Here is a 288,358-nt window from a genome sequence, read left to right as displayed (position 1 = left end):
GGGTGCTCACCTCAGATACCTGGGAGCTCCCTTGGTCTCTGCATGGAATCACAGAGTGGTTTGGGTGCAAGGGACCTTCAAGACCATCTCATCCCACCCCTTGCCACGGGCAGGGACATCTTCCACTGCCCCAGGGTGCTCAGCATCCCTCTGAATCTGGCCTTGCACAGCTCTCTGGTACTCTCTTAACACAGCTAAGCAATTTCACATCCCTTGTCTGACATCTGCCCCTTAATAGAGGGAGTCTCATTATTAGGGCAGCAGCTGGTTTTACCCTGAATTCCTCCCCTTGTAGTTTCTGAGGTGATCTGTGCTGCTCTACTCCAGGGATTCTTCCTTCAAATAGGTTTCTTATCTTTGGAGATTTAACATCTCAGTTACTGAATAACTTTTCAGTAACTTTCCAATCACTTTTCACTGCACTGTCCAGCAGGACAGAGGTGTCTGCAAGCCCCATGTGAGGTGTGAAAGACCTGTAACCTCCAGACAGGGATGAAAGTGTGAATTCCAGAATATCCTGACTTGGAAGGGACCCATAAGGATCAGAGTCCAACCCCTGGCCCTGCCCAGACACCCCAAATCCCACCCTGGGCATCCCTGGGAGGGTTTCCCAAATCTCCTGGAGCTCTGGCAGCCTCAGGGCTGTGCCCATTCCCTGGGCAGCCTGGGCAGTGCCAGCACCCTCTGGGGGAAGAACCTTTCCCAAAATTCAACCCAAACCTTCCCTGACACAGCTCCAGCCACCCGTGAGCATTACCTCACAATATAAGCGATTTTTTGCTAATTTAATCACTGAAACATTGTTGTCTCTGTCAGTATTTCTACCTTGAAAAGTCAACATCTCTCTTGCAAATAATCTTTTATAGAAGATGGACCTGAAATTAAGATCTTAGGGAACTTCTAGGGATCTAATTACGGGCCCCAGAAAAGGTGTATCAGCTGGATTGTAAAGCTGGTCGTGCTAGTGGCACAAGGAGAAAATCTGAATTAACTGAGGGAGCTATAGTTTTTAATTGTACTTTTTATCACTCAGAAGACTCATTAAAGAAGTCATAAAGGCTGTAAAAACCATTCCAGGAGATTTCACTTTTTAAAATTGAAAAAGGAGCAAGACATGGGGAACAAAAAAAAAAAAGCTAATGAAGCTCTCTTTTTGTCTGAGCTTGTTATCTACAGGTAAATTTTTTACTGGGTTCATTTCACTTTTAATTCTTAATCTATATTCAAGCCTAAGTGTAATAGCAAGTGGAGAAGAGGGGAATCATAGAAGATATATCTTTGGGAAAAAAAAAAACAAAAAAAAACCCTACCACTTGGTAGATTTTTTCCCCCCCTCATCTGGAGTGAGAATTTGTCCATAAACCAAAGGAGCTTCTAAACATTGGGATTAAATTTGATGGCAGATTTTATAATACATATAAAATAAAGCAATGATACAGGGGAGATGCTATAATGACCCACACATTACAGAAAGCAAGAGGAGCAGAGGAATTTTTCCTCTTCCAGGAACAAAGAATGATCCTAAATGAGCAGCTGCTGGAAGAAGAGGCAGTCAGTGGGTTCCGAGAGTCAGGATGTTCCCCTGGGAGGGATTTCTTGGAGCAGGAAGGTTGGAGGAGCAGCTGCAGAAGGCAGGGGAGTCACAGCAGGAGAGACAAACATTGCTGCAGGATGGGACTGAGCGTCTGGGTGCCTGCGGCTCCTGGTGATTCCAGCAGCAGCTGGGGGCGCTTGGAGAGGCTTCCCAAAACTGCTGAGCATCACCCAAGGTGAGCAAAGAGCTTTAAATAGGCTTTGGATCAGGCTGAGAGCGTGAGGGGAGCTGCAAAGAGCCTTTCCCATGAAAAGATAATTTGTGGAGCTGGGTTTTATTGTGGGACGCTCTTGGTGAGTGCACCTCTGAACGCCTCCATGCCAGTCCTAGACAACACAGCTGATTCTTCCCAAAAGTAGGAAATAAATTGGTCTTGGTCATGTGTCATCCTTCTGTTCCATCATGGACCTGTGGGAAGTGCAGGATATGGGGTTTGGGATGAAATTATGCCCAGCAACCTCCTCAGAGTGTTGAGTACAGGAATGTGGCAGAGTGAATTTATTCTCTAAAGTCAGCCAGGAGTTGCTTCTTTTCCAAGCATTCTGCTGTAATAGGAAAGAGTTTTGTAGATTTACCAGAGAGCCTTTCCAAATTCAGCAAGGCTTGAAGTCAACCCAAATCAAAGTTCTTGGACTTGGGGCGTTTTTGGTTGGCTCTGCTCAGAGTGGCTGGAAATAGAGAGACCTGGGGGTGGTGAGGGAGCTTTGTGCTGTGAGCTGTGTTGGGGAGGATTTTGTGCAAATACCTCACCCAGTGCTAATAATATGTCAGAAAATTATCCAGCACAGGCCAAAGCTGGGAATATTCTTATTCATGGTGTCATCATGGAATCATCATGGAATCCTGGAAGGGTTTGGGTTGGAAAGGGCCTTAAAGAACATCTCATTCCAGTCTCCCATTGTGGGAAGGGACACCTCCCACTAGACCAGGTTGCTCAGAATAGCCAAAAAGAAAGACTCTGTTGGTTCCTCAAGGGGAATTAAAACCTCTAGGTATTGTCAGATATTAACAAAACTTCCTGGAAAAGAGGGTACTGCTTTTATATTAATAAAAGCAAGGGATAATTGGACATTCCTTTGATGTTTTACTTGCTGATCATTAAAATAAGACACTTCAGGAAAGACTATCCTGCTGAAACCTCGACCTGTTGCATAAACAAGAATGCTCCTGCTGTTTTCCAGACTTTGACATTCTCCATTCCTTCACATTTCTGCTTTTTTTCAGAACAAAAGGAAAATTGGAAGCTGATTCATAAAGGGCTGGGTTTTCTACCCAGGAGCAGCTGTGTGTTAATTGACTGCACTGGGATTCCTCTTGGTGCCAGAGAAGACTTTGTGTGTGCAAAGTAAATTGTTCAAGGAGAAAGTTATTCTTGACATATTTGCCTATACATTGTGTTACAGTAGTTTGTCAACAGCTGGTTAAAAATACTTTAGGAATAAATATTTTAAATGAGTAAAATTGGTTCTCTTTCAGTGTCTTAGCTCTAAATGGAGGTAAATATAAAGGTGCTGGGGGAGTATGGATTGAGGTTTTCACTTGCTTTAGGAGCTTCCAGATCATAATGCTCAGCATTAAAATGTATGAGAAATAAAAAGATAGAGTGCTTTAATTCTGATTTAAATCATTATTGCTTCATTTCTAATTTATCCCAATAATTGAATAGTGGTAATGGCTTTGTCTTTTTATTTATTAGTGGTACAAAGAGACATCACAGGATTTTCTAGAAATAGTGAAAAAGACTGATTCTCTGTAACCAATATCAGCTGCTCAGAGATGATCCCAAATGTATATTACACCTATTTTTTGGATATTGCTTTTGCTACTCAGAGTCCTCCTTCCTCTCTCTGTTCATTATTCCAGTGTGCCTGAAACCAAAGCAGCAAACAGTACCCAAAGTTTGTTCTTTCTGCATAAAGAAAAAGGCAAAGGGCTGCAGATTTCAAAGGAAACTTCTCTGCTTAGCAATCTGGGAATATGTAGAAAGGTATTTGAAACTATAGCTCAAGGCAAGGAGGAACGGGATTTCAGTCTGCCCACAATCCCTTCTGAGTGTCAGGCTGGGCTTGAGATGTGTTTTCATCCTGGGCTCTCAAATATGCAAAATCACCACCTTGTGGAGCAAAAGAATGATGAATAAACAGAAATTAATGTGCTGGAACTGAAAATCTTGTAGCTCGCTAAGCTGCCTATAGTGAAATGGCTGCTGTTGGTTTCCATACCTATAGGATAGCAATATTTGAGTCTTAAAAAATAAAATTCAAAGCAGGGACGTAGCCAGAAACTCCAGCGCAGAGCATAAATTAAGAATATGTTACAAGTTGGACATCTGAGGGGTAGATCAAGAAGTAAATCCTAATTATGGCCCACCAGATGATAATTAATTCTATTTTTCCCAATATCCACTGATCCCTCCAAGCAGATATTTTGTGTTTCCCAGTCTGTCTTGGTGCAGTATTTGAGAGGAGATTCCAGACTTTGCCCTGTGGGGCTGGGTGTGACTTGCAGTGCTTTTGTGTGTTGCTGACAAAGGACTCTTCCTCCTTCTGCTGTGGAACAGAACAGGTATTATGTTGATGGGAATTGTATCCAAGCCAGGCAGCGCAGCCCTCAGCGAAAACTGAATGTGTTATTGTGCACCTGAGGCTGCTGGATAAATGGGTATTTTTAAATTAATGTGTGGCCTTCTGCTCTGCACTGTGGCCTTTGCACTGGGGCTTTTATGCCTTGAGAAGGCAGGGCCCTAATGCTGAAAAATTCCCTGCATATAAGGGACTGTTTCTGGTAAAATAGAAGTAAAATTGCACAACTGGTAAGTTTGAGATGTTTTAGAGCCATGTAAATATTTGCTGCTTGTTGACAGTCTGTGTTATCAGGCTGGGTTTGAGGGTGGTTCTCACTGTGCTAAAGAAGTGTTACATTTCTCCAGGATAGGCTTAAATATCTGAATGAATTTTTAGATCATGGAATCATTAAGGTTGGAAAAGACCTTTAAGAGTGAATGAAATCACAATTAAACCATGGTCCTAAGAGCCATAGCCACACTTTGTCACCAAGGATGTGATTCCACCACTGCCCTGGGCATTTCCAATGCCTGGCCACCCCTTCAGTGAAGAAATTTCCTCTAATACCCAACCCAAACCCGCCCTGGCTCAACTCTAGACCATTCCCTCTGTCAGTCCTTATTGAGTGTGATATTTTACTTGGGATTGTGGAAAGCTTTCTTTGCACTTTTAAGAATCAGCAGATCCAGACCAAGCCCCAAAATTCAGATGCTCCCATTTCTTAGGGAACATGTTAGAAAAGCCAGTGGCTTTTTCCCTCTCTGCACCAGATGCCCTGTGCTCATGGGAAGTGTGTTTTCCACAGCTCTGATCCTGCTGAAGTGGTTAAATTTAGCTGATGGTAGACTGTTTGTTCTTAAGGATTTTTTTTTCTTTCCACCCCCCTCGTTGTGTAGGCTCGTGGTACAAAATCGAACACGACTGTTTTATCGTGGTTTAACAAGTTCCTGCTCGCCAGCTGAGCTTCTGCCCCCGATTCTGCAAGTGCTGGGAGCTCCACTTCACTGAGCAATGAATGCACTGCCCTGAGCCCTCTCTGGCCATGCCACAGTGAATGCATTTCACCTCCCAGTTGCACTGGGGGGATACTGGCCATGGGATGAGTAAAGGCAGCTCAGCAGGCAGACAACTGTGTGGAATCCTTTTGCCTCCACTTTCATGGACTGGAGTGTCTTGATTTTTTTTTTTTCCTTTTTTTCTTTTTGATGGGGGAAGAAGTGTTTTCTTTTTGGAAATTAGCATTTTTGCTTTTAATTCTGAATCTGGAGTGCTGAGAAATCCAGATGCAGTTGCTAGAAGAATGTAGGCAGCTGGCATCTGAGCTCTGACACCAACAGCTCTGCTCCATATGGCCCAGCTTCAGCACCAGAGAATTTTAACAAGTGAGGAGAACAAACAATCCATCAAGCTTAAGTACTGTTCATTTCTTATTTTTTAAGGGAAGCAATTTGTACAGCATCAAGACACATTGTTGTTCCCAGTGACTTCTCTTCAGGAGCATTTCTTCCGGCCTGACTTGCAGCAGAAACACTGCGATGATTTTCTTTGCAAAACATTCAGAGTTCTGCCGGAACAACAAATTCTTGAAAACTTCGTCATTTTGGGAACAGAATGCAGGAATTAACCCCATGGTTGAGTGAGCAGTGGGGGCTGATTGGGGCTGCTGCAGCTTCAGCATAGCAGCTCAGGTGCTCAAATGCAAAATGTCCTGGCAGGGGGCTCAAGCTGTGCCAGGGAAGGTCCAGGCTGGATATCAGGAGTTCTGAAATTGCCAGAAATTTCTTCATGGAAAGCACTGGAAGGGGCTGCCCAGGGAGGTTTGGAGTCCCCATCCCTGGAGGTGTCCGAGGAAGGGCTGGATGTGGCACTCAGTGCTCTGCGCTGGGGACAGGGTGGGCATCAGGCACAGGTTGAGAGGACACAGCCTTAAAGCTGCACCAAGGGAAATACAGGTTGGATATTAGGAAAAGGTTTTTGCAGAAAGGGTGATAAAGTTCAGGAATGGCTGCCCAGGGAGGCGGTGGAGCCCCCATCCCTGGGTGTGTTTAACAAAGCCTGGATTTGGGTGTCATGGTTTAGTTGAGGGGTTGGGGCTGGGTTGGAATCGATGATCTTGAAGATCTTTTCCAGCCCAGTGGTTCTGTGAATTATCATTTCTCTATCCCATCGTAACAAAACCAGCCAGTGTGAAGTGGAACACCCACTAAAGCTGTTGAGAGTCTGGAATTTGCCACAGGTAAAGCACGACAAGTAATTTTTGCTCCCCTGCCCCAATGTCGAGGCATTAAAAACAAACAAACAAAAATATAAAAAAACCCCAACCAACAACCAAAAAACATCAACAAAAACAAAAATCTCACAATTAAACCTGTAAATATCCTGGGTTTTTTGAACCTTTGTTAAGCCAGAAGCACAAATTCTTTACAAGGTTGAGATTAATTATTAAATCTAAAAGGCCTGTCATAATTTGTGTGTTGGAGCTGTCATTGCTTGGTTGATCTCTCTTCTGAGTGGTTTTTGAAAGACACAGGTGCTGGTTTGGGCATTTCCTTTATCCTTCTGAAACTCTGCTTGAATGTTCTCTTAACTACTAAGGAGACAAACACTACAATGCAAATTTGTCCTAAATCGACAGATGGAAAGCAGAGTTTGAAGTTCCCAAATTAAGCAGCATCTCTTCAACAGCAATAGCACAAAGAAAGTGTTATTGTGTGAGAGAATCTATGTTCTGTAATTTACAATAACTGAGTAATGATGTGGTAAGGATGCAATTAGATCTCATTTGCTTATGTAAGTGAGCTGAATAAAAAAGATCAATATTCAGTCTACACCTAGTGTGAAAAACAATTAGTTTAATTGACAAAAACCCTTCTGCTTCAGCTAATTACATAAAAATGACCTAATACTCATGCAAATTAAGGCTATTAATAGTACATGAGTATTTTTAATTACATAAATCATCTTACCTGTGATGTGGTATTTTCTCTGTAAACTTAAGGATTTTCGTTTTAGGAAAATTACATTTATCCTTGTTTTCAAAAAGTTCTATATTGCCTCTAAATTAGAAATGAAGCCATTTCTCTCACACTGAAGTGCTGTGGAAACAGTGGAGCGTCAAAATCTACTGTTCTGACCATCCAACTAATAATTAATCCAGAAACAAAGGGGACAAGCAAATGTGATGTCCTGAGATGCTTGAGGTGGATGACATGGGTAATTTCCCATTAGTGCCAGAGTGATGGGAAGGGGGACAGGGCTCCTTCACAGAAAATTCAGAGCACAAAAATTAGATTTCTCTTCTGAATTATCTCTGAAGGCAACTCTTCAGTCAATGAGAGGAGACACCTTAATTTGTGATTTTTATCTGTAATGAGGCTGTGCTGGCCTCTCCATGGCACGATGGACTGTCAGGACTGCAGCTTTAAATTCCTTTCTAATTTAAAGAGAACTGTCACACATTGCCTGGCTGTGTTTGGGGTCAAGGATGAGGAGGAACAACCTTGCACCTCCTGGTGGCAGGAGGACAAGGAGGGAGGCAGAGGCATCTTTAGGGAACATCTTTACAGAATTCCTCCTGGAATTCTGTATTCCTCCTCCCAGAAATCCAGAATGCAGAAATGCATCCCTCATCCAGAGCTGCTGGAGCAGCCATGACCTGCCCAAGGCCTCTTCCCGTCTCATGGAATCCTTGGGCTGGGAGAGACCTCCAGGATCATCCCTTTCCATCCTCTGCCTCCTCCCACTGTCCCAGGTGCTCCCAGCCCCAGTGTCCAGCCTGGCCTTGGGCACTGCCAGGGATCCAGGGGCAGCCCCAGCTGCTCTGTCCCCAGTTCTTCCCAGCTGCTGGCCATGAGGAATAATCCTCTGGATACCCCTGTGGATATTTGGTAGGTATTACCAAATATTAGAAGGTACTGTGTTAAATCTAATTGGGGCTCCATCATCAGCTGAGAGATGAATTAATTGGTGATGGCACCCATCCAGTGCTAGGAGTGAGGGTCTGGGCAAAGCTGAGGCAGTGTGGGACTGTCCCACCCCTGTCCCACCCCTGTCCACCCTCACTGCTGAGGATGAGGGCTAAGGAGAGAGGGAATTCAGGGTGGTTGGACTTTGGGGATGTCCCTTTGCCATGAGGGAAGAGCTGTTGCTGCTCTTGTCCTTCCCCCCTGAGTGCTCAGGGCACAGTTTGGATTGGTGCTGCAATAGAAATAGATGGGATTTTTGATTTTATTTTTTTTTTTTTTTTACATAGAAAAGCTGAATTTTTATTGTATAGTTTGTATAGAAATATTAGAAGGTACTGTGTTAAATCTAATTGGTTAATAGTACATTAATGCTCAGTTTATTGGTTGGTAAATGACTAGGGTGTTTGTTTATTGAAACTTTGTTATTTTTGGTTTATATATTTTTATGGGTTTTTAAGGGATAAACTTCTGCTTTTGTAGATGCACCTTATTGTCTTTATAAGAATAGATTATTATGTAACCTAATTTTTATTTTTACAATTTCTTCCTATGGGAATTAGTAAGTTAGCTAGTAGTTGCGCTTAATTGAGGTAACAGGATTTAGCTATGATTTTATAAAGATTTTTTTAAATAAGTTTTTTTATTTGTATGCAACAGATTGGGAAATGCTGTGGCTCTGAGGGGCAGGAAAAGTGAGGATTTAACATTTTACAGGAGCCATTCACCAGCCCAGTGAGAACTGGAGAAAGGAGTGCTGCTCTGAGCCCCTGCCCATCCCTGCTGAATGCCACTGGTGGGAGCAGTGGGTGCATCAGCCACGGGGGGGTTAATTCCTGCATTCTCTACCCAAAATGAAGAAGTTTTCAAGAATTCGGGAGGGATTGATGAAACCTCTGTGCAGGAACGGGGCTCTGGGTGACCCTGGGAGGTGAGACCCTGCTTGGGGTATAAAAGGGTTTGGAGAAAGTCCCAGTCTCTAATTCCCACCTCACCAAGCTCTTTCATGGGCAGAGTTTGTGCATTTCAGGAAGTGATGGCAATAGGGAACAGTGCAAGATTTCTGATCCTTTTACAGACCTGCACACGTTTCCAGGAGTGCTCAGACCTTTGCACCAAGAAATACAGAAAACCAGGAATGTATCTTAGATTTTGTCATATTTTTCCGTCCCCTTCTCAGCGCAGTTCCTGATTAAGGCTACCTATCCCTGGAATGGGGGACTTCATAAAACCCCTTTAACCCTTCCAAATCCATCATTCATTGACCCATACTGTGCAACTCCACATAGAGTTCGGCCTCCAAGCTCTCCCAGCCCTGCAATCCACCAGTGTATTTTTTTTTTCTTTTATAATATATATACAGGTCTGAATGCAGTTAATAGATTTTTTACCCTGCAGAGAACAAAATCCTCTGCAGAACAGTTGGTATTTTCTGGCTTTCAGCACTGTATGGTAATGTAAATGTCAGGACAGCATAAGGTAATAATTATGAAACCATATTTTGCTGCTTTAAGGAACTAAAAGGTTTTTAAAAAGTAAATAAAACTTGTCTTTTCCACTGCAAGCTCTCTCAGCCAGTGACTCTATTTTCATGTGTTTGTGGACATTATTTAGTGCTGTCTGAATGCAAATGGTATTTATTGGAATAATAAAAGCTGTTTCCTAGTTATCCTCTCATAAAAGCTTACAGTGTTCACTACCTACAGTATTGCAGCTTCCCAGCAGGACAAAAGATGCTTTGGATGCAATGTCTGTCTCATAAAATCATCACAGAGTGGTTTGGGCTGGAAGAACCTCGAATCCCATCCCATTCCATGGGCAGGGACACCTTCCACTATCCCAGGCTGCTCCCAGCCCTGTCCAGCCTGGCCTTGGACACCTCCAGGGATGGATTTTAGATTATTTTCCTGTAGACACAAAGTGTGGAGGTTGGAGTGAGTGAGGTGGCAGTCAGTGCCTTTTCCCAAGTGGCAGGACAGGGGGAAAACGTTTCAAGTTGTGCCAAGGGAGGTTCAGATTGGATACTAGGAAAAGAAATTCCTGATGGAAAGTGTTGTCAAGGCCTGGAGCAGGCTGCCCAGGGAGTCCCCACCCCAGAGTGTTCAGACAGTATCTGATTGTGCCACTGGAGGGTAAAATCTGGTGGTGAGCATCCTGGTGCTGCTGGGTTGACAGGTGAGCTCTGTGATCTTGGAGGTCTTTGCCAAACTTTCTGATTTCTGATTGTCCTGTTTCACCTTTTCTTCCCTGGTGCCGTCTGTGCTGGGCCGGTCAGGAACGGGCGTCAGGGCTGGGGCCTGTCCCTGGGAGCAGAGCACTCACTGATCATCAGTGATCATTCAAAATACCAGAAAGCTCTTCACAAGCCATGCCTCATCCAAATCCTCAGCCAGGGATATCCTGATTATCTCCCAGGCATGAAAATAAATTCCCTCAGATGTTTAAAAAGACAAAATATTCACACGTTTCATACCCAGAGGGACTTTCTGGCACTTGGATTCAAGGCTGGAGATGAACCTGTGCAAATGCTCTGGGCAGTGAAATCTGTTTTGCTCTTCTGTGAACACTTCCAAGTTGCACAAAGGTGTAACGTGATTGGAGGAGCCAATAATCTGTGGTTTGAACCCCCTCAATTAATTGTGTACACCAAAAAAACCTCACTTTAAAGTGCAAACCAGACTGAATTCACAGGCATAAACAATATCTTTACTTACTGAGGTGGAAATATCAGCAAGAAGATTCTGGCAAAGGTATTTCTCCATCCAGAGTTGGTTTTTTTGAAACAATGATGGGAGGAGAGTTTGTGTGAATTGGGAGGGGGGTGGCCTCTAAAACCCTCCTAGAGCCTGCAAAAGAGTAAATCAGAATTAATGACTCTGCTTGTTGATGGGGAGCTGCATCTTTTTGTGTCTGTAAATAAGAACAGATGTGTTGTTGCTTGGAATGGTTTTGATGAGGGATTTCCCAAACATAATCTATGTTTGTGGGTATGTTGGTCTCGAGAAAACAGTATTTTCTGTCAAATCAAGAATTGTCAGATCTGTGTGCTGTCTTGCTCATCACTAAAATGGCAAATGCAGATTTCACATGCATTTAAAAAGAAAACTAAATTGCATTTAAAAAGAAAGCTAGATTGTTAATAAAATACATTAGTCACTTAAAAAGAAAGGCAGAGCAGGTCAGAGTAACACTTAATTGCTCTTATTCATTAAAAAGATGTTTAGTCAATGGAAATGTTTGATTGAACTATCTCCTCCTCTTCCAGAGCTACTCTTCTTCCTTTATGGTTTCATTCATCAGGGCTCTGTTCTGACAAATAACTGTTCTCTGTAGAGAAATACCCAAAACTCAGACTTGCTTACTGCAAACTTTAAATTGTGGCCAAATTCCCAGTCAGCATTTAAAGTGTGAGCTGCTGTGTGCCTGATTTTCCTGACTCAACCTCTCAAGTCACATTTGGACCTTTGGGATTTGTGGAATCTTTTGAGAAGAGCTGGTAGATAATTAGATATTAATATCCTGAGTATTAGTGAGACTAGTAATAGTGGATGTTAAGAAAAAATACTTCCAAACTTCCTTTGTCATGCTGAAAGTTTTGCCTGGAAAGGGCAGATTTTAGGACAGATGGAAGTGGAACTGCAGGATGCTGTTCCCTTGTTCCTGAGTCCATCCCAATGCTCTCTGCAGCTTGGGTATCCCACTTCTCCTTCCCTTGCCCCTCAGAGGTTCTTGAAATGCTCTTCCCTCTCTTTCCACGAAGGTTTGGGCTTGTGAAAAACACCTTCACTGTCTTGTGAAAATGTAAGAAGTTTCACATAGGACAGTGGGAGACAAAGCCCATAGAGCAGAGGTTATTATTGGCACTGAGCTGAGAGCATCCCTGCTATTTTGGAAATCTCCTTTATTCACCATTTCTATTGCATCAGCCTGTTGCATATTCATAAACAATCATGCCTAGTCAACCTTTCCCCAAACTAGTTTACATATTTTAAGAACTGTTTAGCATGGCTCCTCCTCGGATCCACCTTTTTAGAGCATGAGTATTCTTTGGTTGTGGTTTTAGTCTTTTTTTCGTATCATTCATCCTCAGTTTTGGGCCTTGGTCCATATTGTGTTCAGTCAGTGAGTGCTGATGGTTGGCAGATCTGTCCAGGTGTGCTCATCCTGTGTGCTTTGGGTGCTATCCCATCCCAGCAGGCATTTTAACACAAGCACACTGATACCAGCTATTGCACTATTATGTCTAAGCTTAATTAACAACAGAGATAAAAACTATATAACAAGGTTACTTTACCACCACACATGTAGAATCCATTTTAATATTTGCAAAAAGCCAATATTATAATCTGTACCTCTAACAGGCTGCATGGCAGTGCTGCAGCCTGCACTGAGCTCTCCCAGTGTGGATCTGCATGCAGCTCACATCAGCCTTTCCACACGGAGGTGCAGGGAAGGCAGCCCTTAATGAGAATTGTCAAAGTGAGAAAAGAGAACGTTGTTGTGAGCAAATTCCAGGGCGAGCTGATTAGAAAGGACTCTGCTCCTTCAGATGCTCTTGCAGGCTGCTAAGTGCTGAATACAAGCTTGTAAACTCTGCTCAGATTATTGCTTTACAGTCAGCCTGTTTCTGCTGGGGATAAATTGGCCAAATGTGCATTTGGATTGTTCCACCACCCCCAGCTGGGTGTTTGGATGTGGTTTAATGGGGGCTTGGCAGTGGTTGGCCTCAATGATCTTAAATCTCTTTCCACCCTGAATGGTTCTGTGATTCCGTGTGTGGGTTCAGGCTGGGAACTGGCACATCTTGGAGGGGATGGTGAGGGGTTTTACCTGGTTTTTTTCACCCTCCTTGAGGCCATTTTCCATCCCCATTGCTCCTGGGAAGGCCCCTGGGCTTGAGTTGTGTCACAGAAAGCATTGGGAGCGTTCTGTTCCAGGCAGTGGGAAATTCAGGTTCGTTTGATCACAAGGAGTTCAGTGCAAACCTCTGCCCATAAAACCTTGTGTTTTCATGGCCTGGGTGCTGCGTTTGTCTCTGATCTGGTGGAAACTTTGGAAAACTGTGCACAGGCTAAAATGCCCTGTGGAGATGTGCATTCCTTAATGGTGGACATGATGGGTAGATTTCGATGGGATGTTAGGAAGAAATTCTTCCCTGTGAGGATGGTGAGGCCCTGGAACTCTTTCCATTCCCTTTCACAATAATCACCCTAAATATAACAAGGAAACATTTCTTAATCCTTTCTAAAATTAAAAAAAAAGCTTATTTTAGGGATATCTGTTTAGTAGAAATCACAAAAAAAAAAACCCTTAAGATTCACATTTTGGATTTTCATCAGAATGTTTCTATTCCATGGTAACTTTTAAAGATTGCAATTATTATTTTTTAACAAAACTCCTCAAATGTTTTCTTTTCAATTAGTTTTATATGTAAATTGGTCAAGCTCAGTGGAAATGGCTGTCTTAGGCCACAAAGCTTTTGGCAGCAGTCACAAATAAAAGGCTTAAATTCATTTAAAATGGATACCTTTCAATGGAAATAGATCTGTTCTTTTGAAATCTGCTGGCTGATGTGGCATGGGAATGCACAATGACAATTCCCTTTATCCACAGGGAACTCTGCTCATCCATTACAGTGTATTTCCAGAGGATTTATGGTTTTTTTCTTAATTTTTATTACTGAACTGATCTGCATGAGAAGAGGGCCTTTGTTCCGTGGGGATTCATTGGATCCAGATGTTTGTCATAATTTCATTTGTGACATTGCACTGGGCTGTGGCAAAATGGTGCTGGTGACAGAGACAGGATTATCACTTCTGCCAGGGATGAACAGCAACCACGGAGAGACTCCAGTAAAACAATGGCCTCGATTCCCTGCAAATTCCTTCTCCAACAGGAAATTCTGCAGAACTAAGAGCTCGTGTGGAGAGAGCAGAGCTGAGCAGGGCCTGCAGAAACCTCTCTGCTGCTTGGTGGGTCCTTGCCGCCCACTCAGCTTTTCCAGATTTCCTCATTCCAAGCCCGTCCTGCCCTGGGGAGCTGGTCCCCAGGGCTGTGGGCTCTCCCAGTGCCTCCCAGTGGCTCCTTCCCAGTGTCCAGCTCAGCCCCTCTGCTCCCCATCCACATCTGGGCAGATTTTGTGACTCGGTCCCATTCCTGTTGCTCCAGGTCTGGGTTTTCCCCTCTGTTTCAGAGGAATTGAAGTGTGGAATGTTCTGAGAGGCACACAGCGAAGTTGGTCTTCAAATGGTCGAGTTTTGAGAGATCTTTGCCTGCTGCCTCAGGAGTTTTACCAGCAAGACCTTTCATTATTCCCTGGATACCTTCCAGGCATCTCCAGGAATGCTGAACCACAATTAAAGGGTTGCTTTCCCTTTCCTTGAGGTATTGCCTGGCTCAACTGGGACAAACCTTTCTCCCCTAATAAAACAAACAAAGTCCCCATGAATTTTAGCAGGAAGTGGGAAATTCTCCATAGATCTTCTCCACATATATTCTCTATATCTCCAAATATCCATGTGGCCCTATATAACAGAAATCTGTTTCTTCATGGATTCTTTTCAGGGTTTTTTGAGACACAGGATCTTAGTTAAAAAAAGTAAGACTCTGGATTTTTGAATGATTCCAACCTATCTCGTTTTGCAATGCTGCAGCATTCCAGAATGAGCAAAAATAGGAGTTCATGCAATTTTAAATAATATTTAGCCTTTAAATGTGTTTGCAGTAGCTGTAGTTTGGACACGACACCATGCTTAGAGTTGATAAAGGCAGCTTAGTTCAGTACCATTATGTTGAAGATAAATCTGGGGGTGTGTGGTATAATTTATAATCCTGGATACTTAATCTTTATTGGGTTTAATGATATCAGATATTCTGGTTGTTTTAACAAGTTTGGTCAAATGTCAAATCTAGTTAGCATCAATTATCAATAAATTTGATTTTTTTGCCTCCAGCTTTGGACTGGCAATTTTCTGTGTGTTCATGTCTGTGTATAACTTAGAGAGATTCATTGGGAGCTGTAGAGGAGCAAAGATTGAGGTTTTTACATAAAAAATAAGAAATCACACTCTGCAGAAGGCTCGAGGGAATGTTAGAAACAAGGAGTATTTGTCACTTACAAGCTGAAGCAAAGTGGTTATAAATACATGGCTCACATTACCATCCCACCTCCTTTTGGGTGCACTGCAGGAAGGCTGGGGAAGAACTGAAATGGAGAAACCACGCCACCAAGAAGAGCAGGATTGCTGATCACAGGTGGAAGGGAGTTTTTAGGGAGTAGCAGACTTTGGGTGATTGTCACTGCAGAAATATAAAGTCCTACCCAAAGAGGGGGCTGAGACATTACATTCCATAAACAAGGCAAATAGTGAAGAGAATGAAAACATCACTTTAACTGCATATTTTTTATAAATGTAACAGACCAGGAGGATGATTTTTTTTTTTAGTGCTCAGTCACTTGCTGCTTCATAAAACTTTGGGATAATTATGGCAGGAAAAGGAATCAGTGTGAATGGATTCTAATGAATGGAATCTAATGTTTGGAGGGCATTAAATCACCCCCACCTCATATTTCTCCTACACTGTTGTCTCTGAAAAAGCTCATAACATGCCTTAAAGGGAGCTTTCCAGTGCTGAATGATCAAAAAATAAATCTGTAAATGGAGTTAAAGTACCACCCATGATGCTGGAATGTGGAAAACTGAGGAATGTGTTTCAGGAAGGGTTTAGGAGTGGCTGGAATCTCAGTTTGGAATGGTTGGAGTCTCAGTTTGTAATGGTTGGAATCTCAGTTTGTAATGGTTGGAGTCTCAGTTTGGAATGGTTGGAGTCTCAGTTTGTAATGGTTGGAATCTCAGTTTCTTGGAGCACTGCAGCTGCTGAGTGAATCCTGCCTCAAACCCCAGCACCCACTTGGCTCCCGCACGGATCAATGTCAGGGCATCCTCAGCCTTCCCCAGCTTCAAACACAAAAGTAAGTCTGACTCTTTTAATCCTCCATCAGGTCCAGAATGATTAACATTTATTATGGAGCCACTTAATAGCCAGTGGCCATCCAGTCAGGGGAGATTTATATCTCCTTACAAGAGCTTAATGTGGACTTATGCTCCCCCAGGGTCCTTTGTCCAGCTGAGTGGCCAAAACGAACTTGTTCAGAACTCTCTTACTCTCAGCAAACTCCAGACCCAGTGGCTACTTGAGCATTTTAATCTGATTTATCTTGTCAAGGATAACGCAATGCCGGGCTGAGCTGCAGCAGCAGATCTCGTGCAGGGTCCTGCCTGCCAGGAGCTGGGGGTGCAGAGGCTGCCCTGAGCTGTCAGAGCTGGGGCTCTGCTGGGCACAGCTTCCTCTGACACTGGGTTAACGTTCGGCTGCAAAATGGAGCAGATCTCTGTCAAACCCTGCCTTTGGGGCACTGCTGAGCAGCACTGGCTGTTCTCATTTAGGGTTAGGAAATATTGAATACAAAACCTTCAGGTGTCCTTGTGTGAGGCCCAGATTCAGAGCCCTGAGCATTTGAGCTGAGGAATAATGTTGGCAGTGGGTGTACAGGGTGTGTAACTGGTGCTGTTTTCTGCTGAGCGTAAATTCACAATATTTTGAGTCTAAGTCCAGGGGTAATAGCTGAGCATCACAGCTACATAGCATGGCAAATAATGCAGCTAAAATGAGTGTGCTTCAAGAAATCAGCCAGAGACAACATTTTCTTCAAGCCTTACTCTGAAAGTCCCTGTATTTGCTTATTTTTACATAAAAATTCCCTCTTTAAAATGAGGGAATCATCCTTATTTATGATGCAAACATTCTTCAGTCAAAGCCTCTAATTTTTTATGGGTATGTAGCTACTCCATCCTGGAAAAAGAGCCACTAAAAATATTTTAGATTTCTTTTTCTGGATCTGATGTTCGACAAAAGCAGCTGACTGATGTTTTCTCTTTTGCTCAGATAACAGGGAAGCAATCTCCACTTCCATGGGCAAGCAAGGGGATGAAAATTTCCTTCTTTCTGTCTTTGGCTTGTGCTTCTCGAGCAGTGATTTCTGAATCATTCCCTTGCCCTGATTCACCCCTCTCAGATGAGGTGACTGCCCTTGCACTTAGATTGTTATCCAGAAATGCTCAGCTGCTCTTTGCCTGCCCTCCTGCATGCAGCTGCAGAGGAGAACCTCTTGAAATCCTTGCAGAACTTCCATCAGATCTTGCCTGCACTCAGGATTCCTGTGTGGTGCTGTTCACAGGGGTCCCAGATGAGGGAAGAGATGAGAATCTTGACTCCATGCTTCAGAAGGATGATTTATTATTTTATGATATGTATTATATTAAAACTGTGCTAAAAGAATAGAAGAAAGGATTTCATCAGAAGGCTAGCAAGGAAAGGAATAGAAAAGAATGATGATAAAATCTTGTGACTGACCAGAGAGTCCGAGCCAGCTGGGCTGTGATTGGCCATTAATTAGAAACAACCACATGAGCCCAATCCCAGATGCAGCTGTTGCATTCCACAGCAGCAGATAACCATTGCTTACATTTTGTTCTGAGGCCTCTCAGCTTCTCAGGGAGGAAAAATCCTAATTAAAGGATTTTTTCATAAAATATGTCCATGACACCTGCAGAATTATTTGAATCCCAAACCTTAGTGCAGCCTAATCAGCAGGACTCCAGGAGCTCCCTGGCCCCCTCACTTTGCTTCTCTGGTGTCCACAAAGTGCCTTGGCTTCCCCAGCAGCCAGGGGAAGCTGTGGCTCTTCCACCTGAGATGGTTTTTCCTGGGAAATAGGCAGGATCCCAACACACCTACTGCTGTGCCCCGTGGAGCAGAGCTCTTTGGATGTGAAGCATAAATGGCAGCAGTCTATATTGAAAAAGGCAGGAGCTGTCCTGGTTCCCCATGTGTGTGCTGAGCCTCAGTGCTCAGAAGGAAAGCAGAGTGTGCTTTGTGCCCATAATCAGCGTGTTTCCAGCAGCCTGGCAAATGGTTTATGATATTATTCCTGCACCATCAGGAGCAGTCCTGCATTTCAACTTAATTGAGCCACTGCTACGACACAGCCAAGCTTTTCAAGTGGTAAAATTGTAATTACAGAGAGTGCTTCTCTAGCACTTTCCATTGGGTGGCTGCTTGCTTGCAAAATATGAAGCCCTTGGAATACATCTGTGAGGAAGATTTTCCTGGGGAAACTTTGGGTTTCCCAAACTTGGTTCGCTGTGCCAAGCTCCTGACTCCTTGGGAGGGACGGCTGGGGGTTGGACTTGGTGAGCCTGGAGTTCTTTTCCAACTTCAGTGATTTTCTGGAGCATTCTTACCCCATTTCCTCCCATTCTACAAGGCCACCCTTCCCTTCAAGGGATGGCTTGTGCCAGGAGCTCAGGGCCCAGGTGACACCCCCTGTATTCCCCAGCAGGCACAGGGAAAAATGGAAAACTTGTGGAAAATTTGTCATGGGTTCACTTTTCTCTGCTATAATAGACCCTTGGGCAGCCAGTTACTGAGTGTGGCATTTTCTGAACCTTGCTGATGCACATCCCACTGAGAGAGAACAGCATGGGGCTGGCAGTGGGGCTGGAGCTGCAGGTAATTATATGGATTTAGTACCAGAAAGGTGTGTTCTACCAAAGGTCAGATTTGAAGCTATCATGGGTTGATTCTGCAGGATCTATCCATCAGCTGCAGCTTCCAGGGGAGGCAGAGTGGCTCAAGTGCCTGTTCGCATCAGGAAATACGGAATAAAATTGAAAATGAGTGGTTTGTATCCCTTCATGCTGCACTGAGCCAGGAGTAGAGCTGGGATAGCCAGGCTGGGAGAGTGCAGGGGTAAAATAATGAGGACAGGGAGAAGGAGCAGCCTGTGTGCCCTGGCATCTCTTCCTTTGCTTCACTGCATCGTGTTGGAGAACAGAAGCACTGGGCAAGGCTGGATTTCCAGGCTGCTGTGGAAACAGCTGGATCTCCTCAGTTCTCAGAGCACAGCCACCTTGGGGGCTGATACCAAATCAGCTGCCTCATGACAAACCCACTCTCTCCTGCTTTCAGGTGCACTCCAGCTCTTGCTCTTTGGGTGTGGATTCTGATGCTGGTTGGTTTTTCCCTCTTTACCTTCAGCTGCCGTGAGCTCTGCTGCTCCGTGGCTGTGGAAAGCTCTGGGATATCACCTGACACTCCCCTCCTGGTGCTGCATGGATGCAAATCATTGCTGGCTCTGCCTGCCTTTCATCCCAGACTGTCTGGCACTGTAATTGCTTGCTTCTAATATTTCCTCTCCCAAGGCTATCAATTTGTTTTCAATTTCTCCACCTGTTGGGTTGGCTCAGGTATCCCACAGGGTTTTGTCCTAGGCATCCCCTCCTTCATTTATTATGCTCCCAGCTCTGGAACATGGGCACCCTGAAGCATTTTTTCAAGCAGGATTCTATTATAGGGTTCTTTTGTTTGCCAGAGATTTTGGCAGGAAAGGAGGAGAGTTTTCATCTTTATTTGCTCCATGCAAGTCTTGCTGCGAAGCTGGTTATTATTGCACAGCATAAATCTGAATTCTTTGAGCCATTTTCTGGTCAGGAGTGTGCTGTGAGTGTGCTGTGAGTGCCCAGTGCCACAGCACACGCTGAGCAAATGGGGTAGGGGAGAGCACCTGAAAAAAGGGCTTTGCAGGTGATGGTTTCCACATAATTCACCTGCCTTTCCTGTGGCTCACCTTGAAAATTGCCTTGGGAGATGATGGGAGGGAGCTAGGTTTTGCTTTCTGCAGTGTGGATTTCAAAAAGCAGAATTTCCCTCGGGGGCAGGCACTGGGAAATAAGCTGGAATCACATGGATAAAGAAAATAGGAGGAAAAAAGTGTCCTGTTAGCCAGGGCTCAGGGGCTGCTGCTGTGCTGTCCCAGTGGAGACTGGCATGAGAAAAGTAGAAAAAGTAGCATTGAATCACTTCTGTGCTTGGCATTTGAGGCTTTCTAGCTGTGCATCTGAAATATATATCTAAAATACATAAATTAGTGTTGAAAAGGTTGGCATAGCTGGTGGAAAAGCCCTGAAAACTAGAAGTGGATAAAATCCAGAGGCATAAAAGCCACACAGCTGTTTTCCCACCCTGTTCCATGTTCTAAGTGGGAGATTTTCCCTTTCCATGGGATGTGCAATGTGCTTTGCATGAGGGTGGTCTCTCAGGACAGTGTTCTCCAGGAGGGGGAGAAGGAGGTGGTGTCATCCTTGAGCAATTTAAAACCTCCCTAACAGAGTTCCAGACTTTCTTCTGAGCTCTGTGCAGGTATTTCATTATTTGGATGAGCCATCTAAGGAGAAATTTTCCTCTTTATGGGTTTAATAAGGAACTGAAAAGGAGTTTTAGGGCAGCCTTTAATCCCATAGTTATGAGCATGGGTAAGCACTGCGGAAGTGGATAAGCAGCAAAAATTGTGTTTATATGAAAAACAGTGAAAAAACCCCAAATCCCCACTCTTTTCAGGGTCTGCTCCATTATCTCTTGATAACAATGTTAAGAAAATAACTTCAGTGTAAGTCAAATCTCAGTCACCTTGGTGACAGAGTGGCCCCTGCTAAATTGCACTCTGCATAACCTACAATTTTTTACTCTTTCTACTCTGATATATTAATACTAAAATATTGATGAACCCTTTGTCTTATCCATCTCCCCTTTCTTCCAGCAGACAGAGCAAGTAAAAATAGCAGGAGCTGTGGGTTTTCTGGTTCTGCTGTGGCTCAGGCAATTCAGGCTTTGATTTGTGTGACCCAGCAATGTTTGGGGCAGGAGGGCTGAGTAAGAGAGGGAGTGAAAGCAAACCTTAAATCTCTTAGTAAAATGCTTGTTCTGCTCTTTCTGCTGAGGGGGATGAAGGAAAAAAATAATAAAAAAAAAAAAGATAAACAGCAGAGCCATTACAAGTGGGCCTGAGTCCAATCCCTTAGTTACATCTATGCCTTTAACTCTGCCTGAGAAAGTAATTTTAAAGAAATACAGTTATTACATGCATTAGTCCTCACATCCTGGGAGGTACATCTGTACTCTTCAATCTTCCTGGATTACCTCAAATGTTTCCTGAAGGCTTTTAAATCCAGGGAAGACCAATCTGAGAGAAGTCTTGCTGCAATCCTTTTCTTTTTCTGGCTCTGCAGACAGAAAAAAAATCTGCAAGAGGCTCACAAACGATGTTTTAAAAAAGCAGGAAAACTAAGACAGAAAATTCAAAATGGTCTGTAAAAACACTGCAGACAGGGGATTTGACAGGAGCAGAGCTTCCCTCTGGAACAGAGTGGGATGAACTTCTCAGATTCTGGTCTCTATTCAGTGTTTTCTGAGCCTACAGGCCATGGGCTCAGCTGGGCAGAATTATTGTGGCTCCCCTGATTTCAGTGGATATGTCCCAGTTTACTGCTGCTGAAAATGGGACTGAGCAGGATTAGTGTGCACAGCCTTCAAAGTACACCCTGAATCAGCCACTTGATTCTGATAATGCCATGTTGGTGTTTCACTGGTGAAACTCAGTGCTGCTGGTCCCACTGGACATCAATGAGAGCTGAGAATCAAATCCAGCACCACTGATCACTTGGATTCTGGTTTTGGGCATAGGGCTGCAATGAGATAATAATTGCCCAGTGTTTGGTGTTCTGAGCTTCAAAATAAGCTCACATTGAACTCTTTGTCCTAAAGCATCTCTCAGTAAATGCCTCTCTGTTTGCTTGGACTCATAACAAGACCCCAATTATGTTTTGTAAAGTGATTCATCCAAAGGCCACTCGTCAGCTGACGCTGCTGGTCCTGCTGACGCCTCTTGGAACGTCTCTGGACCTGCTCCACGCCTCTTCCCCTGCTCCTGGGGTTGGAATTCCAGCTCTGGGCCACGGTGCGTGTGCCATCTGTGTGTGCTCTGCTCTGGCCCCTCTCTTGTCCAGGCAGAGGCAGATGATGAGCAGGGCTGGTGATGGTCAGTGGGTCCTGGAGGGGGTGGTCAGGCCACCAGCCTCCTCCCACGGCCAGGGAGCCTTGCCCTCGTCCAAGGATGACTTCCAGGCAGATGGTTTGCCTCAATTAGTGGAGAAATGTGAATTAAAACACGGCCCTTGTGCATTATAGATGAAAGAATGAGGAGATCCATAAATTTTTTTTGTTGTGGTAAATACTGTGTTTGCTTTTTCTGTGCAGTATTCCCCCGAAAGGGGGAGGGAGGGACTGGAATCATAGAACTGATATGGTTGGAAAAGGACTTGAAGATCATCAAATTCAGAACTGAAAAAGTTCACCAGGAAGAAGTTCATCACCTTCTTATCCTTAACAAGGATAAGGACTTTTCAGGAGTTCATTCCTGCCTCTTCTTTCTTTAATTAACACTAAATACTCATTGTAGAAACCAAAATTCATGTCACAGATAATGTTTTCTTTTGGAGGGTTCTTTCAAACTAGCATTGACCATTCCATGAGAAAAATCCTGTGGCATTGGCATTTTCATTCTGTGAGTCCTGGGAACTCAGTGAGAGCTGCAGCTTGTTCATGTGTGAAACTTGTTCCAGCACCAGGATCAGTCACTGCATTCATGAGATACACAGAAATTAAAATCTCAAACCACAAAAGGATGATAGAATTTGGTTTTATTTTGTGTGTGACTTCCCTGCTATTAATCTGAACTTCCAGCTTTGCAGACAACTTCCTTCATGATGTCAGCCTGGAACTTTTCCCCTTTTGGTTTAGCTTATGTGCCAGGCAAAAAAAAAATCCTGGTTTTCTGTTATGAATTGTCCAATTCAAAGGTCAATAGTGGTATCATGTATCACAAGTCACTTGCCATGTCACCCAGAGCTTGAGGGCACATGTTTTAATGCGACCTGTCAGCCCTTCTGAGCAGATTTAGGACGTACTTGTAATATATTAGAGCTTTCCTTTTTGGACTCAGCGGGAAATTGATTGCCAGCTCCGTGGCTCACGAACAGAACCAGCTTGCTGGGCACGAGTTCCAGCCACAAAAACCACAGCCAGGTCCTGGATGGGGTGTGATGAGCAGGAGATATCTGTGCACGGCCATGCCTGCTCTCATTAGGGTCGAGTCTGCTTGCGTTCCCAGGCTGAAGAAAAGCTCAGCTGGGCAGCCAGGACTGGGCTCATTTGCAGAGCAGAGCCAGGCACTGTTTGCTTCCCTTTGTGCTGCCAGGCAAAGAGCTCTGGACACACAGGCACGGATGTGCAGCGTGCTGGAAGCCAGGATCAAAACTCCCTTCCCTTTCCAGAGGCCAGAACATCCCTGCCTGTGCTGGCTTTAATAATTGCTGCAATGGAGAGGAGCAGCAGAGAGCTGTGCAGTGACCTCGGTGTCTGTGCTCACGTTTGGGTTTTTTACTAATTGCTACCGTGGGATCTTAGTTAAAAGGGGAAACTTAACTCTGCTGAGCTAACTGCTGTTGGAACTTGGTAGTAAAATCACCCCGTGGGGTAAATAAGTGTTAAATTCACCCACAGCCCTGCCTGGGATGTGAGTTCTCTGTTGTCAGTTCTGTAGGAGTCCATGAGTCAATCGTGTCCCAATGACACTGAAACAGGATGATCAAATTCTTCGTCATTATATTCAGCTCTTCCTGCTTCTCTTAGGAAGGAGGATTTTATAGTTCTGACAGATCCCATTTGCCCCCTAAGTCACAGCTCAGGTATTCAGCAGCAGCACAGGAGCAGGAATGTTTCTAGCAGGCATTGTTATATCTGCAGAAGTTACCTGACACAACCAAAACAAACTCACTGTAAACGAACATTGGCATATATTTCTCCTAAAATTGTCTCAAAATAGGAATCATTTTATGGAGAATAAATAACTTCAGATTATCTCACCCTTTCTAGTGGCAGCTGATGTCACCCTGCACAGAGTTTTGTGCAGATGTCTGCCTTAACTTACTATTTTTAAATGTTCCCTCACCATTAAATGCCTCTTTATGTCCTTTCTCAATCGTTATTTGCTATTCATATTTAGTTTTCCACCACTTCATCATCTGAATTTTGCTACACAAAGGAACTGTTAAAAATAAACATCCTAAATTAATCCTGTTTATGGAACTCGTAAAACGATCTAAAAGGTGTTTGCAGGAATCACTTTAGATTCTTGAGAGAACTTATTTCTTTTGTAATCTTTTTGGGTTTTAACCCACTCCAAAGCTTCTACTTTTGAGATTATTTAAATAACAGCTCTTAGCAGTTTTCCTCACAAAGTGCTGATTTAGTTGTTAACATGCTCTTAGAAGAAGATAGGATTTATTTTTTGAATGGACCTTTCTTGTTACACAAGACACAATTATAAATCCAAACGTAATTCTGTTCTTGTCTGCAGCCTTCCCACGGGAATGCTGCAGCAGATCCAAGAAACCCTCCCAGAACTGTGGATTTCATATGTCTTATTTAGCTCAGATTATCAGCTGGGATAACGAGGCCCAGCCCTGTTTTGTTTTGGCTTTTTCTTGGAATATTTGCAATGTTCAGACAGAGCAAGGTGGAAAAGGATAAACTTTGTCCTACTACAACACTTCCAGCAGAGCAGCTGGGGCTGCCCCTGGATCCCTGGCAGTGCCCAAGGCCATTGGACACTGGAACTTGGAACACCCTGGGACAGTGGGAGGTGTCCCTGCCATGGCACGGGTGGCACTGGATGGGCTTTAAGGTTTCTTCCATCCCAAACCATTCTGGGATTCTGTGATTCCAGGATTCTCCAAAGTGGCAGCGAGGAATCCAAATTCTCTGCAGTGGGAACACGTTTCCCTGGTGGACAGAAGTATCCATTTCAAGAGCTCAACTGTTCTGTTCTCTGACCAAGCACAATTTTAGGTCTTGGGAGCCTCAGAAAAACCCTTTATCTTCTCTGTGTGGAGTTGATATCAGAGGGAGTTCCTCCACTGACAATATTTTTCTTTGGGTCTCTCTTGTGTCTGCAAAGCTTCCATAAAACCCCTATATGGATCTCCTTTAAATCTCAGGATTCCTAATTTTCTTGTAGCATGACAAATCCTCCCGTTTACAAAACAAAACTGTGTTTGTGGAACCAGTTAAACTATAAGGAGAGATTTTTTTTTGTTGTTCTTTTGAGAAGCAAAGCGATCACATTAGAGAGGAGAAAATAGAGATGTTAGAGATGGGCCCATCTTGCTGAAATGAAAAGGCTCTTGGCTAAGTTTACACAGAAGAACGTTCCCTCACGGAGGAGATGCTTGTGCCAAACCCATCCACTGCTTCAAGCTCTCTTTTATCATTTATGCTCTGTTTTCTGCTGCTGCTGCTCTGCCTTTGTACTGTCAGCTCAGCCTCTTCCAGGAGCTGACTGGAGGGCTTGGAAATCTTGTCAGGAACATAAAATCCTGTATAAATTGTCAGCAAGGAAATAGTATTTGTTTATTTAAGGATGAAAGTCCTCTCAGACAGGCAGTCCAGCAGAAAACCACACTGCAGCAGTTTTCCAAGCCCTTTGCCCTCTGTCAGTTGTTGTGGCTGGACCTTTTTGGCTTCGCTTTGACTGCATCTCTGACAAGTTTGGAAATGAAAGAGGAACAGAAATACCTTCTTGGTTTTCTTGGTTGCAGGTGGTCACTTTGAGTTTCTAATTGTTGTGGGGGTTTTGCTGCTCTGGCTTTGTTCTGAAAACCCTTTTCCACTTCTGGTGAAACTGATGTGGGACAGTTCAGCTGGAGCTGGTATGGATGAAGCCCAGCTCTGCTCTGAGCTAGCAATCAGAGCTGAGCACCAAAAACTCTCTTTGCTGAGTGGCCTTGCTTCCCAGTCCCTTCAGTGAGTGGCTCAGACTCTGTGTTTTTAGAACCCTCACCGATATCTCATGTTTGTTTTGCTTCTGGCTAAAGCACAACCTTTGAAATCCCAGGGCTCTGCAAGGAAATTGGAGAAAACTGGTTTTTCTTGAGTGCCATAGGTCGTTTGTTCTCCCCAGACAGGTCTATTCAGCAACTTGTAGTCCTTAACTATCAATTACTTAAGAGCTGATGTACCAAAACTTTTCTCTGGTGTCCTTAGCATAAGAACCGTGAGGCCCAACACAATAAAAGGGAGTCATAAGACAGTAGAGAGAGTCACAAGATATAAGAGTATAGGTAGTTCATAAAAGCACAATGGAATTCATAAATCACATTTAGACAAGTCCCCCCAACCCATCACACAGCCAAACACTGCTAAATGAGATTTTTATATTGGCTTGGGGTCTGAAGCTTGGAGCTTCAAAGGAGGTGGTGTTTTCTGCTGTCACGGCTGACCTGAATCCTTATTAATAATGAATACTGCATGAGGGCCTTGATGGCTCTGAAGTTGTTGTTGCTTTCCTCAGAAATAAACATGGATTTCAACCAAATGGGGTGTTTTCCTAAGACAGGAGACAGGGAACAGCCTGAATTTGGGGAGACTGTTCTTCTTTGTCTTGGAATTAACTCAGTATTACCCCTGATGCAAAATGAGAGACGTAGGAATAGAATATCTGTTCCAGGAATGAACTTGTCCAAAAATATTTATATCTCTCTTTAGAGTGGCAGCCAAGCAGTTTGGTGTTCAGGAGTGAAGGTTATCCCAAAACACCAATAATTCCTAAAGAGTGGGGCCTCCTAAGAAAGCAAGAACTTACAAAACACAGGTGCCCAGCCCGGGATTTTGCACACAGAGCAGCCAGGCATTACTGGAGGCACTGAGGGTGGTGGTACAACCTTCTTGTGGGATTGGGAAAGGAAACAGGTGAAAGGCTGCTAAAAAAACCCCCCAAACCAGCCAGCTGAATTGTGCCTCAAAATGGGAGTGAGCCTGCATCATAATTTGAGTTTGTTATCCCTTGACAGCTGCAGCCAGAGCTCAGTGCAAGGCAGAATGAACTAAAATACCTAGAAAATGCAGCAGTGCCCTCAGCATCCTTTGGGCCGAAGAGCTGGAGCTGCTGCTTTGGGATGAGGCAGAAGAGGGAGAGCCCATGCAGAGAAATGGAGAAGATGCAGCTTCTCAGAGCTCTGTGACAGAAAGAAATAAAGGCAAGACACATCCACCTTTAGAGATTCACCCCTTTTACCTGGCGTTACCTTCCTGCAGACCAATTCCTTCAATAAACTCAGAAACCAAAAAATCTTACTAAATGTGCTCTGAGATGTGTTTGGAGCAGGGAAGGAAGCTGTTGGAGAGATTTTTTTCCCTTGGAAAGTTCCTCTCCACCAACAGGGAGCTGGAGAGACTGGGCCACAAGGAGTGTGTCTGATTGCAAATCTCCTTCAGCAGCACTTATCTCTTATTCAATGCTGTCTCAAGATCCAGTCAGTTTTATTGGCACTTGGCTGTGGAATTGCTTTGGTTTCTTCCTTTTATTGTCATGTGTCTGCCATAGGGAGCAGAGGGGTGTGAGGCCATCCCTGAGCTTGATGGCTTTGCAGAATTCACTTGAGTTTGCATTGCATGGTGTGGTCTCAAAACTAAGAAATGAAATCCCATCAGATTTCCTAGAGTGTGAAGAGAAAGGGGAGAATGGCAGATTAAATCTGGGGGGAGCAGAGGTCTTACCTCAAGGGATGCTTCCATTGCTAAACCTGTGATTTAGAATATGCCATGTATGTGGTGTCAGGTGTTATCCATAAGTACTGCCATTAAAAAATCCCTGAAATAATTAAAAAAAAGAAACATAGCATGGCCAAAAGCCTTCTCTGTCATTTATTTTGTGAGCATGCTAACCTGCAGTGTGCATTTGCAGTATTGCCCTCAACTTCTTCATCCTGTGCCAAACCCCTGAGCTAAAAACCAGGATTTCAACCTCAAGCAAATGAACAAAACTCAGTTTTCCTGAGGTGGCTACTGAAATTGGGAGTTGGGTGGGCATTTCTTCTAGTCACCCCTGCCTTCAGCATTGGAGGAGGGAAAACCACCCCGAATTTGGAGGAAACGCCCTGAATTGGGAGAAAACACCCTGAATTTGGGATGGGCCCAAAATTTGAGGGGCTTCTGGAGATCCTGAGAGGGCTTAGGGGAATTTTTGAGGGATTTCTGGGAGATTTGGGGACTTCAGAGGGGAAGGAAGGATGGAGCAGGTTCTTGTTGCCTGGTTTGTGTCAGGTTTGGGTTCCTGTGGTTTTGCCGTACCAGGGTTGTCCTGTCCTTGTGACCATGGTAAAAGTGACCCTGCTGCTGACCTGGGCAGGGTAATCGGGCCTGATCTCCTCTTCTAAATAATAACCTGCTTCATAATCATCAAGTGATTTCCTCAAGGAAACCTCAAAGAGGGAGGGAAATGAAAATCCTGGCTTTAAGTTATGATTCCTTAAAGAGCAGTGGGTGCAGAATGTGCAGTTAAGCTGAAGATGTGATATAGGGATAATGTTGCCTTTTTTTTTTTTTTCAAGCAGCAAAATTAACTACCGAGTGCCATCATTTTAAGACTATAAACCAGTGTAACCTATAAAAGATTTACTGGGAATCTAACTCTTCTTTTCGATATCCTAGTGAAAGAAATAAACATAAAACTGAAATCAGATGCTTTAGGATTTATGAGGCTGATTCAATTTTTTTTTTTCCTAGTGACTGTTTTAACAGCCTATTAACATCTTCCCCACAGCAAATATATAACAAAATTGATATTACAGAATCAAGTTGGGATGGGTCCCATGAGTGTACTTAAATATACCGTAAACATCTAGAGCTATTCATCTGGATTATGGACTGGGTGTATAAAGTACATCTCTATAAATTCTCCTCAAGCAAATTCTTCTGAGTTCCTTTTGCAGAATAAAAAATTAAAGCTCTGATTCTGCAGAGGGTTGAATGCTCCTGCTAAATTCCCAGCTCCCTTGTAAAAGGATGGCTCTCTCTCAGTGCTCTCAGGGCTGCTCACAAAAGACTAATTTTCTCCCTTGCAAGCTGAAATCAGTTGTCACCGTGTTAAAAAGTCTTTCTTACAGATGATTTGTGTCGTGCTAATTTCTTAAGTGTCAGCCGTGAGCGCCTGTAATTCACGGCGGAAAGTGGCAAGGCCATTAAACGTTGCTAATAAAAGGAACATGAAGGGTGTTGTGCCCAGCCTGGCTTTGCATCTGCATCCTGCCAGCCCTGCCGTGTGACAGCGTGGGCTCACCAGGGTGGGGCGAGTTTCAATCGTGCCTGTTGGGTTTGTGCCTCGTCCCTTCAAAAGGCAAGAACAAACTTTTTAATTAGATAACCCAGGACCTAGAAAACTGCTTTTTTTTTTTTTTCCGAAGTTCTTGCTGGAATTTGAAGAGGTTAAGCTTAGGGACAGTGTGTTAAAATAATGCCAAAGTGTTGTTTGCATCAGTGGATGATTCAGCGCCTGCCTCGCTGCTCTCCTTTACCTCCCCTGTTTGTTCTGGTGCCTTTTACTGAGCTCCAGAGAAAACAATCAGGGAGCACCAGAGCTGTTTGGAATAGAAATAGCTGTGCTGCATCCAGAGTGGCCCAGTCGAGTGTTTGGAGGAGAGGATTTGTACAAAGGATTTAGCTTTGGCTTAGCTAATTCTGGCATTTCCAAACAGTATCTTGATTTCTGTGCAATTAAGGCAGGATAACTTCTGAATCGCTCGTATTATGATGTCTCAGTTCCATTTTATAATTAAAACTAAACTGCATGACTGAAGGTTTCTAAACTTGGGGTGTTTGTGTAGTAAAGCTGAAAAACTCCAGGCCTCTCTCTGAAAATGAATTCTGAATGGGAATCTTTCCCTGTAGCCAAAGTAATTCCATTAATTTCTTCAAGTGTTTTTCTGTAATACCCTGTTAAATCTGAGCATGGCCTTCCAATGAATTCCTTGCAGTTCAGCTCTGATCCATTGACCATAACAGAGTGAATTTTGAGACGAGATTAACTTGATTTGACAGAGTAGATTAGTGACTCAGTTGGCACCAAAGTCTATAAAGTACCCAATGAGGTGATTTTTTTCTGTGTAGAATAAGTGTAACTATCCTTGCAGCTTCAAACAGCGAGAGAAAGACACTACAACTTAAATAGAAATTGATTTATTCACTTGTGGCAAAAAATTGGAGCCTAAAAGCTCCAAACTCAGAATAAATTGAGATTTATTCTGGGTTTTGAAGTGAAAACACATGGTATTTAAAACCTGGGGACTTCAGGGAAGTGTTTATAATGAATAGGGTAGAGTAAAGTGTATTGACAGCAAAGAATGCATCCAGTGGGGAAAGGCTGCAGGCCATGGATCTTTCATCAGTTGTATCCTCATGCCTGATCCCGTGTGGAGTTTCCTTGTGATGTTCAGCCAGCTATGAAAAGGTCAAGCAAACCAGAGGAAGGAAAAAAAAAAAAGCTGAAAAGCTCCAGCTGTTTGTTATCTCATTCTTTTTGGGTTTTAAGTGGGGTTGTGGAGAGAGCTGAGTAGTGGGACTTGAGTTCCTCACATCCTTCTGCCGAGGCAAGGGAGCCTTTGCACCATGAACTCGTGGGTGTATTTTGGCAAAATTATCATGGGAGACTTTGTGAATTTAGTTTAAACCACAGGATTTACCCTCAGTAAGGTTTGGATTAAGCACAGTACCTTGGAAAAGGACTTTTGTGAGACTGTTCAATAAGGAAAAGTTACAGTGAGCCAGGTTCTAGAAAAATACTTTACAGTAATTCTCCAGGTATTGATGCCACAATTTTTTTTGCCTGCAGCTGATGCTTTAGCAGCACCTGTCCTATTTTCCAAATGCAAATGTTCGTGCCATTGCCTCAGAATGATGTTATTTTGCAGAGTCTAAAAATATTGTGATGTCTCAGTATTCACTGCAGCACAAAACACCCCAAATTAAAACAGCAGCAAAATGGAGATAATAGCTCAGATTTGACTATTCTTAGTGCTTGAGAATGCCAGAATAAATGAAAATTCCGGTAGCAGACACAACCTGTGATTGGATTGAATTTCCCCTATTCAGAATGTTCTGGTGTTTTATTTTGGCAGTGATCACATTCACACATCAGTGCACTCCGGTTATGCTTTCATTTCAGAGCATTTCCATGGAATCACAGAACCATTAAAGTTGGAAAAGACCTCAGAGATCATTGAGTCCAACCATGAACCCACCACCACCGTGTTCACCCCTAAACCGTGTCCCCAGGTGCCGCATTCAGGGATGGTGACTCCACCACTTCCCTGGCTGGCCTGACCACCCTTTCAGTGAGAAAATCTTTCCTAATATCTGATCAAGGGAAAAAAAAAACCAAACTGAAAGGGTGGTCAGGATTTTGAGAGTTTGAAATCCTCCTGGATTTGGTGGCAGCTGGATTTTGGCAGGAAGGGTGGGGAATCCCAGGCTGTTTCACACGAGGTTTTGAGAGATGCAGAAGCTCTAGAGACCCGATAAATTCCTGTCCACCACTCCTGCTCTACAGCAAACGTGGAATCCCTCCCAAATCCATTGAGTTTGCCCTTGACTCCTTCCCATGGATCATTTCTCAAAAGCCTGGGAGATCCCTCACTGTGTAAAAATGTGGGACCGGGGTGACATTAATGTCACCCTCGAGCTGCCTGCGCTGGCCGTTCCCACTCCCCTCCAACAACAGGGGGGTTGTAATTTGGGATTACAAGTGGAGACCCAAAAATAGATTGCTCCCAGGCAAACTAATCCATTTGCAACATGGACTGCAATCACTCTGGGAGGGCAGGCCGAGATGGATTGCAGCAGATGGCTCTGAGCGTGGTCCTGGATTCACCCTGGATCGCAAAACCAGGTTGTGTAACCACTTCAAGGTCACCAAATGACTTCTTCCCAAAAGGTAATGAAGGATTTGCCTCTTCCACCCTACAACATTCATTTATTTACAGGAGCCAGCCCTCGGTGATTTGAGGCTGCCGGGGGAGGCAGAGGGGGATTTAAGCTTCGGGAGGGCAAATGTCCAGAGGGATTAATCCTTCATAACCATCATTTCTGTTATCCCTGATCTCTAATTTGCTCTCCCAAAGCAGGGTCTGGAGGAGATGTGGGGGGATACAAGGTGTGGTACTGGTTTGCCCTTGTTCCAAAGACTTTGACAGCTTCAGTTCATGCTCTTGTGGCCAACAGGAGAACTTGGAAAAGCCTTTACTGGCTCACTTGGAAAATCCAAGGGAGCAAAGCTGCTCCAGCAGCTGGAGCTGGGTCAGCAGGGTAGTGCATGAAGGACAAAAGTAGTCAAAATAATGATTTTACTGCAATTAGGAGAAGGGGCCTGAAATCCATTCTATGAAAAGCATACATTTTTATTTAGATTTAAATAGTTTACATTTCAATATGCCAGATTTGGCAGAGAAATGAAACTATTCTCTTCCCAACCAGAATAAACTTCCAGTTCCTCCCAGTTTTCTGAAGCCTGTGATGTATCAATTCTTAATTTCCCAGAAATACATAAACCCTGACACAGTGACGTTTTCATTTCTGATGTCTTGTTTCTGATCTTCTCAGAACACACCTTTTACTCTGCTGTCTGAGCATGGCTCAGTCTTTAAATGTATTAATTTTTACAACAGTCAGGGATTACCTTTATTTCACAGAGAAGTCCATGAAAACACCTAAGAGCTACATTTTCAAAATAATCATCGAGCTGAACATAAAGAGCTGTCAGCTGGAAATTTCAAAGGAGCTCTGGTGCATGACACCTGTCTGGAGCCCTGCAATGACATTTATTTGCATACGCGGTTGCCTGTGTATCTTTAATTATTTAAGTTTTATTACTTAAATAAAAGCGCTGATGCTAAAATGAGTTACTCAAGGAGCTCCTTTGAAAGTCCTTTTTGCATTTCTAGTGCCAGGATTCCTTGGAAGATTAGGCTCAGATGATTACTTTGAATAGAGGTGACAGAATCCAGCTTGTTGTAATACGTGGAAGGAATTCAACTCCCAGGCAGGCCTGCATTTGAATGTTTGATGTGCTTTATGCTAAAATTAAGGCTCAGATTTTTTTTTTTTCCTCCCAAGATTTCTAAATGATTTCAGAGAAAAGGCAAACAGCTAATAGAAAATGAAAGTCTCAGTGATGTTACCAGGAATGTTTCTGCACTGTGGATTAAGGGGTTGTTTGTTGTTTATCTCATGGAATTCCCGAATTCCAGAATGATTTGGGTTGGAAGGGCCTTAAAGCTCATCCAGTACCACCCCTGCCATGGGCAGGGACACCTTCCACTGTCCCAGGCCCCATCCAACCTGGCCTTGAGGCCATCTCCTACAGCCATCGTTGTTTTAGCAGCACATGGATTGATAAAACACACTCCAAAGATACCTTGGCAAATTCCAGTTAAATTCATAGTGGCTCTTGTTGGGATTTTTTGAAAAAACAAACCCAAAAACTTTTCATTATTTCTCATTAGATTTACTGTTGACTCAATTAAAAAAAATTAAATCTGCTGCTCTTAATAAGCTTCAGTACATTCTTGGAAATGATATCACCATCAAATGGGCTTTATTTCTTCCAAGTAAATGAGAATGCTTTCTGTGAGGAATTATAAATCCCACAGGCACATTCCTGGTTTCCAGAATGGCTGTATTGTGAGTCCAGGACAACATGTTAAATCTTTAATCACTGACTGCTTTATGTGGCTGTAACTGCTTCACTTTATTGTGAGGGCTTCCTGAAATTGTTGTTGTGGAGTGTCATAAGCTGCTTCATCCTAATTTCAATTATTAATCCAGGGAGTTCTGGTCTGTTTGGATATTTATCATGGTACAATCTGAATGGAGCCTTGGAACAGCAAAAAACTCCAGTTCAGAACACTTTGAAGCACATATTGAGATTATTTCTGAAGGAAAAACTGCATCTTAGCTGGAAATCAGGAAAAATTTCTTCATGGAAAGGGTGGTCAAGCATTGGAACACGTTGAAGTGGAGTCACCATCCCTGGAAGTGTTCAAAAACTGAGCAGATGCAGAGCTTTGTGACGTGATTTAGTGTGGGTGTGCTGGGTCCAAGGCTGGGCTTGATGATCTTGGAGATTTTCCCAACCTTTGCAATTCTAAGAAATTGTATATAAAAGCTTTTAGTCAAGGTCAAACTGAGCAGCCTGAAGGGCAGAAGCAGATCTTTAATTTCTTGTTTATTTTCCATGTAGGTAGCAAATGTGACTTTATTTTTATCCCTGCAAACAGAGATGGGGCCCCATGGCCCAAGCTCTCCTACCCTGAGGCTGTTCCATTCTCTATCCCACCTTTTTGTGTTGCTTTGTGATGGAAGTTTTTCATACAATCAGGGCATGTTTGTGTTGTGGTAGCAGTGAGATGGACTTGGCAAAACATTCCTTGGTGTAGGGGGTGTTTTGAGGAGAGACTTCAAGGTGGTGATTTCATGAGCTAAAGTGCAAGCTTTTTTCATCAGCTCAGTTGAAGAGCAAGGGGAAAGTTTTGGGGATGATTTGCAGGAATATTGAAAGATTAGCCAGATGAAACTTGTAATCATTTTAAAGGCTGCTTGCACTTGCAAAAATAGACCCTGTAAATGCAGCATGTGAGGAGAGCTGTGATTCATCTGCCTAAAAGGTGCTAAAGAATTCTGGTGCTGTGGTGAGTGCTTCATTACCCTGCCCTGCTCCTCCTGTCAGCCATCTCAGGCCCATCACTTTGTCAGCCATCAGATTTTTCTGAGCAGATAACTGCCCATCATCTTCCAGTCTATCAGAGTTACCCTTTGGAATGACAAAGATTGTTTCACATCTAGTTTCTCATAAGACTCCAGTTCCCTGAGGGACTTGGGGCAAATCCCACAGCTAATCCAGTCCTTGGAGCAACTCTTCCCTGTTCTGCCAGCTGCTGTGACACTCCCTGCCTGCTGCTGGGGAGGGTTCCAGTGCAAATAATCAACACAAAAGCAAATAATTAATTAGCAAATGCATCATTTCCCGGGAAGCTGTGGCTGCCCCGTCCCTGGAAGTGCCCAAGGCCAGGTTGGATGGGGTTTGGAGCAACGTGGGGTAGTGCAAGATGTCCCATGACAAGGATTTGGGACTGTAAGGTCCCTTCCACCCCCCAAAATTCTCTGATTCTATGAAAAATGTGTAGCAATGAGGAATTTGGTGCTTCCCCCCAGAACAAAGCAATCTGGTAGCAAAAATGATTCTAGTTCATCTTGTAAAATCAGAGCTGTTGCAGTTTATGTGAGCTGAGGATGTGGTACATAAAGAATGGAAACTGGGAAACTGAAGCAATTATAAAATACCTTCCTTTCCAGTGGAAGGTGTCCCTGCCCATGGCAAGGGGATTGAAACTCAATGATCTTTAAGGTTCCTTCCAGCCCAAACCACTCTGTGATTCCTCTGGAAAAGGACAGAAAAAAGGCCCAAAACATTTTGATATAAAACCTGTAACAGCCATTGTAGTCACAGCTCATTTATAAAGAGCTGCAGCACTGAGCACACCCTCTAACATATAAACCGTTTAATTTTATTTATGAATTAAGCTTTTGATCTGTAAAACAGCCATGTTCAAACCACGTTTTATGTGACTGAAATACAGAAATGCAGGCACTGCTGGTTGGAATGTACTTGCCTTTATCTGAATAAAGAACAGGATTGCTGACAAATCCCCATGTAGTTAGGGTAGTAATTAGCAAAAATACATGTAATTTAGTTACCTTTATTTACCCAACTGATTGGTGCGAGTGCTTCTAACATATTTTGCTTTTTAATCTGCAGCCAATTAGATGGAAAACAATGTATAAGCCACAGCTAAACATGAAAGAAAGGTTTTAAGTCATCTTTTCCTCTCCAATCTCCCATCTCCCCTGCATAATGTGTAAGAATTTGGGATTTTGCCTTGCTTTTTGAACTTGTTTGTGCCAGATTCTTACAAACCTTTCTGAAATTCATTGCGAAGTTGAAATTAGAGAATCACAGAATGATTTGGGGTGGAAGGGATGGTAAAGCCCGTGCAGGGACACCTCCCAGTGTCCCAGGCTGCTCCAGCCCCAGTGTCCAACCTGGCCCTGGGCACTGCCAGGGATCCAGGGGCAGCCACAGCTGAAGCTGCTGCCCCTGGATCCCTGGAAGTAACAAAAAATTTGCAATTTTTGCCAGGCAACAGATCCAGGATGAAGCCACCTTCAAAATTAAGGTGTGGACACCAATCCCTGAGACACCAAGGTCTGGATAAATCCCAAATTTGGGAATAACTGTCTTTGTTATGTGGGAATTTTGGGGTTTATACAGAATCACTGGAGGTATTAGTCAGATTTCTTCCAGATCAGACCATCTTCTAAGCATAGAAATCAACACTTTTAAATTGGGTGAAAATCTTCTCTCTTTCCCCAATATTTTAAACAAAGCACCTTAGAAAATGGCATGGAAAATCACAAACCTACTACTTGCCCTCCAAATTAAAAATATCTCATTTCCACTAAGTAGCAGGGGTTCAGGGCAGAATTCTTTGCCACTTGCTACTTTTGTTTACTTGTTTTTCTTAAATCCAGCAAAATTACCAAAGCCCCACTCAGTGTTTTATTTATTTTTTTCCCCAGCAAATTCAAGGAGAAATTTACTTCTAATAAGTAAAATTAAAAAGTTTTTATCATCTTGTGTGTGGCTTGGATCTAGACAGTTGCATTTCTCCTTGCTGAGCACAACTTTCTAATTTCATTTATCTTTATGTTGTTAAGAAAGTACTCCAGCTGTTGAGGCTGAAATGCTCCTGGAGGAAACAAATCCCTTTTTCCAAGGACAAGGAGAACAGAGAGCAGTAATCTGTAAATGCACACGCTGCAGGTCTTATCTCTGCTGTGGGAAATTGGCCAAAGAATCAGGTGGAAAAACTAATTTCCTCAAATATTTTTTTTGGGAATGGGGGCAGCTCTCTGAGTATCCATAAAGAAAGGAGACAAGTCTTGCTCCTGGAGTGAGTCCAGGGCTCCTGGATTGTTTTATTTACACCTGATATTAAGGTGCTTTCCTGTGAAGAGCTCTCAGCTCTGCTGAAATCTCTGTAATTAATTCCTTCCACCTCAGCGCACGGATGGGAAGTTCAAGCAGCAGGAAGAAAAGACATTTAGAGGTGTCCTGGTCTTGTGGGAAAGGCAGGAGTCTCCACCAGGCTGCTGCTGCCTCCCTGTGCCCTGTTTGTGGGACAAACGGTGGCCAAACACACAAATTTTCAAATTATTTATGACCCATGACTCTGAACTGGAGACTCAGGCAGCCAAACCTTCCCAAATTTCAAGGCACCCTGTTTCTTTATCCCAGAATTATCCATCATGTTTTTCTCCCTTGGGTATTACAGCTCTGGGGATTTTATCAAAATAAGATAGAGCTAAATATGGTTATTTAGAAAGCCACAGAATATCCTGAGTTGGAAGTGACCCACAAGGATCATGGAGCCCAGCTCCTGGCCCTGTTAATTGCTCTGCATTTCATGAGGTAATGCCTTAAATTTAAAAGCTCTTAAACTCATGTGGGTTGGTTTTTTTTCCCTTCAGTGCTGAGCAGTAGGAAAGTGAGGTAGGAGCCAGTGTGGGCTGGAACAGGAGGTGAATCTGGATCCAGTGGAGGATACAGGTAGCTGAGAACACACCTGTGATGGTTGGGGCTGTGAGGAGTCAGCTCAGGGGCCAAACCCTCCTTGTCCGGTCCTTCCTGCAGAGGAGCTGGGATATGATCTAAAATATTAATTGCAATATCTCTGACATGGAGCTCCAGCACTCACACCAAAGGGTAATTCTGCGTTATGGCAATCCCATTTAACCAAGTCACTGCCGTGTGTGCCAGGAGCTTTACCCTCCCCAAATGCTGGGGGTGAGAAGGAGCCTCTTGAGATGGTGACCTTCTCATTTTTGGGGTGGCTGTGACCCACACCTGCAAGCTCCTGTGACCTGCACCAGCCCTTTCTGGGTGCCTTTGTGGATTTTCAGTCGTTGTGTTGATAAATCTGTGATCTGTGATCAATCCCTGCACATCCAGCACAGCTGCAGGTCCCACTGGATATCCTGAGTATTTAGACAGACAAAATGTTTTGTTACAACACTTCTTAAGGATAATCCTGATCTTTCTTTTGCCTGTTACATGGAGTGGCTGAATCATAATAATGCTTTTAGGCTCAGCAACACAATTTGTAAAACCTTTTGTGAAGCTTGCAGAGTGCTGTAGGGTAACTGCATGATCAGCATCGTATAAATGTTGGTCATTAAGCAAAACGAATCATAATAATGATCAGCAGTAAAATAACAATTAGCTGCTCCTGGCTGCTGTGGTACCTGCTCACCACTCATGCTCAATAAGCTGGGGATGGGACAGTGGCTGAGGCTTTGTCTGAGCTCCAGAGCTGATCAATAATGGGAGCAAAGCAATGGCTTGCATTGACTCCAGCAGGTAATTTGTGCTCATCGGGCAGGGCTGCTGCATCTGAGCAGCAAGCAGAGAAAAGTGGCAGCACATCAATTCCTTCTGCTGGCTGGGGCCAATTACTGGAATTAAAATAACCCCTTTCAGACTGCAGCAAGATGAGCTGTTGACCCTGCTGGCCTAATGCAGTTACTATTATACTTATTATGATCATCAGTCCCTCTCCTGCCTGAGCTGCTGAGTCTCTGTCATTGAAGGCACGGGCTCTTGTGTTTATTATTTGTGCTGCAGCCACATTCCAGAGGTTTGAGAAGTGCCAGGAGCTCCTTGTAACAGAGCTGGAGGATGTTAGTGCACAAAACAAAGACAGCAGCTCAAGATTTAGGGGACAGAGGAGGAAGGCCACTCTAAGGCTGCACTCAGTGAGTCCAGGAAGTACAAAAATTCTGAATAATCTCTGTGTTATCTGAGGCTTAATTAATATCTTTTAGCACATATAATTTTCCTCAGTTTGTAACACTTTCTCTTCCTGCTTCATGCCTAATGATTTGCGTGTAACTGCTGAAATTTAGCACAAACCATTTGAAACCCTGCAGAACCAGTGCTGATCTATGTTCCATGTGAGGAGTCTGGAATGTGAAAATCCATGTTAATGAGCCCCCTCAGGGACTTTCTGGCTCAGCCAGCCCTCTCCAGAGCCCTACAGATTGATATTCTAGAATGAACTAAGCCTCCTAGGAATACCTTTCTCTGGCAAGCTTTTACTTGTGCTATTTATTCACTATCGTTGTTAATTTGCAGGGTAATTTTGTCCAAGGTGTGCATCAGCCCTGGCACAGGCTCACAGTGGGATTGTCATTGCCATGGCAGGCACAGCCAGAGCAATGCTAATCCCCAAAAACCTCGGAGTTCCCATGGTTCACTGACCCAGTGACATGTTTATTGTGTGGTGCCAGTGAGGATGAGCCACCTCAGTTGCCTTCGTGTAGAAAATCAAATCTGTGTTCTCATTTCTACAACGTGCTTTGGAGTTGAAGAGGAGGGGATTAGGTCTTTAAATGAGATTTCCACAGCCACTCCACAGAACCTGTTAGGACTATGGTGTGGTATTTTCAGGGTCCCCAGGATGAAGGAGGAGTTGAGACTCTGACTCCATGTTCTTAGAAGGCTAATTTAGTATTATATTATATTATATTATATTATATTATATTATATTATATTATATTATATTATATTATATTATTATATTATATTATATTATATTATATTATATTATATTATATTATATTATATTACATTATATTACATTATATTATATTACATTATATTACATTACATTTCATTACATTACATTACATCATCATATCATATCATATCATATCATAGAATGCCATACTAAAACTATACTGAAGAATAGAAAAAGGATACAGACAGAAGGCTTTACAAAATACTCTAATGAAAAACTCGTGGCTGCTTCAGTCCCAACACAGCTAGGACCGTGATTGGTCATTAAGAAAAAACAATTCATATTTTGGATAAACAGTCAATCTCCAAACCACATTCCAAAGCAGCAAAACAGGGAGATGCAAATGAGATAATACTGTTTTTCTTTTTCTCTGAGGCTTCTCAGCTTCCCAGGAGAAGAAATCCTGGCGAAGGGGTTTTTCCAGAAAATATGACAGTGACATTATGGGGCTTGCCACATGGAAACAGAGCTCAACCCAAGAGGATTTAAGAAGATGAGGAGTAAATGTGACCACCACAAACGTTCTGAGATGCTCTGTATGCTTTCTCTCCCATCCCCACATCAAAGGGTGTCTGTTTTTAGCACGTATTCGTAACTAGAAGGTTAACTGGCAGTTTTCAGGTCTAGGGGAGATTTCATAATAATGTGTTTTCCTTTGTCCAAAGATGTGGGGAAAATAAATTCCTGGAGGATCAAAAGGGTGCTTTGGAATATTTCTTATCAGTTTATCTCTCTGCCTTTCAAAAGGAGCTGAGGAATCCCTTTTTCTTTTACATTGTGGAAGATTTTGGCCTTACCCACTGCATCTCTCATGCTCTAAAAGTATCTGAGGTACTGGAATTATTGTTGGGGGGACACAGCAATAGTTGGACCCAATGTCCTGTGGGTGATGAGTTTTCCCTACGGGGGGAATGATGCCAGCTGGGACTGGAGCATGTGCAGAGGGCACCAGGAGCCCCTGATGATGCGTTAGGATTTCAGCTTTTCTATTTTCCATCTATCTGTAACCCTGCCGTTCTTCAGTGTGTAACTCCAAACTGCACACTCAGTGGGAGCTGCTGCTGCTCCCCATTTGGGGCAGACACAACAATTCCTCTGCAGGCCTGGCAATCAAGGACACCTCACTGCCTCAGGGCTCAGAGATGGGAACAAAAGGGAGCTGGGGGAGCAAACTTGGGCTCAATGACTTCATTACCTGAAGCTGGAATTGCCAGATTCACCCCCATTATACAAATGGACCAAACTTATAAAAGTGTGCAAACCCTGACCCATCATCCATTTTTGGGTGCAGCCTCTGGGGAGCTTTGTCTGCCCAAAATTGGGCCCTTCAATAAACAGAACAGCTTTTTATTCCCTTAATTCTGTCTGGCCTCTGTTTTTAGGCAATCCCAAAAGGCATCCCCACGAGCTTCTGCAGTGCCTGTGACGTGAGGCACCTCTGGGGAATGTGTGAGCACAAGCGCCAGAGGGGCTGGGAGCACCAGCAGGGGCTGGAAACTCTTCCCCAAAGGGAGCTGCAGCATGGCCCAATCCTGTGAGAGGAATAAATTCACTGTGCAAAGCACCGAGCTGCAGGGAACAGCCAGCTCCTGTGTCATTAGGCTTGAATGGAATGTCTGCTCTGCTCTTGGGGGATTGGAAGTGGAATGTCACTGAATGAAATGCTGGGTTTTGTTATTTTTTTCTCCTTTCCCCTGCAAGAATGGATTTCTGCAGAGATGTTTTCCCAGCAGGAGTGTAAAAGCCTTTTAGAAAAAAAAAAATCATAGCAAATAATAACTATTTTTTTTTCTGACTCGCATAACTCTTGCTGTTTCCAGCCTCTTAAAAAAAAATTGCATTTAGTTGAAAATGGAGGTTGTAATTAATTCTAGCACAGAGTTAACAACGTGATTTGTAAAAGAGGGTCATGCACTTGTAGCAAATTTATCCTGGAGTATTATTTCTTGAGCCAGATTCCCTGAGAAGATGAAATGGAGCTGTTGGGGCTGCAGAAATGTAAATGCACCCTGAGTGAGGGCTGGCACTGCAGCCTGGGATGTTGTGGGTACGTGGAGTGTTTGACAGAACAGCTACTGAGGAAAATGAAGGAGATGAACTATGCAGAACAAGCAGATGAGATTAAGGGTACAAGGTCAAATTTCATGAAATAACTCAAGTCAGGCATAATAAAAAGGAAAGACAGAGAGCATAAAGTGCTTTGGAGGGACAGGATGTTGGAGAGGACCGGACGTGTGCTAAACAGAAACCAAATAAACCCAATTACTCTGGTTATTACTGCCTTCAGTACTGCTGCGGAGGCAGCTCAGTGCCTCATTAGTCATTCCTTGCAGAATTATCATCTATCATGGCCTCATCTTTTCCTTTCTCCCTTGGGAATGCAGAAAGGAAAACAAAATCCATAAGCTGTCCCCTCCCCGTGTCCCCCAACGAGCTTTAGAGAAGCTTCCTCATCCTTCAGAAGAACAATCAATATTAAGCATCTTTTACTTTGCCAGCGATTGATTCTGTCTCATTGCCCATTACTCATAAAAAAGGGACATTTGGGCTCAATTTTATTTGTATTTAAGAGATGACAGAGACGCAGGTAGCTGAAAAATTCATGGAAACTTCCCTGGCGTTTCTTGTAGAGCTTCGGCAGCAACCTCGAGGGACAGGACTGCCCCAAGAATGAAAAGTTCTCTCCCAGATCATCCTCTAAAGCCCATGAACACAAATAAATATGGCAAGAGCTTAAAGCTCTTAGGGAAATGCTTCTTCTACAGAATCTGCCAGTTATTCTACTTGTAGAATTTGTGAGTTGCAATCTTAGATACTTTTGAAAGTCTTGCTTAAAAAACCAATCTTTTGGTTAAAAATATGCTAGGAGTGTTGTCTTTTTATTCATAATTTTTATTTTAATCAATGCTGAAGTATTACTTGAAGCTGGCTCCTGAAATTGGTGGGATTTTCAGGTGGTTGTTGTGTCAGTATCACCCCACAAACACAAGCTAAAAAAAGTCCCTCACTTCTAATTAATCTGATTTTGAAATTTCTACCCCCCTGGGAAGGCCAGGACGACAGAGCTGAACAGAAAACCTGTGTGCAGCTCCTGGATAATTCCAGGAGCTTGACAAAAGATGTTTAGTTCAGAACATGTCCAGAGTCAGCAGAATCCGCTCCAACATTGTTGAGTAATGTCAAAACCTTTAGTAAGTGCTGACAAATGCCACCATAATTTGTCACAGGAACAAGAAAACTCCACAATATCAAAATTCCCTGTACAGGCAAGGAAAAAAAAATGCCTGTAAATTCTAAGGCGTAAACTGTACCTTGCTATTGAAAGGAAAACAAAGAGCTGTGAGACAAACTCTGCTTTTCTGTCTTGAGAGGAAAATTCTCTTTTCATCTTCGAGCAGCAATAATAAAGATAATAAAGCAGGATAAGCAGCCTGCTTTTATTGAACTGCTTCAGAACAGAGTCCTTAACAACATGTTTCCTTCCATCCTGTGATTTCTTCTGACTCCAATAAAGTTAAATCAGAGAGTCTGGAATGTTGTGCTGGGGCTGTTCAATTATTTCCTCAGAGTGTCCCTGTGAGTTAATGCCATTTGAGGGAAGCAGCACTTGAGCGCTCGCAGAAGATTTGTGTTCAGTTCTGTTAATTCAGACACATCCTAGCAGATGTCTGATTAGACTAATTTGAAACTGAATGGCGAGGAAGGAGGGGAAAAAAAAAAAAAGTTTGCGTTCATTGAGAATGATTGAACAAAAGATGAAAAGTGTGTATCTCTCTGTTTGCTGAGCCTGGAGTGTGTGTGTGGAGCTGCTGAGCTCGGCTCCCTCCCAGCCCCTGCTCCCCATTCAGCAGAACCCACCCAGACACCAGGCTGCACATTCCCATTGCAGAGATTTATTTTAAATAAGCAAACACTCCGAGTTAAACAAACATTTGATGAACACAGCACTCTGGGATAATCAGAGGAATTGAAAATAAGGAGGCAAAGATACTTTGCCCATCCTCCACCGGCTGGAATCCCAGCTGCCATCGTGGGCTCTTTAGCAGCATCAGAAGTCCTTTCCATGTGTTTTGAAGGAAATGAGGATCTGTATTTCCTGATGTTGTATCTAATCCTTTTCTGGAAGATGTTTACATGGCTTGGAATTGTTTGGGCATTACTTGGGGTTTTATTCTTCTTTAGTGTCGTGCAGGGCCGGGTTTGGACAAGTTCTGTCCTACAGAGAATGCCAGAATGAGGTGTGGAAGATGCTTGGAGTGCTTCTGTCTTGATTTGGCTCTTCAAAGGTAAAGGAAAAGCACGGGAAGTAACATTCTAAACAGGGCAGAGATTCTGGATAATTTAAAAATACCTCAGAGTTGAGGTTGGGTTGGATGATGATGCCGATGGTGGTGATGATAATGATGATACCTCAGAGTTGAAGTTAGGTTGGATGATGGTCATGATGATACCTCAGAGTTGAAGTTGGGTTGGATGATGATGATGATGATGATGATCGTAATTATTATTATTATTGTTATTTCTTTAAAGGGATTAATGTATATATTTTAAAAAATGGCCATTTTCAAAAGTTCCTAAGCAACTTAGCAAATTGATTGTGTCATTAAGCACGAGGTTCAAGAATTGGTTTTAGGAGGATGATTCTCACTAGAAGCCAGATACTGCTGGTACTGGGCGATGTGGTGAGGGTGGGAAGGTGGAATTCTTTGTGGCAAGGCCCAGATGATTGATGTGGCACTCGAGCAGCCATTGGTGCGAGAAGAGCTGGGGCTGGAGAAATGCCACCAGCTTTGCTGTGTGCAGCAAACCTCCGTGTGTGTCAGGGGCAGGGAGGGGTGGTTTGGATTTTCCAGCAGCTTCCCTGGATGCTCATTTTCCCACCTCAGCTCTCTGCTCCCCCTTGTGCCCTGGGAACGAGGTTAGGATGGATACAAAAGTGTTCCCCTGCTTGAGAGGTACCCAAAAATGCATTTACAGGGGGAGCCAAGGTGACCAGAGTCTCCAGACTGAAACTGAGGAACCTGAGAGGATTTCTGGTTACAGGGAAGATGGTTCTGGCTTTACACAGTTCCTTAGGCACTGGGGAATTCTGGTCTCTTGAAACCCTGATTTTGAATACCTTGGTGTTTGCAGAAAGGCAGGTGCACAGGAAACTAAGGGGAGTCATTACTGCCCATCACATTTCCAGCTCTTTTGGCACAGGACTGGAATTCTGATTATTTTTAGCTTAATTTTACAATTTTTCTGCTTAATCCTGCCAAAGGATGGAAGTGCTCACACAACCTGACCTCCTCCTCCACCCTGTGAGATAGAGAGGAGGTGCTGTCCCATTTAAATGTTTGGACACATTTGATTTTTTTTTTTTGGTAATTCTTTTGAAGGAAAATATCTGATATTTTTCCAAGCACCCATATTGCAGCTTGAAAATCCTTCTATTTTTAATTTGGTGTCTGTCAAGGGTGGACTCAACAATGTTTTCATGACAGCCCATATGCTTCCAATGTACTTCCGACAGCTCAAACTTTGGAAATTCCCTGTCAACAGGCCCAAATCCATTGGAGTTTCACTCAACAGCCAAAAGTTTGGAGTTTTCTAATCTGCTTTCCCATGGTTACCTCTGGAAGTTTCTTGGAGCAGAATTAAATGGCTGCTCCATGCTCTCAATATATTGCAGGAATATTAAAGATCTACCTGCAGTACCTAAGGCTACAAACATAATGTATGCAATTAAACCCTAGATAATAACTTTTTAAACTTGCCTTTAATATCCAAGGAGTTTCAAATTAAAACGGAATTTTAGCCAATATAGCCTAATTTAAGATATTAAAAAGTTCTGCTGTATTTTATTTTTTTTTTTTACTGTAACAGATGCACATCTCAGCTCTTATTTTATACCAAAGGTGCTGGGATTCTGGGTTTTTAGGAAAAGCAGATGTTTCCTGTGATTGCTTCATGGGCTGCTGGAGGAATTAGGGATGACCCAGCAGCTCCAGTTCTTGTGTTGGCAGTTTTCTCTGTGGATGCAGAGGGGTCAGCTGTTCCTTGCGTTTTTCCTCCTTTGCTACCTGTTTTATCCAAAAAATAGGGACTGCAAAGTCCTTATTCTCCAGCTGTGATGGTGAACTGGGGTCATTCTACGTGAGGGATTTGAGGAAAAATGGGAATGTTGTCATCAGAAGCACAAATCGAGGAGAGGGAGACTTGCAGAGGTGAAGCTCTACTTGGAGATAACTTCCAAGAGATGTGGAGGGGCAGGATTTGTGCTTTAAGTAGGTTCATTTCCTTGTGGTTACTGTGGGCTGATTCCTGAGCTGGGTCTCCTGATCCAGGCTATGGGAGCTGGCTCCTGCTTTCCCCTTGTGCCAGCCCTGATGGCAGGGTTGAACAGGGGGAGCACGTTTTCCCTGAAGGAGAATAATGGGACAACTAAAATCCACAAATCCACCTGTTCCTTCACCAGGTAGAGCAGGTCCTGCTCCATGTGTGGCACCCTTGGTTAATTTTAGCAGGTAGCTCAGGTGGCATTTTCTTGGATCAACTCTGCAACATTTTCACCCTGTTCCATTGGGTTTGTGGGGCCTGGAGGGAGAGGAGCTGCTGGATTTGGAACAGCTGGCTCAGGCTAGACTTGGGGAAGATGGGAGTGATGATGCTGAGGGAGGAAAAGTGTCAGGACCCAGGACATTCCTCTGGCTGACTCCAAACCCTGGCAAGGGGCTCAGAGACCTTGGCATGGAGTCACAAACACCCCTGCCTTCAATTTTAGCCCATGGAAACAATTCCCAACTTTGTGTGAAGAGTTACAAGCCACAAGAGTTTCAGTCAAATAATAGTTAATTTGTCACAGAGTAAAAAAGGAGAATTTTAGAGTTTCAGAATAGGGGTTCAAGAAGCAAGATAGAGGAATTTGGGTGTGTCCTGTCCTTCTCCTTCTTGTCCTCCATCTTCTGCTGGGATGGTGGCACTTTTGGATTGGTTTAGAGTAGAAACAGACTGTCTAACATAAGTGATAATTGGAAAATTATTGTAAATAAAGTACAGGTAGTTCATAGTATAACAAGCTAACAGCACCCCAAGGGCTGGTCAGTGTGCCACAACCCGACCTGCTGGACAGACCTCAGCAGGTCAGAGAAAGAATGGAACAGATAAGAGAAAATAAACAGCCTTGAAAAGCAAAACTGACCAATCTCAACTTCTTCTTCAGTCATGAGTCTAGGGAAAAAAAGACTTTCTAATACCTCAGGAATCATCTCAACCACAAAAACCCAAAGAAAAGTGCTTTGGGTACTCAGCCAAGCAGCAGAGCCCAGGCTTTGCTCCTCGAGGGCTGGGAGGGATTCTGGAGAATTAGGTGGCACCAGGTTGGGTAAATGCACTCCAGGAAAATTTCACCTCTTCTTCCAGGTGGGATCTCTGCACAACCACCCACATATTCATCATCTTCAGCCTTCACCCAGCACTTTGGGATCACCAGGTATGATTTGCTCCTGGTTTCTGCAGCCCCAGCTCCACACTCAGGGCCACGCACGTGCCTGAGGAGAAATGGAGCTTTTCAATCAGGCTTTCCACGAAGCTCTGGGGTAATTCTGTGTGACACAGTTTGGAAATCCCTCCTTGGGCACATTGGAGCAGCAGCAGAGTAATAAACTGGACAGGAAACATAAAGAGTGAAATAGAGTTGGTTGCACAGCAGTTTGAGAGGAAACAAGAACGCTGCTCCACTCTGTCCTGGGAGAATCTGTATTTATGTCTTTGTGGGCTCCTGCAAAGCCAGGAATGGGATTTTTAGCTTGAATGGCTAAATGCAAATAGGGGGTAGATGTTCCTCCAGCTGCTTTCCTTCTGCTCCCCTCTCCTGTAAAAACAAGGCATCAAAGCTGAAATGATCCCCCAGGCCCCCAGTTTTTAATGCTGTAGGACAACTGGTGCCTCGAGAAGACAGATCTGTGTGGCAGCAGCAGTAATGATTTTTAATTTGCATTTCAGTACCCAGGTTATTGCATATATAAAACTTCAATTATAACTTTAAAAGGCTGTTTGGATGTGATCCAGAGCGTGCTGGAGGAGAGGGAGCAGCCCTTGCCCCAAACCTGTTGGTGCTGCAGGTGCTGCTTTCCCTCAGGAACCAACAGGAGGCGAATCTTGGTGTTCCTGGGATTTTGGGATCAGATGTTGGTATCTTGTATGTTTTACAGGAGAAGGAAATGTCGTTACCCAAAGGAGGAGGAGGAGATTTCCACTTCACCATTAAATGCAGGAGATGCCTTTCCAAGGTGGCCTCAGCCGAGATAAAGTGGTTTTTCTCTTCTTTATTCCCCAATGTCATTTGTTACCACGTGCTCTAGTTTTGATATTATAAATGCCTCTATCTTGCCTTTCCCTTTGCTGGGATTGGATTCTAATTTGAGATAAGTGGATAACAGTGAGACCTTCTTCTTCTTAAAGGCTTAGTGAATCCATACGTGGGTATCTCAGCTTTCCAGCACATCCTCCAGCATATCTGATGGACAGCAGAGTGTGCAAAGCTATTTTCCAGAAAAACAGGGAGAAGGGAAAAACATCTTCCAGTGGTGGCTGTGGCACTGAACACCAATATTCACTAAAATAAAGCTGTTTGCAATTGAAATATTTTTATTAAATGGAGGAACATCGCAAGGTTTGTGGGGTTTTGAAAGCTAAAATATTTTGTTAAAAGGCTTTTTATTGTGTATCCATTCTGCCACGTGTGGCTCAGATTTCACAGATTTTATGGAGCAGTAAAATCAAAGCAAAACTCCATTGTGAGTTCCCACATTGTTGCAAACACCACCCTAAATAAATAACTCATGAGGTAATTAATACAATTAGGACTTTTCATAAGACAAAGCAAGACTAAAGCTTGAAGCTAAACAAGGTGAAAAAAAATTTTATTTAGACTAGAACTGCAGAACTGTCAAACTCCCAAAACTCAGGAAAAGAAACTACTGAAATTTAAAAATATTTTAAAAAAAGAAGGGGAGGGGGATTAAGATGGTAATTTAATTTTCATGTTTGATTAGCAGGAAGACCTGGAGGGATTTATATCCTGATTGAAACTCATTTTGTGAGCTGCCCATCAGAAGTTCGTGGAGTTGGTTTTATTATATGATCACTAAACTCTGAGTGCCCTTCAGAACCTGAGGCAGGATTGAGTTGGGATTCTCCTCCTTTTATATAGAATGTGGCATTTTATTTGTTATTTAAAAATCACATGAAACAAAGCTGAGATGACCAAAAAATCGTGGCCAGATGCAAGTTGCACTTAAAATTTAATATTTTCGTTGTATCTACTACATCCATTACATTCCTGATTTCAACTCTTTGAACAGGGAAGGTGTAAAATACCGTATTTTTGTGCTGAAAGTAATTATTGGCTTGAAATTTCAACATAACTATCCAATACACAGTTCATGTTGTGTAATTAGTACTACAAAGAAGCAGGGTGGAGATGTGCTAAGTAGGAGTGAGCTTAAAACACATTATTCATTAAGAAAAAAAAAAAAATCCAGACTGTTCCGTTATGTAACTGGAACAAAAAAGAGGATATCTCCTATTTTAATCAGTTTTTATACTGAGCTAATTAATGAAGAAAATTATTAAATGAAAATTATTATGAAAGACAGGAAAGGCTGAAAATACTGGGATTTAGAGCAGTGAAATTTTTAAAATATTTTAAAAATATCCTTTAAAATGAATTTCTGGTTAATAATGGCATATTCCCCTCTCAGAAGCTGTTTGTGTACTCCAAGTCTGTGACACACAAATGGAGGTTGATGTGTCAATATGATTCATTAATAAAAATTATCTTGTCCGTGGGTACAAATTGAGGCTTTTTGCAGGCATCTCTAAACAATCCCCATCTGCCCAAATGGCTGCAAATGTGGCTGTGAACAGATCTTAAACCTTCACCACCCCAATCACAGGCTGGAAAATTCCACATTTTTGCATTTAATGGACTCGTAGCAGATGGGAAACTTTCCGAAGTTGTGCTGTTCAAGACATCCCTGTGGAATGCACTTTTTCTGGATATTTTTTCCTACAGATAAATGGAAAAATTGGCTTTTGAGAAGCCCAACTCAGCAACAGTTCTGTTTATCAATATAACAGCAAGCCTGCAAGTGAGCACAATCAGAGTTCTCACAGATGTTTTTCCTGAAGGGCAACAATAATAATGGCAGACTTTGAGCAGCTTCCATACCTGGGAGCTTCAAACATCCTTCCAGAAAATCTCCTCAGCTGTGCCACAAGTGCTGTGGCACCTCTGCCAAAAGATAAGTATAAAAGGAAAAGATAGGAACACAAAGCAGGGACTTTCTGAGTGAATTCTGGAGCAAATTCAACATTTGAAGTTTATTCCATCCCGACTGGATCCCTGACCTTTGGTTTGTGCTGGAGCTGTGCTGATAGAAAACAGGGAATCTGATCATTTATTTTACCTTTTCCCAGTCTTTTTTTCCCAGTGCTTCCCAGATTGCCACCCCCTGCTCTGCTTAATTAAAACCAGGTGAGGTTTTTTTGAGGGTCTGTGAGATAAGGGTTTGTTGTTCTGTGCCTCCTCTGCAGATCACGTCTGCCCTGATCTTTGGAGCACTGTGGTGCTTCAGTTGCTGAAATTATTTTTGCAAATAGTTTTGCTCACCTGTGTGTTTGGGGAGGGGATTTCTTGTTGCTTGTTTTCATTTTAGGTGTTTAAACTGATGTCTTAGGTTTTAGTTCTTATATTGTTCACGTTCTGTGCTGCTTTAGTGTGCGGGTCTGAGCTTCACATCAGGGCATGGTGAGCTCTGTGCACAGAGCAGGGACACAAAACAATTCCTGCTCCAGCTGGGCACCAAGGACAAATGATCCAAATCTCAGCCCAGAGCACAAACAGCGTGGGCTGGAGAGAGAAAAACAAGCAGGGTGGGACTGCAGGGGCTAAAGCTGGAATGGGACAATGAACTGCAAGGTGCAAATGGAGCAGAACTGATCCCAGGGACAGAGCCCGTGCCCGGCCGTGCATTTTGGGGCCATTTTGGTTCATCTTGGGCTCATTTTGGGGCCATTTTGGTTCATCTTGGGCTCATTTTGTCGCCATTTTGGGTTCATCTTGGACTCATTTTGTGGCCATTTTGGGTCCATCTTGGGTTCATTTTGGGGCCATTTTGGTTCATCTGGGGTGCAGCCCTGGCTGGGCTCTTGTGCTGCCCAAAGTGGATCCATGAAGGAGATGCTTTGAATGAATCCCTGCTTTATTCTGGAGCTCTGCCCAGCCTCTGCTCTAGGGCAGCCTGCTCAGGGCATCAGAACCATCTGTGGGCTATGACCATGAATTCCCAAAGGATTTTCCTTCTCCAAGCAACCCCAACAGTAAACAAATATCTCAGAGAGAGCCCTGAGCATGCAGGAGGTGGGGATGAGGCATTTGGCACCTGCAATAATTCCCTCCATTTGCTGGAGAGGAGCAAGCCAGCAATATCCAGGTTTTTCCTAGATTATCACTGCTGCAGTAATTTCTGAGGCAATGCAATTCTTAATAAATTTCACAGATTTGAGCAGTTTGGGGCTGCAGTGGCTGTTCTCACCCAGCCCCAGGCTGAGCCACTGTGCTCTTCACTCTTCCAAAAGTGAGGGCTCTGGCACAGGGGTTGTTTTTGCTGGAATTAGACAAATGCAGGTGGCAAGGAGAGTTAATTATGTAACAGTGGGAATGTGAGAGCTCCTAAAGGATTCGAGCATTTTCCAGTGATCCTAATCTGCTTGGGAGCAAGCAGCACCTGTGAGGGAACATTTCACAGGAAAATGGGACTTTGGAGGATGCGTGTGGCCTTGTCCCAGAATTCTTTTCTTGTGCTGAATTTGAGCATAAAAAGGGGAAGAAAACAGGTGGACAAGGACTACAAAAAGTGATAGCACAGAGAAAAGCATAGAAGCCTTTATGTCTGCAGGAAAATAATCTAAAATGCATCCCTGGAAGTGTCCAAGGTCAGGTTGGACAGGGCTGGGAGCACCCTGGGACAGTGGGAGGCGTCTCTGCCTGTGATAGGGGTGGCACTGGATGGGCTTTAAGGTCCCTCCCCACCCAAACCAGTCTGGAATTCACTCAGCAGCTACAGAATCAGTGCTCCAATAGCTGCTATGAAATAATTCATGTTAAAGCAGTAAAAAATAATTTTCATGTGTGTAACCTCGATAAGCGAAAGCCAAAGGTGATCAGAAAACAGGAGCTGGCTTTTGGCAGAGGTAACAGAGGGGTGGTTCCACCTCTGGAAATAGAAAAAATCTGGAAGTTTGTGACACTGGCAGGGAAAAGCCTCTTGTGCCAGTGCTGGCTGTCACTGTCCTGTGGTGTTCAGGGTCACTGGAGTGTCCTCACCCCCAGCATCCTCTCCCTAATCTTGTGCTGAGCAGCACCCAGTGTTTTATGGCCCCCAGCTCTGCCCTGGCAGTGGCTGTGTATATTTGGAGTACATTTAGAGCTCTGGGCACTCTGTTCCAGCAGCTGATGAATGGGTGCCAGCAGGACCCTCTGCAGCCCCTGGGTCAGCACTGCTCACAGGCAGTCCCTGAATTAACCTGGATTCAGCAGCTTTAGGACATCTTGCTGCAGTCCTGGCTATTCCATCTGCTTGCAGCTCTCAAACCTTCCATTCTTGCTGCTGCTTCTGACAGAATCTCCATTGGGTGTGAAAATGCAGGGGCAGGAGTGCAGGGGGACGCTGGGCAGAGGTGCCCCTCGGGCTGGGGTGTCACAGGGGGCTCGGTGTCTGTGTCACCTGCCAGGGTAAGGCTGCCCCCCTTCGGGGGAAGGTGCTGGTATTTCTCTGAGGATAATTGGCTGATTTCTGCTTTGCCAGTACAAAATAATGATGGAAAAGTGACTTTTTGGGATTATTTTTTGTTCGGGGAAGCGTTGCTTCTGTTGCCTCAGTCTGTCAATGACAGTGTGGCACATAAATCACTTTCTGACTTTCAGAAAGGGAGCATCTTGGAATGCAGAGATAGAAATTCGGAATTGGACCTTTTTAACCCTTTTATCACAGAAATGCACTTCTTCCTTCAGTGCTTTTTTTTTTTTTTTTACAGAAATCATCCTCCTTTTGGCACCTGTTTTTCGTGCTGGAAGGAAGAGGGGTGCCAGCTGAAAGGGAGTGTAAAGTCACATCTAAAAAATGGTTCTGCCTCCTGTTCAGAGGATCCTGATTATCAAAATTCTTCCCGAGAGCTCTGCCTGTTTTTAAAACACTTTTTTGAAAAGCTGTTGAAATCCACAGTGTTTTAGACCCAGTGGGGAGATGGACCCTTAGCGGTGCTAATTTCATTACCAGGACACAAAATGCATTAAAACCACAGAATCAATAAGGTTGGAAAAGTTCTCCAAGACGATGAAGTCCAACCTTCAGCCAAACACCACCATTCCCACCCAGAGACTGGGAGCACAGGGCGAGTTCTGCCAGCAAATTTGTTGTTACCTCTTCTCTGAACTGTCATTTTTCAGGTGCACAGGATAAGGACAGAGGTGACCAGCACTTAAAAACCACTTCAAGCCTTCCCCTACAGGTACCTCACACCGTGTCAGGTTTTTTATGTATTCACGTTTTCCTCAAGACTTGAGTTTGCTTTTTGATCAAAATGAGTAATTTGCTTTTCCTGGAAGCTCTTGGAAAGCTCTTGATGACTGCAGCCCTTTGGGAAGCCAGAACCTCCACACAGCCTCTGCAGAGGCAATTTCAGCACCTCTCTGCCCTCACTCATGAGATTCCTTCCAGTTGGATCATTCTCCCTTTTTCACTGTGAAATAATATCCTTCAGCTGGTTTCCCAAATGTCTTACCATGAAAAAAAAAAAAAAAGAAAAAAAAAGAACCTTTTGTTGGTATTTCTAAAAGTCTTGAGAGTGGGAAACATCCAAACTGGCATAGTTTGAAATGGCAGTAAAAATAAATTTTGCTCCAGCACCTTTTAGTGGTGGCACATTGTGAGGTCAGGACCCGAAAAGGTCCCAGGTAAGAAGTGGGGGACACCCTCCCTGAATCCACAGAGCCAAGTGTGCAGTAATAAATATTAAATGATGTTTCTGGCTAGGAGATGATTTGTATTCCACAGCTGCATTTCTTGTATTTGAGACAGAGAAGTGAATTTGTATCCCATAGAGATGTTTTATTTATGCTTCCTTATTTCCAAACTTGATAAACACACACACCAACCTCAGAAACATGGAACTCCTCTTAGTTAATCCAGCTCTTAATGTAATTTTGCTAGAACTAATAGTTTTTGAGATGAAAATAGAAAAAAATCCCCAACTCCTTGAACTTGCCATGGTTTGGGACTGGAAATCTGTGGGGATTTTAGCATCCACTAAAGACCAGACAACTGGAAAGGCCAGGAGAATTTTTACAATTCCATATTGCAGAGAAATGGGGGAAATCTTCATTAGAAATGAGTCTCCTGACAGATTTTGGGTTCATTGTCCAACTGAACATCTCAATGGGCTTAACCCTGTTTTACCATATTGCAGTTAAGAGCAAAACACATAAAACCAGCTGGGGCTGGCATCCATCACTGGATGTGCCCTTGTTTTAAGGGACACCTCTGTCTATAATATGTTCACGTGGATGTGATGTTCATCCCTGGTTCTCAGGGAAATCCTGGGCAATATTATTCCCAGTCCAGCCTAACCCCAATATCTGGCCTGTTCTTTGGAGCACCGTGGTTCTCAAGTTACTCCCAAGTATTTTTGCGAATAATTTTGTTCACCTGGGTGTTTGGGGAGGGGATTTCTGCTTGCTTCTTTGTGTTAGAGGTGTTTAAACCATCTGTGGGCAATGACCACAGCAGGGCAGGGACATCACTGGTCCCAGTGTAAGCTGCTCCACTGGTTCTGTACAATGGGAGGAGTGTTCAAAGTTGGGCCTGGAATAGCGGAAGGTGTTCCTGTCTCTGGCTGGGGGGTGGAATTAAGTGATCTTTGAGGTCTCTTCCAACCCAAAGCATTCTGTAAATCTGTGATATGGAGAGTATTTAAGGGATTTCTTGCTGTTATAAAGTTGTTCCTGGTGTTTGAGGGTGAATAATGTCAAATAACCTCACTGGAAAAGAGGCTGGGAGCTCAGGGAAGGAATGCTGGAGCAGGATAACCTAGTGCCTTTTTTTTTTTTTTTTTTTTTTTTAAATTTTTAGGACCTCAGATTTGAAGATCTGGCACCCCTCAGCTGCTGGAGACCCACAGAAGCACCTCTTCCACATTGCAATTCTCCTGCAAAGTGCACCAAGCATGGCTCGTGTGCCTCCAGGTTCCGTGGGCTGGCTCTGAGAGTTCTCTTGGCTGCAGGGAGAAGTCGTGGCTGGGACTCAGCTGGCCTCTGATTGCCTGCAGGTGGCTTGTTTTCCAAAATATCCTTGGAACTGGAGCCTGCACACATCTGCCTGATGCTTCCCCATAGCAACTCCCCAGTTCAGTGATGCTCTGTGGATTCCCATCCAAGGCGAGGATGTGCACAAGTTGTTGGGAGGCTGGCCCAGCACATGGTGGAGATTACTTGGAAAATGTTGAACCATCGGTCATGTGGAATCCATCCCATTCCTAGCAGGGAAAGGCAGAACAGAGAGCTCCAATTAGCTGCTGCTCATTTGCAACCATGTCAGTTAATTAGCTGAAGCCTGACCAGATGGGGAAGGATTTCTCACATTGCTCTCAGAGGCACTTCTTGTTGCCCAGTTTCCAGCACTTGGGATTTTAATTTTTTCCATTTCTCCAGGAGGCTGGAGAACAAAGGAAGGGAAATTGAACTCCCAATCCTTTGTTCCTGTTTGAGAAGGGCTGGGTTCTCCTCAGGCTTCAGCTTGCAGGGCACTGATGGAACCCTGGTGACTTTGTGCCAGCAGAGATCCAGCTCTGCTCTCTGAGATCATGGATGGGAACTGGGAGTGGGTGGGAATGGAGTCAGGGCATGGATGGGAACTGGGAATGGATGGGAATGAAGTCAGGCCATGGATGGGAGCTGGGAATGAGGTCAGGCCATGGATGGGAACTGGGAATGGATGGGAATGAAGTCAGGCCATGGATGGGAACTGGGAATGGTTGGGAATGAGATCAGGCCATGGATGGGAGCTGGGAATGAAGTCAGGCCATGGATGGGAACTGGGAATGGATGGGAATGAGATCAGGCCATGGATGGGAGCTGGGAATGAAGTCAGGCCATGGATGGGAACTGGGAATGGATGGGAATGAGATCAGGCCATGGATGGGAGCTGGGAATGAAGTCAGGCCATGGATGGGAACTGGGAATGGATGGGAATGAGATCAGGCCATGGATGGGAGCTGGGAATGAGGTCAGGCCATGGATGGGAACTGGGAATGAAGTCAGGCCATGGATGGGAACTGGGAATGGATGGGAATGAAGTCAGGCCATGGATGGGAACTGGGAATGGTTGGGAATGAGATCAGGCCATGGATGGGAGCTGGGAATGAAGTCAGGCCTTCAGGTCAGCCTCTGCCCAGTGCCCTGGTGATCCCAGAGCCAGAGCAAATCCTTTCCCCCAGCTGACTGAGGGGTTCATTGTGCATTCCAGGGCTCCTCTGTGATTCAGGTGGGCACAGAGCTGACCAGCAGCACTGAGGCAGGATTTGGGGTTTGCAGAAGGAGCTGGAAATCTGTCTCCTCTTTCCTATTCCAGCACAGCTACAAGGATCTTGGAGGAATGGTTGTCTTGGACTGTGGATGCGCCCAGGTGAGTCCATGTCCTAAATTATGATGATAACATGAATCAAAGTCACATTTGGCAGTGACACCCATTCTGATATGAGTCTCCAGGAGCACTGATCAGGCCTTGGCCTCCAGGCAGAGACCCATCTGCACCTTCCTTCCCCCATATTTGCATTTTTGGAGAGCTCTGTGTTCCAGTCTGTGCCCTGCTTCCCCAGACTGTTGTTTGTGCCTCCCTCAGTTCAGGCTCCTCCACGATTCCTGCTTCCTTTGACATTTCTTTTATTGCTCTCCCGTGCACCAGCTCACATTAACACATGTTAGAACAGCAGCATCTTTTTGTAGCACTGGTTTTAATTAGTCTGCAGCTTCCCCTGGGATGGCTGTTTGCTCCAAAGCTTTCTGCAGGTGCTGTTCTGAGCTCTGTGACTGCAGTACCTGGAGGTGATACAATACAGGAGGTGGTTGTGTTTCAGGTGACTCCAAAAGGCCTCCCCAGCGTGCTGAATTCTCTGATCTTAGCTGATGAAAACCACTGGCAATGTGGAAGAATATTTTTAATGCTGAGGGAAGGGAAGGATGAAGGTGGGCAAAGCCACTTCTGCGGGTTTGGTGTTCAGAGCCCACCTCTTTGAAGGGGAACCAGTGTCATGGATGTCTTTAAAGGATTCTTTGTTTCAAAATGCCTTAAGAACAGGACAGGAGGAGCAGTTTATAGGATCAGTAAGGCAGGTGCTGATACTGTGCAAATGGGCTGCTTTATCCACGTTTACAATGACTAATCCAGGAGTAACTGCAATGGAGTTGTATTAGTTGTGCTACCAGGGCCTGCACTTCTCTCTCTGAAGCTGCCATGCCACATTTTCCTATTTATCATACCCTGCACGGAGCCTTTGATAACTTCACAGCTCCCTGTGTTTCACTGGTGGGCTCCATAAACCCTGACTAATTATTGTTCCATCCTCCATCCCCTGATTCCCGCGTGTGCCTGGCTCTGTGCCGTGCGAGCTCTGTGGAACACATCCCGACATCAGGAGCTCTGCTTCTCCAAGCCATGCAAAATCCAAAACCTGGCACTCCTTCCTCAGTTTGCTTTCTAGCACCTGGTATCTTGAGTTTCTTTTTGTGAGCCGCATCCTGGCCCATTTAAAGACTTCTGTTTGTGTGGAGCTGGTGACCAGCTGTACTCAGAGTATTTATTAAAACTGACCATTTAGCCCAGTTCTGTGCAGGATCCCAGAATGGTTTGGGTAGGAAGGAACATTAAACCCCGTCCAGTGCCACCCCTGCCATGGCAGGGACACCTCCCACTGTCCCAGGGGCTCCCAGCCCAGTGTCCAGACCGGCCTTGGGCACTGCCAGGGATCCAGGGGCAGCCACAGCTGCTCTGGGCACCTGTGCCAGGCCTGCCCACCCTCACAGGGAAGAGTTTCTTCCTAATATCCAATCCAAACATGATGATGTGAGATGCTGTAATGTTTCCTTATGCCAAATTCCTGTTGATTTTAGCAGGACTTTCCAGTGGATTAGATGGGGATCCCCTTTCTGCAGTGAGTGCAGCTGACTTGTCTCTAACAGAGCTTGAGTTGTTTCTAAGACAGAGCCACAATGGCCAGTATTTCCATTGAATTATTGCCTTCATGAAGATTAATGGTGGTTTGAGGCAGTCCTGGTTTATTTCTGGTTTAATCCCTAATTCACTGTTCCTTTCTTGCCTGGTGGTGCCTGCTCCGTTCTCCTGTTGCTTCCATGAAAAACAGATGTGAAAACCAAAACCTGAGATTGGAATTTGAGTCTTCACTGCTGCTCCTCTCAGCATTATTGACCACTTCCATTAATGCCCTTCCAGGAATGAGGCCTGGAAAGGCTCAGAGCAGCAGGGAAGAGGCAGAAATGCCCATCCCCAGTCCAGGAGCTTTTGTCCTGCTCTCCTGCAGGAGAAGGAAACAGCCCCACGTGTGAAGCATCCCTCAAAAAAGCATTTTGTTCTTCTCATTTCCTTGTCATTCAGTGCACACATCACCTGGGGAATGTGCACTGAGATGTTGCCTGCCCAAGTGCACCTTGGGGATGCTCATTCAGGAAAATCTGCATTTTTGGGCACTGATTTCTGAACCTACACTCTCTGACACATTATTTGCTTTGGCTGTATCAACTACCTTTCTTAACTATTGATAAACAGCCAGAGGAAAGAATGTGCCTTGGGCTGGGGTGCAGGAGGGTTGTGAGGTTTGCTATGAAATACAAGCAGCAGCAATTTCCCCACATCCTGCTGTGTGCGAGTGCATTCTGGCTGAACTCCTGTGCCTGATTTCCAGGCTGCCTCTCCTGGCTCACAGGAAGGTGGCTTAGCTAAAGCTGCATTGTGTGTCCCCTCCACAGAGCTGAAAAGAGAAAAGGCTTCCAGGAGACAAAGAATGAAACAAAGAATTAAACAGTTGTGTCATGAAGCCTTTCAGCATTTGCAGACAGGGCTTTGGCACAGCTTGACTTCCCAGTGGAAGTCTGGTTTTGGTCATTTAGTGACTTATTAGAGCCCTCAAAGCTTTTTCAGGACTTCTTCTTTTGTTAACTTCTGTCACACAAAGTGTTTTTAATGCTTTTCTCTCTTTTCCTGTATTATAGCCCTGCAATATTCAGATTAGGTGAGTGGAAAGAGCAGTGATTTAATTATGGATGTGAAAAAAGAGTTTGCAGGAGTTCCCTGTGACAGACAGACAATAATTTTCCTGACATGAGTGGAACATCAGTGAATCTGCTGTTATATTTAGAGGTAACCCAGCCTTTTCAGCTCAGGAAACCTCAGCTCAGCCCCACAGTTGTTTTTGTGGGAGATAATCTGTCATTTGAAAACCTGGCCAGTGGAAATCAGTCCACAGTAACCCACCCAGAGTCCAAAGCAGCTCTGTGGCCTTTTAAAATACCATTTTAACTCTTTCTGTGATGGGGATTGATGGGGTTTTGTCTTTGGGACAGTGTCCACCCACATTATTTTTTTTTTTCATTCAGACAATTGCACACCAGTTTGCTGGGACAGAAGTGCAGCTAACAGACTTAGCTGGTGCTTCAGTGATTCTTCATTAGTAAATGCAGTGACCCATTAATCAATGCAGCTGGGATGGGCCTGTGAGGGAGGGGAGAAGCTGAGAGGAGCTTTGCCTGTCTGAGTTCCGTGGGAGCAAAGCCACATCTCAGGAGGGCTGCAGGGAATGGAGAAACTCTCCCTTCCCGTGATTTCCCCCCCAAAAAAAGCTTTGCTCCAGCAGCTTTGCTGCTCTCCAGGTGAGGAGGGGTGACCCCAGGGAGGGGTGGGAGTTTGGGTGGCCCAGGATGGGTTTTCCCTGCTCAGGGTATGGCTCTGCCTCCATCCTGGTCCTGCCTGGCTTTAACTCTGCTGGGACATTGCAGCCACGTCCCTGTCTCTGCCTGGTTGTGGCCACCACCAGCACCACCAGGTGACATCCTTGGAGCATCACCCTGCTGCTTTAATAAGGATATTTTACAGATCTGGTTCTGTGGTCTGCAGCAAGCAGGAAAAAAAAATACACCTAATAAGTCCAGGAATATTATATACTAGGTGTTTTAATTAAAATTTTTATTTATTACATTTTAGTCCATTTGAAGTGTTGAGAGTAACTCTGGGTTTAATTCAGGAAGGATTTTTTTTTAATCTGCATATTAAAAGGAAAAGGAGTATGGTTGTTCTAAGTGCATTTATACCAAGTATAAACTAGAATCCTGGATTTTATTTTTTAATGAAACTTAATTCAGCCTAGTTAGGAAACCAATAACCATATCTCCTAATTCAGTTTATTAAAGTAATAAACACAGCTATTCCAGGAAATGAAAACATTTCAGGGGATGAAATACAGAGTTCTCTGAAGAAGATACTCAAGTGGGGGTACCAGGCATTTCACAGCTATTCTGGTACAAATCAGAGCTCTGTGTTTCTGAAGATGCTGGACATCACCTGGGGCTGTGGATGTTGGAGATTCTCAGCATTTTGAGAACTCCTCTGGCTTATTTGGGTGTGTAAGGTGGATTTAGGTGTCTGATTTTAAGCAATGAGACATTCAGGTGCTCGTCTTAGGCCCTGACTTTCAAAGGCAGCATCAGCTGCATTGAGCCTGACAAGACAGAGCTGGAATTATGTTTAATAATGGACTAAACTCCTCCCAGGCTACAGAGCAGGAATAGCAAATGCAGCAGGTTGGGTAGGAGAGGCCCTCAGTCAGTCACTGCAGCAGCGTTTGCTCTTCATCCTCATCACTGGATTCCTGGAGATGGAAGAAAGAGCAAAGCTGAAAACACAAAAATTGGTCTTTTGCCATCAAACTGGAATGTCTGGGTTCTTTCTCAGCTCATGAACTTGAAACCATCAAGAATGGGTTGGAAATACCTTAAAAATCATCCAGTTCCTGCCATGGTGGGGACACCTCCCACTGTCCCAGGGTGCTCCCAATCAGCCCCAATGTCCAGCCTGGCCTTGGGCACTGCCAGGGATCCATGGGCAGCCCCAGCTGCTCTGGGCAGGGCCTGCTGCTGATTTTGCTTCTTTATCTCCCAAGTCACAATGGTGTTTTATTCAGTCTGCGATACTGGAGCTCAAAAGGAAAAGGGGAAAGAAGTCCAGGGCTAAGGATGAGATGAAAATGTTTCTTTAGGAGCACAGGCAGTTTTAACCTGCTTTCTCATAAATCAACATACTGATACTGGAGATAAATCATACAGCTATGGAGATATCAAGACAGCATTTATGGACCCATATTGATTTTTGAGCATTGATCCCAAATCAGCCAATTCTTGCTATTTCCTCCCTTCTTCTCCTCTTTCTCTCATTCCAGCAATCCAATCATCCTCGATGGTGATGCTGCCATTTCTCCTTTATCCGTCGCTTTACACAAAACAAAAATACAAAACTACAATTAAAAGTGAGCTGTGGAGAGGGGGATTCCGTGGTCACTGAAGAAGTTTGTGCTCAGCAGAGGTCACTTTCACTTTCCTTTTCATATTTTGAGGGAGCTGCAGCAGAGAGAGACGTGAGGTTTCGGGGAAGCCGCGGCTCCGGAGCCGTCCCGGCGCTGCCGTTCCAGGTGACTGATCCTTCACTTCTTGTCTCAGCAACTGGGCTGGCCTTGACGACCTCCCATTCCCCAGGACCTGCAGGAGCTGTGCTTAATTCATCTCCTCCTTTTTGCAGAGGTAATTACTCTGATTTGTGATGAAGGATTTTTGGAATTTTTTCCCCCCACAAAGAGGCACTGTTTGATTCTGGGGCCTCCAGCATGGGAAGGACAAGGGACATGGCTTCCACGTGACAGAGGACAGGGTTAGATGGGATTTTGGGAAGAAATTCCTCCTTGTGAGGGCTGGGCAGGCCCTGGCACAGGTGCCCAGAGCAGCTGGGGCTGCCCCTGGATCCCTGGCAGTGCCCAAGGCCAGGTTGGACATTGGGGCTGGAGCAGCCTGGGACAGTGGGAGGTGTCCCTGCCATGAGTCGTTTTTTAGACCCCTTCCAAACCAATCCCATTCTGGGATTCTCTGGAGTTCTGAGCTCCCCATTCTTTTCTCACTCATAAACCTCTATTGCTTCCTCTTCTGGCTCTCTAAGATTGGTTGGTTTCCTTTAAAAAAGAGAAGAGGGAAAGGGAATGAGCATCTCTTGCCACAAGGCAGAAAAATCTGTCCTGGCAATGCAGGGTGGCACAAGAAACCCTTTCCAGCTGCAGGGAGCAGAAGTATTCAGCAGAGCTGTGGATTTCGATCATCCAAGGAGACTTCCAGTTATTTCCACAGTCAGTTACCAGCCAGGAATTTGTGTTTTTATGGCAATATTTAGGGATTCAGCAGCTTTCTCTGCCCCTCCGGGCAGAGCAGATCACTTGAGTGTGTTGGAGAGGAGCTCTCAGAGGGAAATGGGAGCAGAGGCAGTCACGAGGAGCAGGCACTTGGAGAAAGGCTTTGGAGAGAGCTCCCAGGAAAAATGATCCTTCTGAGCAGCTGCTGGATGGCCCAGCCCTGCTGCCAGGCCTCAGCACCTGCCCTGCTCAGGGCTGTGCTCAGCACTGTCACTCCTGTCCCTGTGCACGGAAGGGATGCTCTGCTCCCAGGGGCAGCACTTGGACTGCATCAGGAGTTTCATCTGGATCTGCTTTTTCCTAACCTGAGCTGTTTGTGAGCTGAGCTTTGCCTTTAACCCCAGCACTTTCTAAAGCCCCACACTGAGGTCACTCCCTGTTTGTATTTGGGTGTTTCTGGCAGTTTATGTTCTAGCAAACAGCATGAACGTGCTGTAATACCTTGGAATAAAAGTGCTTTATTTCCTACTGGAATTTCATGCTGCTTGTGGACTTATGAATTGGATTTCCAAGGGATGGTGCTAAGCTCAGAGCCATTTTCAAAGGGGCAGGCAGAAAGTCATTAGCAGCACTTGGATAATAAATTCTTCCTGTTCTGCATCAGTGAGATTTGTGATCCCCTTTACATGTATTTTATTATGATCATTCATTGGTTATCTTTTTGGCACTATTAAAGTAATCTGGAAAAGTATATTGCATATTATGACCACTACTTTTATTATAGCAGGCTCCTAAGTAGGAACACAGGAACACTGAAGGGGAAATAGAAGAGGGAAAAGATCTCCTGGGTTGGCACATCCTGTCTCCTGCTGGCGCATCACATCACATAATTCCTGCCATAAATACAAGTAATCGAAAATGCTGGGTTTTGTTCACTTTGAAACGAAAATGTTTTCCTGGTGTGTCTAAAGAAGATTAAAGTAAGCCAATCGTAAATGTAATTATTGGGAGTTATAAAAAATGATAAGATTTTAGCCCTGTGGTCGCTTTCTTTTGGGGTTTGGGGAGGAAGAGTTGGTTTTGTGCTGTTTGGGTTTATTTCTTTGTGGAGGGAACTGCAATAACTTGGATCATTTTCTCTGCACAGCCTCACCCACAGCCAGGCTGACTCCTGGGGAGCTTGCAGCTCCAGCCCAGCTCTGTCCCATGGAGAATGGAGTTTCTTAGGGAAGAATTCTTCCCTGTGGCTGCCCCTGGATCCCTGGAATTGTCCAAGGTGAGGCTGGACAGGGCTTGGAGCCAGCTGGGATAGGGGAAGGTGTCCCTGCCCGTGGCAGGGAGTTGGAATAGGATGGATAGTTGGAATAGGATGGGCTTTAAGGTCTCCTCCAACCCAAACCATTTTGGGATTCTATTATTCTGTTTCTTTCCTGTTTGCTGAGATTATTTTTTTAATCCAGAAGCACAAGTGATGTTTATTACCAAGCAGGCATTTTTTGCCATGACATATTTGAGATGTTAATAACATTAATTATAACTTTACTTTGGTGTGCCCCATCACCTCGTTTTCATTCAAAGACACAACTTTTTTTTTCATTCTCTAAACAAAATTCAGGTGCTGCCTGCTAAGCAGCATCCCATCATGAAGCTGAAATATTCTGTGCCATTCTGCAGAAGCCTGAATGGCAGCAGGAAGGCTGAATTCATTCTATCCCCACACAATGCACAACACCATCCTTTAGCTTTTCACAAACCTGATAAATCCTTCACAAACCAGCTCAAAATAGAAGCAGCAATAGAATTCTCTGAAGTTGTCAGCAAGATTTCTTGAATGAATTTTAACACATCTCTCCTCCAGGAAAAGGTTTCTACAGCAAAGGTTTCTGCAGCAAATTCCAACTTTCCACTGCCTATTCAAAACAGCTTGTAAATATGTATATTTATATAGGAACACACTTATATATTGACATGTCATTGTTGAGTAATTCACTTTTTGTCTTTTTTGTTAGAGTAGCTTGCACTTAAGAAGCCAAGTCTGGATGATCCCAGTGCAAATGCAGAAATTCAGGAGGTGAAGAGTTACTGAAAATATCAGTTGAATTAATATTTTTCACGTAACATTAACTCCAGCTGTCGGTTAGCATTTGAAAAATAAGTTTCTGAACAGCCAAATGCTCAGACACACAGATAAGCACATGAATAATTCTGGTGGTTGCAATAAGGAAACTAATTAAGGATGCCCAAATCCAGGATGTAACAAGCTGGAGCAGGAGTGATCATTACTAAATTAGTGTTGCTCGATGGGGTTACAAATAACTGAGTGGTCACCCTCCACAAAACATGAGAGACACAAAATTCAAGAGGAGATTAGCCCAAAATGAGGGATATTTTTCTAGATTGCTCCTAGAGGCAAGATTTGGTAAATCTGAGCTCTTAGATGCACTTGAGGCATCGAGCAGCTGAAAAAATAATCCAAATAAACCAACGCTGAAGTTGCAGCTCCACAGAAATTGGAGGGAAGTCAAATTTCTGTCTTTTCCATGATGTTGGGGTGCTCCATGCAGGAATTACCTTTCTTGGCAGCGAAATGTTCCACCAGACCCAGGGTTTCACTCCAGGTGGGTCCAGCACAGGAGTTCAGTTCACCTCAAGGCTCAGTTCTGCACAGGGAGTGTTCTCCCAGCTCTTGTGTGTGGCAAAATTGAGTCAAAAAGTCATGGGATGTGTATGGAGTGTTTAGGGACTTTGTACTCCCTGGTTTCAGGGTTTTTCAGGATCAAAGCAGCTGCTGATTGCTGAGAGCAAATTGATTGTTCTGGATTTGTCACTCCCCTGTCTTGGAATGGAAGCACATTCAGCCTCCAAACCTAAAGGAGCTCAGGTAAATCAAATTAATGGAGGATTTTTAATACATTTAAATGAAATGAAAGCTGAATTCCCTTCGTGCAAAGAAGAATCAACCAACATTCTTTTCATAGCATTAGGAACAATATTTCAAGTTCCTTTCCCATCAGCTGCCTTTTCATTAGCAACACTTGAGCCCAGTTCTGACGTGTAAAACCCACCTGGGACTGTTCTTGCTCTCACAAAGTGGGTGCTGTGTTTTTCCTGCTGCAGCTGCAATTAAGCTGCTTTAATCCCTTGATGAGTAACCTCAGAATTGTGGCTGACAGAGGCCTTTAATGCTTTAAAAACTCAGAGGAGCCCTGGCTTTTGAGTGAGGTTCAGGAATGTGCAGTGGAGTTGGAGATGTTCTCTCCAGATGAATGTAGGCCATAGCCTTGAGGAAGGAAAAGCAGCTTAAGCAGGGAGATGCTCTGGAGAAATGAAATTTTGCTTGGGATTGTTTATGTTATCACAGCCCCAGATGCACTGCTGCTCACAACAGATCTATTCCAACCTGATGCTGAATTATTTTGGCTTTTCATGCTGTCAGAGGAGACAGAAAACTCCTACCAGCAGAAATAATGCTTTTCTATCCCCACGTGTGAACATCTGAGTGTGTGTGTACTCCAAACTCCGAGTGAGGATGAAAGGACATTTTCTGAGTCTGTGTGGGAACTCAGCACATCGCTCCCGATGTCCAGAGATGCCAGGAGAACCCTTGGGGGTCTCAGAAATCCTGGAATGTTGCCAGAGTGCTTGGTGGCTTGATTTTGATCCATCCACAGAAGTGACAGCAGTTTGAGGACATGAGAATCACTTTAGAGTGAAGGGTGTAAAAGGGACACATTTAATTTAAAGGGTGAAATATAAACTTTAAGGTTTTTGGTACAGGGGGGTTATGGAGACAAGATGGAGGGATCAGGGCGTGTCTCGTCCTTCTTTCTTCTTCTTGTCCTCCATCTCCTGTAGTGATGTTGGCACTTGGGGATTGGTTCATGGTGAAGGTGCACTTGCCAACATGGGTGAAAAGTATTGGAAAATAAAGGTAAATATCATGTACGTAGATTTTAGTATAAAAAGACATGACCGCCTCGTGGGTGGTCAAAGTGCCCTTGGCTGCCTTGCAGATCAGACCTCTGTTGGGCAGACAGAAAATTTTGTAGATAAGAAACAATAAACAATCTGAAGACCGAAAAGCTGAAGAGTCCAGACTCGTCCTTTGAAACGCGTGCCACCCAAGAACCACCCTACCCGTGTCGGGGCAGAGACAGACAGCCGGACCCGACAAGTCTGCATTTCTAGCCATTTTCTATTATTTAACTCATAAATTATGCAGCCTCTGGGTATTTTGAGGGTGTTGCTGCTGCTGGTGCCATGGCACAGGGGGGATGTTCATGGCACTGGGACATTGGCTTGGGAGGGACCTTAAATTCATCCCATCCCACCCCTGCCATGGCAGGGACACCTCCCACTGTCCCAGGGGCTCCAGCCCCAGTGTCCAACCTGGCCCTGGGCACTGCCAGGGATCCAGGGCAGCCCCAGCTGCTCTGGGAATTCCATCCCAGCCCCTCACAGGGAAGGATTTTTTTCAATGTCCCCTCCAAACCTGTTCTTTGAATTTACAGCATTCTGGGCTGGTTTTCATTGCCCCTGTGCTCATTTTCTCTCAGCTTCTTGTTTAAGTTCTTTTTAAATCTCGTCTTTCCAGGTTGCTTCTGGTGTCCAGACAATTGATGATAATTGTGTTTAAATAATAAATGCCATTTCTCAGTTCAAATGAAACCATTCACTTCTGTTTTTCCATGTTACTGTGCCTTTTCCTTGTAAATCTCATCTTACTCAACCTAATGATCTTGATCTTGATAATTTTGTCAACAAATGGAATGGTCAAACAACCTCTCTCCATGATGTGTTTGTGCTCTGAGGAGAGCTGTGCTTTGTGGGGTTTGCTGATTCCATTTGTTTCAGTGTCAGCACTACAAGTTGTTCTGCTTCCTCCTTATTTTTAAATAATTTTTAATATTTTTTAATATTTTTAATGATGCATCAGAAACCAGATCACAATGGTTGTGCTTAGCCATGTTTTATTTGCTTTTTAACAAGAGTTTTCCTATTTCATTGACAACCTGATCTCTTTAACCTTCATTTGCCTAAAGCTTCTGTTCTCTTTTAAAGCACACTGAGCTTGGTTCAATCTGTATTTGCAATCTCAACCTGCATACCCATATATTTATATAAATACATACACAGTGACCTACACGTATGTTCACATAGAAATGTTATGTACAATTTCACAGCACAGTTCTGGAGAAGGCCAAGCACAGAGCAGCAGAGCTGAGCAAGGTCAGAAAATGGGATCCTTGGAGGCAGCTCTGCCAAGCTGCAGATGGGATTGGACCTTTGGCTGAGGGGATGGGTTTGGAGAAGGTTTGGGAAGAGGTGAGGAGCTGCAGGGGAACAGCTGGGGCTCACCCTTGGATTCTGTGGTTTTCCCTCTCAAATGAGGCAGGATAATTCCCCAAATCCCAAGTTTTTCAGCTCTTTCTGTGTCTGATACACATCTTCTGTTATGCACACCTTGTGCTTCACACACCCTGTATTTTACACACCCTACATTTTAAACCCCCTGTATTTTACACCCCGTGTATTTTACACACCCTGTGTTTTTCACACCCTACATTTTACGCACCCTGTATTTTACACCCCCTTTATTTTACACATCCTGTATTTTATACACCCTGTCCTTTACACACCCTACACTTCACACGCCCTTCATTCTACACCTTCTGTATTTTACACCCTTTGTATTTTTACACACCCTACATTTTACACACCTACATTTTACACCCCCTGCATTTTATGCACCCAATATTTTGCACCCTCTGTATTTTACACTCTGTACTTTACACACCCTACACTTCACACACCCTACATTTTAGACACACTACATTTTACACACCCAATATTTTACACCCTTTGTATTTTACATCCCCTGTATTTTAAACCCTCTGTGTTTTACACACCCTGTACTTTACACACCCTACACTTCACACGCCCTTCATTCTACACCTTCTGTATTTTACACCCTTTGTATTTTACACACCCTACATTTTACACACACTGGATTTTACACCTCCTACATTTTACACTCTCTACATTTTACACCCTCTGTATTTTACACTCTCTATACTTTACACACCCTGTACTTTACACACCCTACATTTTACACACCCTACATTTTACACACCCTGTATTTCCCACCTCCTACATTTTACACACCCTACATTTTACACCCTCTGTATTTTACACACCCTGTACTTTGCACACCCTACATTTTACACACCCTGTATTTTACACCTCCTACATTTTACACACCCTACATTTTACACACCCTCTGTATTTTACACTCTCTATACTTACACACCCTGTACTTTACACCTCCTACATTTTACACCCCCTGTATTTTACACCTCCTACATTTTACACTCCCTACATTTTACACCCTCTCTATTTTACACACCCTGTACTTTGCACACCCTACATTTTACACCCTCTGTATTTTACACCCTCTGTATTTTACACTCTCTATACTTTACACACCCTGTACTTTACACCTCCTACATTTTACACCCCCTACATTTCACACCCCCTGTATTTCCCACATCCTCTCTGCTCAGGGAAGTCCCTGCCACTCACACCAGACAATTTTCTGTCCCTTCCAGCTCCTCTCCACAGGCTGGGACCCTGCAGCACCTCCCTCCTGCACTGGCCACATCACTTTGCCTTTAGATCTGCGTCAGGTGAGTAAGGAAACATCAGCTGGCAGAGAAATTATTATTTTCTGTCATTCCACCAGGTTTTATTGTCAGGAAAATGGTCATTTAATTGCTTGTAGGGCTGTGATTCTGCCCAAGGGATTGTCCATAGGAAAACCTGAGGCAGTCATGGGATTTTTGCAGACTAAGGACAGTTGGTTGTCCAAGAAAAAACAAATTTATCATTATATGGGTTGTAAAGGTTGATATTCCACTCTTCCCCTCTCTGAAGTGTCCAGGAAAAGATCCCATGGAACTCAAAGGATGTTTTGTCACTGCTCCCATGATTGGGCTCCCAATAAGTGGTGATTCATGGAGCCACTTAATTGGGAAATGTGAAAATTGGAAACGATCTCTCCTTTAACTTCCTCATCACTCCAGCCCTTCTCTAAGGCCAGCAAAGGGCTGGATGGGGGCAGATGTTGTTGTCATTGGGGTCTTTTTTTATTATTTGAAGGGCCCAATTTCTACAGGTCAGTGATAGGAAATCATCCTTTAAAGTGTAAATATTGATGGGTGAATAAAGTGACTCTGCAGATGGATGATGCTAAAAAAAAACACCCATAAGTAAAAAAAAAATCCAGGTTATGGGTCAGATTCTGGTCTCACTCAGGACACTTTAAATCTGAAGTCATCTGGAGAAATCATTGACTCCAGGGTAAATGAGCTCCAGGGTTTTATCCTCACAGAGCAGAACAGAGCAAACCAAAATTAGCCATTACTCTGCCACAGTCCTGATGGAAACAGAGAGAAAAGCTCAGATCTGCCTTGAGAAATCCCTGTAGCATCTCCCTGCTTCACCCAGAGAGCAGGGATGGTGGTAGGGAGTGCTTTCAGGTATTTTGGGGGGTTTAGTGCTGTGGGGACTATTTTAAGGTATTTTTGGAAGTTTAGAGACAGGGACAGAGGTGAGCTTTTTATTTTTTAGTTTTGAGACCCACTCAGATCTAAATATATAATTATAATAAATATATATTGTATCTAAATATAATTTTAGTGCTTTAAGTACATTGGAAAAATACATATCCCCAATGTATTTGATATTCAAATATCATTTTTACATGAGAACAATCCCCACATAAAAATAAGACCAATCTGTACTCACATTTATTATGTGCTTCTGTTATTTCTGTGAGACATTTGTGCTTCTGTGGTTTCTATTAGGCCTTGAGAATATATCAATATATTTTATTTGCACATTATTAATAAGTATTTATACAGATATCATCCAGATTTATAGAAATAATATCCTCAACAAAATCCTACACAGATTTTTAGAGCAAATGTTTATGGCTACTGGAAACTCGTGAAGGATGTAGTTTGTAATATTTTGGTGACACAGCCTCAGCTGTCAGAGCACAAACAGTGCTACTGAAAATCACCTCCTTTGGACAGTGAGACAGAGGCAGAGAGAAAAAATCAAGGAGAAAAAAGAAGGATACAGGAGTGAGATAAAAAAGGAAACACGACAAGTGACAGTCAAAATAAAATTTAGCCAAAAGAAAAAATTTAGCCAAAAAAAAAAAAAAAAGAAAAGAGTTGGTCAAATAAGTTAATCCTGAGACTGATTTATAGCCCCAGTACCCAGCTCCTCTCCAGGCAGAAAAAGAAGATAAATTTGCCAACGTGCTGAGAAAAAAGCTTGGATCAGTGACGGGGGTGATGCTGCTTGGTTGCAGTGCCAGAGGGATGGAGGGCAGGGCTGGGAGCACCAGGAGGAGCTGGCAGGAGCAGGGATTGCCATCCTGAGGAGTGGGGACAGCTGGGACAGCCTGGGGAATGCTGAGCCAGGACCCACCAGCCCCAAAAGAGCAAAGAGAGGGAGCTTGGCAGGCACTGCAGGGATCACTCAGCCAGCAGAATGGATGCAGATGGAGTTAAAGCAGGGATAAAATCCAAACCTGCACCTCCCAGGGCTCCTCCTTCCCAGGGCAGGCTTGGAACAACTTTCCTAAGGCAGAAAAACAGGAATTACTTTATTCAATTATCCTTCACCAGTTTGTGGTCACAGAGAAAATCCAAACCTGCACTTCCCAAGGCTCCTCCTTCCCAGGGCAGGCTTGGAACAGCTCCTGGGCTTGGTAAGGGAGAAAAGCACAAATTATTTTAATGAATTATCTTTCACCAGTTTGGGACCAGAGATGAAATCCAAACCTGCCCCTCCCAAGGCTCCTCCTTCCTAGGTCAGGCTTGGAGCAACTTTCCTAAGGCAGCAAAACAAACAAATTATATTAATGAATTATCTTTCACCAGTTTGTGGCCAGGGATAAAATCTAAACCTGCACTTCCCAAGGTGCCTCCTTCCCAGGGCAGGCTTGGAACAGCTCCTGGGCTTGGTAAAGGCAGGAAAACACAAATTACCTTTATGAATTGTCTTCCACCAGTGTGTGGAAACTCCTCAAAGACAAGCAGGCGATGCTTTCAGGATTATTTACTACAGGACACTTCTGTTTGATTCTTGGAGCTATAGATTGTGCCAGTCTTTCAAACAGTTGTGAGCAAAAACTCCAAGCCTTTCTAGAATGCACCAGTTTTATCAGCACTCCAGTGTTTCCCTCCTGGTAAAACTACAATTTCTTATTAATATTGAGCAAAAACGTACACAAAACTCACAATTATATTGGGTTTTTGCAAGTCAAAGTTCACTAAGGCTTAAAAAATGCTTCCCATGTAACAGTTGCTTTGCAGAAATTCACTTCTCAGAAAAAGAAATGCTGGTTCAAATGTAAATAGCTTTTTGTAGTAAGAGGAAAGAATAAATATTGATTGGCTGTTTTTATAAATGTCTCCCTTTTACTACAGGGATGAAATTTTCCCACAGAATCTGGTCAAAGAGCACCCTGAAAATCCCTGCACTTTTGTTATTCTTAGGAAATTTAATTTTGGTTACTAAAAAGGACCTTTTGCCCATTATTGTGCAGAAATTCTTCTGTTTTGTAGCTGCTGACACAGAGTTGTCTGACAAATAGGAGAGACTCAAAATGTAACAGGGAACTGAACTCAGGAACAGGATTAACAGCACTGTAATTTGAATTTGATTGTGATTTCAGACCTGCCATTGTTTAACAACAGTAAGTAATATTTGATTTGATCTTTCTGCCCAGAGGAGATTCCTTTTGGCCATGATTTTGGTGCAGAATCACCTGAATTTGAGCTGAACTCACTCCTCACACACTTAACACAACAAGCAAGGAGCTTGCAGGCTCCAGTTCATTTACAACATGACTAAACCTGCTTTTCAGGCACCTGTAAATCTCAGCAATCTGATTTTGCCCCAGTTTTGAATATTTCTGTTTGAATTAAGCCAACTGAGCCCCCAGACAGGGCTGGGGCTGGCAGTGGCTGTGTTCTCAAGCGAGAGCTGAGCCCAAGCAGACTTTGCCTCCCTGAGGCCTGTCTGGAATGCCTGGATACTGATTATTATTTTTATTATTCCTGGGCTGTTTCGTTGGCCTTTTTCCACTGACACATTGCTGTGAGTGCAAATAGAAACATGTGAGGTGTTTAACCTCCTCTCCAAGCACAACTCCACAGAGCTGTCTCCCATTGCACGCCCGGCGCTCCCAGCCCGTCCTTCACACCCAAACCATCTGTTTGTCATCTCTTGGCTCTGCCACAAACCAACCATCTGCTGGGAGCCTTTCAACTTCTATTTACAACCCAGGCTCTTTTATCTATCTTACAACTCCTTGCATATGTCAAAATTTTAATTACACAGCCACACATTAGGATGTCGTGGGCTCAGGGGGCTTTTTTCTCTCTCCGTGATGGCTTTGAAAATGTGGTTTTATGGCTTGGTGATGGATGGTGTTCCTGAAGAGTGCAACTGGTTTGGAAGGGAGGGAATAGCTGATGCATGAAGTCAATAATTGTTCCAAGATACCTCCAAGTAATTGATGTCTGCATAATTCCATAAATGCCGTGGCTTTATTAAAATACAATAACAATATTAATTTATATGAAAATTTGCCCTGGCTAGCAGCTAATGCATTTAAATTTCAGATAATTTAATGCAGTCCTTTCTCCTGTTAGGGTGGGGGGGGGAAAAAAAGATGATTATCAGTAGAAATTCTCTACATGCCTCAGATCTCATAAAATAGAAGGTTTGAATGACGTTTACAAATGCTATAAATATGATTAAGATATCCCCTCCCAAGGCAGGAGGGTGAAATGGATCTCACTGAATGAAAACCAGCCAGCAACATTAAAAATTACCATTTCAATTATGAATACTGTACATAATACACAGATAAAAACAAAGCCTTGCCTCTCTCCAGCCAGCTGGAGGGACAGAGGATGAATTCCCAATTTTTATCCACAATTTGGATGCAAATTGCTGAGGAGTGCTCCCTGTTCTTTCAGGATGAGTTTGCTGAGTTGATACCATTTTAGGGCACAGATTATTTTGCATGGAGGTGGAGGATGGAAGGGAATTTTAATAACACAAGATGACAGAGGAAAAAAGAGCAGCAGGACTTTCACACATGGTCCACAAGAAAATAAGGGAATTATTGAGGATTAGCAGAATCAGATCCTCTTTGCCTGGAGCTCCAGGGCTTTGCCTTTGTCTCTCTATTCTGCCTTTTCTGGTCAACGTCTCTGTAAAAAACAAGGATCTTCCTGAACACTGAAATCCAAGAACACATGGAAAGCAGATTGGTGGGGAAGTGTTGTAATCTCTGGCTTTGACAAAAAACCAAACTAATCAATTTTGAGAGAGCCCAAAGAGGTTCAGCACCATCAGGAGGCTGGAGATGGGAGTCTGGAGAGAGACAGAGGCAACAGCACAATTAAATCCCTGAGCAGAGTCCCTCTCTTCCCTCTCACTTCCATTTTCCCCTTGGCCCTTTGCTGCAAAGCCTTTCCTGGTTGTTTTTTTTTTTGAGAACAGAGGGAGCTTTGCTCAAGGCAGGGAGAGAAATGAACCATTTTGATGCTTTTTTGCCTTCATCCAGCTCAGCACAGAATGGGATGCTTTTTCTCCTGTGAAATTTTATTATCTTGGTTAGAATGAAAAGCTGTTCTAAGTCTCACATTACACAGAGTATTGGAGCAATTCTAAAAGATCTGTTGGAGGAGACAATCCCACCTTTTTTCTTTTTTTTTTTAATTGATTAAGGTAAGCAGCTGAAGCCTGGAACAATTTGAAAGGAGCCCCTTTCATTTTAATTAAACCTCTTTCTAACAATGTAGGTTTTGAAATCAGTGCTAAGAAGTTTCCTGTGTGCACCTGCTGCTGTCGTGGAGCATCCCTGCACTGACAGCTTCTTTACAGAAACCCAGGCACCCAAACTCCTGAGAATATTTTAAAAAATCCTTTATGAGATTAACCCTGATGATCCCTCAATTTGCCAGCTGATCCTCTGCCACCAAACCAGGGCTGCACAAACTGAGAGCAGCTTTGAGTCATCTCCAGGCACTGAGATTGCTCCCCTCCACCTCTTCCAGCAGTGGGGATTATGCTCATAATGCAGATCAATACTGGCTGCTCTAATGCTCTGTGTACACTTGCTTTCAAATCCTCAAATTTAATCATGCAGCCTGAACGAGCAGCTTCATTGTTTTGGAGGGATTTCAATGTTTTTGAAAAGACATTGGCTGTGGAAGCAGGCTTGAGGAGCAATCACATTCTTCACATAGAAGTTGTTGTAAATTTTCAGCTGAGGGGTTTTAATGTGGCTGTGGTTGAAGTGATTGAGCTGGAACTGCTTTTCTGGTTTTTCACTTGTTGATGAAGAATAGGAGACGACAAATTTGATTTCATTCAAGGTGGAATTGTATGTTACAGATCCAAATGGAGAAAAGCCATTCGACAATAACTCTTCCTGTGGTCAGCATCAGTTACCCAGTGCTTTTTGTGCTGTTCCAATCCCAGAAAACAGTTTAGAATCAATTGATCTATATTTTCTCACCAAAGATGACACGAAAATATGATCTGCTGTGATATATCTGTTCTCCTTTTGCTGGGTGTATACAGTGAATTCATACATATTTTATGGAAACCTTTCACCAAAAGCTCCTGCAGTCCTATAAAAATGCTGGTTTCTGGGGGATGCTGAGGTGCAGGAAGATGAATATTTGGGAAAATGATTGACTTAAAAAATAACTTTGGGTTCTCTCAGCTTCTTCCTTAATTCAGGGAGGGGGGAAATTCCAAGGAGGGAGGTGGAGGGATGATCATGGAATGAGCACTGCTAACCCTGGTGAGAGAACACATCAGCCCCAGCTGCCTTAAACAAACACATTTAAAGCCTCTGTCTCCTGTTTTCTGACTATTCCCATCATAATTTAATCGTTTTCCTGCTTTCCAGCACTCTGTGATCAGAGAATCATTTGTTATTAATGTTTTTTTTTTTCCAGGCATTCAGGTTGCCACAATAGCTCCATCATCACCAGGCTTGAAGGAGGAACAATTCGATCCTGATTTTCTTTAAGCCTGTCCCAGCCATCACAAAAATCCAGCTGTGTGAACAAAATACAGAATCCTCTTGGAGAGCAAATGCTGTTTGCAATCTCACGATTTGCAGACTAAAAATTAAATGACTATTTTTATCCTTCTTTTAACTAAATTTGTCAATGTTAGCATGCTTAGGATTAAAGTTTTATTAACTTTTTTTTTTTTATTTTAAGGCAAACTTAAGATACAGCACATAAAGTTTTCCAAGCTGCATTAGAAGACTTCCTGGCCCAGATTCCAACTTCCAGTTCTGCTCCTGATCCCAGTCCTGGTGGCAGCTTCAATCTGCTGCTGCCTGGCTCACAGCTTGGCCACAGCACCCAAATTTGGGCTCAGAAAAAAGGAGAAGCGAGAGAGACAGAGCATGAGAGAAACTTCTCTCATGGGAAAAGGAAGATCCAGTGGTGGAAATCATCCACAGGTTGATGGGAATGTCTCCTGGAATCATTGCTACAGCACAGGGAACAGGTTGGAATCGTGAAGGAAAATTGGTCCTGGGTCCTGGGTTTCTTCTTCATGCTTCTTCTTCCTCCTTCTCCATGGGTTTGGGTGGCATTTTGTAATTGGGCAGAAGAGTCCCCATTGCAGCTCTGTGGGATCAGTTATTGGGTTAAAAGGGGAAATAATCCAGGTGTCAGCTCTTAACTGGATAATTTAGTCTTAAAAGCTCTTGTACCAAGAGATTGTGGCCATTTTGTGCCTTCTAATGGAAAGCTGCCCAACTCACAGCAGTGAGACTGTTTTACTGATCAGAAATAATAAACACTTGAGTCCCACATGAACTACTGCCCCAAGTGCCTTCAATGCGGACCCAGAGAAACCTGTTGCAGTGTGTCGCCATTTCCTGTCTCACCTATCCCATCCCCCTCAAGGATGCCAACCTTTCCCCCTCCCCTTTTGCCCTCCTGCCTGGCACCTTCCAGCAAGGCGTCGTGTGATTGGCAGATGCCCCCCCAGGCCTGGGCTCATTGGTTTGTCCCAGCGTCCACATCCCCTGACCCTTCCCCTGCTCACACCTGGTTGGCCCTCACCTGTGCATCCCCTCCCCCTGTCCCTGGGGCTTAAAAAGGACACGAGACCATGTGGCCGGGGTCTCTGCCGTGGGTCGGTCTCTGCCTGGCTGGAGCTGGTACCACATTCAGAGGTCTACCATGCTACAATAGACTCTGGATCTAAGCTACACGGCAGAACCCGCTCCTTTTCTCTTCACCGTCTGAACCTTTTCCACCAAAGGTAAACTGAGTTCCTATTTTGCCTGGACTTGTTCTGAGCGCCCAGCTGCAGCATCCAGCCAGCCAAAGGCATCTCTGGGGTGAAAAACGCCACAGCTGCCGCCTTTGGTCCAGCAGCGAGGCCAGACGAAGCCAGGCAGGACACACCCCGAAACATTCGGGGCTTAATATTTAATAGAAACCCACGGCTGGCACTAGCACAGGTTGGGAAGGGAACTTGCCATGAAATGATCCCAAATCTCCGTTTGCAGCCCTGCATTCACCTGCTGGTGCAGCTGGCAGTGGAGCAGGCAGCTCTGCTGCAGTCACAACGTGTCAGGAGCACATCCTCAGCCACAAAGCCCATCCTGGAGCCTGTTTGATTTCCTGGCTGCCTTATTTGTTTACAACAATGCTCTTAAAATTGTCTCTCCCATCTGTGTAGTTCCTACTTGTCTGAATGAGAATGAGATATTAAAATGCCATCCAGATGTCTGGATGCATATCAGCATTAACATATTATGCAAATTGTCACCAGGACGGGGGTTTTTTTTCTTCCTTAAACAAAACAATATTTGGAGGTGGAATGTAAAGAAGGGAAGCTGTGAAGGATGACAAGTGGAAAAAAAAAATAAAAATGCACTGAGCAAATTCAGCTGAACTTTTCAATCACTTTGGATGAAAGGGTTATGTACAAAGTGTCCTCAGTTGTTTTCACTGTAAATCTAGAGAAGGACAATTGGATGAAAACAATCTTGAAAAGCAAAACACATAATAAGCAAGGAAACAACACCAAGCCTGAAGAGCTCATAAAATTAATTCAACAAAGGAAAATATAAAAGTTGCCTCTGATCTCATGAGAACAGGACTTTATAAACAACAGAAACAAATATTTGTTGGCTACTGGGCATTTAATTTAAACAGACCTTTGGCTCTGCCTCTGCAGAACGAGTTAAATCCATGGAATCAACAGTGCAAGATCATACCTGAGACTTCATTGCTCTAAAAGTAAGAAAATTAAGATCAATATCTTTAATTGAGGTTGGGTTTGAGGGGAACCTTCCAACTAACAATAAACATGGTGTCTCTTGAGTTTCCCCATACAAAACACAAACCACCAAAAATTTTAGCTTCATTATTTGGCTTCAAATATTTTGATTACTCCAAGCTTAAGCTGGATGTCAGGGAAAAAATCAAAATGGAAACGTAGAAAGCAGGCATAATGGAAAAAGATTTTTGAATGAAGCCACCAACATTATATTTGTCTCAAGGTAACATAAATCAGGCTTCAGTTGTGTCTGGCAGGTGTCTGCCTAACCTGTCCTTGCACAGGTCCTACACCATTTACTCCAGTACCCATCTGGCCTTTGGGCTGGACATTGCCCTGGTGTTTAACCTGAGTTTCCCTTGCAGTTTCATCACAGGAATTCCTACACCCTCACCGATGGCAGGACACTTGCCAGCCTTCCTCCCACAGAGGACAGGGCTGGAGCTGATGCTGTGGGGGTTCTGAAAGAACTCCCCACATGTGAAGATATTTCCCCCCTTAGATTAACCCAGCTCCATCCTTCACCCAGCCAGGCTTTCCTCATGCTCCATTTTTTCTGTGATTTTGGCCACATTCCCCCCAGAGTTCCCTTCAGTCCAAGGCAGATATTCCAGCTGCAGGGTTAAGTAGCCTTAAAGAATTGCCCCACATTGAAAATGTGCTGTTCCTGCTCATTTATCCTGATTTTCTCTCTGTTTCTCTGTGTTCCCAACCCACCAGCACACATCTTCCCTCCTTCCCCACCCACCTTATCTGCAGAAGGGAGCTTGATATGATTTGTTCTCAGAACATCCATGCTGCTTCTTCTCTTATCATCCTTTATCTTCTGAGTGCTTCCATAGATTGGCTGACTGTTTATCCTGGCATCTTCCTGGGCACAGAGCAGGAAATGATCAGGCTCTTATTCTTCACCATTTTTAACAACATATTCCTTCATTACTGTCATTTTTTTGTCTAATACCAGAGGCACATTATCTTCCCAGAGAGTGTCTATTATGTGTGTCCCAGGGTTTAATCCACAGAGGGATCGAGAAGAAAGGATTGAATTTCAGCTGCTCCTGAGTGAGGATGACAATCCCAGTGTGCAGGGGATCAATTCTATCACAAAAATTGATCTTTAATAAATAGACTGAGAGTCTGAGTGTATCCTGTAGCAGACAGTGCAGGCAGAGGCACTGTTGTGTTATGTACATCATGGATATGCACAATCCCATCCTGAAAATAGATTTGATGTCTTTCACTTTCCTGCAGTTCCTAGGCTTCAGCTCCAGAGACTTCTAATGATAATTCTCAAAAGCCTTGTGCCCAATGGCGCAAGAGAGCAAAAAGAAGGAAATCTATTCCTATAGTTTAGTTCCTTCAGTCTTTAAACCAGGACAAAAATTGCTGTTTTGAGGACTGCTAAGCAGTCAGAAAATAAATCTGTTTATGGATTATTAATTGCAAAGTAAAAGCTAATTTTGCAATGGGTGAACAAGACCTGCTTTTTGTGTTGGTGTTTTTGGAGTGGCTGAAGGCAGAACTATGAACATTTGTAAACCACCCCTGCATCCTGCTTTGCTTTGAATTCCTGAGAGTTATGAACTAACACCAAGAGGATAATTGCGTCAAGGGAAATGAAAGATTTGCTGTAATCCGGAGACTGGTTTAGCTAAAGGTGGACAGTTGGTGTTGGAGCAGTGCAATATCTGGATATTTTGTACACCTGAGGTGATATTGTCTGCATCACAAAGCTGTGAATCTGCTCATTTAAGCAGATCTAGTAATAGCAATCATTTTACTGGCATATTAAGAAATATTTAATTTTTTGTTGGCCCTGAGTCCTTCACAATGACTCCCCTCAAGCACATCAGTGAGCTTCAGGTGCACAAAATGTTCCCAACACACTGATTTTAGCTATAAATATTTTCTCTGAAGCTATTTCCTAAATATTTCTCAACTACTACCTGGGGAGGTAGTATGAGACTTTCTCAATTTACAGCACAACCCATTTGGCTGGAGTTACCATGAGCAGATAAAATATCTGCTGATTTGCTTCCAGGTACCAGTACTTTTCAAGAAGGAATAGTAATAAATCTAGTCAGGAACATTCCACCGAGTAAAAGTGAAGAAATTAGGTTAATACATTATTTATAATGAGTGATTTGCTGAGCTCTATGCAAAGCAGAGGAACATTTTTAACCAGTTAAATCAGATGAGGAGAGGCGAAAGCCGTTGTTTCCCTCGTTTTTCTCATTTTCCTGGCAGACTGTCTTAATTACTTATTAAGCTTTAGCTTTGCCACTTGTCGTGTGGCAGCTGACAATAAAGAGCTGTGCCTGAACAGATGAGCAAACATCTGGCCAGCCCTGGGAGCAGGGGCATTGCCGCCTGCTCTCATCCCCTTTTTCCAGCCACAAACTCCTTTCCTTGAGGTTCTCCTGTCTCCTCTCCCCTCTCATCCCCTTTGTACACGGTTCTAACAAAGGAATTGCAACTGGAGGAGCAGAGTGGAGAACGGATTCTCATTAATCATGCAGGTACAGCTCGCTGGATAATTCATGGCACATCTCCCTGCCACATGTAGGACTTCAGAAGTGATTAACCAGCAGCTCCCACCGCTGTCCCACCACATAAGAAAGCGTGGCAATAAAAGAGGATTCAGCTTCACGGCACCACAGAAGCTTAAATTTCCCTGATAATAACAACATGAGCATGGAAATGGGAGAGATGGGGGAAATATCTCAGGGAAGAAAAAAAAAAAAAAAGAAAAAGAAGATAAGAAAACAGTTCTTCAAACCTGAAAATAAAAAAGCAGGAGAACATCGTAGCAGGAAATGTAACAAATTTTCCAAAGAGAGGCTGCAAGAGAAAACACTCCAATCCCACAAGAAGCAATTAGAAGATCCTGTGGAAATGGTGCATTAAAAAGATGAGTCTCCAAAGGAATGAGCTGCTTTTTCCTCATCTCTTTTTTTTATTGTTGTTCCAATGGAATTCATCTGCCTGCGCGCTCTCTCCATTGTTGGAACAGTGCTCTCCCCTTCAAGAGGATTATCTGGCCTCTCTTGTCAGGGGCTGTGAATAAGCAAAAGCTTTCAGGGCTGCTGAAGGGGATGAAGCACGTTTTTATTTCTCTTTGTAGAACACAAAGCCTGTAGGAGGGAAATTGCAAAATATTGTTCCTCTCTAGCTGGCGTTAGAAGCTCTTGGTTTATTTACTCGTCTCCCACCTGAGCCAACCTCCAGCTTCATTTCAATAAATGAGCTCCCACTTCATGGTTTTTATGTGAGGAGTGGGGCAAAGGGAGGAAGGGAAATGAAGGGAAATTGTTTTGTGGAGTGGATTGTGCCTCTCCCTCTTTCTCCCCTTCCTTCCTGGCAGTTTCTCTTGCCTTGCAGAGGGGCTTTGACCTGAAAGAATTTGGGTATCTCAGAAACCAGGGCACTCAGCCCTTGTTTCAGACTTCCAGCACCTTCTAGATCAATTCATGTTGGTTTAAAATGCAACTTCCCATTGCAATTCTCCAGTCCCACTCCCCTGGAATCTGAAAAGGCCTTTGCAGAGCCCTGCAGCCCTCAGTGATTCCTGCTCTTCCTTGTAGGGAACTGAAGGCAGCACAAATCTGAGTTAATGGCTTTTATGATCAATCAGCTCATACCTGTCCTATTAATAATGCAAATGAGATAGGATTATTGAGTTATGAGGAGCTTATACACAAATATTAACCACTAATACATTCATTAAGCTGACTAAAGTATTAATTAGCTTTGATGCTGCTGGATTGCAGACTAGCAGATAGTTTTACCAAGGCCTGCTCAAATTGATTAGAGTGATCCCATGCTGTGCACTGTTTCCACAACAGAATTGATCTTCCTCCTGGGTGAAGACAAACAACATTCTGAACCACATCTGGGGATGTTTGTGACTAAGCTTGGTTAGGGAAATCAGGGGTGGAAGTGTCCTGCTGGACTGGTTTATCTTGGGTTGGATCTTGTTCTGCAGGTAATCACTTTAAATTCAATGTGTTTGGGCTTAGATGCAGAAGAAAAGCAGAATAAAAGAGTCTCCCATTTCACTGGGTACTGTAGAGATTTAGGTTCATAACTAAATGAGCTTTAAGGTCTCTTCCAACCCAAATCACTTTGGGATTTTTGCTTTCACCCTGGAGAAATGAAGGCAAAAACCCTACAAGGAAAACCATCATCCTAATGAGGTGGACACTGTGGATTTCTCTGCAGGTGGAAATCAGAATAAATTGGTGTTCCCAGCACTCTCACCACAACTTCAATGCAGGCACTGGGTGAGGAGGGTGTAAATATTTATATTACACAGGTTTAATAATCATAATTGTTTTTGGTGTATCTTTGAAAGTGTCCAAGACAAACCTATGCAAGATATTTTAAAGATATCAGTGGCCTAAATGCCATGGGGTCATTTCACTGCATGTCTGGAGGGTCAAGAAAGTTCTTCAGGGCTTGATGTGAGATGAAAGTTCTCAAAAGGAATATTTTTTGAGATCAAGGAAAATTTCAGTTTCCTCACAGTCTTTCCCCCAACTCTGGATGCTGTTTGCCTCTGTAATATTTTCTCATTTCTCTGACTTCTGAAAGTGCCTTTTCCTTCGCAGCACTTCACTGACAGTGAGTGGCAGTTGTTCATTAACCATTATCTCTTCTAATTTTCTGTGAACTAATTGTAAGGAGCATAAGAAAAGCTATTAGAATAGCAAAGCTCTGAGGGATAAGAGGAGAAAAAGAACAGGTCAAGATCACTGCAATTTACAGCAATATTTCTTTCAAGAAATGCGGGGGTCTGAAAGTCAATTGTTAAAAAGAAAGCAGAAAGAGACCTGCAAATATCAATTCAAAAATCAATAGAAATGTCCAGTCTGATACAAAGTTTTACAACAATTTCTAGGGAAAATAGTTACCTTATGACATGACAAGCACCTTTATTGCATGGGGTAAATGAGCTAGTAAAAGCAAAAATATTGGGAGCAGGTTGGAGCAGAGCAGTAGGACAGAAAAACAGGAATGCTCAAGCACAAAGATAACATAGGGGAAAAAAACCCATGTGAGGTGATTCTTGCAGTCCAAAGCTGTTTTCTGAAAGAGGGAACAAGCTTGGTAATCAAAAGGCATCATTATCTGGCTAATGTTTCCCAGAATTCGGAAAGAAATAGAAATAAAATTATTAAAACTACCACAGGTTATGAGCACAAAGCAATTTTGCTCCTGTCTGTGTTGATGTGTAACCCCAGCAGGAGATTCCTTACAGCCTGAGCTGCTGATGATTACAAATCATCAGCTTCATTTCTGTAGCACTCGTGGTTAAAATTCACTTTGGATAGCAGTGAATGAGGGTGGTGAAAATTGTAAATTAAAATATCTGCCCGAGCTCTTGTGTCAATACAACTTCAACAGCTCATGAGAAAAAAAGTTAGAAAAACTTAAGTGAATATTGTGGAAAGAAAAATTTCTGTATTTCCCTGTCTTAAAATTCTGACTAATAGGTGGATGTAGCATGAAAAAACCCCAAGAATGGTGAAAAAATAGCTGCACTGGTCACATGCAGGCAACAAGTGAGATACAGGAACCCTCATAAATCACACGTAGAGCCCGAGCACAGACGGATTAACAGGTGGTGAAACAACAGCTGACACATCCACTGTGATGGGCAAGAAATATGACCAGGGTGAGGAGTTTGGACAAGCTTTAACTCAGCACAGCACTCTTTGGAGAATGGATGGCTTTTCAAATAACTTGGGCAGGTTTCTGCCCTCCTTTGGTGCCTGCTGGCCCCTGGGGCTGGGAATGAATCCAGAGCCATTGTTGGGACAACAAAGAGTGAGGCTGAGCAGGTGCTGGTGACCACTGGCACCAGTCTGAGATGGTTCCCATGACCAATTATTTAATTACTCAATTAGAGCTGTTCTGACAACACCACCAGCTCAGGAGTTAAAATCACATCAGGGAGAGGATTTATTAGCATGAACAAATCCTCCTGCTCGGGTGGGGGATAGCAGGGAGGGGATTCCTGAGTTCCTGGTGGATGAGAATAAAAAAACCCCACCTCAGTTAGCCTTGGAGCAGATGAAGGGCAGGTAAACAGAGCATCAGAGAGATCTGTCATCAGAAGGACACAGCTCTGCCAGCTTGGTAACCTTCAGCACAGAAATGCAGGCTGAGGTGGTTTGAACACAGATTGGAAGAATTATGGGATGAAAAATTAGTTAAATAAATCAGCAGGCGTGCCAGGTGATCCTCTGCAGCAGAGATGGATGTTTCTTTTTTAATTTACCAAAAAGGCACAATCCTTTGGCTTGGACTCCAGGCTCTTGAAGGTCTTTTCAGCCTCAACTTTTCTGATTCTCACAGGGACTGAAGGTTCAAGCAGTCACCTTGGGAAAGAATAAAGTTCTTTTTTTTTTTTGCCCCTACTCCAATGAGTTTATGAAGACTTTGTAGCAGTGAATTTATGAAAATTTAATAACTTAGAAAGATCCTTGAGAAGCTGATGGTGACCTGGTCTAGGGAGGACATCCCAAAGAAGGAATTCCACCCTCCCATGAAATCCATGGGTTGGATCCCTCAGGAATCACAGCTGGGCCAGCCTTGCTCTGGTTCAGGCTCACCCACCATGGCCATGTAGCACCCAGTGACTCCAGGGCTTGGTGGCATCAGACCGAGGCTTTGAAGGCTTTAATTGAAATATTAAAATAATTGAAATACTGAAAATACTGAAATATTTATGATTGAGAAATTGAAAAACCCACAGTTAAAGTTATTGAAATCCTCCAGGGGGTCTAGCAGGTGGCACTTAAAGTGTATAAAAGTTACTCTTTTGGTGATGCAAGTAATGCAGATAAAAATTAATCCGAGAGAAAGGGGTGGGAAATCAGTCTGGGTTATTACAGTTATTTTCTAAGTCCTGCTGCAACTCCACATTCTTATGGAGTTCATTTTATTTTCCACAATCCGTTCATTGTCAGTGAAAATCCAGGCGAGCAAATGAAAATAAACCCACGTTATTACTCGGGTTTAATGATTTCCTGCTGGCCTCTCTTTAATGTTCAGGACTGCCTTTTTTTTTTTAATACTTACCAGCAAATTTGCTGTCAGTCTTTGGTGTTTTCTGCCCTGGAATGGTCACTTTTCCTGCCAGGTGAGGCTGGGCATTGCCAGCATGAACAGTTTCTGCCTCTCCTTGAGCTCGGGGTTTGTAGCTCTCTGCAAACATTGTCAGCCCTCAAGTCCTGGAGCAAGGGGAATAATCCAGAAATTTCCATTCCAGGTGATGTGAACTTGCTGATTAACTCTGGGAATGAAAAAGAAGGGTTTTAGTGGAGTGCTGAGATGACAGCAAATGAAAATCTGCCCTAAAATACAGGAAAACCTGCAGGAAATTCCTGGTACCTGCTGAGGAAACAGCGTTCTCTTGAGCTGAAATGTTTAAATTAATCTTTTTGACTCTTGCCTTGTTCTTCTGGGGTGGAGAGCACGGGTCCACGTGGTGGCCATGGCACCCAAGTGCCCCTATTAATCTGGATTTTCTGCTGCCTGGCTGCTGGCAGTAAGGACAGTTAACATCCCAATATCACTGCCCCTTCAAGGATACTGAAGAGCGTTGGAAGCATTAAGCTCTGAGGTCGGTAATTCACTAATGAGAAAACTGATTCAAAGAGAAATTAGCAGCTGATTCTCTCCTCCACTGAAGCCAGTGGAAATCACTTTGTGACTATGTGTGGCTTGTGAAAGGTCACACAAGAAATCATAGATGAATTGGACCTAAATTCCGACCCCTTTTTGCTTGTTCAGCACAAGAATAATTGTTCCTTATCCAGAGCCTGAATCCTTTGTATCTGAATCCCCTTTCCTTAAAGCAGTTCAGAAACATTTCAATAAATTCAGATTTTCTAAGCCTACATTTTCAAGTTCTTGCAAGTAGTTGAACTGCAGTTAAAAAGCTGCTGCTCTGCACTGCTGAGACCTTTCTGAGGGGTTCAGTTTTCCTGAGGACGCTGAAGAAGACACAACTGAATTCTCCAAACTTGCTGCTTTGGAGGTTGTGCTCTCCAAGGGGCTGATCCAAAGTGCTCTGCACTCTCAGCAGCCTCGAGGCTCCCTGGGATGTTTTCCAAGACCCCTCTCCCTGGCAATATTTCCTGCCGTTGCTTTTGTGTTTTCATGCATTGCTTGTGTGGCTGGAAACGTTTTTATACCAAGAGTGCAGATAAATGCCAGTTCTGCCATCATAATCCACCTGAACACAGGTAAGAAACACGGTGTTGTGTTTATAAATCTGATTCATGCAGGGCCTGGAGCTGCAGTAACTCAGACAGGGGGGAGTTTATGCACAGAATCACCAGAGCATACACAGGATTATTTATCAGCATGGCCTGTGGAGAGAGCTGGCCTGGGGCATTAGCACCCACTTGACAGAACAGGAATAAACATTTCCTGAAAGGACTCTGGAAAGGTTTATCACAAACACAGCTCTGTAATGAACCCATGGAATATTTATGCTGTACATTCCACGTGAAATATGTGAGAGCTGGCCAAGTAAAGCCCTCCCAAAACAAGGCAAGCAGGACACTTTTATAATGGTGATAAAACTGCAGCAGCATTTCTGGACTTTTATGAACCTTATGCTTCCTATCAGTGTTCCTTCAAATTATTTATCACTTAAACAGCATTCCAGCACAATTGAAATGAATGTATTTCCATGGCAGACAGAACAGACTGGAGATTTTGCTCTGCTCTGGGCTTAACAAATTCCAGTATGCAGTGAGTGGCAAAAGTATTATTCTACTGTGTCATATAAAGGATTATTTCAGATGTTTGAAATAATGCATACAGTTAAAGGTTATGGGAGAATAATGTTAAAGAAATTCATTGTTTCAGGCTTGGCTGGTAATCTGAATGATAAAAAGGTGATGACTGTTACAGCCTTGAAGCATTACAGTCATTTGGCTATGATAATAGTTCTCAGATTTGGTTATGGCCCTAATATGTTACCTGAAAGTTAAAATCAGATTCTCAGCTCTGTTGGCACATAATGATCACTTATTGTCTAGAATGTAATTTCTGAAAGAGAATAAGAGTTGATCTTGAGGATAAATCCTGGTTTATTTTATGGTTTTCCTTTTTTTCCCCCCTTTTTCAGAAGAGCTAAACATGGAGTTTGTATTTCAGAGAAGGAATCAATTCAGGATCATCATTTCTTGAAATACACTGAGATAAATCTGTCTCCTGCCCCCTGCTTTTATAGCTCTTTGTTCCAAGCAGTTATGGACCATGGGCAGGCAATGTTTCTGCTGCTGGAAGCAATCCCCAGGAGCTGTGAGGTGGCAGAGCTTCAAGCCAGACCCTACAGATGCCCTGGGCTTTGCTTTTGGGCTACTTTAAACACACAAGTGCAGAGGAGCAGCTCAGAGAAACCTGCCCTGGTTCTTGGGCTTGGCTGGGGGCTCAGTGGGAAGGACACAGCTCCAAGGTGAGTTTGCTCTGAGTGAAAGAATCCCAGGATAGTTTGGGTTGAGAGGGACCCTAAATCCCACCCAGTGCCATGGGTTGGGTTGGGAGGGACCCCAAATCCCACCCAGTGCCACCCCTGCCATGGCAGGGACACCTCCCACTGTCCCAGGGGCTCCAGCCCCAATGTCCAACCTGGCCTTGGGCACTGCCAGGGATCCAGGGGCAGCCCCAGCTGGGAATTCCAGCCCCTCCCCACCCTCACAGGGGGGAATTCCTGCTTTATATCCCACCTAGCCCTGCCCTGTGGCACTCTGAAGCCATTCCCTGTGTGCTGTCCCTCCATTTCCTGCACTCTCAGCCTTCCCAGAAGCGCAAACCTTCCCCTTCCCTACAGAAACACAGCAGGAGGGAGTCACAGTCACAATTTTCACACTGGGCCTTTGTCCCAGCTCTGTTACAAACAATTCTCACTCTTGTCATAACCCCAGCCCTTCACAGTCCTTAATTCATCATTTTTAGGATTCTCAAATGACAAACTCGCTGCCCGTGGTCACCATTGCAGATGTTCCATTGCAGGTGGAACATCTAAGATTGAGATTTGAGCCACAGCAAGGTCACACAGTGAAGGCCAGATCAGAAAAAAAAGAGATCAATAATTATTTGCATTTTATGTTATAAATGTAGAATAAAGTTTAGCAGTAGAAGAGCTGTGAAAGTCAACTGCATTTTTCTGTTTGATTCTCCCTCTGTAGAAAAAACCCCATCCCCAAAAAACCCCCAACAACAAACAACCCAAACAATCCTCTCAAAACCCAAGAACCCCCCAAAAATAAAGCCAGAAAAACCCAAAAAGCAAACAAAACACCCCAAAGAAAACAAAACAAAACAAAATAAAAAACAACATAAAAACCGCCACCAAAACCAAACAAAGCAAAAAAAAACCCAACCAGATAAAAACCCAGAAAAACAAAAACCAAACAAACAAAAAAGCAAAAAAACCCAACCAACAACAACAAAAAAAAAAAATCACAAAAACCACAACCAAACCCCAAAACAACCCAAGAAATTAATGGAAAAGGACAGAAAATAATGGGAATAATATTCCAGCAAAAGCTGCCTCCAGACAAGCTGAAAAATAAGTGAAACGGTGTCACAATTATTACAATCCAGACTAGAAATTCAGTATTTATTCTACAGTTTGTTTTCTGTTTTGTTTTATGTGGCTGAGAAGTGTTTGATTAAAAAGGGGCTGTGTTTGCAGGGTGTGTTATTCTTTTCTGTATTATTCTTTCCCTTCTATAACTCAGGGTAGCCCAATAAATTTCTTAGCCCAGAATCTTCCTTATGTCCCTGTATTTCTGGAGCTTCACAGGGATGATGATTGGAAATCAAACATTCAGGGGAGATCCTGCAGTTAAGTATTAAACCTGACAGCTTTTATATGGTGAGTACAATAATTGATTTCATGTTATGCTAACCTGCTCGGCAGGTTAGAGCAGCCAGGAGAGCTCCATTTCATGGAGTAGGCACTGAATTATTATTTTTTTTAAGGTTTTAAAAGCACTGAGTCAATTTACATTTCAATTTTCCTTTCTAAACACTTACATTGATGGAGAATACAGCGGGCAGGAGGACAAATTCAACCCTGAAATTTCCTCTGAGGAAAAAAAAAAAAACCACTGAAGTAGTAAACAAATCAGAAACACGCTGAAAATAAGTCAAATTCTTGAAGGGACTGGTTATATCTTTATTTGCTGTCTTTGTTCTGGTCTATTTAGCCCCTGCTGGTGGCATCTTGGGAGTGGAAAAAGTCTGAGGGATTTCTGAGTTTTCAGAGTTAAAATAGCTGACACTCTTTTGAGGAATATGGCACCGAAATCCACTGGCATAATGTCAGTGCTGAAAAATTGTGAAATCACTGACTCTCTTCTTGCTCAGTAAGGGTCCAGGGAAAAGCTGATACTTCCAACATCCCTGGTAATTGTCCTGGATTGCCAAGCAGATTGTATCTGTTTGCCATCTGTGTGGCAGCTGGCTTCTGTTCAGTGGGCAGCTTTCCTTATCTCTTCCACACCCACCCCTCCCTGCAGGGAGACACCTGCTGATAACAGCCATGGAATGTCCCTGCATGGCTGATAAGAACTACAGCATCCCATTGGGAGATGTGAGCCCAGGGGGAGGAGCCAAGCATTCCTACCTGGATAGAATCTGGAGATTTCAAACATTCCTACCTGGATATAATCTGGGGATTTCAAACATTCCTACCTGGATATAATCTGAGATTTCAAACATTCCTACCTGGATATAGTCTGAGATTTCAAACATTCCTACCTGGATATAGTCTGATATTTCAAACATTCATACCTGGATATAGTCTGGCGATTTCAAACATTCCTACCTGGATATAATCTGGAGATTCTGGAACACCAGCACGGCTTCTGCACTGGATTGCCCAGAGGAGCAGCAGCTGCCTCTTGCCCTGCATCTTCAGAGGCAGAGACTGCACCTTTCTCCAGGATCCCTGCTCCAGCAGAACCAGCCCTGGCACTGCAGGAGGGCTGAGCCACAATTCCAATGGGACTGCTGCCAACAGCCTGACCCACAGGGTGTCAGGCTGGGTTCTGACTCTGGCCGTGTTGGTTTAATTTACTGCATTGTTTATTTTATCTTTTTATTTTCTTCCCTAATAAAGAACTGTTATTCCCTGCTCCCATATTTTTTGCCTGAGAGCCCCTTAATTTAAAATTTACAGCAATTCAGAGGGAGGGGGTTTGCATTTTCCATTTCAGGGGAGGCTCCTGCCTTCCTTAGCAGACTCCTGCCTGTCCAAACCAAGACAGTAATGCTCAGACTGGAGTGAGCAGTTTGTTATCGTGCCCCCAAAATGGAAAATAATCTGTGTTCTACACCAGTGCTTTTTTGAGCATATAATAAAGGTGGGATCCACAGAGTGTTGGTGGACATGAAAGTTTTCCAACTTTGCTTCAGATCACCTCAAGCAGTCAGCAGAGGCATTTAATGTTGTCTCTTATTTTTCAGGAAGTCCCTAAACTGGAAATAAAGAGCTTTGGGCTGAACTGCCTGTGACTTTCTCTGCTGTTTCCCTTCATTTACACATTTTACCCCAGAACAGGGAGGTTCCTCCTGTGGGCAGCTGCTCCAGGGTTCACATCCTGGTCCCACTCCACATCTCTGTTATGCCAAATGTAAAGTTTTCAACTTCAGGATAAATTGGTGAGAACCCTTTTTTACCCACCCTTAGGGGTTATTGCCATGCCCCAGTGCCTGTTGAGGAACAGAATTTTCAGTAAGGACCTGCTCATGGTCAGAGACTTCTTTTTCCAGGCAGTTTTTGCTGTATTTATGGTGAGAAATGAGTGTCACTTCCTTGCTGCACATTAGGGCTGCTGAGCTGAAGAAAATGGGTATAACTTTTCTCTTAATTCTATAATCTTATTATCCCAGCTCCAATAAAAAGTGATAATGAAATCTGAGGATATTGAGAACTTGGATTTTTTCCATCAAGTTTAACTTGGTATTTTTTTTGAGTGCTGTGGTACTTACCATAGTCCAACTCTTTTTAAGACCATCCAGGGAAACATAAACCCTTGCAGCGAGCCATTTTCTGTCAAAATTACATCTGACCTGCATATTTTTGCAATTCTCTGATGCATTATACAGTCAGATCAGGTTGTTCCTTGACCACTTGTTCACCCCCATCAATTGCATTAGCATTTAACGTGTCAGTTTAAATTACAAAGGTAACAAAGGTTTAGGAAGGTTACAATAGATCCAATCTCATGCAGAAGTGGGGGAAAATAATCTTAAATCATCCTTGCATGGGAGTGTTATTTTTTTCCTCCTGACATACATTTACTCACCTTCTAGAGCATCACTGGGCAACTTTTTATGGTGAGGACTCCATGGGATCAGCACAGCCTGTCAAAGGAGAGGAGCAGGGATATTTTATTTGAACTTAGATTGCATCTCCTGTGTCTTTCCTAATTTCCCCTTCTATTCTCCATCCTTTTTCAGGGCTAAATTCCCTCTTTTTCTGTCTCTGGGGAGAGTCTGTTCTTCATTGTGGCTGATCAGTAAATTAGGGCCTATTCTGCAGGCACATAAGAACATCATCAAGGACTGGAGTCTTTTAAATTCTTAATCCTTAGCCTTGAACACAATCAGAGAATCATTAAGGGTGGAAAAGACCTCTAAGCTCATCAAGTCCAACCATCAAGCCTAATCTCTGTCCTCAGCTGCCACATCCACATCTTTTCTGAGCACTTCCAGGGATGGGGGCTCCACCACTGCCCTGGGTGGTCTGTTCCAATCTCTGACAGCTTCTACACGAGGAAATTTTTCCTGGGATCTCATATAAATCTCCAGGAGGGACAGCAATGCTTCTCCTCCAGGCACCCATCATCATCCTGTGCTGTGGATTTACCACTTTACCATATCAGGGTTTGAGAGTTATCAATAAAATATCAGCGTGGAATTCCAGTAAATTTAGGGAAAACCTCTCTAAAACAATTTCGTATATTTGGGAAAAGCTGGAGGTCATGTTGATTTTACCTGGGATTTTATTTATTTCTGAAATGACTTAATAACTCATGGGCAGTGATGTCAGAATTCCAACTGTGGGTTGCCTGAATACAAAATATGACAGAATTCCTCCCACATCCACTCATTCCAACCTTTCTGTGCCCTCCCAGCACCAAGCTAGGCAGCTGAGCAACACAAAAACACTGCATGGCCTTGTGGAAAAATAAATCAGCACATGATGGGCCAGAAATGCCCCTGAGTGAAGAGCTGGAAAAAATACAATCATAAGAGCAAAATTCTGATAACTTATAAATTTATGTATTTATTGATTTATGTATTTCTACAGAAATGTGTGTATTTATAATACACTATGCAGATGTATTTATACATCATGAAGTGCATTACAAATACAGGTATTCCTTTTTTAATAAAGGTGGAACAAAGAGCTGCCAACAATGTTCACATGCACAAAGCTGCCATCAAATTTGCCTGCATGGAAACTGCAGCTGTAAGGTGTTAAAGCAGCAAAATTAAAAGTAAAGCCAGATTGTGGCTGTTACTGAGCTCAGGAAGCACAATTATCAACTTAAAATAAGCAGATATTTTTAAATTCTTGATTTCAATGTGGCCAGAACATGTTAAAAAGGCCCTAAAACAACAATGCCTGCATCTTAAGTTGGAGCAATAGCTAAAGGCTAAAAATACCATTGAAAAAGGAGTTTAGGGAGATCTCTTTGCTCCACAAGCAGCAGCATTTCCCCGTGCAGCTGTGGCCATGCAGTGTGCTCTGATGGATGGTGTTTAATAAGCAGGAGAGCAGAGCCTGGCCTCCATTTGGCTGGAGTGGCTGCTCTGCTGGGATTGGGATGTGCCCCTTGCCTGTCCCCAGTCGTGCAGCAGCTGGGCTGCCTTCCTGCAGCAGGGGCTCTGGATTGCTGCAATCAGCTAGACAGAATTAGCCAGATATGCAAATATATTTAAATGTATAACTGAGAGAAGTGTAGAGTGAGATGGGCCCTCAAAGCCCCCCCAGTGCCCCCCCTGCCATGGCAGGGACACCTCCCACTGTCCCAGGTGCTCCAGCCCCAGTGTCCAACCTGGCCTTGGGCACTGCCAGGGATCCAGGGGCAGCCACAGCTGTGCCAGGGCCCGCCCACCCTCCCAGGGAAGGATTTTATTCCAAATATCTCACCTGAATCTACTCTCTGTCCGTTTGAAGCCATTCCCCGTGTCCCATCACTCCATCCTTTTTGAACAGTCTCTCTCCATGTTCCCTGGAGCTCCTTAAGGTCCTGGAGCTCACCCCAAAGCTTCTCCTGTGCAGGTGAACAATCCCAGCTCCATGCCTCTGCTCACCTTGGGGAAGTTTCCTCAAGTTTATAAACTTTGGTCCTGATCTTTACAGCCCAGAGAAAAACAAGACAATAACTAACAAGAGCCAAGTACAAGCATATTCAAAAGTTGTGCTACCATATTTTGGCTATGCAGGTGTGAATTTGAAGCAACAAGAACTGCTCTCCCTGGTCAGAAAACTCTTCTAAGAAAGGATGAAGTACTTCTCCTATTTCAGATCATATCCTGGGATATTTCAAAGGAAAATGAGAATTAAAATAGAGAACAGGCCTTGTGAAATAATCTCATCAAAACTTGCACCCATGTGCTGTAAAACTTCAGGACTTTTTGATCACTGGTGAACCCAAATCTCTGTCCAGCTTCTTTAAATATCTTCAGCAAATGCACATGGAAAGACTCCTATACCCCCCTTTGAAACTCTAATTCCAACTACTCCTTCTAATATTATATTTTCATAAATAAAATCCCCACTTGTTTCATTTCTTGTGGCATAAACGCAAACACAGCCCCCAGTGCTACCAAAAATAACCCTCAACACCATTTGGTCTGTTTTCCCAATGAATATTTATGGCAGCTCAGGTGTCAGAGACTCCTTTCAGCTGAGAAAAGACCTTATTCAGATTTTATTGATGTAGCTCACGATGCTCCTGCTCCTGTAGAACACAAGGTCACGCTGAATTTCCATGTCACACTTCATTAAAGTGTGTACTGGGCACCCTTGGCTCCAGGTGCTCCCTGACCCCAGCACCCTGCAGCCCGTGAACATCAGCAAGCCTTTCTCCTGCCACATTTGGAGCACTTTTGCAGAGTCAGCCAATCAATATTGGTGAAAAGAAAAACGACCCAAAAGTTGCCAGCCTGTGATTATCCTTGCAACATTCCCAGCCTGATGGTGCTGTCAGCTCTGGGTGCAGCCTGCACCTGCCTGTGATGGCTTTGAGTCTTTCTTTGGCTTGATTCACAGCAAGAGATTGAAAACAGATCTTTCCTGCCTTATCCAGGGAAATAATCCCGTTTGGAGGGTGTTATCTTTTAAGCAGAACCCATGAAATCATGGATCAGAGAGCTGGGCTTTGAAACTTCCAGCAAAGCTGAGAAATTTACACCAAATGAAAGGGTTTTATTTCAACGACGTGCTCTCCCTTCCCCAAGAAATAAATAAATTAAAGGGGGAAAAAAGTTTCCTGTATTTCCCATTGCTGCTGTATCCTCAGCGCCCGTGGAGTGAGGTGGTGGGTTTGATTTGGCACAATTTATGGGCTGCAATCAAGCTGCCAGCTCAGGAGTTCAGTGCCACTGTCTGTCATCGAGTCAAACTGAGGCTGAAGAACTTCACATCCTGAAATGTGCTGCCCTCCAATTATTGCTGCCTTGGACAGCAAGGCCCCAGCTGGAGGCTGCAGTGTCATCTGGGAGCAGTGCTGACCTTCCTTTGAGGCATTGCTGGCATTTGTCACCATCCTGTTCACCACTGCAGGATCAGAGAGTCCCAAGATCATCAAGTCCAACCTTCAGTCAGATCCCACTAAATCCTATCCCAAAGGGCCATATCCAAAAAACAAAAGTGGTTTTTGAGCTCTTCCAGGACTGGTGCCTCCACCACTGCCCTGAGGAGCCTTCTCCAGGGCCTGGCACTGTGGCAGTGAAGGAATCATGGTTTGAGGCACAGGAATTTTTCTGAATACAGGGCAGCAAAGCCATTTATGGGATCACGTCCTTCCAGAGCCCATTTATGGGATCACATCCTTCCAGAGCCCATTTATGGGATTGCGTCCTGGCAGAGCCCATTTATGGGATCACGTCCTTACAGAGCCCATTTATGGGATCGCGTCCTGGCAGAGCTGCACAAACAGGGCTGCAGAAGGGAGCAGCAGCAGTGGCTGAGCTGCTGGGAAGCCCTGCAGGGCCCAGCAGGTGACACTGCAGGGCCCAGCCGGTGACACTGCAGGGTGGCAGGTGACGCTGCAGGGCCCAGCAGGTGACACTGCAGGGTGACAGGTGACGCTGCAGGGCCCAGCAGGTGACACTGCAGGGCCCAGCAGGTGACACTGCAGGGTGACAGGTGACACTGCAGGCACCAGCAGGTGACACTGCAGGGCCCAGCCGGTGACACTGCAGGGTGGCAGGTGACACTGCAGGGACCAGCAGGTGACACTGCAGGCACCAGCAGGTGACACTGCAGGGCCCACCAGGTGACACTGCAGGGTGGCAGGTGACACTGCAGGGCCCAGCAGGTGACACTGCAGGCACCAGCAGGTGACACTGCAGGGACCAGCAGGTGACACTGCAGGCACCAGCAGGTGACACTGCAGGGCCCAGCCGGTTCCCACGGCCACCACCTGCAGAGCTTTCATCACCTCAGCCCTGTTTACACCGAATTTAGGAACTGAGTGTCCCCAACAAACAACTTCCCTCTCCCTGGTGGCCTCAGCAGGGACTTGGGTCGTGTCCTCAGCCCTCCCTGGCAGTGCCACCAGCCTTGTGGCCGTGGTGCCAGCAGGGAGCCTCTGGCTGCTGTCACCCACCAGGGCCAGCTCACCTGGAGTGAGGAGTGAAAACAAGGCAGAGCTGCTGCTGAGAGCCTGAACCTGCCTTTGCAAGCTCACCTTTTCCAGCTGCAGCATTAATATTTGCTATTTCTCGTGTTCTTTGGTGTGATGCCCCAAGTTGTGGTGGTTTGCACCATTTAATTAAAAACAAACATGATAGGATAATCTTCTAAGCCTGTTTCCTCAACCAGACCATGGAGGAAGAACAACATGCAAAAAATCAAACCCCTGTTCCAAGGGGACAAATGGAAATCAAGGTCCTGAGCAGACAATGAGGGGTTTATCTCATCTGTAAGATAAATGTATTTATCAGAAATAACAGCAAACCCAGAAAGGCTTAAGCCCAGCTTAACAGCAGGACCAAAACATTTTGAATTGTGAGGCTGAACAAGAGCAGCTCTCCAGGAGCCACCCTGCAGCCTCTGTCTGGCTGGGGAGAAACTGCAACTCCTACAGAGGGCAGAGCCACGGGTGAGCCCCAAATTCAGAAATTCAGAAATTCAGAAATTCAGAAATTCAAAATTCAGAAATTCAGAAATTCAGTGTAGGGAACAAAGAACCGGCCTGGAGTCAGGAATGGAGCCGGCAAAAGGAAAAGCGGGAGAGGATTTCTGCTGGAATATGGAATGGAGCCAGCAAGGGGAAAACCTAGAGAGGAATTCTGCTGGAATATGGAATGGAGCTGGCAAAAGGGAAAACCCGGAGAGGAATTCTGCTGGAGTACGGAATGGAGCCAGCAAAATTGAAAACCTGGAGAGGATTTCTGCTGGAGTACAGAATGGAGCTGGCAAAAGGGGAAATCCAGAGAGGAATTCTGCTGGAGTGAGGAATGGAGCTGGCAAAAGGGGAAACCTGGAGAGGATTTCTGCTGGAATATGGAATGGAGCCAGCAAAGGGGAAAACCCAGAGAGGATTTATGCCAGAGTGAGGAATGGAGTTGGAAAAAGGAAAAATCCAGACTGGATTCCAGGTGGAGTCTGGAATGCAGCCGGCAAAAGGAGAAGCCTGGAGAGGATTTTTTTTAAGCAGAGTCCAGAATGGAGTCAGCAAAAGGGAAAACCCAGAGAGGATTCCAGGTGGAGTCTGGAATGGAGCTGGCAAAAGGAGAAACCTGGACCGGATTTCTCCTGGAGCCTGGAATGGAGCTGGCAAAAGGGGAAACCCGGACTGGATTCCAGCTGGAGTCTGGAATGCAGCCAGCAAAAGGGAAAACCCAGAGAGGATTTCAAACAGAGTCCGGAATGGAGTCAGCAAAAGGGAAAACTTTGACCAGATTTCTCCCAGAGTCTGGAATGGATAAAAAAATTAATGAAATCTTATTATTTTCTTAATCCTACTGGCAATCTGAAGTTCCTGTAGGCCTTATTAAAACTCCTCAAGCTGAAATTCAGCAGAGCTGGTAACCTGATGTCTGGAGATGCCTGAAGAGTCCAGCTGTAAAATTAGACAACAAATTTAAATATTTTAAGTGATTTGGGATGTCTCTACTGACAGGTGTCTATCAAGTCATCCAAAACCTTTTTCTCAAAAAGACCCCTGTGGGTAAATAAGATTTTTCTTACAAAACATGGAGATTATTGCTCACAATTTTAAAAATTCATCGTGTTTCAGGAAAACACAACTCCCCTAACAGAGATCCATTCCTGGTTGAATACATAAACAAGTTTCAAACTGACATACCTTGTATGGAATTTACTAAATTTTGTGGATTTTATACCTCCTTAATGAACCAATACAAAACAGGGTGGGAACCCCCTTAATTCAGTTCCAAGCTGAATTTATTTGCTTTGGGAGATGTACAAATAGAAACTCTGTCAAGCCAAAACAGCCCTGGTCCTCCACTCTGTCTCCAGCTGATATCTTTAGATTAATTAAAATAATTGGGGAAGGAGATTCAAATAAATAAAACCACATTTAGAAAAAGGCACCATTTTTTCTATTAAAATGCCTCCGAGAAATAAGAATAATATTGGGAACAGAGAACTGATCAATATTACTCTCAAAGTGGGCTGGTGAAGTGCATTAATTAAATCAAAAATCCTGAAATTTGGAGTCCCAATAGCAAAACAGAAGTTTTGTCCTTACCCACCTGGCAAGATGTGATATTTCTGGATAACCTCCAGGATGAGGTGCTTTACTCTCTTGGGAATGGTAAAATACAAATGAAAAAATAGGAAACTAAGGAAAAAATAGGAAAATTGTGAAAAGAGGCAGAGAAAGTAGAGCAATAATTTCTGCAAAGGGGGAAACAGAACAGTTCTCAGGCAGAACTGAAGTAGATAAAACACATGTTGGCATCTTAATGCTTAAGTTTTTCTTTCTTCCCTTTTCTTTATCATCAAAGGAAGGAAAGCACTTCTTCTCCCATCTTAGATCAATCCATCAAACAGCAGAGCAGGAAAACTGTGTCAAAAAAGAAAAAAATATTTCCAGAGCAATGGAAATTCTTGAAGAAATGCCTATATATTTTTTGCTTGATAAATTATTTCTTCATTTCTATATTCATACAAAGCACATGTATTTTCCTGCTCTGATGAACAGAGAAATCCTGTGAGTTCCCAGGGAAAGCTGCTATTAGGTTATTTTTCTCTGACTGAAGAAGTTATTTACTGTAGTTTTCAAACCCTGGTGAAAAGCTTTGCTGTTCTTCCTGTGCCCTATTGAGCACAGGTGCAAATTAATTTTTAAAAAATGTTATTTTTAATTGGAAGATGGTTTCAAACTTAAAATTCAAGTGTTTTCTGTGAATCAGATTGATTTCAGACTAACTTGCTAGGATCCTGATGTTGCAGCAATGCCAATGATTAGTCACGATTAGAAATGGATCAAATTAGTAGAAATTATATTGTTTAGCAGAAAAATTTGCTGTTCAATAGGATTGAGGCAAAAAAGGAGGATCTCAGAAAGATCCCAGCAAAGCTAAACAGGACTGGGGATGGAATTTGCTAAGAAGAGATGAGAGACAAGCAGGACCCCAAGCTCGACTCTGGTGATGGAGACAAGCTGCTCTCAGGAAAGCAGAAGACACCAAAAAGATAAAAACCAGGCTGTTAGTGCTGATTTTCCCTTCCAATTCCCCAGCTTTCCCTAAGTTTGGAGGATATCAGCAGTGCAGCAAGGAAGTTCCCCACTGAGTGTGGATTGAGCCTGGGTTTGCCACAGGTTTTCAGCAGTTTGCAGGGAAGTTCTGCAAGAGACAGGGTGTAAAGCTGTGATCTCACATTGCCACCCTCCAACACTCCTCCTGTTTTGTTGGGGTTTTTTGTTGCTTTTTTTTGGGTTTGTTTTTTTTTTTTTTTTTTGTCAGGTCACTCAAATTAATTGGTTTCAACTTCCCTTTTTTTCAAGTGGAAGTTCATTAAAATGTTGAAAATTTGCCATCACAAGGAAAAGCACAATCTCCTGTTAACAGTGTGAACCTGCAACTGCTCTGGCTTCTTTTTCTTCCTAATTGGATCTGTTGAATCCAATTCTGCTTAGCAAACAGCTTGGATTTGGGCAAATCAGCACTTTTTTCCAGTGGGGGGGGGGGGACAAAAAAAAATTATCAAGAAATTCCCAACCATCCCAAATAACTTTCCAGATGTGGTGGTACCTTAATAAAGTCGTAGCCTATTTAAAACTTGTTTCTTGTACATTGAAGCTCTTGCTGAAGTGTCAGGGGACAATCAGTCAGCACTTGTACTCAATAAAGTGGGAGATGATACTTCAGGAATCGATGCAGCTCTGCAGAGATTTGAAAGATGTGCATTTATGGGAGGAAGCAGTAAATAAAAATAAAACCTCGCTGGGATTTCATTTCAGTGCCCAATGGGTGAGTTTGTACTTTTGTGCATGTATAAATAACTTAATTATAAATAAAGATGCCAAAGGAAAAGGAAAATTGTAAACTTAGCAACTATTGACTAATATGCAAAAAATAAGACCAATGTCATCAAGTTGCACTCTGCTATTCTAATTCTGCATTCATTTGCATAAAATCCTTGCTGATTGGATGCAGATAATTCCTGACTCTCCACTCCATCAAGAAAAATCGATTTGTGGCTATTATAGACTTCAAATCAACATTTTCCTGGATTTTGTTGCCCACCCCAAGCTCCACTGCTCTGAGTTCCAGAGGTGAGAGAGCAACGTCTGCCACTGTGAGTACACAGAAAGCACAAGGAACAATCTTATCTCAATATTGAGTTAATACTATTAAAGCTATTAAAGCATTTTAAAGACTTCTTGGCCAACTCACAATTAACACTTCTTCAATCTTCTTAAATTATCAAGCACTATGAAAATAGACAAGGTCATTGTTTTATCTGCAATAAAGTCAAAGGAATTGCCAGAGACTCTTACACGTATAATTAACAGTGTGCAATTTATTCAATACAGCTCTCATTTAATTACAGGGACCTATTACACTGAGTGATGTGTTAGGGGTGATTTATATCCCAGATGTAAATATTCAGAAAGAGGCCTCCCATAACGAAAGCAGCTGCTCCCTGCTCTCCATCCACGTTCAAATTCAGTGTATTGGTACAACATAGAATTGGTACAATATAGAAATTAAATTGGTACAGTATAGAAATTATCAAGTATTGGAAAGAAATTATTCCCTGGCAGGGTGGGGAGGTGTGCACCTAGCACAGGCTGCCCCTGGATCCCTGGCAGTGCCCAAGGCCAGGCTGGACACTGGGGCTGGAGCCCCTGGGACAGTGGGAGGTGTCCCTGCCCTGGCAGGGGTGGCACTGGGTGGGATTTAAGGTCCTTTCCAACAATCCCTCCTGGCATTCTGGGATTCTATATTGATACCAGGTCCTTACAAGCTGGCAGTGATCATTTTGGGAAGATTCAGTGTCACCTGTGGGAATCATGGCTGATGCCTCCTTGGTTTTCCTCAGGAGCGTGGCCTGGACCAGCGGCCACAGGCACAACAGCAAAACAGCTGAAGTTTGTCAGGCAAGCCTGTGCTCTTCCTGCATCCATAAATTGTGAATCCACTCCAATTTGCACTGTTAGGAATATGAAAGTCAGTTTGGTTTTCTTTTTTCTTTACATGGAAAAAATAAATATTCCTGATACCTACTAGTAAAGTGTTCCTTGTTGGGATGGGATTATGCACTTGTACCTTCCCTGTGCCCTCAGAGCCTGTCTGCCCTTGGGTTATCCAAGATCCAAAAGAGATCCTGCACGAAGCTTTAAACCCCAGAGCTTTTAAACTGAGAGGCATTCAGAGCTGCAATAAGTCACTGCCTCTGTGTGAGCTACACCTGTGCTGTTTTAGCACCCAAAGCACAGCAAATCACTCCATTACTTAAGTATTTTCCCCCACAGATCTCAGAGCTTTCACAAAAAAGCAGCTGAATGAAGCCGTTTATGTGTGAACAGAAAACATTTTTCAACATCCATTCCTCAAAAAGCTCTCACTTATGTTATCACAAATTTAAACAACAACAAAAACTTCAAACCCAGTCAAACCCAGCAGTGTCAGGCTGACAGGAGTTGATGACACTCATAAAAGGAACAGCTTTCTAAAGAGACATCTCTCTCGTGGAAAGTGTTAGCCAATTGATAACACAGGTAATATTCAGCACTCCAGATCTACGCTGATGTATAAAACTGCTGTCAAAACCACTGCCTTTATTGACATCAGCATGAATACTTTGCTCCTGAGGTAAAGACATTATTGTCAGGAGTAGCTGAAAACATTAGAGGAGCTATTTCTCGGTTTAACTATGTAAAAGTCTGTTGTTAAAAATCTTTACGAGTCCTTAACATCAGAAAAATTGTGGAAGAGTCCTGTTTACAACAGAATGCCTTGCTGAAAACCTTGAAGTGGTATTTTGAGTGGAAAAACCACAGGATTGGTGGCGCTGGTCACTGGCAAACCCAGCGGTGCCTGCCCACACCACATCTCACACTCTGTGCAGCCCTGCCTGGGGCTCTGGCAGGTTTAGAGAGTCCAGTGGATGGAAATTTCCTCAAGTCATGAGGAAAATCCTCAAGAAGTGATTTCCAGAGGCCACAGTAAGGAAGTCAATCCAGCTGCATAGATCCCCTCACATGGAGTATTGCAGCACCTCCAGTGTCTGGGAGCAACGGGGAGCTGTGGAGGGGCAAAACAAATCCTGCTGTGCCCCATCTGAGAACAGATTCATTTTCACAATCATACATTCATTAAATTCCCTGAATTGGAAGGAACCCACAAGGAGCATCAAAATCCAACTCCTGGCCCTGCCCAGGCCACCCCAGGAATCCCAGCAGATACCTGTACATAAATATAAAAAATAAACCATTGCCTGCCTCTTCAACCTTGCTATAATTTAGCAGAAAACGATGAGTGACCAAAGCCCAAACTACAAAAACATTTCAGTTTGCCACTGAGTGGAATCAATACCCAGAGGCACAGGGATGAGCTCACATCCCTCTCCTGTTGCCCTGATGTCCCTGTGCCCCTTCCAGAGCTCAGGGCCAGCACCCGCTGCCCTGTTTGGCCCCACCACTGTCCCCACGACATCTCACCCCACTCAGCCCTTCCCTCTAATGCAATGTGACTGAGATGAAGAAGCCTCCTGCTCTCCAGAGATCGATTCTCCTCAAGCACAGCACATAAATGAATATTTTACAAGCCATATAAATGCAGCCCTCTCCATTTTTCCTTTCCAGTTCTGCTGTTCGAAGGCAGACCCTGGTGCCAATTCACTGAGTTAAGTTCCCATCTCAGGAGCAGGCAGAGATTCCAGCCCCTCCCCAAACTCCCCCTTGGAGGTTTCCCTCATCAGCTCCAAAAACAACACATGCTGCTGTTTGGTGGGTAATTTTGACAGAATTCCAGCTCCTGCTGAGCTGTAACAGCTGATTATTAAAAATGTGGGATATCCCAGAAAACGCCTTCCTGAGGTCCTGGGTGTCAGAGACCTTTTTGTTGTGAAAACTCAAACTGCACCAACACTGCTGAGTGTGAAACCTCTCTCAAGAAGAAAATCCTCTCTATTATGGTTACATTCTTCAGCATGCAGTGGTCAATAGCTAATATGCTGTACCTTAAATGTGGCTATAGGGAATTAACACTGGGCACCTCCAGATCCTGCTGCAATGGCCCTTTGCTTTGGACTTCAAAGGCAATAAAAAAGTAATATTGAGATCAAAGCCTCCCAGCACAATCACACTTTTTGAAGTTTGCAAACCATAGAAATTGGAGGCGTTTTAGTTCGCTGGCTCTTGTCATTTTATTTGAACTCCTGAGCACTTTGAGCCACTGTTCAAACTTTTGATATGCACTCGTGTTTTGATGCACAAGGATCTGAAGATGGCAGGGAATTCCAGATTAATCCATGCTGACAGCAAGGGCCCTCGTTACCTTTCTATTGATTTTGCAAGGTCTGGAAAAAAACATAAGCAGCAGAGGCTGTTTTAAAGCTTTCCTGTGGCACAGGCTGCATCACACATCCAATTCTCGCTCAATTACCATGACATGTCCATGCTTAATATTCCAAAGTATAAAACTTCAGCAGCAAACATTTTGATCAGGCCTTGAAATCTGTATGATTTAGAGACCCAAAATCATATCAGACAGTGCTGTAAGACCTGATTGAGTCAAATTCCTCTTGAAAAGCAAAATATGGGCAAAGCAGAGAGCCAGGCCCTGAAGTGTGTGGAACAAAAGCTGCCAGCATTCCTTGTTCAGAATTCCTGAAAGCCACATCACACCCCACGCTGAAGTGCTCAGCTTGGAACCTAAATTGCTTTTCCTTTGGAGGGATAATCTTTGGATTTAGGTCACTGTTCACTCTGTGCAGAGGGCTGTCCTGGGCAGGTAAAGGGATCTCAGGTCTTGGCAATACTCTGAATATCCAGGGTGCTGGAGGAAGGCAACATCCTCTTCCTGCACTGGAGGGCCCTTGTGAAGCAGGCTCTGTCTAGCAATAAATCTGTTTGTTTTTGTTATGGTTCTCCCCTCGCTCTCTGGCTGCTTCTGTTTTCTCTTCAAAAGCACTTGATTGTACCATTCTCTGCCTGTTAGCAGCACCATAAAGTGAAATTCACTTCATTGATCAGAAGATGACCTCCATCCAGTGCCTCTTAGATTAGAGATAACAACAGGCTGCTGTCTCACTGAGAAATAATTTCTTTGGCTCCTTCGGCTCCTCTTTATTATGATTGCTTCCTAACATATCACTTAAAAACTGGAGTGGAAAACAAATGAGGATATCTTCTCCACTGTTTGTATTTTGACTTCCCAACAAACACAGATGCACACACACTGCAGCACTTGGTGCTCTAGAAGAATTCATATTTTCCTGTGGAAGATGAAGAAAATATTTAACTGTAGACAAACGAGCTGAGGAAAGGGGTAAAAATGGATTGACATAAAACCTACATTTTGCCTGAGAGACTTTATGCTTCAAACCAGGAAAAATGGGAGATGTACACTCATGTGAAATTTAAACTGTGCATATTCAGGAACAGGTTTTTAAATATCAGCAATAAAGATCATGTTGGAATACATTATCACATTCTGCACTGGAGCATGTGTTACATATTTATAACAAGGAAAGCGTGCAAGACTAATCATACACTATGAATAATGCCATGTTTTTCCAGGCAGATTTGCAAAGTGTTATCCCAGACATTCCCTTCTGCTGGGGGCAGAGGAAGCAGAGGCTGCTCCAGCCCTCCCCACTCGGCTGCTCAGCATCCTCTGCAGAGGATCCCGCTGCCAAGTGAGAGGTGTGGTGACATTCAGCTGGAAATAGGCAGAAATATCTGTATTATTTCGGCTATTTCAGGCCTACTGCTCAGCTCAGGAGAGCTTCAGCTGGCAGCATTTGTTCCCAGGGCCCTGGATGGTGCTGCCTTGGCAAAGTGCTGGGATTTCTGGAGGGCTTGTCAGCCTCAGGAAAGCCCCCAAGCTTCAGTCTCACCATCCTCCACTTGCCCAGACTCTTGAGGAATAAAATAAACTGCTCTTTTATCCCCTCCCTCGAACAAAACTTTGAATGCCTCAGACACTGGAATGGGCTTTTGACAGCTGACCTTATTATATCAAGTAATTTATAATTAAAGTTCCACAAATCCAATTGTGTCAGACACTAATACAGCTGAAATACTACATGGGTAAATCATCCAAACCATGCCACTTTTATGAGCTGTTTGCCCAAACATGAGCTACTCAGCACCAGCCCTGTCCAGTCTACTGAGCTTTTCCTCCTTTGTGTAAGCACAGGGAGCTTCCAAAAGAGGGACAGGGGAGAGAAAATGTGTTTATTCCTGGCTGTGCTGTGTGCCAGGGCTGCAAAAACCTGCTCCGTTCTCGGGCATCTACGTGGAGATTCCTCTGCAAGAAACCTCAGACTGGGATTAAAATCCCAATTCTAGTTGGGATTAGAATCCCAACCTTGGACTGGGATCAAAAGAGTGGGCAGGAAGACAAATGCTGCTGGTGGTTCTGGCCCTGGGCTAGAGGAAGGCGTCCGTGCCCAAGGCAGGGCCTTGGCATGAGGTGATCTTCAAGGTGCCTTCCAATCCAACCCATTCTGTGATTCCATGATGAATTCTTTAGGAAGGGGATGTGCTCGGTGGGATTAAGGATCAGATACCACAAAAGATCCCCTTAAAGGTCCTCAGTTTTTATCAATATTCTGCACAAGTAGCCAAAAAAGCTGTTGAAAATATTGATAGCACACCTAACATGAGCCTTTTGCACTTGGCTGGCCAGCTGTGACTTGGTTTAAACTTCAATTTTGTAAACAAAATGTAACTTAGCCAGGCCTCAAAACTCAGCACATTCCCAAGAGAAAAGAGCAGCTTTTACCAAAGGTCAGTCTCAACCGTAGACTGGAATGGGATAAAGAAAGTCTGAGCATCCTCCATCTAGGAAAACATCATGTAGGAATCAGCATTTTATCAAGAAGAAAGTCCTTGGGAAAGGCCTCTCCTCTGCTCTGGGGCTGAGGCTCTGCTGTAGATTTGTTCTGGAATCCTATGGAATAACACCAAGGTTAATTCAGGAATTGTGTTCAGCACAAACCTTTCTGTGCACTCAAGGATGGCACTGAGCTCCCCTGGGCTCCCTTTCCAAAAAGTGATGGATCAGTGCCACCTTCACTTCCCCTTGGGTGTGAGGAACCCAAATCCTCCCATGGCCAGAGCTGTTTAGAGCTGCCCAACCCTCAGGGCTGGTGACAGACACGTCCCAGTGCATCCCTGCCGTAGCTTCAGACAATTTTACCCCATCTGTGATTTTCAGAGCTCCCAAAAACACCCAGCTAAATTGACAGACACATTTGCTGTGTGACAGTGGCTCTGTGATGCTAATATTGGCTGCTGCCTGACATTTTATATAACAACATTTATATAACAATTCCGAGGCTCTGTGATGCACCACACAATTCAAACCCAGCCCTTCCATTTGCTCCCTTATCAACGTAGAGCTGGTGTTGTATCAAGTAATATCAGAGAAGATAAATTATGCCACTGTTTATTTACAGTTTACATCCCTGCAGTCAACGTACCTCATGCAGGAATTGACCTGTGGAAGAACTATAGCAGCACATTATTTGTGCAGCAGTAAAATTGATGGAAATTGATGATGCCTGAAAAACACACAATTATAGTGTCTTGATTAAAAATGGAGCACATTTCAATGAACTTTTTCCCTTCTTCTCATGATTATGATACACAAGTACTAACATTAATGGTATTTTTTTATATAATGAACCATAAAATTACAGTTGGCAGTCAAGAGCACTCTAGCAGATAAGTAAAGCAATTTTCCTCATCATTTTTCCCTTTGTTGTCAATCTTGTTGCATAGCCCATTGCCTTTTCAATGAGCTGTAATGTGAATATTCAAGATCTTGCTTTTCCCCAGTGTATACATTCCAGTTGAAATAATTCAGTTTCATGGCACCTATTTTAATGTGTTTTATTAAGCAAACTTCATATTATTTAGGTTTTCCACTTGTACCAGAACTTGCCTGAGCATTGACAAAGAGAATAATGGCATTTAAATTGTCCAGGTTTCGGGCAGATCAGCAAAAGTGTTTATTGAGCTTGCTGTGCAAAGAGCCTGAAAAGTTTGGGTTTGATTTTGCTCTGACACTGCCTGTCCCTCTTTCCAGGAGGTTTTATGAAGTTTAGACATGTTTGAATACTTCCCCATGTAAGTATGACAATCCAATTAACCCTCAGTTTAGACCAAACCAAGCTACAATACACACATATTACAAGTATTAGCTCTCATATTAAAGCATTTCAGGAAATATTTATTTCATGCTATTTCCTGTGGTCTGGCAATTTGCAGCTCTTGACATAAATTATTGTTGCTGTAGGATGAGAAATAAGTGAAATGTCGTATAGCCTCATCTGTGTCTTACTTGACATAAAAAGGCAATAAAAATTAATATATTATATAGTTTTGAGTTAGGAAAAAGAAGATGGGAAGTGCTCTTGAGAGGAATTATCATTCTCACTTCTCACATGTAAAAAAGTGACTGTGGTCCCTGCCCATTAGTGTTGAGACTAAATAATCTTTAAATTCCATTCCAACCCTTTAACTTCCCATGATTCTATCAGATACTCACAGCTTCCTCTGGCTCCAGCATGAAGGATGATGTCCAGGCTCCACTGAAGACAAAATGTGGTGGATGTGGCTTCTCCAAAGCCTGCAGTGCTGGGTGAGATGGATCTCTCCAAAACAAGTTAGAAAATAGAACCTTTTTGTGTCTTTGCTGCAGATTTGTTCAGAAAGCTCAGCAGTCAGGGAAGGAGATTATGCAGATAGCTCAGACATGATAAAATCAACATTTTATCCTCACAACACGGGCACAGTCATGAGAAACTCCGCTTGTGGACATGCCCAGACTTTGTGCCCTTGACAGTCCCTCTGATTTTAGGCTCCTGCCAGCTGCCAACTGTTCCCTGATTCCCACCCGATCTCCCCTGATCAGCTCACTACCCTTCCTCTATTATTTGGGATTCACCAAGGGCAGATATTTTTTGTTCTTTATCCATTTAGAGATGAAGAACCATAAAGGTAAACAATCTGTGGAACAAAAAACCTAAATTTAGATGGGGAGCCTCATTTGCATTTTGGGTGTCTGTCGCCATGTGAAGCACAACATTTATCCTGGGGAGAGAAAAAGCCCTCCAGGGCCTCCTACATGGCTGATTTAAGTTTTTTACAGTTTTCAACTTGATTGATTTAGGGCTAAATTCTGTAATGTTTAAACATATTAAAATATCTCTGACTTCAACAGTTTTAAGCTTTACTTGAATAACGACACAGAATTCTATGGCTCACAAAGACCTCTAACAGCACAGGACAAAACAAAAAGAACCAAAAAAAAAAAAAAAAAGTAATATAGAGGCCTGAAAATAATCTGCAGAGTGAAAATGAGCCATCAGGAGGGAACAGCAGAGATTGGAGGGTGAAGTGCTGCATTTTCAGGGCTGCAGCTGTGATTCACCCGTTCAAACCAGAGCATCTGGCAGCCCAACAGCTGCTGTGGGCTCAGGGAGAGCTGGGGCTGCCACCGACCTCCCTCTCCCCCACGAGCTGCTCTCCAACTCAGAGCTCAGCCATGGATGAATCTCCCTGCTGGGATGAGCTTTCTCCCACTGCATGCAATCAACATTTTTGTTTTCATGTTCCCTGTGAGCAGCTGATTCCCAAAAGCTTTGGGTTTGCACAATTTACCCGAGACCTTGTTTTTAAGGTTTGTGAGTTAGAATGGAAAACGAGCCAGCCTGGGATTCCCTGCGAGCAGGGTCGTTGTGAATTTGGTTTATTTGTTTGTTTCTTGAATAATGTGGCTTTTTTTTTTTACCCCCCATAGGTTCCTACCTGCAAGAAACCCAGACAGGCAACGTCCAGTGAGGCACAGCATCATTCTTCTGAAGAGACAACTGCTCTTAGAACTTCCTGGTGCTATTTATTCCCATGAGGAGCAAGGATGAGGCTCAGCCTTTGAACGTGCAAAGTTTGCAAGAAATTGTTGTGAAGAAGTGAAGACACCTTCCTGGTGAAAGGAAACAGATGCCACCATGCTGGCTGCCTCTCCAGGAGGCTTTGAAACAGGGGTTGCTTTATTCCACGTTCACTTTAAACGTGGATAAAACTCCAAGCACTCATGGAAATACTTACACAATTGTATCAGCTTTAAATTCCTCAGTTTTCAGCTCCAAAGCTTCTTCCTTTCCTAAAATGAAGCCTATAGGTTACATTGACCAAAGCAAATTTTTAGAAGAAGCCACCAGGATGTCCTTCACAGATAACTTCTAATCAGAGTAGCAAGAACTCACTGCTGATTTTGACGGCCCAAATTTCAAGTGTAAAAGTTGGTTTTAAGCCAGACCAAGTCTATAAAATAAATCAGAGTTAAGACAAATAGCAATTAAATTTTGTTATGCGGTGTGAATGGTGAGATTTTTGTTTCTGATCTAGAATACAAGCAGGTGCAAGCAGGGATTGTGAAAAAGAAAACCCTGTATGATGGCTTTTGATAGCTGCCCATACAAATTTCACAAGCAGCTGTGGCTAATCCTGGCTCAGAGAGCTTAGAGCAAACTGTGGGGCTGAGAAATGAAGAGTGTCAGCTTTGCAAGGAGCTAATGTGGCACAAGGTCAAGGTTGACAAACCAGCCCCAGCCCAATGCCTCAAATATGTCCAGGGCTGCGTTGGCCAAGAAAGATAAATGAAGAAACTGTCAGCCAGCTCCAGTCTAAACAATAGAACAATTTAAACTGGAGGGAATCATAATCTGAAGCAATTTGTTTCATACTGTACCATCATGATAAAGAAAATCTCAATTTTCTCCATCAATTTGGGGTGTAAATGGAGTCTCAAGCAAAAAAAAAAAACCTTTCATCAGAAATAAAAGTCACATTTCAAGGTATCCTTAAGGACAAGAGCCACGTTTAAAGCACAGTGAAACAGCAGATATGAAAAAGCAATTTTGGTTTGTGAGACTAAATAAAATGCTGCCAGTTGTGCTGTTTGGAGTGAGACAGGAACAAGAAACACAAGATATGGCGCTCAGTAACAAGTCAGGACATTCTGGAAAACAAAATCATGCACATCCCCTGATGCAGTAAATTATATTTGAAATCTGTTTCTAGGAGGAGGAGAGGAACTTGGAGCTTGTAAAGGATCCCTAATCAGCATCTCTCCTCTTTTGGCCACCAAGTTAATGAAAGACATCAAAAATCATTATTTCTCATAGATTCACTAGCACTGGTTCTTCTCTTCTCCCAAAGACACCATTGGGAGCTTCACCTTGAGCTGCACAAGTAGAATGAGAACACACCCAAAGAGAAGACCCTGCAAAAATAAATTGGAATAAATAGGTTGTAACGTGTACATTTCTGCTCCATAAAAGTGGTGGAGTAACAGTGTGTGATAAAGCCACAAAGTGAAAGAAATTGAAAGTTAAAATTCTCAGTGATCCACTCTCGTTTCACACTTCAGTTAGAGATTTTTATTTCCGCTCGTTCGGGAGTCTCATATCTGGAGATTTTTCTCTCCCATTTTCCAGATTTTAATGAGTCTATCAAGACATTTGTATAACTCTGAGGAGAAGGTTATGCAAAGTTTGAAGTAAATTCAAATTGATTTTGAGTACAAGGCACTTTAACTTAATATCCATCTCCCGCTCCTAAAATGGTGTTTTACCACTTCACACTTCCCATCTCACATTGGTTATATTTAAATAAAACAGGTTCAGATCATGCTATGTTATAGGATGGACTTGGCTGAGGGGATTTTAAAGCTCCCTCCCACCTTCCCCTATCCCAAGTTACTCCAAGCCCCAATGCCCAACCTGGCCTTGGAAATTTCCAGGGATCCAGGGGCACCCTCTGCCAGGTCCTGCTCGCCCTCACAGGGAACAATTCCTTCCTAATATCTAATCCTTCCATCAAATCTAATATTCCTCATAGGATAAATAATCCTGGTGGTGCTGAAATGCCAATCTCGTGGGGTCATGAATGGTGATACTCATGTGCAATGTTCCTGTTGCTTCTTTTACACTATAAAAAAAATATTTTAAATTCATATTTTATCCTTTCACTGCTCATGCTCTCACAGTATTGAAGAAATATCACAATAGGTAGAAATATTTTGGAATTTGGTATAATAAAAAAATCTAAGTAACAATTTCTTATATTCTTTTCAATATTTGTTTCATTTCGGCTTCAAGCATTGGTTGGAGAATGACAAAAACAATCCTTGACAAACCTGTACATGATCATCAATGTTTATAGTAAAGGTCTAGGTAGTACTAATGAAATCTATGAAATTACTCACATGTTTAATGAGATGCATGAAATTAAGCAGTTTTTCGGATTGGAGGAGCCCAGATGTGATGGAGAGAAACATCACAGTCAACTTCAAAACACTTGAGATGCTAAAATTAAATTTCCTGTCCCCAGCTGACAAAGCTCACTCATCCTTGGGCTCTGACCTAACTGACATTTCCAGGTGCAATATCCATGCAGATTTTATCATTAATTCTCTTTTCCTACGATCCTTCAAGGAAATTGCACAAAGGGCAAAAAATCACTGGCAAAACCCGTAACAACAGAAGCAAAAAAGAGCAGCAAATAAAAAAGAGGAAGACAGAGGAATCTGCTGTAAAATCAGCCTGTGTTCTAAGGCATGTCTCACAGAATGATTTGCAGGCTGTGCTGGTGTAAACCAAGCACCACTATTGACAGAATGATCAGAGGTGATCAGCTCAGGCAGGGAAGGATCCAACCCCTGCACATCACATCCCTCTAAGGGTACAGAGAGTGGAGTCTATAAAACTCAGCCTAAAAAGCTTATTATTTCTCAGAGGACACAAATGTAACAAGCTTCTCCTGATGGCAAAAATCCAATTATTGTGGTAAAGGTTGTGCTCAGTTATTTCTCACTTCGTGTCAAAGCAAATTGTAAAATGAGGTGCCTGGGAACTCTGCTGCTCTACCTTTACTGGTACATAAACTTACACTCTCCCTTTTTTGTTGTAGTTAGTAAGAAAACAGAAGGAAAAACTGAAGGGGAATGTCATCAAATACTGGCCAAGAATGTGATATATAGATTTTTTTTTTCCATTTTTATTTCTCAAGAACTGCAAAGAAAAGTTTAGTGTAGATTGGATCAAATATATATTTTTCTTTGCTGACAGAAATAAAGTTATCTTCATCTCTATTGGATTTTTTTTCTTAGATAGGAGTATATGTTAAACCAGCCCAACTGCTTTTTCTATTTGTTTGGCAGAGGAAAAGAAAAAATTCCGCTCAAAACTAAAGGCTAAAGCAATTATTCCTGGCTGTATCTTTGTTTTCTGGGAAATGGCAGTAGGGCTGGTGAGGAAAAACAAGTTATTTTTTAGGAAATCATGTACAGTCAGAATTGATGAATTTTCTGCACTGGACATTGAAAACGATGGGTGCCACAATTCTCCCCTTCAATCATGGAACCAGTGAGGCTGGAAAAGATCTCAAAGATCATCCAAAGAGCCCCAGCTGTGCCAGATCCCCACCTTGTCCCCAGCCCAGAGCACTGAGCGCCACCTCCGACCTTTCCTTGGAATCCTCCAGGGATGGGGACCCCAAACCTCCCTGGGTCCCCATTGGCCTCCCTGGAAACCCCCCTCACATGGAGACATTCCTACAGTTGCTGTAAAATGCCTTTTCCCCTTCTTTTTCTCCTTTTTCACTTTCCTTTCAGGTGGTATGAGGGCATTTCCCACTGGTGCTTCCAGGATGGGTTCCCATACCTGAAACACCAAGTCCTTCTCTCCTTTTTGGATCATAATAAAGAATTTGTCTTGCTTTTGGATTCTGACATGCAGAATGTCGTTTCTCTTTCTGCAGTAGCTGATATTTCAAGGTTGGATGGGGCTTGGAGCAGCCTGGGCTGGTGGAAGATGAATGAGATGGGCTTTAAGGTTCCTTCCCAGCCCAAAGCATTCCAGGATCCTGTGGCATGTGATAAACCCCTCCCATGCATCTCTGCTCTTCAGGATTTCCTGCAGTGTCTACATTAATTCTTCTGCTCAGGCATTCTAGAGCTGGGCTCCCTGCTTCACTCTCACTAATCAAATATGGAAATCCACCTCAGGAGGGGTCTCACACACACTTTGGGCAAGTCCAGCCCAGATCCTGCAGTGGGAGCTAAGCTGGGAAGCAATCCATGGTCACAACCAGTGCCCAAGAGCAGAAAATCCTGGGCTGCCTCCCTTTGCCAGGAATGAACTAAACCACAGCTTAAAATCAGGGATTTTTCTGGGCAGCCCACTCTGACTGACCTCACTTGAGATGACCTAACTCAGTGGAGGAAATTCTTTTTTGGCATTTGCTAAACAGGACTAAATCAAACAAACAAATCAGAAAGCCACCACATATTAAAGTCTGACCTCCTGCCTGTCAGATTGAACCAAAGCCAGATTCTGCTTCACATCCAGAGTCATGGACAAGTTCTCTGTCAAATGGGCAAAGCTAAGCCACATATAAAATGTAATTAAGCACAAAATCCAGCTGCCTTCATATTGAGGGGATAAAACAGCAACCAGGGGAGAAAAAGACAGACAGCATGGGCCCAAAACTTACATGTAAAGCAGTTTACATAAAAAAGTTATTTAAAGCAACGACCACGAAATGTGAATATTGTATTTTGAAAAGCAGTTAATGCTCACAAAACTTCACTCCCACTAGCTGGGAAGGTGCTACATCCATATTTGAAAAGAATATGTTTGAACATATGAAGTGGGCATCTGTCTTCAGCTGGAGAACACTAATTTGGTATTATTCTGTGGAAGCTGGCAGTTGTTTGCTGCCTGCTAACAGGATGACCTGTATTCAAACAGGAATTTCCCAAAACAAGCACTAAACACGTTGCTTTTAGCATGTTTTGGGAGGTGAGGCAACCCTTTCCTCTAATTTTAGATGTTAATTTAAACATCTTTAAATTTAAACAATTTAAAGATGTATAAATTCAAACATCTTTAATTTAAACACAATTAAAGATGTTTTCCCACTTTCATTGTGAATAGGAAACAGCAAGAAGGGCTGCTATTAGTGGTCCCACTTAAGTGTCTTCATCTGGATTTAGTTTCGGGGTTTGATCCCGAATCACTCAGAGCAGGATCCCTTTCTTGCTTTGAGCCTTGATGACCTGTAACAAACCAAACTACACCTTCAGTAATAGGATTTCCACTGAAAACTCTTCCAAAACCAGCAAAGCAGCCAAATCCCAGGGAGCTCTGCAGGGTGCAGTTACGCCTGCCACGATGCTCCCAGTAGCACTAACACAGCACAGACAATAAACCACCATTTGTAGGCAGCCAGACCTCAAGGCTACCTCTACACCAGCGTCCTTTGCTCACCCTGAAAGGCTTTTAATAACGCTGTGACACTGCAGACGTGCTTACAGCAGCTGATATTTATTTACTGACCCCAATTTCGTGACACAGGTCGGGGCTCTTTGTCAGACACAAGACAGGGCCTTGCCCACCGGCTGCTGTCACAGTCCTTAAGTCTATTTTCATTTATCTTCGCAAAAATCTTGCCCAAGTCACGAGCTGCGGGGCTTGACTCGCAAAGTTTAGAGCAGGTTCATTCCTCAAATTAAAATTTTATGGGGCCCTGGCTGTCAGAGCAATTTGCAGACATGCCAAGCTCCATCAGGGCTGCTGACACCCTCTGCCTCCAACCCTGTCTGCAGCCCCCGGGGTCCCTCGGCTCCGCTCTGCCCCGGGCTGGGCAGCACCAGCAGGAGCTGCTGGCCCTGTTTGCCTCCTCCTTCACCCCAGCACATCCTTGCTGGCTTTCTCCTTTGCATTTCGTGCCATGTATTTTATTCAGCCAGGTTTATGATGGCTATTTATGCCAAGTCTCCGTGGTGGGTGCATTTATCAGCTCAGCTGACAACAGGTATAAACCATTCCTTAAATGCACTTGTGAGAGCAGAGCCAATAAAAATACTGTAATCCTGAGAAGAAAGCATCTTTTTGGAGGCAAACAAACCCAAAGGAAAGAGACAAGTTGATTTGAAAGTAAACTCTGAAAAATAAAATTATTCCCGTGGAAAACTCCAATAATCCGATTTTAATATTTAGACTGCTTTAAACAGCATGCAGATTAAATTTGATATAGATGGAACTGCAGCCTCTATTTATTTGTATTCACACATACAAGAGCAACATAAAACCCTCAGGAGTTTGTGGAGGAGTCTGTAGCAAATTTGCAAATAACCATATCTGCAGCAGCAGAGTATAATGGACCAGTATAATATACTGGGGAACTTGTCACTTGTTTGGCAATTAACACTGATATAGGAGGGAAAGGAATGAGAGGATATTAACAGATTAATCTTGGGGCCGTTTAGACTGTGCTGAAGTGCAAAGATGATTTTTCTCCCACTCCCGTTTGATCAGTGCCCTCTGCTGCTCAGTGCCTGGCCCTGGCAGCTCCACTCTGCAGCACACAGCTCAAAGCCACAGAAATACAGGCTGGGATTGGCACTGAGGGGGGAACCTTGCAGGGATTTGTGCCCTCAACACCATCTCTCCAAGGAAATACAGACAACAGGGATATTTAGCAACAACCCCTCCTTGACAATATTGGAAATAGAAGCGTATGTTGGAAATACATTGGAAATATAAGCATCTCTCCATATCATAAAATAATTTCATCATTTCACATCAGAAATAAAACCTCTCTGGTTGCTGCTAAACTTCATATTTTTCTCGTTTTTGATCAAGTGGAACATTTTTAATGCGTTATGAAAAAGTGATTTGCATGTTCATATTGCAGCTGTGCACTGAGATAAATGGCTCTCACTTTGCAAATTGCTCCTGCCATGAGACTTGGCTGCTCCAAGAGTGAGGAAGTTCTTCAGGAGGGCAAAACCAGCCCAGGGATTCATAAAGAAATGGCCCCTAACTTGCTTTCAGCACTTCTTACCCACAAGTCAGGATCTTATCTGCAATTGAGTGATGTCACAGCTGGAAAAATCACAGAAAATGATGAAGATTCTATTAGCATAAAAGTATCTAAAAACCTAAAAAAACAACCCCAAAAACCCAAAATCAAACTACAAAAAAAAAAACACATAACATTTACAAAAAGAGAAAACAAACAAACAAAAAATTAATCACTAAGTTTGACAGCACGCTGAGTTTAAACACTGACTGGAAGAAGAAATACTACTCCATAAAGAACACAAATGCACATAGGAATTACTGGAGCCTATTAATAAACTTTATAATTCATTCCTTCTTTTTAGATTGAATTTTCACCTTATAAGCTCTCTACAACTCCCTGAAAGGAGCCCGTGGCCAGGTGGAGGTCAGGCTCTTCTCCCAGGTCACAGGACGAGTAGGAACTGCCTGAGTTGTGCCAGGGGAGGTTTAGATGGGATATTTGGGAAAATTTCTCCACCAAAAAGGTTTTTAAATGCTGGCAGAAGCTGCCTTGGAGGGTTTTAAAGGATGTGCACATGGGGACATGGGTTAGTGGTGGGATTGGCAGTGCTGAAGGAACAGTTGGGCTCAATGACCCTGAGAGGGCTTTTTGAACCTCAACAATTCTGGAATTCATTCCCAAAACATATCTAGAAAATAGAGAGGTTCTTCATAATTGTTTTTCCCAAGCTTTGCTACCTCTCAACTCCTCCTGTGCAGGATCCTGAGCACTTTGTCACTGTTGTGCCTTCTGTGGTATGAGAACGTCTTGTGCTTGCTCCAGTGGGCTGTTGATATTGCTCAGAAAGCAATCAGGAAAAAAATCACTGACCATTAGAGTGAGGGGTGGAAATGAGGAGCTGACTGCTTCTTTACCGTCAGGAATTCTTTTAGAGAGAGTGAACACACATGGCAAGGACATTGGGATGCAGGGACAAGTCTCAGTTGAACATCACAGAGAGCAGGTCCTGACCCACCTGGAGCATCCCAGCATCAGGGAAAACCCAGCAAAACACAGCTGGAGGGGCAAAGGGCAACAAATCTTACATTTCTGGGAATAAATGGGACCCCCACATTGGGCTCTGAGTGTCCTGGATGTCAGCAGCAGGCAGGAGCCTCAGTGCAGGGCCACAGCCCAGAGCCAAGCCAGCGGCTCCCAAATAACCCATCCCAGCAGCTGTGGGGAAACCTCAGGAAACCTCAGGAAAACACAGGAAATAACCTCTCACCGTGCTCTTTTGTACAACATGCCACTTTTTCCTGCTCTTCCATGCTAATTAAGCTCCTGGCTGTGCCTCTTCCTCCCCGATCCTTCCCCTTCCCTGAGTGAAATGTCAGGATTAGCGCTGATTCAGTGGAGCCACGCTTTGGGGAGCTCACATTCAGACACAGCCGTGCTGCTGGCAAGGCCCTCCCTGGCACAAGGAGAGCCAGAAGTTTGGCAACTCCAGGCCAACATGGGCAGCAGATGTTTTTAATGCCAGCTTCCCTTTAATTGTAAAGCAGCAGCAGCAGCACAGCGGGAAGGGAGAGCACAATAAATCTCCAGCGCTGGAGTAGCCCACGAGCACATCAATTCTGCCACTTGTTAACAGAATTTGCTGCCAATCTCCGTGCCCTGTTGAGGAGTGCAGGGTGTGCAGCCCCATCTGGCTGCCTGAGGACAGGCACAGCCAGCTCAGGCTGGGCTGGCAGGCCCAGGCTGCCATGAGAGGGTTCCTGCCCCATGGAAAACGGCAGGGGCTGGTTTGGAGCACGTGGATGAATCCTACAGAGAGCAGGGCCTTGGTGCCAGGCAGCTCTGCTCAACAGCACAGGGCTGTGGCACATGGCATCCAGGTCCTGAGGATGCAGCAGCCCCAGCAGCTGCTCCTTCACCTGCCAATGAAGCCCCCAGTGCTTCTACAGCTGTGAGGATTGAGTCAATGGAAAAGTGTTCATCCTGCAAACATAATAACATAATTCTGGCTTTGTGTCCTCACTTCCTCCATGCAGTCCTCCACCAGCTCCTTTCCTCCATCCCACTGTGCAAACAGAAGCTTTCCTGGGTGGACAGAGGTGTCCTGGACCCCACAGAAGGCTGGTGTGGCTCCTGTAGGAGCAGCCAAGCCACCTCTGCTCCTGCCCCAGGGTGCAGACCCTGCTGCTGATGTATTTTCAAGGGGTTGGGAAACCATTTCCTCACATTTTTCTACAAAGAAACTCCATGGGATGATTTTCTTCATCCTCAAGATTATGGCAACAGTCTTGCAACTTTTTTTTTTTTCCTGGCTGGAGACATTAATGCCAAAACTACTCCCAGGAGCACAGATGTCCAGGAGCATTCCCTGCTCCTTGTGCTGCTTTCTCTAAACATCAAGGGTTAAACCACCAACACAAAATCATGGCTTGGAGCTGACCTGGAAAGCAAAGTTCATGAAACATTTATTTGCTGCTCTGACATCTGGAGGGAGATGCATCATTTAGGTCATGAATTTTTCTGTTTGGATCCGAGCTGATTGCTCCCCCTGCCATACTCCACCCTCTGCTCCCCTGCACCTTGCAGCACACAACTAATTTTAAAAAGAGGGGAGGTTGGCCCTCAGGAAGGCTTGGAAAATAAAGTGTTTCCTTTTCTTTTTCAAGCAGCAGGAAACAAGACTGTCCACTGGAAAAGGTAAGGAATGAGCATTTGAAGGGTGAGGAGTCAATAGGAAGGAAATAAAATACTGTATATTTATGAGTAAAGTGACAATGTGTCCTTTTGAACCTTGCAGGCAGAGGAATCTGAACTGAGTTAATCACCAGACTATTGACAGGTTATAAGAAAAAGACTTCTCAGTAAGCAGGTGGCAAAGGAGGCAGAGGGAGAGCGAGACACACCAGTCCACCTTGTCCAAACCACCCAGGACACATCCAGCCAATTTAAATCCACATAGCAACATCCTGCTCAATGCAGCTAAAATCAATTCCTCAGGCTAAAGACATTTTTTGTCCAACTTTTATTTTCCTTGTTTATAAAATTGAAGGATAAGGACTTGTCTTGCTGTGGTCACTGCCACTGCAATGTGTTCTCTCTTTGGCAGCAACGCACTCTCAGCCCCCATAAATGCTATGGGAAAACTGGAAGGGTGTTTGCACAGGAAAGGGTGAAAACCTGCCAAAAAAGTCAAATCCCATCCACTTCTGCCTACTGCAGTGCTTCCCAAGACAGAATCCCCTCAAGGAAGATACTGTGTGAAAACAGGAGCTGCTTCTCTCTCTGACAGAGAGTGGATTGACAGATTCTGCATTTATTTTTAAAAAATGCCTAACTAAGCATCATTAGTCACCCATCATCCATATTTCTCTCCCTAAATGAGAGTGCACAAAGTTACAGAGTCCCCAGAGAAAGCAATTACAATATTAATTTCAACTAAATGACAACTAGGAGAAAGAAAAAAAGAATCAGCTGGTTCGAGGAGTTCTCTTAGATCCTGATTAAGAAAACAACTTCAGCACTAAAAACCACCAATCACCAATGTAATCTTTAAATAAGCTCCCTGGAAGGCACTGCAAGGTGCAAGATCCATGTAGGAATACATTTCAGTAGGAATGAGAGTGCAGGTTTTTGAGTTTGAGCAGAAAGTACGCTGGATCCTGGAGGTGGGGACCAGGCACATGCGCACAGTCAGGCTGGTGATCCAGGGAATCTGCTGGAATCTGCCACTGAAATCCAGGGAGATTTAATTTATACCCTGCTCCTGGGTCTGTGATCCCTTCCATGCAAAGTCTCACTGAAATCCTAAATGACTCTTGCCATTAAAATCCCATAGGCTCACAGAAGTCATGGCTGGAAGGGACTTGAGGAGATCACAATTTCCCCATTCACAGTAAAGCTCTTCCTGCTGGTTTAAGTGCAGCTTTTTTTCTAATTGAATTGTGAAAATTTCCAAGGATGGACGTTCAGCAGCTCCCTGTGGATTTTCTCATCCACAGCTCTGGAGAAAATTTGGAGAAAGGGCTCCCCCATCCTTTCCTAAACTGGAGATTCTCAGAACCAATTCTATACCACCAATATTTCCCTTGTGAGTTTTCCTTCTCAAAAATTTCTATGGTCTCCCATCCTCAGAACAACACCAAATATTTACCCCAATTTCTTAACTGCCAAATGCACCCTGAAATACGTTCCTGCAAACTCCAAGACTGATGTGATGTTGTATTTTAACTACACTGGCTGATTCTTGGGCTTGCTGTTATTTTTTTTTTCCTGGCAAAGTAGCACCCACTAAAAAACTGGAATAACTCTAAAACAACCTGAAAAAAAAAAAAAAGAAAGAAAAAACCCCAATAATTTTGAAATATTTCAAGGGATTTCCTGTTTCAGACCAGCCTCTTAGATCACCAAGGTCTGCTTAAAAGTTGTCTTAGAAAGGAAAAGCCAACAAACAAAAACAGCCCTCAGCCTCAAATTATATCTATAATTTGTTGTGGAACTCACCTTTCTTTCCGAAGACTGCAAATACCTCAGTTCCTCTCTCTGCTGGGTTAAATGACACCTGGTTGAACACAATTTCTGGGACACAGTGCAGCTGAGAGAGTTTCAGGATTTTTGCAGGAGTTGTGTGATATTTGCTGTTGGCTTGGAAAAAATAAGAGTAAAATCTGTTTCATTGCCCATCATTGTCATATAATATCTCCCAAATGAAGGAGCCAAATAAGAGCTGCATCCTATTTCTTAAAACTTCTCTCTGTCCCTTCAGATGTGGCAAATTCAAGTTTCTGACTCCAATTAAGCAGCTCCATCTCCATGCTGCAGCCCAGGAAACAAATAGGTAGAAGGGGCTACCATATGTTTGGGGTTTCAGTTCATTAAATCCTTGATCGTGCAAAACCTTTTGAGAGCTACTACCCCATAAAACTCATACAAAGCTATAGTTTGTGTTGTTTGGAAGAATCTTATTAAACGTTTTCTCCAAAGAAATATTCCAGCCTTTGAGAATCAGCACGACACTGCCATGAATTATTCACGCAAGGCTCTGCAAGATGGGCAAGTTTCCTGCCAAGACGTGCACAGTGAGGGGTGGTATAAAACTGAAATTGGAATGGGGAGAGAACTGATGGGGAAGATTTCAAAGATCATCTCTTTTGGAACAGGAAAAAAAAAAAAAAGAAAAAACAAAACACAACTTCAGACCTTTAACCTTGTTCCTTCACAGAGCCTCCTAAATGTCCTGCTTCACATCCACTCCCAAATTCCTCAGTTTTAGGCTGTGCTCACACACAGACACTTGCTGTTAAATGAAGCCACAGAGTGATGGAGATGGGATTGCTGAGAGCCACTGGCAAAATTCATTCCAGGGATTCTTAACGAGGCTGAATCCCAGGAAAATCTGGTGAGGTTTCTTTTGTCAGCTTCATGTCCCAGCTGTGGGTGCTGACCCCAGCAGCAAAGGGGGGGGTCCTGCCCCTGCCAGGTGATTTCCCACCTGCAGAGCTGCCCCAGCCCTGGCCCAGCACAGGGAGGAGCTGGAGCTGCTCAGAGAGCCCAGAGGGGGCTCCAGGATGATGCCAGGGATGGAGCAGCTCTGCTGGGAGGAAAGGCTGGCACAGCTGGGATTGTTCACCTGCACAGGAGAAGCTTTGGGCCGAGCTCAGGGTGGCCTTGCAGGAGCTGCAGGAAACCTGGAGAGAGACAATTGACAGGGGATGGGACACAGGGAGTGGCTCCCATTGCCAGAGGGTGGGTTTAGATGGGATATTGGGAATTAGGAATTGTTCCCTGGGAGGGTGGGCAGGCCCTGGCACAGCTGTGGGTGCCCCTGGATCTCTGGCAGTGCCCAAGGCCAGGCTGGACAGGGCTGGGAGCACCTGGGACAGTGGGAGGTGTCCCTGCCATGGCAGGGGTGGCACTGGGTGATCTTTAAGGTCCCTTCCATCCCAAACCATTCCATGACCCATGGAGGCACTCCCCGATGACTCCACAGGGCCCTTCCTAAATCACCCCAGCCATACAGATGGAGAACCAGAAACCCAGTCAGGCCTGAATCCAAAATCCAGTCACATTAGTTGAGCCTAATGCAGAGACTGACAGCTAGAAAGAACCAAATGAAAATTATGGTGCAAAATTATTATTTTAGACTGATATGTCCAGGTTTAGATGCTGATGCAAACAAACCAGGGTTTACTTTGTCCCCCCCATATGCATTGCACTGAATAACTGATGAAAGGCACATTTTAAATAATACAAGAGGCAGGAGGAGGCTTGGCCATCACTGATGCACAGCAACCCAGCACCACCTCTCTTTGTTTTGGTGGTATTTGCATGAGGGGAGAAACAGCCCTGTAAGCACAGAGTTGATGTGAGTGATTGCTGAGCACATTTTAATAATTAATTCCACAAATAAGTGAAGTCTATTTTAACTTCACCTTAGACAGCATTGCTGTCTCAGTGAAGAAAACTGCAAACTCTTCTGTTACTGTACCCAACACTGACACTTTGGAAACACTACAGAAACAGCAGGAAAGTAATGAAAAATATATATATAGTGCTGAAACTTCTGAGCCATCCAAAGTGCTCCTGAAGATCCTGCAGATAATCTTTAGGGAATAATCCAAACAGCTTTGTTGTATAAAGTTACATTAAACGACTGAACATCACGCTGTGATTGAAAAGTCATGCCCAAAAATGCTGATCAGTTTGATTGGACATGGATTCTGTTCCAGTGCCTCAAAGGGCCTGTAAAGAACAGCCTAGTAAAGAAAAACAGAATGACTAAAGCCACCAAAGGGATCATGCTTGCATGTTTCAAACAGCAATGTCATGGAATTATTTATCTGCGAAGTCACTGCTAAGAGGATCGGGGGAAAAGAGAGTTTGGAGACCTGTTTTCCTTCACGTCAGATAAAGGAGGTTTGTCCTATATTCACATTTCTCAGAAGTTTCTATAAAGGCCTTTGGCATTGGGGCTAAAACCACAACAGTGCTTTGCAAAGCCCTAACGTGTCCACATTTTGGTCAAGAAGGATTCCATGCCCACTCAGTAGCTGAGGTGTGAAACATTCTGAAATGTGAATGTTTCTACATTTTCCCAGCTCCTTCCCAAAAAAGAGGAGTTTGGAACTCACAATTTCCAAACATGGGCCCTTTTCTTATTTGGTGAGGTATGACTTTTTTCCCCCTCCTTTCTTCCAAAGGAAGTGGAGTTGATGTTGGGAAATTGCACATATTTGGGGAAAAGCTTCTTCACCAGAGCATGTCCTGCTTCCAGAGGGAAGAGAACCCACTTTTGGAAGAAATTAAAGTATTTTCACTGATTTCCCTTTTCAATGAAAGTATTTAAAGTATGAGTTCACTAATGTTGTTTCTCTGAGACCTGAGAATTCAGAGCACTATTCCAGTTTCAAAAGAAGAGTATCTGTGTACTCAGCACCCATGGGCTTTTCTTACAGGAGAAAAGCTGCATTTTCTTACAAGATCTTTGCATTTTGAGCCAAAGGGATTTAGAAACTGATTTATTATTATTGTGTCAGGTAAAGATATTATTCCTGCCACTCTGAAATGTTGCACTTTAAATACTCAGATTGTACTGGGGAACCTTGTCCTTTTTCTGAGCTAAGGCCTTTGGCATTTCTCTGAGATCAATCCACACAAGCCAAGGATGTTATAAAGGTGCTACTGAGCACTCCCAGCCCATAATATATTCTGCAAATACATCTCCTGGTTCTGTAAATAAGGTTACTACACATAATCCCACAGGTTCCAGTATTATATGTACATAATAAAGCTGCAGATCTTATTCAATTTCCAGGTATTTTGTGAGGAGAGCTACTGGCATATCCTCAAGGGCCAAATATTTCATTCAAAGGCAAGGAGATATTATCATGCTCTGAATAGATATAGTAGTTAGTTTGTACAGCATCTCATAAAAGGGTAATTTGCAGACTTGAAGAAAAAAAAAGAGCTGCTTTAAGGAACACAGGGAATATTTATGTAGCTACACAAATTACTTGGTGGAGTATTATTCCAGAGACTTATTTTAGAAACTGAAATTACTCCTTACAATGTAACTTTCGCCATTATTATTATCTCTTGCACTTAAAGATATTAAATCCTTGCCTTGAAGTTTGGCTCTTGAGCAGGCAATTATGATTAAAGCACTTCATCTTCATGGCCCCTTAATTCCTCACAGCAACTAGCCAAATTCCTCACAAAATCTGGAAAAGATGGAGCTGGCCCAGGCAACCTCAGTGCAGCACAGCAAATCCAACCACAAGGTGAGCACATCCTTGTTTTTCTTTCAGTGACAACATCCCTGCTGCTTAAATGTTCATTTTTGGATCTCAAGCAGTACCTTGCAAATAGCAGGTGAAGCAGGTTATCTGGAAAATGAAGCGATTTTCCCATTTTTCAAACCAATGGTGAAAAGAAACTTAATTATTCATGTGAAGGAAACAGGTTTTCCTCAAGCTTAGTCCAAATTGCTCAGGGTGGTGTCTTCATTCCTTCTCTGCTTCCCTGTCTCTCAGAAGAGCATGGAAAATGTTATCCTGAAGCTTGCATCATTGGAAAACTGGAATTAGAGCTCAGTGAATACAAGATTGAAACGCTGCTGCTCACACAGGGAGGCAGAGGGGCTGCAGGACTCAGTGCTAATATGTTCACTTTAATAATCAAGTTAATGAAGGCCATTGCTTCAGACAGGATGTGCCTATCACGGTTGTATCTTATCTATCTTTCATACATTTAGTCAATATACAATGATGCTGAACATATCTGGGCAAACATAGCTAATTTTTTACCCTGAAAGCTAATCAATAATATTTCCTTTAGCAGGTCTCAGTTAACTCTTGGAAACAAGAGGCTGGCAACACAAAACTGGTCTCTCCTCCCTGTCTGGCATCTGGGGGTTCTAAATCCATGTTAAGATTGTTGCTGAGCCTCTTGGTGACACCTCTGCACCATGCAAAAAACCCTAGAGCTGTTCTGAGGGTATTATTGGAAAGATATTTTCTCTGTGTGAGGAATTTTAGATAATTTGGATGACCCCAAATGGTTTTTGATCAGTTCCCAGTGTCTCACCACCCAGGAGACAGCAGGATCAGTCCAACCACACACAGGCAGCAGAAAAAACATCCACAATCTTCAGCCTCCAGGGCAAGCAGGAAAAGGCTCTCCAAAAATGCCCCTAATTTGCATGGGAGCATGGATTGGGAATCTGCATCATCCTGGGCTGCAGATCCTCTCAGACCACAGAGGTGAAGCACCCCAAAATTCAGGTGGTGTCATTATTTTATCTGTGCCACAGCATCATCCATGGGATGCTGGAGAACACAACCTGGGGAAGTGACTGGACTGAAACCCAAGAAAATTCCTAAAGCTGCCTTCACACCTTCCCCCTCACTGCTGTGGTGTTGGCCACAAGCAGGAATGGCAGGACAGAGACCCTGCAGGAATTCTTGTGTGAAGAACATGAAACGATGCCATCAATTGATAGTGACTGGAGCAGGACCATGGAATGATGACCCCCATGAAATGATGACCCCCATGAAATGATGACCCCTCCTAGAGAAAACAGACAACAGAAATGGTAACCAGGAGAGCAGGAAACAGAAGGAATATATCCATGGATAAAAGAGCTGTGGCTGGAGCCTCTGAGCCGAGCTCACATCCCTGGGTGTGCTCTGATCAGCAGCGTCCCAGCCCTGGGAGGCTTTGCTCTGTCTCTTTTTAATGCCACATTTCTTTCTCAGCTCTTTCCTGGCTGAAGTAGATCATGAGTTTGATCATTCCAGCCCAGCAGAGACCCCCCCAGCCCATCCCAGCAAGCAGCAGAGGATCTGTGGTGGGACCTGCTGCTGGTGGCCAGGACACAGACAATCCTCCACGCCTGTTCTCCAATTTATAGCTCTGAAATGCCACAGTTCCACAGGCAATGCCACAGAGATGCTGCAGGATTGACATGGCTTAGAAATCCCTTCCTGATGATCAATGCACCCTGGGAAATAATTATATTTAGTTTATTTCTCTGGGTTGTAATTCTCCATAAGGATAAATAGAACCCCAAACACACAAACAAACAAAACTAAACCAGGTTGCGTGATTAAAATTCCATGTTAAGTTGCTGATAATTTCCTCCCAAGTCACTCAAGTGGAAACCACTATTCTTAAATAAAATTACAGCTCCTTGGAATTAACAGCCATTTACCAGCTAATGTATTATTGCATAAACACCAACAAAAAACAACCAGACAACACAGAAAAATATGAACATACTACAATAACAAAGACTACATTAGAAACCCTATAAAAAGAGCTCTCTTATATTTCACAAAAAGTGGGATGTGTGCTCACTGATCCTGCATTTGCCCAGTTGTAGAAATCACATTTAGAAATATTAAGAGTTAAAGAGGAGATTTTCTCTTTTTAAGTACTTGGAAACTGAGGACGATCTGTCAGCTGATCAGTGACTATTTTTTTGTGCACAGTAACCCAAAGTGGCCATTATTTGACAAAATTCTCTCCAAAAATAACCTCGAAGGTTGCTGCTCTCGTTGGGAAACGCTGCAGTTGCAAAGGCACTGACTTTTGGCAGAGTTTCCTTTAGTGATAAGAACAAAGAAACACTCATTAAAAAACGAAGCCAACAAACCAACCACTGTTAGATAATTAAAAGAATGCTTGTTTTCTTAATTTTAACACTAAAGAGCTACAGAGCACACCAAGAAAAACATTAAAATAAGATTTGTAGGGTGGTGAGCACTCAGCAAAAGAACAAAGGTGTTTGATAATGGCTTTGGATTAAAAAGTGAGGTTATCCTGCCAGTTGTATCCCATTGAGCTGGATCCTGCAGATTAAAAGTTAACTTAGAAATCTGAATTGGCTCCACCCAAATCAATAGAATTCCATTTACTTGCTGGTGAAATATTGATAATCAGGCTCATTAAGTTGAAATGAGCAGAAATTGATTAACCAGGCAGGAGGAGCAGCCAAACCAGACTCCCAATCCTTGGACCCTCCTCAGAGAATTTTCCCACATGGAGGAACCCAACAAATATTTTAATAACCTTACTATGAATAAAGTGAGGAAGCTCCAAGGGATTATTTCCCTGAAGATGGGGAAAACTGGAATTTGGGAGAGAGGGAAAGAAAGAGGCAAAGGAGAGTCTGACAAAGCGAATTTTTGGAAGCCAATATATCCTAGAGGCTGCAGCAGATGCCAGCCCAGCACAGCAGAGAAAGGAAAGGGTTTGGCAAAGCCTTCAGGAGCTGTTCCCTCATCCAGAGATCCACATTCCAACCTGACTGTCTGCTGCTCCCAGGGACTTCCACCTCACAAAGAGGTTTTTACTCCTAGGTCTAGGAAATAAAGATTGGCCTAGTTTGTGAGAAATATCAATATCAAATTTCAGCTGCCAAGGAATGAAATGAAAGGTTAAAATCTTAACCTGGGGGAAAATAGAAAGGGAAAGTTCTACTGCAAACATTGCAGCCTGGAATTTTCCCAAGTGCACGATTTGATGGACTTCATTTAGGCTTCACCTTCCAAATGATGGATTTAAATTCCAAAGAAAAGTTGTAATTTAAACCCTGAAAAGCAGATCTTAAACAGAAAGTCAAACAACAATTTAAAAATATAGGTTTTTAACAGGGAAATTTGTCAAAAGCAGCTTTATTCCCACCACACCATTAATTTCTACATTTCTTTAACTCCTGGTGGGAAATCAGGATGGGAGTACCCAGGAAGATCCAGCTGCTCTGCAGCCTCCAGAAGCCCTTCCACACTCAGTTCCTACTGCACTGTAGGATTTTAATGTCTTTTTTTTTTCATAAAGGCATTGGCAGTTTCTTTGAAACACAATTAATTTACAAACCCAACATTAAGGTGTGAAGTGCATTGGTAATGCACAGTCCAAGTCCCCAGAATCCAACAGCAATTTAATTTCAGAAGATCCAGCAGCCAGTTAAAGGGGAGAACCAGGGCAGATATTGTTGTCACCAATGTGTCACTCAATGCCAGGGTTTAGTTGAGGCCTCGGGGCTGGGTTGGACTCGATGATATTCAAGGTCTCTTCCAACCTGGTCATTCTGTGAATTCTGTAACTTGGTCAATTAAATAAGGAATGAATCTGAAAAATATAGAGACAGCACAAGGTTTTGATGGTTGCTTTAAAACCATGAAGCTCATGAGTTTTTGAAGAGAAAATAAAATTAATAAAACCTCTCCTCTGTTGCTTAAGCAGGCTCCAGTTTTCTATGGCAGACTGAAAAATCTTTCATCATTCTGGTGAATTTCCCCTGAATTCCCAAGTGTCCTTGTGACCTGCAGACACAAAACCAGGCCAGCAGCATCCCTCAAGGAGCTTTCCCTCCCAGAGTGAGGGATTCTCCCCAGCCCTGCTCAGCATTCTCCTGCTGCTCTGTGCTGCTCCTCGGGATAAGATCTCCTCTGCTGCCTGCACCAGCTCCGTTCGTTATTCCTGGATAGATGACCTTACATTTGGTGCTATCAGACACATATTGATTGCACACTCATCTGACAGCCTTGTAATTACTCAGGTCAGCCCATTTACCCTCTTTAAATAATGGCAGAGCACCAGCTTTCTTCCAGCCTATGGAACTTCCCCTGCGAGCCAGGACTTATTAAAAATAAACATTAACGATCCAAAGAGCAGCTCAGATGGCTCTTAAAAATTTTAGGTGCCAGTTAGGCAGACTGACTGATTTAACAGAGTCTGATGAGAGGAGCTGCTGCTTAACTGCCTCTTAGTCACTGCTGGGAGATCAATTATCCCCTCCTGTGAGGCAGCAGCATCACCCTCCTCCCTCCAGGGACAGGACAGAGGCACCAGCAGCCCTGGGTCCACCTGAAAATGGGCTGCTGCACTTCTGTTCTCTCCTATCACACTTTAAGAATGTTATTAAATAAGTTTAAACTCACTAATCATACATTTTTTTCATGCTCTGCATTCTCAGGCTTACCCAACCCCTCGCTTCCATTCCCTGCCATGGGCTCCTGATCACCCCACTTGCCATTTACAGAGAATTTTGCCAGGGACAGGAGAAGGGTGGAGGAATTAGGAGAGTTGGATTGTTTTCCTCAATGTGAAACTGGATCTTTTGGAGAACAGTAAATAGAGATTTTTTTTTCTCTGTTAGCATGAACCAGACACAATCAAAGCGAGCAGCCACTAATTTTCCATGCATCGATCAATTACTCTCTTGCTGTGGAGATGGGATTTAATCTAGAGCTCCATCCTGATGGATGTGATGCACCTTGAATTCCAGGAATATTCCAGGAATATTCCAGAAATTTTATGAAACACTCAGGGCAATCTCCCACCAGCAGCTCCAGACCTTCTGTGTTGGCTTCCCAAAAATTCCACGGTCCTTTTCCAAGGACCAACTCCTTCCACCCTGCAGAACCAAGGTGAGAATCTCCTGTGGGGATTATTTCCCAGCAGCCATGGCCCAGTGCCCCATCCTGTATCCCAGCTAGCAGAAAGCTGACCTGGAATGCTGATGGCTCATTTGTATTAATTGCCTGGGACTGACAAGGGCACTGCAGGCTGCTCCAAGTGCCATTTCCCTGGGCCTGCTTCCTACTTGCTGCTCCCAAAAGGGCACAAAGAGCCACTCATTGTTAGATTCAATACTGTCTCTTTCCTGCAAGCAATAGCAATTTAATTAAATTTACATGGTTTTAAGTGACCAGCTACAACTCCTCTCATCTGTTTATACAGGTCACTAGAATTGATAAATCTCCATTTCATTGCTGACATCTTCTTTTAAGTGCTCCCTTATTCCCCTCCTGACCTTTTAAAGCTGTTTTCTACCCTTCCTGCCCAGCTGAGGCTGGTTGAAATAGAGGTTCTCTCTTTCCCTAGGAGGCAGGACAGCAATCCATAAACTCCCAATCCCATTGTACACCGGGGGATTTTCCTTAACGCTTTGAGTGTGAAGTGTCTCTGAAGAGAAAATTTGGATATTTCCCTTTTTTTTCCCCATTTTAATTCCCTTAGAGCCAATCACAGCCAAAACCAGAGCCTGCATTGCCATTACCCTCTACAGAACCCATCATCATTGTCACCTGGCACTGCTGGTGAAGCCCAGCATGGCAAAAGCTGAAATAACAGCAGAGAATTCTCTTACTTTGAGCCCCAAACCAGACTGGATGGAGCTTTCCAACCCAAACCACCCTGGGATCACACTGCCACCACCTGAGACCTCCATTACTCCTTCTCTCCTGCAATTAGCAGGAACAACATTTTCTTGGGCTCTTTTACATATTTTTCATAAGATAATATGTTCGGGTTTTGGTTATTTTTGGGCATAAGGGAGAAAACATCAGCAAGACTTCTAAATCACTTGAATCTTAAGGTTTTAAAGTATTTTTGCAAAGGGTCTCTGACCCCTTTTCCCTCACCTGTACAGGATGATGAATTCAGAGTGCCCCATCAGCTCTGGAGATGTGTTTGATACGGAGCAGACTGATCATCCCAGTGCTCCATATGTGCTCAGGCAGAGACAGAATTCAAAGCAGCCAAAAGGCAAACCTGGCCCAGTTTCTCCTCTTTCCCTCTGGGGAGAATTCAATCAAGAATTGATTAATGCTTGAATTCTCATCAAGAATTAATAAGTTCCTGATGTGGTGAAAATGAATAGTCTCAGGGAAGCAGCTAAGCTTGTTGTTTTGTACGGGGGAAAAGAAAAAAATTCCATTTATTTGGTAACTGATGCAGTGGTGAAGTTAGAGGGGGGGAACTCTGAGTTCCCTGACTCTTCATGACATTTTAACCATTTAATGCATGGATTGACTGAAGGCCAGCTCTCAGAGATGACTTGGGCTGCTCCCACCACTTCCCTCAAGCTTGGGTGCAATTCCCAAACTCCACACAAACACATCAGGTGGGGAGCACTGGGGGTGTAGCAGCTCAGCACCACCACCACAGAAAAGCCATTTCCTTGTCCCCAAAAAGGTGTCCCTAGTGGCTAAAGGTAAGAAAAAGCACAAAGTCAATCCTTTCTCAGCAAACCCCTCCTCCATGTATCTGCACAGACTGAATAAAATGAGACCCAGCAGGTACTAATAGTGATAAAGGTAAGAAATATTTAGTGACATTTTTTATACTTCCTTTGATGAGCTGGAGAGCTAAAATACTTTAAAAAAAAAAAGAAGAAAGAAAAACCCATGATGCTCTAAGACTAATTGAACCAATAATCAAAGGCTGTCTCTAATTCCTGGTCCAGGAGGTCAATTACAGAAATAAATCTGACAGCAGATAGATGGGAACAGTGTGCAATTACCAGTTAAAGACTTGATAATTATGGCAAGAATTCGTCTGCATTTTCAATGGCAGCAAAACCCATCAGTTCTTTGCAGTTATTATCTTGATTGGAAGAAGAAATGGGCTCAGCTCTGTCTCAGGCTGACACAAAGCTCCAGCTACAATGGCAGCTGAGAAGTGGCTGATGAGCCCATGGAGCTGCAAGTTTCCTTAACTGCAAACTTCAATGGCAGATGTGAGAAAAAAATTAATATTCAGCAAGGAGAGATGTGGAGAAATTTAAACTCAGATAGAATAGGGCTGAGAAATATGTATTTTCACGAGGTTTGCCAAAATGAGCCCAAATATGGGCTTTTCAAATACTCAGTCTTGAAAGGCAGAGTCAGTGGGAGAGTAACAATCCTGAATATTTAAAGAATTGGCACATTGTTCTTCCATTCCCCCGTGGCATTATGTAGCCATAAGGAAGAGGTTTTGTAGTTATTTCTTTTTTAAAAGTGTGATCTGCAATGGAAAACTCTCAATAAATCAGACTCAACTTGATGACCTGTATTCCTTGAGGTAGGCTGTACTTGTATTTTCTCCTTATTGAAATAAACTGAAAGCACAACACTTGAATTCCTCCTCTTACTCTCAGTTCTGTCATTCTGGGGCTCCAGGAGCTGGGAAGTTCAGAAAAGTTGGATCCAGGTACAGCCAAGGAGATGCTGCTGCCCTGGGAGAGTGAAAACCTTGGCAGGAGGGTGACTGAGCCCAGCAGAGAAAAACAACACCCAGAAAAAACCCTCAGAAAATGAATAAAACCTGGCAGCTAAGAGGCCTTGGGACGGGAAATAATTTGCAGGCTTGGAGTCATAAAAAATGCACTAAAAAGTGAAGAGTTTGGGGGTTTTCAGTGAATATTTTCCAAGAAACCAATCAGTAAATGTTACGTTCTCAAGAACTGATGGTTGTGGGAAATGAAACAAAGGAAATATTTCCAGGAGACAGTTTCCTCCTCGACTCATCCTGATGAGGCAACAGTGAAAATGAGTACAATTAGCAGCTTCCATGGTGTTCCCCCACCTCTCAGCATCCCAGAGCTATTCCCACTCCATTTGCCACTTCCACATCCCTCTGCTGACACTCCTCTCTGCAGCAACTCTTTTTCCTCAAGATTTATTTTTTTTTTTTTTCAAATTAGGTGAATTACTGTGTCAAATGATCTGATTTCACTGCATTTTATGTAAATTTATTTACTTAGTGGCCTCTGGGCTCCATGCTGAGCTTGGAAAATGTACATTTCAAAATGATAAATAATTAACCAGAACTCCTGCACCACTAGAAGTTGTTACTCCACTCTCATTTTAAATAGTCCAGGATTATTTTTTTAATGCATGTTTCACATAAATTGCCACTTAGAGAAAAATAAATGCTCAGAACGTTGACTGCCTGAAGTCATAAAGGCTTACACATAGGAAGGTGATTTTTATTAGAAACTGCATTCATGCTTTTCATTATTTAATAAATAATCACAAAAGGAACTCATTTGAAAGCAGCAGCAGCCTCACATGTCCAGCCCCCTGCAGAGATGCACAGGAGGGAGCAGCACCAGCAATTCCCAGGTTAAATCCCAGCCCAGGACCAGGCTCAGGCAGCTCCCACACCAGGAACACACTGGGGAGGGCCTGAACTCCTGCCCACATCTTCTCTCCATCACCTAAATGGGAATTTATTTGGACAAATTGTTGTGTTCTTAAAAAAAAAAAAAAAAATAAAATTGATTTTTTTGTTTTTTGAAGTACCAAAAAGGCTGGAAGCTCAGACACCTCCACCCATGCTAAATTCAAAATCCCAGGTGCAGCTGTCGATGAAATACAACTTCCCCAAAGAGATGAGGGAGTTACAGGTGATAAGAAAAATGCATGGGGAGGAAGAAGCCTCAACAGAGCACAGACACAAAACAGGCTGGAACTTTTCCAAGGCCAGGAATGGAGGAGTCGAGGGACCAACCAACACAGATAAATCCTGATAGTCAGGAGGGGAAGAAAACAACCAAGCTTGTGCAGGAGAGAAAAAACCCCTTGAACATTCCAAAAGAAAGACAGCAGAGCAGCCATGGGAAATGGGAAAAGCCAGCCCTGGGACAGCAAACCCTCCTGGGAGGGATCACAGCCCCCAGATCTCCTCAGCAGGGTCCCCTGACATCCTCCTCCAGGCAAAGCGGCACCAAACCCCCGTTCCCACTGCTGGGTGCTCTCACCTGGGCCATCTTCCCATGAGGTTCCAGCAGCTCCAGCTCCATCCCAGGAAAGGTGGGAGCCACAGCCTCTGCTCCTGCCCCCACATCAGGAGCTGGAACACCAGAGCTTCCCCACCCCAGAGCTGGGGGGAAATCACTTCCCAGCACGAAGGTAATTCCATGCCAAACTGGAAGGAGAAGCTGATTTGCCAGCAGGATAATCAGCAAAGAGGCTCCTCCTGTAGCTCATTTCCTGCAGGAGCAGTGGTTGGGAATCACCCAGCTCTGTTCCTGTCCAGCCACAGCTGCCCCTTGCTCCCACTCCTCCTCATGTCCCAGCTGAAGCACAGCCACCAAAACCATCCATTTTTAGAGTTTTAAGTCAATAAAACTACTGCAAACAAGTTTTGGGACTCCCAAACAAAAGCAGGTGGTAAAAGCAAAAAAAAAAAACAAACAAAAAACCCACCCAAACTGAAGGTATTGCTGCCTATTTTCTGATTTGAGATATCCCTGCCCCAATGTCCCAAAGAAAGGGTGAAGAACATGCTGTAACCCCAGGCTGGGAGGGATATGAAGCATAGAAATACAAATTCTACAGAAAAACCAAAACCTGAAATGCAAAGAGTGGTGTTTTTTTTACAGAAATGCCCATTTCTACATCCAGGGCATGGGTGGAGCTCCAGCTCTCCTGGATGGGTTCAGCCACATCATGTGGGCTTCAAGCACAGTGAAAACACCACCCAAGCCTTGTTCAATGAGGCTTAGAAATGTGCAGGGCTCAGACATTTCAGCAGAGTGAAAGGCTGGTGTTTCCCTGAGGACTCCTCTGCGCTCCCAGCTGATGAACAGATGCTGAAGTGGAGAAGTGATGACATTTCCTTGCGAACAGAGTGAAATGTTTGAGCATTAGAAGGAAAGCTCTGCCCCCAAACCAGGTCTAATAATGACAGCTTTGTCCCAAAAGCAAAACATCAAATATTTAATAACATGAAATCATAATTAACCAGAGCTCCTGCACCCGTGGAAGTTACTTCCCTCTCATTTTAAATAATCCAGGAATAGTTTTTAAATGCATACTTCACATAAATCGAATTTTATCCCATATTTTATCCCTAAACTTCTGTGCCATCTGCTCCCGCACACCTGCTGGTGGCAGCAGCACCTTTATTCTCACTCCAGTGAAGCACATGATTGTGGGACTTTCTCTTCCCCATTATGCTATTGAGGAAAGTGTAAATCTCATTATTCCAGGATATGAATTATAATAAAACCTTCTTGGGACACCCTTGATGCCTCCCTGAAAGGTGAATGCCTGTTAGCACAGGCCTGCATTCCCACTGAGGGCATTCAGTTCTGGCAGGTGAAGAATGCAATAAAAAAGTCCTGAAGCCTCCCTGCTGAAGTGAAGCAGCCAAAAACATGTGGCAAAAAAAAAAAAAAAAAAGAGAATTTCTTCACTGAAATACAGTGAAATACACTCAGAATAGCACAGAATGAAATGGGGCTCCAGCTCTCCTGGGTGGGTTTAGCCACATCATGCAGGCTTCAAAAACAACACCCAAGTCTTGTTAAATGAGGCTTAGAAATGTGCAGAGCTCAGACATGAGCGAATTATAAATTATATATTAAATTATATTATATTGATATGTAATAAATAAAAATCATTATTTATATAATATATAAAATATATAATATATATTATTATATAATAAATTATATAACTTAGAAATTATAAATACAGTGAATACACTCAGAGCAGCACAGAAGCCACACCAGCATCAAGGGTGGTGCTCTTAACCATCACCCAGATCTCTCAGATTCCTGTTAAATACATTTAAAAAATGGATTTTCCAGCAATATCAGCTGCCACAGATTTGTCTGCTGTCATTTACTGAGTCCCCACTTTGGCTGTTCCAGGTATCAGGAGGGTGAATTTGTGTTCACCTGCAGAACCTTCCCCATGGGCAGACAGCAGCATTAATCCTAGAACAGAGTATTGGTGATGGGGAGAGGGGAGGGAGTAACAAAAGAACCAAGGTATTTTCCTTGGCAGACAAAGCCCATTTACTAAATTCCTGTAAAATTAATACATACAGAATCCAGACTTTAGGCACAAGTGTAGTTTTCCCTAAAAAAACAACAAAACAAGATATTATTGGGTTTGTGTGAGCCTGGATATTGCTAAGGTTACCAATATTCTGGTGATCTTTAATGAAAAGGAATAGAAACTCTGTGTGCTGGGAGGTTTTGTGCTGCTAACAGGGTGAGTAAAGGCTGTGAGAGATGCTAACAATGTACAGGGTGAGTAAAGGCTGTGAGAGATGCTAACAATGTACAGGGTGAGTAAAGGCTGTGAGAGATGCTAACAATGTACAGGGTGAGTAAAGGCTGTGAGAGATGCTAACAATGTACAGGGTGATAGTTTGGTCCAGGAGAGGATCTCATGGACTCAATGAGGAGTTAAATTCAGGCTGTTTGCAGGTCAGCTTCATCCTGCTTTGGTGTCATATCTACAGGGCTGATGATCCATGGTGCCCAAGAATCCCAGTGAAAGCCAAGGGCAGCTCAACCTTGGTGTGAAACCAAAAAAAACCAAACCCCACATGTTACAGCCCAGAGAGGGCTGTGGGTCACAATTCAATCAGATTCCCAGCAAATAAACACTGCCAAGTGAAAAAAGAATGAAACAAAACCCCCAAATCAAACAAAAGAAACTTGCTGATTGCAGCCAAGGCTTTTGAAGATTACATCAAGTCAAACTTTTATTAGCAAAGTTGTATTTCATGTAAAATGAAAATATCTTTTCAAACCGTACGTGCACATCTGCGTGGTACAAACAGCAACTACAGTACAACACGTTTCTCTAAACTTTAATCAATGCACACTAACATTTAGCTCCCAAAAAAGTAACATTGTGATGGTGACACCACATTTGCTTTGATCTTTTTCTCATGAAATTACAAAGTCTCTTGTTTAAAGTCAGAACCATAATAATAAAAAATGAACAGACAGAATGCTTTGGCTCAAAGCCCCCGAGGGGCTCCTGCCTGAAAACAGAACAAATCAGTGCAGATCACTTGAGATTTGACATGAGAGATCCAGAGCTGCAATGTAAACATGTCCTGCTACTCCAGAGTGGTTTGTACCTTGATTTTTTGTCATCAACACTGACAGAGATGCAGCTGAGGGTGTGATCCATTGGCAAACAAAGGGAATTCTCCATGAAGAATTTTCCTTTCTTTCTATCTGTTCTTACAGATAAGCAAAATAACCTAAATGCACTTCTCATCTGCAAAATAATGGCTGTGAAAAATGATGCTGAGGTTTCCCCTCAAAAGCTCAAGGAGCAGTGAATGTTATTCTAACTTTTCTTTACAAAATGTGGAGTCACTGTTTAAAAACCCCACCTTTTTTTTTTTTAAATACATAGAAAGATTGTGCTACTATTTGCTTTCATGTCAAAAATAATATTGGCCTGGAAACTTTGATGAAAACCTCTCGTGCACTGGATTGAAGCCATTCAGCCAATGGAAGCAGTTCCCAGGAAAAGAGCTACTCACTGGAATTTGTGTAACGTCAACACAGCAGAAAAAATATCCATAATTAAAAAAAAAATCATTAAATTGTTTGCTAATTAGATCCATTTATGATGTGAGTTACAACAAAGGTTTTAAATTTTTTTCTACATGAACACACGATTTTATCCAGAGGGGGAAAGTAATTTCCTGATTTGATTTCTAATTCTTTTCCCAAAGATTTGATTCCTAATGCTCTTCCTAAAGATCCAGCCCCAGCAGGGCTCTGATGCCCAGGGCTGTGCTTTTATCCTGCTGGAGTGCAGAGCCACGAGGTTTCTGGAGATTGGATCCCCTGATTTTGACAGAGAAGGAAGCTGGGGCTGTTCCTGCAGGTTCTTGATAATGTCATTAAATTTTAATAGATATGTATATGTATATGTATATATATATATATATATATATATATATATATACACACATATACATATATATACATATACACATATATATATACACATATATATATACATATATATTTATATACATATATATTTATATACAGATATATGTATATAATATATATTTATATGTATATATGTATATTTATATATATTTTATATATATATATACACACATATGTCTGTCTGTGTGTGTATATATGTATATATATCAAATTACAGAAAAATTATCAATATCATGCTGCTCTGGGAATACAAACAGCTCCCTTGGGAGAAAGGACAGAGGGGTTTTTTTTCCCCATTATTTAGGAAGAGCTGATTTTATTCAATTAATCTTATGCACAGTCAAAACTGCACAACTTTTTCAGCAAGACCCATCCCTCTTCTTCTTCCAGAGGCTTTTTAAATCCCTAAACAAACCTGGATCTGTGGGGCCAGGGAAATGCCTCCTCCCTGATGGGTGGAATTACACCCTGGCTTGATTTGGGTATCAAATCTGAAGGTGCCGTTTCTCCTCTCACTCCTTCTGAGGCAAAACGAGTCAGAACCAAATGGACCCAAGCACAGCCTGGGATGGGATAACTAAAAATTCCCTGTTCTGCTCCCGTGGCTGGACTCCCTCCTCTCAGCAGGCAGGCTGGAATGCCCTGCTAGGTGTTAATTAATGAAATCCCCACGGATTTCCAGCAGGTAATTTTAATAAACACCCCTGGCCAGAGGGAAAAAAAAAAAAATCCAAAAAAGTCCCAAACAAACCAAGGCAAAGATTTAATGCTCAATGCACTATTTCAGAATAGGGTGTGACTTCTGGGGTGTGCAGGGGACTTTGATGAATTTGTGGATCCCTTCCAAGTCAGGAAGTTCCATGAACTGCAGAGCAGTTGGTGACACTTTTACTGAGCTGCATGGTCACACTTCCTCTCACCTGGCACAGACCAAGGCAAAAGCACAGCCCAGCTCCCTGCAATGACAAAAAACTCCTCCGGAAAACCTCAGCTTGCTCTGTTAATTTAGTTTAAAAAGAAAAAATCTCTAAAAAACCATCACCAACCTGCACTTTCCAGCAGAAAAAATCCCAGTGCAGGGAAAAAAAGAAAATAAATGATTGGGGAACAGAAAACAGCTCAGGTGAGTGAGATTTCCTGGGAGTTTGAGCCACTTGTTTAATATTCACTGGGCATATTCCTCAAAACCCGTGTTCAAAACTCCAGGTTCCATTGCACATCTTTTCCTCCCTGTTTGATTCTGAGGTCCTGAGGCATTGTGGAACACCACCATTAAGATTTAAGGCTGTGAATTAAAATCTGAGTGGAAAAAGCAGCACCACCAGCACATCACAAACACCTCTCAGCAGCAACAGAGCAGGAGCTGCACGGGGGATTTGTATCCATTACTGGAGCATTTGACACTCATAATATGGTCTGAAACAGAGAAATTCCACATTGTTTAACAGAAGCATTTTCTGGGATGAGGGGTCTGGTTCATCTGCAGTGACCCACAGGAAAAGGTGAGGGGTGAGTGCAGGAACAGCCCCCCCAGCCCAAAGTGAGGATTTGGGGGAGCCCACCCCAGTTTTCAAAGACGTTTGATCACTGCAGATGATTCCCAAAGGAAATTCATGAAAAGCAGCCCAGAGCAAGCAGCAGGTTGTCACAAGCCTAATCAGTTCTTAGATTTTATCTGGTTTGGGCTGCAGCAGACACGAGTCAGCAGATAAAGATGCTGCTGGGAAATGTCTCTGTTGATGAGATGCCAATTTTCCCATTTCTCTAATTGTGCACTCCCTTTTTTGGAAAATTACTTTTTCCCTCTTTTGGACCTTTTCAGGGTTTGGATTGAGTGAAGTACAGAAAATAGAACTTTATAAATAATAATAAGTGAATAATGTGGGTCACTGATATGGGATGGGATAATTTGTGATTTTAAGGGCAGATTTCCACTCACCATTTTATACTTATAGGCACAGCCTGAATGGGGCTTTTGGAGTGGCTGTTTGGTGTTTGCTTTTCCCAAACAGAGGTTCCACAAAAAGCCCTAAAAGCTCCAATAAAACCCCAAAAATAGGCACAGACCAGCAGAAGCTTGAGCACCAAGGGCTTCCAGAAACTGCCAAGCTCTGAGGAGCAGCCCCAGCCTGGGGGGAGCTGTGTGGGATCCACAGCCCTTCCACTGGGAAAAATCTGCATTTCCCTGGGCTTAACTGTAGCCCTTGCTGGAAACTCAGAACCATGGGAGTAATTCTTGCTTCCTCTCTTTCTTCCACTGAAATCATGGAGGGCCCATGTGGGTATATTTGCCTAATTGCTATCAGGATGCCAAACAGCTTTTAGGATCTATTCCTCCTGCAGGAACTACTGAAAAACTTTTATAATGGGAGTGACAGAAGAAATGAAGCCACGTTGATGCTCTACTCAAACAAGCAGATCCAAAAATACAAATGCTGTTAAAAAGAGATTCAGGAGATTCCAATACAAAAAGACCAAAAAAATGTGCTGTACAGCTCGGCTGAGTTAGTGTTGGAGAGGCAAAGAACCAGATTGAAACCAGCATTCAGTCAACAAAATAGGAAAACAAACTCTACCATAGTATTTTCTCGTTGCTTTTGTTGTTTTTTGTTTATTTAACAGTGAATAGACTGAAAAGAAATGAGCTCTTGAAATTCAGGTAGGTCTAGTTTAGGTGCTGCTTGAGTGGTGAGAGGTTTGGATGATTCCTATACACACAACTCCTTCTGAAAACTAATTCTGCTGGTCCAAATCCATATTGAGAAGCAAATCTACTCATTCCTACACAGCTATACAGACCCATGCTAGCAACATGTCTCAGTTCAAAATAAAACCAGGCTGCTCTGGACTTGTGTCAATATTAATATCATATGTACAACGTCTCCATGAAATGTTGGCTAGCTCACAAATATACAGATATGAGACAGACACCAAGGAGTTTGCTTAGAAATGCAGCTTGCAGCTGGGAAAAATTAAAAATATTTTGAGTGATGGTGGATGGGAACCCTGTTTTGCCTTGCCACAGGAAAAAGCTGCAGCTTAACTTATTTAAGGAAATAGTGCCAGCTACTGGGCAGCAACTTCACCCACACTCTCCTGTGGGTAAAGCTGCATTTCTAAGTATTGGAATTGACGTCAGCTGTAACCACTAAAACAGGTTTTTTGAATATCATACACAAAGGGGTTTAATTCTTTAGGAGAAAATTATACAATATATAGAATATATTTCTCTGGTATTTTAAATCCCGATTTTCCTCGTTGTGTCACTTTGCAGAGTAACCTGGTTTTGTTGGTGCCATAACCTCGAGGTTTTTTACACACGCACACCTGTGACAACAGCCATACAGGGCAAAAATACTACACAGAGAAACATATTCCAAGCCTAAGAAACACCTGGAGCAGCAGGCAAGGACACAGATGTACCACCAGAGCAAACTCTGGTTTGCTCAGACTAACACATCGTGTAGAAAAAAGAATTACTCTGTTTTATTCAGAAGAAAACACACAGAAATTAGGATGGAAAAATCATCTTTTAGTGGCAGTGACTTGTTTTTGTATTACCTGGATGTCAGGATTTTCCTGACTGGCTCAACTGGCACCCAGCTCCCCAGCACAGAGGTACCTGTGGGGAGCTAACCAGGACAAACACCACAATTAAACACCAATTTTAGGCGTGGAGAGGAAAAGTCGCCGTAGAACTCCCAGTGCTTTCCACTGATCCTTTTTCCTTAGATCCAGAATAAGCTCCAATAAATGAACCATCTTCATTGAACATGCCATGCTCCCCTTCTCCATAATCTACCAGACTATCAGCACTTCCAGTGGCTTTAATGTCCCCGTTAAGTGACTGGAGGCTGCCTTTCAGCGGCTTTTCATCGCTGTCACTACAAAATAAAGAGATGCCTTTCCAAAAACCTGCCTTTCCAAACACCTGCCTTTCCAAAAACCTGCCCTGCACTGCTCGAGGGGCACTGCTCCTGCCTGGGGAAGGGGAGAGAGGGACACCTGGGTGGTACAGTGAGGATGGTCTGACCTCTGAGTCCTGCCCTGCTCCTCACACACCTGAGCTCACCCACATGGGTTTTGTCATTTCCAACAAATTAATTGGTTAATGAGAATTATCAATACTCATCTATTTGGGGTTTTTCCCCCTTTTTGCCTTGGGCAGACAGAATGGACCGAGAGGGAGGGGGAAGGCAAAGGGAATGCTGGAAAGGATTGGAGGGGTCTGTTCCAGCCACCAGGGCTGACATCAAGCATTTGAAACCTCACTTCTCATTTTACAAAACACTGGACAACATTCAGGGACTATTTGTTTCTTTTTCCTTCTGAGGTGGGTGGATGAAGTGATATCACTTCAGTGGGTCACATCTCACTGCTTTGGGAGCATCCCTTTGAGTTTAAATGGCAAATAAGGCGCTTTTCCCCTTTTATTTTTTCTGCTAGTATTTTATTTTACCAGAGTTTATCTCACTGGAGTTTGCCCCTGCTAAGGGGAGGAACTGGGAAAAAACCAAAGTAGCATCAATGTCTGCATCTGCAGTCTCTGTCCAGTGAAAATTCTACGGATAAGGGGAAGAACTGGGAAAAACCAAAGCAGAATGAATGTATACAGCTTCAGACTCTATCCAGTGAAAATTCCATGAAAAAGGACAGGCCCACCACAAAAATTCTGGGAAAAAAAAAGGGGAATTTCACTGGCCATTCCTCCTAATAGCACTACAGAAGAGGAACAAGAACAGGACATTTGCGGGGATTGGGAAAATATTAAAAGATTATATAAAAAAACAACTAAATTAGGCCTGTGGATTAGGGAATAATTACTCATGTAGAGCCCTTGCTGCTAATGCCAACTCAGTGTCAAATCTTTGGCAATTTTATCTAAGGAGGGACAGAGAAATGAACCTGAGCTTCTTCAGGATAGACTCAATATGTGCAGAAACAACACAGAAAAAAAAAATCACTACTTTTCTGCACAGGGCATTTCTCCTCAGAAAAAAGAGAAATTTGGATTTCAGGGGGAAAGGAGGGGGTCAAAGTTATTAACCTCAGGGCTTTCTTACCTTTCTAAATATTTGTCCCATTAGAAAGCATTAAAAATTAAATAAAGATGAAATTATGCAGAAAAAAAAAGCCCTACTCCAGTACAAATAATGTAGTATATATAAGTGGGATTTCAACAACAATTTTATGCCCTTAAGGGCAGCAACACCAGTTTTCCAGCATGGTTCTTATAATTATGTATTTTCCTTCATATCACAATTACATATTGCTAGAAGTTTTAGTTATTTTAAAGCAGCCAAAGTGGTTATTTCAATTCTCCTACAGGGATTTCTGTAGAGCAATGTTTGGTTTCTTAATATTTTTTACCATATTCCAAACTTTTCTTTGTTTTCTTCCCCAAAATTCCCCATATTACATGATTTGGGTCTGAGTTTCAAAAACCCACTGAAGACATAGAATTCAATCCATTGACTTCAGTGGGCTTTTCAGAAGCACCCCAAATTATCATATATATTTACATTATTCATACAATGCTAATTAAAAAAAAACAAAAAAGTGAAAAATAACCACCAATACATCAGCATTTCTTTATATCCCAGCTTGGATGGATTGAAATATACTGGATATACCTTTATATTCCTACTCTTATCCACTCCTATGAGGTTTGCTTTGAAAATGAAAAACAGCATTAATTGCATGCCATAAAAATGTCCCGAATAATGATTTGGAAACAAACAAAACCCCAAGAAACACAAAGCCTTGTGAAAGCAGGTCCTATTTACCTATATTCCCCAAAGATTTCATCTTTTATTGATTGAGCTTCGGGATCTGGATGCAAATCTTCTTTTTCTTTCACTGTGCAAATAAAATAAAGGACAGATCTCTGTGTTGTGTTCTGCTATGGATTTTTCTTTTCCCAGGGGCAATGGGAAATCCATCTGCACTCACCTCCAGGCTGGGCTGGAGCTGGCTGGACACAACCTGTGAGCTTCCAAGAGTTTGAGACCATGCCCTAATTTATGACGAGCAAGTATTTATACAATCATGGAATGGTTTGGGTTGGAAGGGACCTTAAATTTCATCAGGGACATCCTCCAAGATCCCAGGGTGCTCCAAATCCTGTCCAACCTGGCACTGAATGTTTTCAGAGATGGAGCAACCACCACCTCTTTGGGCAACCAGATTTCCACTTCAATACATTTACCTAAATCCTTACTCACTGCCTGGAAAGCGACAGAGGTAATTTTTAGCAAAATATTCCACTGTTAAGCTGCCTGTGGAAGTTCTGTCCATGTGTCCAGCAGCAGTTCCCAGGTGGAAAGTGAGGCAGGGAGTCCTGCCAGCAAGGATCTTGCTGGATTAAATGCTGGAATACTCCAGGAGTGCTGGGAAAGGCCTTTGCAGGCTCTGTGACCAGCACACAGCACAGCTCCACTTACACTCGTTACAATCCTTTCCATGGATATTTATCAAAAGCTACAAATCCTAATTGGATGTTTGTGCTGGCGGCCCTGCGGCCCCCAGAGAGAAACCTCTGAAGGATGTTAGTCATTAACATGTGAGCAGAGGGAAAGGACAATAAATCCATTTACCTGAATATTTGCCTCCTTTATTTCTTCTGACAAAGCAAACTGTCAGCAGCAGCAGGGTGAGCAAGGCGATGGCGCACATCAGCCCAATGAACCAGCCCTGGGTGGAAATCCCCTCGTAAATGCCAGCGTAGGCTTGGGGAGATGGGAGAGGAGCAAAAAGGGAGAAAATTAATCAGAGGGAAAGGGCAGCACCCCACAATAACACGAACACATCATGTTCCTCACTGGATTTTAATGGAGTCAGTCTATGGCTACTGATGGTGCTCAGCTTCAACAGGAATGTCCAGAGTGAGACATTTGGGACTGGAGGGGAGCGTGCGGGCGACAAGGGACAACACAGACACTTGGCAAGGTGGCTCTAAGAGAGCAGTTGAGTCACAGGATTAGCACCACACAGGAAAGCTGAGCACAGAGCTGTTAAGCCTCTCATGCAAAAGCAGTTTTGCGGAAGAGAGAGAGGTAAAAGTGCCCCCAGTACATGCAGATCACCAAACTGGCCACTTAAGGGTTTTATCCCAGCGGCCCTCTCCCATTGCGCAGGTTTGTGAAGGTTTGGGATTGTTCCAGGCTGTTGTAAAGCACAGGGCTCAGCCAAGAGCCTGGGATGTGTTTGTGCTGCCATGGGATTCAACTGCAAAGGGCCAACCTCAACCCCAGAGCACAGAACGATGAGTTTGGGACACTCACACTGCACAGGAACCTCAGCATGGATTCACATGGAAAAACAAACGTTCAGCACCTCGAAGGGCTTCGTGTCTCACCTCTCCCCCTGGTCTCAATTACATCTTCAAAAATGCTATTGTTATCCACCCAGTTCTTAGTCACTAGGCGGATTGTGTACTCAGTGCCAGGCTCAAGGGCCTCGCTGGGCTGAAACTTTGGGGTGGGCTTTACTGCGTCTGAAATCCTGCCGCTGCCTTTACCTACGGAATGCACACAGTCAGGGCACAGGGGTTAATGGCATTCATGGAGCCTAGGAAAGGCACAGTTACAAGTAACACACAAATACAGCAAGGAATTTGAAACATTTGGCATCGGGCAATCTGATTTTTCCAAAAGCAAAAAAAAAAAAAAAATACCCCCAAACATTCCCCTCTGTTTGATTTTTAACGTTCCATCAGATGAAATCAACGGCAGACCAGAGTAATCCTGATGTTCAGGAAGGGGTTTGCACATCTCCCAGGATGAAAGTTAATATTGATGGGGGATTATGGATCTGCTTGAACTAATGCCTGCTTAAAAAATTACAACTTGCAAATGGGCTTGCTTTGTATGGATAATCTGGGGTTTGATGCTTCTCCCATTGAACTGAACTCAGCAGGGAAGCACAGACAGCTTGTTAGCTGGATATGGATCCTTATATGTCTCCCAGAAAAAATTAACAGTGGGATTTGTGCTTGCTTCTCTCCTGACAGTGATTTTCTGTGTCCTTTTAAATTCCACAATGCCTGCACAAAGCAGTGGTTTAGAAACAACTCAACAATTTGCCTGTAAAGGGACATTTAGGCATTTAAGTGTTGCTGATGAGTTTAATATTTGATTAGGAGAAGGTAAATTCCACTAGTTCTGGTTATGGAACCTTGTTATTTGCAAAACACCTCCTGTAACCCCATCTGCATTCAGATTGTGGGCATTAAATGAGATTTTTCAGAACAGCTTTTGTGGAAAGCAGGAGGAAGGGCATTACAGCAGTTGACAATCACTGCCTGCACATGAACAGCAAATTCAGAACTGTGTGTGACATGAGGGATCTCTTACAACATGGAAGTGTCCCTGTTCTCAATGGCAGGAGAGAAATTTGGGGGGCTGCACTTCATAAAAATAATTCTTGAATCGTTCTCAGTCGCCTGATTTGCCTGTTTTGTCCAAAGCCATCTAAACTAATCTGAAAATTGCTCGGCCAATTAGCACTGACAGGGGAACAATGCTCATTAATACTTCAACTAGTAAATAAGCAAAGCAAGAAGCTGCTGGAGATTAAGGCTGAGTTGACAGCTGAAGGGAAAAAAAGAAAAAAGATTAAGATAAATCCAAGCACAGTCAAAGCAGCAGTTCAGGATAAGTTTAAGTTTTTAAGGCAACTCTCCACATATTACAATAAGCAGTTAAATGGGCAGACCACTGGGATCAGAGAGAACACATCCAGCTGAAACACTGCTGATACTGAAGCACAGCTCATTAGCATAAATTAATCCATCTATGGGTAATTTTTGCTAAATGAAGTATGTGAAACCCAGCTATAGTTTTTAATCAAACCGAAAATTAGGCAACAGGATACCACAGGTACATTTTAATTACATGCTCTAAAACCAAGGCATCAGAAAAATGGGAATATTATCCATAAAGGAACAGGAATGAACACGAACCTTCAGCCCAATGTCTGTTAAATACCCCTAACACTTGTGCATGGCATGGAAACTACATTACTCAAAGTTCACACCTAAGGAAGAATTTCTCCTGAATTCCTGGGAAGCAAATCTTAAACCTTGAGCTCCTGGCATGTTCTTGAAGCAGCTTTACCAGTCCCTCTCTGCCCCTTATTTATCCCAGCCTCTTTCTGAACCATCAGCTCTTTGGAGAAGCAGAAAGAGGGAAGTGAGATGGCTGAAAAATTTCTTTTTTTCTGCCCACTCATTGCTCAGCTCTGTCTGATGCTGCAGCTGCCCTGGCACATGGAGCAGCTCAGGGCTGGGATGAACCTCTTGGGATGAGGATGAGCCCAGCCTAACCTGGCACTGGGGATTTACCAACAGCTCTCCATTTACCATCTCCTATCCCAAAACACTCTTTTTTTTTCCTTTAAAACTCAGAACAGGTGTCCAGTGCTGGGTGATTGTGAGGTTTCTTTCCATGCCATTTCTTCCTGGTCTGTGTGACACAGCCAACAGGGGCCCTACAGAGCAGAAAGATTTGCTAAGGGGGGTGGGTTTGGTGGCTGGAATAGAAAAAGCAGTGTGGCCTCCTGAAAAATAAAAGCAAAGATACACAGATAAGGCAAAGCTCCACATTCTGGAAGGCCAGGAACATCCTGGAAGCTGCAGGAATTAGCTGCAGAAAATTGAAAGCAGTTGGGTTGGGTTTTTAATCTCCAATAAGGGAGAAGGAGCATTAGTAATAAAGGCATATCACCAGCACTTCTCATCCTCCCCCACTATTTATCAGCCACACCATGGGACTTGCATGAACATTAAACACTGAACTGCAATTTTACAATATTCCTACTGGGCTCCAAGATATATGGGGAGAACAGAACACACATTTTTTATAGAAGCTTACGGTATAAAGGGAAAAACAATAGAAACCACCCCCGAAGATTTTCCAGAGTGTCCTCCAAAAGTTAGCACATCTGTTATAAAATACACTTATATAAAAAAAAACCTGGCAGTCTGAGAGCTAAATGCTAATTGTGGGCAGCATCTTAATTTATAACCATACCTGTCTAAATACATCTGCTGCAATAAATGCAAAGCTGAACTTCCATTAATTTTCCCCTGCTGCTTGGCTGTTAAAAATGTATAAATATGCAGCACAAGTATCCTTCATTTTCAGGGCTTTTCAGTGCAGGAGGTAATTCATGTTAAATTTGGATTATTTTATACTACAGAGATTAGCAAACCTGTTGTATGTAAAGTTTATTGAGAAAAAATTATAGGTGAGGTGATGATCAAGAAATTTGCACCGATTTGAATGGATTTTCTAGATTGTGAGCTAAAAATTAGGTTTGCTGCTAACAGCACCAGTGGTTACATATAGGAAAAGTATTTTATTATTCCTTTTCCACTGTGCCCAAGGCAAAAGAGAGCTAAACCCACCCACATGCCTTGTTCCAAATGGTTCCTCTGGTCCTGAAGGATAGGAGCCTCTCCCTAAGATTTTCCAAAAGCCTTTGGGAATTATGAGCCAACAGCCACTGGAATATAATGAAATTGGTGAACTTTTATTTCCTGGCTTCTCTGGAGAATAAACCTACAACTGTGTGGCTTCATGTGGATGAATTTCTCATTAATGCTTGGGTTTCTGGACACACAATGATAATTCTCAACATGGAATGTGTGTTTGGTAATCCCCGAGCAGCACTGGCAACAAGATGAAAAGGAGCTTTGTGTTAAAGAAGGGCTGCTACATTAAATTAATCTTTTCACTTCTGGAAGAACATTATTTTGTGTTATGTTTCTGAGAGCTAATGATCTTGGGGAAATTGACATTTTCAAGGGGAAAATTAATTAGTTTGGAGGTCATTTAAGACATACTGCCTGAAAATATGAAGACAGAGATTATAGTCATTTTCTAAGGACAACATACCTTCTTCTGGGGAATGAAACCAGGATGAAACCACAGAAATTAAGCTGTTATTTATTTTGCAGTACAATCCAAATCCCCTTTTGCTCAGGTTCAAGAATCATTTTATCAAGAAATTATAAAGATCTTAGGTTGTCCATAACGGTTTCATTTCTGAGTTATTTTCACTGTACAGATTTGTTTTCAGAGGTGCTACATGAATCCTCACATGAATTAAATAAGGAAATTCCCTTTTCTTTCTAATTCCAGACAACAGTAGCAGGGATAAATGCAAATAAATTAAGGAAACAGCAGTGATGGAGATAAGTAAAAAAAAAATAAAATGTGAATGACTCCAGAGCTGCCACCTCAACATCTCCAGTTTTCTGGCAGATTGCATTGTGAAATTCTGAAATACCCATGGCAAAGGCTGAATTGCAGCACTGGAAGTTTCCAAAGCCTTAAAATGAACAACGAGAGCTTTATGGGTTTATTATTAAAGTGGAACAGAGTGGTTATAGAATCACTGAATCAACCCCCAAAGAAACGTGGAGTGCTCCATCACGGAGTTTCATTTCAGAGGGCACCACATTTTATATCTGTCATTTACGTGGGTCATTTGAAATGATAAACTTTGACTTCTGAAATCACTCCCCTCTTTCAAAAAGAGAGATTGTTTTAATTTTGAGCAATTGCCTTGGTCCCCAAACCACAGCTTAAAACCCCAAGGATGTCACTGAAAGAGTGATTTTAAATTTTTTTTTCAGCCTATCATGTTTAGGTGAAAAATATCTGAACAATTTAGCCAGCAAATAATGACACAGAACTCTAATGGCATCTCAGTGACAGATGCAGTGCCCTAATTTAGGGTGGCTTGAGAAGCAGCAAGGAGCACACATAAATCATAGAACTGAACCCTTGCAGCTTTCATTAATTATACTGCTGTAGTCTAAGAAATATTTCACAAGAATCAGGTGTTGCCACCACTGAAACAGAGTTTAGAAAGTAGAGAATGAGAACAAAATGAATGTCAACATCTCTAAACCATGACAAGGTTATTTCAAGGAGTCAAAACACATTATTCTGGCCACCCAATGAAAGCCAGAAAAGGCAGCTAATGAGGGGAAATGGGGTATTTTTATCTTGGAAAAAAAAAGATATATTTTTCTTTTCTTAATGAGTAATAAATCAAGGTGATTAATAGTTGCTACCAGGTAAGTACCTGTATCCTACATTGAGACTGGAGGCCAAAAGAGAGTTGAGAAGGAGTTTTGCTGCTTGGGAAAACAAATGGCAGTTCCTGGCTGGATCTGGAACTGGGACATGAAGGTCTAAAACACATTTTCCCTGTTTTACCAGTAACTGAAAAGAATACTGCAACTTAGAAGTCCAACAGCACAGGGGCCATTTTTCTATTTTCCATCAACATTGCTGCACACTGTTATCTTTGCTAAAAATGATGCAGTCAGGACTCTTTTGCTTATCACATTCTCTTCCCCCTTCCCCGGGGTAAGTGCACAGCAATGGTTTCTGATTAATAGCAAGGAGCTGCTCCTCAGTACTGTGGAGTTCTCAGACTTGCTGAGCACAGTACATTTTATTTTATTTCAGCTGAAAGTGAAAGATGAGCTATCATAGGGTGCTTGGATTTTTCTCTAAATCACTGAACATCAGTGTTTCAGCACAGGGTGTAAGTGGCAGACAAACACTTACTCCTGGTCTCTGATAAAATAATCATAAATAATGGAGCAAATGCAGTCAACTTGATGTTTATCTGGATTTTCCATGTCAAACAGCTGACCCTAATGTTGCCAGCAGTCCCCCACCTTCACGCACGGGCAGAATTTGTTTTTACAGTATTACTGAGAACAGATTATCTGCATTTTCAATTTTCTGTTTGTGCCTGAATGCAATTCACTTATTCCAGCATGGCTTAAGGAGCTGATGGGTGGGAACAGAAACAGGACTGCACAGCAAAATGAAACAGATGAGCTCTGCTTCCCTGAAGAACACCATGGCCACATTAAAAAGCCCATTGACTGCTCTCATGGCAAGGAAAACAAACTTACTTCCTCTAATTACAAAGGAAATGTCAAGCCTGGATTATTCCCGATGGATTTTTCTGTTACGAAGCAGAGTAATGCAGATTACCCAGGCAGTGCAAAGGAGAGCTCTCTACTGCAAAAACCAGGCCTTTTAAAGCAGTTAGGCCATTATCAGCTGGATTCCATTTAAGCACAACAAACGTAATTCAACCAACCACCATAAACCACGACGTGAGCTCAACACGGTTCTATAACTTGTCTTCCTACCTCCAATTCAGCTGAGTCACTTTCCCACAGTCCTTTTCCACTTAGCCAAAGCAGCATGCCCTGATCATGATTTTACAAAGATAACAAAACCCTAATTTTGTAAGGTTTTACCTACACACAACATTTTCCCCTCTATTCTCAGAGCTCCTCCACAAGGAAACGGATTTTGTGAATTTACTGCCTTGGGCCAGCATCAGCTCCAATTCAGCTAAGTCATTTTCCCACAGTCCTTTTCTACTTAGCCAAAGCAGCATGCCCCAGCCATGATTTTACAAGGGTGGCTAATTTTGTAAGGTTCTACCTACACTCACCATTTTTCCCGTTATTCTCAGAGCTCCTCCACAATGACACAGATTTTGTGAACTTACTGCCTTGGGCCAGCATCAGCTCCAATTCAGCCGAGTCACTTCCCCACAGTCCTTTTCTACTTAGCCAAAGCAGCATGCCCTGACCATGATTTTACAAAGATAACAAAACTCTAATTTTGTAAGGTTTTACCTACACACAACATTTCCCCACCATTCTCCACATGGAAGCGGATTTTGTGAACTTACTGCCTTGGGCCAGCGTCAGCCCCTCCTCGGTGGCCGCCTTCCCGCAGCCCTTGGCCGTGCAGGCTTTGATGTAGAACTTGTACTTGGTGCTGGGGCTGAGCCCCGCCAGGTGCCAGCTCAGTGCTGAGTGGTTGGCCACGCTCACGTTGCTCACGGCGCCCACCTCGTGCGTCTCGTTGACTGCAAGGGAAGAGCATTCAGTCAGTGTTGTGTTCGAAGGGAAATGCCCCAACAAAGGCAGGAACGATGCAGCTGACTCTGAGGCAGAGTGGAAATTTTCCAGAGTGGAAATCCATGTTGGTTTAATGTACATCTTTGAGTTAAGTCTGTAGTTTGAAAACACAGCTGTTTAGTCTGACTGCCTGTTCTCGTAGAAAGCCTAGGCTCGGAGAAACTGCTTCAGCCAAAGGACAGAGATAAGGGGGGGGCAGACAGAGAGACTGATATGAGAGCAGGTCAACCTGACCCAGGAGTTCTTTCTGATAAAGAAAAATTAGCGGCAATTGTCGCACGAAATCTGTAAGAACGAATATGTATGAACCTATTGTGAAATTGCATGCATATGCATTTAAGAGGGGGATAAAAAAGGATCTGGAGTTCTGTAGATAGATCCACTCTGCCCATAATCAGCAAAACCAAAGGGAAGATCTGGATGCAAAGGCATCTGAGCAGCTCTGCTATCAGCAGGGAGAAGTGTAAAGTGCACGGGTGATCATTTTTTTAAAAATAGGGCACAGACTCATCCTTTTCCACCCTCAGAGAACATGCAAAATACACTGAATTATCACCACACCACACAAGTGGTGTTGTGGCAGTCTGGGCTAAGTACTGGCTCTTGCCTGAGGTTGTCTTTGTTTCTCATTTCTTTCCTAGGCAAGAAAGAAAGAAATCCCCTGGTATTTCGTTGTTTTCAGTGTGATTGCTCAACACCATGACTCAGGTGGTCCTTTGTGTTTCTGCTGAGGCACCTTAGGGGGGAGAAACTCCCTGACATAATGTGCAGATCTACATTAATGTGGCTTCACAGAGTGCTCCCATCCCAATTCACTTGGTATTAAATGAGCTTCACTCCCATAAAATGCACCTACAATTTATGTGTCTTTTTAGCCACTACATTAGGGGTAATTTGCCAATATGAAATAATTGAATCAGCCCATAAATGTGGGACAGGGAATGGCAGCAATGGGAGCTTCCATGGGAAAAATGCATGGAAAACTGCATGGAAAACTGCAGCCTGCCCTCTGGCAGCCTCTGTGCACATCACACCTGGGAGTTTTCCTTAACTAATCCTGCTTCAATTCTGAACTGAAAGCAAACAAGGCACATACTTATCTGGTACTGCAGAATGTAGCCAGTGAGGTGGCCATTGGCTTTCTTGGGAAGTCCCCAGGACAGAGTGACTGAGTCCTTGTCAAAGTTCAGGATCCTGAGAAAACGTGGTTGTTCAGGGACTGCAAGACACAGGGATGAGCTTTCAGAGGAGAGAGAACAGGTCTGTCCCTACAAATTCTTGTTAAATGAGATATAATTTAGCTCAACACCCACAGCTTCCCTTTCGAGTGAAGTGCTCTACAAATGGTGGAGTTTTTACTATCACCTTAAATAAGGGAATCAACTCACCTTGTCCCAAGGACAATTTCAATTTATGTCCCTCCATCCCATATTTTCCTCTTGTCTTACCTCCTTCTGGAGTTTTAAAAACCACAGGGGAGCTCTCAGGGCCATCTCCTCTGGAGGTGAAAGCTGAAACTGTCAAGCGGAATTCACTGAAGGGCTCCAGGCCAGGAATCATCCCATAGTTCCTCTCTCCTACAAACGTCAGGAAGTGTTTCTCTGGGTGATGCCTCTTTCCATCCAGCATGCTTCTTGTTTTCCACCAGTTCACCTGCGAGGAGATTGGGATTTTTAGAACAAATTATATTGTAGGGGGATGAGCATGATCATGATCTCTCTCACCGTCCCAAAAATGAGAGATTGCAATCTGGGACTCATTTAATAATTTATTCAACTATATACAAATATTTCTAGAGAGATTTGTAACCTTGTAGCCTCTTAAGTGCCCACGAACTCGGTCCCTTGGTATCCCAACCCAGAAGACTTCGACCAGGGTGCTGTTCAGGACCTCCACCGACACGCCCGCAGGAGCAGCATCTGGAACTGTAGAAACAAAAGTCTCAGGTGTTAAAAACACTTCAGAGAGCCAAGATTCACACTGTTCACAGCTCCAGGGCTTGGCTTTCCAGCTCCAGCTGTGCCATTTCATGCAGTCTCACTGCAGGCAAGCAAAAAGCCATTCCACCTGCATCCAGTGGGTGGAATGGGCCAATAAACATTATTTTTCTGTATTTTTCTGCTGAGGGTTGAGATACATGTGTACTGGGACACATGAATTTCTACACCAGTATTTATGATTTCCTGTTTCAGGCAATGCTTACAGCAGTGAGAAGAATAAAAAGATGATTAACACTGCACTCAAGAAGGCAATCATAAAGGTTTTTTTTATAATCAATTTCATTTTACAACTAAGCTCATTAAACAGTAGGATTTTAATCACTGCATAACACAGAGAGCTATTACAGTGCCTGAAAAAAAGGAGGCCTTGATCCATTGACAACTGAATTGCAAGGAAGATTTTCCACTGGTAGATGCAAAATTAGACTCATCACAGAGAGACAAAGAAAATAAACATCCTGTGGAGTTTCTTTATTCTTGTTCTCACTATTCACCACCTCTTCTGCACCACCAGACCTTCCTGTTCCCACCTCTGGGTGGGCAGTGGGGATTCTCCTGTCTGACAACCACCGAGTCCATTTCCAGCACTCAAACTCCACCTGGGAGCCAAGGAAAACCATGGGGCAGAAACCCAGGCTGCAGAGGATGACACATTCTCCAGGGACGCATGGACAAGGTAACACCAGCGCAGGTGGGAATGTGGCTTTGTCTGCAAATTCACTCAAACACCCCGTGCCTGGGAGTTTGTCCCTAATTGTCAGACTATTTAACTTCTGACAGTGTTAAACTGTTGGATCAAGCCTCAGAGAGCCCAAAGATTTTTCCCTACCAAGTACAGCCCGACTGCTACACTTCAGAGACTTCTCATGGACTGTGGCCTTCAAACAAGTGCCCAGACTAAGCCAACAACTGAGATTAATGAGAGCACAAGTGACCTTTCCAAAAACACCCCTCACACTCCAGCAGGCCGGCATCCAGGCACCCAGCATGGGTCATGTCCATGCCTCATGGAGCCCACCAGGCTGAGCACTGGCACTCCAGCAGCTTTGGGCTGCCCAATCCATCACTCCACACCCCAGCACAAGAAACCCCCATTTTTACAGGCATGCTCCTGCCACTCACCGTCCTCTCCTGAATATCCAATGGTGATGTTTGGTTCCGGGCCAGATCCTAAGTTATTGACAGCCTGGACTTTGATCTCGTAGGGCACGAAGGTGGGCACATTCTTCACGCTCAGGGAGTGCTTCTTCACCAGCTCCTCGTTCCAGTCCGTCTCCACACCCCGCTGCCTCCAGCTGACCTTGTACTCCAGCCCCGGCCCGTTCCTCTCCATGGGCTTCAGTGGCTGGGGAGAATTAAAAGAGATCTTGTCTGTCTTTGTTGGGATCACCAAACGGCAGCCAAGGGGAGTGGGGATGGTTTCGTGTCACTCTAGTGTGGTTGTGTTTGCAGGGGCTCCAGGATGAGGGAAGAGATGAGAATCTTGACTCCATGTTTCAGAAGGCTGATTTGTTATTTTATGATATATATTGTATTAAAAGAAAATGATATATCATAACTATACTAAAGAATAGAAGAAAGGATTTAATCAGAAGCCTAGCAAGGAAAAGAAAGGAATGATAATAAAATCTTGTGACTGTGCTCACAGCCTCAACACAGGTGGCTGTCATTGGTCATCAAGTAAAAACAATTTCACATGCTGGGTAAACAATTCTCCAAATCACATTGCAAAGCAGCAAAACATGGAGAAGCTGAAGCTTCTCAGGAGAAAAGATCCTAAGAAAGGATTTTCATAAAATATGGCTGTGACATTCTAGGACACGAAATAAAACGACACTCACGCTGGAACCTCCAAGGTCAAAAGAAGGGAAGTTCATTTTTTCACCCCAACATTTATAGACTTTCAAAAGTGACAGGAGATTGGAGGATGAAAGTGCCACCTCTCCAACAACACTGGACAAGACAACAGTCCATCAAATTTGTCCTCCTCCAGAGAAGAATGTAAAAACAATAATTATTTACATAAAGTGTGTGAGAAAGTTCGTTACAAGAATGTAAACATCAGAAGGCTTAGAAGAACTTAGAAGAACAGGGCAACAGTTTTGGAATGTGTGTTACAACACTGGGAGAGAAAAGGGGCAAAAACCCCAAGCTTTGAGTTTTTGCTGTCATTTTAATTTGAGTATGATTGGAAGAACAACAAAATGACTTCAAGAGAAAGAAGGGTGAAAGGCTTGGATTAAAATCCAGATTAATTGCTAGGAGCCACATTTTTGCCTCCTACACGCATCAGGTTTTGTTTTGCCACAGGTTTTCCTGTGTGAGGTAAAACCACACACCTTCAGCACTACTGAATTGCACAGTTTGGCATAAGGCTGTGTGTGCCTTTTAGCAGAGATAAAATTTGCATTTTATCCTAGAATTTTATGGAGCACAGCAAGTTGGGTCATTAAAATTTAGATTTGTTCTAACTACACACCAAATGGTTGAAATTACGCCTGGACATTTAATGTGCAACTGCTGGGCCACTCTGCTTTTACCAATCAGCTGGAGAATTCTTCCCAGCAGGGTTTCCAGGTAATTAACAGGAATTTATAAAATATTAGGAGATATATAGCAATAGCTTGTCATGAGACATCCTCAAACTGAGTTTATTTCTCTGAAAATGCATTACTTTAATTAAGAAAGTTAAATAATCACCTACCCTACCAAAAAAGCTAAGCAATGGAACAGCCCTGGGTGTTTCCCACCATATAGGCTGCTTTTAATAATATTTTAATATAGGCAAATATGAAATATATAATAGCTAGTGTGTATCCAAGAGGTCTGACAGGAAATATCATCAAACACCAGTAGAAAGTTATTCCCCTTTGATGTTCCTCATGCATGGGGAGACCTAAAGTTGGGGGATCTGCAAAAATTCCCACTGATCTGCTGTGCTGTGAGGACCTTTGGGGTGTCTGAGACAAAGGAATTGGGAGGTTGGGCAGCTTTCTCACAGGCACCACCTCCAGAGCGAAGATCCCAGGGAATGGGATTTGCAAGAGAAGCTGGAGAAGTAAAAAATTCCTCCTAAAAAACTGATTTCTTGGATAGAGTTAAATTGCAGCACTGCTTGACTTTTATTTTGATCTCCCTTCAAGCTGCAAATCCTTGCCTGAAAATCCCAGTCACTACAGCTCAGCTGGTCTCTTAATCCAAAATAGGCAGATTAACATCATTCTGCAGCCTTTGTCTGTCAGAAATAGCCTGTGCAGTGCCCAGCAGTTCCTCTGAAAAGCACACAGGAAATGCCATAAATAAATGAATATCCTGTTTAACAACATATTAATGATTCAACAAGATTTAACCAAGCCCTTCCATCCCATTCTCTCCTTTAGGCTCAGATTTCACTTCCACTTTTGCCCTGTCTGAGCAGTGATTATGAAGTTCCTGGTGCTCAAATCCCAGTACTTCCCAGTAAACCTATGGGGTAATAAAACTCTGCATTTCATGGATTCATTAAAGTTGGAAAAGACCTCCAAGATCAAATCCAGCCTTTTCTGAGAGGCAGAATTGTCTCTCCTGACCCTGGGCTAAAAATCCCATTCAAGTCCAAGCCCATGGATCTTGAGGGCCATTTCCTTTTGGATGAAATTCTACCCCAAACCATGACTTCCCAATGGGGAAACATTTGTTGCTCTTTGCTGGGAGCAGCAGATTGAGGAGTAAATCTCATGCAAATTGTGTGTAATTCCAGCCTCAACAAAAACCTGCTTCCCTGCACAGTTGTGGATATTTGTGCTAAATGAAGGAATACATAACTCAACTGCTGGCACAGAAGCTCAAGGCTTAAAACCCAGGAAATTTGAAGCCTGGAAACCATCCTCAAGACTTTTACATAATTCCTTGGATGCACATCACAGGCTTTGGAGGTTTATCCACATTCCTTTAGTTCTTGGTGTAAAAATTCAAGCTCACATTCTCTTGGGCAAGGGATCTGTGGTGTTTTTAAACTTCCAGGCTGCAGGGGCAGAAGCCATGAGCCACCCATCCCCTCCCTGGGCCTGGCTGGTAATTTTAATTGCAGAGCAGGGTAAGACCACAATTATTTGAAGCAGTTTCTTGCATACAAGAAGCAGAAAAGAGCAAATTTTGGTAAATTCTCAAAGTGCTTAACAGGAATTCCATATTTTTTAATACCTTGTGAAGTCAGACATGAAAAACAGCCTTTTGAAATAAAAATGATACTGGGGTTGAAAATGCAGAATAAATTTAAGTCAAATTCATCTTTCAGAAGAAAAAAGGATCGTTCCTACAGGATTTGCTAATCTTGCCTTACCTCCCATTTCATCACCATTTCATTGGGTTCAGAAGCTTCTACTCGGATGTTCTCTGGGTTTTTATCTGGAGCTGAAACCACACAGGTGACAAGGTCAGTTTGCACATCCCATTTATTTGCATTCGGTATTCAAATGCCAAAAAGGATGGGAAATTCCCCTATTAGTGACAGACACTTAAACAAAAAACGTTCATGAGATGAATGGCTTGGATCAGCAAAGCTGATGGGACCCAAGCACGTCGTTTATGCAGTTTGGATTCCTAAGTGTCCCTGCTGGCTGGAGCCACCAGCTAACATGGAACTGTGACTTTTGGATTTGAAAGCACCAGATGTGGGGGGATTCTGAGGAAGAGGTTTTTCTCCCTGTGGGGATAGCAAACAGAAGGTGCATCATTAGAGGTGCACACACAGCTGGAAAGCTGAGGAGGGAGCTGAAATTGGTGCAAATGGGGGGAAAAAAGAGACAAAATGCCAAGGAATGCAAATGCTGTGCTGAACAGTTGGCCTCTAAAATGACTTTCAGGGAGACAACATTTTCTGTCACAGTGAATACTCTATAAATGGAGATTTTTGACAAGTGCTCCTGAAAGGCTCCTTCTAAAGCCAGCCCTTCTGCAGGAACTGTTTGTCCATGAAGGTCTGCAAAGGGTGGAAAATCAGCAGAGTGAGGTGCTGGAGGTGTAGGAAAATTCAGCAGCGTGGACTCCTGCCTTTGCCATCTTCAGGAATTTAATGCAGCGCAGCAAGTTGGGTCATTAAAATTTAGATTTGTTCTAGCTGCACATCAAATGCTCAAAACAATGCCTGGACATTTGATGTGCAACTGCTGGGCTGCTCTTTTTTTACCAATCACTGAAGAATTCACCCCAGCAGGGCTCCCATCGCATTAATATCTAAAAAATCAGAATATAGCTTGTCACGAGACATCCTCCAGATGATTTTACTTCTCTGAAAATGCACTGCTTTAGTTAATCTAAATGCTCACCTGCCCCACCAAAATTACTGAGGGTTATTCCAGTCCATCAAACCAGCTGGGGGTAATTCCCACCACAAGATCTACTTTTAAAAATCCCTGAGGCTGCCACTGAGCAGCGCAAGCTACCGTGATTCCTTCACACCCTCTGGAGCATGGGAGGGTACAGACACTCCAAAAAAAGGACTGAAATTGTGAATATTTAGGAAAGCAGAGCCAGGTTTACCAGCGGGAGGGGTCGCATAGCGCAGGGATGGTTTGCTGGGCTGGCTCCTGCCCACGGCGTTGACGGACACCACGCGGAACTGGTAATTCACGTACGGGGCCAGGGGCAGCAGGGCTGTGGTGTCATTCCCTGGCACTCTGATGAGCTCCTGCCACGTTTCTGGCTCCCAGCGGTTCTCTTCAAACTCTATAATTGACTCTGGGCAGGAAAAACGACCAAAAAAAAGTAAAAAAAGATTAAAAAAATCCAACTTAGTGTGAACAGCGCGGGTGGAAATGAACTTGCAACAAACAAACTGTCATAGTTAAAGTGATTAAATCTGGCCATCAAGCAGGGTTTGTGTCCTGTGACAATCAGGACATGCCAGAATTTTAAACAGACCTAAAAATTATGCTGAAAACCCCTTCCTACCATTAACAGGGCTGTTATGGCTGGCCCCAGCTTTCCAGGAGAGTCGAACGCTCCGGTTTTGGTTTTCCGAGAGCTGGAGGTCTTCTGGTGGGTCAGGAACATCTGAGAAATAAAGGAGAAGTGTCAGGAGCACAGCAAAGGTATTTCTGTTTGTCCTGGCATTTTCCAGAGGGTTGGAACAGCACAGTCAGTGATGATGGTGGTGAAACACCTCCTGATTTCAAGATGGACAGGTTGTGGAAAGTGGGAATTGCTTTGAAAGATCCCGAATCTTCAGGTGCTGATTTTTGCCTTAAGCACAGAATCCTTCTGGAATTCATTTCCCCTACCTGCATTATTGCGCTTGCCGAGGTTTGCTTAGTCATTAATGGGTACTGACCCTGTTCTGGGCAGGTCCAGCATCACGGGGTTTTACCCTGGGACAAAGCAGAGTGGGAGAAGGAGCCTCAGCTCTGGCAGTTACTGAACTTTGCCTTTGAGGGTGTGAGGGAAAGGAGAACACTCATTATCCCAGCCATGGGATCTGCATTAATGGAGAACTGGGAAATTCACTACCTGCCAGCTCAACTAATGCTGTCCCGACTAAACTTTTGACTGACAATGTCATTTCTTACAGAAAAATCAGTGATTTCTACCACCACAACTGTCTTTGCCATTGTGAAAAAAAATTCACTGCATTCGTACTGATTTTTTAAAATTACAATACTGAGTTTTTATCTCAGGATACATCAAGAAGTTAAAAAGTTTATGTTTAGATTTTTTTTCTTTTCTTTTTATTTCTTTCCCTATTTCTCTCATACCTGGGAAAATATCAGGAAAGCACAGTTTAATCTGCAGGCATGTTGCTGCTCTATCCTCGGAGTACAGGTGGTTAAAATTCAATATATTAATTTAAAGATAGTGACGGTGTATCTTAAATATTCTCACCCCTCTACCTGTTCATTAAACACACAACAAATACTTAGAATTATTGTAATTGAATATTTATTTTACTCTTAGTTGCCCCTAACCTGATGTCTCTATTTAGTTCTTCAGTCAGCCCACCAGTCCTTGATTGCAAGAACCTGAATTTTTCACTTGGAAAATAAGATGTTGTTAATTCACCAAGACATTTCTCATATGCAATAAACAAGGGAAAAGAGCGCAAAACTGTTTTTCTTCTTCTGCAAAGCACCTTTTTAAAGAGGAATAAAATGCTTTATGAAATTTTCATAAGTGAAGTAACGAATAATCTACAAACATTTTGAATTATACAGCACCGAAGGACACAGCACCATAAATAATGTACACAGCATCTTCCTAATTTATTATTTACTGAAAAATATCACTCCTTTAAAATGGAAAACATCTTGAAGGGCAGATTGACTTATTTCTTGCTGCAATCACTGCCAGCAATAAACACAAATGTAAAATGAAGCAAAAATAAATGTACTTAAAATTATGCAAAGCTGATAGAGAATCATAAAATCACAGAATGGTTTGGGTTGGAAAGAACTTTAGAGATTACCTAATTCCAGACCCCTGCCATGGGCAGGGATACCTTCACCTAGACCAGGCTGGCTAAAATTGAAACCACAAAGCAGAATTTTGGCTGCTGCCCTTGGGTGCAACAGGTGCACAACACTCCACAAATTCCTCCTTTTAATTCCAAGGGGTCCTTCAGGGAGGGATGGAGGCGGTGAGGATGCTCTCACAAGGCCAAGCTTCTGACCCAGGGGGTCAAGGCTCTTCTCTTTGCCCCAGGACAATCATTCATGCTCAATTCACAAATAAAATAAATTCCTTTTAGGTGCTTAACCAGCAGTGATCTTCTGAGGAGCTGCACATCCAAATATTGGCCTGATGGCCTTCAAAAACCAGTCCAATTCTTGTGAAGGACTGACCAAGGACTTCAAAGCAGCAGCAGAACCATTCTTAGTATGCTCTCACAGCCTGGGCAACTCCTGCAGCCACTGGGCTGAGGCAAAAATGCTGCCTCACCTTGCTACAGACAAGATGAAAATAAATTGAGCTGGTGTCAGCATCACCATTCCCAGAGATAAGGGACAGCACAGCTGAGCTTAAGGAGTGAGAGGCTGTGTGAAATTGGGTTATTGAGGCTCTGTGAAAGGAAGCAAACAAGTGCTGCAGTGGCAATTCCTGCTGCAAGGAGTTGCAGCAGGAAAATTGACCTTACCCAGAACTATCAGCTGTGCCTCGGCCTCAGCAGTGTCCAGGGCAGTGCTGGCCACACACTTGTAAACTCCCTGATCCTCCAGGAGCACACTGGATATGAACAGGGTATCCCTGTCCAAAATTATCCTGCAAGGAAGAAAAAAACAAAAGGTAATAAGGATGAGAAAAATATGTAAGATGAGTATGACACGCAGACGTTGTTCCCTGAAAAATTGTTCATAATAGAACTTGGCACAGGGCACTTTCATCAAATAGCTGCACACTGGGCCTGCTACATTAAAATGTAATTGTGGCTCTGCTCTACACTGTGCTGAGGAGTATTATTTGTATTTTGTGGCAATTTAGCCTCCATGGCTGGAGGCTGGCCTGTCAATCCTGCTCTGAAAAGAAGCACTGGATGAGCGTCTGGGCCATAGGATTTTGGCATGTCATTAATGAGACAAATATATGGGGTTTGTGATGGAATTTTTGCAAGACTGAGGGAAACTGAGCATTCCCAAGGCACTTGTGTCATGTCCAAAGCAGCAGAGCAAAGAATCCAAGGCCGTGGGCTCCATGGTAGACATGGAGTTTCCATGGCACTGCCTCACCACCCTACGAGGGCCCAGCAGGACTTTCAGCCTCTCCACATTTAGAAATCATCTCTCCCCTGTGGTAATTAATAAAGACATCTGATTTCCCCCTGAGGGGCCCCTCTATGGAATAAAGACTGAACTCCAGCCTCCTGAGGTCAATGAAAACCCAAAAATAGGGCAAAATTCAGCCTGCAAATCCTAAACTCATATGTAGGAAGGATTCATGGCAGAACCCCTGAAATCTGCTTACCATCGCTTCAACATTGCAAAGACTTTGTTTTGGCCAAATAAGTGCAAACTATTAGACAGGACTGGTTCCACTGAAGTGGAGAAACAACCTGCACTGGGATCAGGGTTGTGGTTTTGGGTTGGGCCAACATTTATATTATTCATAAAAATACAGATATGTGCTATGTATATATTAATATATAACTTTATATTCTGCTATGATGGCACCAGAGTTAATAAACCCAAACCCATTTGGCTCAAAACTCACACTGCTGCATTTATATTCAGATGTGTGTAAAATGCAGATCCACTCGCATATCACATGGAGAATTCTTTGCAGACACAAATTTGCATTTCAAGCTATTAAGGCTCATGTTTAATGAAACTCCAGCTCCAGCGCCACACCAGATTATCCAGCTGAGATCAAGAACAGCCTTGTTCCTTCCCCACTCACCTGCCACCTTCTGTGCTGTTGACTGGCAGCTCACCTCCATCCTTCCTCCAGGATAATTTAAAACTGTGTTTCAAGTGGGAATCATACTCAGCCTGGCATTTCAGTAAAATGGAATGTGATTTCAGCACTCGGGGGTTCTTCGGAGTAACAACAAGTTTTGTAGCATCTGATTGATCACAGAAAAACACTTTGATTAGGTGAGAGAGGGGCTATTACATCAAATTTTCACCAAGCACTTCATCTACACAAATCAACCTCAGGAGCAACAACCACGTCTCTTTTTTGTTATATATACAAACATTTCAAGTGAAGGATGGTGGGGTTTGAAATAGATATTTGCCAAGATTTCATTTTTTTTATCTTGAAACATTTTTTTGATCTTCAAATGTTTTTTTTTTTTATCTTGAAACATTTTTTAGCTCGAAACCAAAGAGCTCCAGAAAAAAAAAAATCCTCAAAAAAAAAAAAAAAAAAAAAGTTACAGGTGAAAATCCTTGTTAGCAGCTTGTCATGAAATGGATGATAAAAAAAGAAAAGGCTTGAATATGATTTTTATGTCTAATTGCCATTTGAAATAAGCTTTGGCAATGATCCAAGAAAAATTACAAGCATATTAAAGTCAAGTGAGAAAAAATTATTGCAATCAAGTTCGTTCTTTTAATTGACTATAATCTGAATACAGAAACAGATGAATAAGTAAGAAGAAAGCACTTAGCTGAATTTATTTCTGCAGTGAAATGTTGCTCTGTGAGAATTTCATTGTACATTTTCATGTTTATTAGCACTGTAAAATTCCCAAAGCCAAGAGAGTGGGTGGAAATGGAACACAATGAGTGAGCTTCTTCCTCAAGTTTGTCACAGCAAACCTACATCAGAGAGCTTTGCTAATTGAGTATTTAAGGGTTTTGGTTTTTTTTATTGGCAAGCCCTAAATCCTAAGCAAATTTGTAGAAAACCCACTAAATGCCACCTGTGCGCCCAACAGGAGCTGCCCACTGCCATCACATCCTCCAGGGAAAACCCAGGGAAAACCCCTCCTGCCAACCAACCACACAAATCCCTTAAAGCAGAGCTGCAGCACAAGAGATGGATCTCAAATTTATAAGTAAACACATCTGAGGATTTTTATTTGCTCTATTTAAAAATATTTATCAACAAACAGGCAAAAGCCCAGTGCAAAATCCTTCAAGCAGCAGCACCCTGCAATGTGTTTGGTGGGAGTTAATCCAGTTTGGGATGTGGCTTCTGATCAAACAAATGGGAAGGAATTTTAGGGAAGGGAATCCCACAGCTGAGGGAGAAGCAGGAGCACATCTGGATCAACAAGGACCCCACCAAGCCCAGGAGCACAGGGTCAGCCAAGAGCCTGCCCTGAGTGTAACAGGGCAGTGACAAAAAGGAGGGAAAATCCTTTCAAGATAATGTGTAAATGCAAATTTTTGGTGACTTGTTCAGCTTCTGCAAGCATCCAGAAGAAAATGAGCAGCATGTGAGAGCATGGAGAAATCCAGCTGAAAAATTAAAGACTACATATATATAAATATAAATATATATAAATATATAAATATATATTTATATATATATATAAAATATATATATAAATATATATATAAATATATATATAAATATATATATATGAGACCTGTGACAATTTCAGGTTGTAATATCCATAGAATTCCGGAAGTCACAGAGAATTCCTGAAGTCACAGAATAAATCTGTACCCTGGACTGAATATTCACTACTTCCTGAAAAACTGTAGACATAAAATCTTAGCAGCTGGGAAAGTTTTTGGTTTTTTTGTTTTTTTTGTTTTTTTTTCTCACCTCTTATATCCAGATTAGCAGTGATTGCTCTTTTCCCCACAGAATTGGCAGCCCAGCAGGCATAGGACCCCGAATCCTCCTTCTTTGTGTCCCTGATCTCCAGGGTGCCGTTCTTGTATAACTCGTAGTGAAATGCTGAAAGGGGCTCTATGCTGTCATCCTTAGTCCTAAAGGTGATGGAAACAGGCCTGGGTTACTGCAGGAAGTGTCAGTTCATGGTTAGGGGTTATTGCAGGGGAATTTTGGGACTCAGCTTTGCCACTGGGCAATTAAAGTCAGTATTAGTGAGATACTTCATGCAGGAAATCATAAAGTTCTGCACATCAAACCCACAGGGACAGAGTCTAAAAAGTTCTCTAAAATACTCTGTCTTTAATCTGCAGCTGCCACCTGCAATTTTATTGCACCTGTCACCTGCTGTGACAATCCTGTGATTTCCAAGCCTATGGAAGCATGTCCAGGTAAATGTGCTCTGTAAGTCACTGTGCTTCCACCTCAATAGTGTGTCCACACTTGAAGAGTTGCCAGCATTAAACTGATGAAGCTGCAGCAGGATTTGGCTATAAATAGCCTGGTTTTGTTTAATGTATATAGCCTGGCACTTGTCTCAAACATGTATTGAAGACTTCCAGGAACTCTTTTTTCCAAACCAGTTCTTCAGAATTCTTAAAAGCACATTTAAAACCAGAACATTCACATTATATAGAGTTTTGTTGCAAATTTCTACTCTTAACTCCATAGAAATAATAACTAGCAGACTTTTCAAACTTGGGGAAGCCTACAGGAACTTGTTTCACGTGAAAAAAACCCCAATTCCCAGTATCTTACCATCTGACATCTGCTGCAGGTGAGGCAAAGATGTCACAGTGCAGGAAGGCGCTGTAACCCACAACCGTGGCGTAGTTTTCCCCATCTGGGGTCAGTATCAGGGGGGCAATATCTGCAGGAGAGAATTCAGGGTGAGCAGCAATGCATTTCAGAACTAGGAATATAAATACTGGCCCTGCATCCTGCCCTTTTCCAGCAAGGGTGAGAGGCTGAGGTGTTTAATGGGAATTTCACAGCTGTTTGGAAGAGTTGCACTACACAGCTGAGCTCTCAGAATCTTCACTGACAGAGATAACAGGGGTTTACTGCTAGACACAGCAGAAATTGAAGCATCCAGGAGAGAAAATAGACCCAGTTCTGCTGCCTCCAAAGATGTCTTTTATTAAATAAATTCCCCTCACTGCCTTTCTTCAAGGAACAGAATGAGCATCACAACTAAAATCAAAGATTAAAAATACACTTAATAATTCAAAACCAGCATTGTGGCCACAATTCGGTCCCCAGTGGGTTTGAATTCAAGTTTTTGAGCCCAACCACAACCACATTTTTAAAATATTCCAAAGCTCAGGAGTGCCTGTGCTAAGCACATCACACTGCCCATGATAAAACCTGTTGCATCAATCTGGACAATGTTTCTTAAAATCTGGGGCCATTCCAAAGGAACCATGAGATGCCCATGACCAGCCAAAGAAACCATGGAACCCAAGGGAACCATGAGGAACCCAAAGGAACCATGAGGAACGCAAAGGAACCATGAGGAACCCAAAGGAACCATGAGATGCCCAACCATGGAACCCAAGGGAACCATGAGGAACCCAAAGGAACCATGAGGTACCCAAGGGAACCATGAGGCACCCAAAGGACCCATGAGGTGGTGACAAGTCCCAGGCTGCTGTGAGGATTCAGCTGGGGTTGTGGATGTGCTCCCTGGGAGGGGACAGCCCGGGGCACTCACTGAGCACGTTGATGTTGGCGCTGGCCAGGATGGTGCCGTGCTTGTTGGTGGCCTCGCACTGGAACACGGCGCTGTCCTGAAGCTGCAGGTTGGTCAGGCTGATCTCCCTGGTGGAGACTCTCCCTCGGAAGGTCCTGCCTGGAAAACACCAGATTGTGTCAGCAGCTGGAGGAGCTCTGCTACTGGGGAGCTCCCAGGCTCTCCTCACTGCTTGGAAGACAAAGGAAAGAACGTCTTGAGGTTCCAACAAAAACCGTGTCCATCAGCTGTGAGCTCCAGGGCTCTGCCTTTGCCAGCAGTCCCATGGCCTGAGGGAAGTGCTCCAGAGCACCAAATTCCAGTAATTTCACCACAGTGATTTTTGAAATGATAATAATACTGCTACACCACTGCTCCCCAGCTCCCTGGGCTTACTCAGAAGCACAAAGGAGCCCTTGAGCTGTCCCAGATACCCAAAAGATGGGAGAGTTACTGGGCAGCACCTCAAAGGTACCACAGCTCCACATGTGCAATGTTCACCACCACCCTCTTCAAGAATCCTATTTAAATATTAGTGTATTTAAGTAAATAAACAATTCATATCTAAAGAGGTGCCAAACCAGACATCACTCAGCATGTTTGGACTTGTGAGTCTCTTTAAATTGGGTGATACAGACGCACACTGTCACCATCATATTTTCTGAAAATCCTTTTGCCAGGATTGCTTCTCCTGGGAAGCTGAGAAGCTTCAGAGAAAAATGAAAACAATAATTATCTGATTGCTTCTCCTGTGTTTTGCTGCTTTAGAATGTGGTTTGGGCATTGTTACCAACTGGTCATTGTTTGATTGGTTTCTGCTGTGAATTGTTTTGATTTAATGACCGATCACGGTCAGGCTGTGTCAGGACCCTCAGGAGGGAGTCACGAGTTTTTAATTATCATTCTTTGTGACCTTCTGGCTGTATCCTTTCTCTATTCTTTAGTATAGTTTTTGTATAGTTTTAGTATAGGATTATAATATAATATGATGTAATATAATATAATGTAATGTAATATAATGTAATAGAATAGAATAGAACAGAATAATAACTTATCCTTCTAAGAACATGGAGTCAGATTCATCATTCCTTCCTGCTACGGGGGACCCCAAAAATACCCCAGCACACCCCAGCTGGGCAGGGCCTGGAGGAGCAGCCTGGCCCCTGCACCTACCATCGATGGGCATCCCGTTGAGCTTCCACTGGATGCTGGGCTCGGGGTTCCCGATGGCCTCGCACAGCAGCACCAGGTTTGCCCCCACGCTGTAGACCCCACCCTCGGGCTTCTTCAGCCACTGGGGAGGCTCTGGGAAAAGAGACAGAGCAGGGATCAGTTGATGCCTTTTTGGGAGTACCTAAGAAGAGAGGCTAAACTAAATTAAAGGAATAAAAAGCTGTTCTATTCATTGAAGGGTTTCAGGTACATTTAGGGCAGCCCCAGGGGCTGCACCCGAAAATGGATGATGGGTCAGGGTTTGCACACTTTTATAAGTTTGGTCCATTTGCATAGTGGGGGTGAATCTGGCAATTCCAGCTTCAGGTAATGAAGTCATTGAGCCCAAGTTTGCTCCCCCAACTCCCTTTTGTTCCCATCTCTGGGCCCTGAGGCAGTGAGGTGTCCTTGATTGCCAGGCCTGCAGAGGAATTGTTGTGTCTGCCCCAAATGGGGAAGCAGCAGCAGCTCCCACTGAGTGTGGAGTTTGGAGTTACACACTAAAGAACGGCAGGGTTACAAATAGATGGAAAATAGAAAAGCTGCAATCCTGAGGCATCACAGTCACAGCCCCTCTGCTGTTGCTGGGATTCTCCACGAGATGGCAAACGCCACCAACACTTCCCAGCCGCTGCTCACAGCCCATCCATCAATGGCTGAGCTGCATTCCTTGTATTTCCGAGGAAAGGAAAGGTGGAATTGGCATCAGCACCCGCCAGTGCTGTCCTGCAAGCTGGGTGGAGGAACGGGCAGTGTTCATCCAGGTGGGAAATGGATGCACAGGGAGGGAGAGGCTGGGAAGGAGGGAATGGGTCAGCATTTCCACAAGGACCCTCAGATCTGAGTGTGATCTATGAATTAAGGTGAGGCTATTGCAGCAAGACAAACAAGGTGGGAACATCCATCCAGCTCAAATTCCCCTCCATAGGCACGAGCAATGGCTCCATCACCTTCCCTGGGAGCTGACAGAGCTCCAGGACAGCATTGATCCACCTGTGATCCACCTGCCCCCCTCCCTGTGCCGAGGAAATGCACCATCACCTTGATTTCCTGTTTTTCCATGCTGTGCTCAGACCAGAGGCTGATCCATACCACATTTAGGAATGGTAACACGTTCTCTCGTGGCTGGGGATGAGTGGTTTGGGTGCCCACAGGGTGGTGGTAGAGGAGCAGCCATGTGCTGCTGCATTCCCCCTGCTCTCCTTTCCCAGCTGTTCCACGAAGCTCTGGAAAAACTGAGCTCTGCAGAGCAGCCCCTGAGCATCAGGTACCCAAACCTCGTGTGGAACAGACATCCACAATGAGAGAAGGGAAATGAAGGGGGGGAAAAGGGAATTTATCTCATAAATGCTTAATTCTGACTGAACGCAGGTCCCTGAGCTCTCACTGGGCAGCCTCAACCCAAAACACAGCCTTGAATTGATCATTTCCCCTTGAAAGGCACCAAACTTTGAGATTTTTACACCAGACCTGACACTGCCTCTTCTGCAAGTGCTGGGAAGATCACTGGGCCTCTTTCCCTATTAAAAAGGTGAGGTAATGTAGGGAAAACCTGAGGATTCATTAGTTAATGCTCACAAAATGCTTTGAAGATTAACAGAGCTGTTGCCTGGGAATGCAGCAACAGATGTTATCAGGGAGATATGCTAAAGCAAAACACCACTGCTCACACTCACAGAGACATTTTAAAAAACCACCCCTAGAGTGGGATGCACACCCAGAGCAGCATTCCCACAGGAGAGCACCCAGGAATGGTTTAATTAACATATAAAGACTGAAGTCAAATTCAAACCACTAAAGCTTATTTAAAATGATAAAACCATCCCACTTCCTTCACACAGCAGGGATTTTTCTACCAACATCCTCACTCAGTGCTTCTTCCCATCCCACAGTGACATGACCACATCTGTTCATCTTCCTGGTATTTGGCTCCAGGGAAAAAACTCTGCAAACACCAGAACATTTTGGGTTTGCAGCTCTTTTTTCTTCTCTCTCATACGCACCATGGTTTCACCAGGAAAAGATGAGTCAAAGGCACGGAGGTGAAAAGGTTTGTAGCAGTCCTGATTGAATTGCTGGTTTGGAATTTTTTCTCTAAATCCGCCACAAACTGAGATAGGATATCTCCTGGATTTGGAGACACCAGGCACAGTCTGAATAAAAACCACCTGAAGGATCCCTTCCTACCCCCACCTGTGCCCACACTCTGGAGCTGTGAGCTGATATTTGATGTCACTGCTCCCCATTCTCAGCACTGGAATTGCTGTGGGTGCTCCAAGGAACTGAAGAGGCTGTGAAGTCAGAGGCAATGAGATTTTGCCAGGTGTGAAATGCAATTTCACAGAAAGGCTGAAGAACCTCTTTTCCACGTGGCAGATGTGCTATACCACTTAAAGTGTACAAAATATAAGAAAATATACACATATTTTTAGCAACTACAAAATCCAGGGGTTGGATAATCAAATAGTTTATCTGGAATGGCAAATATTTCACTGCATCATTTACTCTTCCTGGCAAGAGTTATCAATAGTTATCAATTTGCTCCTCCTGATTGATTTATGTCTTTATGGGAAATACTACAGATCCAGGAATGAAAGGGATCCAAAATGGGCATCTCCAACAGAATCTGAAATACCCACAAAGGATCCAAACTCTCCCCTCAGCCTCTCCCACTGTGTTCTCCCCATGAGTAGAACAAATTCAGGACATCTAACCAGCTCCAGTTTAACTCTCCCCAGGGAACTTGGTGGAGAATCTTCCATTCCTCTGGGGGCTGTTGTGCATTCCCCAGCTGTAATTTCTCCTAAATTAAAGATATCTCTATTTTTCCCCCCAAATGCCATGATTTTGAGCCCTGTGACCACCCCTGCTGCCTTCTCCTGACCTTTCCTGAAGAAGGTGAAGTTGTTAATCTGCTTACTTCAGGTGAGGCCTTCTCAGTTCCCAGCAGTCTCTTACAACAACACATTTCCTTCTATTTTCCAGGATGATTTTTGCCTTTTCTGCCAGAATAACACTTCCCAGAGATGTTCCTCCTGCCACCCCGTGGGTTCTCCCAATAAACCCAAGCAGGCATTTCCCAGCCTGTGCTGATGAGGCCAATCAGTGCTGCCTGGTGAGAACTGCTCTGTGCTTGTGGTTACTGAACCCATCCTTTCTATCCCACACCACCTTCCCAATTTGTCACTTCAAATCCTCCTCCCAAAGGCTGGGAATCCATCCCACCCCAGGGCCAGCAGCAGCTGCTGTTGTCACCTTGGGCTCTGCGTCCCTGTTGGAACAATTTTCCAGCAAAACAGAAAGCTTGAGCCTGATTAAAACACCCAGTTCTGCTTCTGCTTCCCATTAATTTAACCTCTTTTCTTTTGCTCTGGCTGAGTAATAAAAGTATTATGAGACATAACTGCAAAGGCCCTTAGCTATTACATTGTTACTATAATTAATCATTATATTGTAACAATTATTTCTATTAAACCCCACCTAGGAGCCTCAGTCGAGATCAAAGTAACTTTAGATCATTATGATCCTGCAAGATTTGGAGGTTATATGCTCACTTTCTGTGGGGTTTGGTGAACTACAAACCACAACCAAATAAACACTTGAAGTCAAAATAATTTGTGGGCTTGCTTTGCTGTTTTTTTTAGAAATAATTCTCTCTCATTTTAATAATAACAGTGGGGTTTTTGTGTCTGCTCAGGTATTCCAGGCTACATCTTCCCTTGCAAAGAGAGATTAAAATGCTCCAACAGTCAAACAATTTGCTTGCTGAATATTTTCATATGCTTGGTAATGATTGCCTGAATCTTTGCCCTCAGACTCGGTAGGATTAGGAAGTGGGCTGCATGCAAATATCATTAAAACTGGTATTTAGAAGGGTGGGTTGGTTTGAGGTCCTCAAATACCAGAAAGCAGAGCAGAAAACATGGCACAGTGACAGAAAAATCCTGATTTACACCCCAGCACTCCGCTGAGGATGGCTGCAGGTTAATAACACATAATTTTTCTTCCATATTTAATTTTTTTCTCCCTGCATGCATCCTGTGAGAGGAACCTGTCAGGTCTGAGGAGCCCAACACCAGCAGCAGCTCCCTGCAGCCTCCTGAAATGAACGCTCAGGATGTGCCCTTGAGTGTGCTCACAGGAGCTCCTGCAGGAGTGATGAACGTGTCCATCTCTGATTAACGACAGCCACGTTTGCTGTCCAGCAACTGCAGGAGACAGCAGGGCTTGGGCTCAGGTTTACCTTGATTCCTTGGATGTGAGGTGACTCCTGATAGGAAGAATCCCTGCTGCTGACAGGAGCCACCTTTAGTTACACACATGGAAAATGGATTTAATACCAATTGGAAAAGGATTTTTTTATGTTGCAGTGGCTGGAGTGGGATTATTTCCTTCTTTTCTCTTTTTCTAAGTTCTTATTTGTTAATAAGCAAAAATAACAATTTGCCAGGAAGTTTTCCTTCCTCTAGAAACTGTGGGAGAAGAAGGTCAATATTCAGAACTGCAAAATTAATGTTATTTCTCTGGTATTTTAGTTTTTGCAGCTCCTGCAATTTCTTTGAAGGAAATCGATTTTTTGCAGCCGATAAAATCATAGCCAGATTGTTAAAATATTCTGCTACAGCAGAGATGCTCCAAACCATCTGGAAGGATTTCTAGGAGTCAGCACTTCCCCTCCACCACAGCTGAGAACTTGCCATGGCCTGGGATCCTCCTCTGCCACACTCCCAGCAAGGGCAAGAGGGGTGCAAGGCTGGGTTGAGGGAATGGAGAGGAATCATCAGCCACTGGGTGAAAAGATATTTTCCTCAGCTGCTGAGCAAATACAGAGCAGGGAGCTCAAAGTGCTCTCCTCCCATCAGAAATCTGGTGACCACAGAGGGACGAGCAGCCCTGATGAAAATGAAGCCCTTGGAAGGTTCTACCAGGGTAAAACTGCCAGGTATTTGTTTTATTTTTTAAGAGGTTGGAGTATTTTTCATCAGGCAAATGTTTTCAGCAGGTTTTTCAGCTGGGCCTCAGGATTCTCAGTTTGTAGCTATTTATGAGCAGAGGAAGTGGCAGGGAGAGTTCTTGGTTCTGCAACAACTCCTCAGAGCTCTGCTGGCTCCTGGGAAAGGGCATCTCCACCTGCACACCTCAGGGACTGGGGAGAACTGAAAAAGGAGCCTTGGGTACTCATTGAGGTGACAAAAAGGGTCATATTTCCACTTTTTTAACCGCTAAAAAATAGTAGAAAGCATCTTTTTTTACTTTGTTTCACAGGTTTTGTGATACTTTTCAGGGATTCCAGAAAACACTCCCAGCTCAGGTTGTGCCTGTACAAAAATCAGAGCAAGGGAACAGGTGAAGGAGGCAAGGGGTGGTACCTGTGCTCACTGAATTATCACAGCTCTCCCTAAGAGCCCACTTTTGGTGGAAAACAAAGAAAGGGACTTGAGCTAAATGTGCCTCTGATCCAGCCCAGCATAGCCATTTCCACAGTTTTTAAGAGCAAAAAGAATAATTAGATCTTTCTTCTGACCTCAGCTTAGCACAAGACATTTAACCAATATCTCTGCTTGACTCCCTCACATCTTTAGAGTACTGAACCTGCTCACATATTTATATTGTCCCCTGCTTTTTAAGGCCTTCATGGTTCAGGGGGAAAAAAACCAAAAAGCATAATTTACATTTTTTGTTGCCTTTGTTTTAGAGGTGCTACTTTGTACAAACCTTCCCCAATCCAAGGGGCTGGCATTGATTGGTGGAGTTACTTGAGTCATATTAACCAAGAGCCTCCTTCACCTCCCTTTCCCCACCTTTTAGTCCCAAAACAGTAATTTTAGAAAAGAGGACTGAGCACCTTCCACATGCACATGGAACTCGTGCCTGGCCCTGCCCACGGGGTTGCTGGCCGTGCACTGGTACGTCCCCTCATCAGCTGCTGTCACTTGGTCAATCTTCAGGATCTTCCCAAAATTCTCTGTCTCTGGCTCATCCTTGGGCATGTTTCCTGTCACCTTGACCCAGCTGAGATGAGGAGTTGGGCTGAAAACAAAGGGAAAAAAATGAAGATTTTGAGTTGAGGACAAGAAGCTGCTGTGATGCTTCACATGGCAGAGCTGCTGTTCACACCCAGGGTTTGAGAGGCGCTTTTAGGGGATTTTGAGCTTTTAAAGCTTTGAAAACTCTGGGGCTCCCTAAGGGTTACAGCATGCAGCTACTCTGCTGCTCCCTGTGGGATTTTCACCAGGGCAAAGCTGCATTCCTTGGATGTGCCTTGGCATGGACAGCGGGAAAGGGGCCAGAGCTCATCCCCTCCTGCCCAACAAGAGCACCTGAGGACAGCCAGACTCCACTGCAGCGCTTGGGAGGTGGCTGAAATGCTCTTCCCATCCCTAGAAAGAGCCATAAGTGACACAGACTTGGGGACAGACGTGGGGTTGGTGACCCCAGCACTCACAGGACAGGCGGCCACAGCGCCAGAGCTGCTCCTCCTGTGCCCATCTGTGCCCGTGGCTCCACGCCCAGGTACCCAGAAATTCTGCTGTTCCACCAGCCCTGCAAATATCCCATTATTCCCTCCCAGAGCCCTCATCCCACTCTTGTCCCAAAGCCAGCTCTGAGGCTGTGCCCTCCTGACGCTGCCACTGCTCAGGGTATAAATCTTTAAAAAGTGACAGATTGGAAATGTCCCTAATTCCCTATTTTGCAGTCGGGTGCCCCTGATCTGAGTTCCTTGAAATCCACTTCCATGGTCTGTGGACATTTGGCAGGGTGGATTGGCAGAGATGTAGGCAAAGCTGAGCATTTTTCTGCTGAAAACAGGAATTTTAGCAAAGAAAAATAACGTTTTATTCTAAGAGTTGGCATTTTTGAAGGATTTCAATGAGAAGGTGTGCTTGGTGATACGACCAAAAAGTACTTTGTGTTCTTTCAAAAGTGACTGCTTTAAAAAAAAAACACCCCTTTTTTGTTAAAAAAAAATTAATTTTCTAAAGAGTTTCCTGGAAAATTTAGAGTGACACAAAAATATTTCTTTCTTTTTACCTTTTTTTCCAAAGGGACAGAAAGGCTTTTCTGGCTTTCTCTTCTTGTATCTGATATTAATCCTTGCTCATCAAATTTCACATTTGATTATTGCCAAGGTGATTTCCATATTAAAAACTCTTGAAAACCCTCTAAAATCAGAGCTGTGGCTTTGGGGAGGTTTGTGGGCTGGCAGATTCACTTGGTGGGGAGTGAATTAGACAAGGAAATGTTGCAACAGGGAAGCAAAACTCACTGCAGATACCTGGAGTGAATCCAACAGAGACGAGTAATCCACCTCCTTTCAGGAATGCCAACTCAACTCCTTGCCAGCTTCCACCAGCAATGCCCTTTCAAGCCCATATGGGAAAAACAAAATGCCCCAAACATGTGCAGGCAGATAAATATCCTGACTTTGGAATTTTATGGAGGGAATAGAATTGCAGAGCCTTCAATGGGGATTATCTGGGTGTGAAGCAGAGCCTGCAGCTCCACGTCCAGCACCAGGGGATGGTGATTTAAAGCTCTGCTCTGCACAAAGCCCTGTCCCAGCCAAACCAGAGGGGACTCTGCTCTCACTGGGGATTCAGTGGGTGCACAGATTCTCTGGTTTTGTGCTGGCAGCTCCAATTCTGCAGTGACAGGCACAGGGGACAAACTGGGACATGGGAAGAGCAAAGCAGGCTCGTGGCTGAGTGAGCTGGAGCTGCAGCCACAGCCCTGAGAAGGGAATCACAGCTCCTTGTCAGGGGGAACTCAACATTCATCTCCCAGTCCCTTTCTTTACTTACCCTCATTTGTCCTGTGTTATTTACAAGGAATTTATCAGATTAAGTGATACATTATAAGTGTTTGTTAGCTTATTGGTTTTTAGCACATTATGTTATAAATGTTTAAAAGCCAATCATCTAAAACTACCCTTTGTTGGTCCTACTACAATACATCTTTCATAGTTCTATTTCTCTAAAATATTTAGCCTTATTTACAAAATCACCTTTTAAAACTTGTTTCTAGCTCCATTTCTCTCTCAACAATGTCTGTCTTATTCTATAATATTTTTAAATCAGCATTTCTTATCTTAAAATTTGTATACAAACACACACTGTGTGAACTTTTTTCAAGTTCAAGACAAGAACTTGTCCACTGCAGAGGAAGTAGAATCCATTTGTAAAGATGTCTTTAAGACTTCTCTACAAATTCATTTCCCACAAAAATGGTCCTTTATGATTTCCCATCCTAAAGCAGCTATTTTAACCCTTCCCTATATTCCCTTGCTGAAGGGACTCGCAAGGTGGAGAGAGATTATTTAAAAGAGCTTGGAGTGCCAGGACAAGGAGGGATGGCTTCAAACTGAGATAAGGTTTAGAGGGGATTTAGAGGGGTTTTTAGGAAAAAACTCTTCCCTGTGAGGGTGGGCAGGCCCTGGCACAGGGTGCCCAGAGAAGCTGGGGCTGCCCCTGGATCCCTGGAAGTGCCCAAGGTTTGAGGTTTGCCCTTTGCTGCTGGATTGATCAGGATCACACTAACACAGCTGATATGGGCTCACTGTATCATTCCTTAAAGGATGTCATGTGTAACATCACTCAAGAACCTTGTTTTTAAAAAACAGAGATCTTACACCCTGAAAATCTTAAATTTTGAGTATTGAAGCAAAACTGAATTGGCAAAACCAGAAAAAAACCATTACAGGTTGTGAACAGAAGCACTGAAGCTGATACTGACATTATTTAGTTTCTTGACGTCTCAAAAGTAGCACTACTGAAAAAATTTCCATTTTTAAAATAGAAAAATTAAAAAACAAAAAAATCCATACTTACCAAACCATGGTTGTAATGACATGTTTACAAGCTACAGCAATAACCAACACACTACTGTTGCCTGCACTCTGTGCTGCTTTACAGGTACAGAAAGCTCTGCACAGGAGCTGCATTTAAAACTGTTGCATAATTTGTAATATCCCTTTTCCTTTGCTCATTTCTCCCTCCAAAGGTGATTAAGTTTGTGCAGCATTTCCATTACTCACAGCCCTTCAGCAATACACTCGAGGAGCAGGACACCTCCCTTGATGACAGTGACTGATGAGCTACTGCCAGCAGATTCAGGAGGGATCAGCAGTTTGGGCTTCCTTTCCTTGATGAAATTTGCTGAAAGATAAAATAAAACAGAAGTTGGGTGGGAAATCTCAGATATTCTTCAATAATGCCATGAACATCACTGCTGCCAGAAGGTTTCTGACAGCCATTTGTGTGCTTTCTTTTTTTATTTATCTACTCTGAGACTAATCCAGAGCCCTGATAATGGTCAGAAGGGAGGTACAGTGATATCAACAGGCAGCAGTGCTGGGAAAACCCTTTTCTTACAGTTTTATATCCAGTTTTCCAAGCACTGGCCCTTCCTATGACCCTTCTGATCCTCTCAATTCCTGATCTTTGGGTCCACACCTCCTTTCTTAGCACCTCTCTTCTGCACTGGCTCCATCATCTTTTAAACCTCAGGTGAAACCCCACCTCTCCTGGCTTGAGCATCCCACAGAATTGTCCCTCCTGCTCCAATTATTAAATCTACAGTAATGGAGATACAATTTGTAAGGGAGACTGTAAAAATAATAAAACAAGATTGACCTGCATTTGATTCCAATAGCCCATTTGTTCCAGCCTGCCAAACAAGGGTTTTAGGATGAAAAATGCAGGGTTCAGTGGCTGCCCAGTTATCACTATCATAACAATTAGCACACTAATGAATCAGTCCCCAAATGGTGCAAGTTCTTCAAAAAATAGCCAGTTATGGATGATTTGGTAAAAGACCACATAGATCTCCCTGAACCATTTTCTCATTTTTAATTTTAATTTCACCCTGGCTTTGTATCTGTGCAGATCTGTGTCACAAGTGCCCTGAGTGCAGCAGGACACGTTGGTGCCTCTGGACACTCTCCCACATTTCCCATCTGCCCTCCACCTCCTGCTGCCAAAGGCAGCCAGGCTCCTTCCCAGCACGAGTTCAGACATCCCTGGGAGGGAAAAAACAGCTTCTGGTGGGCAGTCAGAGTGCACAAACCCTGCCTGTGCTGCTCCAGGGCTCAGCTCCATGAGCATAGTCAGGGGAGTGATGAGTGCTCTGAGTTATCCATCCCAAAACACTCCAGGGTAACCTCACTGCTTGTCTGGCAAAAAAAAATCTCCCAGAGGAGGTTAAAATTGGGCATAAAAAAAAAGGGAAAAAAAAGACTCTTAAATGGGATTTAACCAAAGAAATGAAGAGTCAAGAGCTACAGAGTCTAAACTTCTAAATTTCATGTATTTGAAACAAAAGGAGCCAGGTGGAGAATTGCAGGAATAGGCACCTGCTGCCTGCAGGATATTTTCAGGATCTGCTGCACAGAGAGGGGCAGGCAGAGCAGTGGGAGTGGGAATGCATAGGATGGGAAGGGCTTTGCTGTAGTGTCACCTATGCTGGTGGCACACAGGGCACCACAGAGACAGAGCCACCTCTTATCTACATCGAGGTGATGGGGACAGCCACCACAGGGCACCCAGACTCCATAAATCCACACCCTGAGCTCATCCTGGAGCAAGGCAGCCCCAGGCTGACCCCTGGGACATGAATTCACAGTGTCAAACCTTGGCTCTCTCATCCCAGAGTTCCTTTAACTGCCAGAAAAAGATTTGGAGCATCCAGCTCTGGCTCCTGCTCTGAATTGATAACATGAGAAACCCTGAACATCAATGTCCTCACTTCCACCCCCTTACAAAGCTTCTTTCTCAAGTAAAAAAATGCCTTTTTCATTAAAAGCCCTGCAGATTGCTCTCAGAAACTACAAGATGAGCCAATTGTGCTCCCTGGGCTGCTTAAATCCACCCCATCACAATCAAGAGGCCTTTGTGACGTGTTTTTTGAGCAGCTCCCATTTCACCTCAGCTGGTGGAGTCTCAGTTCAAAGGCTAAAAACAGATGGATTCAACTCACCCTTAGTAACAGCAGCGTTAGGTGAGCCTGAGTCATTAGCATGCTTTACTGAAATAAATAAAAATGACAACCAAACAAACATGCAGGGTTGAGACAGAATCAAAGGAAACCATAAACCAACCAAAACAAAACCATGCCCCTCCCCACCCACCAATTTCTGCCCCAAAAGAAAGAAAGAATGAAAAATATAAAAGAAAGCAACAGATGAGCCACTGAGTTTTGAAAATACAATGAAAATGCTTTAAAGATTTGTGTTATTCTGAAAAATACTTCGTGGGTGATATAATCAGCATTTCATCCTTGCTATCTACAGTAATAAAAATCACTAACTATCCACAAAGAGAAATGTTATAAAATGTTATCCATTCTCCTGTTTCTTATTGCTTATTTTTGTCCCAGTTATTTTTAATGCAGTCCCTCACCAGGCCCTTGGCACAGGGTGGAGTGGGCAATGTCAAGCTGAGTTTACAAAACCCTTTCAGTTCGTGCCTCTCATCTTTTCCTGGCCCAAGTCCTGTGGCTTTGATGACAAGATGGACACACTGAAGTGGCTTTTTGGGCCACTTCCAGGGCTACCAGCAGCCAAAACCCATCTTGTTTTTCTCTAATCTCTGTGTGCATGTGTGGGGGACCAAACCCATGTGAAAAGGCATGGAGAGCAACATTGAATTTGGATGTTTTTCTCACAATTATTACCCCAAGATACAGTCTAAGCAAGTGTTAAACACACAAAGCCACTATTAACCTTTTTTCTTTTTATCTCAACAAGAAAACTCTCAAAAATCACATATTAAACATGAGGGTTTCATTCATGAAGACAAAATTCTCCTTGGCTTTCTGGGCTGTGTAAGTCTGAAAGATCCACAATGAACAACTGAAATCTTAAATTCCCTACACTTCATTTCATCAAGGAATTGGAAACACCTCTTGTGTTTCTGATGCTCCAGGCTGCCTGGAAAAACCTGGAAAACATCATCCTTCCAACCTCTCTGCTGAGGCTGGACCAAAGCAGGCCTTGCCCAGGGAAGAGGCAGCCACAAAGTCCTCAAAACCCAGTGAAGCCCCATTCCTGGGGGACCTGCTGGACTCAAGAGCAGCAGATTTCCCTGATGCATCCTTGGCTTTCACTGTGGGGACAGCAGGAGCAAGGACAGGGAACTTTTGGGGTCTGATTGTGATGCCTTAGGATTTTAGCTTTTAAATTGTTCAAACCCTGTACTGCTTTAGTGTATAACTGAACTCCATAGAGAGTGTCAGCTACTGTCTTCACATCTGGGGCAGACACAGCAATTCCTCTCCAGGCCTGGCAATCAAGGACACTTCACTGTCTCAGGCCCTGGGAAATGTAAACAACAGTGAATTTGGGGGTAAACTTGGAGTAAATTGCTTCATTACCTGAAGCTGTAATTGGAAAATTAACCCCTGATACGTAAATGGACCAAACTTAAAATTGTCTGAAAAACTCGTGACCATTGTCCATCTTGGGTGTCGCCTCTGGGAGGCTTTGACTGCCCAAGGTGTGCTTATCAAAGACCTTTAATAAATACCCATTTTATCTCTTAATTTTGTCTAACCTCTGTTCTAGGCAGCCCCCCCAAGGCATCAGTTCCTGGTGACCCAGATGGGACAGGAGAAACTGATGCCTTGGGATGGCCACCTAGAACACAGGCTGGAGCAAGAAGCTTTTCCCAGTGAAATTTAGCCCCAAGAACGAGGTTAATAATGCAGGAAATAAACTCAGCAAGGTGCCCTGTGTTTTGAGAGCCACACATGTGCATGCACTGCTGCCTGGGGAGCTCAGAAAGCAGCAGCAAAGAAAGAGCTGAGCCCCACACTCACAGCGGGAAACCTTGAGCGTCATGGGCATCTTCTGCACGATGGTCCTGAGCCTGGGGAAGGCTGCAAAGCAGCAATAGTCACTCCTGCTGTCACTCTCCTCCACGTTGGCAAAGTAGAGATCTCCCTTCAGGCTCATGGAGACCCTCTCATCCTGTGGGATGTGCTGCAAATCTGGCAAGGGAAAGTAACGGTGAGGTGGTGTGGGAATCAGAAAAACAGAAACTTGCACAGACACTGAAGGGTTTGATCTGCAGCCTTGAGGGACACTTGGATTGATGCAAAAATACAGTACACAGATGTTAAGCAGAAAAAACATAAAGTTATGTTTCTATAGTTGAGAATATGCCTTAAGTAAGTGAGAAACTGTACTGATAAAATGGTGAAGGGTTTATAGTGTAGGGGTGTGGCTGGATGGAATAAACTAAGAGTTTAGAAGTTATAATAGAAAAGCATATGTGTGCATGTGAGACAGAAGCCCAATGGGTAAAATTACCACAGTGCAGCAAAATTAAGTAAAGATGATAGGAGAGAAAGGCAAAATAAACCCTGTAACAACTGTCCATTGGTTTAGAAAGTTCTATATTGCCGTGTAACAAAGAACCTGTGACTTCTCTGAGCTATGGCCGAGTTCTTGCCCCTCTAAAACCTCTCAGCCTCTGAGACTGATGTTTATCTGAGCCATAAATCGTTCTTAGCTTGAAAATAGTTTCATCCTTTCGTTTCTAGCAGCAAATGATAAGGTGGGAACAACATGGGGCTGTTTCACCAAACGCTCCCCTCATGTGCTGCCTTCCAGATACAGAAAATGAAACTCTGATGTGAAAGAGGCAGAAAATCCAGCAGAGCTAATGGGTTATTAACCAATATTCAGTATAAAAGTGATTAAAATATTTTTATATAATAATGTATCTCTATATAACTGATAAGGAAAAATTGATAATTAAAACCCAGAGTTATTTGCTTCCCAAAAGCCAGAAATTCCTGCAGAACACAAACACTGCAGAATAACAGGACAGAAACCCACCAGGAACTAATTATATAAACCTGGTGGATTATTTTTCCCTTAGGATCATAAATCAATCATCAATTTATGGAAAGAGGAAAACAATGATGATAACATATTGACATGTGATATCCTCTCTCCTCTAAATGCAGGACTCCTCATCACTGATAGATTCAGCAATATATAAATTATTTGATATCTCATAATTAATGAGAAGCTGTGTCAATGCACTCAACAATTTAACTTTGGGTCATGTCAAACCAGATCTCCACCCTCCATTTTTTAATTTTGTTCTTCAATATCCAGATATCTCTCCAAGCACTTGCACAATTACAATTCCTACCCATGACAAATCTGCAATGAAGCTGCTCTGAAAGACAAATGCTTTGAGCCCCCTTGTATGAATTGTGCAAAAACCATTTCCTCACCAATATTCATCCAGTAGATATGCAAAGGGGGGATGCCTTTCGGGGGGTTGCAGTGCAGGATCACAGAATCTCCATGCTCCACATCCAGAGGCTCAATTTTTTCTTTGGGGAATTTTGGTACACCTGCAGAAAAAAGCAAAGTTCCTCTATTATTGGTACCTTTTGAAATTTTGCCTTTTGCTTTCCTCTTGATACACTTTTAATAAAATATTTACCTTTACATCATCCTTTGCATTCTCTGCCTTTAATACCAATTTTAATTTACACAGAGGCACAGAGTTATGATGAGTTTTACTCAGAGTAGGAAGTCCCTGAGTTCTGGAACACTCACAATAGGAATCCCTTCGTTCACAAAGTTCTCGGAGCATCCTATCCAAAGCCAGGCACTGAATGGAGATGTTTAACACTTGTTTGTGATGTCCTGTGCTTTGCTTTGGCTTTACTTTAACACAATTCTTTTCAAACACTTTCTTTAGCTCCTTTGTGCTGTCTGGAAGGGACCACTCAAGGCCAAAGGGTCCCTAAGGACAAGCCTGGCACTGAGGGCTGTGCACTGGTGGGGCCCCAGCTGGTCCCAGTGATGCCTCAGGTTCAGCTTTTCTGTTTTTCAGTTCTGTGCTGCTTTAGTGTGCGGGTCTGAGCTTCACATCAGGGCACGGTGAGCTCTGTGCACAGAGCAGGGACACAAAACAATTCCTGCTCCAGCTGGGCACCAAGGACAAATGATCCAAATCTCAGCCCAGGAGCACAAACCCCGTGGGCTGGAGAGAGAAAAACAAGCAGGGTGGGACTGCAGGGGCTAAAGCTGGAATGGGACAATGAACTGCAAGGTGCAAATGGAGCAGAACTGACCCCAGGGACAGAGCCCGTGCCCGGCCGTGCATTTTGGGGCCATTTTGGTTCATCTTGGGTTCATTTTGGGGCCATTTTGGTTCATCTTGGGTGCAGCCCTGGGCTCTTGTGCTGCCCAAGGTGGATCCATGGAGGAGATGCTTTGAATAAATCCCTGCTTTATTCTGGAACTCTGCCCAGCCTCTGCTCTAGGACAGCCTGCACAGGGAATCACCAGGAGATCAGGAAGCAGCCTGGGAGTGTGGAATGTTCTGGAAAGCCTTGGATCAAACATAGCTCCTAAGGACCCACTGCAAGTCCCTGCAGGTGAGGACAGCCCTCAGGCTCCTGCCTGGATCTCTCCTCCATCTCCAGGATCAGGGGAAGGCTGCTGTGAAGCCTCTGTTGCCTCCTCACGCCTGGAGGCTCAGCCTGGATTCCTGCAGGGCTGCAGGACAGGCTTGGCACAAAGCTCCCAGGGCTGTAACCAGGGCTGCTCTAGCTGGGCTTAAACACAGGATAAATAAATGGTTAATGCATCAATGTTTCACCACCCATAGCACCTGATGCCAGCATTTTGCTCAAAGCCTGGCACACCTGGGCAAATTTGGACGCCCAAAATGCCACTGGAGCTGATATGGGAAAATGGGGAGCAGAGCTGGGCTGGAGCCCACCCCAGACCAAGGGAGGCTCAGCTTGGAGGTGATCCCAGAACAAGCAGCCTGCAAGATGGAACCACCCCTTGAAGGAACTGAGCTGAGGCAGTTTCAGGGCTGACGTTGCCTCCCGCTTTCATTTCAGGCAAGTTCCAACTGGCCAAAGTTTCACTTCAGACCAGCATCAACAGGCAAAATGAGCAGCTTAATTAAATGAAATGAAACAGCAAAGGATGCAGAAGGTTCCTGGCTGTGCACAGTTAAACTGGCACAGCCAACATCACCTCCCTGTCACGACGGGGAGCTCTGAGAGCAGCTCCACATCTTGAGACATCAGTGGTCCAGCAGGGAACCTGCAACATCCCAGTGCAGGGGGCAAAGGGAAGGAGAGGGGGAGAAATGCAGGGATGGGACTCTGAGGACGCTTCACACATCTCAGGGTTAGTAAACACGACAAGAAGCAATCACTCCAGTGCTGAATGCAGACTCTGCAGAGATTTTATCTCCAGGAGGGTTATTAATAGGTTAGGAATTCTTAGGAGAGGCAAAATGCAGCTAATGAGCATCACCCACTCTGTAGGTGAAATTTCAGGTAAAAAAAAAGAGCTGCATATTCATATCCAGTACCTTCAGTAACCTGCATACTTCAAGCCCTGGGAAATACATCTGCTGACTGCAGAGGTGGAATATTTTCCAGCAGGAAAAAGCCAATTTCTTGATCTAAAGCTTATTTATTCCCCAAAGCACGACACTCCCAACAAAACTTTCAATAAGCTGGGTCAGGGAAGGATAAAGGGATTTCTGACCAAACCAATGGATCAGCAAATGGACAAATATGGCACCACTTATTTAGGACACCGGAACCCCTTGTTCAAACCCATTTTTTGCCTCATTTAGCAGAAATAAATCTGGGTTTCTGATAACCTAGCTGGGTGCCATAACCACTGGGCTTCTCAGTGAATTTCTGTGGCCGGTAATTACAGAATTATACAGAGATTTACTGAGTCCCAACAGGAGACAGTGACAAGTCACAGTCCTGGTGTCATTAGCTGGCAGCACAGACATTCATCTCCAATGTGGGGCCCAGATGTTGGCAGCTGGATTTCACTGGGGGAAGCAGCAATTTGACCCCAAATGTCCTCCATCTCCAACAAGCACCTGCACCACAGGTCCTTCCATGCCTTTTTTTTTTTTTTTGCTTAGTTCACCATGAAAAGCATTGAAAAACTTTGATTTTCATCCTCACAATGATAAATTCAAATGTTTAATCCTTGAAGCTTTGCAAGAGATGAAAACTCATGATAAATTCCTGAGCCTAACCCTCTGACAAGCATAATTTCTTTTGCTGGGGTCCCACTGGTCTCAAAGACTAAAAAAAAATACCTACTTCTGAATTCAATTTATTAAAAATAAAAAGCTTCTGTCATGTTACACTTTGCCTTTTGCACATCAATCTTCAGAATGTCTATGCAGGCAATATTTTGGATATTTTTTCAGGGCTCCTGTGCTCTAATTAGAGGATATTCTAGAATCAATCACCACTGATTTGTGGCTGATCACAGAAAGTATCACAGCTGAGTTCAACTCCACAGCATAATAAAATAAACACAAAATAAATTGTGCCATGGAAGTGTTTGATGTTGAACAGAGTTCTCACATGGCCACTGAAAATTCCAGCTGATGTCTCTGCAGTGATAGCACTGACACTGCTCCATCAATATTCCATGGAATGCCCCATCACACAGGGATGTGATGGGAGGGGACAGAGGATCCAGCACAGCTCTGGGTGCTGCTTCCCACTTCCCAAGGCAAAGGGGAGAGCAGAGGGATTTAGTGACTCTAAATCCACACACAAACCATGGGGTGTGAGTGGAACAGCCACGGGGAAGAGGGAAACCTGCACTCCCAACTCCAGCTATGGAGAATCTCCCAAAATACCACTGTGACACCTCCTCAAATACTCCTGGGAAAGGCTTTGCTGGCCAAGGGGTTTTTCCTGACAAGGCTGCACTCAAAAACCAGAACTGAAGTGCTCTGCCAGTGTGTGAACCATGGAAACAGAAGATTATCAGTGGCCAGAGTCATTTGTGCAAGGAGCCAGGATCTGTTTAATCCCTGGGGTGACTCAAAGTTCAGTGACTGAGCTGTGCTTCAGACCAGGCTGGAGCACCCAATTTGGGAGACTGAGAAAAAATCCAGAAAGGACCCTGAGTCTCTCCTCCTTATCCCTTCAGAAAATCCCTTCTCAACCTAAAGCACACAGGAGAGACACCAATACAGCGCAATGGAAAGGCTTGATTTGAATTTAGCACGAATAGAGGTTCAGAAATACAGCAAGCAGAGATGGGAACTCCAGTTCCCAACATTGCTCCAGATTTACTCAGGGATCCATTTAGGACTCCTTGTGCTGCAGCTCAGTTTTTATCCTACAGCTAAATTTTTGTCTTACTGCTGATTACAGTGACTTCACACTAAAACTCTATCAATTATGGCAATTTATTCCAGTTTATGTGAGAATGGAGCCCATTCCATCAGGTATTTTACATGTTTTGGGGTCAAGTGTTGGGAAATGGAACAAAGGAAAAGCATTTCTCCAGGTAACTTGTCCTTGAGATCCCTGTGGCTTGTTTCTACCAATATCAGGTGCAAAATGGAGTGAATTCAGGATGATAAATCAGCAATTAGCAAATACATGGTGAAATTATTCTAGAAAAACATCACTGTAACCCAGGTCTGGTCTTATAACCTTCCCTGTGGATTCAACCGAAGATATCCAGGGATAAAGGAGAATTTAGCCTGATCCATCATGGATAGTCTCATATTTTTCCTTGCAAATAGACCCTTAAAGGATGTAAAAGTGAGGCAAAGCAGAAATAGTCAAGGATTTTCTATAACCTCAAAATTTCCAGCTCCATACACACTTAAATTAGTATCTAATTATGATTTTTCATACAGATCTGTATCCTGTACAGCGAACAGCCCAACATTTCAAGGAATCTGAACCATGACTTGCAGTCCCTGATGTTGAGCTGCACTGAGTGAAGCTTGGGAGGTTTCCAGGGCTCATCTCTGTGCCTCAATTGATATTCTGATCCATGGAGCAGGAGCAGCAGTTAAATCTGTAATTTCCATTGCAGCCTTTGAACTGTTTATGAGATACGACCCTGCTTGTTTATGGATTTTTTTAATTGCTGCCTTAAATTGAAAAAGCTAGCAAAGCCTGGCTGTCAGGAAGAGCCTGGCTGGGAGTCCACTCACCCCTGAAGATGGGGAATGGAATCAGTGACAGCTTTTTTCTGTGTAATCTCTGTTATCCTTTTCAAAATGATGGCCACGGGCAGGAATCAGGGTGAGCCCGATGATTTAGGTGGTCACAGGTGAAGGTGCCTTAGGAGGCAAGAGGATTGAATTCCATCCCCACCACCTGCAAAGTCTCAGTGATTGCTCTCTTTTGTTTCCTCTCCCATAAAAGCTACACCAAAGCCTTCACAAAACTGAGACCTCCTCCTTCAGTATCAGCTCAGCATCTTTGACTGATTTCAGGATATTCACACCTGAGTGTTTGAATATTAACTCAGGTCTGGTTTCTATGGGAATTCTTGCACTAACATCACATCAGAACACAGCCTGCCACAGGAGAATTTTACATTCAGCCAATTTTTCCATCCTCAGGTCTTTTGGAGCAGCAGCTTTAGAAATACCAAGCATAAATCTTAACTCAGTCTGCCGTGAAGAGTCTTTCATAGCACAGTTAATTAAAGAAGTTTAAAGTGTACTTCTTCTCCTTCCTCTGGCATTGGGCCTGCTCACTAATTCAAGCAGCAGATTCCCGAAATGCTGGAGGAGGGAAGCTGAAGTCTGTGTTCTCACCATTTAAATTCATTTTCATGCTGAATGTATCTTGTAACAATCTGGCCTTTGTTAGTGCTGCAAACACATCGAGATCCTCAGAGCCCATTCTTCCCCCTCTTCTTAATGTCATCCTACATAGGGGAGGTGGGGTATTTTCATTATGTAGGTGAGATTTAATGATCATTTCTGCTGACATTTCTATTGCTTTCCTGGAATGACTACTGTGAGTAAACACTCTTTTGTTCTCCTTTTCAGCAGCAGCCTTACAGACCCAGTATTCTGCTTCTGCAGTGGAAATGTAATTTATGAAAGAAACTGCCCTGCTCTGCCTCACTGGGGTTTTCTTCCCTTCCCTGGCACAGTGACTTTGCCAAGGAGCTTTACATCTGCCTTGAATGCAGCTGGCACAGCTCTGCCACCTCTGCATCATTATCCTGAATGCAGGGAGTGATCTCACATGTACCAGTCTGTGCTCCAAAACCTGCGGGTGAATAGAGGTGATTTATCCCCAGCCCCTCCCTGGCAGGGTCTGATTTACAGCAGATCTGTGCACCAGCAGCTCTTGCACTGGGGCACAGTTGTAGAGCACTTTAGAAAATCAAAGGTGCCTTCTACTCCTCTCTGAATCCTGATTTAATTTGCAGCACTTACATTGCACCAGTAAATGAAAGAACTGATGGCAGAAGAGTTCTAATAACAGCAAATGTGCTTCAAAAGATGTGTGAGTTGGGTAAATCCCTCTAATACATTATCTGTACCATGTATTTTTTTTTCTCTGGGTTTAGGAATTTGCATATATTAGCACTAAAATTCCTCTTGCTTTTGATAACAACCATGTTTGTAACCTCTCCATAAATTTATTGCCATCCACTCCCAATATATTTAATATCTACTTAAGCTACTCTAGACTGTTCTTCATTAAAAGCAAAACATCTCCTCTCTGAATACAGATTCAATAATCCCAAATACAGACATCAACTCCTTGTTTTCCATCTTTTTTAGTTCAGTAGCAATGGAATATCAGAATATTCTGCTGCTGGAGGTACAAACACGACACTTTAACTCCTCTCAAATGTAATGAGTTTGAGATATTTTGCTTTAGAGAAGTTATATTAACCACACTGCCCTGGCCAGGCTCCAAAGTCCAAAACCATGTCTGAAGTTTAACTGCATCACTCTCCTGTCTGCCTGAAACTCCAGCTGCCATCAGCTGCCCATCCTACCCTGTCAACAGTTCAATAAACCTCAACTCACTGCCCTAAAGCTTTCTGCAACCCTCCTCTGCTCTGGAAAGTTCTTCCCTAAAACAGCTGCAAGGTGGTGGAGACTAAACCACAGGGCAACACCTGGAACGCTGCAAATTCCTCACCCAACACCAAGCTCTGGCCTCAGGGATTGCTGTGTGGCACATTGCAACAAGAAATCGATTTCCCAAGGAAAAAGAAATCCATAAAGCTGGATGGGAGGAGGACAAATGTGTCTTTCATGAGGAGCACTCATAAAACACATTTACATGGCATCCTCAGCAGCTTCCTCCCAGGAATCCTCCCAGCCCTTGCAATGTCTGGGTTTCAGTGTGCCCACAGCACCACGACTCTCCCAGCCCTGGCAGTGCCTGGGATGCTTCTCAGGATTATTTCCTATGCTGAAGACAGGACAAAAATGTTTATTCGTGTTTCTCATAGCCCATTTGATCTGCCAGAAGTGTTTTCTGTACAAAAGCAGCCACCTCCTGTCACTGTGGGGCTGAGAAGGCTGGGGATGCCTCCCCTGCCACATGGATTCCACTTGAGCATGGAGCTGTCAGATATTTCATAACAAAATACTGCAGGAGCTGGGAAATGCAGGATCTCACCTGAAAAAAATCCACTGCACTGCTGCTTTTCTCCCTGTCTGCCAATGAACTGCATCATAAAACCTGCTTCAGGTTCTCACCCTGCTCCATCATAGAGCTGGGGGAGTTTCTTGTCCTTTCTACTCCCTCTGGGAAGATTCTGCTTCTGATTTTCCTCTTCTCATTTCCTATGTTTCAATCCTGAATTTAGAACCAAAGTGTGTGCTCACATTCCAAACTACAGGTGATTAAATGGATTGGTACAAACCAGTTGTTTCAGCTTTGGGACATGGTTGAATGCTGAACCTGGCTGGGCTGGGTTAAGGGTTGGACTCTGATTTTAAGAGCTTTTTGCCAACCTTAATAATTCTTTGAATCTATCCATAAATTTCATGCCACTTCTACAAACCTGGTCCTTAATCCCTCATTTCCCTCTCTGCCCTTCTTCCGTGCTAATAAAGCACAAATTTCTAGGATCAGTAATTTTCCCTGCTTTATTTTTAAGCTTGTTTTCCATTTCAGTTCCAGGGCTTTATTCTTCTCCCCATCAGTATTTATCCCAAACCCTGAATGTTGCTGACATCAGATTAATGAACTCACAGCTGATCAAATCACTTCCCCTGGAGTTTTCAAACATTTGCATCCGTTGCTATTTTGCAGTAATAACCTGTGGGAGTTGATAGTTCAGTGGTCTGAAATTCTACATCCAGATTTAGTTTCTGTCCTCAAAACCAGGAATTTAATTAAATTATTCAAGAAGAAAATACAACTTTTTTCTTTGAATGTTCACTGAATAACAAACAACTCATGTTTTGCCATGTGAGCTGGTTCTTTCCCATTTATTTTGAGGAAAGACAGTTCTCACCTTAATAATAAAAGTAATAATTACAAATTCGAAGCAGAAATGAAGGCCTTACTTGGAACAATCAGCTCAATTTCCTCTGACATGGCAGTTCCCAGCAGGTTGGATGCAAAGCAGCGATATTTCCCTTGGAAATTGTTGATGATTCCCCGGTTTTGGATCACAAAAGTTCCAGAGTTGTTAGATGTGACTATCCTGGGGTCAGATGATAAATCAAATGGTTTTCCATCCTTAGTCCAATTAAAGCTGAAAAAGAAAAGAAATGTTACAGTGGGCAGGCCCCAGGACAGCATTTTGGTATTAATGAGGGGTAAAATATGGGGCCAAGAAGGTTTTATCAAAATAAAAGGAAAAACTGGATGGAAAAGGAGAGAGCTGAATGGCAGAGCGCCCCCTGTGCCCCCCGGGCACATCCCTCCTTCCACACTCTGCTTTTCTGGGCTGTGCCATGAGAGCAGAGCACAGAGCTCAGAGCAGGGCCAGGGACAGACAGAACATCTGGGAAAGACACACACCCACAGCACCTCCAGGCTGGCAAAGGCTGTGGCTGTAGTGGAACTGCTGCTTTGGAATGGCAAAGATCCACAAGAGCTTTCTCACCCTCCACCAGGGCTGAATCAGAAGAAATTCAGATGATTCCATTGAGGTTCTCCTTGCCTTAGATCCGTTTGTAGTTTAGATGCTGCTGGGGGGTGATTTTGATAAATGCTGTTCCTGTACCTGCAATTCTGGACTGAAATTTGCCTAAACTGATTTAAAATCAGACACTGGAAACTGCAGTAACATCAATTTAGTGGCAGATATACCTTTCTTTTTGGTTTTAAGAGAATAAATAATTAACAACAAAACCATTGTTTTGGCACTTCAGTGGTCTTGGCAAAACTGCCTTGATCCATGATGAAAGGATTATGGGATCCTGCTCCAGGATGGAGGAAATATGGGATGCCCTCAGCTAACAGGCACCATCACATCATTTAAATACACCAGGAAACTTTTCACTGATGCACTGACAGTGGAACAAAGGGAATTTATTATCATGCTACAAATCCCCATTCAGAGCTCAATTAAAAATTACCAAATCGTCTCAATCTAAATAAAAGAATGCCTTTGAAAGTTTAAATTGTATTGCAAAGAAAGGAGAAGGGAAGGATTAAAGAGAAAAAATGACATTCAAACCAGCTATTAATTTAGCCCAAACACCATTCAGTGGTGAAAGCCTCAGGAGGAGTTTTTACTGTGTTATTATTACACTCTTGTTAAGTCACATTTTCATTAAAAATCTTTCTTTTTTCCACACTGGTGTAAAATGCACAGAGCTTATCCTTGGATATTTATCTGAATAACTCCTTCTGTGTCCATCTGTACCATCACCACGGCCCTGCTGAGGTTAGGTACAGACAAGGTATCTGATAAAATGCAAATTGCTGTTTGAATACACAGTTTAATGTGGTTGGGATTTTTAGGGTTGCTGTGGAACAGGCAGAGGAACAGCTGGGCCCCTCTGATTACCATGACACAGCCCATCCTTTGCAGCACAACCCAGACAAGATTTTTTTTAAAACCAGGGGGTGAATTTGGCACGTGCCAGAGAAATGAAACATCCCCCAGCAAGGAAAACCATGTTGATACCTATTCACAGGGTGAGGGGAAGTGATGGAGCAACAAAAGCTGAATGGCCTGAATGCAAAGCCAAACCTTAACCCTGCTGAGGATGACGAGCAGGTTTTTGTGCAGCAGCTCCTGACAGACACAACAATGTTTGGCAAAGGTTAAAAGCGAACTCAGCTTCTGTTTGCTTCTCCAAGCAGTACTCACGTGGGCTGGGGGTTTCCTCTGGCTTCACATTTAATGGTGAAGTCCTCATCAAAGGGGTAGGCAACCTGGGTGTGGGATTGCTCCGTGATTGTTGGAAGCTGGGAAACTGAACACAAAGAGGAATTGGGTTAGAACAGAGTTCCAGCCAAACTGGGCTCCCCTCGAGTGGAGAGGGACAATGGCAGGATTGCATTATTCCTGCAGAAAGTGAACCTTGCCTTGGGAAAAGGATGATTATCACCTCCCTGGCATGGACACCTCCCTCTGGTCACTGTCACTGCCTCCATGGCCAAAGAAAGGCCTGGCAGAGAGACAGTGCCCACCCTGGTTCCCCTCCAAACCCACCCAGGGCAGAGGGGAGCTGGGACCACACCAGAGCCAAAGCACTGAGCTGTGGCCTGGCAAATTTATTCACAGTGAAGTCAGAAACTGGATTTAATCCAGACACAGATGCACACACATGAAGTAGCAAACTGCTGCCTCCATCCTGGATAAAATTGCCAGAAAAGCCATGGACTGCAAGGCTGGTTTAATGTCTGCCCCAGGGTGCAGCTGCGTGGTCACGCACCGAGGCTGCACCAACTTCTGGTTTTTTCTGAGGGAATTAAAGTGTTGCAAAAGCCTGTGTAAGAGAGGAAGGAGAATGTTCCCTGCAGTGGAGCTGGGATAATAGGATCACCCCATTGTTACAAACAGCCAGGAAGAGAATTAAAATGCTCTTTGTGTGCTGCTTTAAGTGCAGGGAGCTCAAAGCCGGAGTGAAAGTCGGTGTCTTGTCATATCACATGGTCGGTCTCAAAGCTGAACACTTCCAAGCCCACCAGCTCCACTGATCAGAAATAATTTTTATTATAATATAAAATGCTTCATTACAGCTAATTAAGGGTTAGGTGGTTCCCTGGGGTATGTTCATACAAGTAGTGGATGCCCAGAGAGTTTGTCCTGTGTTTTACAGTCACAGCTCCACTTTGGCCTTAGGGAAACACAAGGAGCCACTGCAGTTTCGTCCTGAAAAAACTCCAAAAACCTCTACTTTCCAATGCAGATTTGGATAGTTTTACAAAAATATCCTATAAATCTGCTTGGTTGGCTTCCTCTTTGCAGCCAGGGCTATTGGCAGGCTCCAGAGTGCTAAGAGCTCATGGCAGATCCACAGGATGCCCTGAAACTGGCCCATGTCCTACTCTGAGACCCTAAAAAGAGCCTAAATTTATTCTTCCTTAGGTTTACTTCTTTATTTTTCCCCACCATAATTCATAAATCCTAATATTGTTGAGTTGTGCTTTTTTGGGTTTTTGTTTTTGTTTTTTTGCAACCAAAATAACAAAGCAAAATGCACTTTTTCAACCCTCCTGTCCATTTATGTCTGAAAAATGCAAAGCTGGGGATGTCTGGGCTGTACTCCAGGAAGAGGGGTCCTCTGGCTTTCCTTGGATTGCTCCCTGTGAGCCTCATCCCATATTTTACACGTGTCCTGGAAGCTCATGATCCATGTAAAACAAGCAGTTTGAATTCATCTCAGCCGGTGAGGGATGCAGGAGCTGCTCCCCAGGGCAGGGCACAGAGTGTGAAATCCTCCTCTGGGGACAAACACTGGCCCTGAGACATCCACCTGCTCCTTCCCCAGGCTGGAATGGCAGCTTGCACGACAAGGAAGGAGGGATTTATGCACATCAAACAAGCTTCAGGGGGATTCAGAGCCAAAATGAGGAACTGAAGTGAAGGACAAACCCAAACCCTCGGAGCCAAGCGTTGTGTTGGATGGCAAACACCACAGAGATGTTATCAGACAACTTTACTGCTCCATTTAAGCAGGCCCAAACAGGACAGCTTAGCTTTTGATCAGACCTGAATTTCCCAAAGGCCACATTGTGGCAAGATTAAATTCCAAATGGAACACAACTGGAAAGGAGGATTTAGTGTTTTTCCTTCAGGGAGAGCTGCAAAGGAATACCAAACAAAAACAGCAAAGTACACAGCAAATAACTACAACTCACCTGATAATGGTATTTCAATAGCTGCTGCCAAACTCAATACAAAGAAAAACAGGCATATGGTGGTGCCTTTTGTGCTTAATAGCATCTCCATCACTCTTCTGTAAACAAGGAGTCCAAACAGAATGAGAGATACCTTATGCTTCTGCTCACTGTCACTTCAAATCAGGCACAGGGATGTGAGAGTGGGAGTCTGGTGAGGAGAACAAACAGCAATATTAGCCTGCAATATCAACCTGAGTCTGACACAGTTACAAAATTAAAGCAATGCTTCAGGTTTCCAGCTAAATTGCACTAAATGGTCCATTTTCCTCTCACCCCATCTCCTGGCTTCAGGAACAACCTCTATTTAAATTCTAACAAAAAAAAAACCACATGCACAAAAGTACAGCTCTATTGTAGCACAGAATTTTTTTTTTTTTTGTTTGGCAATTAAAAGTAGAGATGGTTTAGAATATGGTGTATTTGTAATCACTCCAGTTCATAAATTTTTCTAATGAGAGTTATGTAAGTTGGAAAGTAATGTAACAGATCTAATGAGAGAAATTTGGTACACTAATGACCTTGTTCATAAATCTCATCTTTTACCTTTCATTTATGCTCAAAGAAGGACACAATCTCATTTAGTTCATTACTAGGAAGCAGAACATGAAACCTTTGCTTTTCCCTCCCAGTCCCAGAACTACTCTGTGTGGGTTTTACACATTCCATTGGACATCCTTAGGTTCTGAATGACAAGGCAAAAATGTTGTGTAGCTGCAAAAAGGAGACAAATCCAGCTCTAACAAGCATTTAAGTGAAATTCACAGAGAAGATAAGGAGAGCATTCTGATTTAGATGAAGAATCAGGAAGGAATTGTTCCCTGTGAGGGTGGGCAGGCCCTGGCACAGGGTGCCCAGGGAAGCTGGGGCTGCCCCTGGATCCCTGGAAATGTCCAAGGCCAGGTTGGACACTGGGGCTTGGAGCAGCCTGGGATGGTGGGAGAAAATTATTTTTAAGGCCCTTTCCAACCAAAAGCACTCTGGGATTCTGCAAAAGTGGGTGCATGGAGGATTTTGGTCACCAACTTCATCCACAGTCCCTGAGTGAATTATTAACCAGCACGAGCTGTGCTCACCTGTGCACCCCCTCACAGTGCTAAGGGACATCAGCCCCAGGAGAATTCAGACCTCAGCTGTCAGGATAACTGTGAAAGAACAATTGTGGAGACAAGGCCACAGTGCAGCAGCCATGGATCCACCAGGCAGGCCAGGCTGGCCCGGCCCGGCCCGCTCTGCTCCACGGGCACAGCTCACCAGGGCAGGCCCCTGGCAGCCCAGCTGAGCCTGCCTCACACACAGCTCTGGTGTCTTTGCACATCCCAGCCCGCTAATCCAGGGATCAGAAAAGCAATCCTGGGATCACGGGAGCAGTTGGCATGTGGGGACAGCAGGAGGTGGCACTGTGCATAGCTGGGCTGGCCCAGCACAGCTGGGGCAGAGGCAGAGCTCAGCACACACCCACACCCGTCCAGTCCACGGGGGTTTTATCCTCGTGGCTGCTTTTCCCGGCAAACCTGAGATTTTTTTTTCCCAAGAACATTCCCTCTCACAGCTTGTGCTGTGGCCCTCCCTCCAGGACAAGTTCTGTTCACACCAGCCCACAGAAAGTTCCTGGAAGTTCACAGCTGTGAGCCCAAAACCCCCAGCTGGGGATTGCAATTGGCCAACGAGGGGCAGGCGACAGACACCATAATCACATAAGCCTCATTTGTTTAGAAATGAGGCTAAAAACCAGATGTCTTTTAAGTATCTTAGGCCCAGAGTATTTGCTGATGGAAGAAGCTGACTAATCTGCTTAGTGTCCTGCTCTGCAGAAGGGCACTGGAGGGGACAGGAACAGGGGACAGGCTCAGCTGGCAGCCCCAGGCCATCCTGGGTGTAAATCAGCCAGAATCAGGCAACACCAGCAGCTCTCTTCCCTCAGTTTGAGTTCTCCTGGCTCTGACTCGTGAGCAGCGGAGCTTTCCAAAGCTCAGCCTGCCCAAACCTGGGCTGTGTGACAGCACAGGGGACACACAGGACACGCAGCAGCCCCAGCCAGCAGCCACCTGATGGCTGCTGTCACTGCAGGATGGGGCTGTCCCCCTCCTCACCTGCTCCTGGCACGCGCTCAGCCCCGGATCTGTGTCACGGCAGTAAAACAGATGCTCTGACAGAAAACCCTCTGGATGCAGAATTGCAATTTCGGCTCATAAAAACCTGCCCAGCCTTGCTGCCTGCAGATGGCACGTTGGTGGCAGCGAGAGCCTCCTCTCCCCCATCTGCTGACAGCTCTGGGGACAGGAGCAGGCAGGTCAGGATGGCAGCCAGAGGCAGGGGAGCTGGGATTACAGGAGATGTGCAGCTTGCTAAGGTCACAGCAAGTTTAATTTTAGATGAGTGTCACAAAGCATTGTATAAATTCAGATTACATCCAAGAAAAAAACAAGAGCACAGCTTGATTCCTTAACCAAACCAATTAGCTCACACCTTATTTTTTTTTCTTATTTTTTTAAATGAAGTGCCACAGCAGAGCAGCAACGTTCCAAGTAAGCAGGATGTCCTTCATCATGTAGCACAGCCCGTCTTGCCTCTGCAGGCTGCTGTAATTAGTCGGCCTGTCTAGCACCTCACTCCTGATCCCTGGCTTGAATACTAATGCTGGGGGCTGCCAGCAGCAGCATTTGGGAGCAGGCAGCACAGGGGGACCAGCAGGGATGGACCTGTGCACACCCAGCAGGTAATTCCACGTGGGAACCTCCCTGCAGCTGCCTTGGATCTCGGTTGGTTTATTGGGAGGGGATTCCATGAGGAGCAGCCCTGGGGTGATGGGAATCAAGCACGAGGCTCTTTGCAGAGATATTTACCTTGTGACAACCTCCCAGCAAGATAAACCTTGTGCTCCCATGTCTGTTATCCCTGGTGCAGTGACAGAGGCTGTGACAGTGATTATGGAATGCCAACACTTCACACAGACCTCCCTGACCTGCCCAGCTCCCTGCTCCCTCCTCTGTGCCCTGCTCTGGGCACTGCTGGTGCTCAGCCAGGTGAGGCTCATCCTCCTTGCAGAGACCTGGGCCAAGCTCTTCACCTCTTTAAGGTGACATTTAGGCAGGGCTGCCAAGCTCTGGGTGCTCAGGACGCCTGTCACGCCTCTGGCTGTCCCAGCAGGCCTCAGTGAAACTGCAGAGATCCTGATTAAATCCCCAACCTTCCCTCTCACCTCCAGCTCCCAAAACACCCCGAGCCCCTTCCTTAATGAGCAACGTCCCCCAGCCAGCCCATCCATCCTGCCTTCAGACACAGCCACACACCCAAACTCCAGGCAGAACAATCTCTCACTCCAACCATGATTAAACTCCAAACCCAAACTTCTCAACGTCTGCCAGCTCCCAGCAAATGAACAATTTCACTGCCGAAGTAATTTGCAGAAATGACTGAGGGAGCTGTGCAGGCACTTGGCAGCCATGGGCAGGTTTTGGTCTCGCTGGTGCCAAAGCACAGCTCTGTCCTTGGGGTAGGACAGTGCCAGGGACCCACTTGCAAAATCCTGACCTTGGGAAAAGCATCAGCCCTGCTGTCCGAGCTGGGTCAGGCCCAGAGTCCTGCTTTTCACAGAATTACAGAATGGTTTGGGCTGGAAGGAGCCTTAAAAATCATCTTCTCCCACCCCTACCATGGCAGGGACACCTCCCACCGTCCCAGGCTGCTCCCCGCCAATGTCCAGCCTGGCCTTGGGCACTGCCAGGGATCCAGGGGCAGCCCCAGCTGGGAATAATTCCTAATTCCCAATATCCCGTCCATCCTGCTCTCTGGCAGTGTGAGCCATTCCCTGTGTCCTGTCCCTCCATGTCCTTGTCCAAAATCCCTCTCAGCCTTCTTGTAACCCCCCTGCAGGTACTGGAAAAATTGATAAAAGTCTCCCCCAAACCTCCTCTTCTCCTTTTCCCCAGGAATTCCACATCCTCCTTTGTTCTCAGGTGGACTCACTGCAGCAGGGATGGGGCACCAGATTGCCCAGGAAAATCTTTCTTCTGCATCACAAATGAACACGGATTGCTACAACAAATGTTACATTTGCAGCCCCTCCTCTCCCTTCTTCTTCCCCCCTCCTCCTTCTCTTTCTGGCTTTCTATTTGCTTTTCTCTGCCTCAGGCTTAAGTCAAGTAATTTGAATTCACTGCAAATACTTATCTGTAGTTCCTTACCTGCAATTCATTATTTACTGTGCTGTTCAGTTAATAGTAAATACTGATTGCTCTAAGGACAGCTCATTTGTTTGTTTAATGAGCTGCCTTTAACTTAGACTGAGCAAATCTTTCAGACTATCAGTATTTCCAAGGAGCAATGGAGTTCCAGATTCTTTTATTACATCCCCTTGCTTCCAGAAGGATGCCATAAAAAGATTGGACAACCAAACAAGAAAAAAAGATTAAATTTCCATTTATCTCATCAACCTAGTGAAGAATTTCCCCTACACGTAATTACTGCATTAAAATTGCTCATAAACAGTAGCAGGATGACAGCCAAAATTCCCAGATTACTGGTCTGCCACTTCCAAGAGAAATTATAATGCACTACTAAATATGGCATCAACCTCAGCTCTTTGGTTCCCTCTTCAAATATTCCTTGTTTAAGTCCTGTACACACAAATCTTGTGGAAAGTAATGGATCCCCACAGCTGAACACTGGTGCATCCCCTGGCTAAGCTTTTCATTAGCTAGAGTCAAGTTTAATTTCTCAGTGACATGGATGTTACAGGACTGGTAAATATTTGATTAGAAATTACAGCCTTCCGTGTGGCCCCAGTTATGGAACAACAGGAAAAAAATCTGGGGGAAAAAAATTGCTTTCTGGTAGGAAGAAATAAAAGTTTGGTTGTTTAATGATTCCAGATGGAACTGCTAATTGTTAGAACTCTAGATACTGAAAATTTTAAACTTTCTGAGTAGAAAAACACAGACCTCAAGAAAACACTATATTTAACCTGAAGCCGTAGAGATTTCCAAAATTAAATAATAAAACTAAGATTATAAGTGTATAGTTTAAATAGAAGGGTGTAATATCACATAATAGAAAACATAAAGTTTAAAGTTTAAAATATAATAATAATATATAAAACTAAAATAGAAGTTTTAAAACAATAACTAGTTCTTCATAAGTTTAAGTAGTATTTTATAATTAAACAAAATAGCCCACATTATGAGACATAAGTAATTAGTTGTTAAGTTAAAAGTAAAAATAAGTGTCATTTCTTAATTAAATAGTTTGCTTAAAAAACCTTACAGAAATAAATACAAAACCATTTCATAGCTTGTGAATAAAATACTGTAAAACTCACAACTTATAAAATTGTAATATAAATAAGAAATAATAAGTATCTGAGTCCAAACACAAAATACCATCTCAAGAATTTTCAATCCCAACCCTAACCCCCCCCCCAAAAAAAAGGAAAAAAAGAGGAAAAAAAAGGAAAAAAACCTGTTAATGTAGGAGAATTCAGTGCTACAGAGCACAGGGGCTCCACTGCAAAGCTTTTCAGCAGGTAAGGAAAGGAAATGTGCTCCAAATGTGCTCCACAGTGTTCTCAGAGCAGCTCCCAGCAGAGGGATGGCAGCCCTGGCAGCCAGGCAGGGAGCTCACAGCAGGAATCCATCACCTCAGAGCTTCTCCACACCTCACAGAGCTCCCTACTCCACCAATTAGCTGGGAAATGTGGAGATTTCTGCTGTATTTCTGCTATAAATGCTGCTCCAGCGCCAGTTTCTATGCAGCTATAGATCTTTTTTCCCCCTGAAAACCCCCCAAAGTTCAGAGTCACTCAGGAGTTTGGGAAAGAGAGGGAATATTCATAAGGACCCCATTTTAGTTCAGGTGTCAGTGCCACCCATTGCTTTTCCCCTAAAAGCTTTTTGACATCCCAGTGTCAGTGTGAGGATAACCTTCACTTGACTCTTCCCCAGTCATATATTCTGGGATGTTTTCAGTTCTTAAAAAAGCAGCCCATGCATATGCTGGAGGTGATTAAAATCATCACCCAAATCAGAAAGCTGCTCTTCCTTCCATGGCAAAGCATTTCCAAACCCACTGCAGCACACAAGAAGCACAGAGATATTTTTGGTTTAGATGCAATTCCACTCTCAGGAGGTTTAGTGAGAAAAGTCCATGCATTATTTATCTTACCAAGGACTTCATAAACATTATTGGACAGCACATCTGAAGGAAAAAATTTCAGTCTAGTTACACAACATCAACGTTATTTCACAAAATTTATATGTTTCAAATGTGATTGCAACTATTGTGCCTTCCCAATTTTGTAATCCATCAGTCTTCCAGTTTCCAAACCAAAAAAACCACTCTGAAAATGGAATGAATATAATCAACAAAGAAATATGTACACAAGGCTGTAGCACAATGCAGCAGAAAAACATTCAATTCAATAAAGAGCACAATATAATTAATTCCCCTGGGCCAAAGTTTTAAGGAATAAACAAGGAATTTGGGAGGTCCTGGCAGGTGCTGGCTGTCTGGGAGAGCAGCTCAGCCTTGGGCTGGCCAGGGTGACAGATGGTGCTGTCCCCTGGCTGCACTGATGCTGTGCAAACCCAATTTCTGGTGCTGGAGATCTACCCTGAGCTGAGGGGAAGCAAGAGGTGCACGAGCACCTTGGAATCCAAGGGTGTGACCCCAGGAAAAGGCAGCAGCAGCTCCCCATTCCCACAAACACTGCCTTACCTGCTCCCAACAAAATCCTCAAGTGCAATCCCCTCAAGTCTCATCAGATCACAGCCTATGCTCTGAAATGGTTTAAAGGAGCAATAAATGGTTTCTCCTGGTCATATCTCTGCCCACATAATGGCCCAGCACCTGGGAGAGCTGATTTAATTGGTTTTGTCCATCTGGCAGCTGAAGCACTGAGCACAAGGACCACATTTCTTACAGCTTTGCGTGGCTTTTACACACACACAGGGATGGAGGGATGAGGAAATGGGGTTTGTAACCTGCAAAGACACAGGAGCTCAGCTTTGCCAGCCCCATCAGACCTGCTGGAACCTCAAAATGCCTCTGAACCTGCAATAAGGACTCCCAAGAAAACCCAGAGTGGAAATCAATACCTGCTTTAACCCCTTCATGGCCCAAGGAATAAATGTGAGCTGTGGCTGGGCTGTTGCTGCTGATGGACACCTCATTAAACTTTAGGGGTGACATGACTGACATGGCACTTCCCAGTAAATTGAGACAACCATGTGGTCACTCCCTCCAGCAGGAGCACACAAACCTGCACCAAGTTCTGCCCTGATGGAAGTTCTCAAATAGGTGAGTAAACACCAACATCTGGATTGACCTGAGGACAACAGCTGGGACAAGGGACACCAGGTGACCCCACAGTGGCTCAGAGGGAGAACAGAAACCCTCTGTCCTCCTGCAGCTGTCTGGGGACTTTCTGAGCCAGATCTGCTCTTTAATACCAATACCAATACCAATACCTCTCCTCCATAAATTTAAGTACCTTTTTCTTTTAATGAATTGCTTCCCTGCCCATCCTTACTGCACATAAAACTGCTCCTTGTCCAGTTCATTTTTGGACTGGGTTAACTGGGCAGCAGCTCTGAGCACTGGGCCACTACAGCAGCTCCTGTGACACACAAGTTTAGGTCACTAGACACAATCTTTTCCTGAGTGGGAATTAATCCATATTTTTACATTCATCTCCTTTAATCCTTCTTCCAGTTCTACTGTGGCACCAACCTCTCTTTCAGGGGAAAATCTGGATTTAATGTAGTGTACTCGAGGTGGATGTACCACATCCTGCAGCACAAATTGCTTGTGGAGATGTTGTGCAGCCTTCTGAAAAAACCCACAAGTATTTCATAGCAAGTTTCTAAGGTATTTAGAGTGGAATTAAAAGTACCATGCTGAAATTTGAGACTGTAGTCCTCCACTGCACTATAAAGTATATTTTGCATAATTCCTGTACAAGTCACCATAAAATAAGGGTCTGGCTTTACGTGTGCACATTTACAGATGTGAGAGCAGCCTAATCCCCCCACATGTGTCTGGTTTATCCCCTCCACCTGAAGGCCTGGCCACACATCATTCCTTCTTTAACCAATGAAAACACAGAAATTACTCCAGCACGAGGAGATAACGCTGTAGCACAGGAATGCCATGACCTACAAACACACAGGGACCATCACCCTCCCTGCTGGTCACAGCCCAGCCCAGATCTGAGCTTTGCACACACACCTGAAAGCACAGCCTGCTAAAAATTCAGCTGTTGGCTGAGGCTTTTGCCATCCTGCATTTCCTGGAGATGCTACATCTCCTAAACGAGTTCAGCACATTTCTGGCTGAAACTAGGTTTATATTAATTGAGATTTTCAACAGCCATTAGCATTTCATCTCACAGGTCAAGCATGAAGCAGAAAGCAAAGGACAGCAGCAGGTAGGGGGGGTGATGGGGATGAGGCAGTGGCAGCCAGGCACAAAGGGAAGGCAAGGAAAAGAAATAAAAGCAGGCTGCAGTTTGTGCTCAGAGGAGACTGCCAATGACAGCCTCTGCCAACAGAGGTGACGCAAATCCCCCAAAATTTCAACACGAATTTGCAAAGGTGCCTGCTTCTTTTGTACACTCACCCTGCCCCTTTCAAAACACATCATAATGGGGAAATCGTGAGCTTTCGCCTGTTAATACAAACAAACATGAGTTCTAGTAGAACAACACCTCCCTGAAGCAGCCCTGCCTCACCTGCAAAGGCTTTGCTGGAACCCAGCTGATGCCACAGCCAGGCTGAGCCATCCCAGCTCCTGCCTGGAGCACAGCCCTGGCACACCCAGAGCCAGGAGAGCTCCACTGCCTGGGAAACGTGGGCAGGGGTGTGCCAGGCAGGGCTCTGCCAGGCCTGGGGCTGGTCAGGATGTTCAGTCAGCAGAAAGCTCAGGGAGAACAGCACAAAACACACTCCAAAGGCACAGCCAAGGGCTCCCGGGGATTCAGCCATGGGAGGAGCCCTGCACTCTCTCAGGTGGCAAAGGAGGGGGAAAATTTACACACCCAGCCCCTGATGGGCTCCAGTCCAGGCACAGGAACCATCCCAGTGCCAGGAAAATCACCTGACAATGGCAGGAACCACTGCAGGGCACTGAGGGCTCCACGCGGGGATTCTCTCAGTGTGGGTTTGTGTTTGCTGGAGAGCTCCCTGTGCTGGTAACGAGGTGACATGAGCAGGGGGAAAGGGGCTTTAATTGCAAATAAATCACCTCTTTAGCAGAAAATAGCTATTATTCCCACTCAGTCCATTCATGATCATCTTCTCCTGCTGCATCCCAGGCAGGTGAACTCACTCAGATGTACAACACTGGCAATACTGTCAGATGTCAAAACTCCAAAAATCTGAGCTCCCTGCTCCATCTGTACCAGGAAAAAGTGCACAGAGCTCACAGAGCTTTTCTGCCTCAGGGACTCAGGAGATGCTCAGTGGGTTCCCAAGACCTCTAGAGAAAAATCCTGGCAGGCTTCATGTGGAAAGGGCTAACAGCAGGCCTGTTAGCTAAAGGAGTGAGAAGAAGCTGAGAAGAAGAAGCTGATAAGGAGCTCTCTCCAAAGCTGTAACCAAGGAGACCGAGAGAAGAAAGATAAGAGAACCTTGCAGCTGGATGAAGCATTTTTAGAAAGTTAATTGAAGTCACTGTAACTTTTCACCAATAGTATCATGTTGACTTATTGTGGCCAACAGTTAAAGTAGAAGAAGCATAAACAATTAAAAAGTGTATAAAAGTCAACCCTGTTCAATAATAAAGAGTTGCCCACTGAGAGTGCTTGTGGTCTCTGCTTTGTGTCGCGACCGCCTCGACAGCAACAGCTTCACACAAAAAACCTCAAACCCCAAGAAAAACTGAGCCCAGAAGTGCAGCAAACCCCCTCTCAGTTCTACCCTGCCTCTCAGCACAATGGCAGTGAAAGTCACTGGGACACTGCGTGTTCCTAATTTAAATTGCAGCCAGTGACTCGTGACCAGGGAGAGTTTCACAGCAGGCAGGCTCTGCACTCTCTGCCTGCCTCTGATTCTCCTCCTCCTGTGTAATAACAGAGATTAGCTCTTGCAGCTTCCTGCAGCATCTCCCCACACTTGCTTCTCCTGCTAAGTCAAGGCCATTAAGCTTCCAACATTTTCTATGTTGCCAGAGGTACAAGGGATTACTTAGGAGAGAAAAAACAATCGAGTGAAATGTAGTGATTTCCCCCAGACGCTGCATGGGAGTGAAACACCACCCACATCACTCTGAAATCCTGGTGTGCCTGTGTGGACAGCCAGCAGCATCTCTCACTTTGGGAATCTTGGTCTGATTCTACAAGAGGATCCTGTGGGGCTCACAGTCTGCCAAGGCAGCGCCACCACAGGAGCTGATTTATGGCAATAATTGTAGGATTTGGCCCAGTTTGTGCATTAGGAATCTGAGTGGCTGAGCAAACAGGATGGCATTAGAGATTCATGGATAATGCATCCTGGTTCTGCACTTCCTACTTTCCCTGTTTTCACCTGGAATCTCCAACAATTTCCTTTTTCCATTAAGAACTTCACAGCTCAACAAAACCCCCAATAAGGCTAAATAAAAACACACACTGAGCAGCCCAGCCCACCAGGGGAGACACGCTTGGTTCACCTGCATTTTTAGGAGCTCGTTTTTAGAGGCTCATGAGGAAGATGGGACAAATTTTCCTCAGGATCTCCAGGGAGGAAAGAGCTCAGAATCATACCAGGAGTGCCTGAGACACTCCCTTAAGTAGCATAATGCTGCCATTTATCTGGTCATCATTTTCTTCCTACAGCTTCTGTTAAAGGAAATGTTTTTTGGCAAAGCTTTCAGGGAAATCAAGTTGTTGATAAAGTGAGGATTATTCCTGAGCACAGCAGCAATTTTCTGCACTTGCTCTGGTAGTTTTACCATTGTAAGGGAAAAGCATCATTCAAAACACTCCAAACCCCAATGATTTTCTAGCTGCAACAGTTGCTTTTCTCTATTAATACCTTTTTTTTTCCAAGGCACTAAATCAAAACATCCATCAAGCACACTGAAGACAGCTGGCTGACAATATATTGAATATATCTGCTGTAGCTGTGAAAGAAAGGGAAGAGACTCTGTAATTCTGCTTTTCTCTCCTTGGGATCCACATTCATCATCCCTTTCAGCACTGGCAGGGTGCAGAGCAGCAGCTGTCAGTACCTGCAGGTGATCACAGGAGATGTTTCAGCAGGCACATCACAAGCCCAGGGTGTATTTTAAGGCACAGTTGATCTTTAGAGCTACAATTTGATTCCAGCTAGGTGGCTGAGCAGAAAACAATGAGCAAGCAACACAGGCAGCAAAACACACTGTTCAAACAGCCTGAAAGCCTTGGAAAAACAGGATTGCTTGGGAAAAATATGATTTACCTGTTTACCCAGTACCTGGGGAAAATGTTTTGAAGGAAATTGAGCAAAACTAAATCTTCTCCCTCAGCTCCTGAGGGGTTGGTAAAGTATCTCCCAAGAACACACAAGAAGGTTAGAAACAACCCAGAGAAAATGCCCACTCACTGGAGGGCAATTTAGGTGCCTGCTTTTCCTCTACTTTTGCTTTTTCCTTCCATGGTGTCCTAGGTTGACTAGATGATGCTTTTATCCCCAATTGTTTGCTCTGTTTATGCTGAATAATAAGTGTTGCACCTTTAAGACTCATTCCAGAGAGTGAAGGGGGAGAGAGAAGAAGCCAAAATTTGCCCTAAACCAGGACAAATGGTAACACCAATATCCACCCACCTAAATCCCATCACCAAATATGAAATCCGTGTTTCAAAAGCTGGAGCTGCTGCTGGTTCCCCATGATGTGAGCCCTTCTGAACACTGAGCACAAACCCATTATCATCCCCCAGTTTTGGAAAAAAACTCCACTCCACCTTGCTGGAAATTAAAGTAAATAAAATCAACTTAGAAATACAGCAAGTAAATATCAGGAGTGGAAAGTTCTGCATGAACAATTAAAATCTGCTGAAATTATGTGAAACTGCAAGGGAAGCTTCAAGTTGAATGTCAAACAGGCAGGACCAGGATTTCACTGCCCATCCTGTCCATTACACCAAGTTCTTCAGAGCAAGGATGGCTTTTGCCACCCAGCCCACCTGAAGAATGAATCAATGATTTGCACAGTGGGAGAAGTGCTTTCCATGATACATGCATGAAAACTGCCTTACCAGACTTCATCTACAGCATCACAGACATTGCTCTGCCTTCTTCTTAAAAAAAAAAAAAATTAAAGAAGAAATTGTCAATAAATTGTCAAATTGTTTATATCTCATTTGTGTCACATCATGCATAAACTTAATGCCCTCTAATCACTGTCTCACAAAAACTAATTATGTTCCTTGTAAAGACAAACCAGAAAGTGGCTAAAAGCTCCCTAAAAATATCCCAGAGAGGAGTCAGTTATGCACAAATATATCTACACATTTGTGTCTGAAATACCTCTGACTGAACTTCTGCTCCTCCCCTGCAGCCCTGAGCCTGGAAATGCCCCCAGGGCATGGCACAGCCTGATGGATTCACTCCTCATGGATCTGGGCATTTCAAAGAGCTCTGCTGGCACAGACCATGCATGGACACCTCACACCCTTCATCCTGCCCAGCCCAACTGCTTGCTCAAACAACATTCACTATGGAGATGAACTCAGCTGGGAGCCTGTGGGATGCTCTGAGGTGCTCCCTAAAATTGGGATTATGTTATTAGAAATAACATTTCATGGTCAGTAAATGGCATGAAGCCTTTAGAAGCCCAGGACACAACGTGGCAGATACAGAAGGTGCAAAGGGAACTCACCAGGGCTCTGGTGTTAAATTCAGAAAACTCCCCATGGCTGGGGCAGTGAGGGCACAAGACAGGTTTTTCTAAAGAGATGGAAAACCTTTGAGTTTCAAGACTGAAATATATGAATTGCTATGAATTTATGAGGTTAACATTTTCTGGAAAAGCCATGCATGTATAAATCCAGAATCTCAGATGAAGATGTTTCCTCCTTTGCTCCTTATTCCAAGATAATCTGGTGTAGTTTATGCCCTGCTGCAGTGGAGACACACAGATATCTCTCCTTTAGTTCTCTGAAGCTAGAAAAGAGCTGATTCTGTGCCTACCAAACTCTGATTTATTCTACATGGCAGAAAAGCCTTCCTCATGAGACCCTGTGCACCTCCATTACAGCAGCAGGTGATGCATTGGCCTCCTTGACATTCTCCTCTGTAAAACTCCCAGAGCTTGAGGCATCTTGTTTTTCCAGACAGGCAGAGAAGGAGCTCGTGGTCTCTGAAGAACCAAAATGCAGAAATGAAACCCACTTCTGCAATTACAGCGCAAGCCCTTGGAGCTTTCCCCTCCGCTCTCCTTTTCCTCCCTTTATTTAGCTGAAGTTATTTAGAGGACAGATCTCTGTTTAAGCAGCTGCTGCCACAACTAGTTGGCCCAAGCAGCTCTTTTTAATTAAATATTTGCTGCTGTGAGAGTTTTCTCTCCCCTCCCTGCTCTCCTTGTGGACAACATTTGTTCTTGCAAAGATAAGAGGAATCAGCCTCCTGCACTCCAAGCCCCTGCAACGGTGTGAAATCCCCACAAAAATTAATTTTTATGATAGGCATCACAACATTTTCCTATCAAGAACAACCATCAACGATGAGGGAAAGAAATAAAGCTTGCTGGGATTTAATAATGATTATTAAATGATGTCATTTACATAATCACACCTTAGTACTAACTATGGCATCTCTCCTTTATGGCATGGTAAATTGGCAGAGCACTTCATAAAGAGATTTTGGGGGTTTTTCTTCCCTTCTCTCCCACCAATTACAGAGGAGTAGATCAGGTAAATGATAGCACAGCCCATGCTAAGCAGGTTTACACAGAGGCAGGAAATGGAGGTGAGTTTCATGACGTGAATGAGAGAATTCTTGAGAAATACGGATTTCAAACAGGTTTCTTACACATTTGTTGCTCTCAGAATTTCTTCCCAGTCAGCAGCCAGGTCCAGCAATGCCTCTGGGATGTTTTTTGGTATTTCCCAACCAGGATCAGGGAAGCATTGGGTTCACTCTGCCACAGGTGTGCAGAATTGTTCCCTCTGTTCCTCCCAGCAGGTAACCCTGGGAACAGCATTAAAGGCAATGCCCTGACCCAATGCCAGCAAAGCTTGACTTGCTTGGGGAAAAGCTCCAGCTGATGTTTCATAAAGCAGAGGTGGCTTGACTCATTTTTACCTGGTCCAGGTGTGACTGAGATTCTCACCCTTTTCTACATTGGAAACAGCAGAGCCAAGTCAGTGTGAAAAAAACCCAAACCCAAACTCCTCATGAGAGCCAGTTTGGCACTGGAGGCAGGAAAGGGAAACAAAAATGTGATGCTTTTTGAGCAAAGCTGTTTCAACAGACACTCAGAGCCCCCCTCCATGCAGAAATGAGGAAGGAGCAAGGGATGAGCTCCCTGTGAGGGTGGGGAGAGCTTGGGATGGAATTCCCAGAGCAGCTGGGGCTGCCCCTGGATCCCTGAAATGCCCAAGGCCAGGCTGGATGGGGCTGGGAGTGGCCTGGGACAGTGGAAGGTGTCCCTGCCCATGGCTGGATGAGCTTTAAGGTCCCTTCCAAGCCCAGACCACTCCAGGATTCCATGGGGCTGAAGGGATAAAAGCGCTGAGAAGCAGCAGCAGGGAGGAGCACAGGATCTGGAGAGTGAAATGGAGATGGAGAGAGGGAGGTTTCAGGAAAAAGGAGGCAACAGGAGGAGCACAGAAGGAAATAAGAGCAGCACCAAAGGAGGATGGTGCAGCTACACCAGGCTGGGGTGCAGAGGGAGCTGGGAGCAGCTGCTGCTCCACATCTGTGAGTGAGGAACACGTCCTGGGAGAGGGATGGCTCTGGCAGAATCTGGGAATGCAGCTGGGCAGGGATCAGTGCTGAGCAGTGACAGGCAGCACAGGGACTTGGGAGAATTCGTGAGGCTGGAACAGAAACTCACTGGGGAGGAAATGAAAGAGAGCCTGGATCTCAATCCCTGAGCAGGGAGCTGGGGAGCCTGTGATGGCACTGCCACTCTGGGGGGATCAGAGAGCAAAGCAGCAAATTCTGCATTTGAGAGTATTTCAAACCTGCCTGAACTCCCCAGGCTGGAGCCACAGAGGGGATTTATTTCAAAAAGAAATATTAGCATCATATCACCAAGCAAGTTAAAAATATATTTAAATAAGATACATTTAGGCAGACAAGACTGTACAAACTGTTCAGTACCTGGGCACAGGAGGGCTCAGCCCTCATTTACTCCAGCCTACACCAGGGTGGATCCTCTGAGGACAGCACAGATGCTCCTGACTGACATCAGCTTCACTGGCAACGAAGAAATAAAAATCGGATCTTCTGTTTCCATGGGAAACCTGTCAAATTCCTCTCATGCACCACAACACCTCACTGCCTTTCCAGGAACAGAAGCAACTGGTGAAGAAAAACAGGGCTGGGGCCCCTCTCTGTTACCTTTCTTGGGGGGATTCATTAATGTGATTTACATGTTTATAAACATCCCCAAAGAACTGCAATGCTGTTTGCTTCCTGAGAGGAACAGGAAACAGCAGGATCTCCATTCCCTCTGCTTCCCTCAGATCCATTCACCATAAACCAAGGTCACTGGCACTCTCCTGGGCACCCAAAAAACCTATGAATATTTTATTTACCAGGCAGGTAAATCCAAGCTGAGAACACAGAGAGATCCTTAAGATCAGTGCAGGAATCAGGGAAGCCTGAGAACTGCTCTAAAATGCTCCTTACATTATGGAGCAGCCAGAAAATTAAAAAACAAAGTGTGAAATCTCCAGGAGACCTCTCCAAACTCCAAGCACTGCCAAGCTGAACTCACCAAAGCAAAGACAAACAGGATTCCTCCTTTGCAGGTAATGCCTTCAGCAGCTCCTAATCCAGCTACACAAGAAGGTTCTGGTTCATAATTGTGTCTGCTTTTCTTTTGTAATAACAGCATTTCAAATTTTGCAACTTTGGCTTTATTAGAATGAAAGTTGTTTCCATTCTCAGCTTGGCTGATGTTTAAAAGGGCTCCCAGAAGCTTGTTGGGCACAAAGCATAGCACTGTCACACGCAGAGAAATCAGTGTTTTCAACAAATACTTTAAGCTTCTATAATCCAGGACAAGTTTGGGCATCCCAAGCGTCTGGGAGTGGCTCTCACCTGCTGCAGAATCAGCTCCAGGGCTGTGAAAGGAATCTGCAGGTGAGGAGGAGCCATCCCAGGAGCTGGATGTTGTCTCTAGCACCACCTCTCCCTATCCAAAGGGACAATCCAGGACTCCAGAAAAGGCCCAGACTGGTGCAAAGTGGGGCCCATCTGTTGTTAGACCTGGTGGGGAAGCATTGGCAGGGGCTGCCCAGGGAGGTTTGCAGTGCCCATCCCTGGAGGTGTCACCTGGAGGTGGCACTGGGTGCTCTGGGCTGGGGACAGGGTGGGGATGGGGCACAGCTGGGACTCTGATCCTGGAGGGTTTTTCCAAGCTCAGTCATTCTGTGAGTGCTGTGTAGATGGGAATGGTGCTGCAGAACATGTCCCAGAGCCTCACCAGCACCTGCTGCTCACCCCTGCGCCCCAAAATATTCATCTCAAGCACATACCTGCACTCTGGGGCTGACCTGTGTCCTTGAAAAGGTCCTGAGCAGCAATTCAGCCATGAAAAGTGAGAGGGTGGCTTGAATTTCACTGGAAATCTGGGTGAATCTCACTGGAAATCTGGGTGAATCTCACTGGAAGTCTGGGTGAATCTCACTGGAAATCTGGGTGAATCTCGCTGGAAATCTGGGTGAATCTCATGAAAATCTGGGTGAATCTCACTGGAAATCTGGATGAATCTCACTGGAAATCTGGGTGAATCTCACTGGAAGTCTGGGTGAATTTCACTGGAAATCTGGGTGAATCTCACTGGAAATCTGGGTGAATCTCACTGGAAATCTGGCACTTGCTCTGCCCCAGGCTCCTCAGGGATCACAGATGGAAGTGTCACCTGCAGGGAGGAACGACACCAACCTGACCCCAGAGCCACCCCAGCTCCCCTGCAGGTGACAGAGCCAGGACCCCACTATCACCCACTCCAACAGCTCTGCCTGGGAATGTTTCACACTAATCCTGAAGCACAAAAAGGCTTCAAATATCTGTCAGTCAGGCTGCTCCCTGCTGGCCTCACAGCCTTGCTGGGAGGATTGTTATTGAGATCACCAGCGCTGCCAACGTGCTGAGGAAAATTAAACCCCAGCCGTGGAAACAATAGCTATTACAAAGTGTGTAACCAGCAGGAGATGGGATGAATGGTTGTAATTCCAAAGCATAAAAAGCTTTTTTTTAAAATGTCTTTACTCTCATCCATACTTCCTTAATATTTTGCTGCCTAATTGTGGCATTTTATAGCCAGGCCGTAATTTCAGCGAGGTACAAACCTGTGGAGTAGAATGTCAAGCTATGTGGTAGAGTCAAGTAAACATTTGTAGTAATGATATGCCCGGGAGATTTCATCACCTGGCAGAATTAACAAGCAGCTCAGTAAATTACATATCACTCCATCTGCAACTGCTGCATCCCCAGCAAGGAGCTGGGCTGCATCCCCAGCAAGGAGCTGGGCTCCATCTCCAGCAGCCCTGACAGGACGTGTCAGAGCACAGAGCAGACCTGGCAGCCTGGTCCTGTGCACTCCCATCACCTCACCAAGCTCCTTTCAAGGCTTTGGAGCACAATTCTCCTTGCAGAGAAAGCACAGCCCTGTGCAGTACAAAGAGGCAGTTTTTGCTCACACCTTGTGATTCACGCTGGAATTTGTTTCCACTCTGGCTTTGCCACAGAGCAACATTCAAAGGGATGAGCTTGAGGTTGTCACAGGCAACTTTTATGAAAAATCCTTTCCTTAGGATTTTTCCTCCTGAGAAGCTGAGAGGCCTCAGGAACAAAATGTAAGCAATGGTTATCTGCTGCTGTGGAATGCAACAGGGGCATCTGGGATTGGGCTCATGTGGTTGTTTCTAATTAATGGCCAATCACAGCCCAGCTGGCTCAGACAGCTGAGCCACAAACCTTCATTATCATTCCTTCTTATTGTATTCTTAGCCAGCCTTCTGAGGAAATCCTTTCTTCTATTCTTTTAGTATAGTTTTAATGTAATATATATCATAAAATAACAAATCAAGCCTTCTGAAACATGGAGTCAGATCCTCGTCTCTTCCCTCATCCTCAGACCCCTGTGGACACGGTCACACGAGGTGGTGGTGATCAGCCCTAATTCCCAGAGGGTGTCTGGGAACACTGAAATGCTCCAAGGCCCAGGAGAGGCAGGCTGCCTGTGGAGCTGCTGCCCAGGTTCTCAGTGCACACATATGTTCTGGAAGTGCTGGCTCTGCACTAAGCTCATTAGGCACCCTGACAATCACCCCGATGGAGCAGGAGCCAACAGCCACTGCCTCTCCTGCTGCAAACTCGGGCAATGAGAATGGCTCTGAAGATTTCCAAGGCAGAAAATGCAGATTGCTTTCAAATGTCTCTTCCTAGACTCCCCAGCCATGCCAGGGTTACCAGGCAGTGATTACAAACAAGCTCCTCGATTAGGAATTTGAGCACAGCAATAGATTGCCCAAGCAGCTGCTGCTCTCTGGCTCAGAGTGAGTGCCCTTCAGCGTTTGCTAAAGTGATTTCCTACAAAATCCCTGTCGTTTGTCAGGCCACTACCTGGAAGATGGAATACACTTACAGAACTCACAGATTCATCACCTGCTAATTCTGTTCTCTGAACAGCACAAAGCAAAAAGGAGACAATGCTCAGCCATCAACTTCTTTCATGTCTTACATCAGTTTTAAGAGCGGTTACAGAAGATCACAGAAGGGTTTGGGTTGGGAGGGACCTTAAAATCCATCTTGTTTCACCTCCTGCCTGGGCAGGACATCCCTTCCACTGTCCCAGGTGCTCCAAACCCTGTCCAGCCTGGCCTTGGGCACTGCCAGAGATGCAGGGCAGCCCCAGCTGCTCTGGGCACCTGTGCCAGGGCCTCCCCAGGAGAATTTTTTCCAAATGTCCCATCCAAACCTACTCTCCTTCAGTCTGAAGTCATTCCCTCCTGTCCTGTCCCTGCAGGCCCTTGCAGAAGTCCCTCTCCAGCTCTCTTGGAGCCCATTTAGCACTGAAAGGCACAGCTGGGTCATCCCAAAGCCTTTTCCAGGCTGAGCAATCCCAGTTTTCTCAGCCTTTCCTCCCAGCAGAGTTGCTCCATCCCTCACATCCAACACACCTGAGGCTCGCAGGCCCTGGGGCTCCATGGGGGAGATGCTGCTCCCTCCAGCCCTCCAGGGATGGATGAACTGAGCCCAGCCTTGGCTTTGCACCTCTGACCTCTACAGGGACACAGCCAGGGATGTGAACAAGCTGTAACCACAGCGAGCTCCTTTCTGGCACAGGAGTTTGTCTGCTCATTTATTTCATTTCCCTGGCAAATTTCATCCTGCTTCTAACCTTGCTGGCTGCAGGAGTGATGTGCTGGAACCACATCTCTGAGCACAGCCAACGTTAGCACTCGAGCATTGTTTTCTTTCCCTAAATGCCTAATTTATATTGTGCATTCTCCATTACCACAGCCATCTGCCAAAAGGTGTTCAAACCATCCACATTGCAACAGACTCTATTAATATGTATTAAAAATCACATTACAGTTGACACAAGCCATTTCTGTACATGCATATGAAAAATACGACTATTATGTTTAAAACTTTCAACTAATCATGCATCACTGGTTTTCTCCCTCTGAGTTTATAATTTAAATCTTTAAATGTTTCATAGCAACCTCATCAAGCCGAGACTTCTGATGGCTGTGGAGCTGAGACAGCCCATTAGAGTAACAACAAGAAAAGGAAAGAAGAAAACAAATAGGAGCCTGCTTTTGGAGGGGGAAAAGAGAGAAATTATTTATAGATGGCAATAAAGTAATAATAATTAAGAAATAATGTGCATCTGCTTCCTGCATTGTTTCCTGTGACATTGGTCGCGGTGCAGGGATGGGGTGTGACATAAATCTGCCCAGAAGGACATGGATGGGCAGCAGACAGAGCAGCTGTGACACATGACATGCCCAGAACAGACAAGCAGAGGTGACTTTGTACAAGCCAGGCCAGGACCAGTCCTGCTGGAAGCTGTCTGAACATCAGAGCCCACCCAGCTCCCCAGCCCAGCTCTGCCTTCTGCAGAGCACAAGAAACATTCCCTGATTTCTATTTCACTCCCAGTTCCAGGGCTTTCCCTCAGCACAGCTCATTGCAAACCTTGGGACTCAGCAGCTCGGAGCAGCTGAAGCCCAGAGCAGGGCACAAAGTCCCCAGAATCCCTGCAGAACAATTCCTCCAGGCATCTGACAGGGTGGGGACCAACACTTGCAGGGATTTGGATGCTCTACTCACATTAAATACCATCAGGAATCTGTGAGCCCAATCTCCAGGGGGAATTTGAAAATCCCAGAATGGGTTTTAGGTTTTCTTTTTGTTTATTTCCCCTCAAGAATGATAGAGGCAGATCCTCCTGTGGAAGCTGTTATTAGACTTGCTGAGCTTTTCCCCACCTGAATTACCTTTTGTGAATGTTAATCACTGTCATTATTCGGTTTATTGTCTGTCAAACACTCATCTCCATTACCACACATCCCTCCAACCAAAAAACCAAATTAAAACAGAATTAAAACAAGATTAAAACAGGTCAGGAGAGAAAACAAGGAACACAAAACTGGGTGCCATTTCATAAAGATTTTTTTCCAGAGATCCAGATCCCTTCCCCCTTTGCCACAGTCCTCATTTCCAAACCATTTAAACCACCTTTTCCTATAAATGCCTTCCAGAACAACTCTCCAAGAAGGAGTGTAGTGCTCCTCTCCATCAGGTGGATAAAATCTTCTGGATTCTCTCCCGAGTCCAAACTTTGATCCCAGCCCTTCTTGCACCGAATAAAGCACCAAGTACTGGAATCCAAAATGCTCCCAAATAAATTATTGCATTTAGAGTCTAAAGGTGAACAGGGAAAGGGAATGAGACAACAGAAACAGGTTTTTCTAAGGAGTTGGAAAACCTTTGAGTTTCAAGACTGAAATGTATTAATTGCTATGAATTTATGAGGTTAAAATTATCTGGAAAAGTCATGCATGTATAAATCCAGAATCTAAGATTAACATGTTTCCTTTTTTACTTCTTATTCCAAAATAATCTCGTGTAGTTTAAACTCTGCTTCCTTTGGTGACCTGGTACCTATTGAATTTGCCAAAGTTGCTCATTGCCCTTAGCAAAAAAATCCAGTCCAGTGAGGAATTCTAACACCTGCATTCAGGTTTGATGAATAAAATACACACCAAAATTCCAATCCTCCAGGGTTGTTTTTTTGCAGTGTTAGTCGAAGCAACTTACAGAACTGAAATACTGCGAGGAAACTAATTGCAAAGGAAAACCTGTGCTGAAGAACCTTTGGAGAAACAGCTGGAATGATCAAGACTTGTGAAAAAAAAAAAAAAAAACCAAAACACAAAACAAAACAAAACAATCCAAAAAAAACTCAAAAAACAAAACCAACCAACCAACGAACCAAAAAAAATACCCCCGATTTCTCAATCTCGATATTCCATGAATTTTAAACACAGGGCTTTGAGCAGCCTGGGACAGTGGAAGGTGTCCCTGCCATGGCACCATATGGGGTTTAATGTCCCTTCCAGCCCAAGCCATGCCATGGCTCTGTGCCTCTGAAACAAGCAGTGACAGACAAGGGGCCTTTGGGGAGGAGTGAGCCCAGAGGCAGAGCTCAGCCAGGAGCCAGGCAGGGCTCAGGATGCATCCCAGATCCCATCCATCACCAGGGCCAGCCCCAGCAGCTGCTGAGCATGGAAGGAGCCACGAGCAAAGCCCTGGTGCCCTTCACACTCAGCAGCTAAAAGGGTAAAGTGGAGGGCAGGGAGAAGAGTTTTGGAGCTCCAGCACATCAAAGGCTTTGTGACATTGAAGTAGTAAGAAATAATGAATATTTAACTCCCAGCTCATATTAAAAAGGCTATTAATGTTTTATTTTGTCATCCATAATGAAACAGGGAATTGGGCCAGTGGTTCTTAATGATGTCTGTGGTGCACAAGGAAAATTGCTGGGCCAAAAGCAGGGCAGGAATGGGAGCTGAGGGCCATGGCAGCCTGGGCTTGGACTCCAGCAGCCTCAGCCACAAACCAGAACCTCTGTGCCCTCTGGGGAGATTTGGGAAGGTGGAACAAGAGCTCAGGGCAGGATGATGTGGATTACAAACCTCAAATCTGACCCTGTCACTGCAGCCCTTCCCTTTCCCAAATCACCGTGGGCCGGCCATCCATCCATCATCCATCCATCCATCCATCCATCCATCCATCCATCCATCCATCCATCCATCCATCCATCCATCCATCCATCCATCCCTCCATCATCCCTCCCTCCCTCCCTCCCTGCAGGATGCTGCAGTGTGTGCATACCCAAGCCTGGAGACACACCTGACTTTCAGAGAACACTTTTACCAGTCCAGGTTCCACCTTCCCAGCTGGAACTCCCTCATTCATGACATCCAGGCCCAAGCAGAGCAGAGCTGCTTTGCACATCCCATTCCTGATCCCATTCCTGACCAGAGCACTGAGCCACAGGAGCCTCTGGAGTGCAAATTTCCAAAGATTAGGGACTAATTTGACCAAAGACTTCCCTGGAGAGCAGCAGTGCTCCCCAGCTGCTGCTTATCCCAAGTGTCAGGGATGAGAAGGGAAAAGGTTAAATCTTCCTGCTTTGGGTTCTCTCCAGTTGAAACTGGCCACTAATCCCCAATAATTTAATTTATTTGTATTAATGGAGCAGGGAGTCAATATTTACGTTAGCCTATTGCACAAAATAATTTGAAATATTTCTTCTAAATTCGGTTCAATTTCATTTCTTAATGCTAAAGCACCTTTATTTCATGAGATACCAGGAGCCTAATTAATATTTCATACTTATTACTTAGGCTCAGCCTCACAATAATCAGTTCCTAAACCCAGCTTCCACAGGAGTATTTAATCTTTTGGTATCTGCAGTGCACCTCTGATTTGCAATGAATTTACCTCAAGCTGATTTCTTTCTATTCTCATACCTGAACCCTTCTTGTTAATTAAAAGACAAAAATCAGTGTATTGTTGTCTCTGCAGTTGGGGTGTTTATTTCCTCTCCTCCTTCTCACGTTCTTCCTCTGCACTTTTTGCCTGCAAGTCACAAAGTACTGAGTGATTTCCAGACACAGAGTTCCTGAATTTAATCTAAATTAAGCCCCACATCCAATTTGATAACAAATCCCCGCAATGGAAGTATTCACACTTGGTAAATACTGCATGATTGTAATTACAAAGCTAAAAAATCATAACATGAAAGTGTTGATTAATGCTTCAAAGCAGATTTCCCAGCATTCTGTACATGGAATCCATCTGATTCATCCTATATGTGATTGCTCTGTTTGGCCTCAGGCTAAAAAATCAAAATTTTCAAACTATTTCTTCCCACTATAAATGTTTCTGCTGGGAAAATTGGCCACTTTCTTTCTTTCTTTCTTTCCCATTTAAAGATCTTTGAATTCAAGCCATACAGCCAATAAATACATTTTGAGTTCATTATGTTCTGGGAACACCAAGGTGGTTTTTACTGCAGCAGACATCATCCCTGAGTGGGAATTGTGACTTTGGGCAGTTGAGTTGCTAAATTTCAAAGGATTCTCCTATAGGAATGATCAACAAACAACCAATTTTTTTTTTCCTAGTTGAAAACAGCCTTTTCACCTGCTAGCGAGGAACAAATAAAATTACAGCTGGAAATGCACCACTCCTACTCCCAAACACTCTGAGAAAGCTGGCTAAACCAGAGACACATTGAGATTTATTTCCAGCTCTAAGACAGAATAAAATCCCCTTTCTGGAGCTGCAGGAGCATCCTTCCAACCTTCCCTCCTGGGAAAGAGCTGGATTCCCACAGCCTCCTTCTGCAGGGATCAGCTCTGGGTGTGAGGCTGAGCTTTGCACCCTGCCAGAGCAGATCTGGGCAGCCTCAGCCCACCCAAAACGCTGCTCCTGGGAGGCTTTGGGACCCTGCACTGCTGATAATGAACATCCCCTCAGAGCTGGAGCATCCCTGCTGACTTCCCCACCACAAGGTGCAGAATTTTAATATTAAACAGCCACAGGGGGGAAAAAAAAAAAAAAAAGAGGGAGGGGATGGGAGGAAAAAAAAAAAAAAGGCTGTTAAATTCTTCAGTTTTGGTGCCTGAAGGGGATGAAATCCAGTCTGAAAGTATCAGTTTGGACAGTTATGGACAGGGCTCTCAGAGCTCGGTGTCAGCTCAGACAGAGAAGCTGAATATTCACAAATTCCTCACCCACCATTCAAAATTGACTTTTCTTTAGCCCAGCAAGCAGCAGCTCTGCTGGCAAACCTTGGGGGAGAATAAGATCCCGCCTAAGCAGAGCTTTCCCTGTGCTTATTCCATGGATTCTGGGCAGTGTGCAGTGAGCGTTGAGGAACCCATGGTTTCAGTCACTGCTTTCATCAAATTTCATATTTTTGCAGCTGAAAAAGCCTACACAAGGAGAATTGAAGATTCTTTTATAGAAGCAGGAGTGGAAAAAATCCCAATCACCCCAATGCTCATGGAAAATAAGGTGAGTTCTATTAGAAAAGCCAAATCCATAGGCACTAAAATTCCCTCCTCAGTGGTATTTGCCAGGCCCTCTACAGATAGATGGGAAAAATTCATTGATCTAATGCACAAAATGATTGTCATTAATATGAAAACCTAAACATGCCAATGTGGGGCATTCTGGAGCTTTATCCTCCTGATATTCCTGTGGAGAATATTTATCCTATTATTCCTTTAGAGAAATGTCAGCAGAGGACTGAGCAGAAAGGAAAACTGGAGGACTGATTAAACCACATTTAAACCATGAGAACATGCAAAACTGAGCATTTTCCAGGCTCATTAAAATAAACCTTAATTACAGAACCCAGTTTATCTGTGTCACCCAATGTCACAATACTTCAAGGCAGGTGATGAGGAGAAAAAGGCAAAAATCCCCAACAACTGCAGCCAGCAGCAGAGCAGTATCTGCATTATTCATCATCAGTCGTGCACTGACAGATCCAAAATAATTAGAATTATTCACATTAACTTATGCAATTCCCCTGCCTAAAGAGAAGCCATACAGAAATGTAAAGTAATTATAAAGCAGAGATGCTCTGGATGAGCTGGGAAGTTCTGGTGGAGCAAAGGAGGGAGGAGGAAGAACACAACTTGGAGAGGCAAAAAATGCAGTTGTCAAAGGAGAAAAGTGAATTGATTGAAAATTCTGGTGTGTACCTCACAGATTAGGGAAATCTGTGACTTTGCAGCAAAAACGGGGGAAAAAAGAAAGGGAAACAAAAAAAAAAAAGGAAAAAAGAGGAAAAAACAACACTGGAGAAGAAACAGAAAAGAAACAAAAATCAGCAAGATATATAAAAGGATAGAGAAAATATTTTAAAAATATATATCTTATTTATGTTCCTTTAGTCTGAACTTTCATGACAAAAAGCTAGGACAGAGTCCTATTAAATGTGACACAGAATCCTGGAATGGTTTGGGGTGCAAGGGACCTTAAAGCCCCCCAGTGCCACCCCTGCCATGGCAGGGACACCTCCCACTGTCCCAGGTGCTCCAGCCCCAGTGTCCAACCTGGCCCTGGGCACTGCCAGGGACCCAGGGGCAGCCCCAGCTGCTCTGGGCACCTGTGCCAGGGCCTGCCCACCCTGCCAGGGAACAATTCCCTCCCAATATCCCATTAACCCTCTTCTCTTTCAGCCTGAAGCATTTCCCCTTGTCCTATCACTGTTTTTTCCTGCTGAAAATCAGACACTTTTATCCCCACAAGGATCTCTGTCTGAAAAAATAATTGAAATTTGCTTTCTGTCCATACAGAGCCAAAGGCAGAATCACCACTAAAGTAACATCAAAGTCAGCAAGAGACCCCAGCAGAGTTTGACTCTCACCTCCAGGAGGAATTGCAGGAAACTCCAGCAGAGTTTGGGTAAATCTTCAGAATCTGGAAGGGCGCAGCCTCGATGTGCAGCTGTCCCCATTTATTACAAAGACAGAAAGAAGCTGCTTTCCCTCAGAAGGAGCCAAAAAGAAAAGAAAAAAAAAAAAAAAAAGCTGCCAGGCAAAACCTGGCACATCCCAGAGCAGCCAAATCTGGAGCTCATTAGCTGGGACTCTGCACAGCCCTGGGATGCACCCCCTCGTGCCAGCTGGGAATGTCCAACCTTCCAAATGTGATGGGACACTCTGAAAAATCCAAACAGAGCTGGAGAGAATCTGATTTTCAGCAGAGGAAGTCAGAGTTTTCTGCAAGGTCTCCACAAAGCACCTGAATCTGAGCTTTTCAAAGCTCAAATCATCAGAAACACACTCAAAGCAAAGGAAACCTGGTGCATCTGGTCAGCAAACATGTGGCTAAAAATCTCATTCCTCTCTGAGCCAGAAGACAGAAGAGGTAAAAGGAATGGTTCCAGTAAAGGTTGTTTTAGATGTGTTTTAAGAAGCAGAAAGTACCAAGCTCTTGAGAAAAAACTCAGATGTCTCAGCTCTGCCCGTCAGCTCTGAGGGGACACCAGGCACAGCTGAGAGATCGAGAAAGCAGGGTTTGTTATGAGATAGAAGAAAAGAAAAGGAAAAAAAATCATAACAGCAACAGCAAAACCCACAAAACATCTGGGCTAAGCCAGGAATTCAGAAATCCTGCTTTTGCAGACAAAAATCCTGACCCTACACCGAGATGTGCAATAACCAAGGCTCTGAGTTGCACAACAGCAAAGAGACCAAGGGAAGGTGGGGAGACAGACAAAAACAAAAAACCCCAACTCAGTCTCGTGGGGACACATCACAAACATCTCCCCAAAGTGCTCTGACACCGCCACAGCCCCCAGAGCCTGCCCTGCACACCCTGAACCAGACAACATCTCACGCCTGCCCCTTTCTGGGGCCACCAGGCACCAATCAGCCCTGGGACCCCCAAACCAGCCCAGAAATTCCAAACCTTCCTGGGGCAGCCTCTGTGCTCCTCCTCCTCCTCCTCACTGCTCTGGATGGCTTTGGGACCTCTCCTGTCCCCTCATGCTCCTCCTGGGTTGATGCCACCTCCTTTCCTCCAAGATTTCCTGAGCAGCTTCCCCAAGGGATCCTGGCAATTCCAGGGAATTGAATCTGAACTGCTCTGCAGATGCACTCAGTGGCCATTTAAGCAGTGACTCATTTTTTTTCTGGGAACCTTTTAAGGAGCTGGGCTGGCACATTTTCAAGGCACATTTCTTAATCCCGAGTTTTGCAATTTGCAGGGTGATACATCCTGGAGCTGGGAATATGGATCAGATGGCACCAGAGCCACTTTTATAGGGGAAAAGTGTTCAGCACCAGATTTTCCTGTATGTGGCACTTGCAAAGGGTGATCCTAAAATATCTGAGTTTGTCCTTCTGCCCTATCTCAATTAATTCTCTTTTAAAGAGAGTCAGCTGAACTTGGCCAAGAAATGCATAAATTCTATCTTCTGTTACAGCAGAGCAATGATATTTTAAATATTTTTTCAAATGAATTCCTTAACTCTGCTCATTTCTGTCTCTGACTCTCAGAGTTATCTGAAACTTTTCCAAATATTTTTGTTTGTTTGTTTGTTTGTTTTGGTGGGGTTTTTTTGCAATTACCAGCATCCTTCCCCTACACCTGCCTTCATTTTCTGGGAGGTTCTGTTAAGATCAGCTTACCAATAAATTTTATGCAGCCAAATTACTGAAAGTAACATCAAACTCTGAGTAATTAGTGTGTAAATAATTAACACTCAAGTAAGATTGCTTCTATCAAGTCCATCCTAGGCTATGAAGGTGTCTCACACAATTTCTCTTAGATCATCATGAAATATTTCTACATCTTCATTTTTCCACCCCAAACCTGCAAATTACAGAGAGAACCAGGTTCTTTCCAGGGGGATCTCAGGATTCACCAGAATTCACCAGAAGACACCAATTTATGGCACCTTTTTTATCAATGACATTTCCAAACAGTAAATTGGTTTTTGATTATTCTGAATTTTCTAGCAGAAGTCAGTGTGTGCACCTGCCTGTGCTACATCACCAAGCTGCTGCTTCTCTGCAGCTTCCTGGTGAGATAAAAGCCTGCAAGTTCTTTTATCCATCTTTTCAATGGATTGCAGATGGGTGAAAGTGGCAGACTTGGAGACAAAAAGAAAAACCCAACCCAACTGAGTCAGAGAAATCTGATGATTCATCCAAACCCAAGGGAACAGGAATGAAAGAGATTTGCTGCCATATCTTGCTGTAAAACAAGTAAATAATGTCCAGTGCATCCAGGTCAATAATTTGGACAACTCAGCAGGGAACTGCAGAACCTCCTCCACAGAAACAGTCACAAATTAACAACCCCTAATCACTAATTAAGCTAATGCCTTATGTTACACTTCTCAATGAAATGAGGTATGATGGAATTCTGGAGGGATTAACACCAAAATAAGATTCCTAAAGGAACCTTCAGGGGTCAGCAGCAGCTTGGTCCCTAGGGATCAGGGCTGTGCTGTGATGTCAGAGTTCCCACCTGAGCATGTGGAACGCGAGATTTATTCTTTCTGCATATAAATACACATCTGTGATCTGCAAAGGACACTTAACTCACAGCAAGGTGAAGAATCAGTGATATTAATTAGATATTTTAATATTGAAAATCTCTGTTCTTGGCACTTCTACCATTCTACAGCAAAACAATCACTTGTTTTGCAAATCCCTTCCACACACACAGAAAAACCCCAATTCCTTTAACACACTGATCCTTTCCTGAGGTATTTCTCCCCAGAACAGTGGCACACACTCCTTTGCTGCCTCGTGGCACAATCATCCTGCATCAGCAGCATCCAGTCCTTGGTTCTTGCCTGCTGTGGGATCCAGAGGAGGATCTGACCTCCCTCAGACACAGCTCCAAACCCCAGCTCACCTTTCTGCAAGTGGGACAATGACTGTGAGCAGAACCAGAGCCACGAGAAACCCAAGCTCAGGTTAATCCTAACACCAGGCAAACTCCTCTCACTGATCCTTAATAATTCCAGTAATTCCAGTAATTCAGGGCTGGCCAATGGCAGCAACGCTCAGGGAGTCCAAAGGCTTCGTGATGGGAGCTCCACAAAAACCTGCCAAATGTGCATGCTGCAGCCCCCCTGGCTAAGAAATCCTTTAAGGAGGGGCAGCAAGAATTGCTCTTCATTGCAAAGCAAGTAACAAGCAGAAGGTTTTGCCAGTGCTTTCTGAATGTGGCTGTCTTGGTGTTCCACCAGTGCCTTGGCAAGGTTAAATACAGAAAAATTCGGTAAAGCCAATCCTTCCCAAAAATGCTGGTTTTAAAAATAAAAATGCCTCTGTTGGCATCTTCAGGGTGAAATTATCAATTACTCAGTTCCAGGCTGGGCTTTCAGAGTTTTACTGAAAATGCTGAATTATCCAATCTCTGCCCCAGGGACTGACCCATCCTCACCCAGCAGCCCTGGGGACAGGGCAGCAGCACCCAAAGGTGTTGGGAGATCCCAAAACCATCCCTGTCCCAGGAGGTAATTTTTGAAGATGAAAAACTCCAATATAAACCCTTCAGAGATGAAAAACTCCAATAGAAACCCTTCAGAGATGAAAATCCTGTGTGATGAGCAGGGGTTTGGCAAAACCTGCACATCTTGGCTGGGGGGATAAAGGTTATGTTGAAATGGACTGGATTCATGAGAATTGTGGTGGTTTTGTGGTTTTTGTTTTTCCCTGGCAAAGGGGAAAAAAAAAGAAATGCTCTTTTCTGGGACAGCTTGTTGAGGAAATGAAGCTCCTGACACTTGTCCCAGCTCTCCAAACCCCTCCACCACTGGCAAGCAGGGGAGCTGCAAAAGAAAGAAATTCCAGCCAGTGCTTCCACTGAGGGAAAATAGACATTTTGCAAATTGTGTTTGAGAGCAGCTGAGTGGCAAATCTCAGGGCATTTGCTGGCAGTCCAGGGCTGTGAGTAACCCAGGAGTATCTCCTGCCTGCTGGGGAGGGCAGAGCAGGCTCCAGCCCTGCCCTGGATAGGGACTGGGGATGGCAGGCAGCAGCAAACCAAGAGAGCCTTTCAGGTTCACAGTCGCGCTTTACGGCAGTTTTATGACAGCCCTATGTCAACAGCCACTGTTATAATCCATCCAAATTAAGAACCTGTAGGCAAACAGAGTAAATTATTGGATTACAAGAAACTTAGGAAAAAGTGGTAATAGATTTGGGATTGCCGGGGGGGGGGGGGGGGGGGGTGGCCGCGGTGGAGAAGGCGCGGCTCGGGCCCCACGGGCGGCGGCGGCGGAGGAGCGGCCCCTCCTCAGCGGGAGATGATCCCGGGGTGGCGGGAGGCGGGAGGAGCGGCGTGGAGGCGGCGGCGGAGCGGCCCCTCGTCAGCGGGAGATGATCCCGGGGTGGCGGGAGGCGGGAGGAGCGGCGTGGAGGCGGCGGCGGAGCGGCCCCTCGTCAGCGGGAGATGATCCCGGGGTGGTGGGAGACGGGAGGAGCGGCGTGGAGGCGGCGGCGGAGCGGCCCCTCGTCAGCGGGAGATGATCCCGGGGTGGCGGGAGGCGGGAGGAGCGGCGTGGAGGCGGCGGCGGAGCGGCCCCTCGTCAGCGGGAGATGATCCCGGGGTGGCGGGAGGCGGGAGGAGCGGCGTGGAGGCGGCGGCGGAGCGGCCCCTCGTCAGCGGGAGATGATCCCGGGGTGGCGGGAGGCGGGAGGAGCGGCATGGAGGCGGCGGGAGGCTGCTGCGGGGGTGGGGGGGCATGGCGGGCGGGGGGCTGGTCGGCAGCTTGACCGCGGCGTGCAGCCGCTGGGGGCTGGGGCGGCTGCTGCCCCGGCGGGCAGGGCCGGCGCTGACCGGAGCTGGGCTGGAGCGGCAGCAGGCACGGCAGAGGCTGCAGACACCGGTGTAGGCGCCGCGGCGCCGGCACGGGCGGGCTGGGCGGGGTGGGGCGCCCCGGTCCCAGCGCAAGCGGGGCTGTGCCGGGACCGGGGAATTGCGCTGAAACGCCGGCAGGGACAGGGGTAGCCGTGGGGGTTTGTCCCGCGGCGGGGCCCATGGGCAGCTCGGGGTGTGCGGCGTGCGCTTGGAACGCCAGGGCGGGGGGGGCGGGCTCCCGCGGCAACGCGCGCAGGGGGCGCTGGGGACGCAGCGCGGCCGCGCCAGGCGCGCTCGGCACCGCAGATCCGGGAGCCACAGGGAACTGCAAAGACGCAGCAGCGACGGGACTTGAGCCGCCACCGGCCCCGCTGTATCGGCAAAGGGGGCGAGGGGGACGTGGGGGGCGGCAGGAGCGGCCGAACTGGCAGCGGCGGGGAAGCGGCGGACTGGGGGGGCGGGGCCACGGTGACGCTGGCAGCGGCGGGCCCGTAGAGGCGGAACTGAGGGGCGGGGTCCGCAGTAGCCGGGATGGCGGGGACCGACGGCATGGCAAAGGCGGGGATGGTGGCAGTGGCTGGGGACAGGTGGCGGGACCGCGAGGGCGGCGGGCAGGGTGGCAGGGGGAGGAGGACTGCCGGTACCGGTGCTGTGCGGTCCCACGGGGAGGGGGGGGGCGTGTCCTGTTGGAGACTCGCAGCGGCAAGGGGCGGGCTCGCAGGTGGAGCGGAGCTCAGCTGGGCGGCTGCTGCCGGCATCCCCCTTGCAACAAACAGCTCAAGCAGCACCCTGCAAGCTGGGACCAGCTCCGCGGCAGCCATGGCCAAGCAGGAGATGCTATTAAAGTGCTTTAAAAACCTGTGTCCCAAAAGTCTCTGGTAAACACAGCTGAACAGTCAGCATTTGGGAAATTCATTAAAGTCCATATTATAAGGGTTTTTTAACTCCTGTTGTGGTACTTTAACTTTACAACAGTCGCGCTTTACGACACATTTTACGACAGTCGCGCTTTACGGCCGCTTTTACGACAGTCGCGCTTTACGGCCGCTTTTACGACAGTCGCGCTTTACGGCCGCTTTTACGACAGTCGCGCTTTACGGCCGCTTTTACGACAGTCGCGCTTTACGGCACCTTTTACGACAGTCGCGCTTTACGGCCGCTTTTACGACAGTCGCGCTTTACGGCACCTTTTACGACAGTCGCGCTTTACGGCCGCTTTTACGACAGTCGCGCTTTACGGCCGCTTTTACGACAGTCGCGCTTTACGGCACCTTTTACGACAGTCGCGCTTTACGGCCGCTTTTACGACAGTCGCGCTTTACGGCCGCTTTTACGACAGTCGCGCTTTACGGCACCTTTTACGACAGTCGCGCTTTACGGCCGCTTTTACGACAGTCGCGCTTTACGGCACCTTTTACGACAGTCGCGCTTTACGGCACCTTTTACGACAGTCGCGCTTTACGGCCGCTTTTACGACAGTCGCGCTTTACGGCCGCTTTTACGACAGTCGCGCTTTACGGCACCTTTTACGACAGTCGCGCTTTACGGCACCTTTTACGACAGTCGCGCTTTACGGCCGCGTTTACGACAGTCGCGCTTTACGGCACCTTTTACGACAGTCGCGCTTTACGGCCGCTTTTACGACAGTCGCGCTTTACGGCCGCTTTTACGACAGTCGCGCTTTACGGCACCTTTTACGACAGTCGTGCTTTACGGCACCTTTTACGACAGTCGCGCTTTACGGCCGCTTTTACGACAGTCGTGCTTTACGGCACCTTTTACGACAGTCGTGCTTTACGGCCGCTTTTACGACAGTCGTGCTTTACGGCACCTTTTACGACAGTCGCGCTTTACGGCCGCTTTTACGACAGTCGTGCTTTACGGCCGCTTTTACGACAGTCGTGCTTTACGGCCGCTTTTACGACAGTCGTGCTTTACGGCCGCTTTTACGACAGTCGCGCTTTACGGCCGCTTTTACGACAGTCGCGCTTTACGGCCGCTTTTACGACAGTCGCGCTTTACGGCACCTTTTACGACAGTCGTGCTTTACGGCCGCTTTTACGACAGTCGTGCTTTACGGCCGCTTTTACGACAGTCGCGCTTTACGGCCGCTTTTACGACAGTCGTGCTTTACGGCACCTTTTACGACAGTCGCGCTTTACGGCCGCTTTTACGACAGTCGTGCTTTACGGCCGCTTTTACGACAGTCGTGCTTTACGGCCGCTTTTACGACAGTCGTGCTTTACGGCACCTTTTACGACAGTCGCGCTTTACGGCCGCTTTTACGACAGTCGCGCTTTACGGCCGCTTTTACGACAGTCGCGCTTTACGGCCGCTTTTACGACAGTCGCGCTTTACGGCACCTTTTACGACAGTCGTGCTTTACGGCCGCTTTTACGACAGTCGTGCTTTACGGCCGCTTTTACGACAGTCGCGCTTTACGGCACCTTTTACGACAGTCGCGCTTTACGGCCGCTTTTACGACAGTCGCGCTTTACGGCCGCTTTTACGACAGTCGCGCTTTACGGCACCTTTTACGACAGTCGCGCTTTACGGCACCTTTTACGACAGTCGCGCTTTACGGCCGCTTTTACGACAGTCGCGCTTTACGGCCGCTTTTACGACAGTCGTGCTTTACGGCACCTTTTACGACAGTCGTGCTTTACGGCCGCTTTTACGACAGTCGTGCTTTACGGCACCTTTTACGACAGTCGCGCTTTACGGCCGCTTTTACGACAGTCGTGCTTTACGGCCGCTTTTACGACAGTCGTGCTTTACGGCCGCTTTTACGACAGTCGTGCTTTACGGCACCTTTTACGACAGTCGCGCTTTACGGCACCTTTTACGACAGTCGCGCTTTACGGCCGCTTTTACGACAGTCGCGCTTTACGGCCGCTTTTACGACAGTCGCGCTTTACGGCCGCTTTTACGACCGTCGCGCTTTACGGCACCTTTTACGACAGTCGTGCTTTACGGCCGCTTTTACGACAGTCGTGCTTTACGGCCGCTTTTACGACAGTCGCGCTTTACGGCACCTTTTACGACAGTCGCGCTTTACGGCCGCTTTTACGACAGTCGCGCTTTACGGCCGCTTTTACGACAGTCGTGCTTTACGGCCGCTTTTACGACAGTCGTGCTTTACGGCCGCTTTTACGACAGTCGTGCTTTACGGCCGCTTTTACGACAGTCGCGCTTTACGGCCGCTTTTACGACAGTCGTGCTTTACGGCCGCTTTTACGACAGTCGCGCTTTACGGCCGCTTTTACGACAGTCGTGCTTTACGGCCGCTTTTACGACAGTCGCGCTTTACGGCAGTTTTACGACAGTTTTGCTTTACGGCACGACCTTTTATGGTACTTTTACGGTACTTTACAGCACTTTACGGTTTTTATTTTTTCATTAACCCAGGAGTATCTCCTGCCTGCTGGGGAGGGCAGAGCAGGCTCCAGCCCTGCCCTGGATAGGGACTGGGGATGGCAGGCAGCAGCAAACCAAGAGAGCCTTTCAGGTTCACAGGTTACAGAATATCTTGTTTTGTCAGAAAGGATCCATTTTTAATTACCTGGAGAAAGAGTTGCTTTCCCTGTTATTTTGTGCTCTAGGGTTATTATTAACTTTTTAACATAAATCTGCATTGTAGAACTGCAAACCCGAGTTGCTTAATGAAAACAACCCTGTGGGGGCACAGCAGCTCAACAGATGATCAAAAAGCCTTTTTTGCATCATTAATCTGCAGGATTTCGTGAAAGAATTAAGATAAATAAGCATTTCTCCAACACAGGCATGAAGTATCCTTGAAAATACCAATCCCTTCCCTAAAAAACAGTTTGCCTAGAACCACTGCATGGTAACAAAGAGCCCCTCAAACCCAAAATGAAATCATTAAGCAGCAAGAAGTGGGTGGAGAGCTCTCCTTGCCCAGGGGAAGAGGTTTCATAGCCCTGGTGTCCCGTTCATTAATTCCCAAACGAGGGATGTCGAGCACAGACAGTGTCCCTTTGTCTCCTGGGACTGTCCCTTTGTCTCCTGGCCGAGTCCCTCATTAGTGGCGTCCCCTCAGCCCTGTCCCCGTTGTGGGGTGGTGACAGAGCCCTCCAGGGCAGCTCCAGCCAAGGCTGAGAGAGCCCTGGACATTCCTCAGCAGCCTCTTCCCAGGGAAAATCCTCCCTGGCCCCATCCCAGTGCCCTCAGCCCGTGCAGGATCCCCCCAGGATTCCTCTGGGAACCCCCAAATCCAGGGCAAGGAGCCTTTGGCAAAGCTGTGCCTGGTAAATCTGGGAGAGCCATAAAGGACCCAAGTCCTTGAATTTAATGAGGCACCAGCACTCAGGGCTGCCTCTTCCTAAATGTATACATGGAAATAAATGATTCCCTTGGAATGAACTCCTGTGGCTTTGCCCTTCCTGCGAATGAAAATAAATTCCATCCAAACCAGGCACAGACCAGCTCCTGTCCTGTCCTTACCCTTAGCCCTGTGCAGGGATAAAGGAACAGCTTTTAAAAGTAAAAATGCCTCTGTTAGCACCTTCAGGGTCAAATTATCATTGACTCTGTTCCAGGCTGGGCTTTCAGAGTTTTACTGAAAATGCTGAATTATCCAATCTCTGCCCCATCCTCACCCAGCAGCCCTGGGGACAAGGCAGCAGCACCCAGAGGTGTTGGGAGATCCCAAAACCACCCCTTTCCCAGGAAGTCACCACCATTCCTGAAGATGAAAACTCAAATATAAACCCTGAAAATCCTGTGTGATGAGCAGGGGTTTGGCAACTGCACTGAGGGGAAAAGGTGCATTAGGCAATAACTCAGTGCCCTGCTTTGCCATGCTCACACACAACCAAGGATTTTGTTCTAGGCAAGATAAAATAATGCTAACCTTGGCATGGAAGCCTTAAGAAAAAATTTGATTTTTTTTTTTCAAATGGAGTACTGAGGAAATATGCAAAGTGAGAATTCTCCAAGAGATGGAAATCCTATTTCCAGGCGGCCACAGGAGATGGTAGAGCCAAATAAACAGATTAAAATCCACAGGCTGTCGGTACAACTGAGCAACGATCCATCTTAGAGCTGCTCAGGAATAACTTCTGCTGCAGCAATTTATGATGTGGCCTGACAGGAAGGGTTTGGAGGGAACATGTCATTAGCTCAGCAGCATTTAAAGAAAAGCCCCAAGTCATTTGTCACATCTCTGTCAGGCCAGGCTCCATAAGGGGACAGCAGCTCAGAGAAACAGGAGCTGCAGTGACTCCCAACCTCCTGCTGCTGCTTCCAGGGGCTGAATATATAAAAATATAAATATAAATATAAATATAAATATACTATAATATAATATTCTATAATATATACTATATATATAATATATTATATATATAATATATTATATTATATTATAGTATATAATCTGTTAATTATATATTATAATTGAGTAATTACAAATATTTTAATTAAATTATCTTCATTATTTCAAATGGTTTTTTATTTTTCTGACAAAAATCTGGTTTTTATCTTTCTGAAAAAATAATTATAATTATAATTATTATATTATATATTATAATATATAATATATATATTATACAGGATCTCTATAATAATGTATTTTAAATATAATATTTTTAAATATTTATAAATATTTAATTATAGTATTATTATATTATATAATATATAATGCATTGTATAATATATTATTTATATATATGATTTATATCTATAATTTAATTAAATATCTATAATTAATACATATAATTCAATGAAAATATAATATAAAATATATTAAAATATATTATATTAAAATATAATCCCTACTTATTTTGGAAATAACCAAGGGCAAGCTTTAAAATCTGGGGTTCTTTTTCAGACAGGCAGTGGGAACAAAGGTTGGAAAGGACAAAACCCAAGCGTGAGTCAGCAAGGAGAGGCTGCTGCCAGACACAGGTGGTGTTTGGGGGAATGTTACCAGATGTTAACCACAGGACACAGGAGGTAATTATCCATGTGAGACTCAGCAAACGTGGCCTGGAGAGGAGGAGCTTTGCTCACTCCATGAAGAGACACAGGCTGCCAGAGGGACATGGCAGCAATATTCCAACACACGACAAGCTTTAATTAAGAAGGCTCCAATCAGTTGTACTTTGGGAGCACCACCAGTGGCTGCCTTGATCCACTGAGAGGGACATTGAGGACAGATAGTATGGAAAGCTGCCTGAGCTTTGCAATTAATCATTTTCATACATTTTCTCCAAAAAAGCTGCTGTGACCCATTGCTGGGAGCTCCTACAATGACACTGGCATTGCTGGAGGCTGGGGTGCACTGGGCTCCAGGGGGCTCAGCTGCCTGACCCCTTAAAATTTGTGTCAGATTTGCATTCTAACCCTTATTTTTTAGTGTCAAAACCCAATAAATAACATCTTACAGGAATGTTATTATCTCCTCTGGAAGAAAACCATTTAATTTGGCACAACCAACTGCTGCAGCACCAGCCTTGGAATATTTTCATTTTCAAATTCATATTGGATACCTCCAAGCCAGATCAGCTATGGACAAGAGGTTGTCCATTCCTAAGAGCTCCCAAAGCATCCCTCCCTAAAGGCACCTTTTTATCCAGTTTTATCATTTCCAAACAAACACAGAGACATAAAACCAAACCAGGAAAAGCTCCCCGTTCACACTTCTGACCCTCCTGTGCACATTGGGGTTCTAACATGATCCTCTCCATATTATCCTCAGGGAAAAGCCTTCAGGAGGAAAAGGGTGGCATGCAATAAACTTCCTTCACTGTGATGTTTGTACTACATATTCTTACTAATTTTTCCTTCATTTTCCATACCTTTGCTGGTCCCATGTAGCATTTTGCAGTAAAGCAGAATTTCAGCATCAAAGCAGAATTTTGTACTTCAATTTACTGAAGTAACAGATGAGCTTTGCTGATGCTGAACCTCTGTATTTTTATGTGATTTTATTAACTCGTTTATATAAAACTGGATTACACTCTATTACCAATCTATTTTCTCTGTGTCTACAAGTAGCTGGCAATACAGCAGATAAATCTGAAATAATAGGAATAACAAAAGTACTATTGTGCACAATTATAGCTTGTAGCACCCCAAATCAGACATCATTAGTAACAAATGACAATATTATATAAAAGAAATACCATCTGAAAACTGATTTTACACGGCATATTAAAGACTTGATGGCTCAGGAGATGGGTAATAGAATAAAAAGCCTTTTATCTCAAGGTCATCAATTCAAATCCAAGTCAGACTGATAGCAACTGAAAGCCATTTGATGAGAGTGCTAATGAGCCTGGCCTCGTTACTGGAAATTTAAGAACACCTCAGCATTTAGCTCCTTGTGCTGCCCTGAGAGCAGAAATTGGGAGTCTGGAGGAGCAGATCCAGCCCAGCTGTGCTTCCCTCCTCACCCACTGCCAGCCCCGGGCTGCCTCTGCTCTGCTCCAAAATTCACAATTCACTGCTCAGTCTTTATTGTGGGAAGGCTGAAAAAAGTGAGAGGAATAGAGGATTCGTCTTTCCAAACGAGCTGTGGGTCTGCTGGTAGATGAAACCAGCTCTGGGAGAGAAAAGAAACAATGGGAAGGGTTCCACTGATTGATGAATGGAAAAAGATATTTGCTTTTACAAATAAACTTTAGGTTTGCTGATAAATGAAATTAGACTTTGAAAGATGAAAGAAACAATGGGAAAGAAAAATCCCTAAATTCTGTAAGAATTAAAAATTTAAAGGAGGGTTACACATTAGAGGGAGATCTTTGGTATCAGGTGTTTTGGGAAGTCTGAACCTCTCAGGTACCTCAGAAATGGGGAAAGAGAGAAGGGAAACGTGGCTGGGAAATTGGGATAAAAAGGAGGCTGCATCCCCCAAAAACTGGGCAGATCCCAGGGGAATGCCCCATGGCCTGTCCCTTTATTCAAATAAAGTAAAAGGACTCCTCTGTCTCCTTTTTGGATATAAACCTCTGGTGTTTGTGATTAATTTTCCTAGCAAAAGGGATTGCACTTCCAACACCTCGAGTGACCACTTCAAATGTGCAGAGGCAACTCTGCCCTGAGCTGTAGCAGTTCCAGCATTAATGGGTATCTCACTATTTTATTTGATATCTCACTCTTTTATTTGATATCTCACTGTTTTATTTGATATCTCACTATTTTCCCAGCGTGGATCCAATGATGTGCCAAAGCAAAGCAGTGCAGGGAGAGGAAAGAATCCCTGTGCAAACTCCAGCCACTGCTCAGCTGTTCTGGCACCAGCCAGCAAACAAAGCAGAGCACATATTGCATGGCTTGACAAGCAAACTCTAAATATTCTCTGATAAAATCCCTGGAATAATTTCCTTTGTTCTGGTATAATACCTGCACAACTCATTGCTGGCTCTGGTATTAACATGATGCAAAGCACTGATAAGAACCCCATTGATGTTGTCCTTTTTATGCTGAATGAGATTTTTATTAAAAAATACCCTTCCAATAAAAGCAACAAAACACTAGAGATGCATTTTCAAATTAAAAATAAAAAGCATCCCAGAAGGAATTTGCTTTCATGTCTTTCACAGGCAAAGCTCAGTGTTAAATCAACCCCTACAAAACCTGTTTGCAGTGTAACTGAGGACACAGAGAAGCACCAGTGTGACACAATCATTATAAACTGAGCAACCTGGGCTGGTGGAAAATGTCAATGAGATGATCTTTGAGGTCCCTTCAAACCCAGATCATTCCATGATTCTGTAGGAACAGGGCAAGTGTTCCCTGTGATCTCTGTAACCCACCGATTCCCTTCTGAACCTCCCCGGGTCCCTTCCAGCCTCAATTGTTTCAAGATTCTAAAAATTACCCACCTCATGGCTCACTCCATCCTCAGCAGTGCCTGGGCTTAGAGGAGCAGGTTTGGGTTTCAGGAGTGAATAATGGATTAATTTTAAAGGTACCCAGGTGCCTAAAGATGCATTTTACAACCTTACTATGTCTGGATAATCAATTCCCTTAATTCAATTTCTCCCTGGTGTAATAACCATTAGAAACTCAGCCCTTACTCAAGGGAGACTGCAGAAATCCCCAAACTCTCACTTCTCTGCCGTCTGGAGATGCCTCAGTACCCACAATTCCTCAACTAGACCCCTCTGGATGCCTCTTATTTGAGCACTGAATTTGGTAACTGATTCCTAAATCCTGATGATCTCATATTTATCGGAGTGGGAACAAACCCTTCAGATTTATGGAAGCTCCCCAGATGGAATCCCAGACTGGTTTGGGCTGGAAGAACATCAAAGCCCAACTCATCCCACCCCTGCCATGGCAGGGACACCTTCCACTCTGTCAGGGTGTTACAAACCCTGTCCAGCCTGGCCTTGGGCACTGCCAGGGACCCAGGGCAGCCCCAGCTGCTCTGGGCACCTGTGCCAGGGCCTGCCCACCCTCACAGAGAACAATTCATTCCTAATATTTGATCTAAACCTACTCTCTGTTAGTTCCATCTAAATTCTGTATCCCACATCAGCCCAAGATGTTCACCTCTGGTGCAGATGTGCAGTCCCCAGCCCTGGGTTGCCAATTTTTCCCCTTCCAAGAGCTCAGGATTTCCCAATTCCGATCTTCCTCCCCAGCTACAGCACCACATGGCCCAACTTACTGCAAGACTATCTGGCAAACTATCTGTCAAAAATTCAGAAATATGGGTTTGAGTGGATTCTGGAGTGTGGAAAAGTCCCAAATCCATCAGTTAAGGCCATTAGCTCATGTGACACACCTCGCCGAAGTCAATTTTCAAGGATAAGCGTGTGACAGGCTGACTGGAGGAATTCTCCTTTAATGCATTATTAATTCATTTATTATTACAGTTATTATAATCTTTATGCAGGGCACTGAAGTTTAATTTGTTCTCTATGAGCTAATCTTTTTAATGAGCCCTTTCTTCTCCTCAGGATGGGAGCTTCCTCAACCACTTATGCAGCTTTTAAGCAAGTAGAAAATGACAGGACCATGTACCCTCCTCATAAACACAGCTTCACTATCATGCCCTGAATTTTAAATGAAAATGAACGATTACCAACTTTCCCACTGCCAAATATCTCTTAAAAGGTTTCAGATTCAGATTTTGAAAGGTTTCAGAAAGGAAAATATTCACCAATAATGCTCTAAATATAGGGAGTTCATCACACAATGAAATCTTAATTACAGTTCCTCTCTCTGACAAAGAGGAGAAATGCATTTAAATAAAAAGCCCCTGTGTGAGTAAATGCAGTTATTTGTGGGGCAGCACAGATTAATCCAGTCTGGAGCCCCATCTGAATGGCTCTGGGTTCATTCTCTGGTCATTCAGGGCAAGGAGGTCACAGGGCTGATCCCTGCCCTGGGAAACGGGTTCAGACAGAGAGGAAACGGCACAAAAACACAGAAATGGTGCTTGGATTTGGGATGCAAAGGGAAAAAACACTCCAATTCCAAACACCCACACTACAGGCACAGCCAGGCTCCAGCTCTAAAGGCTGCAGCACTTTGGGACACCCTTGGTATCCAAAACCCACATGGATGTGGCACTTGGGGACATGGGTGAGCGGTGGCCTCGGCAGTGCTGCAGCACTCAGTCGGATTTGATGGCCCTAAAGGTCCTTTCCAACCTCAGTGATTCTGTGATTCCATGCAGGAAGCTGCACCTGGAATGTTGTGCCTGCATTTCCAGAGTTCCTCTCTGGAAATGGAACGGCTCAGCCTGTGGGACACCCTCCCAGAGAGAAGGTTTGGGGATAAAAGGTGGCAGAAGGTTCTGGAGGTGTGCAAGAAGAAACAACAGAGATTGTCCACTAAGAAAAACAGAGTAAATCTTTCTTCTTTTTCATTCATACCCAAAAACCAGCCAGCTTTTCATGGGGGCCTTTCCAGCTGGATGGGCTTGAAAGAGGGAAAGTTTATCAGCTAGCTCACAAGCACACAAGGAAGTCAGCTTTTCAGGTCAGAGCTGCTCCCACAATGAGCTAAATGAAAATATAACTAGATTTTATGGAGATCTGGACTTACACAGCAGCTGGATCTCATTGCCTGCCTGATTAGCTGGGGTTAATCAGAAATTAGTAAGTTATATTCTACTTGGAACGATTGCTGGTTGTAATGAAAAAAATCAATTTATCAGTGGGTATAAAAAAAGAATTAAAAAAAATCCTAAAACATTTTAAACACTATTCAGACAAACTACATTTTGTCAATAACTTTATCATTCTGATTTTTGCAGCCCACCAAAGTTCACAAAATGAAATTCAGCAGCAGATACCTAAGAAACCTGCTCTCTACAGTAGTCAAGGTCAGCGATCAGAACACAAAATCCTAAAAACTGGCTGCTCAAAAGGAAGTTATGGTGTAAATAATTCCCATTACAGGCAAAGCTTTCACCTTGAAGTTCCTGTTAGCAAAAATCCATGGGAAATGAACACATTGGTAGCCAAGACTCCCTTTTCAGCAGCCACAAACAGAAAGAAAACAGAATTACAGGAGGGTTTGGTTTTTGTTTTTTTGGTTTTTTTTTTCTTTTTCTGACTAGGATTTAAAAACAGTTAAATAACTAGACAGAACCCCCTTGCCAGTGTGATTATTTCCTCCAGGCACATCTCCCTACAGGAAGGGCCCATGCGCACTAAAAGCCCGTGGAAACAAACTGTCCTGGAGAAGTCCAAGCCATAAATAACTCCAGGGCTCCAAAGGCTTTTTTCCCTGTGAACAGTTGTTGGCAGTGCCACCATGAAGTCCCCGCTCTTCCGCTATTTCTCTTCCACTTTTAGGAAATCCAAGGAAATCCATCCAGCCCCTCCCTGCCCTGGTGGCCACCAGCAGCTGCTGGAGAGCAGAATGGGACACTGACCTTGAAATAATCAGGGTGGAATGATCACAGCACCTTTTTCTCCAGAGCTGAGGGGGTTTTTTAAATGTAAAAATCACAATTTCTCACCAATTAGTTGCTACAACAGGATAAAGCCTGGCTTAGGGCTCAGCTCCACACACAATAACAAATGAATGTTTGCTCGAGCTGCAGAAAGGGAAGACAAACAAGCTCCATCTGACCTCGGAGCTGTCAGGCTCTGAAAGCATGTCCACACCCTCCAGGGAATTCAAATCACAGGGAAGCATTCCAGAACCTGCCTACCTGCACAAACACATACACACACACATGTTTGTGTTTTTATAAAGAGCTTTTTCCAGACAGAAATGGTATCAAACAGGTCCAGAATGGGCACAATGACTTTAACTGTGATCATTCAGACAGAGGGGCAAATCAAATCAACATCTAAAACATTTCATTAAAAAGAAAAAGATGCATTTCTAACCAGAACATGGGGCTGTTTCCTCATCAGTGCATGGTCAGGCTGTAGTTGTACATCTGAATCCGTCTCCACACTTTACTGCATCTAGAAACAAAGAAAGAGTTATGAATTGTGTAATGTCATATGTTGTCATACTGTTCAATTTATCTAAAACCAGCACCTCTATCAGTACAATTCCTTTGCTTTATTTTTTGTTCCCTGTATGCTGAGTTTCTGTCTGATCTCATTCTGCTTGCCCTTCATTTACCTGGAAAAGGAGAGGTTTTTCCATATTTAAATAACAGAAGCAACATACCCCATGGAACAGAGGAAAAAAATGGGCTGAAGTGAGAAGATTTGATTTTTATTCTAAACCTGGTTTGTGGCCTTGGAACAAGGTACTTTACTGCACATTTCCCCTCTCTGCCTTTGCCTTTCTTGTCTGCTCACATTACAAGCTCTCTGAAGTCTGTTAGGTGTTTATACAGCACCAAACAGATAAGATTCAGCTTTCCTCAGAATCACGAGATAACACGAACCCAGAAACAATAAATCTTATCAATCACCACTTACATTATTGCTCTCCTAACATGAAACACGTTGCAAAGTGATTTTCAATAGTTACTTTCCTTTAAAGGAAAAGAAATAAAAACAGCTCATGGGAGAAAAGTGCATCCAAGAGGAAACAGATCCCTTAACTGTTTGTTTGGGGTTTTTTTCAATACTTTCCACCTGTTTTAAACACATTGACCAAGAGCTGCATTTCTGTATTTTACCACAAGGACAGTACACACCTCTGCCATTGACCTCGATATTCCCACCTTGAGCTGGGTCACAGGATGCTCCACAGGGTGCTGGGAGCAGCAAAAGCCTGGAACAGACTTTGGAGCTCCAATCCCACTTTTCCTGCTCTCCCAAATGTTACAACTCACACAGTGCAAGACCAGACCGATTCCTGCGTCACCCAGGAGGGAAAGGAGCACACAAACACCATTTTGGTCTGGTTTTACCTCTGTGGGTCACCTTTAAAAGTGATTTTCTTTCCAGCCTCTCCGTATGAATGACAAGATATTCAGAGAGTCTTGAGGGAGAAGAAGTGATAAAGAGGAATTCAGCTAACCTGTTTTATTTCTTGTCACTACTTGATAATCTCTCTATCTGCTCTCATCTCACCAGGTGCAGACAGATTTATTTATTTCCCCATGGACAGGTCCAGTCCCTCTCCCACAGTGCCCACGTGCACCTGGACTTCCTTTCCCAGAGTGTTTCAAATTCACACTGCAAAGTGCCCCTGATCTTTTGGGGTAAGCAGAGCCAACATCAGCACACACAGATGTAAACACATAAAATGTCACTGCTTATTGCCACACACACATCTTCAGCCTTTCAGGGGGTTTCTGTGGCCATGGGCACACAGGGAACATTTGTAAGAATCTCCCCATCAACAGAAGTTTGCAGTTTCACTGAAACACAACCCACTAGCCCATATATTTTACAGTTTGACCCCTCTGTCGATAAATTACGGTTTTGGTGTGAACAGAAAACATTTTCTAAAGCTCCGTGGTGATTTAGGCACCGCAGTTCTACTTTCAGCTGCACCTTAATCCTTCTTGACTTCTATTGAGGCTTCAGCTCAGCAATGTTTGCTCTCCTGCTGGCACCGCACTCGGCCTTTCAGAGAGCCTGCACCTCCCAGAGCAATGTGACTGCAATTTGTGATGCCAAATGCAAATCTCCCCTGGCACAGCCTGTGCCAGCTGGGCACAGCCCAACCGAGCTGTGCCAGCCTGGCCCAAGCGTTGCAGGACATGCCTGGGCTGGAAAAGAGAGCAAACCCCAACCCAGCCCCGTGCAGAATCACCAGGGCTGCAAAGGAGAGTGGAAAAATCCCTCTGCCACCAAGCAGGGCAGAACAGAGGCCATTTTCAGGGTTTCAGTTTGTCTCAGGGCTGGATTCAGGGAGTTCACGATGCTGTTCCTACATCAGGTCCAGAATTCCTGCCATGACACTGCCCTCTGTTAGCTCTGGATTAAGCCAATTCTCCTGCAATTGGGTTAAAAGCTCTCCTCCAAATTAAAAAAAAAAAAATCTCCTGTTTGTTTAGAGACACAGGAGGAAAAAGAAGAAATTCAGCACTATTTCAACCTGAGATTCTGAGGGAGGAGGAAATGATGATTTGTATCTCCCCCTCCTCCTATTTTTTAATCTCTCTCAGAAATCACAGCAGAGAACAGTAACTCAAATGCTTTATAGCTGAATTCATTTTCATCAGCTGTCTCCTATCTTTACCAGTTGTTTGTCTGCTTCTCCCATTTATGCTGTGCAGCTTGGACTTATCGATCTTGTAAGCTTTAAATTACAGCCATCCATGGGAAAAAAAAAAGAAAAAGAAAAAGGCAAGAGGAAAACCACAACAGGAAAAAAACAGGCCTGATAAAGGATTTCTGAAGGGCTGCTCACTTTTGCTAAAAGAAAATCTTAATGGCATTTCCTGGGGAGAATCTGTGGGGCTGAAGTTATTAGTGGACTGTGTGGACAGAGGACAGGCAAAAAAAAGCTGTCAGATTGGAGGGTTTATATCAAAAAAAGTTCCAGTGAAAAGTGTAAGAAAACTTGGGAGAAAAAATACAAGATTGATACAAGTATCAATCAGCTGATTTATAGCACTGGGTTTATTAGAGCCAGCCAATTGGTAGCCGTTCTTGTGGTTTCAGGCTGAGTTTAAGCAGTAAGAATTCACTGCTCCCCAAAATCAGGCTTCTGGGGCTGTCAGAGAACCATGGAATCACAGAATGGTTGAAACAGACCTTAAAATCATCTCATTGCAACCCTCCTTCCATGGGCAGGGACACCTTCCCCTGCCTTCCCTAAAGAACTCCAAGAATCCTCCTGCACCTCCAGTCCAATATTCCTGCAGGGATTCTGCAATTCCCCAGGGAAGATTATCCAGTATTTTGCCCAAGTCTTGTCTACAACATGCAGGAAAAATTGTGACACAGAGGGCTCTGTTCCAGGTGTTCCCACCTGGGAAGGGAAAGGGGAAAAGGGGAAAAGGGAAAGGGGAAAAGGGAAAAGGGGAAGGGGAAAAGGGGAAAAGGGGAAAAGGGAAAAGGGGAAAAGGGGAAAAGGGAAAGGGGAAAAGGGGAAGGGGAAAAGGGGAAGGGGAAAAGGGGAAAGACCATCATTCCTCCTGTGGAACAACCAGGCACAGCCAGCTCTGGCCTCCCTAGCTGGGCTCTCTGGCTGCAGCAAGTTCCCCAAGTTTAAAAATCAGCCACAGGGTTTCTTTCACTGAGGAATAACTGAAACCAGGTGTGTCTTAATGAGGAAACCTGTCTCCAGTCCACACTGAAAACTCAGCCTGTTGTTGGGTTTTCATGCCTTGAGTACAAGGGAAAAACCTGCACCCTTCCTACCTGGGATTTCTGACTGTCCTAGAAACCTTGTGGCCTGAATCCAAGTGAGGTGCCCTGGGATGGGAAATCTGTTGGGATTTTTAAAAAATTAAAATCTAATCTTTTCCCCTTTGGGTATGGGCAAAGTGTCTGCATGTCTGGGTTCCTGCAGTAGCATTTTATTGTCCTGATGTTCCACAAGGACGCTCACTCTGTCTTTCAGTTCCCCAAAGGTCAGAGGAGCTGAAAGCTGTGAGGGAATGCAGGTGACAATTGCCTGCACTCAGCTGGTCACTCCTGCCTGGCAGGGTGGCACAGAGAGGCAGCAGGCAGGGCACAGAGGTGGTTTCAGGCTGAGTTTAAACAATAAGAATTCACTGGAATTCCAAAACCACTGGAAATGTTTCCCATGACAAAGAGCAGGGGCAGAGCTGATTTCTGTGCTCAAGTGCACCCACTGCAGCTCAGAGCCTGCTCAGGGGCTCCCTCCAGAATTCTGGGGCTGTCCGAGATCCCTGCTCCCCATCTGAGCAGGAGCAGGCGCAGGGCTGGCATCACCCCCTGCCCCTGGCCATGCCACAGATGGCACCAGCAGCTCCCCAGGCTCCTGCACCTCCAGCTGGCACAGGAGCAGCAAACAAAGAGGGATGAGCAGTCCCTGCTGCAATGTGACCTTCACATTCCACCCATGCATTGCTCCTCGACACACACACACATGACAAAGGCAAAACCTGCCAGTCAGGCTCAGATAATGCTCTGGAAATGACAAATAAATATTTAAATATCACTTGAGCTGTGCCTGCTGCAGATCCCTGCAGAACAGAGGAAGGTAATTCACAGATTTGTCCTGGAGGACTTGAGAAAGGAGAACGGCATCAAAGGAGGGGAATGCTGGCCAGGATGGAGCTCTGGCACTGCTCTGGCTGCTCCCCCAGCGCTGCTCTCACATCAAACCTGCCTTGACCCGTGCTCTCGGGGCACTCCAGCAAGGCTGATCCTATTTCAGGGACCTGTGGGTGGCAAAGGGAGGAAAGGACCCCAATCCCAGCACCCAGGGCTGGGCGCTGTCCCCACCCATTGTCCCCATCAGCCCCGCCAGCGAGGCATGAGCTGCCCTTGTGCATGTTAACAGCTGAAGGGTTTTCAAGGAGGAGCTTCTGACAAGCAATAAAAAGATGCTTTAACCAGCTTGGAAAATAGCACAGGGTGAAGTGGATAAACTTTCCCAGCAAAAGGTCAAGGTCCTTACAGCTTATGGATGCCATAGCAATGCAAATGTGCTAAGGGGAGCATTTACAGTGATGTCTGACTAACACCAAGTACATTAAATTAATATGGGTTGAGAACAGCAAGAGAAAAAAGAAACAATTTAATAAAGAAATAGACATCCTCGATGTAATTTTACCCATGTGCATTTTGAACACAACCAGCAAAGATGCAGTGTGCTGAGAAGAGTCAGCACAAGCATTTTTCTGTTCCTTAAATAATATGATTATTTTCTTTTTAACAACAGTAGGAGATATTAATTGTACAGGAATAAAATTAAGAAGTCTAGTTTAGTAGACATGCTTGGCCCATATTTCAACTTTTCCCACCAGGAAAATGAAATTAATAAAAACATGTTTCTACTCTGTGGGACACATAGAATAAGGTGGCTCATAATTACTCCAAGCTCAATGCTACAAGTTGCTCGAACAACTGTTTATTTATTACTGGAATATGAAGAATATGAAGAGAGCCTTGAAATACTAATCACAGCTGTCTGGGCCCCCCTCATGATGCTGGCTGACAATTCCTGTGATTCACTGCACCAGTAAAAGAAGGCAGCCATGAACACATTTTTGTAAATCAAGTCTATTGGGCCAGATTTGGGTCCTCGACTGCTCAGGCATAAGAAATGTTATAGCTCTTTGCCAGTACATAATTCAGGTGCTGAACTTAATCATATGGATATATGGCATTAAAAGCTGTTAGAATAGTTACCAGGAGAAAATCACCCTGGCTCCAGCACCCAGGCAAAGGCTCCTTGCTGCACAGTCTCTCTCTGAGCCTCGTCATTACCCAGCCACAGCAGAGCCATTTTTTTTTCCCTAAAGAAAATGTCAAGGTCTGTGCAGAATCAGCCAGGTTTCATGTTCACACCTCCAGCGAGTGCTCAGCAGTTCAACCCCACGACACACACGAGTTGAGTTCAAATTTACAGAGCACACCAGGTGCTCTTATTGCCCCCTAAGGGCACCTGGGACTGGGGCAGAATCACCTCTGCCAGAGTTCCCCTGCTGGCTCCATAAATCCTGAGAGTCCATAAAAGTCAGTGAGCAAAACCGACAGCACCAGCAGCCTGCCAGCACTTTGGGGTAAAATTCGGCACATTTAGCACCATTAGTCAGAATGATTCTGCGTTTAATGGCCCCGGGGTTCAGGCAGCACTCACGCTGGTTTTAACAACCTTCCGACGCTCAAAGCTGCGTTACTGGGAGCTCCTCACCACGGAGGATGTGCAAACCCAACAGCACGGGCTGGAAAAAGGATTTCCCCAAGTGAAGGCAGCATCCCGAGTGTTTGCACAGCAGCTGGGAAATAGCCACCATTTTCCAGGAGACCCATGGAATCTTAGCACAATATCGGGGTTTCAGGAATGAAAGCAGCCAGAAAACTTTGCCCTATGTTTTTGCAGGTATAAAATCTTCAAGAAACTGATTTTTCAGCTATTCCCACCCAAAGTCATGGTTGTTCTCAGGTATTCTGGAGCAACTCTCAGCACAGTGAAACAGAATCCCCAAAAGATTTGGGTTGGAAGAGACCTCAAAGCCCATCCAGTGCCACCCCAGCCATGGCAGGGACACCTCCCACTGTCCCAGGCTGCTCCAGCCCCAATGCCCAGCCTGGCCCTGGGCACTGCCAGGGATCCATGGGCAGCCACAGCTGCTCTGGGCACCTGTGCCTGCCCACCCTCACAGGGAGGAATTAATGCCCAATATCCCACCTAAACCTTCTCTCAGTTTGAAGGTAAATGGCATTCAACTCAAATAAATCAGTGTAGGTTTTTGAAGCTAAAATTTTTTTATCCCACCTGACAAACCATTTCCTTATGTTTCCTGGTTAAAAATCGTGTGCAAATTGAACTGAGGATGTTTTTTTTCACTCTACAAAGTCAATCCCATGCAAGCTGTCAGAAGCATGAACTCTGAAAGATGACAAGGACCTAACCCATGGCACTGAGTGAAAATAACAGGCAAAGAAGTTTGAAAGTTTTTTTAAATGATGAGTTTTCTGCTGCCCTTTTCATACCAGATTTAGAGCACAGTTTTAATGAAGGATTATTTTTTTCCTGTTATAAAGATAGTTCACTGTTAAACTATAATTTTTACTTTTTTTCCCTCAGGAAATGCCCTTTAAATGCACTTGAAAATTGCCCAATATTGAAATTGAAAACTGAACCTTACAATGTGTGATTCTGTGCTGAGATTGCTAATGATCACACCAACTAATAAGTAACTTATTTGGCATCTAAAATGATAAGCAAATGACGAAAGAAGCGAATTAAAAGATTTCTACACCAACTGGCAAATTATTTACAGACTAAAAATCCTCTACAGACAGACATAAAAAAGTGAATGACTTTCAAGCAGAAGGAAAAAATGAAGTCTATAGTCTGAAGTTGCTCATTATCCCTCATTTGTTCAATTCTTATCTTGATTTGGTCATCAACTCCCTGCTTGCTTGTTAAGATGGCCAAGCCATGCAAACAAAGTGATATTTGTTCCCATAACAACATTGAACCCTTATATAGCATTTTTCATCATCAAATCTCCGAGCCTTCTGCGAAGAAGGAGAGCTTTGTTATTTATCCCCAACCCAGATAAGGAAATTGCAGCAGGGGGATAATTGCAGAGCCAGAAATAAAACTTCCGAGTCCCAGCTAATGGCCCAAGTAGCAGCACAGGGCATTTGATTAACACAGGAGACAACTGAGGTCAAGATTGGCAATTTGAGCATCCCAACTTCGGCACTGCTGAAAGCACAAGGAGGAAAGTGCAACTGAAAAAAGTCATCAATTCAAGGAGTGCTTTACCCTGGCACTCCAGGCTTCAAGTGTGCTTTTAACTCCTTCTGCCCACAGACATGCACCAAGACTTCACACCAACAACCCCTCAGCAAGGAAGGCCATCAAGAAAATGACTAATTTATTATGGTACTCCAAGTACTTAGGGTCCAATAGGATTTTTTTTTTCTATCAGAAAAATATACATGCTTCTCCTGGAAAATGAATTTTATAGGAGTAAAAGGAGTTTAAAACAATGCAAAGACAACAGGATTTTCCTCAGAAGAGATTATTGAGTCAGAGTTATTTCTCAGGAATGTTATGCTGTGAAACAGGGTTGTTGGGAGTTAATTCTTGGGAGGCCAGAATGAGAGGCCATCAAGGAGGGGGGGTTTGCTGCCCAACACCCAGTTAAGAACTGGAAGTGGACAAAACTTGAGTCAGCCTTCACAGAATGTGGCCACTGGTGATGCACCAGCGACTGAGATCTCTGGACAACACTGAAATTCAGGGAGCAGTTTGGCTTGCTCGGGGAGGTGGGAGCTGTAAGGCCACGGCTGGCTGCCCTGGGGGCAGAAGGGCACAGGAAAGCTCCCTGATCTTCATGGAAAACCTCCCCAAAGTACAAGAACCACCCACCCCAATGAGTGGGAAGTGGAGCAGACGTGGCAGAAGGCTGACTTGGCTGGACATGGAATCCCTGAGCGAGCTCCAGCACAGAAAGCGAACAGAAGGTGGGAGTGGGGACTGTCCAGGAGAGCTACAGAAACCTGGCCCAAACTGCAGGGAAAAAAGGAGGAAAAGCAAATCAAATGCCAGGTGGAGCTGAAGGCCTGTGGGTCTTAACACAGGAAGTATAAAATTCTTAGTGTCTAGGGTTCTAACAATGCAGCACAAAACTTTGGAGGAGAGCTGAGAGAACTGGGTTTGTCCAGCATGGAGAGAGAAGCCCATTTCCTGTTTTCAACCCAACAAAGCCCAGAGCAACCAGATTTAAGTTCAAAGCCAACATTAAGTTCAATGCCAATGCTCAACAGGAGGAGCTCCAAAGGTCCCTTCTTACTTACATTCTTCCACAATTTTAATGGTTTCTCCTTCACTTCTGGTGAAGGAGAAAGTTTCTCCTTTCTTCACTTCACTCTGCTCCTCACAGTGCATTCACTGCAGAGTATCATTTTAAATAATTATTCTGACTTGGTGCAACGCTTTCAAACGCAATACAAAATTCCATACGTATTTGACAAGTGTCCAACTGCAGGTGAGCAACAGCATGGCCTAAAAGCCAGTCAGCTGGAGCCAATTAAAGCCTGATCAACCTCCCCTGACACCAGAAGGCCTAATTGAACTTCTCCCCTCTGTGCAAGATGGAGATTTTTGCCTTTTCCACAGGAGCCCAGAATGAAGGGTTTGCTGCTCCGAGCCTCTGCAAAGCAGGATCATTATCAGAACATAACCATCAAACCAGGAGATATCTGCACTGATTAAAATAATGCTATTCCACCCTCTCAGAAAAGAAAAAAAAAAAAAAAACAAAACCAAACCACTTCCCCTGCAAAGACCTCAGATGTTTAGTCCCAGACACCCATTTTTACCCTCCTGGCAAACAGAAATTGTGAGCAGGAGCAAGTGACACACAGGCAGATTTAGAATTAAACTTCAAAAGCAAGTGGTTCATTAAGGAAACCAAGACATGTCTGAATGATTGTTAGCTACAGTCTAATAAAACCTGAGCCTGGTTTTAAAGAAGAGAAAAAAATAAGGCTAAAAATGCATGTTGACTGAAATATATAAACTTACAGTGGAAATCAATTGGTATTTATAGCAGCTGGATAATGCACTCATTACTATTCATTCTCATTACTGTGCATTTTGCAACTGTCACAAAAAATACAGTGACTGACTGACAGCTTTTAAAATATTTTTATGCCTCAAGAACCAAAATAGCTGAAAGAGAGCTGGAATTACAAATTCAAAAAGACTGGACAAACTGCCAGTAGTGCAGCAATCTAACCATCTCTTAATTCCTGGTTTTAAGTTCAAATCTCCCCAATATTTTAAATTAATTAGAATAATCATTTTGCTTTTCTCCCTTTTTAGGGGGGATGAAATCATGTTTCACTTCTATGTGGCTTTGTTGATGAAAAATCTTTGTATATCAGGAAGGGTACAAGCAACATTTTCCCCTAATTAGTCCATAAAAATGCTAATTTCTCTAATGAATCAGATTGAAATATCACAGGAGTAGGTAATAGCACAAATACAGAGTTTGCTTATGGGGTAGGCTTTTGCTAATCACTACCACAGCACTGGGCAGCTCACAAAGCCAACACTCTAATGAGGTTAGAGAGGCAAGACATGCTCATCTGAATTTTTTTGGTATAAAAAAGAGACAGTGCAGTCACAGCACCCTTGAATTTGTGTCTGTACGTGAAGAAAACCAGATCCCCAGCATTTACAGCCCAGCTTTTCCATCCCCACACACTCAGGTCCTCTGCCTGTTTACTCAAGCCGAGGATGGGGCCATAAATCTTTATCCTGCCCAATTTCATTGTTAACATAATCCATTTCTGAGACAGATAAAATAATACTGCCCTTTTTTTCATGGACCAGTAGCTAATAATGTCACCAGTTTGAAAGATACAAGACTGAGATCATTGTCTGTCTGCCCCACAGCATCTTTCTCTCTAATTTTTTTCCTGCCCTTACACTTTGGCTCCTGCCTTCTGTGCTGGCACATACTGAGGCACTTGTATCCAAGCTGCAGATCTAGGAAGGAGTGGTCTCTCTCCTAGTCAAAAATCCAGGAGAATCAATGAGCTCTTAGAGGAAATCTCCTAGGGTTTGACCTTCAGGGTGGCCTTTCACTCTTTAAACCTCATGTAAAACAGCGATTCTGCCAGTCAATCCTTAGTAAAAGATTTAAAGAAAGGGACTGTTGCCTATTGGTGACACCAGAAATCTAAGCAGGAATTAAGCAGCTTGAAAAAGCCTTTAAATTCAACTCCCCATTCTCCCCGAGCTCTCCATATATTCTTTATGGGCCTGTGTTCCCCCAGCCCTTTGATCATTTTATATTGAAGCAGTCTCTTGTTTAATACGCAGCTAAGATGACTGCAGGATAACATCAAAACAGGAGGGAACAGAAAGAACATGAAAGAATATGAAGTCAATGGCTTTGCCAATCACAATCCACAAACAGGGCTGGTTAAAAGGCTCAGCATTACAGAGCTGCCTTTATGTTCTCACAAAGCTTCACGCAGCGTTAAGGCCAACGACAAACTGAGACTAATGATTAAAACTACACTGGGCTGCCTTTCTTCTGCTTTAATTGTTGCTTGCTTTGCTCAGAGGTAGTAGATCTGCAAAGCCAGCACCTGTCTTTGTCCCACAGGTTCTCTGCACCAGCTGGTCTCACCATCTTTCTGTCAGCAATCAGAGTTTCCAAGCCAGGGTTTCCAATAAAACGTGGTCCATCATCCTTGTGCCATCACAGATTGGTTTTGTTTGGAAGGGACCTTAAAGTTCATCTCGTTCCAAGCACCTGCCATGGACAAGGACACCTTCCACTAGACCAGGTTGCTCCAATCCCCATCCAAGCTGGTCTTGAACACCTTGCAAAGGAGCTCCTCTAACAAGTTCCAAAGGTATTTTTAACAAGAAGCAAAAAGGGAGAAGGGTGTTCACTGAAATCTTCCTCATGCTCCTCTAAGAACATCAACCCACTTCCACAAAAAAATAAATAAACAAATCCTAATTACACAAGACTGACTTCTTGATCCCCAACAACTTCCTGGTGAAGAATTAACATAACAACAACTTCCTGGTGCAGTATTTACACAAAAATCCACAGCGTGTTTTGGACGCCAGACAGACGGAAAAGTTGATGTCTTCTGTCTAGAACTCCTCTCACACTTGGTTTTCACGCCATATTTCTTGGCTGCCTACACTCATGTTAATCTGCTAAAATCACTTCACCCACTTGGAAGGCAACGTTTCACTCGTACTCAGTTCTATTATTCATCAGACAACCAGCTCCATGACTGACTGGCTGCTGATTATCCTTCCCCTGCACCGACAGGCGCGGTCATGGCAGCAATTTATTCCTCCTCCCACGGAGCCACGAGGTGGGAGCTGAGCCCCACTGAAGCTGGTGACAAAGGCCCCAGAGGTTTCAGTTGTGCTGGGAATTCATCTTTTAATAGGAAAAGACCTGCCTAAAGTGTTGTTTAGTGTATGATGCCACCAGCCCGAGATAACAACTGACAGGAGGAGAACGCGCACGCTGCAGGTGGGGCCGGGATGGGACACAGCTCTGGGGTCCCTGCTCGCTGTCACATCCCTGTCACAGGGCCAGACAGGATTGTCCCACACTCCCTCCCAACAGGGAACAGCCTCAGGTCTGCTCAAGCCCAGTGTGCAGTTGCTGGGAACTTTGGGGTGATGGAGAAATCCCATTTACCTTTTCAATTTTTCAGACCCAGGGAGATGCAATCCCTGCTGCAAAAGGAGTTTGGAACAGCTGTGGCAATGCAAATTCCCAGTGTAAATTCCCACTGCTCCTGAATTTCTTTAATAGAAGCAAGAGCCAAAAGGACAATAAATGAGATGGCAAAGCAAACTTTCCCTGACTTCTTTTCTATTCACCATCCTAGACATGCTGGCAAAGAAGGGAACACGGAGAAGATGAACATTGTCCAAAATGCTCACTTCTTACACAAGAAGTTGTAGTTTTCACTGGAAAATATTTTGTGTATGCAAATGAGAATGAGAAGATGAAATTCTAGCAGTTAATCAACACATTTTCTGAATCACAACAGGCATTCAGGATAATCTTGCTGCTTTGTTTGGGTTTTTTTTGCCTTCCAAATAAGCGATCCTGACTTGTCTTTTCTCTCACCTTGTCCTACTGCCTCAATCTCCCTCACTTACATAAACCAAAGTATCTCATTTCTGCATCTTTTCATTCCTATTGCCTCTGCCTGAACAGGGAAGGGAAGGGAAGGGAAGGGAAGGGAAGGGAAGGGAAGGGAAGGGAAGGGAAGGGAAGGGAAGGGAAGGGAAGGGAAGGGAAGGGAAGGGAAGGGAAGGGAAGGGAAGGGAAGGGAAGGGAAGGGAAGGGAAGGGAAGGGAAGGGAAGGGAAGGGAAGGGAAGGGAAGGGAAGGGAAGGGAAGGGAAGGGAAGGGAAGGGAAGGGAAGGGAAGGGAAGGGAAGGGAAGGGAAGGGAAGGGAAGGGAAGGGAAGGGAAGGGAATCTGCAGCAGAATGAGGAGCCAAGCTGGGAGCAGTTTGGAGCAGGTATTTGGGAGCAGCAGGTTTTTAGCAGCCACCCTTGTGAGTAAATCCATCTTTCTCACGAGGTTAAAAACCACAGGTACTAAGTTCAACTTGATGATCCTAAAGGGCTTTGTGAACCTGAATAATCCTCTGGTTCTAATGCAAAAATCCTCTGTGTGCAAGCTACATTTCAAGAACTTTACCTTAAAACAGATCCTCCAAATATATTTAAAACTTGTTCAAGCCAAATTTGCAGCCCAGATTGTAAGATTTTATTCAAATGTATTTTTCTGTGCTTCTTTATCAACTGATTTCCTCTGGCTGGTCCTTTGTTCTGTGCAAGGCTCATTTTCCCTGTGCTATTCCAGTGCCACCAAAGCAGCCAGGTGACCTCTGAGGACAAGGAAAATCCAAGCTCCTCATTCAGGACCAGTCTCTGGAGCATCTAAACCACTGAAGCTTTAAACAATCTGAATTTGCTTTTCTGAAACCTCCTTATACTTGTTTTTGTTTTTTTTTTTTTTAATGCAGAAAATTATTGCTTAAATTACCAGCAGTTCTTATATATTGGAAGGACAAAAAGAAGAATGATAAAAATAAATAATGATTCCTATTGATATAGGTTATAAAAAACTGGTGTAAGTAGAGATGGGTTGTAAAACTACCTTGAATTACAGAGCAGAATCCACAAGGGCAACACACCAGATTAAAAGTAGACAGCAAAATAAATAAATAAATAAAAATCAATGTGCACTGTACTGGTTGTTTGCGAAATTAGACAATTAATTCTGTGTAAACTAACCTATCAGGAAGGCACACTGTGGGGATTCAGAGAGCTGATATTGCAGTACACTGGATTAGGAAAGAATGCTTTAATGAGATCCCTGGAGAGCCTCCATGGACTTGGACCGTCCTCTCCAAAAGATCATTTTTACCCCATTTAACTGCCAGCGTGTTCTGTCTCTGATACACACATGAACAAAAAGAAAGCAAAAAAAAAAAAAAAAACCCTGAAGAAAACCTACAAATAAAGAGCACTATTAACACAATGACCAGGACCAATGAGAATGGTTCTTTTCAGGCTCAAAAAAGACATTATGTCATTTTCAACACATAGGAGCCATCAGAAAGAACATCTGTGTATTAAACCCACTGCACTTAAAGCCATTTACAGCCAGAGGAGCAGCAGCATAAAGAAAGCTTTTACACACAGGAGGGTGTAAAAAAAACTATAATAACAATAATAAAAAAATAAAATCACATTGTGCTCACCAGAACAATCTGCAACCTGGCTTTTATTAAAATTTGGTTTTTCTTTAAGTAAAGACCTAGTGTGTGGAGCTTGCCAAGTGCAATAAATGCCCCAGTTTAACGTGATTTTTTCAAATAAACTGGAGAAAACAACCTTGAGCCCCAAACCCAAAATGGCTGTATTTCAAAATGATCACTTGCTGTAAAATAACAGCTGGGAAACAGCAAGGCAGAATGTTTTGGTGAGGAGCTGAGCAGTAGGGTTAGAAGCTGCTCTTCTATTTGCAGATTCTCTGTAAAGACATGTACAACCACATTTATGCCTTCAATCTCAGCAATCAATACTCTCAGCTTTCAGAAAGCTTTTCCGGGGAAGCCTGTGGATTTTTCTTACTCTTGTCTGTTTTGCAGAAGTGTTCCTGCAACTGAGGCCTGAGATCAGAGGGGAAAAAAACCCTGAAAATTTGAAATGAAGTGCAAATAAATAAACAAGCCAATAGAGAAACGCTTGGAAACATTTAAGCCAGCCTGTAAATTAAGATGAATTCTTTTCTCTCCAACTCTACTAGCAGACTTCATGCAAGGACCAAGCCTCTGCCTCAGCAGCAGAAGGTGCTGGACAGCTCTAACTGTGAGACCAATGTTTATTTCCAACAGCGCCATGTTTTGGAAAATCAGCAAGTTTGGGAGTTCATGGGTTAAGGGGTTGATAGGAACACTCAGGGCTGAAGCAGGAATGAATGCGAAGCACCTGAATCCTCACTGGGCTGCTCCCATTTCACCTGGCCGGCTGATGACACCCTGCCCACGGGACACCCCAAAAGCCAGGCTGGGAGAAGCCAGCAGGAGAATTGCCATGGACAGAGGCTGCTCCCCCAGGGGAGTGCACTCCAGCCCGCTCTAATCACCCCTAATTGATTTTACACCGCCAGCAAACTGAGAAAGAGTTCAAATACAGTCTTTGAGTCCTAATATTTACACGGGCAAACATTTGTTTATCTGTCAGCTGTGTAATCCCAGGGCCTCTGCAGAGCCTGGGACGGGCTCTTAAGTAGCTTTCTCCAGTTTTGATTAGCTGACTGCGGAGCCAGCCCTATAAATATTCCTCACATTTGCACCCAATGGGCCGAGTGTTTTGTTGAGCAGACTAATTGGTTCACAACCCCTGCTAAGTATCAGCCCTATCATCCCCCACTGCCACGGGCTACGATCATCATTAGCCAAGTGACAATCTCCTGGAGAATTTGGGCTCCTTAATCTCCCTTCTCCCCGAGGACATCAGACTTATTATGGGTTAAAGCTCTCCGAGTTGGCTCTGCTCCTTTCCTAGGCTGGATGCTCAGCACTGAAGGAAAAACCTCCTGAATGCGGGGGCACAAAGGAAATTTGTGGCCACATCTCAAAAAAGGTGATCCAGAGGGAGAGATTTTGGTGCAGGGAGACAGACCCTGCCTGTCATACATGTCTGCAAATTCATTGTTTCTAAGAGATGTATGAATTAACAGATGCCAGGTGGAAACAGTCCTTGATCAACACCAAACCACACTGACCCCAAAACATCCTGGATGGGAAAATTCCGGGGGCTGCAGAACTCCTGAGAGCCAGCAGTGTTGGGGACAGGAGCACCAAACCACAGTGACCCCAAAACATCCTGGCTGGGAAAGTTTGGAGGGTTCTGCAGAACTCCTGAGAGCCAGCAGGGCTGGGGACAGGAGCATCAAACCACAGTGACCCCAAATCATCCTGGAAGGAAAAGTTCTGGAGCTGCAGAACCCCTGAGAGCCAGCGGGGCTGGGGACAGGAGCAGCGCAGAAGGAGGAGCAGAGCAAGAGGTCAAACACAGGCCAAGTGCTGGAACAAAAGGTGCGAAAGAGAATAAAGGTGGGGAGATGAAAGGCAGACTGTGAGGAGATGTCGTGTCCTCAGTCAGGCAGAACCCACACAAAGAGAAGCAGCTCCAGGCAATGCAGACCTGACCTGGTCAGGGCTGGGACAGGAAAATGGAGATCTAGGCAAGGAGGTTCCTCTGTGCTCTGTTTCATCAGCAGGAAAGTTCTGTCTTTAACTTGGGACATCCTTTCACACTTTAGATCCTTTCATGTTTTTCATCCTTTCATGTTTTAGATCTGGAGTGTTAAGGGGTTTTGTTGGGTTTTTTTTCCCTTCCAAAGCCATACAAATCACAGACACCAATTTCCTGGAATAGCTGAAAAAGGCCCACCACGATGAAGAGGGACATCCTCTCCTTATTGCACCTCTCCCCATGCAAAATGAGAGCAAACGCCTTGGCAGGGACAAAAAGCCCTTCCTGGCCCTCTGAATTCCTGCTTGGACACCAAATTCTTCCTTTTAAGAACCCCTGTGCTCACTGATGCTGGGGACTCACCTGATCAGTAAGATGTTAAAGCACCAGTCACCATCTGGAGGTGAAAGGGAAAAGGTAGAAGGGAAAATCCAGCTTGGCCTTTCTGAGGTTTCCAGAAGGGAAAAGGTTGTTAAAGAGTGAATAAAAGCAGCTCAGTGATGGACAGAACCTCTCTTGTGTCCAAATTTGTTGTACCAGGCAATAAACTCAGGCTTTGGTACCAGAGCTGCCCCCTCCCACCACAGCAGCCCATCTGCATGGAGAGTTTTATTTCTCCTTGAGCCACGCTGAGAAATCTCTGCAATTTGGAGCTTTGGAAAGCCTCCACATTCACATTTAATTTGAAATTATATCCTCCCTGTCAAAAAATGCCTGGGGAGGCAAGTCACTTATGAAAAAAGAAGAAAAAAAGAAAATATAAATCTGAATCTTCTTGTCTGCTCTGAGTGTTAACATCAGCCACTGAGAGTGCCAAAGACAGGATGAAGTTGTTCCTCAGAGAGGAGCACCCAAATAAAACAATATCCCAAAACAGAAGGAATCTGAACCACCTCTCAGGTGACACCTAATTATTAATTATTAGAAAGAAATAAACTTTAGTGTATGAGCTTTCCAGCACTTCTCATGTGCCCACACAAGGCAAAAACCTGATTATCTTTATAAATAGAAGGTATAAATGCATTTGTATGGGAACATTCATGAAAACACATTATAGGTGTGTAATATCAAATTTCAAAGTTCATAGCTCAGGAATAACTCGAAACATTTCATATGCTCCACATTCAGCTGCTTCACTTGTGTTTGTTTCCCTTTCAGGCACATCAGATGTTGATGTACTCTGATTATTTTCAGGGAAGATAAATGTGAGATCAGATTCAAGAGCCCAAGGCTAAAGCCACTGCCTGTTGCACAAAATGGTTTTGAAACAAAACCAAAGATATATCTACAGATCTATCTCCCAAACTATTTTATTTTCATGTACTGCCACCATGGTTAAACAACTCTGTGCAAAACCATGCACACACAGTAAATTAACTAATTGTGTGCACACACATATATATACAAACATAAATATATAACCATAAATATATATATTCATAAATATCTATTTTATAAACACTTTATCCACTCAAATTTCAGCCTGTTCAGAAATGACCAGGCCACTCGGTTCAAAGGAAACAGTGGAAACCCTTGCAGGAGACAGTCACAGGATCATCCATCCAGGGAGGCATTAATTTCCCATCCCTATATTTAGAAGCAACCTATGATCTAAAACACGAGGCTTCCTCAAGGGGCAGAATGGATTTGTTTCATTTGATGTAACTGAAGTTAAATTCACCAAATAGCCCCTGGCCTTCAGGAGGCTGAAGGAGGAGAGGGATTCAATTGGATTCTCTGCTTTTCACAAAAATGAATAAAAATCACTTCAATAGGAAGCATCTGCTCAGCAGCCCAAGGTGCTCAGGATGCAACTGAGATGAGGATTTTGTACAGAATGCCTTAGAAAGGGCTAAAAGAATTATTAATAATAATTATTAGTAATTTAGATGCGCTGGTTTATTTTTGCCTGTGACACAAAGCAGAACTGCACTCAAAAATTAGAGATGTAAAAAGAACTAAAGAAAAAAAAAAGGAAAATAATAAAAGTCCCTTTAAGAAAGGAATGAGAAGAATCCTCAGGATTTCATGTACAGATGAAGTGTTTCAAGGAATGGACATGACAGACACAAGTATTTATGAAAACAGGTGAGACAAGGTCAAAGAGCCACTCCAATGATCACACTGGAATTAAGACACAGCACGTTTAAAACAAGAGAGAAAATCACCATAATTACCTTTGTGACCTGTCTGACACAAGAAAAGTTATTGATACAAAGGGCAGGATGATTAGGGGAATGATGAGGTATTTCAAGTGCTAATAATGATACTTTCCCAAGGCAGAAAAAGAATTTATAAGGGTTATTGATCTCATGTTTCAGGATGGAAGTCAAGCTGGAGTGCTTGGGAAGAAGGGAAAATAAAAAATAAAATAAAATAAAAATTAAAATAAAAAATAAAATATAAAAATAAAGTGAAATAAAATAAAGTAAAGTAAAATAAAATAAAATAAAATAAAATAAAATAAAATAAAATAAAATAAAATAAAATAAAATAAAATAAAATAAAATAAAATAAAATAAAATAAAATAAAATAAAATCTTTATGGGACAATTTGCTCCTTAATTGTGATGAGGGTTCAGGGGAGGAGGGAGGAAGGTTTGGGGCTTTTCCCAGGGTGTTGAGTCATGTGGTATTGGTTACTAACAGAGAGAGGATTCCAGCTTAATTGGATCTTTAATCGGATTGAATAGGGTAATTCCTACCTCTCTGCATTCCTAATGGATGTCACTATGGCAGGAGTTAAATGCTGAAGGGCTGCTCTGATTTGAGAGCAGCTTCCAGGGGATCCTGGGGCAAAGACAATTATTGGGATGTCCACTGAGAAAGAAAATGATCATCAAGGTGGATGTATTGCAGCAGGATTTTGGAATAATCACTGCCCACTCAGCCAATTCTTGCAGGTAGGACACACATCCTTTCATCCTTTGCTTTGTATTTTTTCCTCCCAATAAATCAGTTTATTCCCATTTAGCAGCTTTCCTAGTTCCAAGCAGAATATGGGCATAACCAGCCCAATTCCACACTCTGGTACTCGGTGCAAAAGGTCCAAGGCAGAAACAGAGCTGCAGGTAATTGGAGCTCTCATTGAGCCCAAAGAGTTGATGGTTTGGTTAAATAGTCCAAAGAAAACATGTTCCTATTTCCACTGGAAAGATCCTGAAATAGTGACTCTCTTCCAGTCCAAAAACAATGCAGGGAATGTTGCTGAACAAAGGGAGCACCTTTGGGATGGGGTTGTGAAAAACCAGCACTGTGTGAGTGGTTTCCCTCCGCATAACCATGACAGAATATTCTCTGCTGTGGAGGTAAAGAGGAGTTTTGGAAATTTTTCTGGAAAAGTGACTTCCAGTCCTAGCTACAGAGCTCCGATGATAGCAAAATTACTGACAGAGTTTAAGGCAACTGTTTCACTTCCCTGAGAGCTGAAAATCCACAGGAAAAAAAAAAACCAAAACAAAAAGCAACAAAGTTACCTGGAGCATGACTGCACTGCCCCACAGAAAATACACAATATCAGGTGTAAATTAATGATTAGCTCATTATTAGGCACTGCAAGCAGTTGTAATAAGAGTTATGTTTCCTGGAAAAAAGGAGCGTCAATCACTGCTCTGGTGAAACAACTTCAGAGGACAAACAAACAAAGGGAACACATCAAAAATCCTGAGACCACCGAGGGCTCCCTGTGGGATTTCCTCGGTGCCTTCAGTTTCAGCTTTCACACTTCCCAGGCTCTGCACTGCACTGGTGTGTGACTCTGAACTCCACACACAGTGTCAGCAGCTCTCTCACAGCTCAGTCCCACAGAACAATCCTTTTCCAGCCCAGAACCAAGGACACCCCTGCAGCTTCAGCCCCAAAAAGTGCCAACAACAGGGAATGGAGGGGAGCAAACTGGGAGGGTGGGACTGCATCACCTGGAGCTGGAACTGGACAATGAACCCCAACATGGAAATGGACCAGAACTGATAAAAGTGTGAGAACTCCTGATCTGGGGCCCATCTTGGATGGAGCCATGGCTGGGCTCTTGTACTGTCCTTTGAAGGACACACCTTCCTTTATTTTAATAAATAAATCCCATTATTTTAATAAATAAAGTATTTATTTACACCTATTTATTTTAATAAATCCCTACTTTATTCCCTTAACTCTGTTCCAGGGAGCCTCTTTCCATCCTGAAAATTTGGTTCAACGACAGAAATACAAAGTTCTTAATTTCCCCTAACTCTGGTGTGTGTAACACTGATGGCAGCAAAGTGGGGGCACACAGGAGACCCCAGTGCCACCCCAGTGATGGATGGGACACCCCACAATGCCCAGGGACACGGGACGTGCCCTCTGCTCCAGGGGAGGGTGGCACAACCTTGGTGGGATCCCACCCTGGGTCCATCCCTGCTCTTGGCAGCACCATCCTCTCCCCCAGCACCACAGCTCTGCCAAAAGCCCAGACCACGAATAGGAGGTTTCTTTATCATCATTAACACAGCCCAGAATCCAAAATTGCTGTTTTGACTGGGAGACAGATGACTCCAGCTCTGCCAACACCCAAGGTGCTCTCAATGCCAAAACTCACTTTGCTCACACATATGCTGTGATACTCTGAAACAGAAGCTCTGAAACTCCTTTCTTTGTCCTTCCAATGCTTCTATTCCTCCTTTTTGTGCTTCCTCATTCCTCCCTTTTCTTTCTTCTTCCTTGACTGCCCTTTCAATGCTCACACATTTTTAAGGCCTTTGCACCTTTCTGTACAGCACATTCTGTTGTGGTTTTCCCTATCCTCTTCAAAACATGTCCAGCAACTCATGTTTGATTGTGTCACACAAGGTAGCCAGTCTCCATCACAGTTCATTACAGTGGTTAATCACAGATTTAAAAAAAAAAAATTGTCTTTAATGTCTAATTTAAAATTGTCTGGCTCCAGCTTGCAGCTATTGGATCTGATTTTTCTTTTCTCTTCTTGATTAAAAAGCTGGATATGCTTTCCCCATGAAAATACTTGTCCCTGTAATCAAGTCCCCTCTCAATCCTCTTTTTGATGAGCTAAGCAGATTGAGCTATAAATCTCTCACTGCAGGGAATTTCCTCCACTCTTCAAATCAATATTGTGGTTATTTCCTTGACTCTCCAGGTTTGTAAACCCTTTCTTTCAGCTGTTGACACCACAACTGACCCTGGCTTTCCAGCACTCTCGTGGATTCAGATAAAATCCCTGTGTGAAAGGATCCTATTTGTCCTTCATCCTGCTGAGCTGCCCCTGGACCCCTGGCAGTGCCCAAGGCCAGGCTGGACAGGGCTTGGGACACCCTGGGACAGTGGGAGGTGTCCCTGCCATGGCAGGGGTGGCACTGGGTGGGATTTAAGGTCCTTTCCAACCCAAACCATTCCATGATTCTGTGAAACAAGGTTGCTGCCAGTTCCACACGCCAGCCTTGTTGGGATTGTTTGGTTTTGACTGAGGTTTCACAGTATCCCACATCCAACGGCAGGAAACCCTGACACCAACCTCAGTTATCCTCATTTATCAAACCTGCAACTCCTCCCTTTCCAGAGAGGCCTAAGTTATCTCTATTCTTTATTTTAATTCATTCCTCTATCAACTTTTCCATTATTTTTCTGGGATTGGTGCCAAGCTCTCCAGACAACCATCTCTGACCTCTTCTGCTTTCCCCCTTTGCTCATGGGCTTCTCCTGCATTCCTGCAGAAGATGCACTGGATAATGGAGCCAAAACCACACTGCCAACCTTGTATGGCCCAACCTTTCCCAAAGACCATAACCAAGACTTTTCCCAACAGATATTGACAATCTCACCTCTCCCTCCCACACCACTCCTGCCCACCCATCCCAGTTCAGCTGTCACACAGGTACCAGAGATGCCAAATCCATGGGCAGAGAACAACACACACCAAAAAGCCAGCACCAGAGCCTGCTCAGGAAAACTCTCAGAAGCCTCAGTGCTCTTTTCTTCAGCATAATTTTGTAAATTTTATAAATTTTTGTAGAATTTTATTTTTAGGAGAATTCAGCTTTGACCCATCTATGTATTTCATCAGAAACTGGAGTGATAGGCTTCAAATTGAAGGAGTAACGGGTTCAAAGTGAAAAGAGGGGAAATTTAGGTGAAATTGTTCCCTGTGAGGGTGGGGAGGCCCTGGCACAGAGAAGCTGTGGTTGCCCCATCCCTGGAAATGTCCAAGGAGAGGTTGGACATGGCTTGGCTGCAACAAGAAGATCTTTAAGGTCCCTCCCACCCCAAACCCCTTTGGAATTCTGTATGACATGAGCTCAGTGAGAAGTTTGTTTCCCAGGAATTCCCTCCCCCCAGGAGCACATTTAGGATCAGAAATTGATTGAATTTCAGAGGCAGCCCCTGGCTGGGTGATGCTAAGTGGGCTGGACAGGCTCCCCTCTCCAAGGTGTGCCGCAAATCGCCGGATTAGCGGCTCCGGCAGCGCCCGCAGCCTCGCCTGTCTGACATCATTTACCTGGCCTGAAATTACAGTTCAATTACTGCAGCAATATCTCATTCAGGCAGAACAAAGAAAGGGAAAATATGCAAATGAGCACATTTAAATTCACTTAATTTAAGGGCTTAAAATTTTTAAGGGCGCGTTCCCTCTCCGGGGACATTTGGGTTCAGGGATTATAAAATACATAAAGCTATAAATGGTTAAATGGGTTGTCATTGCCTGAGCATCCAAACTTTGCATACATTATTCTTTTCAGCAAGTGCATTATGTAATTAGCAGGGAAAATACACAACATTCCTGACTATATCCTATCCAGGGATAAAAAATTTGGTCAAACCACCCATTTCAGGGAGCTTTGTGCACAGACAGGCTCAGCATACATTTTGGAGGATCACAGTGGAATAGGTTTGTAGGGAGAATGCTGCTTATCTGCTGAATGCAAAGATTATTCCAATTTTTTTTTTTGTGGTACACATGATAAGATTGTGAACAACCCTCCAGGTTTGTTGCCTGTTGTGGTTTTCATGGTTGTTTTTTTCCTTTAATGAACGCTGAGGCATAATTTAATGCACCAAAGATGAAATTTTCCTCTTGCTATGCAGCTGGAATTCTGTGAGGTTTCACTGCACAGGGATGTCTGACAGGGGGAATGGCTGACAGGGAAAATGTGCTGCTCTGGCAGGATAATGAGGTACAGTGCTCCAAAAGGCAGCATCCTGCTCACCGGGAAGGAGAGGGAGAAATTCCCTTTTCTTTAGGGGCTGCATCACCAAATAATTATTACAAAAAAGATAGAGAGGGATTACTTACCAGGGCATGTAGTGACAGAACAAGGGGGAATGGATTCAAACTGAAACAGCAGGTTTGGATGGGATTTTGGGAAGGAATTCCTCCCTGGGAGGGTGGTGATGCCCTGGCACAGGGTGCCCAGAGCAGCTGTGGCTGCCCCTGGATCCCTGAATTGTCCAAAGCCAGGCTGGACAGGGCTTGGAGCAACCTGGGATAATGGAAAGCATCCCTGCCATGGCAAGGAGGAGGGAAGAGATGATCCTTGATGTCCCTCCCACCCCAAGCCACTCTGTCCCTCTGTGATTACCTTCTGGTGCCACCACACTGACTGCACTTCACCTTTAGTAAAGCTTTGTTCTGTAATCCCCCTCCAACAGCTCCATTTTCAGCAATTCCCTGGGATATAATGCAGAGCTGGAGAGGCAAGCCTGAGCCTCTCCCAGCAGGTAAGCACTGTCTGGACAGGAATTAGCCAAAAATCAGGGTGAGCAGAGCCCTGGGCTGAGCTCTGCACACACACAGGCAGCAGGGGGGCTGCAATTCCACAGGATCAGCAGAGATCATAAAAATCCCAGATTGAGGTGGAAGCCTGAGTCCAGCCCCACGCAGTCAATGACAGAAAGGTGCATTTGTCATGCAGGTAGTAAACCCTGAGCAATTACTGTGGATTTCAGTGCTAACCCTGTCAGTTTAATGGAGCAGGTATGGCTTAGCTCTGTACAGCTGGGACAGCCCTTTAATCACTGCTCCTCCTTACCCTACACAGCACCCTTGGCACTTGTGAGGCTCAGAAAACAGGAATATTCAGGGCTGTTTGGCTGGGTATTTGTTCCCAGTCAGACCAGGAGGGACTTGAGAGGAGGCAGAGTCACAGAGCTCCCAACTCTGCTGCCTGCAGAGCCCACGTGGATGGTGGAGTCTCCAAAATCCCAGATGGCTCCAGCCAGGGAAACTCAATCACCCTCAGCTGAAGCAGCCTCATTTGTATCAGTCAAGGAGCTGAGCCATTACACCTCCTCCTCAAACTGCTTAGGCTGTAAATGAGATTTTCATCACTCCTGGGACAAAAAGCTGACTCTGCTGAGGTCACTGGGAGTTTGAGCATCCATTGCAGTGGCGCCATGACTTCACCAGTGCTCTGCCTGGAAGTCACTGTGGATCATCCTTAAAAAATGTGAAATAAAATCTGCCACTGGAACTGGCAGATAGCAGCAGTTCAGTTCTGTGCCATTTTCTTCTGCCCAGATGCAACAAAAGGAATATTTATCTCAAAGGAATGGGGATGGTAATGACCCAAATTACTGCAGTTTGACCAATGCCTTGGCAGAACTCAAAGCAAAACTGAATACAGCTTATTCCTGTAAAACTGAGTAATAATAGAATAAAATAAAAATTCAGACAGGACCTCCTCTGACTTACAACAGAAATCCTCTAAAATCTATCCTCTCAATGAAGTTTTACTGGAACAAAGTAGAGTGATATGAAAGTGAAAAATAAAACACTGGGCCCTTATTCAGTAGAGCACTTGAGCAATAACCCAAATTTTCGGTAATAAGTTCACTGAACTCAGCAAACATATTGTGGTTTGGAGTGTTTTGCTTACAAAGAAGTAAAATCAACAAAATGAGACAAACAACCATGGATGCAAGTGTACACACAGACCTGGATCAACCAACACAAACTGCCCCAGAGGGAAGGATTTTAGTGATGGACAGACAGACCTACAGGATCAACCTTGGGAAAAAACATGTGGCTGCTTCCAAACCTACAACCTCTTCTTACTAACCACTCTCTGATTTCTGTAAACTGCAAAAATAATGGTGCATTCTGTAAAAATGCACGTGTTTAAACAAACCTCATTGAGTTAATCACTCCTTTAGCTGAAAGAATTGTTAGAGGTTTTCTAATAGAAAAAGAAAAATCTGCCCCCCAATAATAATTTCCCTTTCCCTATCAGCAGAGCAATCTTTCATCATCAGGACTGATTTGATTTGAGCACTGGGGGTGCACCAGGCATTTTTTCCTGAGACATTTTTCCGGGTTTGCATCGGGTTTAATGCTGGAACAGCACGTGACAGGACAGAGTGCTGCATTTTTCAAATCTCCTTTAAAGCTGTGGGAAGACTCTCCTTAAAGGCAGCCCTCTCTCCTTTCAAGTGCCACACAAGCACAGCAGGCAGCATTCAAAGCCACCTCTTCTGTGTCAGCCAGCAGGGAAGGCTGACAGGGAATTGCTTGTGTCACACTCCAGAAGTCACCAAAGCAGACAACACTGAAAGGTGGATGGGCCCAATCCTGCCTTTTTTTCTTTTTTTTTTTCTTTTCCTACTCCTCTGAGTAGATTTCTGCCTTTCCCATTCATTCCAGCCAGGATGCTGTTCTGAATAGTGACTTAAACCTTGCAGAGTCATCCCACGGGCCTCCCAAGAAATGGAGAAGCTTGAAATGAGATTTCTGAAAGTACCAAAATCATCAAGCTGAGCTGTATTGGGAGGTCAGGGGGCTTTGGCTCACTGCAGTGTTTGGAGTTCTTGGGGGCTGCAGCCTGGTGCTCTCACTGCTTGCCTTGTTTGTAATTTCACTTTGTGTTCTCCAGGAGGGCACAGAGACTCCCCAGCCACCAGAGCCCCTTCACGTGTGCTCATCCCACCTTTAAATCCCTCTCAGAAGGAGGGAGCTGGGGCTGTTCAGCCTGGAGAAAAGGAGACTCAGAGGTGACCTCATCACTCTCTTCAGCCTCCTGAAGGGTGACTGTGGTGAGCTGGGGTCGGTCTCTTTCTCTGGACAACAACAGACACAACAAGAGGACACAGCCTCAAGCTGCGCCAAGGGAGATACAGGCTGGAATTAAGGAGGAATTAAGAATTAATTCTCTCTTCACAGAAAGAGTGGTCAAATACTGGAATCATCTACCCAGGGAGGTGGTGGAGTCACCATCCCTTGATGTGTTTAAAAAAAGACTGGATGTGGCACTTGGTGCCATGATCTGGCTGAGGTGTTAGAACATGGGTTGGACTCGATGATCTCAAAGGTTCCTTCCAACCTAGAAATTCTGTGATTCTGTGAAATGAGCAGCCCAGGTGCTGCCTTTGATGCTCTCAGGAGGAAGAGGACGAGGAGGCAGCATCGGCAGGCAGGGACAGTGACACAGGGCCAGGCTGGGGACCAAAAGCCCTTCCAGAGGCCCCTTGGTGCTGCTCTGAGGACAAACACCACGGCAGTGCCACCTTTCCACTCCTCCCTGGCAGCAGGGACACTGGCAGCTCTGCTTTTGGCACAGGGACAGCCTGGGCTGTCTGGGGTCACCTGTCTGCAGCCTGGCTGGGGAGCAGCTGGTGAGAATCTCCTCCAAAGCTGCTCTCTCACAGCCACAGCCCTGCCCAGGCTCCACCACTGCCTCAGGCAGCATCCAGTCAGTTCTGCTGTGCTGAAAGAGCAGACCAGGAGCAAAGGTGGGGAGGGATCCAAGCAGGCTCATCCCTGTCCCCCCCCAAACTCCTCTTCACCCTCCCTTAGCCTGAATCACGCCCTCACCACACCTCTGATTTAACTCTGTCCTGCTGCAAGACAGAAAAAACAAACAAAAGAAGAAAACCACCTGAAGTTGGTAATTTCTTCAAAAATGGGAAAAGAGAGGACTAGCAAGGATCAAAAGAAAATAGAAAAAGAAGCCCTAATGAAGAAAACAACATAATTTTTGTCCTTCTTACATGGAACAGGATCTGCACTTGGAAATCACACGGAAAACCACGAGCTAGTTAAGCTGTAACAATAATCACTACTTTTAATGATAAACTGTTCTCCATCCACATTTTTTTTTTTAATCTTCACACGTCCAGGTGCAATGAAGGAAGAAGGGAACATCTGCTAGGGAGTGCTGAAACCCCAGAAAATGACATCAGCCCAGCCATCCCTCAGTGTGTGCTTCATGCAGGGTGCCTGGACACGCTGGGAGGAGAAACCTGAGGCACCAAATATCAGCAAGCACCTTCATCTGTTTATTGTGCAATCACTAATCAGCATCTGGGAATGCAAATGCACTCACACAGGTCAATGAATAAAACAGAAGAGAGCAGCTAAGGGGAAAAAAAAAAAAGATGCTAAATAACAACAACCTTGAGTTTTGAGCACTGACTTTGATAGACAGAAACAACAGGGGGAAAAACAACCCACAGCAAAGTCAGCCAAGCTCACAGGACTTCCCCTAAGCTCTTCACCTGAGTCTGCCTGAGCCTAGAAGGGCAGTTAATTACAGGTACACAGATTATGAGCTGCAACAATCTTAGCCTAGGAACAGTGACAAGGAGCTGGGATTTGGTTCAGTGTGGTCTCAGCAGTTCCTGTGGGCATTGCCACAACCCCCCTCTAGTCCTACACACAGTCAATTATTCAGTACCCAAGTTCTACAGAAGTACCTGGATTCCTTTTTCCCATTCAGAGGGAAGAAATCTTCACTGCTGTTTAATTCAGAGTGAAGAATGCCACGGCACCCTGCAGTTCTCCCAGCCCCAGCAGCCTTTTCCTAGGCACACTTTCAGCAGGGTGAGGATTTGTCTGTATGAGCAGAGCTCAGGAGGGTGGAGATAAGCAGAGCAAAAGGGTGCTGGGAGCCCCAGGTGCAGCCACCCACACTGCAGAGCTTTGCTGCAGCTCAGGAGGCCACGGGTGAAAAGCCCCTCAGCAGCTGAAGAGCACAGAGGGAGCTCCTGAAATATCCACACTCACCCTGGGGGCTCCCTGGCCCTGGAGCCCCAATAGAAGCACAGAGAGTGGGGATGGGACGGTGCAGGATTCCCTCCCAAGGTGTGCAGCACACCAGGGGGAACAGAAAAGAGCCCTCTGACCAAATTACAATTCCTTGAAGCCCGTGTTGGTGCTCCAGGTAGATAATCATGGTAACATCAATCTTCCTTCTGCTCTTTGAGCTGTTCCCTTCCCCAGGAAGATCTGCTGAGGAGCCAGGGTCTGCTGTGAGGAGAAGCCAGCAGAGCTCCCCAGCCCTGTGGGCCCTGGGATAATTCAGACCACAATCACACCACACGTTCCTGGTTTCGTTACAAAGTGGAGCTCAGGGGAACCCCACAGACCTTGGAGGATCTCACAGCTCGTAACAGCACGAGGGGAACCATTCAAACAGCACCCGGTGGATGAATTTCTTTGATAGAACTTGTCCCACTAATGATTTGGGGTTTTTAGGAGTCTAACTAAAATTCATCCACCTGGTGGATGAATTTCTTTGATAGAACTTGTCCCACTAATGATTTGGGGTTTTTAGGAGTCTAATCAAAAAAGGACAATTGAAACTTGTTATAAAACACTGAGCACATCACCACCCGAATATGGCACAGGATTCCTGCTCTGTTTTCATTCCCATGCTGCTCCCACACCATGTGCTGGGACTCCAATTTTCATTCTCCACGATTTAGGGTTGTTCTAGGGCGGGCTTTGTGCTAGCAAAGAACCCATGATCTGTAACAAAACTGAATTTCTACTTTGCTGGACAAATATACCCAAAGAAATTGTGGCATCTTGGCGGGTTGCTAAGCAACCAAGAGCTCCAGTGTCACTTGTTTGTGATCAATTCAAGTCATTCACAGGGCTCTGAAACACCAGCTCAGGAATTCCAACAAAATCTGTGCCTTGGGAAAGCCAGGGGGACTTCCTGACACAAAATAACACTTTCTTTCCTCGAAGATAAACTTTGTAGATGTTCTTTTGATCTGTGTGATATGTTAATCCATTATTCTTAACGTACTGCTAATGGGAAAAGCTATAATTAACTAACTACAGCATTGTAATGCGTGCAAGATAAACGGATCTAATTAGTAGTGTTTAAAGTAGTCCCCGTCCTCTCCCACTGGGGAAAGGAGCAGATCCTTTCTGATCACAGGAGCAACTGTCCCCAGCATCGTTTTCTGTGAAGAATAAATTCCTTTTTGTTCCATTTTTTCCCTCCCAAACAGAAGTGATGAAGTAAATTTTTACTGGCAAACAAGGTGGCCCCAGTGCAAGCCACTCGAGGTACACATGCAAGCTGTGAATAATGTAATCTTTCATTTAAATAAGGCTTATCTGTTTGCTTTCTTGGGGTGAAGAAGTGGACCGTTATATTTTCATGCATGAAGTTTAATTACTGAAGTAACTCATACTAAATGCCCACAATAGCTGCACTCACTGAGTTAAATGTATATTGTTGAATACACATTTATTATGTACAAATAATAAAGCCTCTTTATTTCAGCCTTATATTCAAGATTCATCCCATCCCTGTTTTGATAAAAAAAAACTATAATAAACAGGAAGAGTTTAAAAACAAATTGATTTCCAAGCTGTGTGCTGCATATGGCAGAATTTCAACTTCTTGATTGCTGGCAGGTGGTTTTCTTACTGAAGATATTTAATGATAATTTCATATACACTGGGCAGTATTTCTAAAGAAATTACCTCCTGCAAATCTCAGTGTCCTATCCTGTCATCTCATTTTAATGTCACATGATCTGGACATGTAGTTCCTCTGCAAGCCAGACTCCACTGACAGCAGATGCTCAGCCTAAATGAGCACCAGAAACTGGTGAACCAGAATTTCCTCATTTTTAATGACCCATTGAGAGAGAGAGAGGGCTTTATTTGGCTTGGGTTTCTTTGAAACACAATGAAAATGTATTACTTTTAAGCAAGAGAGAAGCGATAACACAGCAGGAGTTGTGCACTCTGGTATCTCGTATCAGAAGATAAGCAGAGGCACGTGGGAAGCAATGGCCAGAGGATGGCAAGCACAGCTCCAACGAGGTAACATTTCATGTTCATAAATGGCTAAAAAATACATATTTATTCAAAGTACAGCTTCTCACCTCCTCTCCTTTCCTCGGACCTAGATCTAAAGTCATCACATTTATTACTTATTGCATGTGGAATGGGATTTGGGGGGAGCTACACAGCACATATCAACTCAGTGACACCAAACCTTTTGGCAAGGACACAGAAACGCCACCTGTCACCACTCTGGTGAAATATTCCCAGACCACATTTCAAGCAAAAGGATTCCCAGGTAATGCTGAACACCTGTACATAACCCAACAAAACACAGCTCAGTTCCTTCCTACCCCAAGAGAAGCCAAGCATCCCTAAGGATGGAAGCGGCAGATGCAAAGCCCACGTACATTTGCTGTGTCGGACTACAGGAACACAGAATCTCCTTGGGCTGCGTTGCCAAGCTCCCCGATGCTCTCTGATCATGCAACACCAATCGATAACACACAGCCCAGACACCGAGCCCAGCCATTCCGGCAGCTCTCCCGCAGCGCAACACGGGGAATCGCATCGCTTCCCAGGGAAAAAACCAACCTGGGCACCTCGGGAATTATTTAGGAACTGCAGCGAAACCACCCCGAATCCTCTCTGAAACCATTCGGGAAGATGAAACAAGTGTTTGTCAGGATGCAGGACATCAGGGCTCGCAAACTTGAGCCCACCTAAAGCAGCACGGGACTGAGCCGCCAACCCCCAGCCGAGCCCCCGGACCATGGCTCTGTCCCCTGGTCTGTGACTCTGTCCCCTGGTCTGTGGCTCTGTCCCCTGGTCTGTGGCTCTGTCCCCCGGTCCGTGGCTCTGTCCCTGGCCCTGCCCCTTGGTCCGTGGCTCTGTCCCCTGGTCCGTGGCTCTGTCCCCCGGTCCGTGGCTCTGTCCCCCGGTCCGTGGCTCCGTCCCCCGGCTCCGCAGGGCTCCGCACCCCCGAAACTTCCCGCGGGCAGCGGCTCCTCCGCCCGGGGAGCCGAGTGCGGGGAGAAGGGGCCGGACCGGCTGCCCGGAGCCCCCCGAGCCGCCCCCCGAGCCGCCCGCTCGGGCTGAGCCCGGCTCCGCTTCCCATCGCTCCGCAAGGCGCCGCCGCTGCGGGACCAGGTGCGGTGCCGGCAGCAGGAAAAGCAGTTTTCAAACCAGAGCGATAATAATAATAATAATTAAAGAGGGCTTTGGGAGCCGGGCAGGGCAGCCCCGAGGCCGGACACCCCCGGAGCCCTCCCCGCTCCCCCCGCCGTACCTTGAGCCCGGGCGGGCCGAGGGGTCCCGGTGGCGGCGGCGGCGGCTCCGCAGCCCCGTCCCAGCGCTCCGGATTAATCGCTCCACCCCGAAAAAAAAAAAAGAAAAAAAAAAAAAGGGGGGAGGTAGGGGGGGGAGGGAAGGAGGGGGAGCGGAAAAACCCAACGCAACCACCCCAAAGCCAGCCCCGCTCCACACCCACGAGGAGGGAGAGGGTCCCTCCGTGACTGGCATCGCTATCTCCTCCGGCGGAGCTTGCAGGCAGCCATGGCAACGAGCCCCGCGCTCCCCACAGCCTCCCCCGGGCCACAGCCACCCCCGCCCCGGCTCCGGCCCCGCTCCGGGTCCCACCTGCCCGATCCGAGCCCCCTCGGCCGGAGCCGGCGGCGCCTCCGGCCCCGCTGCTCCGGGCGGCACCTGCGGCTGCAGGGAGGGAGGGAGGAGAGCGGGGAATGAGGGGAGCCCCTGCCCGCCCCCAGCCCGGGGGGGCCGTCCCGCAGCCGGGCAGGTGCCCCCAGGGCCGGCCCGCCCAGAAGCGGCGCGGGAGGAGCGGAACGGAGCGGCCGAACCGACGGGACCCGGGATGCTCTCGCTCCGCCGAAACCCAGGCGAGGAGGAGCTGAGGCGCTGCCGGGGAAGGGACGGTCCCCGCCTGCTCTCACCCCTCTCTCGGGTGCAGAATTGTCGCTGCTTTTCAGGGGAAAGGATGGAGATTAAGAAAACCGCAACTGGGTTTAACCCTTCCCCCCTCACCCCTACTAAACCCTCATGTACCCAATCATCCCAACAGCAAACCTCGGAAAACCCTCTTTTCCTCGTTTCTTTTTTTTTTTTTTTTTTTTTTTTTTTTGGGGGGGGGGGGGGGTGTTTTGTTTGTTTGTTTGGTTTTTTTTTTTTTTTTTTTTTTGTTTTGTTTTGTTTTTTGGGGTTTTTTTGGCAAATGCCTCCCAGTGTGCTGTCCGTGACCACAGAACCAGCTCAGGTTCATGTGTGCGCTTGAGCACCCGGACTCTGCCTGGGCGCTTCATGCTCCGAGCCCAGCCTGGGATGGGCTAAATCTTTAAGTGATGGGCAAGGACAGTCGTCACAAATCTGCCAGTCATTGTCTTAAGCACTCCGTCCCGAGAGGTGGGCAAGGTCAGACAGAATCATTTCCAGGAGGGCTCGGACTCCTCAGACGTTTCTGTCTCGTTGCTGACCTTTGGGTGCTCCTCTTTTCCCTGAGCCTTGCCTAATGCAATGAACAATAATCACAAAGTAACATTCACGGATATTAAACCATAAACCCACCCTACCGAAGCACAGTGGCACTCCCGGGGATTATTAACATTTGGGTTAAAGATTTTTGGGGCAGTGGCAATTGAAATTTGTGGATGTACTGGCCAGCTGTGGTGTTTATCTCCTGCAGATTTAAGTAGGTGAGCTTGCCTTTTGTATGAGGAGTAAATAATTAAATTTAAGGGAAGGCATCATAAAGATGGCAGTAAAATAAAGACCTGAAAAGTAGAAGGGAAAATGGCAGAATAGTTTAATATATTTGTTAAATAAATGCAAAACAGTTCAAGCAATGCTAAGTTTGGAGTCATGCAAAGTCAGGCAATTAATAGATAGAATTTTTATATTCAAGTATGCATGAGTGAACTGGCACCAACATAAATACATGGAGCAAAGCATGGAAAGCTGCTGAGGAAGCTCTGAAGTTGGGCAGCTTTCTGTGTGGCAAACACCAGCCCAGGGCACACCAGAGGACTGGGAATCCTCCCTTTGGATCCTGCCCTCCATGCCAGATCCTGAATTGAGTCACTGTTCCATCTGAAGACAGTGAAATGTTATATTTACAGCACATTGCTTTCCAAAGCAACCAACAGCTGAGCAACAGACCTGTGCCCTGTGAGGGGAAACTCAGGAAATGAATGGACAAGGAGGCAGCTCCAGAGGAATGTCTGAGGGCTGCCCATGGACTGAAAAGCCATTTGAGCCAGCAGAGATTCACTGCAATCCAGAGCTCTGGAGATTCACTGGAGCCTTGGCAGTAAATGGAAATGCCAAGGGTGGGAAGCTGCTGGTCTGGGAGCGGAGATAAGAGAGCTGGGAGAGCCAGGGAGAGCTGGCATTGCCAGGAGGATGAAAAGTGGGGCCAGGGACTCTCACTCACCCTGTTGGAACCCTGGCTGCTGAGAATTTTAGACTTTCTGTGCTGACAGGCACAGACCCTCAGGAGGACATTGCATTTAACCTGAGACCATGGAGAGGGCTTCCAAAATTGATCGATAGGTCTGGGATTATGGGTGTGCAGTTTGAATAGAACATGGTGGAAAACTTAGAGGTTAAGGTTTTAAAGTAAAACAATATATATAGAGCTAAGATGGATGTTTTAGGGTGGTGGCTGATCCTTTTTCTTCACCTCCTTCTCCATGGGTTTGGGTGGCATTGTGTAATTGGACAGAAAAGTCCACATTGTGGGACATGGATGATTGAGTTAAAAGTAAAAAAAAATTGGGTGTCATTTCTTAATTGGACAGTTTTTTCTTAAAGGACCTTGTAGAGATAGATAAAGGGTCATTTTGTAGCTTGTAAGGCTGTAATAGAGATAAGAAATAACAAACACCTGAGTCTGAACACAACACCACCATCACCCTGCCCAGGCAGTGCTGAGCTCCACCCGGGATGCCTCTGCAGCCCCAGGAGTTTCCAGCTGAGTTTTGCAGGGCTCTGCTCTGGCAGACAGAAGAGAGGCACCAATCCAATGACCTGCAGAAGCTGCTTGAGGCAGGGCTGCTGCCAAAATCAGCCTCCAGCTTGCACCCATCCCTACATCCCTGTGCCACACAGGGAGGGAAGCTGGGCTTGCAGAATGCAGCCACCCCTCACACCTTCATTTCCCTGCTCAGCTGGGCCAGATTTTAGATCCTCCCTGTCCATGGGATTCTCCCATGTTCAGGTTTGAGGCCATAAGAGGGGAAAGCATTGAATGGTTTTAAATTTTCACACAGAATCACGCACAAAGTTTTTTCTTCTGCTAGGCAGCCAGCTGATGGCAAAGCCCAAGGGCAGCAGCTTCCCCAGAGTTGCAAAATAAAATAAAATATGTTCCTGTTAATAATAACAACATGGCACTAGCTAAATCTGTTTGAGAATAGGGTTTGCCTTAAGTGTAAATAGACATAATCAATCGTGCCTCACATTTCACTGGGCTATGAAATGGGGCAAATGTCGTGGCACTTAAGTCTGCACCAAACAAAAATAAGGACAGAGAAGCTCAGTGTGGTCCTCTCTGCATCTCACAAAACTGCTCTTTATTTTGGGATTTCCTGCTGAAAATCAAGGGGCCTTTTCATCAGACCCTCTGCTTGATGTGAGAACGAGAGAGCAACAGTGCTGGAAATGCTGGAAAAAATTAATTCTCTCTAGGCTGGTACTGATCACGTATTTAAAACACACATTAAATGCAGAATATTGTCTGAAATCAAGTGTGAGAGAACCCCCTCAGAATATTTAGCTCAGGCATTGTCTGGAGGAGTCAGGAGGAGCAGCAGGTGTGTTTTGCCAATCCCAAATGTAATTTGTTACCTGAGTCCTGAGTGCTCTCCCTCAGGACACACCCACCCTCCTAAACCCAGCTCCAGAGGCTGGTGCCAGGCTCAGAAGGTTCCCAATCCTACTCTGAATGCCATTTAAGACACATGAAATAGGACAAAAGAACAGATTGGCCACATTTTCTGTGGAGGAAATTAATTTGCTTGTAATTTCCAGCACATATCCCATCAGCAGAGCTCGTTAATAAAGATGCTGTAATTTTCTGAATAGGTAGATAGGCAAAAAAGGGAACCACAATTTGACATGGACTTAAAAAAAAAATAAAAATAGGATAAGCTTCTGGGAATCTGGTTTGCTCCTGGACAAATTAAGTGGCTAAAATAACTGACATGATGCCATCTAAATTTTGAAATGATGCCCTGCTGCAAGATTTTGCAGTATTTTCCTTAACTTTTGAATTTTTAGAGTATTTAAGTTACACCAGCTGAGATGCAGCTTGAGAAGCACTGAGCTGCTTTAAGAGAGTGAATTCATAGGATGAGATTTGGACCATTAGGGGAAAAACACAGATGAGAAAGAGAGGGATGCACATCCTGCTAATGGTTTATTAAACACAGATCTGAGTGATCTGATTGTAAACACACCTCATCCACACTCAGCTTTGAAATGCTGAAAGTTGGATGGGTCCTGACCAGGGAGAAACTCCAGACATGCCAGAAAATTCTCATCTATCCCTTCCTAATGAGAGTCCAGGAGAAGTCTACGTGATCAAAGGACAGCAAATTTAAAGAGAATTAAAGGAACTACCACGTTGCACAGTTCAAAGCAATCCCAGGAATTCAGGCTTTGAAGAACCTGGAGTGAAATGTTGGGATTTTTTTTTTTTTTCCTTAATCTGATTTTTTTTTTTAAGGCTGGATAATTTTATGACTGCTAATAACATTTGTAACTATGCTAGCTAAGATAATAACAATGGTAATCAAATCTCATGCTTCAGGGCATAAATTGATTGCTTGGAGGGGTTATGGAGAATTTTCTGGTTTTCCCACCACTGAGTCCATGATTTCACAACTGACTAAGTGCATTACAAGGGGGGAATTTGCTACTGCAGCCAGACAATTGATCTGATCTGTAATAACAAAGCTGACACCAAAATACAGCGAGCTGCCGGTCTGCTGTGCAAACACCAAGAGATTTAGGCTCAAATTCAGGGAACTTGTTGGTTCTTATTTTCCAGTTGGTTTCCTACAGTCCTCCTGAAAGAAAGCAGCAAGATCTCGGCTGAAAACAAATCCAAAAAAACCAAACAACTCCACAACATTGAGGAGCAGGAACGTAGCAGCGCATCTGAAAGATCATTCAGGCAAGGGGGCTCATCCACAGGTTCAGGGCCAAAGATCAGGATGGAAAACAATTCAGAGTGGGCTGACTCGTGTATCCCATGGCCAAGCACATATTCCCATATGTTTCCATCAAAAAAGGAGGTCGTGGTCTCTTTTCCTTGAAAAACAGGCACAGCAGGAGATGAGAGAGCTCAGCCTGGGGATGGGGATTTAGGTTTAATTCCCAGCTGGACCAGCAAGCTCCACACAAGTTTGTACTCAGCTTCAGGACAGACAGACTGAGCTCTGGAGAACATTTCATCCAGCAGAAATTGAGTTGAAGAAACAGCAGAATTGAAGATTCCCTTGAGCCAAGCTGGGGCAAAACTGGGCCTCACTTTTGTTACAGAATTTATGGAAGGGTGGTTTGAGCTCCAGTGATGCCACAACAGAGCATTCCTGGTTTTCCATAGAATCCCAGAATGGGTTGGAAGGGACTTAGAGCTCATCCAGTCCATGGGCAGGGACACTTTTCGCTGTTCCAAGCCCTGTCCAACCCAGCCTTAGACATTTCCAGGGATCCAGGGGCAGCCTCCAGATCCTCCCAGGGAAGGATGGGAGAGCAGCCCCTGTCCAGGGCCCTGCCATGCAGAGGAATGAGGACATTTGTTAGGAGAAGTGAGTGCAGCTCACAAAAACAGCTGTGTGAAAACACATCTTTGGTCCCTGCAGGAGCTGGCACAAAGCCCAGGAGGAGGAAGCTGCAATATTTAGAGAAATGGAACCGTGACTCACGTCAGGACAACGGCATCGACCTCGTTCGTTTGTGGAAGAGATTAAAGGGGCCCAGGAATAAAGATTTCCTATTCCTCAACAAAAGCTGCTGCTCACTGGACAAAACCTCAGCAGAGAGGTCCTGCAGCTGCTGTGATCCCTGCCCAGTGTGGAGGTGGGATTTGGAGAGTGGAGCCTGTGCCTGGGCAATCCATGAGTACAGTGGTGTTTTTGCAGTGATGTGGATGAGATCTATTGCTCACCAGCTGCTGAATAAAATGCTTTGTGGCAATTTTCCTTTTTTCTTTCTTCCTGTCAAGGTCAACTGATGTAAATTCCACAAAATTTCTACCGTAAAAACCCTATGCTGTTAAAACACATACAAAAAAAATAAAGGCAAGGATTGTAAAGGAATGGTTTGTGCAGGTTTTTAGCTGAGAATCAAACCTGTTTGGATTGCAGTAACAACAGACATTTACAGGATTACTGTAGCTACCCTTGAACCCCAGCAGTCACAGTTCTGAACACAAACAGCTAAGCCAGAATTACCAGGCACCCCCTCCCAAATTGGACAGGATGATTGCCCTGGGTTCATTTGGTTTTCATGAGAGAAGAGGAAATGGCCCTGATCTCAGACAGGGACACGCAGTGGGCTTGGCTAACGCTGCCATTTCTATTCTCCCATTTTTTACATCCATGGAGCTGGTTTTATGACAATAACCTGCATTAAAATCCACATAAAAGCCCCCCAAACAATAGATGGGTGTTTGCTGAGCCAGTTGGTGCTGCCTATGCTCCTGTACCAATTTAATGTGACTGGTGGCTCGCAGGGTGTTCAATAGGTCACCTGCATCAGCAATTTCAGCCCAGACAATTTACCTCTAAATACTGCAAGCTGTGATACACATTTTCCAATTACAACTCAGCCTGCTTTTAAATTCCACCAGACAGACAAAGTTCTAGAAGTCTAGAGGGCTCAGGAAACAACAGCATACAAATAATTCAATATTAAAGCAATTTTTTTTTGCACAGTCAGGCTATGAGCAGTTATACAAAATTATTATGCAAGCAGGGAAGTGATAGCTTGACCAAAAATGTGAGGCTTCTTTAAAAATATTGGCAATTCTCACATAACAGAGCACATAAATGATTTATCCCTCTTCAGTGTCCTTCAGAAAAGACATTCAACAAGGAAAAAAAAGCTAGTAATGGGAACATCAGATTGGGAAAAGACTGTTAAAAAAGCAAACCCTTCAGCCTTTTATGCATATATATATATATAAATTCATGTTATGGGAAACCAAGAAATTTTATTAAAAATAAGAATCACCCGGTAAATACTGAAAATGTTGTCACTAAGGCAGGATGATAAGTGTGGGTCAAAAATTATATCCTTGCAAGAATGAAAGTAAGGACTTAAAGTGCTGGGGATTACCCAAATAAATTTTATATATATATATATAAATATATATAATTCAGAATTATATTTATAACAAATGCTAATATATAGCAATTATAATTTCAATAGACTGTCGCAGGCAGTCCAGCATTATTGTTTTCAGTATTTAAATTATAAAGATAAATACTTCCAAAACTTTCAGATCAAACCTAAGAGTAAATGAGGTGGTGCAGAGTGACTTTAACCTCTTGGTCAGCTGGCTGTGAGCAAGCAGGAGATTTTTTCCAGAGTATCCAGAAAATGCAACAAGATGGAGCAAGGACAAAGAATTCAAATCATGGGATCCCTACAGAGATCCTACACTCTGAGTGGGACATAAATCAGAGGGATTTAAAAGCCACAGGTTTAACCTTATCTCTTTGAAGGCTACAAAATCCAAAACTGAATGAGCAGAGAATATGAAATAAGTATAAAAAGTCTCTATAGCTTTTGTATTTTGTGACTTTTTTTCAAAGCAGAGAGTTAATTAAACTCTCTGCTTTGAAAAAAAATTGTATTAGCAAAATTTTCTTACTTGTGGTAAATAATTTGTGATGGGCCATTATGACAGCAAGACCAGATATTTTTCTTTAAAATGCTTTTTAGCTCGAGAGAAAAGATTGGATTGGAGATGTAGAATATGAGAAGTTCCTGTCAGTTGATCACCAAGGTTGATGCTCAGCAGTGGCAAAAGCCCAGCTCAGCACAAGATCCAGGCCAAGAGGAGCCTGGAATGAGCCAAGGATGCACAAAGGTGACCTCAAAAGAAACCCATTAATCCAAGTCCTGTCAGCAAAAGGAAACTGGGTTTGGGACTTTCCTAACTCTGAAAGCAAACTCCACATCTTATCCCTGCTGCATTGTCCAGCTCTGGGATGGAGCAGGAAAAATCCTCTTGCAGCAGCCACATCCTGCTTGGGGGTTCAAAATTTCCTCAAGGAGGTATTCAGATTGCTCCCTCAGAAATCAACAGCAAAAAGAGACAGATGTCATCCTACAAATGCATCCATGTTTGTGTAATTCCAGCAGGGAGGGAAGGCAAAACCAGGGAAAAACCCCTGCCAAATCCAACCTCCAAATCTGTCAAACCCACCTGTGTTGAGTTCCTGCTAAAGTACACACTTATTTAATGATTTAAAGTCTCCATGAAGTCCAAGCTGAGCTGACTTCCAGCTCCTTGAAGTTAATCTGCCTCTGGCCGTTCCCATCAGCTGGAAATTCATCCTGGATCTTTTTCTAAGTGTCTCTGTCATCTCCAACAGCTCCCAGATTTCAGCTTTGGTGAATCTGCTCTCTCTTCTGCAAGCTGCCTTTTCTTGTTGAGCTCACAGGAGTTTCTCTGGCAGTGGCTCTGTAGAACACAGTAAAGCAGTGGCATGCACAGCAAAAGGACATTTTGGAAGTGTCCTGCTAAAAATGCACGTGTGACACCAATGGGTAACCATTGAAAAACGGCAGATCCAATAATCTACATTTGAACCACAAATTTCTGTGCCTGCTGACAGAACCAAGCCTTCCCAAGGCCCATGGCACAGCCCTGCAGATAATCCACACTGAGGAGCCACACACACCCCTTAGAGAGGCAGCAGAGAAAGAAATCCCCATGCCAACATCCAACCTCTGGGCAGGAATGCGAGCCAGGCATCATTTCCCCAGGATGACAGCGATCACCACTGTACCAAAGGAACTTCTCTGAAAGGAATTGTTCCCAGACAGAGATATTCACTCCTCTGAAAAGCTCTGAACACTCAAACTGTTAGTGTTTCTCTTACCTTTGCTAAAATGAGTTTCCTTCCCTGTGCCATCTCAAATACATTGAAAGCCTGACACATTTTCTTGGTGGGGGGAGCAGGAAGGGTGAAGTTACCATCCTCTTTCAAATTATAAATAAAACAAAATCTCAAATGTGACTTTTTTCTGACTTTTCTACCTGGCTACATCACATTCCAATCTAAATAGCTGCAGCATTCACTTGTTAATTATCTCCTAATTTATAAGGGACTCTGGGACTGTATTTTCTCTCCTTGCGATAGTCAGTCATATAATCTTATATATTTCTTGAAAATCAATTTGTTCTCCACCCTTGTTGCCAAGAGATTGAACTGACTGAAAATAAAGAGAAGGATGTTAAATAATGCAGCTGCAGCAAAAGCAAAGCCAAAAACCCCTGACACAAACCACTGAGAAAGGAAATCCTTGTAAGCCAACCTGTCTCTCCAAAGCTGGAGTAATCAGGGATGAAAAGACAAAATAAGACCTCAGAATAAGCAGGTCCCTCTGATCAGAATTGTTTCACTCATACAAGTTTTAATTCCACGCGAAAATGCCTTTATGCAGACCCAGCAGTTGAAACACTGCAGGGCCCTTAGGTGGAAAATTAGAATATAAAAGCAATTAACTGCCAATTAATCTTGTGAGGTCAATGGGAAGCAGCCTGAATTGCTGTTTCCAGATGGGCAGAGGGACACGCTGGAATTTAATTTCTGCTGTCACCGCTGCTCCCTGGCACGGCTCCGAGCTCTCAAAACAAGGCAATGAGTTGGCAAAATTTGGGGGTGTTTCAGCTTCTTCTGGTGCCAGACTGGAGATGTAAATCCACCCCAGATGGATTTTTTTATTTTGTTTTCCCCCACTGTGCCACCCTTAGCATGGCCTGAAAAAGCGTCACCACATGTCCAAAGGTGAGGTGTAGATGGCACGAGAAATCCACCAGAGAATGATTTGCTGTTTAATGTTATTTAAATTTCAATTAAATATAAGCGGTGCTGGTTAAAAAGCTGGAAGAGATAGAAATATACTCCAATTTCCAAGCAGGTTATGTGTTTAAAGAGAAGACAGTATTGACTTACCTGAAACACACTTTTAACGGTCCACGTTGAAATGTAAAATGGGATAGGGAATTGTGTTTATCACAAGCAGCTGAGAGAGAATAAATTAAAAAAAAATCATGTCTTCAAATTAAAAAAAAAAAAATCCCTGAAATATTCAAAGCAATGGTTGGAGGTGTGAATGCTGCCAGTGATTCATACACTGGGGAAGAGAAAAAAAAAACAAAACCCAGTGAGAAATACTCACACTTCAGTGTTTTGACTAAAGATGTTATTTGGATATAAAACACTGAGCAAGCTGCAGATTTATGGCTGTGGATCTGCAGAGAGGGTTTTGAGTGCTGTGACAAAGCCTCTTTTAAACCAGGCCTAGATGTGGTCACAGACCACTCAAAGCTGGGTTTAAATCCTGCTGTAATAAAGCCAAGATAACCCCTGGGGGCACCTGTGATGGTTCCTAACATTTTAATTGACCAATGTAGCTCAAAATTGAGTAGTCTCAGATAGGAACTATGTTTTCTCTTTAAAATATGTCATGTATTAGCTCATTAGAAACTGATCATGACAACAGTAGAGGTGAAATGCAATATTTTCCCTGCGGTTTCATGGCAAGTATTTATCCTTCAAGAGAAATAATTCTCTTTGTCCTAAGCATTAGTTCCCTTCATGACCGGGGAAAATTTACTTATGTGCCTCCCAGAAAATCTATTTTTGGTCCACCAAAGAAAATGAGGCAATTAGGTGGGACAGGGAGACTTCCAGAGAGTTCCACTCTCTCTGTGGGGTGACTGCAGAGTCAGTGGGATAAGCTGTACAAGGCCATGGGGGAACTGCAAGTTCAGCTTGCAAAAGGGAAGAGAAAGTAAAACATGGCTGAACGTGTGATGAAGGGGATAAGGAAGCTTAAGGGTGTTTACCCTGATGAGGTAATTGGCTTGGAGTGTGACCCAAGGAGAGGATAAATGGATTGCTGCCACTGCAGGGCCCTGTGTGCCCTGGGAAGGACCATGAATTACAGGGAGTTAATTGGCAGCTGCCTTCTCACCTGTGCTGAGTAAGTGCTCTCACTTGTGCCTCTGGAGTTATGGATGCCAGAAAGGGCAGAGAGAAGCTGGAATGAATAAAAAAGGACAGCTGGGTAAGGGAGGAGCATGGTTGGAGTGCTGGGATAAATCAGGAGTGATAGCCTGTGAAACTGAGATGCATTGATCAGAATGAGACCCCTGCTCATTAAGTGAGCAGGACACTTCTGAACCAGGGAAAAAACACCAAACTGCCTTAAATGAAAGCTGCTAGAGAGGCATCTTCACTGCTCAATTTGCACAGGGTTTGTTTTGCTTGCAGAATCATTTATTATTATTTCTGTTGCAGTAATGACCACGAGTTCAGAGTTGTGTGGGCTGTGTGCTCGCTCCTGAGACAAGATTCAAAAATACAGAAATCAGGCAGGGGCTGGTGCAAACAATGACAGTGGAATGGGGAGTGTTGGCAATACAAATGTGTGATTTATAGAATAAAGAGAGGCTTTTTACCATGCTGTGCTTCCGTGCTGTGATTGGCACTCAGAAGGTCTCACTGGCCAGGGAGGTTTGTCCTGGGGGCTCCCAGACATCTCCTGGGTGCTCCTTAAACGCAGCTCAGGGTCCCCAGGGAGCAGGGGGTGCCTGGAGAGTCTGCATGGGGGGGATTGAGTCAATATTGCCCTGGGGAAGAGGGGGGAGAGAGGATGCACGGCAGGAGGATAATGGGTAAAAATGATCTGATGGAGCTGAAGGGCATCAGCCCCTCCGTGAGGGTCAGAGCTGAGCTGCTCATTCCTGTTCCCACCTCCACAGAGGTGAAGCTTCCCTCGAGGGAGGTGGGAGGAGAAGGGAATTCTCTGGGGTCTCCTCCCAGCCTGGGGGGCTCAGGAGCCTGGTGCCCCTCTGGAGGCCACTCCAACCAGCCCTGCATGCAGCCACTGAGTAGTTCTCAGGTTTTTCCTCCTCTGTTGTTATGGAAACAGGCTGTCCAAGGGCTGCTGAGCTGCTGAATCCTGGATGTGCAAGGAGGGCAGGTAGACAGGGAATCCCTCTGTGCAGCTTCAAAGCTGAATAAAGATGAGGATGTTATCTTGGAGGTGGATTAAAAAAGCACACAGAGCCAAAAGCACTCTCACAAAGGCATTCCTAGGATGGCCACATCCATAGGAAACCCTGCTGGTGTGAATTCCTGTACCCACCTGTGGGCATGTGCAGCATCACCCTGCTGAATGAATGAATGCCTGAGGAGATGCCTCATTGCACCCCATTTTCCCTGGTGCACATTTTGTTGGGACATTCCTCGTGTTTCTCCATTTCATTTCCTTAAATTCCATTTCATTCATTTCCTGAAGTTGCAGGATCAAAGACCTGAAGATACAAACCCGTGCCAGGATGACAGTGCTGATTTGGAGAAGGACACCTGAGGAAATTCAACAACTCTCAGTGCTTTAAGGCTGGAGATGATAACTCCAAGTGTGTTATTTTATCTGGGGTAACATGCATCCTGCAAACCTCTGCTCCCAGTTCCTTGCTTGGCAGATCAGAGTGGTTTTTTTGGAGCTGCAGCCCTGTGTGGAGTCAGTCTGATGTTCTGAGCCCGTGAGCCAAGGCAGTTTTCTCAGAGGGACTCAATGACTTCTTTCAGAGCTTGCAAGAGGCAGCTGGCAGACACATGGACTCGTGTGAGCAGGCCAGGAAAATGTGTCTGATTGCAAAAAGGGCAAAAGAGATGATTAATGTCTCTGGGGGCTTTCCACCCCACCTTCTGTGCAGTCCATGCATGGAGCAGCTCCTCTCTGCTTCTCCCCGGCTCCCTCCCTCTGTATTCAGCTGCACAGTTTGCCTCAGCCCGCTCCAAGGCTCTAAATCAGATTGCAAGATTTCAGCAGGGAACAAAACCATCACAAGCCAATTCACACAGCCCTGGCAGGAGCAAAGAGGAAAGGCAAATCCTCGGCGCTGTTTCGCTGATGCAGCTCACACCCCTGTGCAGGAGCGGGATTGTCTGTGCTCCCTCCTCTCTAGGAGCTCTTCACCCTCTCCTGAAGCTGCTAATCAATGCTCTGGGTAATGCCAGCCTGCAATGGCAGCCTCTGGAGGAGCATTTGGCCACTCATCATACCTGCAGGAAAGTCTGAGTGGCTCAGGATGCTGCAAGCTCTCAGAGGTTAAACCCCAGTGTTTCCAGTCAGGTCGTGAGGTGCTGCTGGACGTGGGAATGAGGGAAGAGAAAGGGTTGGAGTGTAGAAAATTCCACCCCTGGGCCACACTGGGACAGAGTCAGTGTCACCATGATATTTTCTGAAAAAAATCTTCTTCTTTTCTGAAAAATCTTCTCAGGATTTTTCTCCTGAGAAGCTGAGAAGCCTCAGAAAAGAAATGTAAACAACAATTATCTGATTGCTTGGAATGTGGTCTGGAGGCTGCTGACCAACAGGTGCCTCTTTGATTGGTTCCATGTGAATTGTGTTGACTTAATGACCAATCCCAGTCCATCTGGTCAGTCACAGGTTTTTTATTTTTCATTTCTTTTCTGGCCTTCTGATGCATCCTTTCTATTTAGTATTGTTTTAGTATATAATATCATGTCATATCACAGCATAATAACTCAGCCTTCTGAGAACATGGAGTCAAATTCTCATCTCTCACCTCATCCTGGGGACCTCCCAACACCACAAGTCAGGGCTCGTGGTGCCCTCTCCTGGTGCCAGAGCCTCTCCATGGCAGTGGCACCACCAGTATGGCCATACACAGGCACCCTGAGAGTCCATCAGGAGCTCTCATCTCCTGCAGGGCAGTGCCTCACCTTCCAACACACCCAGCCTCACGTGCACCTCTCAGGAGATGCAGGTTCAGTCTCCAGCCTACAGCTGCTCCAACAAAAGCTGTTTGGATGCAAGAAAGAAATAAACTGGCAAAGCAGAAATCCAAGATGATGCAGAGCATGATTCCCCTCCACAAGGCAATGAAAGGCCATGACTCCTAAGCAGCATCTCTAAAAAATATGTATTTTTGCCTTTATCACTCAGACTTGAACCAAAACAAACACACAGACTGGTGTTGCGTGTAAACTCCTTTTTGTATTGAGGGTAAATTAAGTTGTGGGCATTTTCCAGAAAATACTGATAAAATAAAAGCATCCTCAGGGAGCCCTATCCCTTTCCTTCAGCTGCTCATCACACATCTTGCTCTAACAGTTTATCCAACTGAATTCTGAATCCCAGGTGTTGATGAGGACTGAAAAATTTTGCCAAAACCCAAATGTTTTAAAATCAGTGCCCAGAAATTTTTCATCAGTGTGTAACATTTGTGAGGCTCAGTGAGGTAAAGGCAGAACTGGATCCAAGTAGGTTGAAAGGTGTTACATGAAAAGATTCAGAGGATAAGTTGTTAACAGGGTGGGGGAGAGGGGTTTTCTCAGCATTCTTGCTTATAATCTCCCATTTACATAGTGGAATAATCTCAAAATAGGGATTATTATAATGTATGAAGGCCTAATTGAAAGAAGGTGCTGTGGTTAACTCAGGAACCATTTAATTTCAAATGCTTTTATCATCCCCTGATGTGAATCCACATTTAAACATGGAGGAAAAATACGTGGTATATTCAGGAACAAACAAAGGTATTGTCTGACATAAGAAGCTTATGTAAATGTGGGATGGCAGAGCTCCTTTTGCCATAAACCTTTCAAATACCTCAATAAATCATGAAGAAAAAAAAACAAACAAAAAAAAATCTGTCTTTTAAGGAGGTTTGCCATGAGATTTCACCTGTCCACCACTAAGGACAGCAATCTTTAGGGTAAAGAAAAAAAAAAAAAAAAGAGATTTGCTAGAATCTTCCTAGACAGCAAATTGCAAATAAAATATCAACTTTAGTGTGCTTCCATTATGGACCCACTGACAATTTGCTGATTTTCAAAGCAAGGTGACATCATGCAGGGCTGGATGGGTGTTTGGCATCCTTTCAGTCCCCCTTTACAAGCCAGTAGATTTAGTTTTGCTTTTAAAGGCAGAGAGACAATAAAAATATAAATTAAAAGGTGCCTGTACTCCAGTGGCTTAAATCCTTTGAATGTAACACAGTGAGAAAAACACAGGACCAGAAATCCTGGATATTTCCATTCTACCCAGTACAGCATCTATCCTGATGTAATCTCAGGAAAATCCTTCTCTCCCTTGCTGTTCTCACCTTTTAATTTTCCTTTTAGACCAGGAGTACTTTGGAGAAGGAACCATGTGCTCCTAAAGCAGAACAGAATCCTTTAGTTGCCAGTGTTCTGCTCCCAGTTGGAAGACCAACAATTCTAATTACATGGAGGCAGGATGCATGTGGATGCAACATTACTTTGTTCAGCCTAATCAGCTCAATTCCATCACTGGAATCTCTCTCAATTATAGGAGAATCCATGTGTGCCACAGAGACAGCAGGAATCAATCCTAATTAATCCCCACTGCCTGCACCATTCTCCTGTGCAAACAGAGAAGGGACGTGAGGTGTTCCCAGCGTGGGTGGGAATTGTGAGTTCCTTCTTCTGGGAATCTCTTACTGCCCCATCAGAAAAGGCTTGTGCTGTGCCAAGCAGGAACACCAGCAGTATTTATGACAGCAAGAGCAATAAAATGGGTGTTTCAAGCAGAAAAAGAAGCGGAAGAATCATCAGAGGCTTTTCTAGAGAGAGCAGGGTATGATCCACCTCCCTTCTGAGCAACAGATCCGTGGATTCATCCTTGTCTAAGAAAAAATAATGAAAGAAATGGAGTTCCCTGGGTTCTAAACCAAGTGAGAACTTCATAAAATCATTTCCTCTTCCTGACAGAAAAGTTGAAATTTTGTGTCCTTAGTAAATCACATCACAAATCAGTACCAAACCAAAATTCCCCCGAGGGTGAGCAGTGGCTTTCCCCACCTCTCATGGAGCAGGAGGGAGCTGGGACCACTGGGTGGAAGGGGCAGGCTCAGGTCACCAGCAGTGGCCCACAGCTGGCAGGACCTCCTGGTTCACCCTGCAGCCACCTCCAGGCTGCCCAGGGGGAACAGGGAGCTGGTTTGGTGCCAAGAGCATCAATGATGACGTGCACAGACAATTTTAGAGTGCTCTAAGTACCTCTTGAGCATCCCTGGCAATCAAGCTTCAAGCCTGTTTGTACCCTTGCAAAATGAGGGAGTGAATGGGTTGCAGTTGTTCCCTTTAATCATCTTTATTGGGATATTAGGCCCCTGAATGTGCAGCTTCCTGCACTGAAGTCAATTGGAGCTGCAAAGGACACGGAGCACTGGCTCCCCAAAAGGGCCATGGAAAGGGGTTTATGCTCCCCGCTCTGACCCCAGCACACAAACCTGCTCTCACTTTTATCCTCCCAGCTCTGAGTGTCTTATCTGCCACAAACCCACCCAGGAATGAAAAAGCTGCTGCACCTCAGAGAAGGTTTTTTGTCCACAGCATTGACACAAATCAGAAATGAGTGAAATTATTCAGCATAGTTGAGAAGTCAGGAGAAGAGGGCAATGAACCAGAATGGCACCCAAAACCCTCCTGCACCCTTTATTTGGTGCAAAGAGAGAATTCTGCTTAATCCTGACAGGAATTGCACTTCCAGGAGTCATACCCATATATCAAAGAACACAGAAGGAAATATAAAACAGAACTGGAGGAGACAATCAGCGAGATTTTGTTTCAAACTTACAGTTGAGATCAAAAGGTCAGTTCAGATTTCCAGCTCTCCTTGTCCTAAGGATAAGCTGAATGATGCCACTCTTCTCCAGGGCCAGATCTGGAAAATATACAAATCCTTTGTTATAATTTGACCTTGCAAAGATCTTTCACAATGGGGATTATGGTGTTGGCAGAAGATTATTCTGCACCTGTTTCCCTGACATTTGTCCCTCTCAGAGGAAGTGCAAATACTGGTGACAACCCTCAGCAGTGCCTTGTCACTCCTGTGGAGACAGAGCTGGGATGCAGACAGAAAGAAGGAAAAGGTGATGAAGAAATAAAACCAGAAGCAGAAACTGGAAAGCTTTTTTTTCCCCATCCACCACTTCTACCAACAAAGCAAAACAAAAGATGCACAGGAAAAATCAATACAAGCCAGTGAAAAGAAAACCATGTTGGAAACGTGCACAGGGAGAGGCAGGAACGCCCTGGCATTTATTCTAAAGTCATATAAAAACCTGCATCTCTCTTTAAAATATTGGGAAAGCCTGGATGAAACGCATCTGATATAAAGGGTTGCTGAGATGGAAGTGACTGACAGCATCCAGGGGGAAAAGAGACAGATGAAAACCAGGCTGTTGCAGCTGGATGCTCTGACTGAAGCTAGATGTTTCTTAGCAGGAGAGAAATGTAATAACTTTGGGAAGAAAAATGAATAAAGCTGGAAAATGTCCTCTGAGGAACGAGTGAGAGGCTGGTGCCACAAGCACTGACAGCAAAGCTTGGAATCCCAGTTTTCAAGTGGGGTGAAGCTCTTCCTTTTCTCCCTGTTAACTTCCAACCAACCATAAATGGGATTGAAGGATCAAATAAAGTTATTACCATTTTCTGGGTTTGTTATCTGTATTTTCATACCACGCTATTCCTGGTAGTGCAATATTAAGTTCTGTCATCCCTTGGCTGCTGATGGGAAGTGGGAACTTCTAACAAGTAATTTTGAGGGGCTGTTATTAAAATCTCATTCTGTCTCTAATAAATACTGTCTTTAATATGGATCACATCTGTAACTCTCCAAAAAAAAGAGCTCTCCTATGAAAAAAGTGGGTTTTATTGACTCAACAACACAGTGTGCCACCAGCAAATCTCTAGCTTAAAAATCTGAAATGGACATATTTCTTTTAAATAACCCTGAATCTTTTCATCCCATCTCAATAACAGCAATATGAAAAGAAATAAATCCAAGTTTTGTACCTATGTGATACCAAAAACTCCTTGATTTCAGCTAGACCATAAACACATCAGTGATCCAAATGCCTGTTTCTGAAAAGACAGGTTGAGATTGAATTTACAAAAAACATAAGCTATTTTTAAAATGCTCCCCAGTTTTTCATCTTCATTCATTCTGAGGCACATATTTAAGCTGTTTCCAGTTTCTCAGTTTTCTTGGCCAAGCAGAAATATTTATTATACTTGTAAAGTTTATATTACTCTGTAGCAAAGCAATTTATCATTACCATACATGGGTGACTTTGCTGATTATTAAAATACTGTTAAAGTGAAAACTGTTCAGCTCACCACTCTTCTCTAATTTATTCCCGTTGTTTGACTTCAATTGGAATAATTCTGAAAAATAATACATCAGAGTCAGAAATTGAGACAGGGGATGGATAGACAGGAAGGTGAGAAGTGCCTGGTTGGTGATGCTGAGATGTTCTGAGAGGTTTGGGGGCTGGATAGAAATGGAAAAGGGGAAAATGAGGCTCTGGGGGGACCTTGTGCCTCTGCTCAAATCCCTGAAAGGAGAGGGGGTTTGGGCTGCACTCCCTGGAACAGGGACAGGAGGAGAGGGAATGGCCTCAGGCTGGGCCAGGGGAGGTCAGGGTGGACATCAGGAGGAATTTCTGCATGGGAAGGGTGCTCAGGCTTTGGAGCTGCCCAGGGAGGTTTGGAGGTGTCCAAGGAAGGGCTGGAGGTGGAACTCACTCCTCAACGTGGGGATCAGGCACAGTTTGTGCTCGATGGCCTTGGAGGGATTTTCCAACCTCAGCGATTCTGGGAAGAGTCACCCAGGGATGAGGGAACAGGGAGGGACTTAGAGCTCAAAGTGTACAAAGAAGAAAAGAGTATAAATATTCAAGATCTTTTTTCCAATCCTGTAAAAATCAAGGAGTCATTAAAGCTGGGAAAGCCCTCTAAGATCACTGAGTCCAACCACCCCCCCAGCACTGCCAGGGCCACCACTGACCTATGTCCCCAAGTGCCACATCCACACATTTGCTAAATCCCTCCAGGGATGCTGATTCCACCACTTGCCTGGCAGGCTGCTTCAATGCCTGGCCACCCTTTAAGTGAAGAAATTTTTCCTAATATCTAAAATTCTCCTGGTGGAACTTGAGAATTAATGAGTAACAAAATGCATTAGGTTCCCATATCCCCATTGAATGCAGGAATAGGTAGCACAAATACTTATTGTTTAAAACACCTCCTTTACAGCCCCTCTCATTTTACAGCCCCTAAGGCTGAATTTGAGCTGGAATTTTGCACTCCAGGTTTCCAACCAGCAGGGATTATTTATGGCTGAACCAACAACTTCTCTATGCAAGGGGCTGTGATGGCAGCCCTGAGAGAATGGGTCCCAAAAGCTGCAGCACGTTCTGCTGTAAGTTTTGGGTTAAGCACCGTCCCTCCTTCAGTCTGGAAATCTTGTAAAACTAAAACATGACAAAATCCAAACGCTGGTAAGCAGATAAGAGCTCATTATTCTGGCCTTTTCATTCCCCAGCAGTTACATTTTCCTCTATCGTTTGCTGTCTTTGTAGCGATAACTCACATCGTTTTCGAGTTGCACAAAATGAGATTTTCAATAAAACACTTATTTCTCAATCTGAATTAAGCATGTTTTAGGTAATATTTCCACATCCTCTCTTATTCCTGGAGTTGAACCTCAGGTCAAGTTGTAGACTGCTCTTCTCTGACAACAATTGCCCCAATCAGAGTGGTTGCTTTACTTCTTAATGAGCTGATTTTTGTTCTGTTTCTTCCTCTGTGTTATCTTAAAATGCAGAAGATGGTAATTTACTCTAGTGCACAGCAAATCCCCTCCAGTAAGAAATACATTCTTCTGAAGCCAGAGTGGCCAATAGCAAATAAAGTGCAGTTCTTTGGGTGATGTCAAAACAATGCCTGATGGAAACAAAGGCAGCTGCTTTGATTTATATTGCCTTCCCCCAGCACTACAAGGCAGCGCTCTGCTTGCCCTTTTCTCTGCAGTTGCACATTAAGCTGAATGCTTTAGAGATTTTCCCCAACAACTCCCAGATCTCTTTCCTAATCAGTATTCGGCACATCTTTCCCTCAGCAGATGCGCTGAGATTTCCCCCCTTTGTTCCAGGATTCATTGTTCTCCATTAACTGCAGTTGCCATTTATTAGTCCAGATGCAGGAATGATCCAACGACCCCGTGTGAGTCGGGGTGTTCACACCCACCCTTCCACCCTCCTGTGCTCCACGGGCCCTGGGATCATCACATATTTAAATGTATGCACCCAAACCAGGGGCTGCTTACGTGAGATTTACGATGTTCCCCAAATGTGCATATGATGGCAAAATGGGATTTTTCAGCTCAAAGGGAGCCATCTTCAAAGATGGGTTTTGAAGATTTGCTCTTCCCCAGCTTTGAGAACACAAAAATCCACAGGAGCAGATCCTCAGCTGGTGAGAAATCTTGTTAGGATTAATGCTGCTTGGGTTGATTTACACCAGGTAAGGGTGTTATCAATTAAACCTGTGCTGTGGACTATGTAATTTTTTAATGAAAACTTAAATGTAGTGATTTTAGGCCACAATACTCATTTTAGGGGGAAAAAGGAGACAAAAAATTAAGTATGGAAAGATTGGGAGAATCCATTCTGGAAATACAGAAAAATTGGTAGGAAATGGAGTGTGTCATGCTTAAACATTCAAACTACTGATAATATAAACAGGTGGCAACCATATAATATAAAGTACATTAACTTGGAATTCTGTAGACACTT

At 44.2% G+C, this 288,358-nt stretch overlaps 1 protein-coding gene and 1 long non-coding RNA gene across 7 annotated transcripts; both read right to left on the bottom strand.

Annotated features, from left to right (window-relative positions):
* Positions 1–105,354: 105,354 nt before the first annotated feature.
* Positions 105,355–107,361, bottom strand: LOC118691827 (uncharacterized). The gene is made up of 3 exons (XR_004981078.1): positions 106,994–107,361; positions 105,924–106,004; positions 105,355–105,391 (listed from the first exon to the last, which is right to left on the bottom strand). It is a non-coding gene; the product is annotated as an uncharacterized LOC118691827 (long non-coding RNA).
* A 32,027-nt stretch (positions 107,362–139,388) lies between these two features.
* Positions 139,389–268,274, bottom strand: CHL1 (cell adhesion molecule L1 like). Of its 6 annotated transcripts, none has more exons than XM_036390720.2 (28): positions 268,099–268,272; positions 236,488–236,568; positions 193,074–193,263; positions 191,077–191,182; positions 189,317–189,507; positions 181,227–181,349; positions 179,796–179,966; positions 177,957–178,004; positions 176,017–176,137; positions 172,828–173,012; positions 166,944–167,075; positions 165,753–165,890; positions 164,798–164,909; positions 163,970–164,136; positions 162,146–162,311; positions 160,890–161,014; positions 158,714–158,815; positions 158,303–158,500; positions 157,104–157,174; positions 153,905–154,127; positions 152,592–152,707; positions 152,231–152,435; positions 151,879–152,001; positions 150,551–150,730; positions 144,168–144,329; positions 143,407–143,538; positions 142,597–142,669; positions 139,389–140,694 (listed from the first exon to the last, which is right to left on the bottom strand). In XM_036390720.2, the coding sequence occupies exons 3-28, from the start codon at positions 193,162–193,164 to the stop codon at positions 140,478–140,480; spliced, it is 3,678 nt and encodes a 1,225-aa protein (XP_036246613.1). In that variant the 5' UTR covers positions 193,165–193,263; positions 236,488–236,568; positions 268,099–268,272; the 3' UTR covers positions 139,389–140,477. The 6 variants fall into 6 exon arrangements, with proteins under 6 accessions (XP_036246613.1, XP_036246611.1, XP_054371952.1 ...); XM_036390718.2 differs by lacking the exon at positions 268,099–268,272 and adding an exon at positions 267,749–267,847; XM_054515977.1 differs by lacking the exon at positions 144,168–144,329 and having other exon boundaries at positions 268,099–268,274.
* Between the last annotated feature and the right edge of the window lie 20,084 nt (positions 268,275–288,358).

The sequence above is a fragment of the Molothrus ater genome, chromosome 11 (assembly GCF_012460135.2).
Source record: "Molothrus ater isolate BHLD 08-10-18 breed brown headed cowbird chromosome 11, BPBGC_Mater_1.1, whole genome shotgun sequence".
NCBI classification, from domain to species: domain Eukaryota; kingdom Metazoa; phylum Chordata; class Aves; order Passeriformes; family Icteridae; genus Molothrus; species Molothrus ater.
Note: the sequence above shows the minus strand (reverse complement) of the source record. Positions and strands in the feature narration are given on the sequence as shown.

Excerpts from the sequence above, each read along its gene's own strand:
- CHL1 (XM_036390720.2), bottom strand. The coding sequence starts at position 193,164 with ATGGAGATGCTATTAAGCACAAAAGGCACCACCATATGCCTGTTTTTC. Across the intron at positions 161,015-162,145 it reads AACAGCACAGAAGGTGGCAG|GATAATTTTGGACAGGGATA; the intron begins GTGAGTGGGGAA and ends TCTTCCTTGCAG. Across the intron at positions 140,695-142,596 it reads GAAATCTTTGGGGAATATAG|TGACAGCGATGAAAAGCCGC; the intron begins GTAAATAGGACC and ends TTTATTTTGTAG.